General features: G+C 38.9%; 3 protein-coding genes across 4 annotated transcripts in view; 1 reads left to right on the forward strand and 2 right to left on the reverse strand.

The window, feature by feature from the left end:
- DNAJC7 (DnaJ heat shock protein family (Hsp40) member C7) overlaps positions 1-21,869 on the reverse strand; it is a 43,427-nt gene extending 21,558 nt beyond the window's left edge. The window contains exon 1 of one of the 2 annotated variants that reach the window (XM_053698950.1): positions 21,709-21,869. In XM_053698950.1, the coding sequence (XP_053554925.1) occupies positions 21,709-21,782 (74 nt within the window). In that variant the 5' untranslated portion in view covers positions 21,783-21,869. The remainder of the gene's footprint in view (positions 1-21,708) is intronic. The other variant, XM_053698959.1, reaches the window with a different exon arrangement.
- Positions 3,795-36,645, forward strand: NKIRAS2 (NFKB inhibitor interacting Ras like 2). The gene is made up of 5 exons (XM_053698938.1): positions 3,795-3,899; positions 28,473-28,520; positions 31,689-31,800; positions 33,701-33,942; positions 36,054-36,645. The coding sequence occupies exons 3-5, from the start codon at positions 31,707-31,709 to the stop codon at positions 36,291-36,293; spliced, it is 576 nt and encodes a 191-aa protein (XP_053554913.1). The 5' UTR covers positions 3,795-3,899; positions 28,473-28,520; positions 31,689-31,706; the 3' UTR covers positions 36,294-36,645.
- Positions 36,646-81,108: 44,463 nt separating this feature from the next.
- ZNF385C (zinc finger protein 385C) lies at positions 81,109-214,435 on the reverse strand. The gene is given in 10 exon segments (XM_053717873.1): positions 81,109-81,326; positions 81,328-81,357; positions 81,359-81,445; positions 81,949-82,004; positions 82,007-82,046; positions 86,198-86,385; positions 93,378-93,686; positions 126,914-127,070; positions 160,300-160,410; positions 214,262-214,435. Coding segments are annotated over 10 exon segments (1,260 nt in total). The 3' UTR covers positions 81,109-81,218.
- Between the last annotated feature and the right edge of the window lie 35,794 nt (positions 214,436-250,229).

The following is a 250,229-nucleotide window of genomic DNA, read 5'->3' on the forward strand; positions in this document are numbered from 1 at the left end:
ATGTGAAATATAAAATATATACAATTATACAAAGATTGATATATTGTATGTACTATTAGCAAATAACTAACAATCGTGAGTTGAAAAATGTTACAATTTAATAAAAAATTACATAAAACAATGAAACAGAAAAGAGACGTCTCCCTTATTGCATAAATCGGCTCCTAAAAATAGCCTAGTGTGAGCTAAGTCACTTGCGCATATAAAAAGTAAAATAATACAATGTAGCCAAGGCCTGTGGCTGTAAAAATAAGATGAAGGTACCTTGAAGTGTCCGTAGTGGGTTCAAATGGAATCCTAACTGATGATTAAACAAATGTATAGTGACCTTAGTGGACCGATCTAGCGGCTTGTATCCACTTTGGCGTTATTGACCGTTATCTTGATAAAGCCTAAGGGCGAAATGCATTGACCTTGACATTCTTTGTCACCTTGTATCCTGACTTATTGTGCAATCAATAAGGATCTACTCTGACCTAAGGAATCACTACCTGCAATAGGAAGCCACTGAATATTTTCCTTTAGGAACTACTAACCGTCATCTAGTCGCTACTAGCGACCGCCAAGCCTACAAGTTATCGAGAGTTATTACCTAGTGCTCTTCACTAATCCAAGTAAATGCAAAGTCCACTAAGTCATTGAAAGTGACCGAAGACCGTTTAGTCACTGCAAGTGACCGCCAAGTTTATTTTCATTGTCCCCCAGGACTTCCTTCCATTGTTAGGAAATAGGGGACATGGTCTGAGGATATATATCCTAAATACTCTTAACAATTTATTCCACTAGGATCTCCTGCGACACAAAGTGTCTTTACATTACCAACCATTGATCTTGTTGCTACGATTGCAACAGTGACGTCAGAAGGATCACGTGAGTCTTTCACAAAAAGCCGCCTTCAGATAACGGTCGGTAACGCCAAAGTGAATACAAGCCGCTAGATCGGTCCACTAAGGTCACTATACATTTGTTTCCTCTCATCAGTTAGGATTCCATTTGAACCCACTACACTTCAAGGTACCTTCATCTTATTTTTACAGCCATTTTTAGGAGCCGATTTATGCAATAAGGGAGACGTCCCTTTCCTGTTTCATTGTTTTATGTAATTTTATTAAAACTGTAACATTTTTCAACTCACCCTTGTTAGTTGTTCTTTGCTAATAGTACATAGAATATATCGATCTTTGTATAATTGTATATATTTTATATTTCACATTGTCCTCCATAGGCTTTTATTTACACAATTATTTCACTTACACTATATTCTTTTTGTATATTTAGATCCGGGCTTTCAGCGCTAAACTCTCTTTTTTACACTTTTCACACATTCTTGTTTTCTTTGAGGGGAACACACAAGTTTAGCAGGGTCATCCTTTTCCTTTAGCGCTTCTACTTTTTCTTCTTTACACCAAATCTGATTCTGTCACACAGACATAAATAAATACTAGCGATGCACTAAAATTTGGGCCGCCGAAAATGTGCAATTCCAATATCGGCCCAAAGAGGACCAAAATGGCTAAAAATGTACAGCCCTCCCCTGTTGAGTTACATGTCTATCCTTAGCATAAGGTGAGCAGCACTGGCATGGTACACAGAGCACACACATAAGTACCGTGACACGATGATATTTGAAACCAGCAGTGCCTTTTTTTTTTCTTTTTTAGAAGGAAACCTAAGTTCTGTATACAGTATTCAAAGTAGGATAAGTAACATGTTTATAAACAATTGATATTATCAGACACAGCCCTAAGCACACACAGCGAATATGTATAAGCCTTACATACAGTGCTCATACATCAGCCTCTTGTGCGTAGACATTCTATTCGTCTGAGGCAAATATGCGTGCACACTATATATGCATAAGCCCCAAGCTCACACGGTTGGTACAAATTAGCACCCACCAGACAGTGTATACAAAAAAAGCACAGTAACTTTCTATAACCACCTTGCACATAAGGTTGTCCTGGTGATAGGTGACAGGCAGACTCCATTTGGGGCTCCGGACATATAATCTGACGGGTCAGTGTGAGACCCAAACCAGGAACTAGGCGGAGATACGATGAGAGACGATCAGGTGCAGCCATGCCTATCGCACGGATAACTACACCTAAAAACAAAACACATGTCCACCCCGTATTGTTGTCTGGCTATAACCATGCTCTCCCTTTGTAGAGCTCCACCAGTTTCACTGCAGATCACGGCCTACGGTACAAGTGACCACGCCCATTTGTTGCAGCTTTCCCGCCTACAAGCTCTCTCAACTACACACACACTGTAGTTAAAAAAATAAAAAAATAATTTCGGTTTCCGGCCAGGGGCATCCTGAATTTTCGGTATAGATTTCGGTCCAGAATTTTCATTTTGGTGCATCCCTACCGAAAACCATAGGCTTCCTGCTGCAAAGGTGGTCTGAGCGAACACAAGTCGCCAACCCTAGCTACCAAGCTAGCAAACTGCACAGGACCATCTTCAGAAAAGAAAAAACTCCAAAGTAGTGCAGAACAACACCTTCCCAAGAAAAAGCAGGAAAGGAAGGATAGTGCCCAGAACCAGCTGCTGAGGAGGAATCAACTGTAAAGCCTCCCTCCCACCTAAGGAAGGCTCACAAGATCTGAGATACACGGTCAAAGTTCAACAAAATAGACAGATCCCTGACCCTCCCACCGGGAAACGGACCCAGCACCAAAGCGACTGGCAATGTCCGAAAAGACAAAGGAATTAAAAATTCCCCGAATCACCAAGACCTTCAGGAAGGAAAAGGGAGGGGGTCCAGCCCCCGCAAAAAGAGCTTGGGTTCCAGAACCCCCCTTCCCGAAGACTAAGGACACTCCCAAAAGGAGACCCTCTACTGAACTACAGTAATGGCATGCCACAAGAAAAGCAGCCCTAACATCCTGCACGCAAGGCAGGGGGGACAACCCCACTGAACAGAAGAAGAAAGGACCTCCGAGCACCAGGCGGATATTATGGAATGCCAAGTCCACCTCAAAGGGAGGGGAACAAAAAACAGAACAGTTCACCCGCACACCGGAGGAGTGTAAAGCTGTAGATGGACTCAAAAGAGAAGAACCATTCGGCCAGTACGGTCGGCCCAGCAGAAATGTCCAATTCTCTGATAAGAGAGAGAAAAATCCACCCGTAGGAACAGAAGATGTCCCGAACCAGTCCTAAGGGATCTGGATACAGAAACCCAAAATGTCCAGTCAAAGAAAGAACAAAAAAAAAAAAACCAGACACCCGAAACCCAGAGACGGCTTTAAACAAATAACCCCTGAGGAACCACCGGTTTACCCCATCCGGCGCAGACTTTGCACCACAGGTGATGCAATCCCTCTGCTACGAAAGGGATGAGGAAAGTGGGGGAGGTATTTAAGCCTTTGGCTGGGGTGTCTTTGCCTCCTCCTGATGGCCAGGTTCTAAATTCCCAAAAGTAATGAATGCAGCTGTGGACTCTCCCTGTTTATGAAGAAAAAAGGGATTACCGATCTTTTCCAACAATAACAAATTTAAAGTAGACTGTCCCTTTAACATAACTACTCTACCCCTATTAACGTACACCACTACAAATGCATAAAACTATGGTCTTGCCATTCCAAACATACCAGCCACTTCCCAAAATACTCATGCTCTGCAAAACGCCTTTAGAAGAATCACACATGCATGAATCCCTTACTCCAAAATATCAGCTGACCTCACTATTCACTTTAAGATGAAACACAAACCATGATACATGCCCTTATATATTATTACAAAACATACCATCTAATATCCACTTCGGCACCATGACCATATCTTTACTTATTTCAGAGGATGAGGTCTTTGATGTTATCACGTTATAGGATCTACACGCAGACAAATTACTTCACAACTTATCAGCCTTCCTATGAGCATAACCCATATAAGTAAGTTTTGTTTGAGTATTTATACAACCAATCCTGAAAAAGGCTCCAAGTACTTTATTATTGCCCAATCTCTTTCCTTTCGTTAGTCTAGTGATTGACAAATTCATATGACACGCAGGAGCAAGCAAGAATATCAACATGCCAGCAAGAATGTATTAAAGTAGCCAGCCCTGATTTAAAGGGATAGGAAAGTCAAAATTAAACTTGAATGATTTAGATATAGCATGTCATTTAAGACACTTTTAAATTCACTTTGTTTTATAAATGTGCTTTGTTCTCTTGGTATTCTTTGTTGAAAATGAATATGCACATCTCCTACACTAGTGGGCGCTTGCTGATGATGGGTGCCTGCACACATTTGTCTCTTGTGATTGGATTAGAAGTGTTCAGCTTGCTGTCAGTAGTGCAATGCTGTTCCTTCAGCAAAGGATAAAAAAAGAATAAAGCAAATTTAATAATAGAAGTAAATTGGAAAGTTGTTTAAAATGGTATGTTCTATTCAAATCATGAAAGAAAATTTTGGGGTTTCCTGTCCCTTTAATCGGAACAACTATCTATTCAATGATGCATCCAAATTCCAGTTACTAATAGCCTATTACTAGCTATAGACAAATGTACAATATAAAATTACAGAACAAAAATCAAAGCCAGTCACAATTTCTAAAATGACTGGCATGGTCCTTAACATTTTGGATTGTTTCTTTTGCACACATTACTATTACATTCATTAGTATTCTTGATTGTTATATTTTCTGTCCCATTTATATTTCTGAGTAATAAAAAACATTTGCCTATGATTAAAGGGACACTGAACCCAAAATTTCTCTTTCATGATTCAGATAGAGCAGGCAGTTTTAAGCAACTTTCTAATTTACTCCTATTATCATTTTTTCTTCATTCTCTTGCCATCTTTATTTGAAAAGCAAGAATGTAAGTTTCGAAGCCAGCCCATTTTTGGTTCACAACCTGGGTTCCGCTTGCTGATTGGTGGCTAAATGCACCCACCATTAAACAAGTGCTGTCCAGGGACTGAACCAAAAATAGTCTGGCTCCATAGCTTAGATGCCTTATTTTTCAAATAAAGATAGGAAGAGAACGAAGAAAAATTAATAGGAGTAAATTAGAAAAGTGCTTAAAATAAATGTCATGCTCTCTGAATTATGAAAGAAAAAATGTGTGTTTAGTGTCCCTTTAAAACCAAACTTTTTCTCACGATACAGATAGAGCGCCATTTTAAACAACTTTTTAATTTACTTTTAGGATCATTTTTTTCCCTCTCTCTTGGTAACTTTTGTTGCAGGGATGTAAGCTCAGGAGCGTGCATGTGTCTGGAGCACTATATGGCAACAGTTTTGCAAGAATGTTATCCATTTGCAAGAGCAGTAGATGGCAGCAATAATTCCTGCCATGTAGAGCTCCAGACACCTATCTAGGTATTCGAAAATATATAACGAAAAGATACTATTCCCATAGAATTTACAAATTAGCAGCGCATATGCGCGAGTTAATTGAGGAGTGGGTATAAACACTTGGCACACACTTTATAAAGTTCACATAGCGGAGCCACTAAGATAAAGATTTATTATAATAGCATAAAAGTATCATTTAGATCCCGTTAGATTCCGGTGTAAAAACGATTAAAATTAGAAAACAATAGGCACTGTCAGAGTATGAGGAATAGGAAACAAAAATTAGCAACATATCAAATCGCCATGTACTAATGTATAAAAAAAGGAGAGCGCAAAGCGATCAGAGTATAAAGGACTAAGAGGCCCATTGTGAATCACCCTGCAACCAACAATAAGATCCCGGTCTCATTAACTACTATGATTTTGTGTGCACCATGAACAGTGGGAAATCAATGGGCTTAAAAGTATGGTCTGTCGCGGGGTGAATATTCACAGTTATTGTCAAAAATTCAAGGGGGAAAGTCCAACTCTTAAAAATCCATAATAAAGTGAAAACCCTCCTATAGGTCATTAATGTAAAACTAATACATATCCAAAATTAAATCCCTCATATACTCAGACAAGCAAACGCAGGATGATTCACAATGGGCCTCAAAGTCCTTTATACTCTGATCTCATCTAATTTGCTTCATTCTCTTGATATCCTTTCTTGAAAAGCATATATAAACAGGATCAGTAGCTGCTGATTGGTGGCTGCACATATATGCCTCATCCAGGTGCATTCATATTTCTTCAACAAAGGATATCTGAAGAATGAAGCAAATTAAGTAATAGAAGTAAATTGGAATGTTGTTTAAAACTGTAGTCTTTCCGAAACATGAAATAATTTTTTGGTTTCATGTTCCTTTAAGGGAATTAAAAAACACAAAGGTTCTATACATGCAAAATAAGACACCGTTTTAACAATTTCAAAAGTTCTGCAGTTAAATGGATAGTCCCACCCTCCTGGTAATGTATGTCCAGTACTTCTGACGTACATTTCACCATACACATTGGCTTTGTCAAGGAACCATGTAACTGCAGAACTTGAAACCGCAGTTATCACAGCTTCCTATTTTGCAATTCCTTTAAAGGGACATTAAAATGAAATGTACATTTTCAAGATTCACATAGAGTACACTATTTTAAACAACTTTCCAATTCACTTATATTAACTAAATATGCACAATCATTTTATATGCACTCTTTTTGAGGCACCAGCTCCTACTGAGCATGTGCAAGATTCACAGGCTATACATATATGCATTTTGTGATTGGCTGATGGCTGTCACATGATAAATTAGGAAGGAAAATGCAACTGACATTTGTCAGAAAAAAAATCTACTACTCAGATGTACATTCAGCAGTTTCATTCACTGCTGAATGCGGAAGTAGCAGGCAGCTTTCAGTATCTGGCTCTTTTCGGAGCCTAATATTCTCTTGTGTAAGTAAAACACTAAGATCTGTGCAAATCCATATCTAAGTGCTTTTCACTTGCAGAAGAGGATAATTGGCTCCGAAATGAGCCGAATACCAAAAGCTACTGCCTACTTCTGCATTCAGCAGTGAACGACACTGCTGAGTGCCCATCTCAACTACTCATTTGAAAATCAAACTAAGTGCTTTTGCATTGTCTTTTTATTATGCATGTATTGACTGTGCAATTCTACTGTGTTCAGTGGACCTTTAGAGAGAATCAGAGCATGTCATTTTCAGTACTAGGATCTGTTCTCAAAAAAAAAATTAATTCAGGATTGAATAACATTGGGGACCAGGAACATTTTTAAACATCATACAAAGGATTTCCTATATAGACATAAGAATTAAAAGTAAACTTAAACACAAAGTAAACAGTAAAAGGATTTACCATGCCTTGGTTTAAATGATTATTTTATCTACTTCAGTAGCCTCAACTCAATTCTGCCACAAAGTATTTTCAATTGCCTTGGTAGCAGTTTAGTGCAGAGGAACTCTTTGTTGAAGGTTTTCTTCCCCTTGGTTATACACTTACTTCCTACAGCTTCTATATGGGGTTTTTGCTGGCACTTTACATTAAAGTAGGAAAGTTGAGGTGTCAACTATGGACCTGATGTAAGGTTGCCAACCCTCTATTATTTCCAGTCTCTCAGGGTCCCTCGTGATTTTACATGTAAAAAATAAGGGAGAAAAATGTTCTAAGAACTAAGATGTTCTATTATTATAAAATCTTTCTCCCTTATTTTTAACACGTAAAATCATTTCAAACATTTAAAGTGAATGTCAAGTTTAATGAGAAAATGCCCGGTTTTTAAAAATGTTCTTAAACAAGGGGCACTTTCATTCATTAAAAATTTACATTTAAGCGTCTTTTTTTCAAATACTTACCTTTATTTATGAAAACAGCTCGGCAATCTTCCGCCGGCAGCTCCTGCTGTACGTAGCACAGCAATGACGAACCCGGCTTCCTCCAATAATTTTGTGGGCTCACAAGCTGGACGCAGTGGGGTGCACGCAAGGATTGGAGGAAGCCGGATTAGTCATTGCTGTGCTACGTACAGCAAGAGCTGCGGGCGGAAGATTGCCGAGCTGTATTTGAAAAGAGACGCTTAAATGTAAAGTTTAATGAATGAAAGTGCCCCTGTTTTTAAGAGTATTTTTAAAAACCGTGCACTTTTGCATAAAACTTGACATTAACTTTAACATTGTACTCTTAGCTAATAATTTTGATGTATCTGCCAATTTAATGTCTTAACTCCCACTGTTCCTTTAATGAGAAATAAAATGCCCAGATTTGGAGATGGCTGCTAAGCTAGACTATGTGAATGAAGAATTTTGTGGTACCACCTGTCTTAAAGGGATACAAAGCAAAACAAAAATTTTGTAACTCAGACAGAGCACATTTTAAAAATAAGTTTTTTAATTTACTTCTGTTATCAAATTTGCTTCATTACCATGATATTCTGTGTTGAAGAGTTACCTAGGTAGGCATCTGGAGCACTACATGACAGAAAATAGTGCTGCCCTCTAGTACTCTTACAAACACCAAAAGCAGAACATGCTGTGGATCTGAGATGTCATCGCAGAAAAAAATAATAATAAATAAATAAAAAAAGACACATGCACACACGTTTTCACTTTTGCAGCGCTGCTCTCTTTAAACAGTGCTGTGCTCTGTTTGTACTGTGTAAGTTTTCCTTAACACTTTGCAGCCAGAGCAAAGCACTGTTTGAAGAGAACAGTCAAATACAGAGCAGCAGTCAATAAAGCTATGACTTCTGAATGTAATACGTTCTTGTGATTTATACATCTTTTCATTACTACATTTTTACCTTTATAATTATGTGACTTTAGGCCAAGAAAAAAAGGAAACAAATCAGCAGCTAATTTGAAATGCAATATATTATAAAACTATAACAGTTGCTTTATTCTCCAGTTAATGGAACATGAAACCAAAAAAAAAATTATTTCATTATTCAGATAGAGAATACAATTTTAAACAACTTTCCAATATACTTCTATTATTTAATTTGCTTCCTTCTCTTGTTATCCTTTGCTGAAAAGTTTATATAGGAAAGCTCAGGAGCAGCAAAGAACCTAGGTTCTAGCTGCTGATTGGTGGCAGCAGATATATACCAATTGTCATTGGCTCACCCATGTGTTCAGTCAGGAACTAGTAGTGCGTTGCTGCACATTCATACCAAGAGAATGAAGAAAAATTGATAATAGGAGTAAATTAGAAAGTTGCAAAAAATTTGCATGCTCTATCTGAATCAGGAAAGAAAAAAAAAAATTGGGTTTCATATCCCTTTAATCAACACATTGCAATTGAGCTGGTGCTTTAACTGCTTAATTTAAAATAGAATTTCAAAATGACCTGCAGAAAATTTTCACTAAAGAAAATATCTCATTGCAGAAAGTGAAAAAAGTTCTGCCTCTGGGCTAGTTACAAATGAAAACAAATCTTGCAAAGCTGCTGCCATATAGTTGTCAAGAAATGGGCTGGCTCCTAAGCTCACGTCCCTGCTTTTCAAAAAAGGATACACTCTATATCAAATAGTGCTAAAAGTAATAATTCTTCCTTTCCTGGACAAAATGAAACATTACCTTATTTATTCCAATAGAACCGGTTTATGCACAAAGGAGTTGTTATATAATTACAGGTAGCCCTCAGTTTACGCCGGGGTTAGGTTCCAGAAGGAATGGTTGTAAATCTAAATCTTAAATTGAAACCCAGTTTATAATGTAAGTCAATAGGAAGTGAGGGAGATAGGTTCCAGGCCCCTCTCAAAATTGTCATAAGTAACACCTAATACATTATTTTTAAAGCTTTGAAATGAAGACTTTAAATGCTAAACAGCATTATAAACCTAATAAAATAAATCATACAACACAGAATATATAATTAAACGAAGTTAAATTAACAAAACATTTGCTAAACAGCATTATAAACCTAATAAAATAATCACACAACACAGACTTCACTTGCATTTTTCTGCAATTAGTTCTTTCTATGCATTCCAATCTGGACTGATTTATAGACAGGGAGATCTTGTTCCTTTGCAAGCTGCTCGATAGCTCAGGTCTGGTTAAACTGATTAATTTCAGCTTGCATATATTTGCTGCAACACAAGTGGACAGCTCCACCTACTGGCTATTTAAATCAATGCACTGCTTCTCAATAGCAGTCACATGACTGAAAAAAAAGGTTGTTATTCTGAAACGGTGCAAATGGAACCGTTGTAAACCGAGGGCTATAGCTTTCAAATGATTAGAGGGTTACAAAAATACATGACACAAAAGACAAATACATATAGATACAAAAAAAAGTCTGAAGTGCTATCCATCAGCAAGCTTCTGAATTGTTTTGTTAACCTGATACTTAGGAAAATATGAAGAAAAAAAAAAAAACATACAGTACAGACAAATGCCATTATTTTGCTCTAGGCATCCAACATTGTGCAATATTTGGAACCATAAGTAATTTGGTTACTGCTCATACTGCATTAAAAAAACACTATTTTGATAAGCAGTTAAAAGGACAGTAAACACCTTGCAATTTCAAAATTAAATGTGTAATTATGAACAGTAAAACAACGTAGCACTATATTTTCATTATTTTGCCCACTTTTCATGTAATTTAGTTCAGTAAATTGTGGCTTTTCTAATTCTCAGAACTGAAAAGCCCCCTGCTGACTTCTTTAAGTGAAGGTAAAGTTACCTGGGTCTCAATATAGGATATTATTCTTTGTCCAGAAATACTATGCCTTTCATTCATTATATTTTTTTAACAATTTGCTTGAAGTGAAGTTATCGACGTAATAAACACATTTATTTTTGCTTATCAAATTGAACCCATAATTTAATTTTTAATTTTTGTCATGTTTTAAAACTAACCTATTGAAAAGCTGGCCGTTAGGCGGCCGTCTTCTCACGTCACCCGCCTCCTTGTAATTCTGCGCATGTGGTATCTTAGTTTGGTTTAGATTGCAAAACTTGCTCGCTTCCGTTTCGCGCATGCGCTTACCAATTCTTTAGGAAAGGATATAAAAAGGGATATCGCATGAGAATAGGAAAAACAGAGAAGCAGAATATTGCATGCGTAGTAGCGATTTGCGCATGCGCAGTAGGGAGAGAATCAACCATTTGGGCATGCGCAGTTGATCTGGGGATTGTGAACGCGCATTGGAAACACGGTATTGATTGATATATAAAACTTATTTCACTTAATACTTTTTTTTAAAGAAAGTTAGCGATTAGCTCATTGAAGTTCATAATTATTGATTTGTGTCTTCAAGAGGTTCCAAATTTACCTTCACTTTAACCCTCCCTACTACAGATCTGTCCCTAACTAGCTTTACCTGACAACTGCAAAACAAACTCTATACAAACAAAATAACCATGGTTAAGGGACAGTCAACCCAAAATTTGTCCCAAGTCATACATATAAAGTTGCAACCGCTTATTATTGCCAACTGTAGACCAATTTTGTAACATATATCGTTTCCAAGTAAAAACACTTACTATTTGCGCCTCAGCGGTTTTAAAATGTCCGCCTGCCCCCTCCCCTATTTCGTCACCAGCATCGTCATCATCTGCCTGTGATCGCAGTTACTTTGCGATCGTACACGTGTTCCTGTATTTGGCGCATGCGCAATGCACCGATTATACTGAAGAGGGACGTTTCAAACAGGAACTAAAAATACCAGCTCATTATCCTAGTCGTTTTATATTTGCGGCGTACCAGTGTGCTTCAGTTCAACGTTATGAAACAGCTAAGATAATGAGCTGATATTTTTTATTTCTTGTTTGAAACTTCCCCCTTCAGTAAAATCGGCGCATTGCGCATGTGCCAAACACTAGAATGTGTACGATCGCAAAGTAAATGCGATCACAGACAAATGACGATGCTGGTGACTAAATAAGGGAGGGGGCATGTAGACATTTTAAAACAGCAGAGACGCAGATAGTGTTTTTACTTGGAAACGATATACGTTACAAAATTAGGCTACAGTTGGCAATAATAAGCGGCTGCAAATTTATATGTATGACTTGGGACAAATTTTGGGTTGACTGTCCCTTTAGCCTTGTCAGCTGCAGACTCAAACCCAAATAGGCTCCTCCAAATGAGGCAAGTGGTTGCTGGAGTTTGGCTACTGAAAGACAACCGCAGAAAATAAGATGCTAATTTGTGTTAAAATGTTTATAGAAATGTCTGGGCTAAAACAAAAAAGGTGTTTACTGTCCCTTTTAATGATTACAGGGGCGGGCATCTATGAACATAAAATTTATTTTTAAAGGGACACTGTACTCAATTTTTTTCTTTTGTGATTCAGATAGAGCATGCAATTTTAAGCAACTTTCTAATTTACTCCTATAATCAAATTTTCTTCGTTCTCTTGCTATCTTTATTTGAAAAAGGCATCTAAGTTTTTTTGGGTTCAGAACTCTGGACAGCACTTTTTTATTGGTGGATGAATGTATCCACCAATCAGCAAGGACAACCCAGGTTGTTCAACAAAAATGGTCCGGCATCTAAACTCACATTCTTGCATTTCAAATAAAGATGCCAAGAGAATGAAGAAAATTTGATAGTAGTAAATTAGAAAGTTGCTTAAAATGTCGTGCTCTATCTGAATCACGAAAGAAAAAAAAAAATGTGGGTTCAGTGTCCCTTTTATACACATTTTTTCTTTGCATAAATGTTTTGTAAATGATCTATTTATATAGCCCATAAAGTTATTTTTTTTTAAAAAATTATAGTTCTGCTTATTTTTAAATAACATTGCTCTGATTTTCAGACTCATATGCAAAAGAAGGGGGAGGGGGGAGTGTCTTATTTCCCACTTGCAGTGGGCTTTCCAGCTACCTTTTTAACAGAGCTAAACTGAGAGCTTCTAAGTAAGTTTTTTTAAACAGTTTTATACTGGATTTTTATATCAGTATCTGTGCATCTTATTCTTTATAGTAGTGTCTATTACATGCAGTTATATGAAAATTAGTGTATAATGTCCCTTTATTACTCATTCCCCAGTTTTGCATAACCAACACAGTTTATATTAATGTACTTTTTACCTTTGTGATTACCTTGTATCTAGGAACCTTCTTCCAGCCCCCTGATCACATGACTGTTTATTATCTATTGTCTTATATGTAGCATTGTTTTGTGCTAGATCTTAAATAACCCTCTGTGCCTGAACACAGTGTTATCTATATGGCCCATGTGTACTTTCTGTCTCTTTGTGTTGAAAAGAGATTTAAAAGAATGTGATAAGTGGCAGCCCTCAAAGGCTTAGAAATTAGCATATGAGCCTACCTAGGTTTAGTTTAAACTAAGAATACCAAGAGAAAAAAGCAAATTTGATGATAAAAGTAAATTGGAAAGTCAATTAAAATTAAAAGTCCTATCTGAATAATGAAAGTTTAATTTATACTTGACTGTCCCTTTAAGCTCTGCATATTTCTATGTAATACTCAGAAAACTTGCAGTTTCCCTGCCAGTATCCTGAAAATACACTTTTCCCCACTACTTACTAGGTTTGGGGCTATGCAGCAGCTAATAAAAGACTATCACACAAATTATAGCCTAGACTTTGACCTGCTCATGTAATTTTCCTTGTTGACACAAGGGATAAGGTGCTACTAGACTGGGACCTACAAATGGGCCAGATTATCCCAGGAACTAACAAAATGGTCCCTAGTGCTCAGAAAAGTGTCTTGAAAGGAGAAAGCAATGGGAATAGCTGCCACCTCTCTCTCTCTTTTAGGTAATTCGGCCTACTGTCACTTAACAGTGGCTTACTGTACACCAGTGCCTGTCTGAAATCTGTATTCCTCTTCCAGTAGATATATCATCTGATTGACTACATCACACCCGTGTTCTGGCTCATGTTACCAAGAAACCAGCTATTTTGGGGCAGCTACTTGCATGCATATAAGTATACATACATACTCAGTGGGTGTCCCAGCCTATCATCTTCAACTGTGCTAATTTGGGAGCTTTTTTTTTAAAATTATATTTATTATTGCAAGATCAATTCTTTACAAAGATAGTGTTATGCAGATTACTCAAAGCATAACATCTATATAAAGAAGAAAAAACATAATAACCACATCAAGGTTTACATAAATTATCATAACAAAAAAATTTCTCTTCTTCTAATATAAACGTTGACATAATTTATTTTTCTTTGTTATAGAGAAACCCAGAGACAGAACTTTTTTTTCACTTTCTGCGATGAGATTTTTTTAGTGAAAAATTTTCTGCAGGTCATTTTTAAATAAAATAAAATTGTAAATTTGTCAGTTACACTAAAGCACCAGATCAATTTCAATGTGTTTGCTAACTGGAGAATAAAGCAGTATTTAAAGTTGTATAATCTAATGCAGTAGTGAAAATTGCATTGCAAATTAGCTGCAGACAAAAAAGTAATTGTAAAATGTCTCTTTAATTAATTTTTTTTCCTTTTCTCTTAGTCTAACATAGAAATGTAGTAATAAAAAAGGTGCATTGCTCATACAAACATCTTACATTCAGAGAAAAACAGCTTTGCAGACTGAAAAGCTAGGGAACAAACTTGCAAAAATTTCAGAGCCAGACAACAATCAAAGCACTGTTGCTTTGCAGCACTACTGCATATTTGATTATGGTCTTCAAACAGCACTTTGCTCTGGATGCACTGTTAAGGAAAACGTATACAATGCAGCCAGAGAACAGCTCTGTTTAAAAAGAAAAGCCTAATGTGGAGCAGTGCTGAAAAGTTAAAGTGCTAACAGTTCCTGTTCTTTCTGCAGACATGCTGCATTGTCTGTGATGACATCTCAGATCACTATATGTTCTGCCTTGGGGATCAATAATTCAGTGTGTAAGAATAAATTTGGTTTTATGAAATCCTATTTCTTGCTCCAAAATATATTGTTCCCATTTCTGTATAAATTTCTTTAAAACCAGTGTCTGGAAGCGATGAGGTATCTAATTCTATTATAATCTGATTGCGGAGTTCCCGTTGCAGATCTTTTAGCATGGGGGCCTTTTTAGATTTCCATTGTTTAAGTATCATTGTTGTACCTGTTAGTATTATCATTAACATTTAGTGCCATGCAAAAGACAAAAAAAATGCCTTGAGGTTTCAGATCAATTCTTTTCTGAAGCATGTTACTTATCCAATTGAGAATTTAATGCCAATTTTTTAAATTTTTTATAACAGTACCAAAAGCAATGCAATACATCTGCTTCCCTAGTACCACGTTTGTTACAATACATTACTCTATTCCTAACAAATTTTGTTAGTTTCGCAGGTGTTATATAGGTCATATGAATAATTTTAATTTGTGCTTCCCAATAGTAAGCTGCAAGAGAGGCTCTGTCTTCTTATGATACTTTTACTTATCGTATTATCTGTGAGGGTTACCGTAAGTAGATTCTCCTATTTATTATGACTTTTGCTAATTTTCTCACTTTTTGCATACATTGTAAATTTATATAAAAAAGAAAAAAAAATTGAAGAAAAATAAATAAATAAAAACTTTCTAAATTGAGAGAAAATGTTTCTCATAAATTCGGAGTCCCAATTATTTCCATGTTGAACTAGTCTTATAACACAATTTCTAGTTTGATAATATGCAAATAGATGATGATTTGGGATCCCAAATTCCTTCTTAAAGTGAAAGTAAATCCTAGCGTTTTACAAACGCTAGGATTAACTATTGAAACAAATAAAGGGCACTTTCAGTCATGAAGTATAAGATACTTCATGTAGAAAGCTCCTTTATTTGATTTAATCGATTGCCGTGTTTATCTTGTACAGCAGCCCACGGCAAAAAATACATTCGGCTAAGAGGTGACGTTTTCACCCCTTAGCCAATAGCCGTGTGGTAAATTCGGCTACTCTGATACATTAAAATTTGAATTGCATAGAGAGCAGAGATCTTGCCAAGCTTTTATGGTTTCCCTAAAGACAGGCATTTTCTTGCAAATAATAGATAGGTTTTTACTTTGTATATGAGCTAAAGCTGACAATGTAAAGGGAGATAATTTCTTGCTCCACTTCTATATCTGTATAATGATTTCCTTTTGTCAACCAATCACATATTTCACTAAGGCTGCTTTATTATATATTGTAAAATTTAGAAAAAATGCAAATGCTTAGGGACAAAGGAGGAATGAATCTTCCAAACGTATTACTGGTCTCCATCCTTGTCAAAAGAATTGAATTAAGCTTTTATTTAATAAGTGCACATCAGTTTTATACAGAGGAAATGGCAATACCTGCATTAAATATAGGATTTTAGGAAATAAAATAATTTTAACTTTACCTAACAATGATAGTGGTAATTTAGACCACCTTTTTAAGCTATCAAGCAGGTCACTCAATTTCTCCTTATAGTTTAGATCTTATCATAATTTTGGCAAGAGAGATATTTTAATGTCTAAGCCATAATAATTCCGATTTTTTTACATTTATTTTGGATCCAGAGAACAATCCGAAACATTGGATTAACTCTAAAACAAATGGAATATGTACAGTATATCACAAAAGTGAGTACACCCCTCAAATTTTTGTAAATATTTTATTATATCTTTTCATGTAACACAGAAGAAATGACACTTTGCTACAAAGTAAAGTAGTGAGTGTACAGCCTGTATAACAGTGTATATTTGCTGTCCCTCAAAATAACTCACACAGCCATTAAGGTCTAAACCGTTGGCAACAAAAGTGAGAACACCCCTAAATGGAAATGTCCAAATTGGGACCAATTAGCCATTTTCCCTCTCCGGTGTCATGTTACGTGTTAGTGTTACAAGGTCTCAGATGTGAATGGTGAGCAGGCGTGTTAAATTTGGTGTTATCGCTCTCACACTCTCTCATAGGATCTGAAAAAAAAGAATTGTTGCTCTACATAAAGATGTCCTAGGCTATTAGAAGACTGCCAAGACCCTGAAACTGAGTGGCAGCACGGTGGGCAAGAGCATACAGCGGTTTTACAGGACAGGTTCCACTCAGAAAAGGCCTCGCCATGGTCAACCAAAGAAGTTGAGTGCACGTGCTCAGCGTCATATTCAGAGGTTGTCTTTGGGAAAATAGACGTATGAGTGCTGTCAGCATTGCTGCAGAGGTTGAAGGGGTGGGGGGGTCAGCCTGTCAGTGCTCAGACACATACGCCACACACTGCATCAAATTGGTCTGCATGGCTGTCGTCCCAGAAGGAAGCTTCTTCTAAAGATGATGCACAAGAAAGCGTGCTAACAGTTTGCTAAAGAACCATGTCCTGTGGTCCGATGAGACCAAGATAAACTTATTTGGCTCAGATGGTGTCGAGCGTGTGTGGCGGCAACCAGGTGAGGAGTACAAAGACAAGTGTGTCTTGCCTACAGTCAAGCATGGTAGTGAGAGTGTCATGGTCTGGGCCTGTATGAGAGCTGCCGGCACTGGGGAGCTACAGTTATATTGAGGGAACCATGAATGCCAGCATGTACTGTGACAATGAAGCAGAGCATGATCCCCTACCTTCGGAAACTGATCCGCAGGGCAGTATTCCAACACAACGACCCCAAACACACCTCCAAGACGACCACTGCCTTGCTAAAGAAGCTGAGGGTAAATGTGATGGACTGGCCAAGCATGTCTCCAGATCTAAACCCTATTTAGCTTCTGTGGGGCATCCTCAAATGGAAGGTGGAGGAGCGCAAGGTCTCTAACATCCACCAGCTCTGTGAAGTTGTCATGGAGGAGTGGAAGAGGACTCCAGTGGCAACCTGCAAAGCTCTGCTGAACTCCATGCCCAAGAGGGTTAAGGCAGTGCTGGAAAAAAAATGGTGGCCACACAAAATATTGACACTTTGGGCCCAATTTGAACATTTCCACTTAGGGGTGTACTCACTTTTGTTGCCAACGGTTTAGACATTAATGGCTGTGTGCTGTGTTATTTTGAGGGGACAGCCAATTTACACTCACTACTTTACATTGTAGCAAAGTGTAATTTCTTCAGTGTTGTCACATGAAAAGATATAATAAAATATTTCCAAAAATGTGAGGAGTGTACTCACTTTTGTGAGATACAGTATATCTGCTGTATTCATACATAAAAAAAAAAAGGTAATCTGCGTAGAGGCAGACTACTATCTCCTTCCCTAATATTTTTATTCCTTCAATTTTGGATCTTAATATAATTGCTAAGGATTCTACTGCTAAATCAAATAGAAGTGGAGAGAGGGGACATCCTTGTCTTGTCCCTCTGTATAAAGTAAATGGATTTGAGATTAACGAATTATTAGAGAGAAGGTCGATAATTATATAATAACTTTATTAAATTGAGGATTTTGCCCTTGAAGCCGAATTTATGTAGAGTTGTGAATAAATGGTCAGGAGATAAAAAAAAATAAAAAAATAAATAAAATTAAAAAAAAAAAAATTGAAAGCTTTTTCCGCATATAATATTATTGTGAGCTTCCAAGTACATTTTTTAAAGGTTTTATACTGTATTTTTATATCAGTATCTGTGCATATTCTTCTTTATAGCACCGTCTATTGCATGCAGTTATATGAAAATTGGTGTATACTGTCCCTTTAACCCCTTAAGGACCAAGAACGTACAGGGTACGTCCTACAAAAAATGTCAGTTACTGACCAAGGACGTACCCTGTACGTCCTCAGAGGTTTCAAGGGGTGGAAGCTATCTAGATTGCTTCCAACCGCTTTAAAGGTGTTGCAGTGATGCCTCGGTATTGAGGCATCATTGTAATATCTTGGTTTAGCCACCGATGCAGAGAGAGCCACTCTGTGGCCCTCTGCATCGGACATTGATGGTGCCCATCTTTGGTTGGTGGGAGCAGTAGATGGGAGGCGGATGGGCGGCCCATCGCTGTCCGGCGTGTATCTTTATTACATGGAAGTATCACCGGCAGTCAGCGGAAGCGGCAGGGTGTGACGTGGGGGTGGGGGGGCCGGGGTGCATGCGCACGCCGATTCCAACGTTTTAACAACAACAACAAAAATGTATATACAGTACATATATATATATATATATATTTTTTTTTTATAATTTGTATAGTGATGGTGGGACTCTCTTGTTATTGGGCAAGAGATCTGGGACGGGGAGGGAGGAAGGATATTGAGGGGGGTGGCAGCTACACTACAGAAAATGTCCGATTTAATAAAAAAAAAAAAAAAATACACTTTTAGGGGCAAACTGAGTACTGGCAGACAGCTGCCTGTACCCAAGATGGCGGCAAATAGGTAGAGGGGGAGGGTTAGAGAGCTGTAGGGGGGGGGGGGAATCAGGGAGGTTGGGGGCTAAGAGGGGATCTAACAATGCAGAAATGAGGGGAAAAAATGCTTTTTATTTTAGTACTGGCAATTTCTGGCAGTACTTAAGATGGCGGTGACAATTGTAAGGTGGGGGAGGGAAGAGAGCTGTTTGAGGGGGTCAGGGAGGGTTCAGGGGGTGGGATGTGTCAGGTGGGAGGCTGATCTCTACACTAAAGCTAAAATTAACCCTAAGCTACCTAATTAACCCCGTCACTGCTGGGCATAATACAAGTGCCCTAAATTGCACAAGCTGTTTGTAAATAATTTCAGTGAGAGACCTAAAATTGTAAAAAATGTTACGATTTTTTTTTTTTTTATTTGATCGCATTCGGCAGTGAAATGGTGGCATGAAATATACCATAATGAGCCTAGATCAATACTTTTGGTTGTCTACTACACTAAAGCTAAAATTAACCCTAGAAGTTCCCTAATTAACCCCTTCACTGCTGGGCATAATACACGTGTGGTGCGCAGCTGCATTTAGTGGCCTTCTAATTACCAAAAACCAACGCCAAAGCCATATAAGTCTGCTACTTCTGAACAAAGGGGATCCCAGAGAAGCATGTACAAACATTTGTGCCATAATTGCACAAACTTTAGTGAGAAACCTAAAGTTTGTGAAAAAGTGAACAATTTTTTTTTTATTTGATCGCATTTGGCGGTGAACGTAACCATCGCTGATTTTGAAAAAAAAAAAATGGTTTGGAAATAGCAAAGTGCTACTTGTATTTATTGCCCTATAACTTGCAAAGAAGATGTAAACATTGGGTATTTCTAAACTCAGGACAAAATTTAGAAACTATTTAGCATGGGTGTTTTTTGGTGGTTGTAGATGTGTAACAGGTTTTGGGAGTCAGTTAGAAAAAGTGCGTTTTGTTCCATTTTTTTTATCATTTTATAAAAGTTTTTATAGTATATTATAAGATATGATGAAAATAATGGTATCTTTAGAAAGTCCATTTAATGTCGAGAAAAACGGTATATAATGTGTGGGTACAGTAAATGAGTAAGAGGAAAATTACAGCTAAACACAAACACTGCAAAAATGTAAAAATAGCCTTGGTCCCAAACGGTCAGAAAATGGAAAAGTTCTGTGGTCCTTAAGGCTCGTACATCACCTCCATGCTGCCCTTGGCGGCCATGAAAAACCACAAAAGCCTTGGAGAACCAGGTGGTGTCCTGCTAGGTGACAAGAGAGATTGGCATGCATTACACTTTGCTATGATAGGTCCAGAGGTAAAAAGGTGGAACATTTTCAAGTCCCTTGAATAAATTCTTAGTTACTATAACATGGCAGACAATCTGTCAAGCCCTGCATTAATACTAAGTGGTCGATTTATCAAGTTCCGGCGGACAGAGGCGCACATACGTGCCCCTGTCCGCCGCAGCTCGCCTCTGGTGCAACACTGCTCTTGTGCAACGCCGCCCCTCGCCCGCGCACACCCAATCACGCAGGAGCTGTCAATCTCCCCAGTCCAACGAAGGTTTACTTCTATGATCAAATTTTACTTATGTTGGTTGCTATTCTTCATTGATACTTCCACGAGAGCACAACTAGGGTAGGCTGAATAGCATTCATGTGTCTCAAGCACTATATAGCAGTAGTGTTTGCAACAATACTTTAAAGGGACATTCAACACTTTTGAAGAAGGCGGCAGCTACGTAACGGTGGGGGGAGTCAGGCTGCCATATTTACCCGGTATTACACAAGTTACCGAAAGTGATTACTACAGAAGCAAGGCGGCATGGCAGGAGGGATATACTGCAAGCGGATCTTCGGTTCTTATATTTCTAGCGCAAATAATGTTAAGGGAAGTGTTGAATGTCCCTTTAACAATGTGTTATACTGCTGAAACTCTGATGTCATAATGCTCATGACACTTGCACATTTCTGAGCCTCCTTCAGTATGATTTGTTTTTTTCTTTCACGATTCAGATAGAGCATGCAATTTTAAATAACTTTCTAATTTATTTCCATTATCGAAATTTTGTCCTCTTTGTTGAAATGTGTAACTAGGTAGATTCAGAAGCTGATAAATTGGTGGCTGCACATATATGACTCGTCATTGGTTTTAAGCTTGTTGTGCATTACCGCACCTTCAACAAAGGATACCAATAAATTAAGCAAATTAGAAAATTGAAGTAAATTAGTAAATGTTTATTTTAGAAGACATAATATTAAAGAACATCATAGAGATAACAATATACAGACCTATAGTCACTGAGAATTTTCAGAACACTACACTGAGAAATGTTTCCAAATCCCTGTTAAAATGCATGTGGGTTTGATCTCCAGGAATTAAAGAGCTTTCTTTATGCTCTAATGAATCATATCCAAAGCATAACAATGGCAGGATTGGTGCTGTTTTATTTCTTATAGACTGTACTGTAGGATGATGAGAGAATCACACGGATGTCTACTACTGGTGGAGCTATTAATGGATACATAAGGGAAGGTTACTGTCAGGCCGCCGGTGATCTGCCCAAACCTTAGGTGATCCTGCCGCCCTCAGCTCTAAGGGAAGACTGCGACCTCTGTTAATAAGAGGACATCCTGACACCCAGCCTGGCAATTACCTCTCACGCTCCTCCGTGGTCCTCTCGGGTTCCTCCGGCGCCATCATCACGTCACATTCTGCGGTGGTAGCCATCTTACCGCCGGGTTCTGAGAAAAAGAGAAAAACGACTTCCGGGTCCTCCGAGTGCTCTTCACAAGAGCGACCTCGCTGTTACCATAGACAAAAGCAATTGCTTGGGATAGTACTTCCGGAAATGTTTCCGCCGACATTTTTGAGAATGGCAAAGCATACGATGTGTGTACTAATAGAAACCGGAAGTATATGTTGCCATAGAGATTTAATTACGTCGGTAGAGCCAGGTACACTGTGCTGTTTATATTTGTAACATTTAACAAATAATACCGTTGTAAACTATTTGCTTGGTCCGAAGTCAATAATTGTAAAGATAGCAGATCTTCTATTACTGCATGTACAATTGTACAGTGCCTCGCTTCTGATCCATTTCTATAGGTCAGCTTATAAAGGGACAGTATGCACTAATTTTCATATAACTGCATGTAATAGACATTACTATAAATAATAATATGCACAGTTACTGTTATAAAATCCAGTATAAAACCCTTTTAAGAACTTACTTAGAAGCTCCAAGTTTAGCACTGTTGATGAGGTAGGCTGGGACACCCACTGAAATTTGCTGGAGAAAAAAAGCAGATACCCCTCCCCTGCATATGAAAAGACCGCAAACAGGAGCAAGCTGAAGTAGGTAGACAACAGTCTACTTCTAAGGTCAAAGAAGATAATCTGATACCCTCAAAATCTTCAATATTGCTGGACCCGCAAAATAAGACCCTTACTCCCTAAGAGTCTGTTACAAAATATTACATACAAGATAAGGGCAGCGCTAAAAAGCAATTAAAGGACCCGCAAAGGGACACACTATGGAAATGCCAATATACAAATGAAATACTCTGTATAGAACAAAGATCCGTGTGTTAGCAATATGTAGATCAAAATATATGTATAAACCATATATACATATAAAAGTAAAAATATCCAGTACAACCAATATAATAGAGTCCTAAAGAGTGATGGTATATATTAACGTGTTTACCTTAGTATATCCATACGTTTAATACATAATATCCAGATAAAAGTAACAATTATTAGAAAATGAAGAAAATAGATTGATTATATATAAAAGAGGTTTAATATGATATTCATCAAAATATATAAAACATTATAAGATGCTCAAATATATCCGGATATATAACTTCTGTTCAGCTCGAATACAATATAAACTACTACGGTAGTAAAAATACTAAAAAAAAATATTAAAAACTGGGGTACAAGTGGTGAAAAATCTATGCTCAAAAATTGCAAAAAAAATAATGAAATATATTTTCAAGAATAGCAAAAATAAAAAATATAAAAAAGAAAATCAAAAATATATATATGAGTCCTCCTAGACAATCGATGAGTGAGGCAAAATATATATAGTTAGAAAAAATTAAATGATGTCTTAAAATTCCAATAAAAAAGAGAGAATTACGGTGATATCACTGGTGTTGCTAGCAATGAAAAATCATATATGTGCAAGTAGTATATATGTCACACTCTTTAGTGTTGACAAAACCATTGACCAATATACAGTGAAATTTAACGTCTGATGTTTTAACGGGAGTGTTAGTGAACAAGTATATAGTTTGTGAAACCGTGGTAAAGATCGTGGTATGGACATGATAAATTGAACCTCCTGGTCCGTATGTGCAAATGAGATACTGGTTTACCTTAAAATTCGCTATGTATTAGCAATGCTCTCTTACTGTGTCTTTTACTGTGTTATGTGTGCCAGCTTCGTCTACTCCTTGGACTTGCGTGATCACACAGCAGTCTTTGAAAATTTCTTTGTCGCTCTATGTATTATTAGAAGACGGTGATGCATTTGAAGATAATGTTTCAATTCATTGAAGTTTGTGCAGGTTATCCTCACCCCCTTGCAGATGGGGCCGTAAACCGGATGCCTCAAAACCCGCTGTTGCTTCCAGCTGGATTACGGAAGTAAGAACAGGTGATTGCCAATCAGGGTTCGCCTCTACGCGTTTCAGCTATGAAAACCTTTAAATGGGCTGGGGGAAAAAAGCTGATACCACTCCCCTGCATATGAAAAGACCACAAACAGGATCAAGCTGGAGTAGGTAGACAACAGTCTACTTCTAAAACTTTGGGGCTTGTTTAGGAGTCTGAAAATCAGCACAATGTTATCTAAAAGTAAGCAAAACTATACATTTAAAAAAAAATGTATAAATAGATCATCTTCCAAACATTTACGTAAAGAAAAGTCAAGTGTACAATGTCCCTTTAACAATGTTGTTAACGGGTGACACAGTGAAATTTGAATTGAAGTAACATGTAACATATTGTTTCCACAAATAAATCTGATTACGGCCTAAGCAATGCCTTTGACACTAAAAGGAAAAAAAATATTACTTTTGTGTAAAAATTGTGCTTTTCCCACGCTCTCTAGTTGGAAGCTATGGAGCAAATTCTGTAAGATGTAAATTCTCATGGTTCAATATTATTATTATCGGTTATTTGTAGAGCGCCAACAGATTCTGCAGCGTTATGAACATAGTAAGGAATTAATTGGATCAAATGGGTAGAGGGCCCTGCCTAAAGTCACACTGTTGTAGTCAGCTCTTGTGAAGGTGATCTGCAAGCAGTTGGGCTCTTAGGCTAACATTCTAAGGAGGTTCATGGTGGATAGCAATGGAGGAGAGGAACTGGTATAGGAAAGGTTAGTGGAGGTCGTGAGTGGAGCAAAGGGGAGACTGTAATTACTAATAATACTGTAATTACTAATAATTAATAAGTAAATACTTTAAATAGTTGACATACGTTAGATTTTGAGCAACTTTTATTTTTAAAATGTAAACAAATCGGTTACATTTATCTCTAAGTAAAATTATGCAGATAAGTAGACATTTAAATCCGGGATGGGAAAGTGGTAGCCCATGGGTCACATGCAGTTATCTGCACAAGTTTTTGCGGCCCAGGGAAAAAGTAGACCTGTGCTTTGGGGACTTCTGGTTAGTGAACAAACTCAAATGAGCTATCTGAAGGGAAGAACAACAGATAGAGGGTGCCCTGCAAAATTACTTACATCTGGCCACATGGACATTTATAGGAAATATATTATTGGTGTGTTTAATATCCATAAATTAATAAGAGGACCCTTAAGGCTTATAAAACATTGATTTGCTGCCTGCATGTGTAAGAAAGTGGTCCGTCACTGGTTTAAAAGGATGTTAATATTTTAATAGTGTTTCATTGTCTTCTAAACCAGCCTCATGTATAGGGTTGCCACTGTGACCCAGCTGATATTTTATTGACATGGCCAGTATTTATAAGGTTCTAGTCAAAATTTAAATTAAAGATTAAATATAGAAATATAGATGCTATGATGATGAAACTTAAAATCAGATCTAGCTGCTTTAGTTTCTAATTTATGCTGTATAATTATTTATAAACATTTTAGCTAATAAGCATGGCCAGTATTTTTCTCCAGAAAAGATGGCAACCCTACTCATTAACAGTTTAACAGATATGCTGAAATACTGATCTATATTAACCCCTTGAAGAAACATTCAAATACAAAAACAATCCAATTCCTTAGTGCTTGTTGTTTTTCTTAGTATGTTTTCAGCCTTTTCAAAGGGGTAAAAAACATAAATAAAGTCTGGCTCTGGAGCCACAACACATTTCAGCTCTTGCGTAGAACACAGCTGGTGAGCCAATTAGGAGTGGCATATTGGAATATACATGTAATCACAAAAAAACCCAGCTAGAATCGACATTCAGTCCAGCCCTCTAAGGTAGCATAACATAGCAAATGAGGTTGAAAGAAGACAAAAGTCCACCAAATGTATATATATACAATTTAAAGTTATTCACTGTAATGGCAGTAACTACCTCCTCAGGCAATGTAATTGTTCTTACGGTAAAAAAACATTTTTCATTGCTAAAAAGTAAATCTTCCTATAGTCCACTGGTTTTCTAACCTGTCCTTACGCTTCCCTACCAGGCCAGAGTTTGAGGATATCTGTATTAGGGCATAGGTGAAATAATCAGCGGATTAGTAAACATGCTTTCACCCAAGGTAATCCTGAAAACCTGACCCGTTGGGAAGGTGTGAGGACAGGTTTGAAAACCAGTGCTATAGTCTAAAGTGTAACCTCTTATAACAAACTGTGTTTAGTTTTTTTGGTAAAGTAATCATATGATCTCAGGAGTGCCTCTTTCATAGGGAAAAAATACTCAGTTTGGCCATCCCCTCCTCATAGCCTAAATATTCCATTAAACACTAAAAGTACAGAGGTTACTGTCTGCCTCCCTCTAGTCATGGACAGCACCATGTTTAAGCTAGCTTTTACTGCTTTCCAGAACAGACATGTTTGCACATCTGCAACAACTCGCCTTCAGATACCTCCTGTCAAACCTACGTTACAAAATGATGGCGCCCATAATTAGAGAGAGGTGCATAAAATGTATTTAGTGTTGTAATGCTCCTTTAATTTTGTAGTCCTTCTCTGAACCCTTTCTAGCTCTCCAAAACTACTCTGTACTCAATTTGCGGTCTTAGCAGTTGCACTCTTTTAAAGGGACATTGTACAGTAATGTTTTTTCCCCTTTTACATGTTTCCAATTATCCACTTTACCTGCTGGTATGTATTTAATTTTTACAAATATCTCTGTTACCTTTATTACTTGAAATAGCTGGTTTTGCATATTGAAACTGCTACCTATACTGAATATATTAATATTGCAGTATTCTTTATAGAAATGCTCTGTAAATAAGGGGCAGTAGTAGAAATCCACCCCCCAGTGGGGATGGAAGAGAGAAAATACAGCCAAAAGGGCAGTCCTGCAGCAGCTTAGAATACAACAAACTCATCAGCTTTATGCCTAAGTAAATTGTTCCTTTTTGTAATAGGTAGCATACTTATGTTTTTATTCCAAAATGCTAAATCTTACATTCATTAGTGTTAAACCTTATGTCAGTTACAAATCCATTCTTCCAGTTTTTTTGCAAATTCCCTTGCAAATCAATTATATCCAGAGCTTACTTAAGCATCTTACACAGTTTAGTGTAAAATATTACAAATAACTGGACCCACGGCTGAGCCTCGAAGGTCACTTTTGTCCAGTTTAAGTAAGATCCATTTACTACAACTATTTGTTCCTCTTTAACCTGTTGTTTGTCCATTTGCTATTCCCAGTCCCAGTTGATTGTTTACAATCTGTAATGTAGCGTCCCTCTCTCGTAAGTTTTTGCAAAATACAAGCATATCATCTGATTCACCTTTATTTACTTACTTTCTCATAGAAATAATTAGATGCATTTGGCATGATCTATTTCTCATATTACCATGGTGATTGTCACTTATGATCTTGTTTTCATGAAAACCAGCCATAAGTATGACTATAATACTTTATAATCTGCAGCCAAGCTACCATGTATCAGTGAGTTTGCTCTGTTACCAAGGACCATAATAAACATCTCAGCGTGCTGTCCTAACCATTTAGGCAGATATGCTTTAACCTCTTAAGGACATATGACGGAATTTTTCCGTCATAAAACAAACGAGCAAACAGAAAGCTGTGTCCTTAAAGGGTTAAAACAAGGCCTATACAAATAAATAATCTGCCCAAAGACCTCTTGTGAATGACTGCATGGGTCGACAACCTGTTTACAATTTAGGAGCCAGAAAGAATATGTAGGAGCCAGACATACATTTAGGAGCCAGTGGTATTTGTATATAGATACTTAGAGAATAATCTCAAATATTCCAGCACATATTCCTCTAGTCCTTAGACATAACACTGCTCTACAGGGGATATAGACAATTATACAACATTATAACTGAATATAAAAAAAATAATAATTCCAAAATCACCTACCCTAGAATTCAAACAACCACTTAAGACAGAAATTGGTTCACAGAAAACTACTTTTTGAACAGGAAAATATTCAGAATGACACCAAGCTACACAATACACGTGAAAACAGCACACCAAGTCACAAAAAACCATACAACTTTAATGAGTCTTATTCATATTCACCACATATATGTGTCTGAGTGTGTGTGTATATATATATATATATATATATATATATATATATATATATATATATATATATACTCTTCCAGGCTGATTCATCTACACATTGCTCCTTATCTGCTGCTCCTCTTTGCTTTATTTTTATTATTATTGCATCTCTATCCATCGTGTCATATGGAGAATATACTCCAAACAACGTTTCACACATAAAGGGTAACTTGACAACTTAAAGGGCCATTATATTTGATAAATTATATGGTCTAATTTTGATTTTTGTTTAACCCCTGCAAAGGGATTAAACACATAGTAGAAGTACCACTTGGGACCTACAGAGCACTGCCAGTCGAGAGTGGAACTTGACGCTAGGGTTGCCACCTCAGCCATGTTTTCCTGGACACTTATGAGTTACACATGCTGCAGGGTGTGCAGGGAGGAACATGTATTGTGTTTCTGGACAGCACTATTCATGTTCCTCCCTGTACACCCTGCAGCATGTGTAACTTATAAGTGTTCTGTATTTTAAGGGACAGGTGGCAACCCTACTTGACGCTGATCCAATAAGCAGTGATAGATATAAAGTAGTCATAGCAGTAAATAGAAAATAACAGTACACATTATAATGCTATGTACTTTCTTACCACTAGATGGTGCTCTAAATTTTATGTCTTTGTTTTTACTCTTCTCTTCCCCTTTGACAAACAGGAAATAGGAAGAATTTTCCATCAACATCCAGAATTGCTACTGCAAGAGGTACGTTTCTAAATGTTTGCTCTAAATATGCCCTATTTACTATTTTTCATTCTACAATACCACATACAGATTGTATTAGTAGAAATTGTAAACATTGTATTCAGATCCTGCAGAAACGTTAATGTGTTTATTACTGTAGAAGATATATTAGTAAACAATTGAAAGTGTATTAATGCAGTTTATTGTCTTTTTCCCCTAACTGAAGTTATTAATTTTAGGCATTCTAATGTGATATTATTATTGAGCTGGTTAGATTCTTTAAGAATAAATGGTTTTGAGTGAAGTTGAGCAGAATTTTTCCTTACTGAAAATGTATAGTATAGCAGCTAGATAGAAAATGAAGGGATCAAGAAGGGTATACACATACAATAATTAGAAGTTGGATGTAGTTTAACCCCTGTAAAGGGGTTAATATTAATACACAAGTTAAAGCCATTACTGTTTGTGTGTGGTAAATGTAGGCATGCAGGTGGCAGTGGGAAGCACAGCTTTGTGCTCAGGGGTATGTAGTGTCTGCCTTTTGACATATCGAGTTTACCTGACAAACATCCTCAAAATATTTTCATTGCCCAACATTTTGAATTCTTTGTTTTAATATTTTTGCAAATAGATTTAGAAGGGTAAACCCCTTAATACCCCCACCTTTCCTAAAAATCATAAACATATTTTATGTTGCTACAGTAGAAGCAAAAGCTACATCCCAGTTATCTAAGGCTTCCAAGGTAGAATAAGAGGGTTATTAAATATCTGTGATGACACCTAGAACTATATAGATGATAGGTAGATAGATAGATATATAGATAGATAGATAGATAGATAGATAGATAGATAGATAGATAGATAGATAGAATTCCATTGTGAGTCATCAGGGGTAGTGACAGAGGAAAGGGTATATAACTTAGTTACTTTTTAAAGGGACAGTAGGTGAAAAAAATGTTATGCTTATTAAAGAGCAGCAATTAAGCATGCTAATTATTATTATATTTTTTGGATGAAAAGTTAACATAAATACTGTTTAAACTGGTACTAGGATTAAGAGGGAATTCATTTCTGGTGTCAGCAACATACAGTACACAGTAGTAATACAATTAATTAGCATATTTTTAATTTAATATACCTCCCTATAAAATCAACAGTCCCACTACCAGACCATCTACAAAAGTTTAACTGGATTGGCCACATCAATTTACTTTTAGAAGGGAATATTGGGATGGTCTTTGTTGGAGTATTAGCACAATTGTTTTTGTTTAGTAAATATTGCATCATGTTCCTTATGGCTGGTAGAACAAGCCAGGTGCACATTCCCTGTATGGGCAGCTACTCTAGAGCAGACTGGCTACTAGGGGTTAATCATAAACATAAATACAATCATCAGCCTGCCCTAAGGTATTTGCCTGTATCAGGGAATGAGTAGCTTCCAAAAAATGTGGAAAACAGCACACCTTACTTATCTGTATGGGGCACAGAATACCAGACTTGCTAGGTCCACTTCAGTATCAAAAAGCAAAAAAGATTCCAGCCTCCACAGTCAATAAAAGACCTTTATTTTTCGCATGTATGGTGTTGTGTGTGTGTGTTCTGGGACCCTACATGTGAAAAATAAAGATATTTTATTGACTGTGGAGGCTGGAATCAGGGAATGAGTAGCCAGTCCTGGCTGTGAGTGCGTTCATATCCAAATGCTGGATGTATTTCTTCATTTTAATTTGAACACTCTCCAGACCTGTGTGTAAAAAAAAACTCAGCACTGATGTGCTTATGATGTCAGAATTTAATCAGTAATTAAGGCTAAGGGGCCACAGTGCAAATCCCTAGTGTTTTTTTATCTGACCACTGCATAATCATCCTATACTGTAAGTCTGATCTGAACTGGTTAGTTCCTGTTTTCTCTGTGTGGACCCAGTCTGTGTGCATACATAGATTTAGCATTTACATTGCCAAAACAATTACGTGTTTGACATTTATGCAGAAGTATATATATTTTGTTTCTGTTAAAAGAAAGTACCTGTACGAAACACTGATGAATTCTTGTGCTACATTTTAAAAGGTTCACCGCTTCTTTTATTCAGGATAGTATGAATCTTACTATGTTAAAATGTACAGAAAGTCCTGAACAGTCAGCATCCAATTAAAGCTCAAATCCCCATTTTCTACTGTGTGACTCCATAGTATCTAGTAGTAGTGCAATTATTATTTATAGTAGTTTGCAATAAAACATTTATTTTCAATAAAGCAGATTATAAGTCCTCAAACGTGTTTGGGTAAATTCTATATGCTTGGAAAAAGCTTTTAACACCTTAAAAAACTTCAAGTTCCTAATTGGATATTTGGTTATAAAAATGTCAGTACATAATTCAGTTGCAACAGAATCTACTCCAAAGTCCATAACACACACGCAAATTGAATTGGAAGCTTCTGTAACATTTTTATGATTGTGCACAGGAAAGACACAAAAGATACACAGTTCTTTTTATATGTGAAATAGAACAAATTGCAAATGTATAGCTGTAAATATTATCTGGAACTACTAGCATTTATAAGAACAAAATATTCTTATTCGTTTGTGATCTCACATTGTGTCTTTATACATTTGTAAGGGGAAATACAGCCACCACTGATACTATAACCAAAACAGTGCTAGTAACCTTTATAGTCTGTTTATCACTATGGTGCATTTTATATTGCACAAACCTCCAGACTGATCTTGCACAGAGTCATGCTGCTCTCACATGGCGAGAAACGGTCATAACAGTTACTCTAGCTTACAAATCAGCATAAGGACGCTTGCACCTACTGATCAGTTTGGCTTTTGCCATGAGTGACAGCTAAGCCTTTTGGTTTTATTTCTTTGCTTTTGCTTACAAATAACCTCTAGTGGATTTTGAGCCCAGTTTGCTGATTTGTTTTGCCCATATTAAAGAATGTGCACCCAGCTTGTTCTAGAGATGGTTCACAGGTCATGGAAAGTACGCTATTAGAAATGGCTATCACTCTAGTGTAATAGATACTTAGAAATGTCTTGTAGCAGTAATGGTAGGGGCAAGTACTGCATAAAACTACTCTCAGGAGTAAAAAGGACCTTTTTGGTTTTTTATGGGCTGTTCTGTGTATTTTATTTTTAAATTAAATGATGTGGTTTTCTAAATAAATATATATTTCTGATTGCAGGTAGCTGTGTTTAGTAACATGGGAAAGAGCTGTAAGGTGGTTTTGTGTGGCCAGCAGTCTGTGGGGAAGACTGCCATTCTCGAGCAGCTTTTGTACGGTAACCATGTGGCTGGTAAGTGACCATATCCAAACTTTCATTAAAGCACAGATACCATTGCATATGATCCTGAAAACTGTAGTGATTCTCATGTAGTTAGGATCTCTGCTCCTGCAGTAATAGATAGAGAGGTGCACTCTTCTCCACTGCACTTTGTATCCATATTTGGAAGCCACTTAGTACGATATCTGCTCCACAACCTGGAATTAAATCTCAGATGGTCCCCAACTTCTGAGACAAGACAGCTAACATAGTGTGAACTTTACACAAATAAAGGAGCACTAAATCCGGTCCACAGGAACACTGTTGATAATTTATTATATAAAACAACTTGGAAGTAATAGCTCCGATAGATAGATAGATAGATAGATAGATAGATAGATAGATAGATAGATAGTGTGTGCTGCAGGAAAATTAACTTTTTTACTTTTTTTATTATTTCTCAGCTTTCCTTTCATTTCACTAAATTGGTGCGACAAAACAAACAAAAAAATTGGAAGCAACTTGGAGTGACTCCTATATTGGCTTGAAAATTAACATAAACATATTTTTCATTTAACCGTTAGCTTTATGCCGACTTTGAATGGTGAATCATAAAGGGACATGAAATCAAAACTAAACTTTCATGAGCAGATTTAAAAAAAAAAATGTTTGTCTCTATTATTATTATTATACCTAGTGGCCTCTGGCACATGCACATCTCTTACGCACTCTATGGTAGCAGTGTTTTCAACAATGTCTAATATTAAAAACCTACTGAGTCTGCATTAGTTCTAGCTTGAATCATTGTTATATTGCACATACTTGTTAAACTGAGCTTGAGTCTATTTTCACAATCAAAGTATACACACAGGAATTTCTTAAATGCATCAATATATTAGATTCTAGAACATGCTGTGTAGGTCAACTCTCCACATGAGTAAATAAGAAATTATGAACTCAATATTAGATGCGGGCTAGAGGATTGGTAATGGTGAGAGCCCAAATTGTCTTTGATACAATCACTTATCCACTGCATCATCCACTATTAATATCAGAAGATGGTGATCAGACATCTTCTGGGGCAATAGGGGGATGTTGACAGCACAGTGAGGCATCTGCTGCCACCAATGTTGTTCATGGAGGTGTACTGTAGTTCTGGAAACCCCCAATTGTGGTTTAGATATATGTGGGACTACCACACTCCTAAATCTTTTGTTTCTTGCCCCTTTTAACTTTGTGGGGACTGTGTCAATGTAGGATCTATTTGTAAATAATCCATGAAGCTCCCTCAATGAAAAAAGTCTACCTAGCATACTACCCGTATGTTCACCTGCTTAAACGACCATTAAATACAGTACAGCTGCATAATTGACAACTACATAATACATGGATAATGTTATAGCTCTTGCTTTGAATTTTAAATGAGTACTAGATATTTTCCCCTGCCCCTGTATCATGTGGCAGCCATCAACCAATCACAAAACACATGTATACCTATATAATGTACACTCTTGCACATGCTCAGCATATAAAAAGACTACACATGTTGATAATAATGTAAACAGGAAAAAAAAAAATCATATGCTCTATCTGAATCATGGCATTTTATTGTTGATTTTTGTGTCCCTTTAATTTTATCAAGACCATCACCTAAAGCAGCATAACTGTTTCTGACAGATCCTGAAAGTTAGGGAGCTATGACCAGCAACATTAATTAGGTCCTAACTGATTGGATTATGTTTCCTATATCTATTAAAAAAATGCTTCCCTTGGCTCCTAAAATGTGTGTCTGACTTCTCAATATTCTGACTGGGTTTTAAGTTTCATACAGATTTGTAAAGTATAATGTTTTGCTCATGTTGGTCTAGCAGGATATTATGCCAAGGCTTCTTCCATAATGGGAATGACTGTTACATTTCTTTCTCTCTTTAAGGCTCAGACACAATGGAGACCCAGGAGGATATCTACATTGGTTCGGTGGAAACAGATCGTGGTGTAAGGGAACAGGTTCGCTTTTATGATACCCGTGGGCTGAGGGATGGTATCGAGCTTCCCAAACATTGCTTCTCTGGAACTGATGGATTTGTGCTTGTGTACAGCGTGGACAACAAGGACTCATTCAAACGGCTGGAAGCCCTTAAAAAAGAAATAGATAGGTCCAAGGATAAGAAAGAGGTATGAATGGCAGTTGCAAGGGAGAGCAGGATGAAACGAGTCTGGTCTAGCTTAATTTGAGCCAAGATTATCTGGTGGTGGAAAACCATCTTTTTATTATTATTTTTTTCATTTGGAATGGTATAACTAACATCAACACTATGCAAAACCTATAAAACATATCTGGTTGAAGTTAGTTAATTTACAATGGCATAAAAAAATACCACACTACTTTTTTTTTAGGAAGCCTAAAACTATCTGTAGTTTCCCCAGTTGTACTAACAATAGTAACAATGAGACAGTAAACCCCATGGTATTTTCATATAAAATGTTTAGCTATGCATAGTACAACAACTTTGCAATACACTTTCATTATTTCCTTTGACCTCTTTTTCATGTAAGTTAGCTCTGAAGATTGTGGATTTTCAAATTCATAGAACTGGAAATGCACACTGCAGACTTATCAAGGCTAAACCTGCCACATATACTTCCCTTATTCGCTTCAGCAAACAATAGCTGCAAACCAATGCAGTGCTTATTAACATAATGACCAGGACTAACCTTATCATCTCCATGCTCATGCCCGAATTGTCTTCTACAAATAAGGCAAATGGAGAAGAATCAGTGCGAAACGCGCATCAGGGACTTACACAATGAAGTATTGTCTTCTTATGTTTTAATTGCTTGCTTCAGCTATGCGTGATAAATAATTTTCATTGGTTGGTGCATTCTGCTGACTATCAATAGTTAATGCTAAAAGTAAAATAGCTCATGCATTGAAGGCGCATAGTTCATATTTTAGATGCGTGATTTACATTGATTATTATTCCCCATAGGTTTATTTGGGGTAAAAGGTATAAATATAATACTGCATCTTTTTCCTTCAAGCTTACAAATAGTACCAACTATAAACAAATCGTATGTACCGTACTGACAATATGCTTTAAGTGAAACTATCTGCAGCAATGCGTTTTTAAGATGTTGAATTTGTATGGATGAATGTATCTCTATATAATACACTATGGGCCAGATTACAAGTGGAGCGCTAGAATGCCGCTCAAGCATTAACTGCGCTAGAAGTAAGCTTTTTGTGTGCTTCGGTTGCGCTTGTATTATGAACATTGCTCATGTACTAACCTGACGCACGTAAAATGCAAAATTAGAATAATGCACGTGCAATAAAGTATTCACCCCCATAGAAATCAATTGAGCTAAAAAATTGGAAAAAAACTATCCCATATTCTCAAGTGTGGTAACCTGACTTGGAAATATGAATATTTCACATTCAAATGTTCTTCACATAGCAGAATTTGTTCTGTTTATTCATAAATACATACATATATATATATATATGATATTTTTCTTTGCACAAATATACATTTATACCTATATATATATATATATACATGATTATATATAGGTATAGATGTATACAGATATATATATATATATATATATATATATATATATATATAGGAATATCTATTTAGAACATATTCCTCTATGTGCAGAACATTGGAATGTGAAATATTTACAGTAAGTACACAGTATAACACTTTATGAAATATGAATATTGCATACATGTTTTTTTCATGTCTTCACCTACTTAACTGCCAAGAGCTCCAATACACTATATATATATATATATATATATATATATATATATATATATATATATATATATATATATATATATATATGTGTGTGTGTGTGTACATATGCATTTATGTGTTTATATGTGTATATATGTCTGTAAATACATATATACACACATATAAATACATATGTACACACCTATAGACATGTGTATGTATCTAATTAACAAATAAGGGCAAACCAGCAGTACAATCCAAAAACGTGGGGGGGGGGGGAATGTATCAAATACAAATATTTCTATGTGATAAGGTGCTAATCCTCCAAAAATAACAATTACATTCCACAAAAGAGAGAAAGTATGGGGGCTTACAGCACTATTCCCTACTGATAAAGCATAGCCTTTATTTAGAAAAATAAATCATTAACAGAAGGTAATATCACATCTAATCACCCTGCTCACATAGTTGTATGTACTTATTTATAACTGAGATTCAGTATCTGAAATATTTTCTTTTTACACCCTCTGTCTTTTCAAGGTTACTATTGTGGTTCTTGGAAACAAGTGTGACCTCCAGGAGCAACGGCGAGTGGACCACGATTCTGCCCAGCAGTGGGCCAAAGGAGAGAAGGTGAAACTATGGGAGGTGTCTGTGACTGAACGGCGAACACTGATCGAACCTTTTATCTTCCTGGTCAGCAAAATGACACAGCCCCAGAACAAGTCAGCATTTCCTCTGAGTCGGCGGAACAAAGGCAGTGGCTCTCTAGACAGTTAGTCCCAACAAGACCTCCAGAGTGCTATCTTCTATCTATAAGGGGATGTTACACTAAGGGTTAAACATATATTCACAGCATGCAGCACTCACCCACATAACACCTCCTGGCTTATCTCTCCCCTGAGGAATAAGCTGTGCCAGTTATAGTAGTATGGCAGTGCAAAGAACTCATTCCAGTTTACCGTCTCCATTATACAAGGTAAGCATGAAAGCTACAATAGCGCATCAAGACTTTGCACCAACAGCTCTTACTGATGCTAAAATCTCAGTAGGAAGAAAGTGAACGTGAAAATTTATCTGTCACGAAAAAGTAGCAACAGGAACAGAAAAATAAAAATATATTTTAAAAGAACTTTAAGCCATCAGCATTTGTGTCATGATTGTAAGAGACCTGGTATTCATTCAGCTGTGTTCATGTTAACAAATTATCCAGCGGTATAGCTGCTCATTGGCTGACAGACGTATTAACATTTATTGACCTTGCTTGTACTGAATGACCTTTCCATCGTTCATTAAGACAGTTTAGTACTCACACATTTTCTATTGGATAAATTAAACGTATTTTATTTTTTTGCATTGAATAGGTTAAAGGGACATGAAACCCAACATTTTTCTTTCACGATTCAGACAGAGCATACAATTTTAAACAACTTTCCAATTTACTTCTATTAGCAAATTTGCTTCAATTTCTTGGTATTGTTTGTTGAAGGAGCAGCAATGTACTACTGGGAGGTAGCTGAATACACTGGGTGAGCCAGAGACAAGAGGCATATATGTGTAGCCACCAATCAACAGCTAGCTCACAGTAGTGCACTTGCATTCTATTGGCTATTCCAATCAGCCAATAGAATGCGAGCTCAATCCTTGTGGCTGATTGGATCAGCCAATAGGAGGATTTTTTCAACCTTAATTCCGATTGGCTGATAGAATTCTATCAGCCAATTGGACTCTAAGGGACGCCATCTTGGATGACGTTATTTAAAGGAACCTTCATTCGGGAAGAAGACGTCGTAAGAAGAGGATGCTCCGCGTCGGATGTCTGGAAGATGGAGCCGCTCCGCGTCGGATGGATGAAGATAGAAGATGCCGTCTGGGTGAAGACTTCTGCAGGCTTGGATGAAGACTTCGGCCGCTTGGCTGAAGACTTCTGCCGGCTTCTTGGAGGATGGATGTCGCATCTTCAAAACTGTAAGTTGATCTTCAAGGGTTAGTGTTAGGATTTTTTAAGGGTTTATTGGGTGGGTTTTAGTTTTAGATTAGGGTTTGGGCTGCAATAGAGCTAAATGCCCTTTTAAGGGCAATGTGCATCCAAATGCCCTTTTCAGGGCAATGGGGACCTTAGGTTTTTTTAGTTAGGTTTTTATTTGGGGGGGTTGGTTGTGTGGGTGGTGGGTTTTACTGGGGAGTATTTGTATTTTTATTTACAGGTAAAAGAGCTGATTTCTTTGGGGCAATGCCCCGCAAAAGGCCCTTTTAAGGGCTATTTGTAGTTTATTGTAGGTTAGGGGTTTTTTATTTTGGGGGCGCTTTTTTATTTTCATAGGGCTCTTAGATTAGGTGTAATTAGTTTAAATCTTTGATCATTTCTTTTTTATTTTGTGTAACTTTGTAATTTTTAATTGTAGAATTAAATTATTTGAGTAGGGTTAGGTTTTTAAATATATAATATAGTTAATTTAATTTGTAGCTTATTGTAATTTTAGTATAACAGTTAGGGTAGATTAATTATTAGTTTAATACAGGGAGTGCAGAATTATTAGGCAAGTTGTATTTTTGAGGATTAATTTTATTATTGAACAACAACCATGTTCTCAATGAACCCAAAAAACTCATTAATATCAAAGCTGAATAGTTTTGGAAGTAGTTTTTAGTTTGTTTTTAGTTATAGCTATTTTAGGGGGATATCTGTGTGTGCAGGTGACTATTACTGTGCATAATTATTAGGCAACTTAACAAAAAACAAATATATACCCATTTCAATTATTTATTTTTACCAGTGAAACCAATATAACATCTCAACATTCACAAATATACATTTCTGACATTCAAAAACAAAACAAAAACAAATCAATGACCAATATAGCCACCTTTCTTTGCAAGGACACTCAAAAGCCTGCCATCCATGGATTCTGTCAGTGTTTTGATCTGTTCACCATCAACATTGCGTGCAGCAGCAACCACAGCCTCCCAGACACTGTTCAGAGAGGTGTACTGTTTTCCCTCCTTGTAAATCTCACATTTGATGATGGACCACAGGTTCTCAATGGGGTTCAGATCAGGTGAACAAGGAGGCCATGTCATTAGATTTTCTTCTTTTATACCCTTTCTTGCCAGCCACGCTGTGGAGTACTTGGACGCGTGTGATGGAGCATTGTCCTGCATGAAAATCATGTTTTTCTTGAAGGATGCAGACTTCTTCCTGTACCACTGCTTGAAGAAGGTGTCTTCCAGAAACTGGCAGTAGGACTGGGAGTTTAGCTTGACTCCATCCTTAACCCGAAAAGGCCCCACAAGCTCATCTTTGATGATACCAGCCCAAACCAGTACTCCACCTCCACCTTGCTGGCGTCTGAGTCGGACTGGAGCTCTCTGCCCTTTACCAATCCAGCCACGGGCCCATCCATCTGGCCCATCAAGACTCACTCTCATTTCATCAGTCCATAAAACCTTAGAAAAATCAGTCTTGAGATATTTCTTGGCCCAGTCTTGACGTTTCAGCTTGTGTGTCTTGTTCAGTGGTGGTCGTCTTTCAGCCTTTCTTACCTTGGCCATGTCTCTGAGTATTGCACACCTTGTGCTTTTGGGCACTCCAGTGATGTTGCAGCTCTGAAATATGGCCAAACTGGTGGCAAGTGGCATCTTGGCAGCTGCACGCTTGACTTTTCTCAGTTCATGGGCAGTTATTTTGCGCCTTGGTTTTTCCACACGCTTCTTGCGACCCTGTTGACTATTTTGAATGAAATGCTTGATTGTTCGATGATCACGCTTCAGAAGCTTTGCAATTTTAAGAGTGCTGCATCCCTCTGCAAGATATCTCACTATTTTTTACTTTTCTGAGCCTAAGTCCTTCTTTTGACCCATTTTGTCAAAGGAAAGGAAGCTGCCTAATAATTATGCACACCTGATATAGGGTGTTGATGTCATTAGACCACACCCCTTCTCATTACAGAGATGCACATCACCTAATATGCTTAATTGGTAGTAGGCTTTCGAGCCTATACAGCTTGGAGTAAGACAACATGCATAAAGAGGATGATGTGGTCAAAATACTCATTTGCCTAATAATTCTGCACTCCCTGTATAATTTTAGTATAATAGTTAGGGTAGATTAATTATTAGTTTAATATAGTTTAATTTAATTCTACAGGTAAGTTTAAATTTATTATAAGATAGGGATGAGTTAATATTTAATATAAAGTTAGCGGGTTGTTAGGTTTAAGGGTTAATAGGTTAATTTAGTTTATGGCGATGTGGGGGGCTGGCGGTTTAGGGGTTAATAACTTTATTTAGTTGCGGTGGGCTCCGGGAGCAGGGGTTAATAACATAATGTAGGTGGCGGCGGTGTAGGGGCAGCAGATTAGGGGTTAATAACATAATGTAGGGGGCGGAAGATTAGGGGTTAATAACATAATGTAGGTGGCGGTGGGCTCACGGAGCGGCGGAATAGGGGTTAATAAGTTTATTAGAGTTGCGGTGGGCTCTGGAAGCGGCGGGATAGGGGTTAATAACTTTATTTAGTTGCGGCGGGGTCCGGGAGCAGCGGGATAGGGGTTAAACAGTTTAGTATAGTGGCGGTGTTTAGTGACAGTATACAAATAAAGCTGTGAAAAAGCCGAAGAGCAGCAAGATCGATGACTGTTAGTTAACAACAGTCCGCTGCTCATCGCCCCGTACTTGGTGCACGGCTTTTTGACAGCTTTTTTGTTAAATATGGAGAGCGTATTCAGGTCCGCGGCCGCGATGTTAGGCGATCTTAGGCGAGCGTATTGGTGCCGTTGAATGCAAGTAAGTTGACGGCTTGATAAGTAGGCCTATATGTGCGTCTAATTTACACCACACAGGGTGTTACAAGGAGGCACATTGTTAATACGAGAGGGAAACAAAAAAGTGACATCAATCACAGAATGCAAATAATAAGAGCTGTTATGAATACTACATTAATATATATTGAAACAAAAATAGTTTGCATCATATTCGTCACTTTCTTCATTAATATGCTCTTTTTCTCTGTGAAAATAAAAAAAGGGCAAAAAAAATAAATACCCCAAACATCTCTCTTGCCCACCTGCCCGTACCTTATTACCAACTTCACTCCTATATACTATGATATTTAAGACAATTCTCTATAGCAAGATATCCATGAAGCGGGAAATTCATCATGTAACACCAGTTCTGCATAGCTGAGCTCAAGAAAGGAGAGAGTATACGTTTCTGTATATGTAATGCATATAATTTGATTATAGGTAGCCAGTCTAGCAAAAAAAAATGAAAACATTTTTTCTTTTGCAGATTTTAAATGAAAAGATTAAAAAATTATTTGATTTTGTACTTCTTGAATAATAAGCAACAAGGAAGGAACTGATTTTGCTTCCCAATGTTTGACTATTAGATGTCTAATTAGTAAGATAATTGTATTCAATATATTTGACCGGAGGGTAGAGTCTGTGGTTTGAGTATTAAAAAATATGATATTATCTGGATCTAATATAATATTTGAGCCATAATGTTTATTTAGCCAGAATACAATTTTCTTCCACATTTGTGCCATTCTCAGGCAGTACCAAAACATATGAAGTAGATCCGGCTTAAGGATGGGAATAACGAGGACAACTGGCTATTTGGGAGGGGGAAATTCTAGATAGCCTGGAAGGCGTTATATAATAATTATTTATCAATTTAAAATGTAATTCCTTCCAACTTTTTGAGATTCAGCATTTGTTTACTATAGTACAACTTAATTTAATCTTTTCAATATCCAAATTTGGAAAATAGCGTAACCACGAGTCACATGTCTTATTCAAAGATAGTAGGCTGTGTTTGTTTAGCATTATATCATACATGAGGGAAATTGAAGATAAACCAGCCCTGAATTTATAAATACATATCCTAATATCAGACCACACAAAACATTGATTCAAATTAGATCTACGACTTCTTATATAATGTCTTAGCTGGAAATAAGCAAACAAGTTATTTCTGGGAAGGTCAAATTGTAGAGCGAGAGCTTCAAATGTAGTGATAAGACCATCCCCAGAAATTATTTGTTGTATATATTTAAGTCCTTTCTCAGCCTATGATTTAAATACAGTCTGGCTATATCCTGAAGTAAAGTCAACATGACCTATAATAGGTAAGAATTCCGAAAAGGAGTAATCTATTCCTAACCGAGCACATGACTTCTGCCAAGCTTTTAAAAAAAATGTTATGGTGACCAATCCGGTAATATTAAAGGGCAATTTTTTTATAAGGACAATGTAAAATAGCTTTCAAAGAAAAAGGATAGATAATATAGCTTTCAATATCCGTAGAGGAAAAGAGATTAGAGTCTGCTAGCCAGTCTATAGCAATTTTAGCCAAACTAGCAATATTATATAATTCGATATTGGGCAATGCAAGTCCGGCCATATCACAAGGGTACATTAACTTCTTTAAGGCAATACGGGGCATCATATTCTTCTAAATAAATCTAGAGAACATAGTATATAAATTGCGTAAATCAGTAGAGTGAATAAGTAGTGGTAAATTCTGTAAAGGATACAATAAGTGCAGAAAAATAATTGTCTTAATTAAGCTGACACGGGCAGTCAAGGAAATAGGCAACGGGACCCAAGTTTCTAAATCCATTTTGATTTTTTGAATAAGAGGATAGATATTTAATTTGTACCAAATATTCGGATTAGGGTGGAGATAAATACCTATATATTTAAGTGATTCTGTTATTTTAAAGGGAAAGTCAAGCACGCTAGATCTGCTTTTTTTAATTCACATTAATTCACTTTTGTGAAAATTAATTTTATATCCTGAAAAGTAACTGAATATATTTAAATTTCGAAGAACTACTGGAATTTCTTGTGATGTATTTTCTAAAAATATCAAGAGATCGTCCACATAAAGAAGGAGTTTTAGATGCTGGGTCCCGAATCTAATTCCTTTAATAGCGTCCCTTAGCCAGATTGCTAATGGCTCCAGCACAATATTGAATAGGAAAGGTGATAGTGGGCACCCTTGCCTCTTACCCCTTCCTAAGATTATATGCGGAGAGTGATTTCCGTTGATTAATAGATCAAATTCTATAAGAGACCTAAATAAGTGTCCCCATACGATCGAATCAAAGGCTTTTTCAGCATCTAGGGTGACTATAGCTGCATCATAGCTAAGTTGAATCTGATCATCTTTTTCTAGATTCCACATATAATCTATACATGTTAAAACTTAATATTTATATATTAATATGAATATTTGTGGATGAATTCCTTGTAGCCATAAAGCCTGTTTGATCTGAGTGTATGATCTTATCGACACAGATAGCAAGTCTGGAGGCAATAAAAGCAGTTAAGATTTTGTAGTCTGTATTCAATGCAGAAATGGGTCTATAGGAGGCAAGATCCTTGGGATCCTTATCTTTCTTAAGTATCTATGAAATGTTAGCTGCTGCAAAGTACTTATAGGTTTGATGATTAGAAATGAAATAGCTATTAAAGAGTTTTTGTAACGTCTCTTTAATCTCTCCAGCCAAGATTTTAAAAAATTCAGCAGGTAAACCATCTGGTCCAGCAGCCTTATTTGATTTGGCTTTTTCTATAGCCTTTATTATATCATCTTGAGTTATTGGTCTATTTAAGGCGGCTAGATTGGAATATGAGATCTTTGGAGTATTAATCCTTGACCAGAATGAATCTTGCTGCATGCTATTAGTTTCTATGTCTGTATATAGTTGTTGGTAATATGTATAAAAGTGATTACTAGTGTCTTCGGGATCTGTATATCTATTATTACCTTCTCTAATAGCCAGTATATCATTTTTCCTCTTTCTATTTCGGATCAATTTAGCTAAATACTTAGCAGAACATCCATGAAAACCTCTATTGTATAAATTATTCTTTAACTCTTCTTCTTTAGATGTTTGTTTTAATAGGATATCCCTTTCTTGCCTGGCTTTAATATACTTTTTCCAGTTAAAATTACTAGGGGCATTATAGTATTTTCTATATGCATTTTTTACTTGATTAGCAAGATGCACCTCTTGAGCAATAGCTTTCTTCCTCCTGGCACACATATACGCTTTCATTTCCCCTCTTAGGACCGCCTTAGCGGCTTCCCAGAATGTGTCTGTCTGTAATGTTATGCATACAATTGACAGTTAACAAAAAAAAAAAAAAGGTCATGTGTGGCCACCAATTAGCAGCTTGCTCCCAGCAGTGCATTGCTGCTCCAGAGAATACTTAGATATGCTTTTCAATAAAAGATACCAAGAGAAGGAAACAAATTAATTAATAATTTAATTATGACTTTACTGTCATTTTAAGTAAAAAACTTTAAATTAAAAGTGAAACTAATAGGATGTTCATGTTTATGTACAGCTGTTGCTCACTGGATGATAGGGACAACTCCCTTTTTTTCTTTTTTTTTTTTTTAAAAAGTACAGAACATCAATTTTTCAAAAAAACAAAGCACATTCATACAATCTGAGACTTTTTTACACAGAAAAGAACACAATAGGAACATCCCTTTAAACCATAGTACAGCATAATAAACGTTATTCTTTAGAATTTCACATTTATTTCTTTGCCATTACATTTTTTTCTTACAATGGGGTTTGTCTTCACTGCCTTTGCTGTTAGCTGTGCGGTCAATACCAAGTACATTAGTTTTGCTTAATTGAAGGTTAATTTTACTCTATCTGAAGACATGAATGCATCCATTTTTAATATAACAAGCTGATCGCTATGTTTATTTTTCAGTTTTTAATAAATATCATGATTATTTTTTTATTATTATCTTCCTACCGTTTCTGTGTATGCTCCTCCCCACCTATATTTCCAGACTTTCGATGCTGTGAGGTATAGAGCGGTCCCACCCGCTCTATACGTATCTCCCAATCGCGTGCACAACCTTCGCTTATACTGCTCATGCATGAATTGTCGATCTCATCAACTTCTGCGTATGCGATAGTCTACAATATCCCACACCATTGCGCATGCGTTAAACCGTACATGCGTAGTACAGCGATAGTCTTCTAACAAACACTGATACGTCATGTGGGTAGTCCTAATGAGATCGATTACGCTTGTGCAAAGCGGGAGCGCACATCCAGTCAAAGATGGAGAATATCAAAGTAACGCATGCGCAGTTTAAAAAGGAGGCGGGTGATGTGGATCGACAGCCGCCTAACGGCCAGAATTTCAATTGGATGTTAGGAGAACGTGATCAGGAGTTAAAAAAAATAATTAGAAAACGGGTTGAATCGGATAAGCTAGAAATATTTATTACGGCGATAACTTCTTAAATCGATAATTGTGTAAGAGATGATGAATGAAACTCATAATAATTTTGGTCAAAGAATATAATTCAGGATAGAGAAACAGGTAACTTAACCTTCACTTTAGGCAGTAAAAACAATTGTTACAATAAGCAAAAGCTGTGAATCAGTAGAATATCATACAAGCTAAAGGGAGTCATTGTCATTTTTTGTCACGTTTCTTTGTTCCTTTACCAATTTTTTTTATAAATGTTGTTATGCTTGTGAGGTGTGTACACACACTGTCCACAAGTAAAGCAGTGCAAGATCTGGTTATCAGCCAGTGAGCAATCATTAAAGCGACAGTAATGTCAGAATTAGACACTTATGATTTAGACAAATCATACAATTTAAAAACAACTTTCCAATTTACTTCTGTTATTTAATTTTCTTCCTTATCTTGTTATCCTTTGCTGAAAGGTTTATCTTATTAAGCTCAGGAGCAGCAAAGAACCTAAGTTTTAGCTACTGATTGGTGGCTGCATATATATATATACTGATTGTCAGCTCACCATGTGTTCAGTTAGAAACCAGTAGTGCATTGCTGCTCCTTCAACAAATGATACTAAGAGAATGAAACAAATTCGATAATAGAAGTAAACTGGGAAGTTGTTTAAAATTGTATGTTCTACCTATATCATGGAAGAAAAAAAAATTGAGTTACATGTCCTTTAAAGTCATTAAACTCAATATTTTTATTTCATGATTCATACAGAGAATAAAATTTTAAACAACATTCCAATTTACTTCTATTATCTAATTTGTTTCATTTTTAGATATCCTTTGTTAAAGAAATAGCAATGCACATGGTTGAGCCAATCACATGAGGCAAATATGTGCAGCCACCAATCAGAAGCTACTGAGCCTATCTAAATATGCTTTTCAGGAACGAATATCAGGAGAATTAAGCAAATTAGATAATAGAAGTAAATTAGAAAGTTGTTTAAAAGTGTATTGTCTATCTGAATCATCAAAGAAACATTTTGGGTTTAATGTTCCTTTAAGATAATGTTTTCCTTTGTTAAAGGGACAGTCAAATTGGGCATGTAATTTTAAACAACTTTCCAATTTACTTTTATCACAAAGTTTGCTTTGTTCTCTTGGTATTCTTAGTTGAAAGCTAAACCTAGGTAGGCTCATATGCTAATTTTTTAGACCTTGAAGTCCGCCTCTAATCTGAATGCATTTTGACAGTTTTTCACAGAGCGAGGGCGTTAGTTCATATGTTTATATAGATAATATTGAGCTCATGCACGTGAAGTTACCTAGGAGTCAGCACTGATTGGCTAAAATGCAAGTCTGTCAAAAGAACTGAAATAAGGGGACAGTTTGCAGAGACTTAAATACAAGGTAATTACAGAGGTAAAAACGTATATTATTATAACATTGTTGGTTATGCAAAACTGGGGAATGGGCAATAAAGGGATTATCTATCTTTTTAAACAACACAAATTCTGGTGTTGACTGTCCCTTTAAGCGCATCCTTGCCAGTTTAAACATGTTGTGTACATATTAAAAAAATGTTGATAGTAGTATGTGATCTGGTGAGAGCTGGGAGGACAATTCAATTATTGACATGTTTATTACATTTAGGGAACAGTTTATGGAACAGAAAATACCACAGGGATAATTTAGCATATTCCTCCACTACAGAGGTCAATAGACATGTTATAACATATTACAGTCCAGAATCCGAATGTTAAAAGAAAAATTTTCACACAATATTTTAATACATCTGACAAAATGCCACAGTATTCCTGAGGCTTAATTGTGCAGTTTCAGCGGAGATAAAATTAGAGGAGTGAGGAAGATAAAAAAAATCTCACTAAGGGGCCGAATTATCAAGCTCTGAATAGAGCTTGATGCCCCTTGCTCGCCGAAAACAGCGACTGGGGTTTGTGGGAAGGGGAGTGAAGTGATACTTAACAGCTCTGCTGTGGTGCTCTTTGCCTCCTCCTGCTGGCCAGGAGTGATATTCCCAACAGTAATTAATGATGATCCGTGGACTCACCTTGTCAAGAAATAAATACATTTATCAGGTAAGCATCATTTTTGTTTTTCAAACACAACTCTCATGTGTCTTGGCGTGCTCTCCACCTGTTTCATGTTGCTGTTGGGTGATTTTATGCCACTCTTGGCTCAAAAATTCTAGCAGCTCAGCTTTGTGTTGGGTTTATTTTGTTTGTTTTTTGAATTATCATTTTTATTGCGGCAAAAAGTGTACAATAATACAAACTCCGATCAGAGCAATAACCACGTTACCATATATACAGGTATAGAAAGAAAAGTAGATTAAGGCATCATGACAAATATAAGTTTCACACACTAACTAGAATAGGATAAAGCATACATCATGTTAAACAATAATACAAACTCCGATCAGAGCAATAATCACGTTACCATATATACAGGTATAGAAAGAAAAGTAGATTAAGGCATCATGACAAATATAAGTTTCACACATTAACTAGAATAGGATAAAGCATACAACATGTTAAACAATAATACAAACTCCGATCAGAGCAATAATCACGTTACCATATATACAGGTATAGAAAGAAAAGTAGATTAAGGCATCATGACAAATATAAGTTTCACACACTAACTAGAATAGGATAAAGCATACATCATGTTAAACAATAATAAAAACTCCGATCAGAGCAATAATCACGTTACCATATATACAGGTATAGAAAGAAAAGTAGATTAAGGCATCATGACAAATATAAGTTTCACACACTAACTAGAATAGGATAAAGCATACATCATGTTAAACTCTGCAAAATAAAGTGAAAGCCTCTGTTTTCTTACTCCCACTTCTATGTGGGGCCACTTTTGGAGCCCATAAAACAGATGAATCAACCAGTTAGATTTTAGAAAAAAAAAGATAAAATATGTGTTTCTCTCCTATGAATCAAGAGGTCACTCTTTGACCTAAGATAATATATTGAACTCAAAGTAATGGAGGAGATATATCAAACACACTATTGAATAGTAAAAGATAGACACAGAGACATGTATGTAGGGCTGCATAACATTAGCTCAGATTATTGTACTTTATAAATGCTGCCCTCTACATAATGAGAACTGTAAAGTCTGAATCCTGACTAAAGTGCTCATACATTTAGTAAATAGTGCAAAGTAAAGTGTACATGGGAGTACTTATTCTAGTTTAGTATTAAAAAAAAGATACTTATGATCTAGGCTTTACTAGCATCCATTACATCTCCATAGGTTTGCTGGAATATAGATATATACATATACCTCACAGAAAAACAAAATGACTACCTCACTGTCCCGGCCGCAGACTGAGAAGCCAATTTGAGCTATTAGAGGAGAAGCTGATTAGCAACAAGCGTTAAACCTCACCAGTTTAATATATTAGTGTATATATATATATATATATATATATATATGTGTGTCCATAGGGCTTATTTATAAAATTCAAGAGCATTAGCAAATGTAGGATAAAATAGGTAGATTTGGGCCCAGAGTTACCAACCAGACTAGACATTCATTAAGAAAAACTCAGAGTTACTGAACAATATTAGGATAATAATTTGGTCTGCTGGATTGACTAATAGGGCAATTAAAATAATTATTATGAGGCATATCCATCCTGCTGATAATTGTGCTATATCACGTCATGAAAAAATCTGCAGTTGGTAAATGTTATGTTATTTTTGCTTTGACTAAATATAGGGGTGTTAAAAATTTTACAAAAATAAATATATATCTTAGATGTTCCCCCAGTAGAATTTGCAGAGACCTTGCACTCAGTAAAACGAATGTAAGGGAATGTTTATAGAAACATACAAACCTTTTAAGCAGTAACCCTTCTATATCACAGCCCATAAATATAATCACATTAGTAAGCTAAGTAATAGTTATCAAAACTCACAACAAGCAAACCATGGAACATCAACATACATAAAAAATAACACATAGTCCCTGCTGCCTAAGGTTCTCTATACCTTACTAATGTTACCTTTCCTTATGAATAGGGGAGATATAAGGAGACTAGATAGAACTGTGAGCCACTTTCTTTGGAAAGGGAAAAAACCCAGAATTGCGACCCATAAACTATATTCCTCCTTCGTGAATGGAGGTCTGGGCCTACCACATATCCAATATTATAATTGGGCGACTTTGATAAGACTGGTGTTGGACTGGCAACTGGGCACAGAGCACTTCTGTGATAGACAGCTGGAGGAAAATGTGATTAATTCATGTAGCTTGGCATACCTTCCCTATTGTCAGTGGAGGGATCTGCCCCAACACATAAAAAACAACCCTCTATACAAGGACCCCCTTGTAGCCTGGCTGAGGGTGCATAAACTGCTGAAACACCCAAAACCTACACCTAAATTACATACCCATTCAGGGTAACAGCTGTTTTCCTAGTGGAGATGAACATGCACCGTTTGGCGTGTGGAATGCGAGGGTACATGCTTTTGTGCACTCTCTATACCTTAGATCCAAGGGGAGGTAATTAGGGCATAGGCATTCCACCTTTTGCGTAGTTAGATTTTGTTAGGTTAGTGTTTAGAGTTAGAATTGTTGTTCGTTGAAAATAATATAAAATATTGAGGGATACGTGCAAGCTAACAGGTTAAAGTGATATGCTATAAGTTACAATCAACGGATCCATAATGCATCTATCCAGTAAGACTGCCTTATCTTTGACATGTGAAAGATATATGTAATATTTGCTCATACTTAGTGTGTTACTGTGTCTTTTAAATCTTCCTACTAATGTCAAGACAAATGGATGTATTTGTGGATTGTGTGTTATTTTGTTGTATCCTCAATAATAAAAAACGAATAAAAAATAAAATAAAAAAAATAACAACACATAACTCATTATAAGCTACTACTATAAGCTGAACATAGCTGACTTGGGAACTTATCGTGATATAGTTACTCTTACAGGCATATTGTCACGTTAGCTAGTGGTCGTAATGGCAAACAGCGGATAATTTAGACAACCTTGTAGGTAATGAGTAATGAATGCTAATGATCTAGTCTCTCTAAGCTCTAAGGTGTGACTGTAAAGTTTTAGACATAGTTGTCACATAGAAAGTCACAGTGACAATACATATTAAAGGCACAGTACCTATATAACCTATGGGCTCTAGACTACATATCTAGTGTTTATTGCTTATAGGAAGACATACATGTTACAGAAGCATTAGTTATTTTGTTGTGAAGAGCTTATTTCCCAGCAGCAATGCCTGAACCAGCAAGCCAGCGCCTAAGAAGGGCTCCAAGAAAACCGTAACAAGTATCATTTCATAAAGAGTTAACTCTTTTTTTTCAGCTTTTAGAAACTATTGTCTAATCACCTCTGGAGCCAGACTGCTAATTGATAAGATGAACTTGTAAACTTGTTATCTTAAGTACTGTAATCCTATTGTGGCCTGTCAAAGGACAGTGCTCTCTATCTAAATGTGTGATGGGGGATTTTGTGCTTCCCCCCCTCTCCCCCTGGGAGTGGCCCTGTGTGCATGTAACCTTAATAAAAAGCAGGCTGGGCATCCCAGTCCTGAGTTCTTGTTTGACCCTCAATCACAGCGTTGACTCGTTTTTGTGGGCAGAAGGGTATCCTAGCGGTACTGCAGCTAAGGGAGATTATTCTATATTTGCGAGACTCATATAGAATACTATGGAAAGCAGCTTCTCCCCTCTTTAGCAATAGGGATCCAGGCTACTAAGCGGTCCATCTCTCAGCGAGACTAAGGGTAACCGTAACATTTGGCGGCAGCGGCGGGATTTTCCTGGATTTCCTAGGAGAGGTACAGAACGGATGGAGAGCGCTTACGAAAAATTGAAGCGTACAACCCAAAAGGATTTACTTGAAAGCAGAGGGGGGTACGCCAGCAACCGGCCGAGGAGAGAGCTGATCGCAGAATTGACCGAACTGGATCAGAGCTTCACAATGGCGGAAACACCGACCACGATTAGTGACGAAAAAACCAGGATTGTTCGGGAAAGGCTCTCATTATACGGGCCGAACCCCTCCATGGAATTGGTACAGCAGTTGATGGCAGAGGCAGACGAGGATATACGAGAGACTCGAGCCCACGAACTCAACCTAGCGAATGCACACCGCAATGCTGAAGCCCCGCAGGTAATCATCCCTGTCGAAAATGCTGGGAGGCCCAAGATACCCTATGCGGCATTTCGACCCTTCCTAGAGAGCGAGACAGGGATTGATGAATATTTGGCGGACTTCGAAAGGCAATGTGCCCTGCACCAGATTCCCAACAGAGAGTGGCCCACGATATTGTCTGGGAAACTATCCGGGCGAGCCCTGGAAGCCTTTCGTACTCTGGGTGCTGAGGAAGTGACACAGTATGACTAGTTAAGGAGACACTGTTGCGACGGTACGCTGTAACTCCGGACACGTATCGCCGACAGTTCGGGGGCACGGAAAAGAAGCCTAACGATACCCATATGGAATGGGCGCACCGAATGCGGAGAGCGGCAAATCACTGGCTGAGCGGAAGTAAAGCGGTGACTGGGGAGGAAATTTTACAATTGTTTCTCTTAGAACATTTTTATAATGGCATGGAACAGCAAGGGAAGGAATGGCTGCGAGACAGGCGGCCTTCTACCTTAGAAGAAGCAGCCAAATTGGCCGATGAACATTATGACTCCCGTCTTCACGAACCCATGAACTACCGAGCTCCAGCACGGGTCGAACCCAGAGAGGTTTACCGTGCACCCCCCTCGTACTGAATTCCGAGCCCCGGTGCCCACAAGGCCCGTCCGACACTCAGGACCACCCAATAACAGCTCTGAGCGTCCCAGACCGACTTGCCACCGATGCAAGCAACCAGGGCATTTCATGGCTAGCTGCCCCCTTAATACGCACCAGACACCCAGGAATTACAATTACCCCTCTGGGTCCTATCGTCCGGCCCGGGCCCTCTGTGTTAACCAAGAGGCCCCTATGGAGGGATATGTGGGGCCGCTTCACGAGGCAGACCCTGTATATGCTGCCTCAGATAACCGCCAGCACCATCGGCAGAGGGTATGGCTCGAGGGGCGATCTACCGAGGGATTGCGAGACACAGGGGCTACTATCACGCTGGTACAGAGTCATTTGGTGCCAGAGCACAAGCGATCCGGACAGACTGTAGCCGTTAGAGTGGCGGGGGGGGATGTGTACAAAATTCCAACAGCTAAAGTGCATCTTGATTGGGGAGCGGGAAAGGGGGCTGTGAACGTGGGCCTAATGGATAATTTACCTGCCGAAGTACTACTGGCAACGATTTGGGCCCCATGGACTTCTGCCTATGCTCCAGTATGCAACAACGAGGCGGACCCAGTGACTACACGGGCCCAAGCCCGGACGGAGCGAGAGCTCTCACCAGTGCGGGAGACACAGGTAAGACCTACCCCGACCTTGCCTGACAGGTTAGGGCCCCATACCCTGGGACACCCCAGATGCTTTCGAGGCAGAGTCTAAGACTGACCCGACCTTACAAAAGTACCGGGAACGAGCAGAGACCGGAGGGGGCGGGGCAGATAACGAAACATTCTTATGGGAAAAAGGGAAACTATACCGCTGGACAGAGAAAAGGGGACAGCGTAGGCGACAGCTGGTAGTGCCCCACAAATACCGTCAAGAAATCCTCAAAATAGGCCACGACATCCCCTTAGCAGGCCACCTAGCCGTTACCCGTACCACTACCACCGCATTACTCACACGTTCTTTTGGCCAGGGGTGCACGCTGACGTTAGAACTCACTGTAACACCTGCGATGTGTGTCAACGAGTAGGAAGGCGAGGCGATCACCCTAAAGCCCAGCTAGTAAATATGCCCATTGTAGAGGAACCCTTCAGCCGGGTTGCTATTGACCTAGTGGGACCACTGGCTACCCCTAGTCCCTCCGGTAAGCGATACATTCTTACCGTAGTGGACTACGCTACCAGGTACCCAGAGGCTGTCGCCCTATCCAACATACAAGCGGATACGGTAGCGAATGCACTAGTACAGGTGTTCTCCCGGGTAGGATTTCCAAAAGAAATCCTATCCGACCCTAGGCACCCAATTTACGGCTGAATTGACCCAACAACTCTGGCAGGTTTGCAAAATTAAGTCCCTCCCTGAGCTCCCCATACCACCCCCAGACGAACGGGCCTGTGTGAGAGGTTCAATGGAACCCTCAAGCAAATGCTCAAGACGTTCACTCAGGAATACCGAGACTGGGAACGCTTCCTGCCGCACCTCCTATTTGCTTATCGGGAGGTGCCCCAGGAAACGACAGGGTTCTCTCCCTTCGAGTTGCTCTACGGAAGAAAGGTACGGGGACCCCTAAACCTGATCCGGGAGCACTGGGAGGGAGAGATGGAGGCTGACGGTGTCCCCATTGTGCCATACGTGCTGGAACTCAGGGACCGAATGGAGCAATTAGCCAAATCCGTGCGGGCTAATCTCCAGTTGGCCCAGAGAAGACAGAAAGTATGGTACGATCGGGGGGCCCGAAAGAGAATCTTCACCATAGGACAAAAGGTGTTAGTACTTAAGCCGGTTGAAGACAGACAAATTGCAGGCGTCCTGGCAGGGTCCCTACCAGATCGTAGAGAAAAGGGAGACACCACTTATGTGATAGCTAGCTGCCACGACACACAATCTTAGAAAGACATTCCATGTAAACATGCTCAAGGAATATTTTGAGCGGCCAGAGAACGTGACGGCCGTATGTTGTTTCCCTCAGGAAGACCCCGACAGTTTACCCATTCCAGACCTATTAGAAAAGAGCCTCCCCACAGGTATAGTGGCGCAGGTTCAGATAGGGGACCGACTTAGCCCCACTGAAAGGGAGCAGCTCACCAACTCCTCCAGTCCAAACACCTCACCTTCTCCCCGAAGCCAGGGTACACTACTTTAACCACCCACCAGGTAGATACTCCGGGACAAGCTCCCTTGCGCCAGGCTCCGTACGCGAATCCCGAAGCAGTTTAGGACAGGAATGAAGAAGGAGATCGATGAGATGCTCCAGCTCAGGGTAATTGAGTCCCTCCGATAGTCCCTGGGCCTCCCCAGTTGTCTTGGTGCCCAGAAAGATGGGACCACCCGGTTCTGCGTAGACTATCGGAGGCTCAATGAAAATACGTGACGGACGCTTACCCTATGCCCAGGGTAGACGAGCTACTCGATCGTATAGCCCAGGGGAAATTACCTGACCACTATTGACCTCTGCAAAGGTTACTGGCAGATTCCCCTGGCCACCGGAGGCTATCCCCAAGTCGGCATTCGTCACCCCATTCGGCTTATATCAGTTTAGGGTAATGCCGTTTGGGATGAAGAATGCCCCAGCTACATTCCAGCGCTTGGTGGATCGGCTCCTGGATGGCTTTCCAGAGTTTTGCTTGCGCCTACCTGGACGACATAGCGATCCACAGTGAGTCCTGGGAGGACCACTTAGCTCATGGGGGAATGGTTCTGGATCAGATCCGGGCTGCTGGCCTGACTCTGAAGCCAGAAAAATGCCACTTTGGGATGGCCGAGGTACAGTACCTGGGTCACCGGGTGGGGTGTGGAAAGCAGCGACCAGAGCCGGCCAAAATAGAAGCTGTCGCCAATTGGCCCACCCCCCATCACTAAGACTCAGGTCCTAGCCTTCCTGGGCACGGCAGGGTACTATAGACGGTTCGTACCAGACTACAGCACCACTTGCCAAACCCCTGACTGACTTGACCAAGAAGAACTTACCTCGACAGGTCCTGTGGTCTCCCCACTGTGAAACGGCTTTCCAGGCTCTCAAAAATGCTCTAATTAACGCTCCTGTCTTGGCGGCCCCAGCCCTTAACAAACGTTTTATCGTCCATACAGATGCTTCCATGTTCGGGCTGGGAGCCGTCCCTCAGCCAAGTAGGCGAAGATGGAGGGGAGCATCCAGTTGCCCTACATCAGCCGGAAGCTCCTGCCCCGCGAAGTCAGCTATGCAGCGGGTCGAAAAGGAGTGTTTGGCTTTGGGGTGGGGGCATTAAAGAAATTGACTCCCTATTTATATGGTCAGGAGTTCACTCTGGTCACCGACCATAACCCGTTGGTGTGGCTGAACCGGGTCTCTGGAGATAACGGCAGGCTATTACGTTCGTGAGCTTATCGTTGCAACCCTTCAATTTCACCATTACTTACAGACCTGGGAAAACAGAATGGCAACGCCGACGGGTTGTCCAGACAAACCGACCTCAGCCCCAGCATAAATCAGCGGCTCTGGACAGCCTTAGTCTGCCCCGAAAAGGGGTCAGACCGTGTCTGCCAGAGTGTTCCACAGAACAGGGAGCACTGTTACAGAAGCATTAGTTATTTTGTTGTGAAGAGCTTATTTCCCCAGCAGCAATGCCTGATCCAGCAAGCCAGCGCCTAAGAAGGGCTCCAAGAAAACCGTAACAAGTATCATTTCATAAAGAGTTAACTCTTTTTTTTCAGCTTTTAGAAACTATTGTCTAATCACCTTCTGGAGCCAGACTGCTAATTGATAAGAATGAACTTGTAAACTTGTTATCTTAAGTACTGTAATCCTATGTTGGCCTGTCAAAGGACAGTGCTCTCTATCTAAATGTGTGATGGGGGATTTTGGTGCTTCCCCCCCTCTCCCCCTGGGAGTGCCCTGTGTGCATGTAACCTTAATAAAAAGCAGGCTGGGCATCCCAGTCCTGAGTTCTTGTTTGACCCTCAATCACAGCGTTGACTCGTTTTTTGTGGGCAGAAGGGTAATCCTAGCGGTACTGCAGCTAAGGGAGATTATTCTATATTTGCGAGACTCATATAGAATACTATGGAAAGCAGCTTCTCCCCTCTTTAGCAATAGGATCCAGGCTACTAAGCGGTCCATCTCTCAGCGAGACTAAGGGTAACCGTAACAATACATATGTACAAAAATTAACTCTTCATACTAAACTGCTCCATTTCGTTAAACACCCTGTCGCAAACATCTTTTTGCTTGACACCTAGTTCCACGCGCAATCACTATCACCACATTATTGTTTATACGATACTGATTTCATCATCACGGGTAATACGCTCACCACAAATAGAGCATCACAATAGCCTCTTAGAGTTCTCGTATTGCAATCGCTCTTAGATCATAGGCGTTCATACAATATCCTATAGCGCAGATACCATAGCTCACCATATTCATTTTCTATGTATCAGTACGAATGCTCATTGTATTAAGTTCACTAATACATTATATCAGTATTCTGCAGGATCCACAACAACTGATTCTTCACTCGGTTGTAATTCAGCCACATGTAACCAATAGTTATATGTAACCAATTGTATCAATACAAGTTTTCTTTGTATTAGTTTTTAACATACTGTATTAGGTTTTCTGCAGTATCCATAAAACTGCTTTTTATTTTAATATTTTTATGTGTAGCCAATTGTATAACCCTTGTCTAATGCACTGTATTAGTGCTATTCTCTCTGTATTTGATACAACCAGAAGTAAATATATCTACTTTTTACATTTACCTACTCTATTCCTCTATTGTGTTTATAATACAGTAAACACCACCTTGCTATACATTTCTTGACCTAAACAGCTGTAGGTCATCTTAACAGCCGTAGGCCAATTACTATAGATAAACTGCTGCTATCTAATATAAGTTGCTGGTATAAATTATCTTCCAGTACCCTATTTATATCGTACTTCAGCCTCTTTGTGTGGCACTCCTTTCACCCGCTATATACCTCCTTTATATAGAACGAATCACGTTGGGTAATCAATCCATTATAGAAGTGAGCTTGTACGTTTCACATCTGACGCTGTCCCTCTACACACATATCTCATAGCTAATCAAAAGCCGACAACAAAACTTTGCCCAACTAGTACATCATCAGGTCCTAACAAGGTTAGCATTGCACCTGTTTGTCTCCTATGTTTTGGGAAAGGGCTCAAACTGTGTTCCCCATAGGTGTAGGTTGTATAGCCTCCTTGCTCTAGATAGGAGCTGGACCGGCCCATAACAGCAGAACAGTCTCGAGTCTCCAGCAAGACTGCTAATTTCTCCATGTTACTTTCGTTTCTCTTATTCTCAGCCCTGCTATTCCTTACTTCAGGGCTCCACATTAAGCAAACTCTAGATCCCTCTGAAAAATTACTGATATTGAGTAGTGTGCAACCAGGTCTTCTGGACTCCTCCACTGTCTCCTTCCAGTTGAGTAGTTTCCAGCTTGGTAAAATGCTTAGTGGCATCATCACCAGGATGGTTAACTGCCATGTGCAGAGTCCTCCTCAAAGGCAAGTTAGTAGTTATCGAGCAAGCATCTCAGTTTCTTTTAGAATATATGTAGTAGCCTCTATTACATGCTTTTGTGATAGTTATTATGGAGGAATATCAAATAGTATGTTTAATATTTATCAGCACACGAAGGGGGGCTGTGCGACAGTGGGGTACAGGAAGGAAATCATGGGGGGGGTTAGTGAAGCCTCTACTTCGCTAAAAAACCTCCAGATTCCTGAATGCAGACAGCAATTCGTAAATAAATATATCTGTGCTTTAGGAAAGCTTCCATAGTTTCAATAAGCTATTAAATTAGTCCATATGATAACTAGAACTGAAGATATCATATAGATATAGTAGGATAGCTGGAGCAGCTCATGCTGTTGCATCCAGATTATGGCTGACGCCCAGAAGCCCCCCAGCTCAGCGTTGTTTGATGGCTTGTGACTATCCATCTTCCTCTTGATCACGTTTCAGAGGTTTTCAATGGGGTTTCAGGTCTGGAGATTGGACTGGTCATGACAGGAGTATTAATCAAGGTAAAGTTCCAGGTATCGGTGTAGTAAACAATATGTAAAGCGTGTAACCTATTACTCATTTAAGTCACGCTTATCTGTAAATTTTTGTAGTACTTAAGGAGCCTTATAAAGTGTTCCCAATATTAATGTGCCAATGAAGTATTTATACTCTTCTTTTGGCCACTGTGCTTTTAAAACATCTCCATATTGGAAACCCCAAACATATACCTATCTTGCCCTGGGGAACTTTAACCAGTGAGCCTGTCATCAGAACTATTTTAGTCACTCCATGGCCTGTGTAGTTCCGTAGTAACAATCAGTCTCTTTGTGAAACCAAAACCCTACTAGGGTTGTTCACTGTGCATGCCCGGACCTCAGGGTTTGTAAACTGTCAATATGTTGGGGTGTATTAACGGTCTGTCTTCGATCCTGGTTATGTGTTTTACACACTCTTACCCCTTTTCTGGTAGTACCCCTCCATCAGGTCATGCATCCATGTCCAGTCTCTCCGTATGTTGCATCCATCGGCTACTGATGTATTCCTCTTCCTTGCCGTGGTAGCTCTTCAGCTTCTGTTTGCACAGTCCTGTGGCATCTGTATCTGCGTTGGTTCACGGCTGTGCGGCCATAGCTGATGACATCACATGGCTTCTCTCGGCTCCTGTCTGTATTGCTTACCGAAATAGGGCTGCTGTTCTCCTCTCCGTGCTCACCCTGAGAGCCAACACTTCACAGCATGCAAGAAACACAGTAGAGGAGGAGCACTTGGAGTAGGTGAAAACATTACTTCTTATATTTTTCAACGTATAATAAAAACACCATTATGAAAGACAACAGGGTAGTTTTGACAAGTGATACCCTTCACTCTTGAAACCAGCTGGCGCATTTCGGCATTGGCCATAGTCTTAGCTGTTCCTAATCACCTAAGCTCACTTCCGTTATAGTGGCTAATTCACTCTGATTGGTTAAAAACAAAGGTAAACTCTAGAGGTAAAGGGGGTGGAGAAAGGAGGCTTGTTCATCTGTGTTTTCTACTTAATATTATAAACATATCATCAAGAAATAAAAGTAATTGTTACACATATTTGAACCTACTTCTATTCACTTGCGTCATTAAGTAAATAGATACACCTATTGTTGATAGTTTCTATCATTATATTATACACTACAGATTATGTTAGGAATTGAGGATTACAATTAAATGTAAAATTGTGCAAAATTCTGCCATTTCAAATCTCTAATATATTGGATCAGCGTGAATTAGCCACTATAAACGAAGTGAGCTTAGGTGATTAGGAACAGCTAAGGACTATGGCCGATGCCGAAACGTGTCGGCTGGTTTCAAGAGTGAAGGGTATCACTTTTCAAAACTACCCTGTTGTCTTCATAATGGTGTTTTTATTATACGTTGAAGAAATAAAGAAGTCATGTTTTTTACCTACTCCAAGTGCTCCTCTACTATGATTCTTGCATGTTGTGGTCATGACAGGGTCTTGATCTAGCAGTTCTACATCCACATATTGATTGACCTGACTGTGGGGCATGGAGCATTGTCCTGCTGGAAAAATCAAACCTCAGAGTTGGGGAACATTGTCAGAGCAGAAGGAAGCAATACAAACCACCACACGCTTAAATGTTCTCTGCTACCAGATTTTGCAGAACTTTGCAAATATAGGCTATTCCAGGGATTCACTCTTTGAGCAGCGTGGTGGAATTGGTGTTTCCTAGTCCTGCACCTGCTTCACACATTTTTTAATACTTCTGAGAAAATTCCATAGCATTCCTGAGGCTTCTATTGTGCTGTCTCAGGGGATGATAAAATTGGAGGAGTGAGGGAGAAAAATAATTCACACTATGGGGCCTATTTATTATGGTCGAGCGGACATGATCCGATATAGTGGATCATTTCCGCTGCAACATCGATAAATGTTTAGCATTGCACCAGCAGTTCTTGTGAACTGCTGGTGCAATGCCGCCCCCTGCAAATTTGCGGCCAATCGGCCCCTAGCAGGGGTGTCAATCAACCCCATCGTATTCGATCTTGTTGATTTCTGTCGATTTCAGAGCAGGTGGACAGGTTATGGAGCAGCGGTCTTTAGACACGGGGCATCAAGCTCCATATGGAGCTTGATAATATGCCCCTAAGGATTATATCTGCCTTGATCTGTGGTCCAGCTGTATTAAATCCCTTTACTGCACTTTTCCAAATAAAAGTACCTACATAAATTTGTTTTACATAGTTGTTCCTGTACAATAACAGATAAATATAGGAGTTTTCCTCTAGGAGCAAAGTCCCCTGACCTATATATGTCATAAGTGTGTCTGAAGTACTGAGTAAGTGAGTTTAATTTTGTGTTGTAAAATTCCATTAGGTTATTTAAAAAAAATAATTTGTTGTACCAGAAAAAAAATTGTGCTGCCCTTCTAAAACAATCAGCATAACCAATTTGAATTCTTCCAGAACTGATGCCAGAACTTTTATTAGGAAATGAATATCGCCACCATGTGGATTGAAAGTTTATATATATATTATATATATATATATATATATATAATATATATATATATATATATTATATATATATATAATATATATATAAGCTCGACAGGCCTAGCACTCACAGTAAACTTATTCTACCGGAGTGCACTACAAGTACTGTATGAATCCCAAATGAAGGAAGGCACTCTCCGGATTTGGCAAAGGGTATATATATGTGGTGTGTGTATGTAGTATGTATGTATGTATATATATATTTATATATATATATATATATATATATATATACACAGACACATATCTATGTGTATACACATACACAAGTAGACATAACTGTGCACTAAAAATGGTTTCAATGGGACTTCGGTGGGCGGGGCTTCGGACCAGCAGCAAGAAGACAGAGCTCCGTAACTAATCTCTATTAAAAATTATTAAAACTGCTTTTTTGTCCCACCCCGTGCACTTACATCTTGCCAAGTGGGGGACCGAGTACTGGCCTCTACATTCTGGTTGAAAAAAAGAACAGGCTCTTCGCACGCAGGACTTTAACATCGGTCCTGGTCCACGGAAGGAAAAAAAGGCAAAGAAGAGGCGCGAAAGGTGCCATATGAGGAGCAACGCCACAGTTCCTATTGAAACCAGCCTACGAACAAACCCGATGCTTCGCAAGAGGGTAAGACAGCCTTGTCGGCAACCACATCCATCTTTATGGGCCTAATACACTCTGTCTATGCTCCGGTGACCTGCCATACACGTGGGGCTTTAAATTCTGTGGGCATCGCAAAGTGCACAGATGAAGGAGGTAACGGAGAGCACCCCAGCTAACCATTTACTGTGGCCTACTTCAAAGAGACTATGCCTTATTATTGCACTATCGCATGATGATTAGTTTTTTCATGGATTGGTATTTACTGTATGCTTCAGACTGTTTTATGAACTGCGCACTTTCTTTTTCTGCACGTAACTCGTCTGTGTATGGTACCTGCTAATTTTCTGCCTCCTTGAACAGTCACAGATGCAAGATCGCATAGTAGAACTTGACCCAAGGCTCTAGACATAATTACTCACCCATTAGTTAACGCTTTCATGTACCTCAATTTTCGCCTGTGGTTTCACGGTGTGGTTTCTGGCAAGTCGACATACACGTGGGCCTCAGCTGTGTGAGTCCCCGCAGAGCCACCTGGCTGGAGAGAGGGTAGAAGGTGACACTTATTGCCTGTCCGCCTACTTCTAAAAGAGACTTTACATGTTTAATGTGCCTTACTCTTCATGGATTGGTATTTACCGTATATGTTAAGCTAAGCTGTGGCCATGCAACACTATACTTCTATGGCACAATTCTATATGGGATGCCTGCCCTCTTCCCTGAACAATTGCAATACTTGGGCTGTTGAGAAAACCGGATCTAGGACGTCCAGACGTAATAAATTCAACCGCTGTATCACGCTTTCATGTACCTCAGTTTTGCCTGCGGTCTCACAGTATATTTCTGGCAAGTCGACATACACGGTAGGGGCCTAAAACTGTGTGAGTCCCGCAATAGCACCCACTCCGGCTGAGAGAAGGTAAAAAGGAACACTTCAGTAACTATTGGCCTGTCGCCCTCTCCTAAAAGAGCTGTACATGATGTTGTGCTCCCTTTCTCATGGATTGGTATTTACCGTATATGTTAAGCAGTGCTGTAACCTGCTCACTATACCCTATGCACAACTTCCTCATGTGTGATGCCTGCCTTTTTGAATGGTATGCAGATACTAAGCTGTTTCTTGGAACATACATTGATTTCATTGGTATTAACACCTCATTTACCATAAGAACTGCTAGATCCAGCTTATTCTGTCTGGGATTCTATGAAAGTTGACGACTATTTTCCCAAGGCTGTCTCGCCCTAAAAACGACACCATGTGCCATAGGTAAGGACACAAGATAGAAAACTTAAATCAGTCGCTGATGTCCATGCTGGTGAACCATCTCAGATGGATGCTTGCAGGAAGTTTCTGAAATGACCATGGATCACTGCTACAAGAACTTAAAACATTCTTTCTGACAAAAAAATGGATTCATTGCAGGCTGGGGTGGACACAATCACAAGTGAGATGAAAGCATTCCTCCACACGCCTCACTGCTGCTGAACATAGATTTCAGAGGTCGAAGGCAGGCAACAAGAATCAGATAGCTTTCTCAAAAACCTCCTGAAACAAAATCAATACTTGCAGGACAAGGTTGAAGACCTTGAGAATCGCAGCAGAAGAAACCCACACTTGAGGAAAGTAGGAGTGCCAGAATCGGTCAAGGAAAAAAGGACCTACTGCAATTTGTGACATTCCACACTGCCCAAATTGCTAGAAATGTCGTCAGATTACCAACCCCTAGACATTGAAAGAGCCCATCGAATATGCCCAGACAGATTCCTAGAGAACTCTAAGGAAAGACCCCGTCAAGTCATCTTTAAGTGTTTGAACTATCAAGACAAATTAGCCATTTGTCTTAACATGGAAGAGCATGAGAAATTGAAAAGTCGATGAGTTGGGCAGATATTGTATTCCCCTACAGAGGGTAGAAAGAGAGGGGTAGCTGTCCTGGTGCGCAAAGGCCTCCCAGTATCTTTTCCACAGGTGGTAGTAGACAAAGAAGGGTAGATACATTATAGCGTTACTACAGGTAGACTCCTTCACATACACAATTTGCAATGTTTATGGCCCGAACGAGTATTGCGCCTAGCTTCCTGGACTAATTTGTTGGCAAAATTGGCATCCTATGATGCTCCTTACATTGTTGGGGGAGACTTTAACTTAGCTCAGGCCTTACTGTTAGATAGATTTCAAGACCCGACCTGCCCTAAAAAGACTAGGGTACGCTTGACTAGATATAAAAGAGAGGTGGCATTAATCCAGTCATTTAAGGACACGCTGGACTTAACAGACATGTGGAGAGCCCGTAATCCTGACTATAGAGATTTTACCTGTTTGTCAAAGTCGCATAACTCAATATCTAGGATGGATTATTTTCTGACCTATCAGATTCTCACTCCTCAGATCCCCCGCACTTCTATAAGCCAAGTGACAATATCAGACCATGCCCCGATCTCACTGATTTTGCAACCTGCTCCTGACGCTGCTTCAAGTAAAACATGGAGGTTTCCCTTGTACCTTTATAGTAATGTAGAGTTTCGCAAACATCTTCAAACCTCCTGGACGCATTACATGACAGATAACACACAGCACATTGATGACCCAGACTTATTCTGGCATGCTTCAAAGGCAGTCATGAGGGGATGCATTACCTCCTTTACTGCTCATCATAACAAAACCCTCAAACGGATTGACAAAGAGTTTCTTGCTAACCTCACAAATGCATATAATAATTATTTAGCTACTCCCACACCGCTAACTAGGCGACATTATTATGACCTTAAGCTAGCTAGAGACACCTTCTTGGCACAGCGTGATTCTGGATTTTCTATAACTAGACAAGGGAGATATTTTACGCATGGGAATAAGTCGGGTAAACTTCTGGTGAATATAGTTAGAGCCTATGAAACCGAAATCTTATATTTCGGCCATTAAGTCCCAGATGCAGTTAGTTTTGGATTCTAAAGAAATTATGTCTGAATTCGTGAATTATTACTCTTACCCTGTACTCTAGTCAAGCAGTGGACTTACACAACAAACAGAATTTCTGCAATTCTTTAAAACTCCCTAGCCTATCTGAAGAACAAAAAGACATCTCTAAACAACAAGATTAGTGTGCAAGAGGTTATTAAAGCAATATGCATATTAAGCTAGGAAAAGTTGCAGGACCAGGACGGCTTACCTTCAGAATACTACAAATTGTTAAGTGACGACGTAGCGCCCATTCTCTCTTCACTGTACACAGCCTACTTACATGGAACTACGACGATAAACAGCAGATTCTCTGAAGCCAATATTTCCTTAATACTCAAACCTGACAGAGACCCTACTAACACTGCCTCTTACCGTCCAATTTCTCTACTCAATGGAGACTATAAGCTTCTGACCAAAATATTAGCAGACAGATTATCTCAAATGATGCCTTCTATAGTGCATACGGATCAAACAGGCTTTTTTAAAGGCCGTTCATCTGTGACTCAATATACGTAAAACTTTGGCAATTACAGCCATTTATTGGTACAATACCCACTCTCTAAGCCAGTTTGCCTCCTGACGCCTGTCTTTTAGCGGCTTGACACGGAGAAGGCTTTTGATAGGATTGAGTGGGACCATCTACATACTGCTTTAGAAAGATTTGGCTTTGTAGAGCATTTCCCAGAGTTTTCTCTGCAGACTAGTACATGACATCCTAAGGGCGGCTTTGATAATTAATGAGGTCTTTCATCTTCTTTTGTGTTGCAAAAAGGTACGAGACAGGGTTGCCCCACTCTCTCCTCTGTTGTTTGACTTGGCTATAGAACCCTGGCTTGCATATCAGGCAGAACTCTGAGGTCTTCATATACAAGGTCACAGAGAACATTTATCATATATGCAGATGACTTGTTACTTTTTGTAGAAAACCCAGGTGTTAACCTTGGGTAAAATCTAGCATTGGTTGATGACTTTGGGTCTTTCTCGGGCTATAAGGTCAATATAGACAAGTCAGAGGTAACATGGTTGCAAAACTTACAAAATACAACAATCTCATATGGAGGGCCTTGGAGTTACAGATGGCTCTTTTAAGTATTTAGGTATCCGCATACATATTAATCCTAACAAAATATATCAATTAAATTACGGGGACACGTTAACGGGGTTATCCAGATGCTTGTTGGATGGGCGAAAATTGCCGATATCCCTCTAAGGCAGAGTTCAGCTTTTTAAAATGGTGGCGTTCCCTAAGCTTCTATACCTGTTGCAGATGCATTCCTCTCCTCCTCACGCTTCGAGATACTAATTCCCTACAGGCAGCTATGGGGACGCTTCATCTGGAAGGGAAAAAGCCTAGAATAGGAAAATCCTTTCTTTTCATGCCATTCGCTAGAGGAGGACTCAGACTTCCAAATATTGTATGGTATAAATTGGGCAACTCTGGCTAAACTAGCAGTGGACTGGCTTGTGGGAAACAATCACTTTACAATCCCCTGCTCTTGAGGCATGGTCTAATTAATCCATAAACATTGCATTTCTCCACATGCAGATCTCTCCTCCCTACCAATATACATACAGACACATATTTTGTATCGGACCCCCTGAGAGCCTGGGATAAGATTTGTAAATTCTGGGTATACAAAAGACTGTGAGTAAATACTAACAGTTAATTAATCCGCTGACCTTAGATATCTTACCCTTTCAGGAGTTACGGAAAATGTTTAACCTCCCTAACACTCACAGCTTTGCTTACTTTCAATGCAGACATTACATACTTAAGCTGAAATCCAAGGGTACACTAACCACTGACGTGACCAACATAGATAAGATATGTACTTTGGCTAGGATGGGATCTTATACTATTGCTAATACTTATAATCTGTTACTCCAGCGCTGTGAGGGATATATAGAGCAAAGGATTGTATCCAAATGGTGGGGGTATGTAGATCTAGCAGTAAATGAAGAGATGATAGAGTCGAGTTTGAACAAGATCCAGTTCATAACTATCTCAGCGATCCTGAGGGAAACACATTTAAAAATCATACAAACGCATACATAACTCCTAATTTGCGTTCCAAATGGATACCAGAAGCCAGAGATATCTGTGTGAAGTGCAGTCTTCCCTCTCCAGACTGGATTCATTTGTTTTTCAGTTGCCCCAAGCTGTCTAGTTTTTGGAACAAAATAGCCTTCTGGTTAACTAAACTGGTTAAGACACAGATACGTTTTTCTCCTCAGCAAATTATATTCCTAATTTCAGGGGGGACAAAAGCACAGTTCTGACGACTTCATTTCTACAGTTATTATCCTTGCAAGGCAGTTAATTTTGTTCTGGTTGGGCAGAGAATAAATCCCCCCCCCCCCCCCCTTCAACACTTAAAACAAAAATTCATCTCCAAATGTCTAATTGAACAAGCAGATGTTAGGGGTGATCCAGAAAAGAGAATTAAAAGATTTCTGCATAAATGGGAACCATATTTATTAAAATTTACCAAAGCCGTCAGAGACAAAGTTATCTATCCTTTTAGAAATAGCCTTTATATCCTTAAAGAAAATTTGAGAGGTAACTGGTGTCTTTCCAGCTGCTCCACTTGACCTCCCTCTCTAACTAAATCATACATTATTGTCTCGGGTCCTGGTCTGCGGAGGAAAAAAAGGGATCCAGACCGCTCTTTGATACTTACCTTCTGTACTTTGATTCCTACAACAGAAGCAAAAAGGACGTTTGGACTGTGATGTATGTCATGAATAGTTTTACAAAGTCACTGATTGTATGTATACCTCATCAGATCAAATTGTTCCAAATGTATCCATGCTATTTCTTTGTACAACTTGTTTGAGTGTAATGGATCCTACTTATTTATAAGGCTCCAACATATTCTGCAGCACTGTCTATGGGTACAATTCATGTATGTAAGACAATGACACATACATACATATATATATATAAAGGACTCAAAATTTCAAGTACTAAGCTACTTGCCAGGCCAAAATGTTACTCGTCACTGATCCCACCCATCACCTGCCCACACCACACAAATTGAGAAACACCTTATTGTGCAGTCATTTTTATTTTTAAATTTTTTAAACCATAACAAATTAAGTCCTTTTAATCCCTTAGTGACAATAGCACTTTTCAATTTTCTTACCGTTTGGGACCAGCGCTAATTTTACATTTCTGCTGTGTTTTGTGTATAGCTGTAATTGTTCTCTTACTCATTTACTGTACCCACACATTATATACAGTTTTTCTCGACATTAAATGGACTTTCTAAAGATACCATTATTTTCATTATATCTTACTATAAAATGTTTATAAAATATGATGATAAAATTGAAAAAAACACTTTTTCTAAATTTGACCCCCAAAATCTGTTACACATCTACAACTACCAAAAAACACTGATGCTAAATAGTTTCTAAATTTTGTCCTGAGTTTAGAAATACCAAATATTTACATGTTCTTTGTTTTTTTTGCAAGTTATAGGGCAATAATTACAAGTAGCACTTTGCTATTTCCAAACCATTTAAAAAAAAAAAAAATTAGCGATAGTTACATTGGAACACTGATATCTGTCAGGAATCCCTAAATAGTAGGACATCCAAAGTATTGATCTAGGGCAATTTTGGTATATTTCATGCCACCATTTCACCGCCAAATGCGATCAAAAAAAAAAAAAAATTGTTAACTTTTTCACAAACTTTAGGTTTCTCACTGAAATTATTTACAAACAGCTTGTGCAATTATGGCACAAATGGTTGTAAAGGCTTCTCTGGGATCCCCTTTGTTCAGAAATAGGAGACATTTATGGCTTTGGCATTACTTTTTTGATAATTAGAAGGCCGCTAAATGCTGCTGCGCACCACACTTGTATTATGCCCAGCAGTGAAGGGGTTAATTATGTAGCTTGTAGGGTTACTTTTAGCTTTAGTGTAGTGTAGTAGACAACCCTAAGTATTTATCTAGGCCCATTTTGGTATATTTCATGCCACCATTTCACCGCCAAATGCGATCAAAAAAAGAAAATCGTTAACTTTTTCACTAACTTTAGTATTCTCACTGAAATGATTTACAAAGTTTGTGCAATTATGGCACAAATGGTTGTAAAATGCTTCTCTGGGATCTCCTTTGTTCAGAAATAGCAGACATATATGGCTTTGGCGTTGCTTTTTGGTAATTAGAAGGTTGCTAAATGCCGCTGCGCACCACACTTGTATTATGCACAGCAGTGAAGGGGTTAATTAGGTAGATTGTAGGGTTAATTTTAGCTTTAGTCTAGTCCCTTCCCTCCCCCGCCTCACAATTGTCACCGCCATCTTAATTACTGGCAGAAAGTCTGCAAGTACTAAAATAAAAAGCTTTTTTTATAGAATTAGTTTTTTATTTTTTATAAATATAATGTTTAGTTGGATCCCCCTTAGCCCCCAACCTCCAGCTCTCTAACCCTCCCCCCTCTACCTATTTACCGCCATCTTGGGTACTAGCAGCTGTCTGCCAGTACCCAGTTTGGTCAAAATTGGGCTTTTTTTTATAATTATACCCCATTTTTCGGTAGGGTAGCTGCCCCCCCTCAATACCCTACCTCTTCCCAGATCCCTTTCCCAAAAATTAATTCTTTATTTCCCCCTCCCTCCCTCTCCCTCCTTCACTGTATACTATACTGGACTCTGTACTAAGTAGCGCGTGTGTGCGCGCTCCCGATGACCTCCCCGCACTGCCGCAACCGGATCCCGGCTGAGGGGAAGTGAACCAGTGATGGGCCGCCCACCCGCCTCCCTCGTATCCCTCCCACGACACCAACGATCGGCACCATTGCTGGCCATTGCAGAGAGGGCCACAGTGTGGTCATCTCTGCTTCGGTGTGCTTGAAAGGGTATTGCAGTGATGCCTCAATATCGAGATATCACTGCAATACCCTGAAAGCGTCTGTAAGCGATCACGATCAATTCCAGCGCTTGAAACCCCAGAGGACGTGCCAGGCCAGGGATAGGCAAGGTGTCAGTACATGGACACTGGTGTCTGTGACTGGCCCTTGCAGTGTCCGCCGCCCGTTTTACAGCGGGGAGGGAGGAGTGGGACAGATGAATGCTGGTCCTGACGCACCAAGTTTTGCGGGGCTGGGGCCACCCACCTGACACAGCTCAGGAGCAGGAAAGTAAGAGAGAGGGAAGAAGCAAGCTGCCTGCAGTACAGCCTGTGTTAACCACTCGTAAGTCATGACCCGTACCAATTCCTTGATCTGTGCGGCAGCCTGGTGCTGGTGTCTGTGTGTAGAAGTAGCAGATCGCTGCTTACTCTGACAAACCTTACCTAACCAAGTAAGTAACCAACCATGATGATCATGCGAGTAACATCAAGGTGGGTGTGCTTGGTTAGGAGTTGCAGAGCCCCCCAGCAGCCTCTTTAAACTGGCTGCTCTGACTCTCATTATTCTCAGATAGTATCATGTGTCCCAGCAGCAGGAGCCTCCAGGATTCTTTTTAAACAGGGTTCACAGACTACCCCCATTCCTAGGGGGCCCCTAGGATTGGTGGAGTCTGGAATCCCCGTTCAAATAGAATCCTGGAGGCTCCTGCTGCTGGGACACATGATACTATCTGAGAATAATGAGAGTCAGAGCAGCCAGTTTAAAGACCCTGCTGTTCTGTTTTTACTGGGATTTCCAGTGAATGTCTTAGCAGCCAGGGTGTCTGCATGCTGAGACAACCCAGGGGAGAGTGAAGGGTTAAAACAGGCTCTCTGCAGGGAATAGATCTAGGAGAGCTTCTGTCCTGCTTGTACTCAGGTGGAATTCAGTCCTGCTTCACCACAGATACAAATTTGATTTCTGCGTGCTGATGGGCAGTACATGAAAAGTGCTGCCCATGCGGTATGGATCATTGGTGTGCTGCAGGGGAGGATATCCAGTGAGAGAGGGATTATAAAAAACTGCCCTTAGTTAATTGGTGTCTGTAATAAAGAATAGAACTTTTTGTGTACTGCCCTTTGCTGTCACTTCTGCTGGATGCTATTCCACCATGCATCCACTACCCTCTCAGTAAAGAGAGTGTTTTTTTGATGTTTTTTAAATTGAAATGTACCTTAGTGTCCTTCACTAAGGTCTGTACCTTGAAAAATGTCCGCCACAGCCTTGGTCCGTGCCTATCCCTGTGCCAGGCACGTCCCTGGTCACTAACTGACTTTTTGTAGTACGTGCCTGGCACGTCCTTGGTCGTTAAGGGGTTAATCTAGTTATTAAGCTGGCCATTTGGCAGTTTATAAACAGCATTTATCTCCCTCTTACATAATGCAAAGTTGTGTAAACCAGGGCAGGTCCAATCTAAGGCTGCAGGGACATTAAACAAATCTGTTTGGTGTCCCGTTTGCTTTTTTTTAATTTTGCATGGGTTGTAAACCTGGACAACTAACCATGGCTGTTCTTTAGCTTGATAAAGGGGACAATCATTTTAAATAGCTGAATGTGCCTGCGTAAACTGCCACCTATACTGATTTTGTCAATACTGCAATATTTGATATAGAAAAACTATGTATTAAGAAGTAGTGGTAGTAGGGGTAGAAGAAAATGTGAGCCTAAAGTTTGAATACAAAAAGCTTATCATCTTCTTGGCTTGCCTCAATACATTATCTGCTAAAAATTAACTGTTCTATGGGTACAGAGTCTTTATTATTTCCCCACATTGTTCCTTTAAAAGATTGCAACCTAACTAGGATATCTACTCGCCACAGTTTAATAGCTAGTGGGCAAGTGGAAATTTTGAGCTCTGTATATACAGTATATATAAACACACACACACATATATATATATAAATAACTAGCAATGGTGATATTTGGTTTTAGTATAATGCTAAGTGTGATTATAACAAATGTTATTATTTGTAATGCTTAATTTGCTTTAGTATCGGTACTTTCTGCATACCTCAGTCTCTATCTGGAAAGAAAGTGATAGGTGATTGGTGCATCTGCAATACTGTGTGTTTATCCTATTCAGCTTATTTTAAAGGCTGCAAGATAAAGTAAAATAAAACATAAACGTACTGGAAGGTCATTTTTTTTAGTGATAAGATAAAGTTTTTTTTTTTTTTTAATATTACTTTTTGGGAAATAGCCATATTTAATGAGAGTTTTATATTCCTTCATAGGTTTATGGGCTGTAACATTTCTCCTATGCTTTGTCATTTGCTGAATTAAACAATGTACTAGATTCACAAACACGTTAGACTTCCAAGAGACCTCATTGTTAAGGTGACATCATGTTTAAAAACTCATAGAGGTTTGTTATCTTTTCCAGTGTGGCATTAGTGGCCATTCCTACCACTAGCATATATGGTTGTGTTAAGTTCTCCCTTATGCAGGATATATTAAACAGCAAACGTTAATTGTTAGCAACATCGAAATAAGATTGTTAAATATGTTGTGTAAACGTTTGTAATTGTAAAATATTTCTTGCCTGTTTTATTAGGGTAAAGTAGTGTCCCTGGATAGAATGAGAGGGGCCTTTGAAACTTCACAGAGGTGAATGAGGGTTTGACCGTGGGGGGGATCCAGGCGTTCTAGAGGAGGTTCCCGGGTCGAGGGTCCACCTAAACCTCATTCAAACATGAGGAAATCATAAGACTCTAATGTACCTGTGCCTCATCTTGTGGCCAAGTCTGTTGTGAATCTTTATGAATTCCTCCATTTTTAGAATTGCATTGAGTTGTTTTTTTTTTTTTAAACAAAATATTGATTCTACCAAGATTTCTATTGAATCCAGTCCAAAAATAAAAAAAACAATTTTACATGTTACAAATAATAGCGATTAATAACTAACAATAGGTAATGTGCCTAAACGCAGCTACATATTACCAAATTGATATGTGAAATCCAAGAAAACAGTACATCCACATTAACATCTTCATCTATCCCTCAGCACTGCATCTTTTGCATTTTGTTGGGGTATTTTTGTGTTAGTCTTCTGTTGACAGAGTCTTCATTTAGTTTTGATATCCCCATCTTAAAGAGTTTATCTGTGGTCACTGCTTGAGGAGCAAATTTATCAATGTGAGATGTGTATCAATTTATGTTTTGTTATTCCTTGAACCTGATTTATTATACATAGTTATTTTACACATTTTGATGAATCAATGTCATGAATAAAACAGCATGGACTGATATTTATCTACAAATATATTACATAAAGATATATGGACAGTAAGTCCTCTTCCGATGCAAAGCATGCTAAAATCAACTGACACCCGTGAGGCTCTTGTTTTGTATCTAATACAGAGAAGCTTGAATTTTGCAGACAAAAGCAAAGCTTTCCATTAATTAATATCATTCAGAATAGCTGTGCGGATTAATAGTGCTCTTCACTATGAGCTGATAAATAGTTTAACTTGTAAGATATTTGAAATCACACATACATATACATATGATTGATGTCTTCAGACATCAAGGACAGCTGGGATTTGTGTTACCTGCATATATGAAGTTGCAAGTATTTCTATAGAGGCCTACGTCATTTTTATTACTATAAATATTTCCTATTGTAATGAAATTCTCTCATATAATAATATAATCATGATACATGGAAAATGTGACCTAAAATGTGCTTCACACTTTTGTTTTATAGGGTTGTGGGTGTATGATATTTCTACTGTAACTTCAGATATGAACTAAACATATTTTTAAAATCTGTCTGCCAAATTAAAAGTAAATAAGCCAGGTTCAGTTAATTAATACACATACAATTTTTTCCCCAATATGTGACACCGCATAGACTCTTAAGTCCATCAATCCAGAAGACATCCTTTGTATCTCTTCACTAAAGGTCCCTCCAAAGTATATGTGTTCCAGGTGACTGGCTACTAGTAAATGGTTATATCATTGTGCTCAAAATCATAGACACTTCCTTTGTTCTTGCTGCGTAAGAAGCCCTCTGCCCCATCACTTAGATATATAATGTTTTGTTTCCCTCTAAGATGCAGGTCATTACCTATAATGTTCTCCTGTAACAATATGAATAAATTAGGAAATAATATCCCTCATTTAAAGAGAGGATTCTCCACTTTTATCATGTACAAAGGCATTTCTATATTAAAAAAAATTTTTATGGACTGTGTACATTTTTGTACAAAAAATCTCACTAGGTTTTGTTTCCTTTCCCTAGTTCGGCCCCAATCCCACCATACATACTTTCCATAAATGAGTGGTGATCTTACCCCTGTCTTGACTGTAACATACACAAGTCAACAATTTTATCACCATAAACATAGGATATTTTCTTATGAAATATTTTATTTAATTTTTTTCAATAACATCCAAAAATATACAATAAACAGTTGCTGAAATTAAGAAGAAAGGATAAAACAGGTCACCAATACATAGCTCTTGTAATATTTTGGATTTGGATATTGAAATATTAACATTTCCAGTTCAAAACAAATCTGACACAGATCCAGCTTATCTGCATTATCCACTTGTGTTTAACAAATAAATTCTCATTGTCTCTGGAGAAGATCTGAATTTGTAATATACTTGTACAATTCGTGTGACCTGTGATTCTTAAAAAGCCTCATTTAACCCATTGAACTGTAAGCTCTTCAGGCCAAGGATTCATTGTGCTTATGTAAAACAATCTAGAACACTAACAAAGCTATTTTAAAATCATAGTAATGCCCAACAAGGTTTCGGACCAATACTTGCTTTCTGGGGGTGGGGGGAATTCACCTGAAGCTCAAGGAAAGGCGTTACCTCTAAGACAATAAATTCAGGCTCAGGATTAATTGCATATAAAAAAAATCTTTCTCACTTTTTACACCATATTTTTAAGATAGTGGCGGAATGCAGTGGACTCAGCTCTGGATGACTAATTAAAAGATTAATATATAAGGATTCACTAATGTTTAGCAGAATAATCTTTTTCAATGGTGCAATGTTCCACTCAATTCTAACATTCTATGTCAATATGGTTTATATTTGTCTTCTAGTTTCTTTAGGTAGAACAAACTGTCCTGTACAAAATGTGGGTCACATACCAGCAGAGGGGCCAAGTCACAGAATGTCACACCGAAGTAAGAATCTAACTTTATATAACAGCAGTAGGTGAAAGAATCATATATTACTGCTTCTGATTTTCACCGAGTAGCTCTCTGATTCTATGCAAGTAAATTCATTATTTGTATAGGGTTGTTCTTTTTACCTAGAGAAGCCACAAGACAAATGTGTATCCTATTGAAATCAACCCATTACAAAACAATCTTACCAATTGCAAGTTGGCAAAATTAACAAGGCAATATTTTAATGCTTCTTTTTCTCATGCCAATATTTTTCTCTCCGCATCAGAGGTCAGAATCTACTCCAAAAAAATATAACCTAAATGAAGTTCCTTAAGTCTTGTTTTCTTTGTGGTCATTAGGATCAGAGTTTGATTTAACCTGTTTGTTCAACGCCTCATTTAGGGATTAATCACTATCCTTTCGAAAAGCTTATCATCAACGCACCTACAAAAATCCCCTAGACTTTAGTGGTAAGGTGTTTTTTTTTTATAGATAAATCGTTAGATAAACCTTTCTTAAGAATTGTGATTGATCCCTTAGCTGAGGAGTTAAATATTTTTAGTCCAAAATATTAACTATCATCTGCTATGGAGATCCTATTGACAAGAGGCACTGGTTCCAAAAACAGCAAAACTGATACTATGGACCGGGTTGTATCCTAGAAAGCATGATGTAGCACTACAAAATACACAAATTTAATTCAATGGGAAAATTAATTATGAGGGCCATGGAGAAATAGACTGTTCTTTATTTTAGCATTGCTATAGTTACCATTATATTTTTGTTTTTAAACTGATCGCATCAATTGCTTTCTGCTACTCATAATGCCTTTTAGAAGTGCAGCGTAATTATTTGTTCTCAAAGGTTCTTTATATATAAATTCACTAATATTTTGTAGTCTTGTTTACTGAGCCTGAAGGTTACTTTTTAACCTAAATCTAACCCAAACTTTACTGGTACCGAGATCAATCAAGGATGGTATAAAAGCAAACAGAATAACATATGTCATTGTTTCAAAAGGACCTGAAACATTACTTCTAGTCCATTATAAAAACACTTAGGGCCAGATTACAAGTGGTGCGCTATTTAGTGCTTTTCGCTTGTGAGAAAACGCTGCCAGAAGTAAACTTTTAACCCGCGTGTTAGCACTCGCATTACAGGTTGAAAGTACATTTTTTGCGATCAGGTGAAAGCTGACGCGTGCTAACTTAAGGACTTCGGCTATAGCAACCGCATTAACTTCTTCTCCCCATAGACTTCAGTGGAGCACGCAAACTGTAAAAAACTAACACTTATTGCTTGCGCAATAACCCGACATGCATTAGACCAACTGCCCTAACCCAAAGGTAGTTATGAATATTTTACATTTCAGTGTTCTTCACATAAAAGAAAATGTTCTATTTAATTTCAAGTATATATATATATATATATATATATATATATAATATATATATATATATATATATATATATAATATATATATATAATATATTTATATATACACAGTATATAGGTATATAACGATATATATAGGAATATATATTTTATAATATTGAACATTTCCCAATATGAAAAACATTGAAATGTAAAATATTTACAGTACATACACATTAAAAAACATGATTAAATATTAAAATGTATTAAAAATGATTTTTCACGTTTTCAAATATTTGAATGGTAAGGGCTCCAAAGTATATATACTTATGTATATATGTATGTATATACACATAAATACACATGCATATACATATGTATAAATACAAACACATATTTAAACATGTATATGTATATATACATTATATCCCTTTTCATTCAAATACCTTGTCAAATATCATATACCTTTTAACCCTTATAACTATTCTTTATTAATATTTCGCTGCATATATATTTTATTAGATAGTGTATATTTGAGGGTAACACTTTATTTTAATGCAGTTTTGTTGTGTTGGATGCAACTTTTTATTTAGCCCTAAACCTTTACTCAAGGACTTCAGTAACGCTTACCCAACTTTCAACTTTTAATATGAGCGCAAGTTAGCGTGGGTGCAAAATTTCAATATCACACCTGCTAACGTTAGTGCGCCACTTGTAATCTAGCCCTTAATGTATAATAGTTTCGAAAATATTTTTTACACAAATATGTCACATCTAACCACGTGTTCCTGAGCCTGAACATTCCTAAAGCTTGGTATTGTAAAGTGGAACATAATATTCCTATATATTTTATTTATGTTAAAAAAAAATCAGGAGATAAGGCAAAAATCTATAATAATGTAATTTCATTTATTTCCTGTACAAACTACTTATGATTTTTAAAAATGAAATTACACATCTATTACAGATCTATGCTTCCCATAATGGACTGGAAGAGATAAATACAATTAATTAATGCACTCTAGTCTCTTGAAACTAAATTCCAGGTTTGAATACTTTTTTTTTATTTGTGCTCAATTGTTTCATATATAAAAAAAACACAGAATGTTTGTATCAAAATATGATGTAAAAAGTAAAACTAATATAGCAGTATCAGTTGTATATTTCCCATTGTCACTCACTGGCTGATGCCTACAAGATACCTTTCCACCTATTAGCCAATAAAGCAGATACTACTGTATTAGATTCAATTTCATCTTTATAGTCGGTCATGCAAAACAAGAGTAACTTTTAAATGCTACTATTCCCTGCGGATGATATATTTTTGTGTAAATGTCCCTTTCATTTCTGTTTGTGGCAGCATTTTCTTTGCACTTCCCTTCTGCGTCAAAAGGAGTGTTAGAGCTGTGGGTAACATTTGTCGAAAGTAAAATATGTGAGGGTCTAATAAACTAACATCCATTTCAAGTTCTGTTTTTAATTATATGTATCTACTAATATGTAAGTAAAACATTTTCAATGATTTCCTGGGTAACCATAACAAGTATCTTGTAGTACAGGTATCCACCATAGTAGCCCTTGCGCTTGTACAGACTATTGGATTCTTCATATTATACAACAACATGATCTTTGTTAGTGCCTACAAGTGATTAAAGGAACATAATACTCATATGCTAAATCACTTGAAACTGATGCAGTATAACTGTAAAAAGCTGACAGGAAAATATCACCTGAGCATCTCTATGTAAAAAAAGAAGATATTTTACCTCACAATTTCCTCAGCTCAGCAGAGTAAGTTCTATGTAAAATGTTATACTCAGCTGCTGCCCAGCTGCAGGTTAAAAAAAAAATAATAAAAAAAAAAAAATGAAGAAATGAACTGCAGCCAATCAGCATCAACATTGCCGAGGTCATGAAATCTTTTACTGTCATCTCATGAAATTTCACTTTATTCTCATGAGATTTCATAGCAAACTTCCTTAAACGAAATAGGGAAATAACATGAGAGTTCACGAGGCTCAATCCCTTAGCTGTCCCGGGACAGACATACTGATTTGCTGCTTAGAAGTCCTTTATAATGGGATGTGGCTACTGAGGAACTTTTGAGGTAAAATATCTTTCTTTTTTTACATAGATATGTTCAGGTGATATTTTCTAGTCAGCTTTTTACATCTATGCTGCATTACTTTCAGGTGTTTCAACATTTGGGTATCATGGCCCTTTAAGGGAAAGTGAATATATAACTTGTATGCATAAGGTACCAGCAACTTCTTTCATTAACTTCTATTTAACTGCAATTCAATTTCTTTATTTGTAAATGTGTTTGGAGCAGCTTTATATAATTATATTATTTATGCTTTGAAACTCTCTGCCCTGAATGCAGCATTATTTTATATTAAGTAATTAAATAGATTATACATTCATAATGCCAGGTAGCATTTTTACTTTATATTATTAAATACCTTTATATAGCAAATCCCTTGTATTGTGCACATTTTTATTTATATTTTTTTATAATAATTATTGTCCTCTGGGCGTGCTAATTTATAATGTTTTTATTCACTAAATCTCATCTATTTTGGGGAAAACATCTAGCAATAGAATAATTTAATATAGTTATATGTATATGTATATATATAAAAAATCTTCATTATTATAGGCTACATTTCTTTAAATTTCACCATATTTATTCAGAAACCCATTGGGTAGCCTCCATTTATATTAATTTAAATGTATGTATAAAATGCTCTATATTAGGTAAGACTCTCGTTAGATTATATCATCCTGTTTTTTATATAATTATTTCTGATGAACCATAAAGAGGTATGGAAGGAAGTGATGCATTCACCTTAATATGTCACCTCTAGTCCATAATACATAAATATTTTATTATTTGTGTAATTAGCTTTGGAAAAAAAATAAAATAGGGAATTATATTAATTTAATTTCTTTATCTGTCCCCTTCTGTGATTCCTATTTTTTCTTCATTATTTAAGTAAGCAGGGGATCTATAGCTAGTTAGAAACTTTATTATCATAGATATTATGCCTTATAGTAGCATGTTTTACTCAAACCCTTCCATAAAGAATAGGATCTCTCTGGGGCAATGTGGTCTGATTTTTTTTTTTACCAACAGCTTTGACTTTTAGTTTGCTCAACAAAGTTGCGTGAGCGCAGGTTGGCTACCACTACAAATCCAGAAAATTGTAACTATATCCATAAAGTAGCTTTTGAGTTATTTAAATAGTAAAATATTTGAATGCACCTACAGAGGGTTAACAGATTTTTTTTAATGTCTAAAAAACGAATAAACAGATTTGTGTCAATCTAAAGCCATACATCTAGAGTTTAAATAAATACTTCAATAGATAGTCCCATAGAATAAATACTACAATATTTCTGTACATGCATCTTAAAAAATTTGTAAATACAGTATTTTTTTTATACTCTTTCACAGTTGCTTCTTTGTGATTGGGACGATTGATATATTTTTAGTAGATTATATAAAACATTTTCCCTGTTCTTTTCTTTTTTTTTTCCCTCATAAGAAATTATCTTTCTATACATTTTTGCCTAAGAAAATGTTTTCAATGATAACTTTACAATTTTATATTAGTTTGAATTTCTAGTCTTATTACATTGCTCTTTGTATAAAGTGTCTAACCTAAGCCCATTTTTTATGTGCTTCTAAGCAGATGGGGTAATCACAATTTACTGCTTGGACAGTCAAGCATATACCTTCATAAACATAATTTATGTCGAATCACAGTCCACCAGTGCTTAGATTGCCACATTTCAGGAGTGGAAGGCTTGCAAGGCTATGTATTTATTTTATTAATTTAAGATTTTTTTAAAAGACATGGCAGCAACTCCACTCAATTGTCTATGGAGTTGTCAGGATGTCTTTTGTGTTTAGCAGAGGAAAGATGGGGTTAATCACTATGTATTATGTAGCTGGCTGGAAGAGGTTAAAGGGTATACAACTAAAAAAAAAGTCAGTTTCAGTAGAGTGTAAAATTAAAAAAACAACTTTCCAATTTACTTATATTATCAATGTACTTTGTTCTCTTGATATCCTTTGTTAAAAAAAGCAGGTAGGAAGGTGTAGGGAACAATATGTTATACATTTGCAAGAACACTAGGTGACAGCAGTGTTTTTGTCACGTACTGCACAGATATGTGTATGGTACCATCTAATTATCTCTTCAACAAGGAATACTATGAAAACAAAATGAATAATAGGAGTAAACTGGAAAATGTGTATGCTCTGTCAGAATCACAATAATCAATGCTCTTTATATGGCTATATGCAAATGATAATCCCTGATCAATACATGGTTGCCTGGAATTGGCTATTCACTGCTCTATTTCTCTATGTCTGGAATGGGAGCCTGATTTAAATCAACTTATTAACTAGTCTTAAGCAATAACAACATAATGGCTGTCCCTAACATATGATGTTTATGTGGCATATAAGTAAAACTGAGTTTTACCAATATAATTTAAACTGCAAAAAATAATACATATTTCTATTGGGAAATATTCATTTCTATATGGCATATGTAGAAAACATTTTTTTCTAAAACTGTTAATGTATAAAAAAAATAATTTTAACTTTGGAGCTAAATATGATATGATACATAAGCTTAAAAGGAGATAGGGAAACAACATTGTTTTCTATGCATGTAGCTCAAAAACTACAGACAGATTTACTTCAAACCATGTAGTGGGTTGAACTAATCCTAGAACACAGCTATTTGTTTTCGTTTGCTGCAAATGCAGTGTTAAAAAAATAATTTTTCTTAGGCATTTCATGTTCTGTCAGCAATTACACTTCAATTGTTGATATATTTATAATATAGTATAGATTTATAAGAAACAAAAATAGGTTTAAAGTCCCTTTGAAATGGGCAACATGGCAGATTATCAACAATGTAGGCAACACACTCTCACCCTCATCAACAGTATGGCACCTAGGAGGAAGACATATCGAAAATATGGCTTATAATGAACTTTTGATCAAATCTACTGGCAAATTTAAAGTATGCAGGATGGTAGTGTGTATAAAAAATATATATATATTTACAGGGATTTAAAAGTTACTAGCCCAGAGAGAAAAAGTGACTAATTCACTTAAAGTTAAAGCGAGGAAAATGGCTAATTTTTTTACTCAGCCACTGCAATTTCTTACTCGTCTGCGACTAGTGGAATTTTCAAAATCTGTGTATATTTTATATACATATACATACACACACACACACATTGTCCAAGGCTACACGTATGCCTTGTTTTCTAGAGTTTTCTAGTGGCCTAACTCATTCTCTGCCTAGCTTAGAGCCTTGCTTATCTTTGAGGTAGTGCTTCAAATTCTCTGGGTTTTTACAGGTAGTCGGTAATGTCACGGTTTAAAGGGGAACCATTACCACAAATACAGTAAAGGATTAAATATCAAACATTTCAAAGGAAAAGGGAAATAAACAAACTAAATTACACAAAAAAAAACTTACAGGCCAGTTTTTTATGGATATTTTAGGTAGCTGTGCAAAGCTGGAGTTGTGCTGTCCCTTATACAGCTTATTTATTCCAATGCCAAAACCTGACACTCATTATCCCATTTTTCCCCCTCACTTTAAAAGTTATTATCAATTCACAGTTTTTGGGCAAAAATTAATAGAAAACATCTCCTTTTTTCTTCCAATTCTTGTTACAAATAATGATTTTCTGATCTCTGTCATTGAATGATTAAATGATGTTCAGTTTTGTATTTCTTTATCAGTCCCTCATCAAGTAATACCTATTTGCACCTTTGACAACATTATTGCTTTTAAAACAAAATAACCACCCTTTACTATTAGGGAGACAATTTGACATTTTTGTTTCTTACTGTGCACAGAAAGATGGGACTATTTCCCACCCCAAACCTATTTGATAAAATTTGTATGATATAGACAATTATGGCTCTCCGTCCTAGTCTTTAGGCTTGGATGGCTAACTCATGTTCCAGTGGCGGATGTGCTTTGGGTTGTGAGCAAAACATCAATGATAACTAATTTTAATAACAAGAGGAGGCTTTGCTACTGATGCGGGCTCTTGTCTCCAATGTTCTGTATAATCCTTGACAGGACTCTAGGTTAGTACGGAGCAAACATTATGGGTGCTGATGCTGGTCGCAGAGCGGTAGGTGGGCTCCGAAATAGAGCTGGTCCAAAGATTGGTGTTTGGAAGAGAGCAGCTGCAGTTGGCAGGGCGCAAAGAAAGCGGACTAGGAAGGGCTACAAACAGCTGCTTGGCTGAAGGGACTAGGGAGAAAGTGAGCAGCCAGAGTCTTTGTCAAGTGCTTGTGCAGAGCCAACCTGGTCTGTAAGAAAGAAAAAAAATCAGATAAATATATCCACAACACATATTCATTATATATATATATTTATATATATATATATATTTATATACAGTGTATGTATATATATATATATATATATATATATATACTGTATATATTAAAAAGTATCTAAATTTAAAATGCATTCTGTCAGTGACTCAGTGACATATTTTATTGTCCCCTTTTATCCGAAAAATGTTTTTAGTGCCAATAGGAAGCTGTTTTTATGTATCTAATACATCATTTTTTGGAATGGCACCATGCAGAATTAAACTGCTTCTGATTGCCAGACGGTGACAAACTAAAAACATTCCCTTAAGTCTAGTGGGTATGATGAGAAACTGTAAGAAATCAGAATACCCTTCACCCGTTAGTATGGGCATTTTAGAGACAGAGAATGCCTTTATACTGTTGCCTGGATATTAGATATTTATTCTATTACTACATACAATGTAAAGAGTATATGTGTGTCCTGCGGTACTCACTGCTAATGCCGCATTCTTCTGTAGCTTGCTAAATGGGCTGTATTTGGGTTTTGGAGTTTCCCCGCCAGTCTGTCTTTGTGCCTTCTGCTACTCATGTGCTGAGGAGAAATAGAATAGAGGGTTAGTGTAAGAAATAGAGACAACAAGAATAATACTATCCTGCAATTATCTTCATCTTTTGTAGGACAGACCTGCTATGCTCCTGATTGTTTAGTGAAAATGGGCTTATTTTTCACAAAGCAATGGTCTTGCTGTGCTGCTCATTACTATGGGAAGGTTTCTGCTATACACCCATTAATAAGGGAAGGAAGGTTTCTGCCATACACCCATTAATAAGGGAAGGAAGAGTTCTGCCATGCACCCTTACTAAGGGAAGTATCATGTCATACAGCCATAATTAACGTAAAAGCCTTACTCTGCATTCGTTAGTAATGGAAGGAAGGGTAGAGTACTGCCATACACCTATTTGTAATGGAAGGTTCTGCTATACTCCTATAACTAAGCAGTAGAGTAACATTAGTAGAGGAAGAGTCCTGTCATGCACCCATACCTAAGCAAACTTTTGCCATACTCCTATTATAACAGGAAGGGGGTTGTAATTCACACATTATTAAGGGAAGGGTATTGTAATACACACTTTATTAATGAAAGGGTCCTGTCCATGCACCCATAAGAAAAGGGAGGAGTCATGCCATACACCCATAGGTAAGGGAAGGGTCATGCCCATGCCCCATAAATAAGGGAAAGGTCTTGCCAAGCGCCCGTAATAAGGAAAGGGTCTTGCCTTGCACCCATAAGTAAGGGAGGTGTCTTTCCTTTTTTCTGCATTAGCAAGGGAAGTGTCTACCCTGCACTCATAAGTAGGGAGGGGAATTGCCATGCACCCATAAGTAAGGGAGGGGTCTTGCCATGCACCCGTAAGTAAGGGAAGGGTCTTGCCTTGCAACCATAAGTAAGGAAAGGATCTTGTCATGAACCCATAAGTAAGGGAAGGGTCTTGCCATGCACCCATAAGTAAGGGAAGGGTCTTGCCTTGCAACCATAAGTAAGGGAAGGATCTTGCCATGCACCTATAAGTAATAGAGGGGTCTTGCCTTGCACCCATAAGTAAGGAAATTGACTTTCATTGCACCCATAAGTAAGGGAAGAGTTTTGCCATGCACCCTTAAGTAAGGGAGGGGTCTTTCCTTGCACCCATAAGTAAGGGAAGGGTTTTGCCATTAACTCATTACTAACAAATGGCTAGATTACAAGTTTTGCGTTATGGGTGAAAAAGCAGCATTATGGCCCTTTATCACTACCACTAATATTACGAGTTTTGCAGGTTTAGCAGCACCGCACACTTTTTTGGCCGTAACGCAACGTAACTACCGCAGCTTTCAAAAAGTCCTTTTTCAATGGGACTTCCATAGCACCAGTATTACGAGTTTGCCTGTCTGGCCAAAAACTGTGCAGTACAGCCTATAACTACAAGATTCATACCGTAAACTGAAAGTCAGTAGTTATGGGTTTTGCGCTACAAAGCTGTAGCATAAAACTCATAACTAAAGTGCTAAAAAGTACACTAACACCCATAAACTACCAATTAACCCCTAATCTCCCGCTCCGGGCATCGCCGCCACTAGAATAAACATATTAACCCCTAAACTGCCGCACTCCCGCATTGTAAACACTAGTTAAATATTATTAACCCCTAATCGGCTGCCCCTAATATCGCCGCAACCTACATTACTGTTATTAACCCCTAATCTGCTGCCCACAAAATCGCCGCCACTATACTAAAGTTATAAACCCCTAAACCTAACCCTAAGTCTAAGAGTTTATTGGGTGGGTTTTATTTTTAGCTTAGGGTTTGGACGGAAAAAGAGCTAAATGCCCTTTTAAGGGCAATGCCCATCCAAATGCCCTTTTCAGGGCAATGGGGAGCTTAGTTTTTTTAGATAGGATTTTATTTGGGGGGTTTGGTTGTGTGGGTGGTGGGTTTTACTGTTGGGGGGTTGTTTGTATTTTTTTAAGGGTAAAAGAGCTGATTTCTTTGTGGTAATGCCCCGCAAAAGGCCCTTTTAAGGGCTATTGGCAGTTTAGTTTAGGCTAGGGTTTTTTTTTTATTTTGGGGGGGCTTTTTTATTTTGATAGGGCTATTAGATTAGGTGTAATTCATTTAAATATTTTATCATTTCTTTTTTATTTTGTGTAATTCAGTGTATGTTTTTTTTTGTAATTTAGTTAATTGTATTTAATTAATGTAATTTATTTAATTGTAGTGTAAGATTAGGTGTTAGTGTAACTCAGGTTAGGTTTTATTTTACAGGTAAATTTGTATTTATTTTAGCTAGGTAGTTAGTAAATAGTTAATAACTATTTAGTAACTATTCTACCTAGTTAAAATAAATACAAACTAGTGAAATAAAAATAAAACCTAAGCTAGATACAATGTAACTATTAGTTATATTGTAGCTAGCTTAGGGTTTATTTTCTAGGTAAGTATTTAGTTTTAAATGGTTATTATTTAGTTAATGATAGTAATTTATATTTAGATTTATTTTAATTATATTAAAGTTAGTGGGTGTTAGGGTTAGACTTAGGGGTTAATAACTTTAGTATAGTGGTGGCGACGTTGGGGGCGGCAGATTAGGGGTTAATAAGTGTAACGTAGGTAGCGACGACATTGGGGCAGCAGATTAGGGGTTAATAAGTGTAGGTAGGTGGTGTCGGGGCAGCAGATTAGGGGTTAATAAGTGTAGGTAGGTGGCGACATTGGGGGCGGCAGATTAGGGGTTTATAAGTGTAGGTAGGTGGCGACGTTGGGGGCGGCAGATTAGGGGTTAATAAGTGTAGGTAGCTGGCGTCGGGGGCGGCAAATTAAGGGTTAATAAGTGTAGGTAGGTGGCGGCGGTGTCGGGGCGGCAGATTAGGGGTTAATAAGTGTAGGTAGGTGGCGACGTTGGGGGCAACAGATTAGGGGTTAATAAGTGTAGGTAGGTGGCGACGTTGGGGGAGGCAGATTAGGGGTTAATAAGTGTAGGTAAATAGCAACGACATTGGGGCGGCAGATTAGGGGTTAATAAGTGTAATGTAGGTAGCGACAACATTGGGGCAGCAGATTAGGGGTTAATAAGAGTAGGTAGGTGACGGCGGTTTCGGGGGCGGCAGATTAGGGGTTAATAAGTGTAGGTAGGTGGCAACGTTGGGGGCAGCAGATTAGGGGTTAATAAGTGTAGGTAGGTGGCGACATTGGGGGGTGGCAGATTAGGGGTTAATAAGTGTAGGTAAGTAGCAACGACATTGGGGGCGGCAGATTAGGGGTTAATAAGTGTAATGTAGGTAGCGACGACATTGGGGGCAGCAGATTAGGGGTTAATAAGTGTAGGTAGGTGGCGGCGGTGTCGGGGGCGGCAGATTACGGGTGTTTAGACCCGGGGTTTATGTTAAGGTGTTAGGTGTAAACATAAATTTTCTTTCCCCATAGGAATCAATGGGGCTGCGTTTACGGAGCTTTACGCTCCTTTATTGCAGGCGTTAGGCTTTTTTTTCAGCTGGCCTCTCCCCATTGATGTCTATGGGGAAATCTTGCACAAGCACGTAAAACCAGCTCACAGCAGCGCTGTTTTTGAGTGTGGTATGGAGCTCAATTTTGCTCAACGCTCACATATTGCCTGCTAACGCCGGGTTCTTGCAAACCTGTAATAGCAGCGCTATATGGAAGTGAGCGGTGACAATAACTTGCAAGTTAGCACCTAGCCGCTCTAACGCAAAACTCGTAATCTAGCCGAAAATGTAAAAAGTGGAAATCTGCAAAATGAAAGAACCATTTAATAACATAATCGTTGAATAATATTCCTAATAAACATTGGTAATTCGATGTGTTGAACTAGTTGAGAAGGACTCCATAGAAGAAATTTGATCACAATTGAATGACCATGTAAAAGGAAAAAATGCTGACAAAAATATATATCTTGAGGTGAAATTAGATTTCAGTATTCAATATTACCAATCAGAGTTGCTACATCGGCCATGTTCTCCTGCACAGGTATGAGTTACACAGGTTGCAGTGAAAAACGTGATTTGTGCTGTCTAGATGCACAATACATGTTCCTCCCTGCACACCCTGCAGCATGTGTATCTCATAACTGTCCAGGAAAACATGGCTGAGGTGGCAACCTTATTACCAATACATGGGATGTTTTATGTACCATGTTATTAATGTTAGTGAATATTTTATTTTGAATAATTTTCAAGTATGCCTCACCTGCTTTAGCTGTGTCTCTGAGTTTACATGTATCTCACACAGGGGGCAGTGGTAGGCTTTGTTCCGGATGCCTACACTGGCCTTGTTGCCAATTCGTTTTGGTTTCCGTGTTGATCTGCTCAGTGCTTTACCTCTGCCCCTCCTTGGATGGGTGCTTTGCCCCTCTAGGATAGATTTGTGTTTGGCACCTGTGTGGAAGTAAATAGCTTACATTTACTAAAGACAAAGTGCTTTGCTCCAAAAATCTTTAGGAGTTAGTGTCTTATTGGACTGAAGCCCCTAATAAAAGACATCTCAACTGCAACACAATTGCTGAAGAGCAAAACAAACATTATGATCTTGGGTTAGTAAAATGGGTCTCGTTTAAGAGTAAGGTCCTTATAATCTAGAGCTCTTTGTTCTGACAAGATTAAGTCAGTGTTTCTCAACTCCAATCCTCAAGTCCCCCTAACAGGCCACATTTTCATGATATAATCAGCTGATCAGTAGCCATGGTTACTAACCTGATCTTACCCATCTGCTGATGATTTTACCTGTGTTCTAGTTCAAATATCATACAAAATAAATTGCCTATTAGTAGTACATGAGGACTGGAGTTGAGAAACACTTACCTAAGAGGTTTTGTCAGTACTGCTAGGCTCCTCAAACAATTATAGAAAAGCAAATTTTAGCTTGAGAGCTGTTTATCTTGCCATGGAGGGCAACAATAAAATGCTCACCCCCACACCCCAAAGATTTTTTTGTGATTTCTCTCTATGCCATTGAGCTTTTCGGGCCCTCTATCTGAGTGTAAGCACAGCCATGTCTATGTAGCCCCCTGCTTTACATATTTGTACCACCTACCTATTTTTGTTTTTGGAGTTCTAATATATACTGGCACTACAGTCTGTATAATATCAATAACATACACATTTTTTTGTTTTTGTTAAAAACAATACAAAGCGAAGCACAGACAGCATAATAATAAAAAAAAAGCTACAATGTATACAAGTATGTTCTAAATACTTTTGAAAAATGACAACTAGAATAACTATACACATAATATATATTGTAACAGAAATAGCAAGTAAAAGATTTACAATATAAAAATGTGAAATAGCATGAAAATACTGAATGGAATGTCAGAAGATAAATAAGTCACTGCAAACTGACAATTAGACAGACAATACCCAAAGATACAAAGCATTATCATGCTCCAACGGTCTTCATAGGAGTTATTGCCTGAACACACTACAGGTAGCCTTCAGTTTAAGCCGGGTTAGGTTTCAGGAGGAATGGTTGTAAATCGAAACCATTGTAAATTGAAACCCAGTTTATAATGGAAGTCAATGGAAAGTGAGGGAGTTAGGTTCCAGGCCCCTTTCAAAATTGTCATAAGTAACACCTAATACATTATTTTTAAAGGTTTGAAATGAAGACTTTAAATGCTAAATAGCATTATAAACTTAATAATATAGATTGTATCATCATCAACGTTTAATGAACAAAAACATTTACTAAACATCACCTAATAAAATAATTACACAACAGATTGCATCATCATCAAACTAAGTTTAATGAACAAAAACATTTTTTTACTTGCATTTTTCTGCAAACAGTTATCTGCATTGTTAGCATGTTAGATAATATTGAGTTTGCACCTATTCTATGCATTTCAATCTGGACTGATTAAGCAGTTAGGCACCCTCCCCTCAAGCAGCTGGACAGGAAGATAATAGGGAAGTGGCTGCTAAATCTTGTTGCTCGATAGGTCTGGTCTGCTCTGTGTACACAGATCAATTTCAGGCTGTTAAACTTGCTTAACTTTGCTGAAACACAAGTGGACAGCTCCACCTATTGGCTATTTTAATTAGTGCACTGCATTTCAATGCATTTCAATAGCAGTCCCATGACTGAAAAAAAAGGTTGTTATTCTGAAACGGCGCAAATTGAACCGTCGTAAACCAAGGGCCACCTGTACTAGATTGCAGCAATACACCAAAAAAAAAAAATCATGAGTCCTCCAACATCACTTCACTGAAAAGACCAGTTTCTTATTTGTTAAGTAATTGCAAAATAAAAAATATGATTGAACAATACTGATTTTTTTTTTATTGTGCATGATATAAGATTAAAAACATTTAAAAGCGTATAGTATATAATTCCTCTCCTTCATATTACATTTCTGCTTTAAGCCAGATACTGGTGACCAAACTAACAGCAGTGTGCCCTAGTATAATCATGCCAACACATATGTGTGCGTGTCTAAATTTCTGTAGTATAATGGTGTCACCACATATATGTGCGCATCAACAATGATCTGATATAATATTACCACATACATGTGTACATCTATAGTGATATAATGATATCAACCACATATGTGTGCGTGATGACATTTCTCTAATATAATGTCACCACATATGTGTCTGCCTCAACATTTCTCTAGTATAATGATGTCACTGTATACGTGTGCATGTCAACATATCACTAGTATAATGATGTCACTGTATACGTGTGCACGTCAACATTTCTCTAGTATAATGATGTCACTGTATACGTGTGCATGTCAACATATCACTAATATAATGATGTCACTGTATACGTGTGCACGTTAACATTTCTCTAGTATAATGATATCACCACATACGTGTGCGCATCTACATTTCTCCAGTATAATGATATCACCACATACGTGTGCGCATCTACATTTCTCCAGTATAACGATATCACCACATACGTGTGCGCATCTACATTTCTCCAGTATAATGATATCACCCCATACGTGTGCGCATCTACATTTCTCCAGTATAATGATATCACCACATACGTGTGCGCATCTACATTTCTCCAGTATAATGATATCACCCCATACGTGTGCGCATCTACATTTCTCCAGTATAATGATATCACCACATACGTGTGCGCATCTACATTTCTCCAGTATAATGATATCACCACATACGTGTGCGCATCTACATTTCTCTGATATACAATGAAGTCACTATATATATATATATGGGAGTGACAGCATTTCCCTGTGGCTTTAATGCCCTCTTTTAGTGTATATACTAGATTGTTACTATATTTGTCACTAAAATTTTTATTTATATAAACACATTTTAAGATTGTAATTTTTAGACATGTGCATTCACATTCGGCTGAATACTAGACCATTTGTGCCTTTGGCAGAATACCAAGGGGACAAATGCACGTAATAACATTTTTAGATGATTATGAGTCATTCATTTAGTTTTGTTAAAAAAACAAAAAAAGAGGCAGACAACACTGGAGAGGGGGAGGAGCTGAGATAATTTGACAAATGAGCTCCTTTGTTTGTACAGTGATGTACAGGGGTCTGATCATTCATGTGTACAACTTCCCCTGTCCAATCCTGACAGAGCATCATTAAATGAATGATATGAGGGCCAGCAAATCAGGCATTAAATCCCAAATAGGCTTGTCCAATCCACTGTTAACCTAGCATAGGAATGTGTTAATCTAGTGAGCATCACCCATTTTATAGTCATTTCTACTTCAGGTTTTGAGCAGTGCAGTGGTGTGTGTCTATCTGAACTTGCTGTGCTGTTTTTTTTGCTGTAAAATTGTAAAGAATATGATTTTTTCCTTGAAATGCAGTGTAAACTGCACACACATACTGCAAATATTTTTTACTCTGGGGTCCAGGGAATTATATAATTTTCTAAGTTTTATTTATTTTAGTGCTGAAGAGTTGTAGCTTAAAGGACAGTCTACTTGATGTGTTTTTTTTAATTTTGTTTCAAAAGATAGATAAAGCCTTTACTACCCATTTCCAGCTTTGCACAACCAACATTGTTACATTAATATACTTTATAAACCTCTTTTGGAGTAACGGCCATAGGGACACCTGTTTGCGTAGCAAAGGAAGGTGCTGGGGCATGCGCATCACAGGACATGGGATCCTCTGGGACGGATGGCTCAACGCACACTAAATTCCCTGATTCAGGGGAAGAGAGCACTCTAGAAAGACAACCGGAACATAACTGATGGGCATGGATAACCCAGTCCATTTCATACTCTTCACAAGACGTATACTCTGAATCAGAGCTATCAGTCTTCATAAAATCAGAATCCTCCATAACTTAGATTTTGCAATGATGGTCAAACACTAAACGGCACCTTACACCCCCAATGTCTGAGGCACTCACCACCTCCTGTGAACCAGACAACTAACTAACAGACTGTCTCAGACTGCCACTCGGTCAGGGTACAGAAATAGAAATACAACTTGACCACACACGGTCACGAGGTGCCCCGTGTAAGCCAAAATAGGCATGTCAGCCAAAAAGGACCACACAATCTGATGATAGGCCGATATGTTCCGAATAGCCATGAGCCCGAGCCTAACTACACATTAGCAGACAGAATCATATAACAAACATGATTAAAGTCCCCCCCTGTTCAATAACCCCCCTCAGGAGATATAAACCCTTGATTCCATAAGATAAGGAGTCCCACTGGGACCCTGACTTCTTTTGTTAACATTACATTCACATATGGAAATAAAATGAAACAATCTTACTGGAATCTACGCCGTGGAACAGGAACATGGCCCTTCAAGTGTGACAGATAGTAGCCTCTCTTCTGAGATGGACTTGAGTGAATAAAGGCAGACAGCGAAACTCATCAACGCTGATTGCCCAGGAGCTGTTAACATGAGTTAGGATGGTTTTGCAGAAAGACTCTTCCTGCATCTCTGGACTCTAACATTCATCCAAGCTGTCACTGAGAGGCTGACAGGATTACTTAAAACTCCAGTCCTATCTCGAAGAGTACTACCCTCGATGAGAGACTATCTTTAATCGTCTGACACTTCTCTGCCAACTTCCTGTGACAAAGGCAAAGAATGACTGGGGGATGAGGGAAGTGGGGGAGGTATTTAAGCCTTTGGCTGGGGTGTCTTTGCCTCATCCTGGTGGCCAGGTTCTGAATTCCCAAAAGTAATGAATGCAGCTGTGGACTCTTCCCATTTAAGAAGAAAACAGGAGGATCCAAATGTAAGTTTTGTTTTAAAACACTGGGAAGAAAATGAGGTTTACTGCTTTCAACAGGAATTGCAAGTTTTGGCACATCTTTGTTCACCTTCCTTGAAGGTGTAAGGTTGGTGTACGAATCTCTAGAGGGTGACCTACTTCAGAAAAACTGCTGCCCACTGCTGCTCCTGCTCTGTGGTGGTCATCAGCCAATGACAAATCTTTGGAGAACAGTGTGCAAAAGATTATTGGCACATCTCTTGCTTGCTTGGTATTGGATTCTTCCATTTTTTCAGGCCATACCTATGTCCTAGAGGCAGTAGTTCATGATGACATCATCCTGGAGGCCTGTCTGGAAGTCAGATAATATGTTTTGTCAATACGTGAAAAAAAAACCCCGGACACGACAGTGGTTGGTTGCTGCAGTACCAATGCACATTCCACCACGTTGTGCACCTTTCTGAAGTTCCCTTGCCCAAAGCATAATTTTCAAAGCAGATCTCCCCCTTCAGATTAAGTTAGGTTTCTGATAGATTCCGATCTTGCTCACGTTAAAGGACTTTGCCAAATACTTTGTAAACAGATGTGAGAATTGAGTCTACAAGGATAACTTCAAACGTGTTTAAGGAGCAGGTGTGTGGGATGGTGGGCGATGTGAGAGAACTTTATTTCATTTCACCCACAATACTTTCACTCCATTTGTCACATTTCTTCGAGGTGTAATCATGGGGTTGGTGTACTATAATATAGAGGCCTACTTCAGTAACTTTGCTGCCACTCCTGCTCCTGCCCTCACTGCTCTGTGGTGTTTACCATCCGTCAATACCAAATCCTCAGGGAACTGCTGGCTGCTGTGTCCAAGTGGCTCTAGGCACCTGTTGCCCTCCTCCTCCCCGGAGGTGTATTTTTTAGGTTTACGTACTGTCAGGCCTACCTACATTGCTCAGTAAGTCTGCTGCCGCCACTCCTGCCCTCCCTGCTCTGTGGTGGTTAAACTTCTGTCAATGCCAAATCCTCAGGGAACTTCTGGCTGCTGTGTCCAAGTGGCTCTAGGCACCTGTTGCCTTCCTCCTACACTGCCTGGAGTTGTATTTTTGAGTTTTATATACTGTCAGGCCTACATACCTAACTCAGTAAGTCTGCTGCCTGCTGGTGCCCCTCCTGCTCTGTGGTGGTCATCTTCCATCAATATACATGTATGAATAAGGGCATGTTCTAGGCCCAAAATGTTGCTTGTATGGACCCTATACAAAAGTAATAAAAGTCACCTTTGACATATAGCAACTGGAAGTCTCTTTTGTATATTGTATTGCTGAGCTTAGTCAGCCCTTTCCGGATGCTGCTACTCATTTGTGCTGTCTTCAAGTTTGTTTTTTATGACACCTTCCATCAATGCTAAATCCTCAGGGAACTGCTGGCACCTGTATCCTCCTTCCTTGGAGTTGTATTTTTGGTGTTTATGTACTATTATTATCAGAAGCCTAATTTGGTTAATCTGCTTCCTGCCACTGCCTCTCCTGTTCCTGCCCTTCTCTGAGTTGAGTCTTCAAGGAGAACTATTAATTACAAACTTGTTATTAAGCAGGTGTGTGAGAACTTAGGAATGTAAGTACTTTAGCAAGGGGGATTTAAAAAAAAAATTGAGAGCGTTAAATAAAAAAAAGAATTTATGGAAAGGTTGAAGTGGTGCTTTTAATTTCAATGTGTTGTTTGAATTCTCTTTGTAAAACTTGTTCAAGTTCCTGAATATACTTGTGTCCCGGTTAGCAATGAACGTTTGGATTGTTGGCATTTCCTAACAGTGTAATTTTGTGGGTAAAAGGAATGTTTTGCGGGCTTTCCATAGGCTTTAATATGTTAAAACGAATTTTAACTCAACCAAAATTGTCTTCCAAATATTCGACAGGCAGACGACTGAAATTCTGACAACCCTGATTGAAATTTTTTGGAAGAACAGAATTATTTGCCCATGCACATGTCTAGTTATATTCATGTTAGTCGAGAAAATTTGTTTGGTGTAAAAGATTTAGGATAATGTCACAGTAAGTGACATTGACAAAGAATAATGACAAAAGGCATGTTCCTAAGGCCAGCTGCTGAATATGGGGTGATTTTATAGTACAATAGTTGGATGAAAATGTTTTGACATTGTGGTTGATTTATTTATGGCTGCTGAGAACATTTACCTGCATTATGAGCTTCAAGCTGTGATGTGGAATTCACAGTGACTTTGCAGGTTGTGCAATATAGATGCTCTCTGTTCTTCCGTTCCTTCTCACTGTCCTGAGTTGAAACACAGCTGTCTTCTGATCCCTTCCCAGGACTGTAGGCCGTAACAGGCGCTAGTTCTCCTGTATCCAAGGGCTCAGGGGCGCTTTCCTCAACCTCTGGCGATGCACACTCCTCCTCGTGGTCAGCGCATGCAGGCTCAGGGGTTGGGAGGGGGCTGTGTCCCTCATCAAGGTCACTGAGCACTGAAATTTTAATCTGTGAATCTGTAGCAAAGCAAAGAAGAAAGTGGTATAGTACATTAGCCCATAAAATACCATTAACGTTATTTTTTTACATATGCAATAAAGCTCAATCCCTGCCTTGTAAAAAATCTACAAACAACAAGGGCTAGATTACAAGTGGAGTACAATTTCGCAAGGGTTTTTGAGATCATTTGCGCTCCTTTTTAATTGTTCTGATAATACAAGTTGAGCGAAATCGCTAGAACTATTACCCCGATTTCAGAGCTGTGGTTAACTATTTTCCAAAACTAAAAAGTTGCACAAAACACTAACGGCTAGATTTAGAGTTTTGTCGGTAAGGACCCGCGTAGCTAACGCCGGCTTTTTTCTGGCCGCACCATAAAAATAACTCTGGTATTGAGAGTCCACATAAAGGCTGCGTTAGGCTCCAAAAAAGGAGCGTAGAGCATATTTAACGCAGCTTCAACTCTCGATACCAGAGTTGCTTACGGACGCGGCCAGCCTCAAAAACGTGCTCGTGCACGATTCCCCCATAGGAAACAATGGGGCTGTTTGAGCTGAAAAAAAACCTAACACCTGCAAAAAAGCAGCGTTCAGCTCCTAACGCAGCCCCATTGTTTGCTATGGGGAAACACTTCCTACGTCTGCACCTAACACTCTAACATGTACCCCGAGTCTAAACACCCCTAGCCTTACACTTATTAACCCCTAATCTGCCGCCCCCGCTATCGCTGACCCCTGCATATTATTTTTAACCCCTAATCTGCCGCTCCGTAAACCGCCGCTACTTACATTATCCTTATGTACCCCTAATCTGCTGCCCCTAACACCGCCGACCCCTATATTATATTTATTAACCCCTAATCTGCCCCCCACAACGTCGCCTCCACCTGCCTACACTTATTAACCCCTAATCTGCCGAGCGGACCGCACCGCTATCATAATAAAGTTATTAACCCCCAATCCGCCTCACTAACCCTATAATAAATAGTATTAACCCCTAATCTGCCCTCCCTAACATCGCCGACACCTAACTTCAATTATTAACCCCTAATCTGCCGACCGGAGCTCACCGCTATTCTAATAAATGTATTAACCCCTAAAGCTAAGTCTAACCCTAACACTAACACCCCCCTAACTTAAATATAATTTAAATATAACGAAATTAATTAACTCTTATTAAATAAATTATTCCTATTTAAAGCTAAATACTTACCTGTAAAATAAATCCTAATATAGCTACAACATAAATTATAATTATATTATAGTTATTTTAGGATTAATATTTATTTTACAGGTAACTTTGTATTTATTTTAACCAGGTACAATAGCTATTAAATAGTTAAGAACTATTTAATAGCTAAAATAGTTAAAATAATTACAAAATTACATGTAAAATAAATCCTAACCTAAGTTACAATTAAACCTAACACTATACTATCATTAACCCTTTAAGGACACAGCTTTCAGTTTGCTCAATTGTTTTATGACGGAAAAATTCCGTCATATGTCCTTAAGAGGTTAAATTAATTAAATAAAATACCTACAATTACCTACAATTAAACCTAACACTACACTATCAATACATTAATTAAATACAATACCTACAAATAACTACAATGAAATAAACTAACTAAAGTACAAAAAATAAAAAAGAACTAAGTTACAAAAAATAAAAAAATATTTACAAACATAAGAAAAATATTACAACAATTTTAAACTAATTACACCTACTCTAAGCCCCCTAATAAAATAACAAAGACCCCCAAAATAAAAAATGCCCTACCCTATTCTAAATTACTAAAGTTCAAAGCTCTTTTACCTTACCAGCCCTGAACAGGGCCCTTTGTGGGGCATGCCCCAAGAAGTTCAGCTTTTTTGCCTGTAAAAAAAAATACATACAATACCCCCCCCAACATTACAACCCACCACCCACATACCCCTAATCTAACCCAAACCCCCCTTAAATAAACCTAACACTAAGCCCCTGAAGATCATCCTACCTTGTCTTCACCTCACCGGGTATCACCGATCGGTCCTGGCTCCAAAATCTTCATCCAACCCAAGCGGGGGCTGGCGATCCATCATCCGGTGGTTGAAGAGGTCCAGAAGAGGCTCCAAAGTCTTCATCCTATCCGGGAAGAAGAGTAGATCCGGACATCTTCCAAGCGGCATCTTCTATCTTCATCCGATGAGGACCGGCTCCATCCTGAAGACCTCCACCGCGGACCCATCTTCATCCGGCGACGTCCAACTGAAGAATGACGGTTCCTTTAAGGGACGTCATCCAAGATGGCGTCCCTCGAATTCCGATTGGCTGATAGGATTCTATCAGCCAATCGGAATTAAGGTAGGAATATTCTGATTGGCTGATGGAATCAGCCAATCAGAATCAAGATCAATCCGATTGGCTGATCCAATCAGCCAATCAGATTGAGCTCGCATTCTATTGGCTGTTCCGTTGGGGGGGGGGGGGGGTATTTGTTATTTTATTAGGGGGCTTAGAGTAGGTGTAATTAGTTTAAAATTGTTGTAATATTTTTCTTATGTTTGTAAATATTTTTTTATTTTTTGTAACTTAGTTCTTTTTTATTTTTTGTACTTTAGTTAGTTTATTTCATTGTAGTTATTTGTAGGTATTGTATTTAATTAATGTATTGATAGTGTAGTGTTAGGTTTAATTGTAGGTAATTGTAGGTATTTTATTTAATTAATTTAATGAATAGTATAGTGTTAGATTTAATTGTAACTTAGGTTAGGATTTATTTTACAGGTAATTTTGTAATTATTTTAACTATTTTAGCTATTAAATAGTTCTTAACTATTTAATAGCTATTGTACCTGGTTAAAATAAATACAAAGTTACCTGTAAAATAAATATTAATCCTAAAATAGCTATAATATAATTATAATTTATGTTGTAGCTATATTAGGATTTATTTTACAGGTAAGTATTTAGCTTTAAATAGGAATAATTTATTTAATAAGAGTTAATTAATTTCGTTAGATTAAAATTATATTTAACTTAGGGGGGTGTTAGTGTTAGGGTTAGACTTAGCTTTAGGGGTTAATACATTTATTAGAATAGCGGCGAGATTCGGTCGGCAGATTAGGGGTTAATAATTGAAGTTAGGTGTCGGCGATGTTAGGGAGGGCAGGTTAGGGGTTAATAAATATAATATAGGGGTCGGCGGTGTTAGGGGCAGCAGATTAGGGGTACATCGCTATAATGTAGCTGGCGGCTCTTTGCGGTCGGCAGATTAGGGGTTAATAAGTGTAGGCAGGTGGAGGCGACGTTGTGGGGGGCAGGTTAGGGGTTAATAAATATAATATAGGGGTCGGCGATGTTAGGGCAGCAGATTAGGGGTACATAGCTATAATGTAGCTGGCGGCGGCGGCGTGCGGACGGCAGATTAGGGGTTAATAAGTGTAGGTAGCTGGCGGCGACGTTGTGGGGGGCAGATTAGGGGTTAATAAATATAATATAGGGGTCGGCGGTGTTAGGGGCAGCAAATTAGGGGTACATAAGGATAACGTAGGTGGCGGTCGGCAGATTAGGGGTTAAAAAAATTTAATCGAGTTGCGGAGATGTGGGGGGATCTTGGTTTAGGGGTACATAGGTAGTTTATGGGTGTTAGTGTACTTTAGAGTACAGTAGTTAAGAGCTTTATGAACCGGCGTTAGCCCAGAAAGCTCTTAACTACTGACTTTTTTCTGCGGCTGGAGTTTTGTCGTTAGAATTTTAACGCTCACTTCAGACACGACTCTAAATACCGGAGTTAGAAAAATCCCATTGAAAAGATAGGATACGCAATTTACGCAAGGGGATCTGCGGTATGGAAAAGTCGCGGCTGAAAAGTGAGCGTTAGACCCTTTTTTTTAATGACTCCAAATACCGGAGGTAGCCTAAAACCAGCGTTAGGAGCCTCTAACGCTGGTTTTCACGGCTACCGCCAAACTCCAAATCTAGGCCATAAAAAATACATTACAAAGTACACTTACACTTATATTTTTTACAACATATTGCACACAGAAGGGCTCAAAGATATGAGATCTCTGGTGTTAGAAAAAAAAGCTGTCAAAGGGCTTTAACATTGAGATACATACATATACATGTTTAATGATGTGTATATATATATATATATATATATATATATATGTGTGTGTGTGTACATATGTATTAAAGGGACAGTCAAGTCCAAAATAAACTTTCATGATTCAAATAGGGCATACAATTTTAAACAACTTTCCAATTTACTTTTATCACCAATCTTGCTTTGTTCTTTTGTATTCTTAGTTGAAAGCTAAACCTAGGTAGGGTCATATGCTAATTTCTTAGACCTTGAAGGCCGCCTCTTATCTAAATGCATTTTGACAGCTTTTCAGCACTAGAGGGCGTTAGTTCGTGTGTGACATATAGATACAATTGAGCTTATGCCCGTGAAGTTACCTAGGAGCCAGCACTGATTGGCTAAAACGTTTCACTTTTTCCGCAAGTCGGGTTACAGCTGGAGAAAAAACTGTTTATTTTCGACTTGTAATACCAGCGCAATCCGACTAGCACAAAAATTAAAATCCTAGCGGAGTTTTCGCTATAGCGAAAACACAAAATACCACTCCACTTGTAATATAGCCACACCAATTAAAAAACTTCTTGAGCAAAAGTATTTTTTTTTTTATAATTTTATTTGAAAAAAAAGAATAATGAAAAAAAATTGGATTTTAGAATAAGTTTGGATTTTGGAATTCTTCATTTGGATACACACACACACACACATATATATATACATATACAACAGCAATTTAAAATATGGGGAGGTGAAAAGTGAGTTTAAAATCCTCCGCTAAATCCAAAATGTAGAGAAAATAACTAATTGTGTAAACCATTTACAAATCTAGACAAGTCAGAAGACTTGCTTTTACCCAAGAAACTCTCTGATTACACTGTTTCCATATGCAAATGAGGCTCACAATGACTCACTTTTTTACTTCTAGTCTGCTTTTTAATGCAGACTTCCCTTTACGCCATAGCATCGCTGCATTACACAGCTTCTAAGCTTAGCTAGGGGTAGTACAGTGATTCAGACCAATCCCAGGACAGCTGTTTCGTGGTTATTGCCACTTATCAGCTGGGAGTAGGTTGAATCACTGCTTGGTAAAGTTGTTTTCTGGGGGAAATACAACAGCAATTTAAAATATGGGGAGGCGAAAAGTGAGTTTAAAATCCTCCACTAAATCCAAAATGTAGAGAAAATAACTCATTGTGTAAACCATTTACAAATCTAGACAAGCTCCAGAGGACACTAAATGAATAATGGGAGGGAACAAAAAGGAAGAGGCGGACCCTATTCTGAGGGCACCACAGCCTGCAAAACTTTTCTCTCGAAAGCTGCTTCACCTGAAGCAAAAACATCAAACTTGTAAAATTTTGAAAAAGTATGTAAGGAAGACCAGTTAGCCGCCTTACAAATATGATCCATAGAGGCTTCATTCGTAAAGGCCCAAGAGGAAGCCACTGCTCTAGTGGAATGAGCCGTTATCCTCTCAGGAGGACGAAGTCCAGCTGTCTCGTAAGCTAAGCGGATGACACTCCTTAACCAAAAAGATAGGGAAGTCGAAGTAGCCTTTTGCCCCTTACGCTTCCCTGAATAACAAACAAAGAGGAAGATTGTCTAAACTCAGTAGCCTAAAAAGATAGAACTTCAAGGCGCGAACCACATCCAAATTGTGAAGTAAGCGTTCCTTCGATGAAGAATGATTAGGACACAAGGACGGATCCACAATCTCCTGCTTGATGTTGCAATTTGACACAACCTTAGGAAGAAAACCTAATTTAGTATGTAAAACTGCCTTATCTGCATGAAAAAATCAGATAAGGGGTCTCACATTGCAAAGCAGTGATTTCAAAAGGCAATAGCCAATAAAAAGAGAACCTTCCAAGATAACAATTTAATGTCAACGGAATGCAGAGGCTCAAACGGAACCTGTTGCAAAACCCGAAGAACAAGATTTAGGCTCCAAGGAGGAGCCCCAGATCTAAACACAGTTCTGATCCTAATCAGAGCCTTAACAAAGGACTGCACGTCTGGAAGCTCAGCCAGTCTCTTGTGCAATAAAACCGACAGGGCTGAAATCTGTCCCCTCGGGGAACTAGCAGAAAGGCCCTTCTCCAGCCCACATTGGAGAAAAGATAAGATCCTAGCAACCTTAACTCTGTGCCAGGAAAAAAACACGTTCTTCACACCAGAATTAGTAGGTCCTCCACACCTTGTGGTAGATACGCAGAGTAACTGGTTTACAAGCTTAAATAAGAGTATAAATGAAACCTCTCTTGGCTAAGACTAAGCATTCAATCTCCAGGCAGTCAGCCTCAGAGAATCTAGATTTTGATGAACAAATGGACCTTATATCAGCAGGTCTCTGCGACAAGGTAACTTCCACGGAGGAGATGAGGACATTCCCACTAGATCCGCGAACCATGTCCTTCGCGGCCAAGATGGAGCAATCAGTATTACTGATACCCGCTCCTGCTTGCTGCAGGCCACCACACAAGGAAGAAGCAGTAATCGAGGAAAAAGATATATGAGTTTGAACCTCCAGGGCACTGCTAGTGCATCTATTAGATCCGCTTGGGGATACCTTGACCTCGACCTGTACCTGGGTAGCTTGGTATTGAGACGGGACACCATGAGATCTATCTCCGGTGTCCACCACTTGCTGTATATCTCTGCAAACAGCTCAGATGGAGAGACCATTCCCCTGAATGGAAGGATTGCCTGCTGAGAAAATCCTCCTCCCAGTTGTCCACACCCGGAATGTGGATCGTTGACATCGAACAGGTGTGGGCCTCCGCCCATTCCAGAATCTTAGATACTTTCTTCATCGCCAAGGAACTTCTCGTTCCACCCTGATGGTTGATGTAAGCCACTGAGGTTATATTGTCTGATTAGAATCTGATAAACTGGGACGAACCCAGAAGTGGCCAAGCCTTCAAGGCCTTGAAGATTGCCCACAGTTCCAAAATATTGATCAGGAGGGAGGACTCCTCCTGAGTCCACAACCCCTGTGCCTTCCTGGCACACCAAACTGCTCCCCATTTGGATAGGCTTGCGTCCGCAGTCACAATCTCCCAGGATGGTCTTAAAGGGACAGTCTACACCAGAATTTTTATTGTTTTAAAAGATAGATAATCCCTTTATTACCCATTTCCCAGTTTTGCATAATCAACACAGTTATAATAATATACTTTTAACCTCTGTGATTATCTTGTATCTAAGCCTCTGCAAACTGCCCCTTTTTTCAGTTCTTTTGACAGACTTGCAGTCTAGCCAATCAGTGCCTGCTCCCAGATAACTTCTCGTGCACGAGCACAGTGTTATCTATATGAAATACGTGAACTAACACCCTCTAATGGTGAAAAACTGTTAAAATGCAATCTGAAAGAGGTGGGCTTCAAGGTCTAAAAAATTAGCATATGAACCTCCTAGGTTAAGCTTTCAACTAAGAATACCAAGAGAACAAAGCAAAATTGGTGATAAAAGTAAATTGGAAAATTGTTTAAAATTACATGCTCTATCTGAATCATGAAAGTTTATTTTGGCCTAGACTGTCCCTTTAAGAAGCAACAGACGATCAGGACAGAGCCACCAAGAGAGCGATTCTCTTGAGTCTGAGACTGAACCTGGCAAAAGGAATGATGTCCATGCAGGACACCATGAGACCAATCACCTCCATACACAGAGCCACAGAGGGACTCAAGGAGGTCCGGAGGGCAAGACATGACAAAGTTATCTTGTGTGACAACCAGGGTTTACTAACCCTGCACCAGTCACTTGTTTGGCACCGAAAGGTTTATCAGACCCCTTCTACTGTCACTAATCAGTCACAATCTAGCCATGCCAGGCAAGCTTGTGACATAGTTCAGTGGGTGCAAGGGTTACCAACACTCTAGTCTGTACTAGACGTAAAATAAATGCCCCAAACTCCCCTTTAATGCCACCCACACTTAACTAAAAATTATATCTATCTGCTACCACTTAAGATTATATGATATGGGAAATCTTAAGGAAACCCCAAATTTACACATTAACTCTCAGAATACAATACTATACCGTCTTATAACTACCAGTCTCTTTCAGTAACATGGTTCAAATATTAGACTAAGGCCAAAGCTTAATAAATTAATTATTTATTATGCCAAAAATTATTATGCACGATGCATTATTAATAAAAAGTTGTTACAAGTAAAATTACAAGCAAGCAGTTTTTTAAAATAAAAAGGAGAAAATGCAGATTTTATATTTTACTAGTCTTAATATCTGTGCCAGGGAGATGGCATGAAGCAATGGATCCTTACTCCATTAGTCACAGCCTCCCTTGTAAGAATGACAATTTCATTGTTAAAACACAAGACCCTTATACATTTTTTCAATAGATCAGGTTGCCTGACCTCACCCCCTTTGCAGGGGCTGGCTGGGAAACCCCCTATTTGTTACAACAGTCAATAAACTTTAAGTACCTTTGGCTGACATCAGAGAACACATTATAATTTTCTGCTAGATACATCCATTTTCATATAGACAGAAAGGCAATCTCTTATTTACATTGTTAGAATCAGGTTGATACCAAACATCACATGGTTGCCATATTTGCCTTCATCTAATGTCATAACATGTTTTAAACACATATCTACATGGTACCCATGTCCCTTTATTGACCTTATCAGTTTCTGAGAAGAAGCACTGCTCTGTGTCTATAAAACTGACACTTTTACTGTCTGAATGCACCAATGCCTATATGATAACATTTAGTCAAGTGGGACTATTTATTAGGGGTTCTGACACATCAAATAGATATCATATGCTTACCTAACACAGCACACAGTTCTTCTTAAAAAAACAAACAACTGTTTTTAGCTCACAAACTAAAGAGACTTAACCACTTGGCAGCTAAATCATGAGGTATTTGTGACACCTCCCCCAAATAAGAGACGCAAGGGGATGTGGCCACAAGCTACTCCAGCTGCGTATCAAAGGGATCTTCCCCTTGCGGTGATAACGCTATTGCCAGACAAACTGCATATTGCAGTTTTGCCATCAGGATGCCCTCCATTTAAAAATTACACACAATTTGTTCTACCCAGCTAATTTAATATATTGCAGGGACCCTCCCATGCAGCCTGTAGCTTGTTCTGCCTCATGGGTGTTAGTACCAGAACATTTTGCCCCATCTCATACACTCCCTCTCTGGCAGTAGAATCCTGCAACTGTTTTTGTAGGAATATGGCATTGGCATCTCTGGGTTTTGCAGGTACATTCCCCAATGAGGCTTGCATCTTGTCCCTAAATGGTACATCATACCTGGTTACAGAGGTGTCTGTGAAGCCTAGGGTCTACATATTGTGTGCTCTCTGAACATAGTGAGGCATATTTAAGAAATGTCTTGCGGACCTGATCCGACAGGGCGGATCAGGTCCGCAAGACATCGCTGAATGCGGAGAGCAATACGCACTCCGCATTTAACATTGCACCAGCAGCTCACAAGAGCTACTGGTGTAATGGTCTTTGTGACCGCTGCTTCATAACTGCTCTGAAGACTCACCAGAAACACGGGCCGTCAAGATCCTTTTGGAGCTTGATAGATAGGCCCCATTGTGTGCTGTCAGTTGCTGCTTAACTACCCAGGGCTCCTGCCCTTTCACTGGAGTAGAATTCCTGTACTCCTGCACTTTGTTATGGTTGTTAGAGGGTTGCCTAACTGCCCCCCTCTTCTCCACTGTGGGTCCTATCTGCTGAACCTGCTGGGGACTCTGATTCTGCACACCTATCAGTGTATCTGCTGAATGGCACTGTGGGGCTGTGTAAATACACTTCTCTGTATCATCCAGCGGCCCAGTCACCCAGTCATTTTCTCCCAACATATCCTCACTTCCTTCTATAGAATCAACTGATTCAATCACAGACAGACACTCACCACTCATCTGCCTCCTCTCACAGACAGTTTCATTCAGTACAGTTAAACTCGGTTCAGGCACACAGAGCCCAACATCGTCTATCTGCCTTTCTCCTCAGTCAGTCTCACACTGTACAGTTAACTTTAAATGTGCAGATCCTGCTGGTTTAAGCACAGACAGACCCACACCATCTATCCGTCTTTCGCCCCAGTCAGACTCTCCCCTTACAGGTTCACATCTCAGCACAGACACCCCCAGTTCAGGCACAGCACTTTGCACACATGCACTCTGTCCTCCCTCCTGGTCAGCATGTCTCTGAGCATTTCTACACCCATCCCTTTTCACATCAGGGTTCTTCAGCTAATGTCACTAGGTCATATGTAGCATTGTCAGGCACATACAGAGATAACAATCTACCCAGATCAGTACCCAGTAAAACATCATTAGGAATATTTTCAGATACCTCCACATTTCTTAAACCTCTCCCCGCTCCTCAATCAAGACATACACGTGCCATAGGCAATGCAAGTTACATTCCCCCAATACCTTTAACTGCTACAGTCCTGCCAGGAATAATGTCCTTAGAGCTCACCAGCCCTGGACATACAAGAGTCACTGCGGTACCTGTGTCCCGAAGCCCAAGTATTACCTTAGTTCCGACAAGCACAGGTTGCAAGTTCTCCTAGTTGCTTTCCTCTGGACGTGTAATGAACAAAACAGAAGCTGGTGCTTTTGAAAGATTACCCACTCCAGCTGATTGTACCAAGTTAATCTTCTCTGGGCAAGTGGAGCTGATGTGGCCCACCTTGTTGCAAGCAAAACACCTGCGGGTATCCCCCTGCCCAGATGCAGCCCCTGCCCCTCCTTTCCCAGAGGGAACAGACATGTTAAACAAAGGCACAACAGGCTTTGTGAAGGGGGGTCGTGGAGCAGCTCCTTTCCATGTGGATGCCCCCTTTATAAAGGATTTTCTCCCATTCCCTGGTGACCTGTTGGCTGTGTAAAAATCTGCCAGGTCATCCGCTTCCAATTGGGTTTACGATCCAAAACCCATTCTTGGACTTCTGCTGGGCACAGCTGCACAAATTGCTCATTTACCATTAGATCTTCCAGTTCTTCTATAGTGGCAATATTTAGCCCTCTGATCCACTGTTTAAAGGCTGTCATCAGGTTTCCAAAAACTGCAGTATAGCTCTCGGATGAACCCTTCTGCAGAGAACAACATTTATTCCTGTACACCTCAGGAGTAAGATTATACCTCCATTGCAGTGCAGCTTTGATGGCATCATAGTCCTGATCAAACTCTGGGGGTAGTTCAGCAAAAGCCTCCAGTGCAGGACCTTTCAGACCAGGAGTAAGATACTTGGCCCACTGCTCCCTTGGCAGCTGGAACTGTCTGCAAACTTTTTCAAAGCTATGCAGGAACACATCCACATTGCCATCTTTCTCCAGAGTGGGACAATTATCTGCCCGCACCCTGGGAACAGAGGGGTCACTAGGTTCCCTAACAACAGGTGAGACAGTCCCTCACTCCAACCGTGTAAGCTGTAGCTGATACTCTCTGTCAGCATGTCATTCAGCAGCCTGTCTTTCAGCTTCCAGAGACTTTCTCTCAGCTTCCCTAGCAGCCTGTCTCTCAGCTGCTTCCACAGCAGCCTCTCTCTCAGCTGCAGCAGCCTGTCTCTCAGCTGCTTCCACAGCAGCCTGTCTCTCAGCTGATTCCCTAGCAGCCTGTCTCTCATAAAATTTTGCAATCATCCGCATGCACAAACTTGCATCCGCTGAGCCCATATGTTTCAGTACAGTTTGCAAATAACAGTCCAATGGATCCCCAGATCCTGATGAATCACTGCCCACAGCAGCAGACACCTCTCCTGAGGCTTCAGCTGGTGTGGCTTGGCTGTTATCATATTCAAAAAGAGCTTGTATTAGTTCATCATTGTTCTTTCCACGGGATGGGATATTTCGCTTCTGGAATAACGGTGTCAGCATTTCCTTGGTCTGCTGCTGGTATGCTTCCATAGTAAAAATAAAATAGAAAAACAGAATAGGGAAGGGGACCGATTGCAATGTGTGACTATATGATGCACTGAGTTTTAGCCTTTGGAAATGGTGAGAAACACAATTTCTTTTAGTACCGGGATTTTCACACTAGCAAATCCACAAGCACTAAAATCTACACCGCTGCCCACCAATTTGTGACAACCAGGGTTAACCAACCCTGTGCCAGTCACTTGTTTGGCACTGAAAAAATATCAGACCCCTTCTACTGTCACTAATCGGTCACAATTTAGCCACGCCAGGCAAGCTTGTGATGTAGTTCAGTGGGTGCAAGGGTTAAAAACACTCTCTAGTCTGTACTAGACTTAAAAGAAATGCCCAAAACTCCCCTTTAATGCCACCCACATTAAACTAAAAATGATATCTATCTGCCACCACTTAAGATTATATGATATGGGAAATCTTAAGGAAACCCCAGATTTACACATTAACTCTCAGAATACAATTTAGCAAAAAATAACCTACTATACCGTTTTATAACTGCCAGTCTCTTTCAGTAACGTGGTTCAAATATTAGACAAAGGCCAAAGCTTAATAAATTAATTATTTATTATGCCAAAAATTATTATGCACAATGCATTATTAATAAAAAGTTGTTACAAGTAAAATTACACACAAGCAAATAGTTTTTTAAATAAAAATGAGAAAAAGCTGATTTTATACTTTACTAGTCTCAATATCTGTGCCAGGGAGATGGCATGAAGCAATGGGACCTTACTCCATTCGTCACAGCCTCCCTTGTAAGAATGACAATTTCATTGTTAAAACACAAGACCCTTATACATTTTTTCAATAGATCAGGTTGACTGACCTCACCCCCTTTGCAGGGGCTGGCTGGGAAACCCCCTATCTTTTACAGCAGTCAATAAACTTTAAGTACCTTTGGCTGACATCAGAGAACACATTATAATTTTCTGCTAGATACATAATTTTCATATAGACAGAAAGGCAAACTCTTATTTACATTGTGAGAATCAGTTTGATACCAAATATGACATGGTTGCCATATTTCCCTTCATCTAATGTCATAACATGTTTTGAACACATATCTACATGGTATCCATGTCCCTTTATTGACCTTATCAGTTTCTGTCTCTAAAACCAACACTTTTACTGCCTGAATGCACCAATGCCTATATGATAACATTTAGTCAAGTGGAACTTAGAAACTATTTATTAGGGGTTCTGGCACATTAAATAGAAATCATATGCTTATCTAACACAGCACACAGTTCTTCTTAAAAAAACAACAACAGTTTTTAGCTCACAAACTAAAGAGACTTAATCCCATGGCAGCTAAATCATGAGGTATTTGTGACAGCTTGCAACTTTCTGTTCTGTTAGAAATATCCTCAGGGATATGGAGTCTATTATAGTACCCAGTAATTCCACCCTGGTACTTGGGAAAAGAGAAATCTTTTCCAAGTTTATCTTCCATCCATATGATCGAAGAAGACTGAGACGGGACTCCGAGAATTATTCTGCAAGATGAAAGGATGGTGCTTACACCAGAATATCATCAAAGTATGGGCTACAGCTATACCCTGAGTTCTGGCAACGGCTATAAGAGCCCCCAGAACCTTCGTAAAGATTCTTGGAGCAGTAGCTAGGCCAAACGGAAGGGCAATGGAAGTGCTGGTCCAGGAATGCAAACCTCAGGAACTGAATGTGTTCCCTGTGGATTGGAACATGAAGGTAAGCGTCCCTCTGATCTACAGTGGTCATAAACTGGCCTTCCTGAATTGAAGGAAGGATGGACCTTTTCGTCTCCATCTTGAAGTAAGGGACACTGAGGAATTTCTTTAAGCACTTTAGGTCCAGAATTGTGCGGAACGTTCCCTCCTTCTTTGGGACCACGAAAAGGTTTGAATAAAACAAAAAAACCTCTTTCTTCAATAGGCACCGGGACAACAACTCCTAAGGAGGATAGATTCCAAACACACTCTAGAAAGGCATCCCTCTCTTCTGGTCTGGTAGACAGATTCGAGAGAAGGAATCTGCCCCTTGGCAGATGAGATTTGAAGCCTATCTTGTATTCCTGGGATACCACCTCCAGGACCAATGGATCCTGTACATCCTTGAACCAGGCGTCTGAAAAAAGAGACAGTCTACCCCTTACATGACCCGGTCCTGGATCGGGGGTTGCCCCTTCATGACGATTTGTTTTCGGCGGGCTTCTTATTCTGCTTGGATTTATTCCAGGACTGAGCCGGCTTCCAAGTACTCTTGGGTTGCTTGAGCTTAGAGGAGGATTGTTGTCGTTGGGATTTGTCAGAACGAAAGGAACTAAAATTAGAAGATTGTTGTCCCTTAGACTTGTTCTTCTTATCTTGCGGTAGGAAGGCACCCTTGCCTCCAGTAACCATAGAAATAATGGAGTCCAGACCTGGACCAAATAAAATATTTCCCTTAAAGGGAAGAGAAAGGAGTCTGGACTTAGAAGTCATATCCGCAGACCAAGACTTCAACCAGAGCGCCCCGCGGGCTAGGACCGCAAAGTCAGAGGCCTTTGCATTTAGGCGAATAATTTGCATGTTTGCATCACAGATAAAAGAATGAGCAATTCTCAGAGCTTTAATTCTGTCTTGAATATCCTCGAGGGGAGACTCCATATCAAAGAGTCGCACCAGTGGGTAGCCGGTCCGGCAACCGCGACAACTGCAGCCGCCAGTTGAAACAAAAATCCTGTATGTTGAAACATCTTTCTCAGAAAGGTTTCCATTTTCATATCCATCAGCTCTTTGAATGAAGAACTATACTCAAGAGGTATAGTAGTACGTTTAGCAAGTGTAGAGATGGCACCATCCACCTTAGGAATGGAGCCCCACAAATCCAGTTGAGAGTCTGGGATTGGGAACCACTTTTTAAAAGTAGACGAGGGGGAAAAGGAAGAACCAATTTTTTTCTATTCATTCTTAATAATGTTTGCCATCTTAATCGGCACAGGAAAAGTCAAAGGAACTTTCCTGTCTTCTTAAACTCTGTCTAATTTAGGTATCATAGGTTCTTCAGGCAGCGTGGTCTCTGTAACCTCTAACGTAGACAGAACCTCCTTTAATAAAAAAGGCAAGTGCTCAATTTTAAATCTAAAGGACTGTTCCTCTACAGCAGGAGGCTTAGATGCTAAAGACTCCGACCCAGAAAGTTCATCCTCTGAAGCTACAGAGGTTAACTCATCATTGGATAACTGGGACATAATAGCTAAATCCGATAAATATTTAGATGACTCTGGGTCAGGAGAGCTATGTTTAACCTTTCTCTGGCGTTTTTTAGAGCGAGGTAATGCCCTGAGGGCTGCAGAAACTGCCGTTTGTAACTGTACGGCAAAGTCCGTAGGAAGAAGGCCACCTCCGGATGGAGGATTAGATGTGCTACGGGGAACTGCATGTGGAGTGGATAATGTAGCAAGGGTAGTAATCTCACGGGATGCCGAGTCCTGAGAGGTAGACGGCTCAGAGGGACTAAGAGCCTTAGCAGGCTTGTCTCCCTTCTTAGACCTTATAATAATGTTAAGGCATGTGGAACATAATTGAGTGGGCGGGAAAAACCACAGCCTCCTCACAATATAAACAGGTATGATTTAGTACAATAGGAGTACCTTCTAACATGTCAGAGTTCTCCATAGCTCAGGTTATACTCACAGAAGGACACAAATACAAACGTTTTTTTATTATAGAAAACTGCACCTTTATACTCCCAATAGCTGGGGCACTCACCACCTCCTAGACCCAGACAGTTAACAGAGGAAACGCTCTCCTCAGGTTCAAGTCTCAGCCAGAATGGAGGAAATGAACATAGACCCTAAGTCACATGGAGTGCAAGACAGTACTTCCTGTTATTACAAGTACAGCAAGTAATAGGAGCTGTGCAACACTTTAAAAAACAAAAGTGAAACGTAAAAGTGTTTGTTCCAGCCAAAAACACACAGTCTATCAGCCAAGGAAAAAAATCACAAAAAGCAGCATGTAAGTAATTAATACACTGATTAATTAAACCCACCTGTTCAATAAACCCCATTCAGAAGATATTAACCCTGGATCCTATCAAGGTATAAAGGAGCCCCACTGTGACCCTGTTATAGTGTTTTATGTGTAAAAATTGAAACGATCTTACCTCCAGGATCCATGCTGTGGAATGGAACACAGCTTCTCAAGTGTGACAGTCTTATAGCAGCGCTCCTGACATGGACTTGAGTGAGAGAAAGCACGCAGTGAAATTCATCAACACTGATTGCTTAAGAGCTGTTAGCAGTAGTCTGGATGGTTTTGCGGAAAAAAACTTTCTCTACATCTCCAGACTCTAACTATCATCAATACTCACTGAGAGGTTGACATGACTACTTAAAACTCCAGTCCTATCTCGAAGGGCAGATACCCTTTGTCAGGACTCTCCGAATCTTCTGACACTTCTCTGCCACCTTCTAACGTGACGAAAGGCAAAGAATGACTGGGGTGATGAGGAAGTGGGAGGGATATTTAAGCCTTTGGCTGGGGTGTCTTCGCCTCCTCCTGGTGGCCAGGTGTTGTATTTCCCAACAGTAAGGAATGAAGCCGTGGACGCTCCCTATCTTAGGAAGGAAATGGGCGTTTTTTTAATTTATTTTCTGGCAATGTTTAATAAGTGACTTCCCCATGTGAGCGCTCAGCATTAGCATTTGGACAGCCCTCGACTTCAACAGCGACAGGTGAGAAAGACTAATGTTATACAAACTATTATACACCAGGGAGCCACAAGGTACTGAAATTTCATGTTGCTCACATACTACTCAATCTTGGGACTGTTGACAATTACAGACTTAATTTACATGTAGTTTATATTTTCTTTTAATGAGTTTCTAGCTACTGGCGCAAATTCATGTGCTGTCTATACTTGAATTCACTGTCAGTTATGTGCTCCTATAAACATTTCTCATGTCCCTTAAAACTATAAATATGTATCTAAAACAAGAATTGAAATGAGTAAAATTCCTGGTTGAAGATGGTATAAATATAGTGCAATGTATAATGTCTATCTCTATCTTATGTGTACATTTGGAAAATGCTACTTGTAATAATTTAATACAACCTTTAAAGGGACAGTATACTATATATTGTTTTTCCCTTAATGTGTTTGCAATTTCTTTTTTTACCAGCTGCAGAGTATAAAATGTATGAGATTTGCTCTTTAAGGCTTATTTGTGTATATAAATTAGCTGATTTTGTGTTTTTAAGCCACAACCTAATAAAATGGGTTGAGCTTGTAGGTATAATCAGATCTCATTACTTTATCACATTTTGTACATATACCTGCTTATTTATCTTATATCTGTCCATAAAACAATCACCAATACTTGGAGAGAACAATGGAAAATGAAAATTGTATTACCTTATCTCTTCTATACCCCACTGGGAGTGTAATTTCTTCAGCTGGCTGTGTTTACACAGCTTGGCCTTAAGGCCAAAAACTTTCAGGATGGGTGGGGATACCGCAGGCTAAATCAACTATTTAAAATACCAACATAAGAGAAATGGAAATACTTGTAAACAATTTAATACACTCAAGCAGGTAAAGTGGATCATTGGGAACAAGTTAAAGGGGAGAACATTTATGAGTAAACTGTCCCTTTAAACTAGTGTAATTATTTAAAGTAAATAATGGAAAACTGATTTAAAGGGACAGTCTAAACCAGAATTGTTATTGTTTTAAAATATAGATAATCCCTTTATTACACATTCCCCAGATTTGTATAACCAACACTGTTATATTAATATATTTTACCTCTGTGATTAACTTTTATCTAAGCATCTTCTGATAGCCCCCTGATCACATGACATTTTATTTATTATCTATTGACTTGCATTTTAGCCAATTAGTGCAGTGTCTGCCACAAGCGTGATCACAATGTTATCTATATGGCTCACATGAACTAGCTCTCCCCTGTTGTGAAAAGCAAATAAAAAAGCATGTGATAAGAGGCGGCCTTCAAGGGCTTAGAAATTATCATATGATCCTACCTAGGTTTAGCTTTCAACTAAGAATACCAAGAGAACAAAGCACATTTGATGATAAAGGTAAATTGAAAAGTTGTTTAAAATTACATGCCCTATCTGAATCATGAAAGTTTATTTTTGACTTGACTGTCCCTTTAATGATGTATATTTTAAGAATGATTTAGTAGAAAAAATAACTTTTATATGTCTCTAAAAGTGATTGGGCTATTTACAATGGTACATGGACATCAGAATTAGTTGATGCAATAAAGAATAATGAAGAATTTATAAAAATCATATTACACAAGTGTAAATCTGCTTAATTTGTGAGGCATGAGTCAATACAAAGATAATAGCTATATTCTATTGTTCCTTATATATATATGTTTATATGTGTATACAGATGTATTTATATCTGTATATATGTATTTACACACATACATACACCTATAAACACATAAATACATATGTACACATATGTAGACATAAATATGTTTATTGAAACCCTTCGCAGTCAAGTAGATGAAAACATGTAAAAACATATTTATGCAATATTAATATATAATAAAGTGTTATACTACGTATTTACTGTAACTATTTCACATTCCAATGTTCTGCGCATAACAGAATATGCTATATGTATTTTTATATAGATATTCATATATATATATATATATATATATATATATATATATATATATATATATATATATATATATATATATATATATACCTATATATAATCATGTATGCATACAGGTATAGAAATATATTGTATCAAAATACCATCATATATATGTAGAAATATGTATTTATGAATAAATAGAACATATTCTTCTATGAAGAACATTTGAGAATATGAGATCGGGTTTGATTGTGATAAGGGTTTTTCCCCCCACTTTTTTTGCTCTATTGACTTATAGAGGGGAATATGTTATTGCACGCGATATTGTAAGGTTAGCACATAAGCGAAAACAGTTTACTTTCAACTTGCAATACAAGCACTACCCGATGAGCGTAAAAAGCTTACTTATAATGTTAACACTCAAGCAGGAGCGTTCAATACCACTCCAATTGTAATCTGGCCCAAAGTATGTTGTAAATCCCATTAAAATTAAATTAGATTTGTGAGAAAAGTGTGAGAATTTTTCACGATTTTAGCAATTTTATCTGTTAAAAGGACACTGAACCCAATTTTTTTATTTTGTGATTCAGATAGAGCATGCAATTTTAAGCAACTTTCTAATTTACTCCTCTTATCAAATTTTCTTCATTCTCTTGGTATCTTTATTTGAAAAGCAAGAATGTCAGTCCATTTTTGGTGAACCTGGGTTGTCCTTGTTGATTGGACAGCACCAATAAACAAGTGCTGTCCAGTGTTCTAAACCAAAAAATTGGCTGACTCCTTAGCTCAGATGCCTTCTTTTTCAAATAAAGATAGCAAGAGAACGAAGAAATTTGATAATAAGAGTAAATTAGAAAGATGCTTAAAACTGCATGTTCTATATGAATCACAAAAAAAAAAATGTGGGTTCAGTGTCCCTTTAACATACATCATGGTTTTTTAAACCTCTTCAGTGTAGCTCTGATCTTCTGAAAGTTTATTGTGCAGCTGCGCATGTATATGACAGAGCCTCATCTCCAAGGAGAATATTTTATCATATTCTACCAGCTTAGTTTATTATTGCACGTGAACACAATAGGAGATGTATCCCGCTGGGACAATCAAGCAATTATCTTTGCCAGAAAGTTCAAACGCAATTAGCAAATGCTTCTTGAGGCTTATCTGCAGCCTTCTCGCTGGGAAATGTTAACATCCAGAACGGACATCAAAGGGGAATATCTTCCTTTTGTTATCAAGCAGGGAAATTTGCAGGCTGGCTGCGCACAGGAGAGCCAGGAATCAGGTTGGCCGACAAGAGCCTAGAGGTTAAAGGGATGTGATAAAGGCCTTTAAATGCAAACAAATCACTGTCAACAGTTAAAAATATAACTGCAAATAACTTGCAAAAAAAATAAAAACAATAAATTATGCTTACCTGATAATTTTATTTCCATCGTGGGGAGGAGAGTCCACGGATTCATTCATTACTTTTGGGAAATAAGAACCTGGCCACCAGGAGGAGGCAAAGACACCCCATCCAAAGGCTTAAATACCTCCCCCACTTCCCTCATCCCCCAGTCATTCTGCCGAGGGAACAAGGAACAATAGGAGAAATATCAGAGTATAAATGGTGCCAGAAGATGAATTAAATGTATTGCCGCCCAGCAGCGGCCCTAAATATCAGGGTATAAATGGTGCCAGAAGATGAATTAAATTTAGGGCCGCCCACCGGAGTTACGGGAGGGTGCCGTGGACTCTCCGTCCCACGATGGAAATAAAATTATCAGGTAAGAATCATTTATGTTTTCCATCTAAAGGGGAGGAGAGTACACGGCTTCATTCATTACTTTTGGGAAACTTTTACCCAATTTTATAGACACTGAATGAAACCGGGAGGGTAAAAAGGCGGACCCTAGCCTGAGGGCACCACATCCTGCAAAACCTTTCTCCCAAAAACAGCTTCCGCAGAAGCAAAAACGTCAAATTTGTAAAACTTTGTAAACGTGTATAAGGAGGACCAGGTAGCCTCCTTACAAATCTGCTCCATAGAGGTCTCATTCTTGAAGGCCGAAGACAAAGCCACAGCTCTAGTTGAATGAGCCGTGATCCTCTGAGGAGGCCTATGTCCCTTGCGAATCAAGCTCCTCAACCAAAAGGACAAAGAAGTTGAAGAGGCCCTCTGCCCCTTGCACTTCCCCGAATACATCACAAAAAGAGATGTAGACTGTCTGAAATCATTTGTAGCCTGAAGATAGAACTTTAAGGCACGAACCACATCCAGTTTATGAAGTAACCTCTCCTTAGAAGAAGAAGGGTTAGGACACAAAGAAGGAACAACAATTTCCTGATTGATGTCACGGTTAGACACCACCTTGGAAAGAAACCCCAAACCAGTGCAAAGAACAGCCTTATCCGCATGAACAACCAGATAAGGAGGCTCACATTGCAAGGCAGCCAGTTCAGATACGCTGCATGCCGATGCGATAGCCAACACAGAGAGAACCTTCGAAGACAGAATCTTAATGTGAATGGAATGCATAGGCTCAAACGGAACCCTCTGCAATACCTTCAGGACCAAGTTTAAGCTCCATGGATGAGCAGACTGTCTAAAGACAGGCCTGATTCTAGACAGAGCCTGAACAAAAGATTGAATGTCAGGGAGCTCAGAGAGTCTCCTATGTAACAAAACTGATAATGCCGAAATCTGTCCCTTTAAGGAACTGGTGGCAAGACGCTGCTCCAAACCATCTTGGAGAAAAGACAGAATCCTGGATACCTTCACCTTGTGCCAAGGATATCCATGCATCTCACACCAGGACAAGTAAGTCCTCCACACCTTATAGTAGATGCGACGAGTGACTGGCTTCCTTGCCTGAACCAAAGTATCAATCACACCTTCAGAAAAGCCTCTCTTGGCCAAGACTAGGCGTTCAATCTCCATGCAGTCAGCCTCAGAGAATCGAGATTGTAATGTTGAAAGGGACCCTCTTCCAGCAGATCCCTGCGACAGGGTAACCTCCACAGCTTAGAGGATGATATCCCCACCAGATCCGCAAACCACGTCCTACGCGGCCACAATGGAGCAATCAAAATGGTCGAAGCTCGCTCCTGTTTGATGCATGCCACTACACAAGGTAGAAGTAGTAACGGAGGAAAAATGTAAGCTAGGCTGAACCCCCAAGGCACCGCTAAGACATCTATCAGTTCTGCCTGTGGATCCCTGGACCTTGACCCATATTGGGGTAGCTTGCAATTGAGTCTGGACGCCATGAGATCTATCTCCGGCGTTCCCCATCTGAGACAAATCTCCGCAAACATTTCGGAGTGAAGAGACCATTCCCCCCGGATGGAATGATTGCCTGCTCAGAAAGTCCGCTTCCCAGTTGTCCACACCTGGAATGTGAATCGATGAGAGCGAGCAGCTGTGGGACTCGGCCCACTCCAAAATTCGAGACACCTCCCTCATTGCTAGAGAGCTCCTCGTACCCCCCTGATAGTTGATGTAAGTCACTGAGGTAATGTTGTCGGTCTGGAATCTGATGAAGCTGAATGACCCCAGAGGGGCCATGCCTTCAGGGCAGTGTAGATTGCTCGGAGTTCTAGAATATTTAGAGACTCCTCCCGGGACCATTTTCCTTGTGGCATCCTGGCACCCCAAACAGCTCCCCATCCTGCCAGACTCTCGTCCATGGTCACAATCTCCCAGGACGGTCTCAAGAAGGATGTCCCCAGGGACAGTTGCTCCGGACGGATCCACCAAGAGAGGGAGTACCGAGTCTGAGTACCCATGGATAACTGCTGTGATAGATCTGAATGATCGCTGTTCCACTGTCTCAACATGCACAATTGAAGAGGTCTGAGATGGAACCTGGCCAATGGGATGACGTCTATGCCACAAAGACGTCCATACACTGAGCCAACGAGGGACTTAAGGAGGACTGAAGGGCAAGACAGGCGGACGCAATCTTCTTGCGTTGATGATCTGTGAGAAATATTTTCATGGACATAGAGTCTATTAACGTGCCCAGGAACACCACCCTGTTGCTGGAAACCAAGGAAGCCCTCGAATGATCCTCTGCGAGACTGCACAACGGTGCCTGGACTAGGATGTCATCCACTGCAAGTAGCGCCCACTGAACCTTTGTGAAGACTCTCGGGGCTGTCGTCAGACAAAAGGGAAGGGCCACATACTGGAAGTGTTGGTCCAAAAACGCAAATCTTAGGAACTTGAAGTGGTCCCTGTGAATTGGCACATGAAGGTAAGTGTCGTCATGAACTGTCCCTCTTGAACTAGGGGCAGAATAGATCTGATTGTTTCCATTTTGAACCATGAAACAGCCAGAAACCTGTTTAAACACTTTCGGTCCAGAATCGGGCGAAACGTACCCTCCTTCTTTGGAACCACAAAAATATTTGAATATTGCCCTAGACTCCTTTCTGCTTGGGACAACAGCCTTGACTTAGAGGTCATGTCCGCAGACTAAGACTTTAGCCACAAAGCCCTGCAAGCTAAAACGGAAAAACCTGACACCTTAGCGTTCAGGCAAATAATTTGCATATTGGCATCACAGATGAAAAAATTGGCGAACTTCAGCGCCCTAATCTTATCCTGTATCTCGTTGATGGAAGTCTACCCCTCGACCATTTCACACAGGTATTCACACCAATATGTCGCAGGTCTGGCAACCATGGCTACGGCCGCTGCAAGATGAAAAACAAACGATGTGTGCTGAAACATCTTCCTTAACATGTTTTCCAACTTTTTATCCATGGGCTCCTTAAACGACAAACTATCCTCGAGGGGACTAGTTGTCCGCTTTGCGAGCATGGAGATAGCACCATCCACCTTAGGGACAGTATCCCACAGCTCAAGCGGAGAGTCCGGAACGGGGAACAGTTTCTTAAAGGAAGAATAAGGGGAAAAGGAAGAACCTAATCGCTCCCATTCATTTTTAATAATATTAGCCATCTTAACAGGAACCGGGAAGGTCTGAGGCACCACCCTGTCCTTGTATACCTTATCAAGTTTAGGAATTGTGTAGAGTAGCAAGCACTTGCTTCAGCATAAAGCGTAAATTCTCTATTCTAAACCTAAAGTCAGGATCCTCCGCAGCCGGAGGTTTAGATGACACCCAGAAGGGGCCTCCTCCAAAGAGTCGGGGTGGGCTTTTTCATCGTATAACGCCTCTAAAATTTCCATAGGCGTAGAAAACCCCTGGGCCGGGCCGCCATGATACACCCAACGCTTGCACTTAGCAGAAGGTGGTAAGGCATGGATCACTTTCGATACCGCCGTTTGCAGTTGATCCGCAAAATCTGACGGCCAACAAATCTCTCCCATAGGAGTAATGGTTGGACCCTGGGAAACTACATGTGCAATTGGAGATTTATGCAGGGAACACACCTCTCGGGATGGGGAACCCTCAGGTGGATGGCTCAGTAGTACTAGACATCCGTTTACTTTTAGATGTCGTTATTTTATCAAGGTATGTGGAACATAGTTGAGCAGGCTGATCTACCAGAACCTCCTCCCAATAAACACAGGACTGAGACCTATGAGTCCTCCATAGCTTTTGCCTGTATTACAGACTAGATTAACTTAATAAATAGGCACCTTTATAACCTCCAATGGCCGGGGCACTCACCACCTCTTATGACCCAGACTATGGAAACTTTCGTCTCCTGCACCGCTGATCCACAGAGGAAGAGACACCACACCCAGTCACAAGGAATGCCTGGCAGGACCGCCCCCTGCACTAAGGAGAAAAGCACACCAAAAAGGGCCGCAAAATACTCCTGTAAGTAACCTGAAAGTTTCACACATTGCCAGAGCCTCATCTCGCAAATAACGCAGCAATGACACAAAAACAATATCATGTATAAACCCCCCTGTTCAATAATCACCTTTTCAGGAATATTAACCCTTGATTCTATAAAGATAAAAGGCTTTACACTGTGACCCTGTCTTCTGTGTTATCATTATATAATAAAAAATTAAACAATCTTACCAGAATCTACGCCGTGGAACAGGAACACGGCCCTTCAAATGTGACAGGTTAGTAGCCTCGCTCCTGACATGGACTTGAGTACAGAAAGAAGGCAGCGAAACTTGTCAACGCCAATTGCTTGTGGAGCTGTTAAAGGGACACTATACCCAAACATTTTCTTTCATGATTAAGGTAGAGAATACAATTTTAAACAACATTCCAATTTACTTCCATTACCTAATTTGCTTCATTCTTTAGATATACTTTAATGAAGAAATAGCAATGCACACGGTGAACCAACCACAGGAGGCATCTATGTGCAGCTACCAATCAGCAGCTACTAAGCATATCTAGATATGCTTTTTAGCAAAGAATATCAAGAGAATAAAGCAAATTAGATAATAAAAGTAAATTAGAAAGTTGTTTATAATTGTATGCTCTTTCTAAATCATGAAAGAAAAATATTTGGGTTTCATGTCCCTTTAATATGAGTCGGGATGGATTCGCAGAAAGACTCTCCCAGCATCTCCGGACTGTGTCTGACAGGACTACTTAAATTGAATTTAAATTTTGATGCCTAAGTGCCCGGTTTTAAAAAATTAGATTAAAAATAGGGACACTTTAATTCATCAAAATTTACATTTCACTCGTTGTGAAAAAATACTTACCTTTTAAACTTGACAGCCTCTCCAGCTTCCCCTGGTAGTTGCAAAGCCATTTCTGACGTCAGAAAGTATGGATCATTCATCCTCCAATCACGGCTTCTCCACTGGGGAATCAGTGTCTGGTTGGAAGCCGTGATTGGAGGAAGCCGGATTCCTCATTTTAGACCCAGGAAGAGGCTTTGCGACGGGCGGAGTAAGTTGGAGCGACTGTCAAGATTAAAAAGGAAATTTATGCTTACCTGATAAATTTATTTCTTCTTTGATATGACGAGTCCACGGATTTCATCCTTACTTGTGGGATTCATCCTCCTGCCAACAGGAAGCGGCAAAGAGCACCACAGCAGAGCCGTATACACAGCTCCCCCACTCCCTCCACCTCCAGTCATTCGATCGAAGTTAGGAAGTGAAAGGAAAAGTCAAAGGTGCAGAGGTGACTGAAGTTTATAATATAAGCTAAACCTGTCTAAAAAAATGACAGGGTGGGCCGTGGACTCGTCATATCGTAGAAGAAATAAATTTATCAGGTAAGCATAAATTTCCTTTTCTTTTACAAGATATGACAAGTCCACAGATTTCATCCTTACTTGTGGGATACAATACCAAAGCTACAGGACACGGATGAAAGGGAGGGACAAGACAGGAACCTAAACGGAAAGCACCATTGCTTGAAGAACCTTTCTCCCAAAACCAGCCTCAGAAGAAGCAAAAGTATCAAATTTGGAAAATTTGGAAAAAGTGTGAAGAGACGACCAAGTTGCAGCCTTGCAAATCTGTTCAACAGAAGCATCGTTTTTAAATGCCCATGAGGAAGCCATAGTCCTAGTAGAATGAGCCGTAATTCAGGAGGCTGCTGTCCAGCAGTCTCATACGCCAGACGGATGATACTCTTCAGCCAAAAAGAAAGAGAGGTAGCAGTAGCTTTCTGACCCCTACGCTTTCCAGAAAAGACATGAATAATGAAGATGATTGACGGAAATCCTTAGTCGCCTGCAAGTAAAACTTCAGGGCACGGACCACGTCCAGGTTATGCAACAAACGCTCCTTCTTAGAAGAAGGGTTAGGACATAATGAAGGAACATTTTTTCCTGATTAATATTCTTATTAGAAACAACCTTAGGAAGGAAAGCAGGTTTGGTACATAAAACCACCTTATCAGAATGGAAGATAAGATAAGGCGAATCACATCGTAACGCTGAAACATCATTAAGGAAGGGACTCTGAGAAACTTGTTTAGACTCTTTAGATCTAAAATGGGTCGAAACATGCCCTCTTTTTTGGGAACCATGAAAAGATTTGAGTAAAACCCCTGTCCCTGCTCCAGTCTTGGAACGGGACGAATTACTCCAATAGTAGAGAGGTCTTTTACACAATGTAAGAACGCCTCTCTTTTTGTCTGGTCTGCAGACAATCGTGAAAGAAGAAACCTCCCCCTTGGGAGAAAACTTTTGAATTCCAGCTGATACCCTTCGGACACGATTTCCAGTGTCCAAGGATCCTGAACATCTCTTACCCAAGCCTGGGCAAAGAGAAAAAGTCTGCCCCCTACTAGATCCCGTCCCGGATCGGGGGCCGCCTCTTCATGCTGTCTTGGTAGCAGCAGCAGGCTTCTTGGGTTGTTTACCCTTGTTCCAAGCCTGGTTGGGTCTCCATACAGACTTGGCCTGAGCAAAATTCCCTTCTTGTTTCGTGGAAGAAGAGGGTACTCCTTTAAAGTTCCGAAAGGAACGAAAATTATTCTGTTTACCCCTCAATTTAGCAGTCTTATCCTGAGGAAGGAGATGACCTTTACCACCAGTAATATCAGAAATGATTTCCTTCAAGTCAGGCCCAAATAGGGTCTTACCCTTGAAAGGAATAGCCAAAAGCTTTGACTTAGATGACACATCAGCAGACCAAGATTTTAACCATAACGCTCTACGCGCTAAAATGGCAAATCCAGCATTGTTAGATGCCAACTTAGCAATTTGAAAGGCGGCATTTGTGATAAAAGAATTAGCCAGCTTGAGGGCCTTAATTATATCTAAAATATCCTCTAAAGGAGTCTCAGTTTTAAGAGACTCTTCTAAGGCATCAAACCAGAAATCCGCTGCAGTGGTAACTGGTACAATGCAGGCTATCGGTTGTAAAAGGAAACCCTGATGAATAAATAACTTTTTTAGAAGACCCTCCAATTTCTTATCCATAGGGTCTTTGAAAGCACAGCTGTCCTCAATAGGAATAGTTTTACGCTTAGCCAGGGTAGATATAGCTCCCTCCACTTTAGGGACTGTCTGCCAAGAGTCCCTGACAGTGTCAGATATAGGATACATTTTCTTAAAATTAGGAGAAGGAGAGAACGGTATACCCGGTCTGTCCCATTACCTTTTAATAATCTCCGAAATTCTCTTGGGAACCGGAAAAACATCAGTGTAAACAGGTACCTCTAAGTATTTGTCCATTTTACACAATTTCTCTGGTGGTACTACAATAGAATCACAGTCATCCAGAGTCGCTAAAACCTCCCGAAGTAACAGGCGGAGGTGTTCCAGCTTAAACCTAAAGGACATGACGTCCGAGTCTGTCTGAGGTAACAAACTTCCCGATTCCGAAAGTTCTCCCTCAGACAAAAGTTACCTGACCCCCAACTCAGATCCCTCTGAGGGTACATCGGAAATAGCCAACAAGGTGTCAGAGGACTCAGTATTTACATTGATACCTGTCCTACTGCGTTTGCCCTGTAACACTGGTAACTTAGATAATACCTCTGTAAGAGTAGTTGACATAACTGCAGCTATATCCTGCAGAGTAAATGAATAAGACCCGGTTGAGGAACCCGGCGTCGCTTGTGTGGGCGTTAAAGGTTGTGAGACTTGGGTAGAATTTGGCGGCATATCCTGATTCTCTTCAAACTGAGAATAATCCTTAGGCACACTTTCTTTACATAAAATATGCTTTTTACATTGTAAGGCTCTTTCAGTACAAGAGGTACACAAAGTAAGAGGGGGTTCCACAATGGCATCCAAACACATAGAACAAGGAGTTTGCTCAAGTTCAGACATGTTAAACAGACTAGCAATAGCAACAATAGTCGTTCTTAACCTTATTTAGTGACTGAAAACATTTAAAAAAAAAACAAAGAACTGCGCCTTTAAATAATAAAAGTGCAACAATTTTTCTGTATTTCACAAAAAAACGATTTTTTAGCAATAAAAACTATAATAAGTAGCTCAAATTAGCTAATTAATATTGCACAATTTTGTATAAAATGCGAAGTCATATCTTATATCATCTTTATTCGATATAACCAAGTTTGAAAACAATATCAGCCCCTGCACCTCGTGGCGCCTACCTGCTCCCAGGGTACTCAAGTCTGTGCCAATAACGATCCGGTGATTGAAAAAGTAACTTGGGCCCCACCGGAGCTCGAGCTTTGCTGCCTTATAGGGAAGACAAAACTGCGTGCCTAAGCACATGAAATAGGCCCCGCCCACCATGGGCGACGCATTAACCGTTCCCATAACCGCATGGGAAGAAGATTTAGTGAAGCCATGTGGTCCCCTAATGTATAGCCAAAGTGACCACCTAAACAGCCATCTTTCTAGGCCAAGTATTAAAAATTAGAACCGCATCTCCCAGTGTCTAGCCCATATTGACTCACATATAACATATAGTATTCAATATAAAAAACGGTAATTCCAGTACCACCATAAAGCATATAGGTCTACTGCTTACCCCTTCCCCGGTAGGGAATAATGTCAGCCAGTTCTGATATAACAAGTCTCCCCAGAAGTAAAGGACTGAACATACCTCAATGCTGCTTGTAGCATGACACCGTTCTCCACACTGAAGATCTTTCTTGCACTACCTTCAGAAGCTCTGTGGGAACCAGAATGGATCTTAGATAACGTTTTGCTAAGATCATCAACATCAGGGCAGAAAAAATGAATGTCTCCATTCCTGTTGGAAATCCAGACTGACGATTTCTCCCTGAGAAAAATAGTACTCACTGGCACCATTTTAAAATAAAAAAACTTCTTGATTGAAGAATCTAAACTAACACCTCACTTTACCTCTTCCTATCACTAACACAGGCAAAGAGAATGACTTTAGGTGGAGGGAGGGGGGAGCTGTGTATACGGCTCTGCTGTGGTGCTCTTTGCCGCTTCCTGTTGGCAAGAGGATGAATCCTACAAGTAAGGATGAAATCCGTGGACTCGTCATATCTTGTAGAAGAAAGGTAAGTATTTTGTCACAACACGAGTGAAATGTAAATTTTGATGAATTAAAGTGCCCCTGTTTTTAATTGAATTTTTAAAAACCGGGCACTTTAGCATAAAAATTTACATTAACTTTAAAACTCCAATCCCAATGTGAAGAGTACTACCCTCCATAAGAGACTACTCTGAATCTTCGACACTTCTCTGCCATCCTCCTGTGATGAAAGGCAAAGAATGACTGGGAGATGAGGGAAGTGGGGGAGGTATTTAAGCCTTTGGCTGGGGTATCTTTGCCTCCTCCTGGTGGCCAGGTTCTTATTACCCAAAAGTAATGACTGAAGCCGTGGACTCTCCTCCCCTTTAGATGGAAATTAAGGCTGTACTGGTTTAAAACAGCGCAGCCTGCTCCCCTTTCCAAAACTTCACCAGCATGTCCATGGCAAAGTTGTAGCAAAGACAAATTGTATCCTTGTGTTGCTGTTGCAAGTTCTAGTTTTGACTATTTTGATCTAACTATATTGGTCTAAATATAGTGTAGATTTACTCCTATTGTCAATTTTTCTTCGTTCTCTTGCTATCTTTATTTAAAAAAGCAGGAATGTAAAACTTAGGAGCCAGCCTATTTTAGGGTCAGCATCCTGGATAGGTTCTGAACCAAAAATGGGCCAGCTACTAAGCTTTACATTCCTGCTTTTTAAATAAAGATAGCAAGAGAACGAAGTAAAATTGATAATAGGAACGAATTAGAAAGTAGCTTAAAAATGCATGCTCTATATGAATCATGAAAGAAAAAATTGGGTTTAGTATCCCTTTAAATCCATTAAAAATTAAGCATTATAGATCTGCGGACACTGGGTAAGTTTTTTTTTTTGTGTGTTGTTTTATTGTATGTTTAATATATATGTTTTATTTAAAGAAAAGTTGATCCTAGCCCCTACGTGGCAAATATAAATATGCATATTATCAGGTATCTAGGTTACGTTTCTGGTACTGTAAACGGTTCATAACCTTATGTATTCAACACGGCATGGATGTTTTCATCTCTAATTTGTCATGTATGGTCTGGATTTTAGCACTTAGTTGTTGTATATAAGTAAATCCAAGAAAGAGCCACAGCACCTGATTATGCATCAAACATGTAGATTTATTGTGAAGACATCACCATGTACAGAAACAACGTTTCGGTCAACAATAGACCTTAATCATGTTATAAAAATGAACACACCTGGTCACTTCTTATACCCTTACATCTGGGCGGGGTTTCAAATACCTGTATAGGTGTAACAATATAATTGAAACATACATCTTATTCTAAGAGCTCCCTCTAGTGGACACAGGGTAGAACATCTTCTTAACCCTTTATAATCTGAAAGACATATATCCAAAATGATATATTGACAGGTCTAAATCACATTTATTTACAAAATAATATTAAAATCACAACCTTCATATGATGTTAATACACCACACTGTTAGAACAAGAAATATTAACTCCTTATTAAATGTATTTGTTATATCATAAAGTGTCATTCCAGTCTATCTCCTTGTTCATCCCAAAAGGGATTCCTGCCTTGGCTGCTGTAACTGTAACAATATGATCAAGGGCGACGGTTTTGTTCATCCTCTAACTGGCGGACGTTTTAAGATTTCAGGTTTTTATACCTGCAATACTGATTTTATCATCTACCATATTAAGTGCCCATGCTCCAAGGTTTATATTGGAGAGTCGACAAGATGTGTCAGGGACAGGATGAATGAACATAAGTCAAATATCAGGTGTAAAAAATTAGATGCCCCAGTGGCTAATCATTTTGTAGAAGCGGGCCATTCCATAGCACAACTAAGATTTCAGATCTTAGAACATATAAAAAGGCCTAGACGTGGTGGGGATAGGGTTAAGATCCTTAAAAGTAGGGAGTCTTTCTGGATTTACACACTTCAGTCACTTATCCCTTTTGGGATGAACAAGGAGATAGACTGGAATGCCACTATATGATATAACAAATAAATTTAATAAGGAGTTAATATTTCTTGTTCTAACAGTGTGGTGTATTAACATCATATGAAGGTTGTGATTTTAATATTATTTTGTAAATAAATGTGATTTAGACCTGTCAATATATAATTTTGGATATATGTCTTTCAGATCATAAAGGGTTAAGAAGATATTCTACCCTGTGTCCACTAGAGGGAGCTCTTAGAATAAGATGTATGTTTCAATTATATTGTTACACCTATACAGGTATTTGAAACCCCGCCCAGATGTAAGGGTATAAGAAGTGACCAGGTGTGTTCATTTTTATAACATGATTAAGGTCTATTGTTGACCGAAACGTTGTTTCTGTACATGGTGATGTCTTCACAATAAATCTACATGTTTGATGCATAATCAGGTGCTGTGGCTCTTTCTTGGATTTACTATCATTTGAAGGATTGGTGCAGGATCCTTGCTGCGTGCACCTTGATGCTTACTGTGAGTGCTGGGCAATTATTTTATTATATTGTTGTATATAAGAAAATTTTTGATCCTTGCCTCTGCATGGCAAACTCAAGTATGGACATTCTCACATATCTGAATCATATTTCTTGTAATGTGTCCTGCTTTAATCTTCATGTGTACATCACAAGATTGCTATAAATAAAGTTATAAAAATAATAATAAAAAAATTAAACATTATTATGATGGAACACACTAATGCTCTGATAAACTTGTTTTTGTTTTTGAGTTCCTGCTCAATCTTTGTTAATTACAATGGAATTACTAACTCATATACCCATAATTATTTGTTTGGTCTCTTGACTGTGTGGATCCCATATTGGTGCATGAGTAAGAAGCATTTGGTATGTGTTATGATCTGTCATGGTCTAACATAATAAAGTGTCTATATATACAGTATTACTCAACAAACAATTTCATTAGTGAAGAACTTTAATAAAAGTTGCATGGGAGATCAGTTTGTTACATTTACAATGGTTATTTACACTAGAATGCCTATATACTTTTGAGTGGTCTTTTCTCTGCATTCATATAAATTATACTGGATCTTAAAAATTGTGGATGCTACGCACAGTGTAGACTTCACAAAGGGCTGCAGATCAAAGCTGGAGGGTGGTATTGGTGTGAGGGGTATAAATATATACCTATTATGCCTGCTTTTCTTATTGAAATACCCCTTTTGCCCCCACTAGCCATTCTCTTAGTCTTGCTATAGCAAATGTGTAAATAAAAAACTGTCTTGCACATTTATTGCAGAGAATCGGTGGTGCTACTGACCTGAGGTGCAAGATGCCTCCTGAAACTATGACTGAAATCCATTCATTTTTCCTGGATAATTGTAAATATATATATATATATATATATATATATATATATATATATATATATATATATATATATATAGTTTTAACGAGTTACATTGTGCTAAATTAATCCACTGGTGACTGAAATAATTAAACCTTGTGTTAACATTTAGCTGATGTCCCATAGTAATGACAGTATCTTGTATAGCATAAATTGACTAATTTATTTCCAGTTTGGAATTTTCTGAAAAAAAAAAAGCCTAGGTCCAGAGCTGCTTCATTCAGCCTAATTCTGGCATTAATGGGTTAAGAAATAGCGGTCTCTGCAATTGTATGGCTCTGCACTGGTAATTCTCTTGCACTGAGGATAAATGCCTCACAGAAAAACACTGCATGTTATACATTTAGCCATGTATTTCTTGCAATAAAACTAGTCACATGTTTTTTAGTTGCACTGCTATTGTGCTAACACAGCTAGCACCATATACCTGCATGAGCTGTGTATAAGCCTTACCTGCTGGGTGGTTCACTGTCTGCTTCTTAATGTCCAGTGGTGGCTGTGCTGATCTATCCCGGCTCCGACCCCGTGCCTTCTGTTTGTGCCTTGCGCTCTCCAAGGCTCGGAGCTTACGTGCGTGTTTGTGGCCCTTGTAATGTGCTTCTGCTTGGTTCTGGGGAAAGAAAAAAAGTACAAAGTGCAGTTAGAAGTGATAAGATACAGGAGGGAAGAATAATTCAGAGAAATATAGAACAAAAAATTAATTTGCATACAGACATCTAAGAATCTCATTAAAGCCAGCTAGATGTTTCATTGGTTAGTGCTGTAGGGGGTATTCACCCATGCACTGTCCTGTACATTGTTTGAAGTTTTAACCCCATGGCTACCAGAGAGGGATAACAGCATCTACTGTGATGTGCTGCAGCCCACTTGTGCACTCAAGGAGCTAAACAGATAGACTAAAAGAGATTTAAAAAATCATATTCCATAAGTACCAGTGGTCCCACATTTTATAGCAAAGCACTGCTTCTAATTGCAAATTACAAGATTTCATACTCGAGGGGAAACAGGAATGTACAAATCTTACTCAGGAACTCCCTAACACCATACACAGAGCACCCAGACCCAATCCCAGCCTGCCCACATTATGTATCAGGCTGTGGCCCCAGACCACACTCACTCTGAACTGTCTGTAAAAACTTCTGCCTCAGAATATGTTGATCAAGTGGGATCCGCTATTGTAAATGACGGCTGCTATTGCAAAGTAGCACATACATACAGTACACCTCAGAGTATAATAGATTTTGTAGAGAATGTGTCTTATAATTCTCAATCTAGCAATTGAAACGTGTAAGAATGCAACGCTAGCACAGTAGAAGAGGAATTCATCTTACACAAGATGGCTGCAGACTGTGGAATGTGTAACATACCTACAAGAGAGCTATCAAGCACTATATGAACACATTTAGGCCTACATCTTACGCTGTCTGCTACTGATAGTGACAGAGCTATGGCATAAAGACAGCCTTGTTGCGATAAACAGCAGTTGGTCAGCCATCACACTCCAGCTGCTCAAAAGGTGAATAGCAAAAGCACTGCAGCAGCTTCCAAGCAATTATGATGGCTATTACTTGCTAAGGGAGCTGCTAGAACATAACAGAGATAATATCCTGTGACTTTTGCTATTATGTGTGGAGGTCTGCAATGCTCCCGCTTTCACATGTTTTGGAGCAACACCTTAAGACTGTCTTTAGCTAACATACAACTGCTATTAGACAGACTCAGTGCACAGGACACAATTATGCACCACCCTCGCTGCTAATAATATTATTTGCTACACTCCAAGCCCCTTAGATGACAGTTAACCCTTACTGTTACTCATCTGACCCTAAAATCTCATGTAACCCCAACAGTGGCCCTGTTCCACTACCATTAACCTTAACTGTCACCTATCACCCAAGATAGACAGGGATTGTCCAATGGGTTTACCCATGGAAGTTTAGAAATGTTGGGGGGTATTTGTGATAGAGTAAACTTATTACATATTATACATTTATTACAGGTAATGCACTATACACCTTCCTACAGGAGTGAGACTTATGACTAGAAACTATCAGAAACTGCTAAATGTCACCACAGGAATTTGCTAGGTATTGATTATGCGCCTGCTTTCTCAGGGCCTGATGATCTAAAGTTCTCCACTCAGGTTGGATGATTTAAAATGATCCTCCAGCACTGTGAGAGCCCATGTGAGGAGGTTAAGTTGTGTGGAACTCAGAATGCAGCAACAGATACACAGAACAATAAAAGTGTTTTTGAAAGCATTAGTAATAAAAAAGAACAGTTGGTGGTTCAAATTGAAGATCACAGAATCAGCAAGTTTGACCATAGGCCCAATGCAGATCAATAAAGTCCAAAACAAAGTTCAGAATACTTAAGTAGGTTGTAGTAATAAAGTCCAATGGACACTGAAGCTTAAATTGTGCAGTAAACGAAATGGTGAGGTTGTCACAGAATACCAGGTAGGTACAGCAGGCACAGCTGGTAAGAGGAAAGCAAACACAAGTTTCTCAGTAGGCACAGGAAACCGAGCGGGTACTGTTGGTGAGACTGTCACGAGATACCAGATAGGTACAGCTTCAGGAACAAGATGAGCATACACAGGTATCAGGCAAGTCTGCTTGGCTTTTAGGAACCATGTGAGCATACACAGGTGCAAAGTAAGTATGCTTGGCCCCCTGAATAAGGTGAGCATACACAGGTATCAGGTAAGTATGCAAGGTCTCTGGAACAAGGTGAGCATACACTGGTACAAGGTATGTATGCTTGGTCTCTGGAACAAGTTGAGCATACACAGGTATCAGGTAAGTATGCTAGAGTCACTGGAACAAGGCTTTAGCTTTACAGGAACCAGGAGCAAGGTAGGAAGACAATAATTCCCAGAGTGAAGTGCAGAGTGAGCCTTTATAGGAACTCCCATACCTGAGTCCTCCAGGTGGGAGTTCCAGTAATCAGGGACACGGCCCCTTTAAATCCCGGCAGCATGCAGCCGTGCGCCTAGGAAAAGCTGCAGCAGGAGCAGTTGTGTCTTGGCATCCCTCCACATAACATCCCTAGTGAAATTCTTAAAGGCAGACTTTGCTATATTTCTACAAGGGGTGTTCCCTACATTTTTGTATGTGAAGGAGAGACAAGCCCAGTGCAATATAGCACTGCATGACATGACAGTTCTGCTGCATTTACACTTTATATTTTACATTATTTTACACTTAAAGGGACAGTCAACACCAATATTTTTATTGCTTAAAAAGATTGATAAAATCCTCAATTTTCAGAGCTTATTTACATAAAAATGTGGCAGAATAAATGGTGTAAATATATTGCAAAGTTGTTTCATTATGCAAAACGAAATATTTTATATAAAAATAAGTGTTTATTGCACCTTTTGGGCCAGATTACAAGTGGAATGCACTGTTATTACGAGTTGGGTGCAATGTGAACGTGACCTCTCATTCACATTGCACGGAAGCATTTTTCTTATGAGAGTGCGCTTCCATAAGCTCAAATGGGAGCCTCGTTCGGATGCCGTCATACACGGCACAGAACCTAAGCTCAGTGAAGGGGGTAAATCGCGCAGCAATGGGCAGTAAATATATATATGAATATAAGAATATCCATATATATTTATTGAGAACACACAGTTCCCATAGACCGCAATGTAAAGGCACTTTTCAGTGCCGTTTTTTTTCTTACACCCCATACCTGCCAACTTTAGCCCCTTTTAGTATTATTTTTTTTTAAATAAAGATGCACAATAAAGTATATGAATTTAGCATGCTGGGCTGAGGTGTAGGTCGAAAAATTCAAACCACCCCAGTACAACGCTCACGGCCAACCCCTGGAGACACCTGTGTTCTATCTAGCAAGAGTACTTTACCCTAACAAAACAGTCATGCGCATATATATTACAACTACAAATATTTACGTACATTTTTCAATTCTGTTGCCCTTGTAGTTATTGCTTTAAGAGTGGCTAACGTTTGCTAAGTGAGATACCACTACCGAAATCCTGAAAAAGATAGGTAAAGTGATGCTCAGTGAATTTTGAACCTGATCTCACTTTTACAACAAGGCCCCTGGGCAACCTCATGAGAGCTTCTAAATGTCTCATTATAGGTAAGGGTTACAGGAGAAAGTGATTGGGGATATGTTTAGGGATAGGGGTTAGGGTTACAGTTCATGACTTTGGTGAGGGCAACCTAAGTGTTACCAATGGGATATGGGCATTAACCAAACTTTCCAATACTGCAATATTCATGACTGACATTGCTGCAGTGACATTTTGCCCACCATAGCATTGCAGCGCAACATGTTTGATGTCCGATTGCTGTAGTCCTAGTAGAAACCCCACAACACCCTCAGCATCACCAGATTCATATAAAATACATCAGATTTAAAAAAAAAAAAAAAAGAACAAAAACAAAGCAAAAAAAAAGTTTTGTGTTACTGTACATATTTCATACAAAAGTAGCATTAGTCAGCAGATTGTTGTCCTTTAAAGGATAATCATGAAAGAGTATAAAGTATTTAGTGATACATTAGACTGTACCATCACTTATGTTCTAAGCTTTTCCAGCAGTAAGGAGAATTGTGTTCACAAACAGTTCTTATCTTGGTATAAATTTGATGTTCACACGTTGGACTAGGATTCTGGGCTATAAGATAACAAATTAGACTTCCATATAATCTCAGTCCTTGGGGAGTTGCCCTATCCTACAGCTAAGGGCCTTCATCAAACAAATGCTTCAACAAACCCTCTGTTTTCTATGTCAGAGATAAAACAGGAACCCCTTGTTAGGCAAATACAGAAGCTGTAACATTATTTGCAGCTGCAGTTTATACAAGAAGGGAGCAAAGTCAGAGAGAAGGAAGAGAGGAGGGGTGTCGTGTAAAGCCGGTGTACAGCTAGGGGAGATTCGGGCCAACCGGAGGGCAATCTATTTGCATTCACAGGAACTTATTGTTGAGATAATGAGGTGCATACTGATGGCAAGCCTGCAAGATGCTGATAAGACTCAGCCACAATGAGGTAAGGGAGGGGTGTGGGCAGGAGAATCTCTGCCGAGCACAGTGACAATGCTGGTATGTTGTGCTCTCTCCTGTCCTCTGCAATACACATGTATTAACCAATTCACTGCCAACAGTCTGCAACTCACTGCCCTAAACAATATGGCAATGAAATTGTTTTTCACTCCATAAATAAAAAAGATTGCTAATATTACAAGTGGAGCTTTTGTTTTTCTCTAAATTCACAAGATAACATTAAATTATATTACTATTTGTACCTTAAAGGAAACATGAATGTGAATATGAAATGATCATATATCAAATGATTCAACAACATATATCAAGAGATTTAACATAAGGAAGCTTATTTCAAAGAGAAAAAAAGTAGTCAAAGATCATTTTTACGAAGTATGATGTTACAGGATAAAAGGAAATGAAAAGGAAATCAGACTTTTGTTAAACAGCCTTTCAGCAGTGAGGTTCAGATAACTGAAGTACTTCTCCAGCTGAAGTTTGTCTATTTTTTCCCCCCAACTCTGTAGCTAGATTACAATTAAGGTGCATATTGCAGACAGTGTAGTGAAAAGCCAGTCATGACATGCGTGGATCACATGTGGTCACATTCAAACCACAAAACATGCCCTCCTAATTAACCAAGAGTTATTTCCTATAAGCTCTATAGTTTTGCAGTGACAGTATCCTATGCTTGGTTCTATAATAAATAAATTAAGCCTAAACACAACTGTCACAGCTTCCCAAATTAGAATTAACACTAACTAGGACTCAGTTCCCACCACTATTAACTCTAATCAATACAAACAATCCTCCTCGGTTCCTCCCTAATAACCAAAGGACCCCTAACTACACAATGCCCCTCATAAACACAAAATGATCTATGCATCACTTACAAAAAAAACACATTTTTATAATCACTCCGTTATAACCTCTCCCTGCCAGACACTAACCACTTTCAAAAGAGAAGGAAAAAAAAATGGAAAAAATACTAGATTTCAACGGCCTTATGAAGTCCGGACTGAGTTAAGGGGCAAAGAATGGAACAATGAGGAGCCTTTTTGCTGATCAGAAGAACTAAAGAAAGACAATTCTTTAGCTGGACTTTAGATGAGGCCACGTAACAGGTACTTATTTCAGGAGAGGTTAGTTATTAATAGTGGATTTTATGTTTAGATGTTATGCAAGTTTCTGCCGGGGAGTGGATGTAGATTTACTGGTACAAGAATCATGGAGCAGGGTTTCTTGAGTGTTACAGAGATTTATCTGTGGAATAGTATAGTTGAGCTAGTGAGAGTTTATTGAGGTAGAATCTGGTGAAAATTGGGAACCCGGTGGCCTAGAATGCTGGTGTTTAAAGGGACACTGAACCCACATTTTTTCTTTCGTGATTCAGATAGAGCATGACATTTTAAGCAACTTTCTAATTTACTCCTATTATCAATTTTTTTTTTATTCTCTTGGTATCTTTATTTGAAATGCAAGAATGTAAGTTTAGATGCCGGCCCATTTTTGGTGAACAACCTGGGTTGTCCTTGCTGATTGGTGGATAAATTCATCCACCAATTAAAAAGTGCTGTCCGGTGTACTGAACCAAAAAAAAAAAAAAAAAAAAAAAAGCTTAGATGCCTTCTTTTTCAACTAAAGATAGCAAGAGAACGAAGAAAATTTGATAATAGGAGTAAATTAGAAAGTTGCTTAAAATTGCATGCTCTATCTGAATCACGAAAGAAAAAATTTGGGTTCAGTGTCCCTTTAAATGACATGGGTAACGTTGCTGGTCACAGTGCAATACATTTGTATGACACCCTCAGATGGAATATTTCAGGCCTATTTAACAGCTAATAACACTGTTATCCCTAAATTAAAATCAGTCGTAGGTTCTGTAGCAGATAAATCCTATTCCATGAATTTCTATGCTACATCATATGATCTTTTGCTGCATAATCCAAACAAGCAGCTAAAGAGACAGTAAACAAGCAGCTAACGCTACACTGTAATTCTACGTGATTTACCCCTGCTGGTCCCGAACAGAAACTGCTGCTGATCCAATCAGCTGCGCTTGTCGCACAACTCAGCTGTGCAACTAGCGCTGCTGATTAGATTAGCAGCAGTTTCCGCTTGGGACCTGCAGTGCTCTGTGGGTCCCAAGTGGGAGTTTAACAATGTAAGTAACCCTTTTGTATTTGCAACAATGTTTATTGCAATGTACATTGCTACAAATACTTCTGCTATAGACTGCTAAAGACATGTGCACCCTCCTAAGCTCCCTCCCATCAGCCTACCTAAGTTTACTCTTGATTAGAAAATACCAAGAGAACAAAGCAAATTTGATAATAGTAAATTAGAAAGTTGTTCAAAATTGTATCTGAATCATAAATGTTTAATTTTGATTTTACAGTCCCTTTAAATGGACTGTGAAGCAGATAACCTTTTTTTAATTATTCATAAATGACCATGAAGTAAATAATGGATCTCACAAAATCTGAAATCACGTTCTCATCTTGCTTGGGAAGCCCATTACAGCACAAACAGTGTTTAAATGTCACAGAAATAATTCAAAGTTTTCCAGTTTTAATAAAAATATATAAGTAAAGTGTGTGAAATAAAACTTAGATGAAAAATACCCAAATAGGTAGTGAGTACTAGCAGCCTCAAGAAACAATTAATAAACACAAAGGCAATAGTAAGATGATTTCCAATGTAATGTTAAAGTTGCCTGCACAATTATACTGACATTATAAATGTAATTTCATAAACTGAATGCCTTTCTTTCTCTGATATATTCAATAGAAATCCATTGTATTACAAAGTACAAGGGCTGCTAATTAATAGTTTTTTTTCCAGAGCTCTATCCTCTTACAATAGCTTATTGGAGTTGTACTGTCTTCCTTTAGTCTGTACACAGTGCTTTAAACACACTAAGGACTAGATGACAAGTGGCGTGCTGTTGCGTGCAAGCGATAAGTAGCGCGCATATTACAAGTTAAAAGTAAACTAATTGGTTTGAGCGCAATTGAATTTAACGTGCTTCGGGTTAGCGCAACTTCAGAACCATGGTTAACTGTTACGCTTGACTAAAAAGTTTCACAAAACACATAAAAAATACATTGTACAGTTATACTCATAAAAAAAATTCTAATTAAAAAAAAATTGCATACAAAGTTATAAGGGCTCAAAGATATGAGCTCTCAGGTGTTAGGAAAAAAAGAGCTACAAAGAGCTTTATCATAGAGATACATCATACACATGTATAAATATGTATATTTATGTATATACAGTATATGTTTAAATGTGTGTACATATATATTTATATGTGTATATATGAATTTACAAACATATATACACATATAAACACATAAATATATATGTATACATATATAGACATATATAAATGCATTGGACCCCTTTGCAGTCAAGTAGCTGAAAACATGAAAAATCATATTTATGCAATATTCATATTTAATAAAGTGTTTCCATATTTATTTAGTGTAAATATTTCACAAGTCAATCTTCTTCACATAGGGGAATATGTTGTAAGTATTCTTAAAGTATTTTAAAATAGAAATTTATATATATATATATATATATATATATATAGTTACTGTATATTTATATATATATATATACACAGTATATATATAAATGTTTTTATAGGTATAAATATATATATTTTACTAAGAAAATCATCAGTTTTATATAAATAAATAAATATTTATTTAAGAATAAATAGAACATATTCTATGTGAAGAACATTGGAATGTGAAATATTCATATTTCATGTCAGGTTAGCACACTTGGTTAAACACGATTGGGTTTACGTGCAAGTATGATTTTTCCACTTTTCACACTCCATTGAAGCCTATGGAAGAATACGTTAAAGTTCTACTTTTTGTGTGCGACAGGTTAGCGTTCATGCGCAAGCAAATTTTATTTTCTACTCATAATACGAGCACAAGCCGTCGCACGCAAAAACCTTTGCCCAGAGAAGTTAACTTGCGAGCAGGAGCACTAATTTGTGCTCCACTCGTAATCTAGCTCTAAGTCTAGTCTAAAATAAACTTCCATGCTTCATATAGAGAATGTAATTTTAAACAATTTTCCAATTTACTTTTATCATCAATTTTGCTTTGTTCTCTTGGTATTCTTAGTTGAAAGCTAAACCTAGGAGGTTCATATGCTAATTTCTAAGCCCTTGAAGGCCGCCTCTTCTTTCAGGGCATTTTGACAGTTTTTCACCACTAGAGGGTGTTAGTTCATGTGTGTCATATAGATAACACTGTGCTCTGATTGGCTAAAATGGACTAAAATAAGGGGTCAGTTTGCAGAGGCTTGGATACAATATAATCACAGAGGTAAAAGATGTATTTATATAACTGTGTTGATTATGCAAAACTAGGGAATGGGTAATAAAGGTATTATCTATCTTTTTAAACAATAGAAATTATGGTGTAGACTGTCCCTTTAAATATAATATGCTTTACCCACACTGGCCGCAATCACATAAGTTACCGTAAGTTTCAGCGAAATTGCTGAAACCCACGTCCCCCGTAAGTTCACCTCGCACATCGGGTGAATCATATAACACACGTCACCATATGATATACTGGCAACGTTTAGAAATGTGCACAACTACATGTTTATGGCGTCGCCAGTACATTACACTAGTCTATTGCACGAGTAGGAGTGTTTGTGTTGACTTCACAGTTCACACCTAAAAGTTCAAACTGAAACCAATTAATAAACCGACACGTCAAAACGCCATTCAAAACCCATATATAAACCCATGCAAACCGCCATTTTTTGCCTGTGTTTGGATTGTTCGTGAGCTACAACACAGGGCCCAGGAGCAGAGGTATAGAAATAGCGAGAGAGAGGAGCAAACACCGGAGCTGTAGAGTGAGTTAGTATTGGATTGAAGAGTAGTAAAAAACTAAGACACATATGAACATATTGCACACATTGCATCCATAGATCTACACATACACCACACTTTTATTTTCATACACCTGACACATTTAATATTTTTTTTTATACTGTGTGATAGGCTGAGTGCTTGGTTGTGATTGGTTGGTACCTGTTTGACACACTTGCAGAGGGCGGATACTGGTTTGATTTATTAAGTGGCCATGCAAGGGTTAAATGTTTGATATGTGCGGCTAAAATGTATGTAAGTGCGCATGCGTTAGGTGTTTGTTGAGCCTTCCAGGGACTTAAACTGTTTTTTTTTACTGTGCACAAGGGTTGCTGCGCTGGTCTATGTGTGGCGACCTGAAACTGTTGTAAAATGTATCCATTCTGCACGCTTAAGTTCATGCACTGCCTTCGTGATACAGACGCTAGTTTTGTTAGCCTATGGGAGTGAAAACTGTGCACGCCGTGTAAAATCTACGCACGTAACTTGTGTGCTGTGCCGGGTTTGTGATTGTGCGATTTGCAAAAAAAAATGGCGACGCTGGTTTTTGTGCATGTCAAGTATGTGATCGAGGCCAATGATCTTATATGCCTGCCTGATGCAGAAAGACCTGCATGCATTATTGTTGTCATTGTATCTACAGCAGCAAAGACATTGCACTGAATAATGAATTAGACAGATAACATTGATTTGGTAGATGTGCAACATGACCAGTTTAATGATACCTGGTAGATGGTAAGCTTCAGCTGCCACTGCCAGTCATAGTTAACCCCTTGTTCCTTTTGCATCTTTTGTTTAAGAACAACGCTAGATAGGCTCAGGAACATGCACATGTCTTTAATACTCTATGATAGCAGTGTACAACATTGCTAAAAAAAATGATGGCTCTGATTACAAGTGGCACGCTATTTAGCGCTTGAGCTCAATTGCAAACACCATTGGAAGTAAGTTTTTTACATGGACCGCACATATTGCAAGTTGAAATTGTTTGCGCAAGAGCAAAACCCGACGCTCGCAAACTAAACAATATATATATATATATATATATATATATATATATATATATATATATATATATATATATATATATATATATATATATATACGTTGATTGGAGTAGCCGTGTCAGTCCAGGGATTTAGATATCAAAATAACAAGAGTATTGCATTGACCAATGATACTTTTTTATTGGACTAACTATACATTTTTAAATGACAAGCTTTCGGAAGAGTGTCTTCCTTTTTCAAGTCTGAAGCAATACTGACCAATTTGAGGGAATTTACAGATTATGGCATCTATTTATCAAGCCGTCAACCGTAAATACGCTGGAATTCCGCAGCGTATTTGTGGCGAGCCTGATTCCCCTTAGTTATCAAACCCTACAGACCGGCAAAAGTAGAATTTTGTGACGTAACATACGATCCGCTGGACTCAGTCTGACACAGATCGATGCTTACGTCATTACAGATGTTCCGAATGCAAATTCGGCACTATCTGACTACTTTTGCTAGTTATCAAATGTCTACCAGGTACGCTCGGTACTATTTCGGGCCAGCGTACCTGGTTTTCAATCCGCCGCCCTGGAGGCGGTGGATGCCATAGGAATCAATGGGAGTCTGAAAGCAGCGAAAGCTTATGTTCGCTGCTGCCCGATATCCCATTGATTCCTATGGGAACGTTTACACCAAACACCCTAACATCTGCCTCCCCCTACACCGCCGCCACCTACATTATACTTATTAACCCCTAAACCGCCGCTCCCGGAGCCCACCGCCACTGTAATGAACTAATTAACCCCTAAACTGCCGCTCATGGACCCCCGCCGCAACTAAATAAAGTGTTTAACCCCTAAACCGCTGCTCCCGGAGCCCACCGCCACCTACATTATATTTATTAACCCCTAATCTGCCCCCCCTACACCGCCGCCACTATATTAAATTTATTAACCCCTAATCTGCCCCCCCTACACCGCTGCCACTATATAAAATGTATTAACCCCTAATCTGCCCCCCTACACCGCCACCACCTACATTATATTTATTAACCTCTAATCTGCCCCCCTACACCGCCGCCACTATATTAAATTTATTAACCCCTAAACCTAAGTCTAACCCTAACACCCCCTAACTTAAATATAATTTAAATAAATCTAAATAAATATTCCTAGCATTAAATAAATTATTTCTATTTAAAACTAAATACTTACCTATAAAATAAACCCTAAGCTAGCTACAATATAACTAATAGTTACATTGGATCTATCTTAGGGTTTATTTTTATTTTAAAGGCAAGTTTGTATTTATTTTAACTAGGTACAATAGTTACTAAATAGTTATTAACTATTTAATAACTTCCTAGTTAAAATAAATACAGTTACCTGTAAAATAAAACCTAACCTAAGTTACAATTACACCTAACACTACACTATAATTGAATTAATTCCCTAAATTAACTACAATTAAATACAATTAAATAAAATTATCTAAAGTACAAAACCCTCCCCCCCACTAAATTACAGAAAATAATCAAAAAAATTACAAGATTTTTAAACTAATTACACCTAATCTAATCCCCCTAACAAAATAAAAAAGCCCCCCAAAATAAAAAAAAAGCCCTACCATACACTAAATTACAAATAGCCCTTAAAAGGGCCTTTTGCGGGGCATTGCCCCAAAGTAATCAGCTCTTTTACCTGTAAAAAAAAAATACAACCCCCCAACATTAAAACCCACCACCCACACAACCAACCATACTCTAAAACCCACCCAATCCCCCCTTAAAAAAAAAGCTGGGCAGAAGAGGTCCTCCAGACGGGCAGAAGTCTTCATCCAGACGGCATCTTCTATCTTCATCCATCCGGCGCAGAGCGGGTCCATCTTCAAGACATCTGACGCGGAGCATCCTCTTCATCTGGAGTCTTCTTGAACAATGACGGGTCCTTTAAGTGACGTCATCCAAGATGGCGTCCCTTCAATTCCGATTGGCTGATAGAATTCTATCAGCCAATCGGATTTAAGGTAGGAAAAATCCTATTGGTTGATGCAATCAGCCAATAAATTGAACTTCAATCCTATTGGCTGATCCAATCAGCCAATAGGATTGAGCTCGCATTCTATTGGCTGATTGGAACAGCCAATAAGATTGATGTTCAATCCTATTGGCTGATTGCATCAACCAATAGGATTTTTCCTACCTTAATTTCGATTGGCTGATAGAATTCTTGGATGACGTCACTTAAAGGACCCGTCATTGTTCAAGAAGACTCCGGATGAAGAGGATGCTCCGCGTCAGATGTCTTGAAGATGGACCCGCTCCGCGCCGGATGGATGAAGACTTCTGCCCGTCTGGAGGACCTCTTCTACCTGGCTTGGATGAAGACTTCTGCCCATCTGGAGGACCACTTCGTAGAGGACTTTGGCCCGGTTGGGTGAAGACGTCTCACAGTAGGGTGATCTTCAAGGGGTTAGTGTTAGGTTTTTTTAAGGGGGTATTGGGTGGGTTTTAGAGTAGGGTTGGTTGTGTGGGTGGTGGGTTCTAATGTTGGGGGGGGTTTGTATTTTTTTTACAGGTAAAAGAGCTGATTACTTTGGGGCAATGCCCAGCAAATGGCTTTTTTTAGGGCTATTTGTAAATTAGTGTAGGGTAGGGCTTTTTTTATTTTGGGGGGGTCTTTTTTATTTTGTTAGGGGGATTAGATTAGGTGTAATTAGTTTAAAAATCTTGTAATTTATTTATTATTTTCTGTAATTTAGTGTTTGTTTTTTTTGTACTTTTATTTTTAATTTTATTTAATTGTATTTAATTGTAGTTAATTTAGGGAATTAATTTAATTATAGTGTAGTGTTAGGTGTAATTGTAACTTAGGTTAGGTTTTTTTTTACAGGTAACTTTGTATTTATTTTAACTAGGTAGTTATTAAATAGTTAATAACTATTTAGTAACTATTGTACCTAGTTAAAATAAATACAAAGTTGCCTGTAAAATAAAAATAAACCCTAAGATAGCTACAATGTAACTATTAGTTATATTGTAGCTAGCTTAGGGTTTATTTTATAGGTAAGTATTTAGTTTTAAATAGGAATAATTTATTTAATGCTAGGAATATTTATTTAGATGTATTTAAATTATATTTATGTTAGGGGGTGTTAGGGTTAGACTTAGGTTTAGGGGTTAATAAATGTAGGTAGGTGTCGGCGGTGTAGGGGGGCAGATTAGGGGTTAATAAATATAATGTAGGTGGCGGTGGTGTAGGGGGGGCAGATTAGGGATTAATAAGTATAATGTAGGTGGCGGTGGGCTCCGGGAGTGGTGGTTTAGGGGTTAAACACTTTATTTAGTTGTGGCGGGGTCCGGGAGCGGCGGTTTAGGGGTTAATACATTTATTAGAGTTGTGGTGGGCTTCGGGAGCGGCGGTTTAGGGGTTAATAAGTTTATTTAGTTGCGGTGGGCTCCGGGAGCAGCGGTATAGGGGGTAAACAGTATAGTATAGTGTGGGTGTTTAGTGACAGGGTACAAATAAAGCTGGGAAAAAGCCGAAGAGCAGCGAGATCGATGACTGTTAGTTAACAACAGTCCGCTGCTCATCGCACCGTACTTGACAGCTTTTTGATAATTTTGGAGAGCGTATTCAGGTCCGTGGCAGCGATGTTAGGCGATCTTAGGCGAGCGTATTGGTGCCGTTGAATACAGGTAAGTTGACAGCTTGATAAATAGATGCCTATATCTTAAAACACAGGCTAAAAAGACAAACTGTTACAGAGGTCTGAATGCAGGGGGAGGAGGGGTGTTGTAAAAATCATGATGGGGGTTTAGGAGACAGACAGATACTGTCAGTAAAAAATTACAGGCACGGGAAAAAATATGGTAATACACACAACATAAACTGACAAAGTTATATATCAACATCCATATGAATAAAGATGGGAAACTGGGTATACAGGGGAATATAAACTAGTCAAAAAAGGAGAAAGGAAAGAAAGAAAAAAAAGGGGGATAATATTATTGACAAAAGTGTGGACATAGGCTTACCTGTGTACCTATGCATAGAGAGTGTGGAATATACAATGTAGTTGACTACAGTATATGAAAGTACATTACAAAGAAATTTGATATTGGGTTAAGAAACCAGAGTCCACATTTAGTCCAGAATTTAGCAAGTTGAAGTGCATTATCATTTTCATTTCAAAGGTTTGTCTTTCCACAGTGTTTTTGAAGTTGCCTTTGAGAATCTTGATTTTGAGGTTTTGGATGGAGTGGTCAGGTTGGGTGAAATGGTGACCAACAGGGGTACAGTATTTGGTTTCACAGTGGTTTTTGATTGAGTGTCTGTGTAAGTTCACCCGAAGGTGCAGTTTTTGGCTTGTTTCTCCAATATAACATCCCACTTCACATGCAGTGCAATGTATCATGTATACCACATTTGCAGATATACATGAATATGCCCCTTTAATGTTATAGGATTTTTTCTTGTGATTAGCTGTGTTGCTTTCACAAATGTGTTGACATACGGCTAGATTTAGAGTTTTGTCGGTAACGACCCGCGTAGCTAATACTGGCTTTTTTCTGGCCGCACCTTTAAAATAACTCTGGTATTGAGAGTCCACAGAATGGCTGCGTTAGGCTCCAAAAAAGGAGCGTACAGCATATTTAACGCCACTGCAACTCTCGATACCAGAGTTGCTTACGGATGCGGCCAGCCTCAAAAACGTGCTCGTGCACGATTCCCCCATAGAAAACAATGGGGCTGTTTGAGCTGAAAAAAAACCTAACACCTGCAAAAAAGCCGCGTTCAGCTCCTAACGCAGCCCCATTGTTGTCTATGGGGAAACACTTCCTACGTCTGCACCTAACACCCTAACATGTACCCCGAGTCTAAACACCCCTAACCTTACACTTATTAACCCCTATTCTGCCGCCCCCCGCTATCGCTGACCCCTGTATATTATTTTTAACCCCTAATCTGCCGCTCCGTAAACCGCCGCTACTTACATTATCCCTATGTACCCCTAATCTGCTGCCCCTAACACCGCCGACCCCTATATTATATTTATTAACCCCTAATCTGCCCCCCACAACGTCGCCTCCACCTGCCTACACTTATTAACCCCTAATCTGCCGAGCGGACCGCACCGCTATTATTATAAAGTTATTAACCCCTAATCCGCCTCACTAACCCTATAATAAATAGTATTAACCCCTAATCTGCCCTCCCTAACATCGCCGACACCTAACTTCAAACATTAACCCCTAATCTGCCGACTGGAGCTCACCGCTATTCTAATAAATGTATTAACCCCTAAAGCTAAGTCTAACCCTAACACTAACACCCCCCTAAGTTAAATATAATTTACATCTAACGAAATTAATTAACTCTTATTAAATAAATTATTCCTATTTAAAGCTAAATACTTACCTGTAAAATAAATCCTAATATAGCTACAATATAAATTATATTTATATTATAGCTATTTTAGGATTTATATGTATTTTACAGGTAACTTTGTATTTATTTTAACCAGGTACAATAGCTAAAATAGTTAAAATAATTACAAAATTACCTGTAAAATAAATCCTAACCTAAGTTACAATTAAACCTAACACTACACTATCAATAAATTAATTAAATAAAATACCTACAATTACCTACAATTAAACCTAACACTACACTATCAATACATTAATTAAATACAATATCTACAAATAAATACAATGAAATAAACTAACTAAAGTACAAAAAATAAAAAAGAAGTAAGTTACAAAAAATAAAAAAATATTTACAAACATCAGAAAAATATTACAACAATTTTAAACTAATTACACCTACTCTAAGCCCCCTAATAAAATAACAAAGACCCCCAAAATAAAAAAAAAGGCCTACCCTATTCTAAATTACTAAAGTTCAAAGCTCTTTTACCTTACCAGCCCTGAACAGGGCCCTTTGCGGGGCATGCCCCAAAGAATTCAGCTCTTTTGCCTGTAAAAAAAACACATACAATACCCCCCCCCCCAACATTACAACCCACCACCCACATACCCCTAATCTAACCCAAACCCCCCTTAAATAAACCTAACACTAAGCCCCTGAAGATCTTCCTACCTTATCTTCACCATACCAGGTTCACCGATCGATCCAGAAGAGCTCCTCCGATGTCCTGATCCAAGCCCAAGCGGGGGGCTGAAGAGGTCCATGATCCGGCTGAAGTCATCATCCAAGCGGGAGCTGAAGAGGTCCATGATCCGGCTGAAGTCTTCATCCAAGCGGGAGCTGAAGAGGTCCATGATCCGGCTGAAGTCTTCTATCAACGGCATCTTCAATCTTCTTTCTTCGGGAGCCATCATCTTCCATCCGACGCGGAACATCCTCTTCTCCTGACGCCTACTCGCCGAATGACGGTTCCTTTAAATGACATCATCCAAGATGGCGTCCCTTGAATTCCGATTGGCTGATAGGATTCTATCAGCCAATCGGAATTAAGGTAGGAATATTCTGATTGGCTGATGGAATCAGCCAATCAGAATCAAGTTCAATCCGATTGGGGTTAATTATTGTAGGTAGCTGGCGCGACGTTGTGGGGGGCAGGTTAGGGGTTAATAAATATAATATAGGGGTCGGCGGTGTTAGGGGCAGCAGATTAGGGGTACATAAGTATAACGTAGGTGGCGGTCGGCAGATTAGGGGTTAAAAAAATTTAATCGAGTGGCGGCGATGTGGGGGGACCTCGGTTTAGGGGTACATAGGTAGTTTATGGGTGTTAGTGTACTTTAGAGCACAGTAGTTAAGAGCTTTATGAACCGGCGTTAGCCCAGAAAGCTCTTAACTACTGACTTTTTTCTGCGGCTGGAGTTTTGTCGTTAGATTTCTAACGCTCACTTCAGCCACGACTCTAAATACCGGAGTTAGAAAGATCCCATTGAAAAGATAGGATACCCAATTGACGTAAGGGGATCTGCGGTATGGAAAAGTCGCGGCTGAAAAGTGAGTGTTAGACCCTTTTTTGACTGACTCCAAATACCGGCGGTAGCCTAAAACCAGCGTTAGGAGCCTCTAACGCTGGTTTTCACGGCTACCGCCAAACTCCAAATCTAGGCCATAGTTTGCAGAGAGCTTTGTTGCAGCACTTGGTTCCATTTTGGCTGTTCTTTTTATCAAGGGGTAGCTTTCTGTGGACCAGTTTCTGTTTTAGGTTGGGTGGTTGTCTGAGTGCCAGGATAGGGGGTTTTGGAAAGATTTTTTTGAGTGTAGGATCCTCTAAGAGTAGTGACTGTAAGTCTTTTATGATTTTTCGTATTCCTTCTACAGTAGGGTTATATTTGACAACTAGTGGGCTACGCAATATGTTTTTCTTCTCCCTGTATTGTAGCAAGTGTTTACGTGGGGTATTAAGTCAGAGGTCATTTGTTTGTTTATAACCCTTGTTTTGTAACCTTTTTCTCTGAATGATTGGGACAGTGTGATGAGGTGTATGTCACGGTCCTTGGTGTCTGAGCAAATTCTGTGATATCTACCGTATTTATTCGAGTATAACGCGCAAAATTTTCTACCAAAAAAAGAAATCAAATTTTGGGTGCGCGTTATAAACGAGGGCTGGGGTGGGGTGGCAGTGGCGGCTGGTCCATTGAGGGCGCAGGCGAATTGTGAGTTCGCACTGCGCCTTTTCCGGGCTGCAGCCGCTCACTGTACGTGAGGGCGAAGAAAAAATGGCAACTCAGGGTATCAAGAGAAAACGTTCTGCATATGACGCTTCATTCAAGCTCAAAGTTGTTGATCATGCTGAAATTCACGGAAATCGAGCAGCTAGCCGAGAATTCACTGTACCAGAGACGAATGTTAGAGAATGGAGAAAACAGAAAGTCGTCCTGAAAGATATGAATAAAACAAAAAAAGCACAACGAGGGAGACAAGCCATGTACCCAGACATGGAGAAGGAACTTTATGAATGGATCATTGACCAAAGAAGTAGTGGGTACATCGTCACATCACTCCACGTTAGACTTCAAGCCCAAAAGTTTTGCAAAGATTCAAACTTCAAAGGCTCTAATGGATGGACACAAAAGTTTATGAAAAGGCATGGACTTGCAATACGCCAGAGAACAAAGATAGCACAGAAGCTGCCTAATGATTTAGAAGAGAAGATCGCTTCATTTCATACCTTTATAATCAACCAACACAAGCAGATTAATTTTGAACTTTCACAGATAGGCAATATGGATGAGACCCCCATGTGTTTTGACCTACCAGGCAACAGGACAATTGACAGCAAAGGGAAGCACACAGTCCAGATTAGAACCACAGGCCATGAGAAAACTCATTTTACCGTTGTGTTATCCTGTATGGCAGACGGTTTTAAACTTAAACCAATGTTGATTTTTAAAAGAAAGACTATTCCAAAAGGAGTTAAATTTCCACCAGGTGTCGTGATCCATTGTCATCCTAAAGGATGGATGGATGAAAAGGGCATCATTTTATGGTTAAATAAAGTTTGGAATACTAGACCAGGCGCACTACTGAAGAAATCCATGCTTGTATGGGACCAGTTCCGCTCACACCTGACAGACACTGTGAAGGACAAACTGAAAAGTCTAAAAACATTTCAAGCTGTGATTCCAGGTGGACTAACCTCTATTCTTCAGCCACTAGATGTCGTTTTAAACAAACCCTTCAAAGACAGAGTCAGGGAAAAGTGGATTACCTGGATGAAATCCGATGACAAAGAATTGACTGCAAAAGGAAACCTCAAGAAACCTGGCCTATCTCTCGTGACATCCTGGGTTAAAACATCATGGGAAGACATACCAAAAGAAATGATCATCAAGAGTTTTTTGAAGACAGGCATCAGCAATAAAATGGACGGCACAGAAGACGACCTGCTGTGGAATTCAGACTCAGAAGAAAGCGAGGAAACTGGAGAAACAGATGTTCCTGCCAACTGGGACACTGATGAAAAATTAACTCGAGAAGAATGGGAACAACTCTTTAGTGTATCTGATAATGAATCTGACTTTGAAGGATTTTAAATAAATATTGTTACCGGTAATTTTATTTCGGTATTGTGTTTATACCAGTTTACGTTGTCAATAAATGATTTTTATCATGGCCACACGTGTTCAACAACGTTTTTTTGTCAATTACAATGCTTGGTGTGAAACAAAATTTTATACCGATTTTTAATCGAAAATTAGGGGTGCGCGTTATACACGAGTGCGCGTTATACTCGAATAAATACGGTATATTTATCCCCCTGCATTCAAACCTCTGTAACACTTTGTCTTTTTAGCCTGTTTTTTAAGATATAATCTGTAAATTCCATCAAATTGGTCAGTATTGCTTCAGACTTGAAAAAGGAAGACACTCTTCCGAAAACTTGTCATCTTATAAATGTATAGTTAGTCCGATAAAAAAGTATCATTGCTCAATGCAATACTCTTGTTATTTTGATATATATATATATATATACATACATATATATACATACATATATATATATATACATACATATACATACATATATATATATATATATATATATATATATATATACATACATATATATATACATACATATATATACACACATATATATATATATACATACATATATATATATACATATATATACATACATATATATACATACATATATATATATATATATGTAAAAGAAGTATACTGGTAGGGATACTGCGCCAGTTGGTAGTCGTCCCCAATAACAGTCTTCAGGTGGTTCTCATGTGTACTCACAAAGCTGTGTCCTTCAATCAAGAAAAGCAGATTCTGAGAGGGCAGTTACCACTAGAATCATTGAAGACTGTCATTAGACAAGAGCTTTTGCATAGTCAGCAGACCTGGCAGTGGCGTAATAAGACAGACAAGACACTGGGTCATCGACTGAGGTGAATATCTACAAGTGGATTCTTTGCCTTCTTTTTGGGGACGACTACCAGAACCTTAACTAGAGGGATTTCTACATGAAAACTACGGAGACAGAGCAAGGCTTTTTGATCAAGACCGAGGAAACGAGTCATCCTTACAGTACCATCCTAATCGTGCTTCACACTCACCTCATATGATTAAGGGTACTTTTTGTAAGTAGTACATACAGACCCCTTTGGGATAGATATTACTTACTTGACTATTTCTGAATAGTGTTATAGAGACCTTTTTTTTTTTGCATATCTGTCTTACTCAGAACTGTCTCAAACAAACCCCTTATCGTATATCACACCATTCAGCAGCATTATATCACTGGGACATTGAAAATCCAAGATCGTGGTTGGTTGTTTATTTTGTTTATCTCTGTAATCCAGAGATCCCAGAAAGGTGTTTTTTCTGTGAACATTGCAACTATTGTTTTAAGGGATTTCCTAGAAAGGGTTATCCCGTCCACTGGTAGGCGTTTTACTAGCAGCAAGTTGATTGTTCTTCCCATCCACATCTATGCATTTCCAGTATAATTAATCGATCAATTAATTATTGCATATTTTGTAAACACAACATTGTACACATACATATATATATATACACATATATGTAGATATATATGTACATACAACCATCTATTCAAAGACCAACAATTTATCTATAATCAAGAATAACACATTGTTTATTAAATCAGATTTATTTAGATCTATTTAAGTATGCTCTGTGCACTAACATTAAACCCACCACTTGCATAGAGAGCCTATGGTGCTTGTATCATCTGGTAATGACTCAATTTGCATAAATGTTGACATGATACAAGTCCCCACTGCCTCTCTGAGCAGCTGCAGACTTTACAATGCTGGCACACTAAGAATATCTAGCTATGCTTCACATGCACTTGCAGAGACAAATCCTAACACACTAACAGTGATAACTTTTACTAGAAGCATTTTGGTAAATACATGTATATTGTAAATATATTTCTAGCTAAAGCTATAATTCTTCTACGTGCATTTCAATTTTGACCAAACTGTCCCTTTAAAGGCAGTGCAGAGCCAGATGACCTATGTTACAAGGCAGTATGGTTCCTTAGGAGGGGGTGGGGATAGTGTTGACATTGACAGGTAATTATTTATTTTTAATTGTCAGAAGCCATGACGGACAGGTTACATTAATCACACTGTCACTTGAAACAAAATGAGGCTATTTATCAAAAACCTCCCTGATGGAAAAGAAATCACGCGGCTACAGCAAAATATCAAACACCAATTTTATCGCACAAAGAGAAGATATATAGAAAGTGGAGGAAATTGATGGGTACAATAATTTCAGTTTAGAGCCTGAGGTAATGTTATTTAAACACCAAACAGGATTTACATGTTGTCACATAAAGTATTTTTGCTGACATACATGTTCCTGTCTTAGAACAATAACATAATTGACACTGGTAAAGAATTACAGAATTTGTATACGTTACTGAGGGCTATTATTTATCTGTCTGTAGTGTAAACAAGTTAATACCGGTATTTATGTTATTATTAGCCATATGGCTGGGCCTCTGTCATAAGGTGGACAGTGCCCTTGACTAATTTGATTGCTGGACACTCCATTAAAATATTTCCTATTTGTGATGAAGTGCTTATACTAATGGCAAGCATCATTGTTTAAAGGGACAGTATACACCAATTTTCATATAATTGCATGTAATAGACACTACTATAAAGAATAATATGCACAGACACTGATCTAAAAATCAGTGTAAAACCTTTTTAAAAAATTATGTAGAAGCTCCAAATTTAGCACTGTTGATGAGATTATGCTGAGACACCCAGTGAAAGGGGCTGTGAGCAGAACCCCCTTCTCCTATATATGAAAAGACCCATTATACAAACAGAAGCAATCAAAAGTTTGTAGACATTAGTATGCATCTAAAACTTTGGGGCTTGGTTAGGAGTCTGAAAATCAGTACAATGTTATTTAAAAATAAGCAAAACTTAAAAATGGATCATCTACAAAACATTTATGCAAAGAAATCTAGTGTATAATGTCCCTTTAAGCTGGTTTTGTTCTGCTTTTTCTTTTACATACTGAAGAGCTGGTTGGGGGCTACCAAGCTTTTATGTGCTGTGTTCTATGCTTAGAATCTCCTTTTTGTTCAGAGGAACAATCTATAATTGTATTGGTAGTTAATGAGGGAACTCTTCTAAGTACATTTAATGGGCCATCATTATTCATTTTGCCTGCTTTTCATGTACTTACATCTATAAACTGTTATTTCCCATTCCCTCCCATAGAGCATGGGGTGCACTTGAGCACATAAGTCTATGCTACCCAGTGATTTACAGCTGCTTATAAAAGTGCACAAGCTTTTTTTAAAGGTTGCCTCTGAACTGCCACTGCAAAGGAGACAACAAGGCCAGACTGGGATGAGAAATAGACCCAGGCAGCAGCCCCCCCCCCATTATGTTATTTAACCACACATCATACTTGGCAAGTATAATCTACTAGTTTGATTTACAAAACATTTAAAGTTTGTAACCTTCAGTCTCTGTATTTTGTAAACTGTTTTTTATTAAATAGAAAAAAAGTGAAACATAACCTCCCCCCAGAAGCTATTGACCTTCATATTTAAATAAATAATAAGTGCTTATTTCTCTTTATCCTGTGTAATTACTGTCACTTAAAATAACAGGCATATGAGCACTAAACTGCACTTTCAGAAAAAAATAACACAAACAGACATCCTAACATGACCCAAAGACACAGCAAGCTAGTCAGAGGCAAAGCATCATGCACAAATAATAATGCTGGTGACTGGGCGGAGCTTATGCAACTGGTGTGTCCTGTATGCCCTATGCTCAGTCTAGGCCTGGGAGACAAAGTTAAAAGATTATATATATATATATATATATAAAGTTTGCAGTACATGTATGCCTGGATTGCTTTGAAGTTGCAAAAGCCTGTAAATGTTCCTAACAATAGTATTCTAAAAGATTTTTTGCAATGCATTGTTTAATTGCTAAAATACCGCCCTTGACCAATTTTTACATTTTACAGAAAACAGTCTAAATATTGAACTTACTCTGATACTTTATTTGAAAACAATCATTCGAAAGTGACATTGGATTTATGCTTAAAAATATTTGAAGGAAAAAAATAAATAAACGATGCAGTTTCTGGGAAAAAAAAAAATTCTCTTCTGGAAGCTGCATGTTTTGCCTCTTAGACATTAAAGGAACTAAAAATAAAAATCTTTCTTTCATTATTCAGATAGATCATAGAATTTTAAACTTTCCAACTTAATTTAATTTTAATTTCTTAATTCTCTTGCTATTCTTTGTTGAATGAGCAGTAATGCTCTACTGGGAGCTGAAAGTCAATAACACGAGACATTTATGTGCAGCCACCAATCAGCAGCTTCTGAATCCACCCAGGTATATTTCAATCTCCCAAGTCTCTTCCAACCGGGGAGATGAACAGCTCCAGCCCACTTGTGATTGGCTGTGCGTAGTGTTGCACATGAGCGCAAAGGAGAGCTTGTGTGCAATGTTAAATTCAGGAAGCAGATTGCTGCCTGCCAGAGGAGAGCTCAGGCGGACAGGGGTGAATATGTACACTCCTGTCCGCCATGGATTGATAAATCAAGCTCTAAAGAGTTACTTTTAGGACTTGGGTGTTGCTGATGTAATGAAACAAGCTGTGACAACATAATAAAAAAGATGTAAAACTTATATTGATACCCCTGTAGAAATTGTAGCAGTGGATAATGTCTTACATAAGAGTTAACAATTTGATGTAGTTTGATCCATAATTAATTAAGCATAGCTTCTAACAAGATGTGGCCAATAGAATTATTTGTAGACACACCACTGAGGTAAAACTTCACCAGCCCTGCTTTAATACAAACTTTGGTCTTGGTGAATTATGCTTCCATCGGGGTGTTGGATCCTTTTATATCAAGAAGACTTTTGTGGATGGTCCTTGGTGTTACAAAAAAAAACATGATGAATCTCTTTTAGGTTCTACGAAACAACTTAAAGGGACACTCAAGTCAAAATTAAACTTTCAGGATTCAGGTACAGCATGCATGTGCAGTCTTTTTATATTTACATGTTTTAAGTCACCAGCTCATACTGAGCATGTGCAAGGATTCACAGAATATATACGTATATGCATTTGTGATTGGCGGATGGCTGTCACATGATACAGGAGTGTAAATAGACATAACTTTAAAATTTGTCGGAAAAAAATCTACTACTTATTTTAAGTTCAGACTAAGTGCTATTGCATTGTCTTTTTTAATGCATTTACGGGTCCTTTAAACCAGTGTTTCTCAACCACAGTCAATAGCCAAATTCCACCCATAAATTGCATTATTTGGAGGAGCCAATCTGGGCTTTAGTCTGCAGACAAAAAGTATAGCCACAGTCATAAAGTTAGTATAAAGTGCATTGTTTTGCGGTTGTTATCAGTTAAATATAATTAGGCACTGATCTGTTGCAAAGTTAGCATTGAGAAGTCAGTAGGGTACATTTCAAGTTCTGAGAAATAGAAAATCCTAAATTTCAGGCTAAATTATATAAAAATAGGGCAAAATAAACTAAAAAAATAAACATTTTATTAAAAACTCTCAAGGTGTTTACTGTCCATTTAAATACATTATATATCCAAAAGAATGTGGATACCCCTACTTATTATTGAGTGCAGTTGTTTCAGCCACACACATTGCTAACAGGTGCATAAAATTCAGCACATAGACATGAATTCTCCTTAGACAAACACTGGCAGTAGAATAGGTCAGTGACTATAAATGTGAAGAGCTCAGTGACTATAAATGTGGCATTGTCATAGGATGCAACCTTTGCCACAAGTCAGTTTGTGAACTTTCTGCCCTACTAGATTTGACTCAGCTGTGTTAATATTGTGATTTGGGAGCGTCTAGGAGCCACAGCAGCCTTGTCACAAAGCGGTAGACTGTGCAAACTCACTGAGTTTAGGGTAGAAAAATCACCTATAATCTGTTGCATCACTCACGCGAGAGTTCCAAACTGCCTCTGGCAGCAACATCAGCACGAGAACTGTGCGTTGGGGGAAATGGGTTTCCGTGGCTGAGCAGCAGTACACAGGCCTCAAATCAACATATGCAATGACATATTAATACAACAAAAGAAAAGGGGGCGCCCTTGAGAGTATCTATAAATGGTAATATGTAGTATATGAGGTAGCTTATATGTTACCAATAGAAATGCACTTTTCAGTATAAATGATGATACACTGATTCAGTAGTAACTAGTATATATGTTGTGGACAGAGTAAATAGATGTTAACCTATACAATTTGATAATCACAATGTTAATAGGACAGTTGTATCTCACTCAAAACTAGTATATACGTTGTGAACAGAGTAAATAGATGTTAGCCTAAACAATTTGATAATCACAATGTTAGTAGGATAGTTATATCTCACTCAAAGATAGTGGTTAATGGGTGACAATGATCACTATATTGTCCTTTATAAAGGTCTTGATAGTAGAATACCAAGGCAGCAATCTGTAGTGGTCCAGACCAGGATCCAATTAAGCAATCTAAAATATCAAACAGAGACAGATGCGCCACATGGCCCAATATTGTAGTTTCCAAATTTATGTAGATTTTACTATATAGTTGAACTCACATGTATTGGAGCACCTCAATTGGTGCAAATGACACAGTCTGGGATCTATAACAGTCACCCAGCAGACCGGCCTCTCGAGTTGTTCAGGGTATTTGGTGAAGCATCCCCAATGATGCTATAGAGACAAGCTGGGATTAATTCAGTCACCCAACAGACTTAGCTCGTGGCATACAGCATGCAATAGTCCTCTCAGTGGTCTTTAGGTCAGTGATATCCTCAGATAAAAACCAGTTCATAGGCAGCAAGTGTTTATAGTAAAAGTTAAAATCACTTTAATAAAATAATATTAAATTGCGACGCGTTTCTCAGTCTCAGACTGTTTCCTCAGGCATAATAAAATGGTTTACAAACACTTGCTATATATTCCTAAACAAACCACTTAACATAATTGGTAACACTTGTTGTGGGTGTGGTTTATGACATCATCAGTATCCTAGCTACTGATATATTTTAGCAACAAATGTGACACAGTATTGTATACTTAAACAATGTACATCAGAGTTTACATTTTATGAGTCAAGTGAAACAATCTACCTCATACTTTGCAGTGCAAATATTAATCATAATACATAAAACACATCAATATTATAATATTGTAGCAATACATATATTTCCCCATATCCAGTGAGATTTGTCTCATGCTACTCAATCATATCTGATTCCTATCTCTATTTCTATTTAATGTCTAGGCTGGGTCTGTTTTATATCAGAACATCTTTAATCCATTGTTTAATGGTTTATCTTTTTTCTTATTTAGTTTTTAAGTGTCTGATCCCTCTCTGCCAATAGCCCCAATCTACATTTAATATGAGGGTAACTATTTTTTGTTCAAACCTTTGTATTAAACATTATAAGCCCTTTGATTTATTGGTATGTAATAGTTTTATAATCTACTGCTGTGCATAAACTGTGATTTCAAATGGCAGGTTGTTGACTAACCTTATAGGGCTATTGATCCATTAGATTCGAGTAGTTTCAAACGCCATCTGATGTTCTAAATGGCGTGTGTGTTGCGCTAATGCGCATGTGTACAACGTCAATGTGTATGTGAGTAATGTTGCCAAGGGAACAAATAGTGTTAGTCAATTATACGTTGTGCGTAAAACGTGATACGTCCCAAGCTGCGCCAGTGCGCATGTCAGCACTGCTAAGGCGTCTCAAGCTTTCGTTGCCAAGGGAACCGGAATCCCATTCAATCTCACGTTATGCGTGTTATAGCCTTACAGCTGATAGGTTAGTATTATCTTGTAGGAGGTTTTTATTGTTTATGCTAGTGCGCATGTCAGCATTGCCAAGGAGTCTCAAGTTTTCATTGCCAAGGGAACCAGAATCTCATTCAGTCTCACGCTATGCGTGCTATAGCCTTTCGACTGATAGGCCAATATTATCTTGTAGGTGGTTTCCATTGTCCATGGGAAATAGACACCAACTACAAATTGAGACGTATATATTTGCTCTCTTGTCCACAGTAACCCCCATATAATAATGGCATATTAGTGGAAAAAATATATAATAATAATAAAGAGCAATATCATATTCCATGTGTACCGAGTCCTTCCCATCATAACATATCGTAGTGGGATATGATTACAGACATGTAATGACATAATACCATATTTAGAACAAATGTTAGCCAAAATGATGTATGTTGTTATACATCAGGATATGTATGTATATATTGTTCATATAGGAAATCATAAATATTATAAATTTTATAAATTTTATAAATTTTATAAAACTAGATCTCTTTTGACTCACAGTGTGTGTATTTCAGTACTCCCTTGGCAATGAAAACTTGAGACTCCTTGGCAATATTATAATATTGATGTGTTTTATGTATTATGATTAATATTTGCACTGCAAAGTATGAGGTAGATTGTTTCACTTGACTCATAAAATGTAAACTCTGATGTACATTGTTTAAGTATACAATACTGTGTCACATTTGTTGCTAAAATATATCAGTAGCTAGGATACTGATGATGTCATAAACCACACCCACAACAAGTGTTACCAATTATGTTAAGTGGTTTGTTTAGGAATATATAGCAAGTGTTTGTAAACCATTTTATTATGCCTGAGGAAACAGTCTGAGACTGAGAAACGCGTCGCAATTTAATATTATTTTATTAAAGTGATTTTAACTTTTACTATAAACACTTGCTGCCTATGAACTGGTTTTTATCTGAGGATATCACTGACCTAAAGACCACTGAGAGGACTATTGCATGCTGTATGCCACGAGCTAAGTCTGTTGGGTGACTGAATTAATCCCAGCTTGTCTCTATAGCATCATTGGGGATGCTTCACCAAATACCCTGAACAACTCGAGAGGCCGGTCTGCTGGGTGACTGTTATAGATCCCAGACTGTGTCATTTGCACCAATTGAGGTGCTCCAATACATGTGAGTTCAACTATATAGTAAAATCTACATAAATTTGGAAACTACAATATTGGGCCATGTGGCGCATCTGTCTCTGTTTGATATTTTAGATATGCAATGACAAGCGTCGGAGGGGAGTGGTGTGGAGCACGTGTTCACTGGAGTGGTGAATCCTGCTGCTTCAATATCTGGCAAAATGATGGAAGAATCTAGGTGTTGTGGGTGCCTACCGAAATGCATGGTGCTTACTGTAAAGTTTGGTGGAGGAGGGATAATGGTCTGGCACTGTTTTTCAGGGCTTAGGCCAGGCCACTTAGTTCTAGCGAAGGGTCATCTTAATGCTACATGATACAAATACATTTTAGATAATTGAGTACTTCCAACTCTGTGGCACCAGTTTGGGGTAGTCTCTCTTCAGTTCCAACAGACTCTCTTCTGTTTCAGCATGAATGTGAGGTCCATGAAGACATAGTTTGAGAAGTTTAGTTAATTATGTACAAGGCAGTCTCAGCAAGGGATTTACCGTATCTGCCCCTTATTTCTCTTGCAGATTCCAAAATAATAGGGACAAGAAGGACCAATATCTGACACCCTGCTTTGGATGACTTAAGAAAAGTCAATATTCAGAACATATGGCCACTGTCATTTATTTCAGAGATATCTGAAAGCTTCAGAATGAGTATCTTGTAATTTAGTGAGGATTACAGAGCCTGAAAGGGACAGTCTTGTGATCTGGTCACCACTACATTTTGGGCACAAATTAATATTTCTTTAATAGCCCCATATGTGGCCCCCTAAGACTACAAATAGTACTTTTAACCAGTATATTGGTATCACAAAAAAAAATATTTAAAATCAAGCAGAAGTAGCTTATGAGGACCACATGAGTTCTTTGTTCCTCCTGTTGCTTACCACTAGCATAGTGGTACATCCCAACAGGAAGCATCCCTTTTTGGCTAATACCATAATTGTTGTCTGTTCTTTTGCTTAATTCATTTCCAGTTTGCAGATTTGTAAAGAAAATAATTCTGTGTTTTTTCCCCTTTAGAATGCAAACGACTTGATAACCTCATATTATTAGACACATAGGGGCTGATTTATCAAGTGTTGGGTGGACATGATTCGCTGTAGCGGATCATGTGCACCCGACATCGCTAAATGCAGACAGCATACACTGTCGGCATTTAACATTGCACAAACATTTCTAGTGAAATGCTTTTGCAATACCGCCCCCTGCAGATTCGCAGTCTATCGGCCACTAGCAGCAGGTATCAATCAACCTGATCGTTATGATTGCTGTCCGCCGCCTCCGAGCAGCTTCTTAACTTATGTTTCCAGCGAGCCTAATGGCTCGCACGGAAACTGCTGCATTCACAGCTTGATAATTCGGACCCATAGAATTTGCATCATTGGGACACAAAAACCTCATCAGATTAATTAAATCATCATGAAAACATATGAGTATAAACAGAAGACCAGACAAAATAATGTTTTAGTGTTTATGGTAACATTTTTTATTGTGGGTAAATGTAATAGTTTTGGGAAAGCGAATAGGCCATAATAAAAAGATAAGGTTGAACATAAAACATTGTAGTGTACTACAGAATATACATCAGTTACACACAAATGCTATACATGCAAGTTATTTCCTTTCTCACCCAGGAGACATAAATCTTGCAATATTATGCTTATACATAGGTTCAGCAATCTCTCCTGCTTTTAACCTTTAGTGAGGGCCATAACCCTTTGTAATTACAACACACACATACAAAACAGAGACGCTGCAGGGTAAAGACGCTACAGCCGTACTCTGCAGGCAGCTGCCAGTGTAGGAACATCACATCAGCATTTTGATTGGAGACCATGGGGGGTTGAGGTTCACACAGGGACAAAGGAGGATACCACCAATCTTTGAATACATGACTAATATTTCTCATAATCAGACGTTTGCAAATTAATCCTTTAATAGAGATAATTACCCTGAAATAAGCAGTTTGTTTCTAAGTACCCAGATGACATATTTAAAACAAAATTAGGAAAATGTATTAAACTCACTGTTTTTCCTTATTAAAGGGAATGAGGTGCACAAGTTTCCTACCATTAACCATTAAAAAATATATATATTTATATACAGTATATATATATATATATATATATATATATAAAATATATATATATATTTATATATATTTAAATCACTGGAAACAATCACTCAGACAGTGTGGTTGCAGGCTCACAAATTTGAACATGTTTTATTTATGAAGCAGTGATTTAAACTGCTGCTTCCTAAACCCTCTCTGCCAACTTAAGAGTTGGCAGATGAAAATCATCCCAGATTTATTCAAACGTTGTGATTGACAAGCTCTGCTCTCATGCAATTGGTTCACTTGTGCAAAGCTAAATTTAGGGAACAAATGCTCCCCAGAATTTGTGATGAAATGTGGACAGCCTTGTTCGTCTGATAATTGATAAATCTAGCACAGATTGTAAACTTTGCATTAATAAACAGAAGTATATTAAAGTATCAAATGCGCACAAATTACAGACTTTATAATGCACTGCAACATATTATTTTACTTCTACTTACTTTTAGCCAGCCACCCCTCTGTGCTACTTTTTTATTCTCTTAATAGGTGGGTGATACAGCCAATGTGAAGCCATACTGAATGCACTATTAAAAACTATTACACCTGCTTTTTAATGTCAACAATGCCTACAACTGACAGACCCATTTCTCTTTTTTTCCTTCCTCTGATTTATTGCACATATATCATGATGTTCCACTCTTCAGTCTTGTTAAAGGGACAGTCAAGTCAAATTAAACTTTTATGATTCAGATAAAGCACACAATTGTAAACAGCTTTCCAATTCACTTCCATTATCTAAATGTGCAGTCTTTTTATATGCACACTTTCTGAGGCCCCAGCTCCTACTGAGCATGTGCAAGATTCAAAGGATATACTTATATACATTTTGTGATAGGCTGATGGCTATCACATGATGTATTAGGTACTAACTGACATTTGTTAGAAAAAAAATCTACTGCTCATTTGAAATTCAAACTAAGTGTGTTTGCACTGTCTCTTTATTATGCATTTATCGATTACGTTATTCTACTGTGTTTAGTGGTCCTTTAAGTGATTTGATCCTATAACAGTGATATCATTTGTCAAGTGGCATATGTACATATACTGGCACAAATGTGGGAGACAAATCCTGTATGTGTGTCTTTCTAGCTTTGTACAACAACACAAGTACATCATTACACCATGTTGGAAACAAACATCTGCAATTGTACAAGGCAAAGCCTTGATTAAAGGGACAGTCTACTCCAGAATGTTTATTATTTGAAAAGATAGATAATCCCTTTAGTACCCTATCCCAGTTTTGCATAACCAACACTGTTATATTATACACTTTTAACTCTGTGATTACCTTGTATCTAAGCCTCTGCAGACTGTCCCTTTATCTCAATTCTTTCGACAAACTTGCATTTTAGCCAATCAGTGCTGACTCATAAATAATTGCACAATGTTATCTATAATGCACACATGAACTAGCATGAAAATTGTAAAAATGCACTGAGATAAGAGGCGGCGTTTAAAGGCTTAGAAATTAGCATATGAGCCTACCTAGGGTTAGCTTTCAACAAAGAATAACAAGAGAACAAAGCAAATTTGATGATAAAAATAAATTGAATTTTTTTTTTTTTTAATTGCATACCCTAGCTGAATCATAGAAGTTTAAATTAGACTAGACTGTCCCTTTAATTTGAAACGAGATGTGGCACTCTGTAAAACATTTTTTTTATTATATATTAAAAATAATACAGTTGCTATTTATTTAAAATGAAAAAACAAAAGTTTTTTTTTACCAAATACCTCATCTCTGTTTCTCTCATATTATGTTACACTAAGTATATGTCCTGTCACTAGGAATATTCTATATATCTAGCGTAAACATTGCTTATTTGATACATGTTTATACATGAGTACCGTAGATATCTTTGTTTTGCTTAATAGTCTAAAATTTGCTCAGTGCACTTTTAAGTGGGGAAAAAAATATTCATATTGATATGGAAATGAAAGCAAAAAGCTATTGGTGTTAAATGTCTCTTGATTAATTTAATTTGACCTAAATTATGCAAATACACAGATAAGAGACCATGAAACATTAATGTGCTATTTATTCTATGATATATATTAATATCAAGCATATTCTTTTCTACAAACTCTCTAGTCAGGAAACCCTGCTATGTCCAGAACGTTCAGTCTTGGCCCTGGCCGTCATGCACACACATCCATGCACTTTATATTTGTTCTTTCTGGCCAGTCATGTGAGAAGCACAAGCTCAAGAGAAGTCTGGTTTTTCTAACCCACTGGTTCAAAAACATTTGTGCAGTTAGTCAAACATTGCAATAGGTCTTAGCAGAAAACTGAGTGTTTTTGTTTTGTTTCTGCTATGTAACAAGTGTAATGTAATGGTTAATATTAATAGCATCCTGCATTTTGCAGGACAGTCCTGCTTTTGAAGCTATGTCTTAATGTCCCTCCTGGTACTTTTAATACTGTTTATATGTTCTGGTTACAGAAGTACAACTGGGGATCACCTAAAGCCTACAGATAAATGCTGGTTCCTGTCCACAGACCATCTAGCTGTGCCCTATTCTTATATTACTCATTCACTAGCACTATAGTATGAACCAGGAATTAGGGAGATTTATCTCAATGTGACTTCTTAGAACACTTAGCAAATCTAACTTTATGTAGGTGTCTACAAAAAAGGAACTCATCAATCTCTTTGAAAAAAACCACCAAGGTATTTTCTGAACAGCCTAAAGACTGTTGAATATTTCACACTGAACAGGAAGTAGGGAAGTGACTTGGAACAGCTGTTTCCAAAATCCTGAGTAGAATAGACTGAGGTCTTACCAGGGAGTTGAACCTGAGGTGACAGACATTGCAGGATATAAATGGTTTCCTTTTCGGAGGAGATGGCCCGCCAAATGTATGATTAATGACAGCTTTCTGCACTGGGTCCATCTGCAAAAGGCAGAACACACAAAATAACCTTTAATATCAGGGAATCTTCACGGCTCTAAGGGCAGTTTATTTTATACGATGAGTGTTAATCTATTATAAGTATAACCATCTCTCTAAACAAAGCAGTGCTTCTCTCAAGTGACTGGGACATAAAAGTTATCATCTTACAGAATAGTATTAATTATTTGTATACAATGCACTAATGCTGTAATATCTATTTTTTTATTTTAGTGAGGACCCCTCCTTTTTTAGGAGCTACCAGTCAGCATACTAAATCAAGCACACGTGATAATCATAATGACTTCTTAATAACGAGCATATGCAGCTGAGTGCCCCCAGAGGGCGCAGAAATTCTTTCAAATAAATCATTTGCTAGCGCTAGATCACAGAGTCCAAATACTATTGCAGCACTTACATTCATAATGAGTCCCTTACTGACCCTAAATAGCTATGGGGTCAATCACAATCCTTTAGAGAAGAAAAATATCTAATGATTTTAAATAGAAAAACACCATTATAGTATATGGGGATTTCTATAGATAAATCATTTTATATGTTTTTATTTTAAATTATTAAGCACAGAGGTTTCTTTTAGCAGAACACATCAAACACATAAGTAGCTATGGCCATTAAAGGGACAATAAAATCAAAATTAAACTTTCTTGATTCAGAAAGAGCATGTTATTTTAAACAAATTTCCAATTTACTTATTTTATCTAATTTGCTTTGTTCTCTAGGTATCCTTTGTTAAAAGGGATAGCTAGGTAGGCTCGGGAGCAGCAATGCACTAATTGGAACAAGCTGCTTATTGTTGACTGCACATATATGTGTCTTGTCATTGGCTCACCGGCTGTGTTCAGTCAACTCCCAGTAGTGCATTGCTGCTCCTTCAACAAAGAATATCAAGAAAATAAAGTAAATTTGATAATAGCAGTAAATTGGAAAACTGTTTAAAACTGCACTTTCTGAACCATGAAAGAAAAAATCATGTCCCTTTAATACAAATACATGATACTCTACAATAAATTGGCGCATGTAGTTTATGCATTAGAATGTGCCTTTAGTTAGCACTTCAAAGTAATAAAAACATAAATTATGCTTACCTGATAATTTACTTTTCTCCAGATGGAAAGAGTCCACAGCTGCATTCATTACTTTTGGGAAATAAGAACCTGGCCACCAGGAGGAGGCAAAGACACCCCAGCTAAAGGCCCAAATACTCCTCCCACTCCCCTCATCCCCCAGTCATTCTGCCGAGGAACAAGGAACAGTAGAAGAAATATCAGCGTGAAAAGGTGCCAGAAGAATAAAAATACAGATGCCCCACATAAAAAATACGGGTGGGGAGCTGTGGACTTTTTTCATCTTAAGAAAAGAAAATTATCAGGTAAGCATAATTTATGTTTTTCTTCATAAATGGAAGGAGTCCACAGCTGCATTAATTACTTTTGGGAAAACAATACCCCAGCTATAAAGGATAGTGAATGCCAAGACGGGAGGGTACAAGTGGCGGCCCATTGTGAGGGCACCAGGCCTGAAACCACTACCCAACAAAACCCCGTTTTGTCCAAAGCCGAGAACATTGAAAGGGAAAAGCCCCAGGGACACTGACCTGCAGATAGTCCAGAAGCCTAGAAGCCTAGACCACAAAATCAGACTCAACTGAGCCAACAGTCCAGGAGACACCATCGCCAAGTGGTCGGCCTTCAACCACACACCCCTTACTAGCGAAGGGAACACCAGCCCAAAACTCCCAAAGGGACAGGGCAAGAAAAAAATCAAAGGAAATCGAAAGGACACCACAAAATTCCAAAAAGGAAGAGCCCCAGAACGAGCCCAGTTTATAAAGACCCAAATGGGTCCACGACAAATAAGGGGAGGCAACGCCCAGATCAACAATAACACAAGTTCTAGGAGGAAGCACCGAAACGACAACTGAAGACGTATCCTCAAGTCGTCAGCACTTAGAATACTAATGTATTCTGCACAAATGCGTGTAGCAGACCCAGACGAGTTAAACACCCGGGTCAAGAACATGCAGCCATCATCAGGACGACCTAAGAAAGAATACTTACTAGAAGTAAAATGCGGCTAAACAAGATATCAGATTGTACCCTCTAGGCAATCCCAGCCACCAGATCGACACATAGGTCCCAAAAGGGGAGAAGCATAGAACCTCAACTAGGCCCATTACACCCCCAAGGAACAACGATCTCAGGACCTACTCCCAGCCGGGCCAGCCCAATTGTCAGTAGGTCCGAAAACAGCGGAACAGAAGAATCCTGACACCCGCTCACAAAAGAGCGGAAAAAATGGCTTCAGCCATTCCACAGAGCCTGGGAACCCACCTGAAACTCCATAAAGACAGTCGACAAGGCCGAAGACCCAGAAGAGTCTAGCAAAGGCCCATCTCGATGCGGAGCCAGCAAGACTCCAGATAGAACAGAACAACCCAGAGAGCATGCCTCTCTCCAAATAGGTTAAACCTTCTGTTCCATCCCCTGAATCTAGGAAAAGTCCTAAAACAAGGCCTCCATAGGAGAGCAAGCCCCCCCTAAGAAAAAGGGGGCCATTAGAGACAGAGCACCTGCCCACGAGACACAAGGCCTCAGGCTGAATCAGAGAGCACTCTCCAATGCAGATGAACCTGGAAGGAATCCCCTGAAAACTTAGCGCACAGACAGGGTGCATTAGCTGCAGCGGTTACCCTATAACCCTTTGCCTGCAGAACGGCAGAACCATCAGGTTACTTCAGCAAACCATCCAAGGGAAACCATTCATTGAGCGTAGGCAAAGCCAATGAGTAGCGGTCCTCAGGAAATTTGGCCAACTGTGACCAGATCTACTAGCCAGACTAAAGGTCATAGCCCAAATATCCGGAACAGGAGAACCCCGAACCCACCCTAGATCCTGAAAAGACTGGTAACAGGATCCTGAAAAGACTGGTAACAACCTGCAACGGGATCCACAAGGGAAAACGCTGAGCAAAAGCCTCAGCACCCGGAAGAACCAGGGCAATGACAGGTTTGAGCCCCCAATTGTTTAAAACAAACAATATCCCTGAAATGTAAACACCCCATCTGATATAAAAAAACAGACCCACAGGGAGATATTAATTTAATATCCAGGAAAACAAGGAGAACGAGAACACCTCGCAAGTCCTGACCCAAGGAAGAGACCAACCAATGCCGAAGTCCATGCTAAGGCATCTCGAACCAAGACACTAGAGCCCATAGGCGTTTGACTGCCACAAGACGTGCAAGCAAGGGAATACCACAAAGACAAGGTCACTCAATCAAAAGTTAGTCTCCACCTCATCATACGAGACAGAGGAGTACCTAAAACCAAGGATGTGGAACATCCCCAGGTCCGAGAAAAATCCTAAGCAGAGTCCAAAAGAACTCTCTCGAAGGGAAATTCAGGTCCCCAAAGGAGACCCAACTCACATGGAGGAACGGACAAAATCCAAAAGGTTTCAAAGAAGAGAGCAACCATCTCCCGAAGGGAAACCTAGGGCCCCATAAGAAGACCTAACCCCCATGGAGAAGTCCAAGGTCTCACTGACAAGAGAACCACGAAAGGAACACGTCCAACAGGACAATTCCTAGACCCTCCAAAAGGCCAAACTGCCTTAAACCAGCGGTAAGGAGATGCTAAACCCCCAATCCTCCCATGTGAGGAAGAATACTCTAGGTACCGAGAGAATTGGAAGCAAAAGGAGTGACGCAGCGGAACGACGTTGACCCAGTCAACCAGCTTGAAAGCTCAATAAGGACTGAAACAATCCTTCCAGCCTCACGGACCCACGAGTCCTCGTTAGAATGCTTAGCTGAAACTTGTAAAATAAAAAAAGAAACATAAATAATAAAGTGAGCAGTTGGCGCCTCAACCGGACCGGCCGAACAGGCGCAACGTGTCTGAACAAGCCACAAGACAGAAGATCTGAACCCAAGCAGGACTAGCCTGCAGACAGGGCCATAACGGTCAAGCTGCCTAAATCCTCCATCAGAGGGGAAGAGAATAACAGACAAAACATAGGACTAACATGTCCCTTAACAAACTTCCACAGAAGTAAACAGCGAGAATCGATCCAAGAGAAAGTTCCCAAAGGAAACATATAATCAAAAATAAAGGTCATCCTAACCGGATAAAAGAAAATAAACGGCAACCCATAGATAAACTCCCAAAAAGAAACAGGCATACCCGCAGGACCAGCCAAACGGAACCCTTATCTTCCAACAAAAACTGGGAAAGATTTCAATAACAGACAATCAAGAGATTATGGCATCCCCTCATGTCTAATGCCATTCAAAGTAGAATACTGCGGATTCCCGTATCCGTCAAGGATAGGAACCTCTAACAACTCAAAATCGCGTCTGAGTAAAACACAAAGGTGCGCTATTCTGCAACGAAAGGCACAACACTCAGGGACAGCTACACCCGCAGGGAACTGTATAGGCCCACCCAAGGCCGGGAGACCCGGGACAATAGGGCACGAGCACAAACGCAAATAAACGTCTGGACTTTGCAGACACATAATCGCCAAAAATATGTGAAAGCGAAAACGAGCTGAAACCTCCGGGGGGATCAAGCCGCCCTGCAAGGCGGGATAAACATAATCTGGGTTACCCGCATGTGTAGTAGTAGGGAGCGGTAGGGAACTTGCCTCTCAGAGGACAGAACCCCCAGAGGCAGATGGCTCAGCGGACCCTTGATTCCCCGAGCCCAAAGAACAAGAAGCTCTAATATGGCATATCGAACATAACTGATTGACCTGTATCAATGGGGCCAATTTGCATTCTTCACAAGTTGAAGAATCTGAAATTTGAAAAGTCTCAGCATCAGAATCTTCCATAACTAGATACAGAATATAATAATATGGACTAAAGAAAATTCTAAAGGACACCTGACACCCACAATGGCTGGGGCACTCACCACCTCTAAGAACCAGACACTAGCAGACTAGAATTTTTCAGTCGCCATACGGTCAGGAATGTAGAAATGGAAGACCAGAACGTAAACACGTCCAGTCACAAGATGAACCATATAGTAAAAAAAAAAGCGCCTAACCATAAGGTTGCGTCACTTCCAAAGGCCCTTCCTTATGTTCTAAGCCGAGAGCCCAGTTAACACTACACATAAGCAGATTGAATCACATAACAAACATGATTAAAAAAAACCCTGTTCAATAATCCCCCTCGGGAGATATTAACCCTTGATTCCAAGATACCAAAGGAGCCTCACTGAGGCCATATATTATATACTTAATAAGTTGCTTGTGGAGCTGTTAATATGAGTCGGGATGGTTTCGCAGAAAGACTCTTCCTGCTCTATCTTTTATCCAGGCCCTCACTGAGAGACTTATAGGATTACTTAAAACTCCCGTCCCATGTTGAAGAGTACTACCCTCCATGAGAGACAAAACAAACTTCTGACACTTCTCTGCCAACCTCCTGGGACAAAAGGCAAAGCATTACTGGGGGATGAGGGAAGTGGGAGGAGTGTTTAGGCCTTTGGCTGGGGTGTCTTTGCCTCCTACTGGTGGCCAGGTTCTTATTTCCCAAAAGTAATGAATGCAGCTGTGGACTCTTTCCATTTATGAAGAAAATATATGTTCCTGCAAAAGCAAACAATCTGGTTTGTGAAAATGGCCCTTGCAATTGTTCTGAGAAAGTTCCACATGACTATGGGCCGGATTCGGTAAAACGTTCAGGTCTAGCGAGATTCTATAAGATGCTTTTTCAGCTTTACAAGACCCCATCAGGGATTATTTTAAGGGCAATTTTTACTTTGGGAACTGTGTATCCTATTAAGAGTAGTTTAGTAATGTTCTTTATGTAATGGAGAGACACTTACTTTACAATATAGAGCTCATGATAATGTACACTGGTATTACAAGTTGTCAGCAATGCGAACGTGACCTCACGTTCACATTGCTGGGAAGCATTGCTCTCTCAAGAGCGCGCTTCCATAGGCTCCTATGGGAGCCTCGTTCTGGTGTCGCCAGAGACGGCATCATAACTTCAGCGCCAGCTAAGGGGGTAAATTGCGCAGCGATGGTAGCAATCAAATATATATGTATATGCTGATACACATATTAACACATACATTTATTTGTATATAAGCATATACATCTATATTTACTGGGAACACACAGTTCCCATTGACCGCAATGTAAACACCCCACTTTCACCAACTTTAAACCAACAATACTGCCTAGTGCAGTAATTATATTAAAAAAGAAAGATACTGCCATCTTTATATTTTAATAAACTACACTAGACAGTATTTTGGGGGCATTTTGGGGCAGATTTATAAAATTAACCAGAGATCCGATCTCTGGTTAATTTAATAATCCCTAATTGCCTCCGCTATTTTAATAACACTTAGAACTACATCAGTCCTCCATATCTACCAAAGGTTCTCCATGTTTAAAAAAGAAACAGAAAATTAAAGGGATATGAAACCCACATTTTTTCATTCATGGTTCAGATAGAGCATGCAATTTTAAGCATCTTTCTAAGTTACTCGTATTATCAATTTTTCTTTGTTCTCTTGGTATCTTTATTTGAAAAAGAAGGAATGTAAGCTTAGGAGCAAACCCATTTTTGGTTTAGCACATGGGTAGTGCTTGCTGATTGGTGTCTAAATGTCGGGATGTTAGCTTACATTCCTGCTTTTCCAAATAAAGATACCAATAGAAAAAATAAATATTGGTAATAGGAGTAAATTAGAAAGTTGTTTACAATTGCATGCTCTACCTGATTCATTAAAGAAAAAATTGGGTTCAGTATCCTTTTAATTTGCAGCAGAGATAACTCTGAGTGTTGCTTTTTCTACCAATGATCATCCTTAAACCAGAATCCTTAGTAGGTTGGGACTGGCACTCGGCTAGGGTTGCCACCTCAGCCATGTTTTCCTGAACACTTATGAGTTACACATGCTGCAGGGTGTGCAGGGAGGAACGTGTATTGTGTTTCTGGACACCCTGCAGAATGTGTAACTTAGAAGTGTTCTGTATTTTGAGGGACGGGTGGCAACCTTACACTCGGCTGTTATGTAGAAGAGATGTCTTATTACACAGTCATTCTGAATGAAGCACCCTGTGTAAGCTCCATTTCTGTTTTACTGCCAAGTTGCTTCCACTTCCCCAACTTCAGATATTGCTGTACACTTTCACACTGAGCTAATTATAAGCCTCATTAATTCATTTTTCTTAAAGGAAAAAAGTACTTAGAATAAGATTAAAAGTTGGAAAAATATTTATAGGCATTTGATCAACATACTTCTGTTAACATATATATTGCTAAAATAAATAATGCCACTTTACAAATACAACCCTCTCCTAATACACAAGTATGTAGCATGCACAAGAGTCTGCCTATGAATGCTTTTATTACAGCCGCCAGTCATTTTACAGCAGCAGCAAACATTTTAAAGGGACATAAAACCCAAACATTTTCTTTCACGATTCAGATAAAACATTATCTATTATCAAAATGTCTTTGTTTTCTTATCCTTTGTTGAAAAAGTAATTTAGGCGTGTGCACATGCCTGCAGCACTATATGGCAGCAGTTTTGCAACAATGTTAAACATTAGCAAGAGCACTAGATGGAAGCATGATTTCCAGTCCTGTAGTGTTCCAACATGTGCATGCTGCCTATCTAGATATCTCTTCAACAAAGAATAACACGAGAATAAGGCAAATTTCATAATAGAAGTAAACTGGAAACTTTTTTTTAAACGGTATTCACTATCTGAATCATAAAATAAATGTTTGGGGTTTCATGTTCCTTTAATTTGTGACCACTTGTCACAAACACCTGCCTTGGAATAAGCAGCACTTCCACTGTATATAGTCTTTGAATATATTTATTTAAAATAATCATACCACCTATCAAGCGCTTTTTTCTTTCCTTTAATAAACAGACCCAATTTGGCTAACCTCTCTTAAAATCCTCTATTTCCCTTATTAGTTTTGTGGCCCTTCTCTGGACTTTTTATAATTCTGCAATGTCCCTTTTTTAAATTGGTCCCCAGAACTGCACTCCATACACAAGGTGAGGTCTTACCAGGGATTTATAGAGTGCAATAATTATGCTTTCTTCCCTCATATCTATGCCTCTTTAATACATGCTAGTAAGCTGCCTTGCATCACATCTAGTCCCATTTAAATAAAGAGTAGCTTGCATATTTTACTTCCAAAATTATGTAGAACCTTACATTTATCAGTATTAAAGGTACAGTCAAGTTCAAAATAAACTTTCATATTAAAATAGGACATGTCATTTTAAACAACTTTCCAATTTACTTTTATCACCAATTTTCAGTGGCGTCACTCGGGAGGTGCGGGCCGCACCTGGGTGACACCCTCCAGGGGGTGACACCAACAAAAAAAAAAATTGTTTTTATTTTATTGAAATTCAAAGAAATACAAAGTTGAGATGCATAGATTTTTTTTTATTAGAGGGGCTGGCATTTGTGAACATTAGTGGGACTGGGGAAGTTGTAGACACACAATTTTTTTGCCCCTTTAGCCAGTGCTGCAATTTCAACAAATAGTTTTCCCAGCTGCTTTTGCTTGTTTGTACTTTGCTTCTCCCCTGCCCAATTTCTCTATGAATGTTGTGGGCATGCCGTGGGGCTTGCAAAGTTGCGCTGCTAGCCTAAACCTGCCTGCCTATCTGTGCTCACTGCTCAGTGACATGTGGAGCAGTGGAGTCACTCACTGCTGTGCTGTCTCTCTAAACGGGAACTGGGAAATCGTGAAGGGATGCCTGGCACCTGACCGCATGACTATTTGACACTGTCTCTAAAGTGAAGGAGCCACGTATGATGCCCACCAGACCTTTACGGTTACCGTACACAAAGTGCACACTGAACAGGTAGGAGGGCGGGTGTGGGTGAGCAGAGTGCAGAGGTGATTGGCCATAAGAAGCGGTAGGCATGCGGCCCGGGGCTGTGCACTGACAGACTTGGAACAGAGTCAGAGAGCAGAGTTTTCATAGTTTGCGCGCCTAAACCTTTTCTTCAGTGATTTATTTTAGAGTGCTCTGTTTTTCTTTCATTTGATGCTCTGCTGAGCTAGGGAGCAGCTCTAAAGCATGAGCTTTATAATTTATGCAGTGCAGTTTACATATTTTGCATGTGTGTGTCTGATTTTTTGTGTGTGTGTGTGTCAGTGTTTTTGTGTGTGTGTTTTTGTGTGTGTGTCTGAGTGTGTTTCCGAGTGTTTGTGTGTGCATTTGAGTATGTTTTTAAGTGTGTCTGAGTGTTTGTATGTGTGTTTGACTGTGTTTTTGTGTGTTTCTGCTTTCTGGGGGGGGGGGACACCATAACTTACCGCACCGGGTGACACCAACCCTAGTGACGCCACTGCCAATTTTGCTTTGTTCTCTTGGTATTCTTAGTTGAAAGCTAAACCTAGGTAGGCTCATATGCTAATTTCTTAGACCTTCAAGGCCACCTCTAATCTGAATGCATCCACTAGAGGGTGTTAGTTCATGTGTGTCATATAGATAACAGTGAGCTCACACACGTGAAGTTAACTAGGAATAAGCACTGATTGGCTAAAATGCAAGTCTATCAAAAGAACTGAAATAAGGGGGCAGTTTGCAGAGGCTTAGATATAAGGTAATTACAGAGGTAAAACCAGTATTATTATAACTATTGGTTACACAAAACTGGGGAATGAGTAATAAAGGGATTATCTATCTGTGTTGATATGTATATTTATTTAACAAAGTTGTAAATGTGCTACATTTATCCTCTGTGTTTTTATTTTTGAGAATTATTTGTTAAATTTATGCTATATAATGATTTCCTTAAATCAATGCATTTTGTTTTCTTAAAATTAAAAGTTTTGGTTGAACCCTTATAACATTGCTTATGGAAAATGATTTCAAACATAACCATATTATGATAAGTTACCTAAATGCTCTTTCACTTTAATTTGTATATTATTTATGTATTATTTGAAAGCACTAAATCCAGGATAACTTTATTTTTAGCTGGCTCCTCTATTAATTGTGACATGAAGTTATCTTTGAGCGTACTTAAAAACGTATCCCCCTTAGTATTGCTATTTTCATTGGCCCAATTTATTTTTATGTACATAAAATCTCCTATAATTACAACACTGGTATTAATAGAAGCCTTTCCTATTTGCATTTGTAGTTGAGTTTCCTCCATGTTACCAATGTTGTGGGGCTTGTAGCATGTTCCTAATAATAATTTGTAGGATTTTATCCTCACTCTTTATTTCAATCCAAAGTGTCTCTACATTATCAAGTGTATTATCATGAATATCTTACCTATTATTGTGGTTTTAAGGTCAGGCTTAATTTACATGCAAATTCCTCCTCACCTTTTGTTACCCCTGTCCCTTCTTAACTCCTTAGTGACCAGACCATTTTTCAATTTTCTTACCATTAAGGACCAGGGCTGTTTTTACATTTCTGCGGTGTTTGTGTTTAGCTGTAATTTTCTTCTTACTCATTTACTGTACCCACACATATTATATACCGGTTTTCTCGCCATTAAAAGGGCTTTCTAAATATACCATTCTTTTCATCATATCATATAATTTACTATAAAAAAATATAAAATATGATGAAAAAATTGAAAAAAAACCCAGACTTTTTCTAAAGTTGACCCCCAAAATCTGTTACACATCTACAACCACCAAAAAACACTCATGCTAAATAGTTTCCAAATTTTGTCCTGAGTTTAGAAATACCCAATGTTTACATGTTCCTTGCTTTTTTATTTTTTTACTAGTTATAGGGCAATAAGTACAAGTAGCAATTTGCTATTTCCAAACCATTTTTTTTTAAAAAAAATTTTTGCAATAGTTACATTGTAACACTGATATCTTTCATGAATCCCTGAATAACCCTTTACATGTATATATATTTTTTTTTAGTAGACAACCCAAAGTATTGATCTAAGCCCATTTTGGTATATTTCATGCCACCATTTCATCGCCAAATGCAATCAAATAAATAAAATTGTTACCTTTTTCACAAACTTTAGTTTTCTCACTGAAATTATTTACAAACAGCTTGTGCAATTATGGCACAAATAGTTTGTAAATGCCTCTCTGGGATCCCCTTTGTTCAGAAATAGCAGACATATATGGCTTTGGCATTGCTTTTTGACAATTAGAAGGCCGCTAAATGCTGCTGCTCACCACACTTGTATTATGCCCAGAAGTGAAGGGGATAATTAGGTAGCTTGTAGGGTTAATTTTAGCTTTAGAGTAGAGATCAGCCTCCCACCTGACACACCCCACCCCCTAATCCCTCCCTGACCCCTCTCAAACAGCTCTCTTCCCTCCCCCACTCCCCAAAAGGTCACCCCCATCTTAAGTACTGGCAGAAAGATTGCCAGTATAAAAATAAAAGTTTTTTATTATTATTATTAATAATAATAATAATAATTTATTATATATTTTCTGCAGTGTAGGATCCCCCCTTACCACCCAACCTCCCTGAGTCCCCTCAAACAGCTCTCTAACCCTCCCCTCTCTACCTATTTGCCTCCATCTTAGGTACCGTCTGCCAGTACTTCCAGCGCTTGAAACCCTTGAGGACGTACCTGGAACATTTTTGGTCATTAAGGGGTTGATAAAGTGTAACATTTTAAGGTAACAGTCCAGCCATGTGAATCATTCCACCAGGTTTCAGTTATGCTAATAATATCATAATAATCTTCTGCTGCTAAGAGGTCAAGCTACCTTATTTTACCTGTCAAGCTTCTTGCATTTGTTGCCATACATATAGGGGTCAATTTATCAAGCTACGGTGGACAGGGGCATACATATGCACCCCTGTCCGCCGCAGCTCGCCTCTGGCGGAATTCATACAATTTGGCATTCTTGTGCAACACCGCCCCCTGCCCACGCACAGCCAATCACGGCCGTGCAGGAGCTGTCAATCTCCCCGGGCAGACGAGACCGGGGAGATTGAAATTCGCCACCTAAGAGGTGGAGAAGAATTAGGGAAGCAGCAGTCTTATGACCGCTGCTTCATAAATACGGACTGCAGGTTCTCTTGTGAGAACCTGCAGTCGTAGGGGTTTGAAGGCAGGCAAAGTCTTTGATAAATCAACCCCTTAATATTATTGATCTTATTTGTTGCTACTTGGTGCTCTTCCCTCCAAATTTTGCAATGTGACATTTCCTAAGTGTATCCTTCTGTGATTTAAGCTTGTGAGATATTCTAGAATTATCATATTCACAGACTAATCTACTTGATCTATTATGTTTGAACACTGAAATTATTTATATACCGCTTGTGCAGTCATAACGCAAATGGTTGTAAAAGAGTCTCTGGGATCCTTAATGTTCAGAAATAGCAGACATGAATAGCTTTGCCATTGCTTTTTGGAAATTAGAAGGACGCTAATTGCAGCCACGCACCACACTTCTGAAATTTTTGGCAAGAAAGGTGTTATTTAGCCGATAAGGGTAATAGTATTCTAATGTAGGGATTTCCCTCCCACCTCCCTAATCCCTCCCAAAGAGCTCTCTCGCCCATACCCACACTCCTCAGTATATGGGGCTTTTTTTAAATTATATATGTATATATATATATATATATATATATATATATTTATATATACAGTATCTCACAAAAAAGAGTACACCCCTCACATTTTTGTAAATATGTTATTATATATTTTCATGTGACAACACTGAAAAATGACACTTTGCTACAATGTAAAGTACTGAGTGTAAAGCCTATATAACAGTGTAAATATCCTGTCCCTTCAAAATAACTCAACACACAGCCATTAATGTCTAAAAGTGAGTACACCCCTAAGTGGAAATGTCCAAATTAGGCCCAATTAGCCATTTTCCCTCCCATGTGTCATGTGACTCGTTAGTGTTACAAGGTCTCAGGTATGAATGGGGAGCAGGTGTGTTAAATTTGGTGTTATTGCTCTCACACTCTCTCATACTGGTCACTGGAAGTTCAACATGGCACCTCATGGCAAAGAACTCTCTGAGGATCTGAAAAAAAGAATTGTTGCTCTACATAAAGATGGCCTAGGCAACAAGAAGATTTCCAAGACCCTGAAACTGAGCTGCAGCACGGTGGGCAAGACCATACAGCGGTTTCATAGGACAGGTTCCACTCAGAAAGGCCTCGCCATGGTTGACCAAAGAAGTTAAGTGCATATGCTCAGCGTCATATCCAGAGATTGTATTTGGGATATAGACGTATGAGTGTTGCCAGCAAGTGTCAATATTTTGTGTGGCCACCATTATTTTCCAGCACTGCCTTAACCCCCTTGGGCATGGAGTTCACCAGAGCTTCACAGGTTGCCACTGGAGTCCTCTTCCACTCCTTCATGATGACATCACGGAGCTGGTGGATGTTAGAGACCTTGCGCTCCCCCACAGATGCTCAATAGAGTTTAGGTCTGGAGACATGCTTGGCCAATCCATCACCTTTACCCTTAGCTTCTTTAGCAAGGCAGTGGTCGTCTTGGAGGTGTGTTTGGGGTCTTTATGTTGGAATACTGCCCTGCGGCCCAGTCTCCGAAGGGAGGGGATCATGCTCTGCTTCAGTATGTCACAGTACATGTTGGCATTCAAGGTTCCCTAAATGAACTGTAGCTCCCCAGCGCCGGCAGCATTCATGCAGGCCCAGACCATGACACCCCCACCACCATGCTTGACTCTAGGCAAGACACACTTGTCTTTGTACTCCTCACCTGGTTGTCGCCACACACGGTTGACACCATCTGAGCCAAATAAGTTTATCTTGGTCTCATCGGACCACAGGACATGGTTCCAGTAATCCATTGCCTTAGTCTGTTTGTCTTCAGAAAACTGTTTGTGGACTTTCTTGTGCATCGTCTTTAGAAGAGGCTTCCTTCTGGGACGACAGCCATGCAGACCAGCAATATAGAGAGTGGTGTACACAGATGCACACCACACCCTTTAGGGTGCGCCTCCCATTCACATATAGTGCATATATAGTATATAATAGAACAATATAAAAGTAGACTAATATAGTAATAAAAAAGCCACAGCAACAGATGATGATACAACAGTAACAATATATTTAACAATCTAAAATGGTATATAAAAGTCCATCAGACAAAAAGATAGAATCCCAAAAAGGCAGCAGCACTCTGTCAAAGGACGGTCATCCTGATGGTCAGAATCTGGGAAGAGAGAGAAACATAGGCGCCACCATGTCCTAGTACCACCAGAGCAGAGATATGTGAATACAAGTAGAGAAATATACTCACAAACATAAAGCACCCAAACGGTGCTAATGAAACAGACTGGAGCTTCACAGTAGTCCAGCTCACTGTTAACCCTCAACAGGGATCCGGTAAGAGTTCCTTAGGAAGGCCTATGGTGAGAAGCAGGATACAAAGCACCTCCAGGTGCAATAACAGCAAGCTGGAGTCTCAAAGTCGCCCAGTAGACTATTAGCAAGGATAATCCACAGCTACCAGCAAGGAGAGATTGTGAAAGGAGAGATTGTGCAATATTGCACCACAGCTTGGTAATTAAGTGAAATACCACAGAAGCAAGTGTATATAAAAGTTTAAAATCTTTAATAACATGCAGACCAAATTGATGCAGTGTGCGGCGTATGGTCTGAGCACTGACAGACTGACCGCCCACCCCTTCAACCTCTGCAGCAATGCTGGCAGCACTCATACGTATATTTCCCAAACACAACCTGAGTGGAACCTGTCCTGTGACACCGCTGTATGGTCTTGCCCACTGTGCTGCAGCTCAGTTTCAGGGTCTTGGCAATCTTCTTATTGCCTAGGCCATCATTATGTAGAGCAACAATTCTTTTTTTCAGATCCTCAGAGAGTTCTTTGCCATGAGGTGCCATGTTGAATTTCCAGTGACCAGTATGAGAGAGTGTGAGAGCGATAACACCATATTTAACACACCTGCTCCCCATTCACACCTGAGACCTTGGAACACTAACGAGTCACATGACACTGGGGAGGGAAAATGGCTAATTGGGCCCAATTTGGACATTTCCACTTAGGGGTGTACTCACTTTTGTTGCCAACTGTTTAGACATTAATGGCTGTGTGTAGATTTATTTTGAGGGGACAGCAAATTTGCACTGTTATACAGGCTGTACACTCACTACTTTACATTGTAGCAAAGTGTAATTTCTTCAGTGATGTCACATGAAAATATATAATAACATATTTACAAAAATGTGAGGGGTGTACTCACTTTTGTGAGATACTATATATATATATATATATATATATATATATATATATATATATATATATATATATATATATATGTATATATAAATATATATATATTTAAAGATCAGAATGCATGCATGCACATGAAACTAATCTTAAAGGGATCCTGAACCCACATTTTTTTCTTTCATAATTCAGATAGAGAATGTGATTTTAAACAACTTTATACTTTCCTCCTATTATCAGTTTTTCTTTGTTCTCTTGGTATCTTTATTTGAAAAAGAAGGAACGTAAGCATAGGAGTCAGCCCATTTTTTGTTCAGCACCCTGGATATCACTTGCTAATTGGTGGCTACATGTAGCCACCAATCAGCAAGTGCTACCCAGGTTCTGAACCAAAGATGGGTCGCCCCTAAGCTTACATTCCTGCTTTTCAAATAAAGATACCAAGAGAACGAAGAAAATTTGATAATAGGAGTAAATTAGAAAGTTGCTTAAAATTGCATGCTTTATCTGAAGCAAAAGAAAAAAAAAAGATTTGGGTTCAGTATCCCTTTAAGGTATATTCTATTCTTTTAGAACACCAAACATTCCCTTAAATTTGAACCCCTTCACTGCTAAGCCATTTAACACCCCTGTGCTAAATCTGCATACTTCCCAACATTCATTAGTGGTGAGGGGGACATGGGAGTAGTAGCCTACTTGTGTTCTGTGGGTGAAGCTATGACAGGAGAGGTGGGACAATAGGTGTGCCGTTGTGAGTTGTGAAGGTTAGATGTGTCTTCGGTGGAGCCAGGTAGTCTCTGGGAACCGGGATAATTGCCCTGACATAGGAAGCTGCAAGAGGAATAGATGGCAGACCTCACAACCCATGATTATCCGCAGTATGCTGGATGGTTGGGGTGTATGCCTTTGCATTTAAAGGGACAGACTACTCCAGAATTGTTATTGTTTAAAAATATAGATAATCCCTTTACTACCCATTCCCCAGTTTTGCATAACCCACACAATAATAGTTAATATAATTTTACCTCTGTGATTACCTTGTATCTAAGCCACTGCAGACTGCCCCCTTATTTCAGTTCTTTTGACAGACTTGCATTTTAGCCAGTTTCCTCTCATAAGTAACTCCATGGGTGTGAGCACAATGTTATCTAATATGACACACATGAACTAACGCCCTCTAGCTGTGAAAAACTGTCAAATGAATTGAGATAAGAGGTGGCCTTCAAGGGCTTAGAAATTAGCATATAATTTTAGATTTCAACAAATAATACCAAGAAAACAAAGCAAATTTGATGATAAAAATGAATTTGAAGTTGTTTAAAATTGCATGCCCTATCTGAATCATGAAAGTTTAATTTTGAGCAGACTGTCCCTTTAATAATCAATTGAAGTGTTTTGTCTCTTAAAGTGAATGTCAATTTTGATGCTAAAGTGCCTGGTTTTTAAAAATTCGATTAAAAACAGGGGCACTTTAATTCACCAAAATTTACATTTCACTCAGTTGAGAAAAAAAACTTACCTTTTAAACTTGACAGCTGCTCCAGCTTCCTCCACCCGTTGCAAAGCCTCTTCCTGGGTCTAAAATGAGGAATCCAGCTTCCTCAAATCACGGTGTTGAATCAGACACGGGGGGAGCCGTGATTGGAGGATGACCTATCCATCATTTCTGACGTCAGAAATAGCTTGCAACGACTGGAGGAAGCTGGAGCGGCTGTCAAGATTAAAAAGTAAGTTTTTTTTCCCAACAGGAGTGAAATGTAAATTTTGATGAATTAAAGTGCCCCTGTTTTTAATTGAGTTTAAAAAAAACGGGCACTTTAGCATCAAAATTGACATTTAAGACACCAAACACCAAAAATCACTGTATATGTCATCTATTTTTACACTCATCCAGTTCTCCCATTTATTTTACATACTGGCAATTTTGTATTAGCTCAGAGGACAACAAAAAAGTTCCTGCCACCTATAAGGGCATGAAACCATTTGAATTTCATGACCCCCCCCCCTCTTTCAAATGAGGGATCCTATGAAACTGGTCTATGGTGAAAGGGGGAGTGTTAATGGCATTCTCAGACACTCTCTGAGTGAATGCTGTAAGATATTTATCACTGTTATGACAAATCACCTGGCAGCACAACAGACAAAGGGCCCCTCATATGAAAGACCAGGATTGTCTCTTTTAAATAACAGTGTGATACCCAGCCATGTATTATGATTTTGTTTCATATATTTTGGGTTAAATACTGCCTATTGATACTACCATTGTATCAAACATCTTAAATTCTAATGAAGGGGAATTTGAGCAAATATTTAGGTCATTTAAATCAAATACATATTTGACTGTTTTTACTATTGTTTTTTATTTTATATATAAATATGGATACTTTGATTTTATTTTAAATTTGGTTGTTATGTATTATGGAATTTTTTTTAAAATAACACTACAGATCATTTGTTCCAATCTGAGGCTTACAAATGTTGTTGGCTATGAAATAAAAGTTCTATAGGTTCATAGGTATTATTTAAGTAGAGAGCTGGCTATGTTTATACAAAGTGCTGTGCTGGGCCACTGGTTTATGTCCTAAATAATGGGAATGCTCCTCGGTCTGATCACTGCCAGTCTATCCCCTACAGTATTATTAAGAATAAAAACAGAAGCTATTTTAATTAAATTTCAAGGTGATAACGTTTGTCTATTTTTGTTGTTGTTATGTTATTTTCAGCTGAGAAAAGCATTACTATTTCTCAATATCCCTGTCATTTAATACATGTTTTTTTTTCATGAACACCACAATGAAGTTTCTCTTATGTTAAAACTGCACCACACAATAATCTGATCTCATTTAAAAACCACACCATCTATCATACACTGGAAATCATATAAAGATTTCAATACAAATAGTGCTGGGTTGATATATTAAAATGTTGTTTCAATGCTGATTACTAATGCACACCATCAATACGACTGAGGCTTTTAATACACAGAGTCCTGTATTTGTGAAGTGATCAGTGCAACGGACAGCCCATTAATCACTGCGCATTGCCTCTTATTTCCCCAAACTGAATCTAGGACCCAGATAACACCCCATCGTCCTCTCAGCCTTGTGCCTTGAAGATAGATGCACCTGTCTATTTGGCTAAATAGTTTCACTGAGAAATACGATCAGCCTTAAAATGAAGACTCTTCTGACAGCCATGCAGGAGATTAGATAATCTTTCTAAGCCTCTGGCTAGGAGAGAGGACAATCCTGGTATTATAGATTGGAAAAGTCACCTAACAAAGACTTTGTTCTTTGTCTTGATTCTCTTTTTAGAAGAAGACTCTATTCAAAGAAAATAATTTCCATCTACACAATATAATATGTACTAGAAAGAATCACTACCTTGTAAATTCCAAATATCATTTGGTCAGTAGGATTATCAAGGAAAGACATTTCTGATTATCTATCTATCTATCTATCTATCTATCTATCTATCTATCTATCAGTCTGTCTATCTGTCTATTTCTGTCTATCTTGCTATCTATCTAAGTAGATTTTCACTAGTCTGTAATGAATAAAAAACACTAGTCTACGAAAACCTGCAAGTCCCCTCTATATTAAACATTGAGCAAATTATTATCCTGTTTGAAAAGTAGCATTTTATTGTTATGGAGATTCTAGTAAACTGACATAACTGTACTAATGAGTAGCCAGTGATTTTGCAAGTTGATTTAATGCCATCAATAAAATCACAAGTGGAAAATAATTTAGATAATATACGTTTTGTGTGCCACAATTTACCTTGCTCATAAAACTGAAGAGTTTCCATTTGCATTTTTCAAATTAGTTTCTATGTCTCTCCCCAAGGGAACTAAAAGCTTTTGTAGTACACATCTTTGGACGTAACTAATTAGTGTCAGTAGATAAATAATAGTTGTTATTATTTCTTCTGTTATGTGTGATCAGTCCACGGGTCATCATTACTTCTGGGATATTATCTGCTCCCCTACAGGAAGTGCAAGAGGATTCACCCAGCAGAGTTGCTATATAGCTCCTCCCCTCTACGTCACCTCCAGTCATTCTCTTGCACCCAAAGACTAGATAGGAGGTGTGAGAGGACTATGGTGATTATACTTAGTTTTTAGAACTTCAATCAAAAGTTTGTTATTTTACAATAGCACCGGAGCGTGTTATTACCTCTCTGGCAGAGTTTGAAGAAGAATCTACCAGAGTTTTTCTTATGATTTTAACCGGAGTAGTTAAGATCATATTGCTGTTTCTCGGCCATCTGAGGGAGGTAAAGACTTCAGATCAGGGGACAGCGGGCAGTTGATTCTGCATTGAGGTATGTAGCAGTTTTTATTTTCTGAATGGAATTGATGAAAAAATCCTGCCATACCGTTATAATGAACATGTATGTATACTCTACACTTTAGTATTCTGGGGATGGTATTTCACCGGAATTACTCTGTAAAAGTACATTAAACCTTTTATTAGGTATTTTTCATGTTAAACGTTTTTGCTGGAATGTAGAATCGTTTGCATTAATGAGGTACTGAGTGAATAAGTATTTGGGCATTATTTTTCCACTTGGCAGTTTGCTTGTGTTAATTATGACAGTTTCGTTTCTCTCTCACTGCTGTGTGTGAGAGGGAGGGGCCGTTTTTGGCGCTCTTTGCTACGCATCAAAAATTTCCAGTCAGTTTTTCTGCATGATCCGGTTCATCTCTAACAGAACTCAGGGGTCTTCAAACTTCTTTGAAGGGAGGTAGATTCTCTCAGCAGAGCTGTGAGACTTATATAGTGACTGTGATTTAAAACGTTGCTCTGTAATTTTTATGTTTAAAATTTAATTAGTGTTATTTTACTGATGGGAACAAAAGTTGTGTTGTTTGTTAAGAGTGATGCTATAACTGTTTTTCAGTTCATTATTTCAACTGTCATTTAATCGTTTAGTGCTTCTTGAGGCACAGTACGTTTTTATTAAATAAAATTGTAACCGAGTTGCATGTTTATTGCTAGTGTGTTAAACATGTCTGATTCAGAGGAAGATACCTGTGTCATTTGTTCCAATGCCAAGGTGGAGCCCAATAGAAATTTATGTACTAACTGTATTGATGCTACCTTAAATAAAAGCCAATCTGTACAAATTGAACAAATTTCACCAAACAGCGAGGGGAGAGTTATGCCGACTAACTCGCCTCACGTGTCAGTACCTGCATCTCCCGCCCGGGAGGTGCGTGATATTATGGCGCCTAGTACATCTGGGCAGCCATTACAGATAACATTACAAGATATGGCTACTGTTATGACTGAAGTTTTGGCTAAATTACCAGAACTAAGAGGCAAGCGTGATCACTCTGGGGTGAGAACAGAGTGCGCTGATAATTCTAGGGCCATGTCTGATACTGCGTCACAGCTTGCAGAGCATGAGGACGGAGAGCTTCATTCTGTAGGTGACGGTTCTGATCCAAACGGATTGGATTCAGATATTTCAAATTTTAAATTTAAATTGGAAAACCTCCGTGTATTACTAGGGGAGGTCTTAGCAGCTCTCAACGATTGTAACGCTGTTGCAATACCAGAGAAAATGTGTAGGTTGGATAAATACTTTGCGGTACCGGCGAGTACTGACGTTTTTCCTATACCTAAGAGATTAACTGAAATTGTTACTAAGGAGTGGGATAGACCCGGTGTGCCGTTCTCACCCCCTCCAATATTTAGAAAGATGTTTCCAATAGACGCCACCACACGGGACTTATGGCAAACGGTCCCTAAGGTGGAGGGAGCAGTTTCTACTTTAGCTAAGCGTACCACTATCCCGGTGGAGGATAGCTGTGCTTTTTCAGATCCTATGGATAAAAAATTAGAGGGTTACCTTAAGAAAATGTTTGTTCAACAAGGTTTTATATTACAACCCCTTGCATGCATCGCGCCGATCACGGCTGCGGCAGCATTTTGGATTGAGTCTCTGGAAGAGAACCTTAGTTCAGCTACGCTGGACGACATTACGGACAGGCTTAGAGTCCTTAAACTAGCTAATTCATTCATTTCGGAGGCCGTAGTACATTTAACCAAACTTACGGCTAAGAATTCAGGATTCGCCATTCAGGCACGCAGGGCGCTGTGGCTAAAATCCTGGTCGGCTGATGTAACTTCTAAGTCCAAATTACTTAATATACCTTTCAAGGGGCAAACTTTATTTGGGCCCGGTTTGAAAGAAATTATTGCTGACATTACAGGAGGTAAGGGCCACGCTCTACCTCAAGACAAAGCCAAAGCTAAGGCTAGACAGTCTAATTTTCGTCCCTTTCGGAATTTCAAAGCAGGAGCAGCGCCAACTTCCACTGCACCAAAACAGGGAGGAGCTGTTGCTCGTTACAGACAAGGCTGGAAGCCTAACCAGTCCTGGAACAAGGGCAAGCAGGCCAGTAAACCTGCTGCTGCCCCAAAGACAGCATGAACCGAGGGCCCCCGATCCGGGACCGGATCTAGTGGGGGGCAGACTCTCTCTCTTCGCCCAGGCTTGGGCAAGAGATGTCCAGGATCCCTGGGCGCTAGAGATCATATCTCAGGGATACCTTCTAGACTTCAAATTCTCTCCTCCAAGAGGGAGATTTCATCTGTCAAGGTTGTCAACAAACCAAATAAAGAAGGACGCGTTTCTACGCTGTGTACAAGATCTATTATTAATGGGAGTGATCCATCCGGTTCCGCGGTCGGAACAAGGACAAGGGTTTTACTCAAACCTGTTTGTGGTTCCCAAAAAAGAGGGAACTTTCAGGCCAATCTTGGATTTAAAGATCCTAAACAAATTCCTAAGAGTTCCATCGTTCAAAATGGAAACTATTCGGACAATCTTACCCATGATCCAAGAGAGTCAGTACATGACCACAGTGGATTTAAAGGATGCTTACCTTCACATACCGATTCACAAAGATCATTACCGGTATCTAAGGTTTGCCTTCTTAAACAGGCATTACCAGTTTGTAGCCCTTCCATTCGGATTGGCTACGGCTCCAAGAATCTTTACAAAGGTTCTGGGTGCCCTTCTGGCGGTACTAAGACCGCGAGGAATTTCGGTAGCTCCGTACCTAGACGACATTCTGATACAAGCTTCAAGCTTTCAAACTGCCAAGTCTCATACAGAGTTAGTTCTGGCATTTCTAAGGTCGCATGGATGGAAAGTGAACGAAAAGAAGAGTTCTCTCTTTCCTCTCACAAGAGTTCCATTCTTGGGGACTCTTATAGATTCTGTAGAAATGAAGATTTATCTGACAGAAGACAGATTAACAAAGCTTCTAAATGCATGCCGTGTCCTTCATTCCATTCAACTTCCGTCAGTAGCTCAATGCATGGAGGTGATCGGCTTAATGGTAGCAGCAATGGACATAGTTCCCTTTGCACGCCTACATCTCAGACCGCTGCAATTGTGCATGCTGAGTCAGTGGAATGGGGATTACTCAGATTTGTCCCCCACTCTGAATCTGGATCAAGAGACCAGAAGCTCTCTTCTATGGTGGCTTTCTCGGCCACATCTGTCCAGGGGGATGCCGTTCAGCAGGCCGGACTGGACAATTGTAACAACAGACGCCAGCCTTCTAGGTTGGGGCGCTGTCTGGAATTCTCTGAAGGCTCAGGGACAATGGAGTCAGGAGGAAAGTCTCCTGCCAATAAACATTCTGGAATTGAGAGCAGTTCTCAATGCCCTTCTAGCTTGGCCCCAGTTAAAGACTCGGGGGTTCATCAGGTTTCAGTCGGACAACATCACGACTGTAGCTTACATCAACCATCAAGGAGGGACAAGAAGCTCCCTAGCAATGATAGAAGTATCAAAGATAATTCGCTGGGCAGAGTCTCACTCTTGCCACCTGTCAGCAATCCACATCCCGGGAGTGGAGAACTGGGAGGCGGATTTCTTGAGTCGCCAGACTCTTCATCCGGGGGAGTGGGAACTTCATCCGGAGGTCTTTGCCCAAATACTTCAACGTTGGGGCAAACCAGAGATAGATCTCATGGCGTCTCGCCAGAACGCCAAACTTCCTCGCTACGGATCCAGATCCAGGGATCCGGGAGCGGTTCTGATAGATGCTTTGACAGCACCTTGGAACTTCAGGATGGCTTATGTGTTTCCACCCTTCCCACTGCTTCCTCGATTGATTGCCAAAATCAAACAGGAGAGAGCATCAGTGATTCTAATAGCGCCTGCATGGCCGCGCAGGACTTGGTATGCAGATCTAGTGGACATGTCATCCTGTCCGCCTTGGTCTCTACCTCTAAGACAGGACCTTCTGATTCAGGGTCCATTCAAACATCAAAGTCTAACTTCTCTGAAGCTGACTGCTTGGAAATTGAACGCTTGATTTTATCAAAACGTGGTTTTTCTGAGTCGGTTATTGATACCCTGATACAGGCTAGGAAGCCTGTTACCAGAAAGATTTACCATAAAATATGGCGTAAATACCTATACTGGTGTGAATCCAAAGATTACTCCTGGAGTAAGGTTAGGATTCCTAGGATATTGTCTTTTCTACAAGAAGGTTTAGAAAAGGGTTTATCGGCTAGCTCATTAAAGGGACAGATCTCAGCTCTGTCCATCTTGTTACACAGGCGTCTGTCAGAAAATTCAGACATCCAGGCCTTTTGTCAGGCTTTAGCTAGGATCAAGCCTGTGTTTAAAACTGTTGCTCCGCCATGGAGTTTAAACTTAGTTCTTAACGTTTTACAGGGTGTTCCGTTTGAACCCCTTCATTCCATTGATATAAAATTGTTATCTTGGAAAGTTCTATTTTTAATGGCTATTTCCTCGGCTCGAAGAGTCTCTGAGTTATCAGCCCTACATTGTGATTCTCCTTATCTGATCTTTCACTCAGACAAGGTAGTTCTGCGTACTAAACCTGGGTTCTTACCTAAGGTAGTCACTAACAGGAATATCAATCAAGAGATTGTTGTTCCATCCTTGTGTCCAAATCCTTCTTCAAAGAAGGAACGTCTTCTACACAATCTGGATGTAGTTCGTGCCCTCAAGTTCTACTTGCAGGCAACTAAAGATTTTCGCCAAACTTCTTCCCTGTTTGTCGTTTATTCTGGACAGAGGAGAGGTCAAAAAGCTTCTGCTACCTCTCTCTCTTTTTGGCTTCGTAGCATAATACGTTTAGCCTATGAGACTGCTGGACAGCAGCCTCCTGAAAGAATTACAGCTCATTCCACTAGAGCTGTGGCTTCCACTTGGGCCTTTAAGAATGAGGCCTCTGTTGAACAGATTTGCAAGGCTGCAACTTGGTCTTCGCTTCATACTTTTTCCAAATTTTACAAATTTGACACTTTTGCTTCTTCGGAGGCTATTTTTGGGAAAAAGGTTCTTCAGGCAGTGGTTCCTTCTGTATAATGAGCCTGCCTATCCCTCCCGTCATCCGTGTACTTTTGCTTTGGTATTGGTATCCCAGAAGTAATGATGACCCGTGGACTGATCACACATAACAGAAGAAAACATAATTTATGCTTACCTGATAAATTCCTTTCTTCTGTTGTGTGATCAGTCCACGGCCCGCCCTGTTTTTAAGGCAGGTACATATTTTTTAAATTATAATTCAGTCACCACTACACCCTTGGTTTCTCCTTTCTCGTTGGTCTTTGGTCGAATGACTGGAGGTGACGTAGAGGGGAGGAGCTATATAGCAACTCTGCTGGGTGAATCCTCTTGCACTTCCTGTAGGGGAGCAGATAATATCCCAGAAGTAATGATGACCCGTGGACTGATCACACAACAGAAGAAAGGAATTTATCAGGTAAGCATAAATTATGTTTACTCAACTTAATGGTAATGCAATTTATTAACTTTGATGAAAGGTTATTTGGCCCTGTCGGTGACTCTGATGTTTAAACATATACAGGTGGCCCTTGGTTTAAGCCGGTTCAATTTGCACCGTTTCAGAATAACAACCTTTTTTTAGTCATGTGACTGCAATTGAAAAGCATTGAAAAGCAGTGCACTAATTAAAATAGCCAGTAGGTGGAGCTGTCCGTTTGTGTTGCAGCAAAGTTATGCAAACTTAGCAGACTGAAATTAATCTGTGTACACATAACAGACCTTAGCTATCGAGCAGCTTTCAAAGCAACAAGATCTAGCAGCCACTTCTCTATTATCTTCCTGTCCAGCTGCATGAGGTGAGGGTGCCTAACTGCTTAATCAGTCCAGATTGAAATGCATAGAATAGGTGCACTGCAGACCCAATATTATCTAACATGCTAACAATGCAGAGAACTGTTTGAAGAAAAATGCAAGTAAAAAAAGTTTTTTGTTCATTAAACTTAGTTTGGTGATACAGTCTGTGTGATTATTTAATTAGGTTTATAATGCTGTTTAGCATTTAAACTCTTCATTTCAAAGCTTTAAAAATAATGTATTAGGTGTTACTTATGTCAATTTTGAGAGGGGCCTGGAACCTAACTCCCTCACTTCCCATTGACTTACATTATAAACTGGGTTTCAATTTACAACGGTTTCGATTTACAACCATTCCTTCTGGAACCTAACCCCGGCGTAAACTGAGGGTTACCTGTACTGAAGTTGGCCATGCAGCGTCTTTACTCGCTCAATCTAAATATATTTTATCAGGCCTCTAATTAAACAATTTTGTCTTGACACTACACTGAAACTTTCGATTATAACCGTTTAATAGAGAACTGATCAAAGGCAAAGAGCAAGGATTTAGAAGAGATGATGGGGGTACAAAAATACAAGTCTGTTACATTTAAACATAATTCCTACCACTTACAAAGGGCCAGATTATGGATGGAGTGCAAACGTTTGTGCGAAAGCACATGTTTGCGCTCGTTGGGCTTAAAGGGACAGTCTAGTATAAATTAAACTTTCATTATTCAGATAGGACTTTTAATTTTAATCAACTTTCCAATTTAGTTTTATCATCAAATTTGCTTTTTTCTCTTGGTATTCTTAGTTTAAACTAAACCTAGGTAGGCTCATATGCTAATTTCTAAGCCTTTGAGGGCTGCCACTTATCACAGGCTTTTTAAATCTCTTTTCAACACAAATAGACAGAAAGTACATGTGGGCCATATAGATAACACTGTGTTCAGGCACAGGGGGTTATTTAAGATTTAGCACAAAACAATACTACATATAAGACAATAGATAATTAACAGTCACAGTCATGTGATCAGGGGGCTGGAAGAAGGTTCCTAGATACAAGGTAATCACAGAGGTAAAAAGTATATTAATATAACTGTGTTGGTTTTGCAAAACTAGGGAATGGGTAATAAAGGGATTATCTATCTTTTAAAACAATAACAATTATATGGTAGACTGTCCCTTTAACGCTGGTATTACGAGTTGAAAGTAAATGCTATTGCTTGAGCACAAACGCAATTTATGCTAGAATTATTACCGCATCTTCAGAGCTCTGGTTGAATGTTTCGCAAAACAAAAAAGTTGCACAAAACAGATAAAAAATACATTACAAAGTACAGTTACACTCATAATAACACCATCTAATAAAATCTACAGTATTTAAAAAAAATTGCACACAAAAGTTATAAGAGCTTAGAGATATGAGATCTCAGGTGCTTCAAAAGAAAAAGGCAGGTTAAGGTCTTTAACAATGAGATGCATACATATATATATGTATGTATAAAGATGTATATGGCTTGAGAAAGGGCAGAAGCCCGAAACGTCGCCTGTATTTCACTGCTTGTAATAAAAATGTTATAAAAAAACAACTTGGAGTGCTGCAGCCATTTCTATTTTGCATATTAATACCTGTCAAGGTGAGACAGCGGCTGCTTGCACCCTTACCGAGGACAGAATTGGTGCTGGACGTTAACCTGTTTATATATATATGTGTACATATGCATTTATATGTGTATATGTATATTACATATATACACATATAAACACATAAATACATATGTACACACATATAGACAAATATATAATTGCATTGGAGCCCTTTTCAGTCAAGAAGCTGAAAACATGAAAAACCATATTTATGCAATATTCATCTTATATTATAAAAGGCCAGGTATGTTTGTCCGATGCAGTCATGCGCAATAGAGACTGCAGCGCGAGACAAACATACCTGGCCTTAATGAAGGATCAGTCAGTGACTGCGCACGAGACTACGCAATACTTCAACAGGCCATGAGGATCAGACAGCAGAGAGGGAGTGGGGGCGGGAGCGGGGCAGGGCCCACTGCACTGCAGAAAAAAAAAATGTTGAGAGCGCCAAAGAAGGGGAAAGAGGGAGGAAGAGGGAATCCAAGTGGATGAAGATTTTGGCCTGTGTACACAACTTTATACTGTAAATATTTCACATTCCAATGCTCTTTGCATAGGGGAATATGTTCTAAGTATTTATAAATAGATATTCCTATATACAGTATATCTGTATATATCTATACCTATATATAATCATGTATATATATATATATATATATATATATATATATATATATATATATATATATATATATGTATAGATATATATTGTACCAAAATACTATCAGATATATGTAGAAATATTAATTTATGAATAAATAGAAAATCTTCTACTAAGTGAAGAACATTGGAATGTGAAATATTCATATTTTCATGTTGGGTTAGATCACATGAGAATATGTGATCAGGTTTGCGTGCAAGGTTTTTTTCCCACTTTTTTTTCCCATTGACTTCTATGGGGGAATACGTGAATGCACACGTGATATTCTAAGTTCCACTTTTTGCGCTCGTTGGGTTACCGCGAGAGCAAAAACATAATTTATGCTTACCTGATAAATTTATTTCTCTTGTAGTGTATCCAGTCCACGGATCATCCATTACTTATGGGATATATTCTCCTTCCCAACAGGAAGTTGCAAGAGTCCACCCACAGCAAAGCTGCTATATAGCTCCTCCCCTAACTGCCATTACCAGTCATTCGACCGAAAACATGCAGAGAAAGGAAAACCATAGGGTGCAGTGGTGACTGTAGTTTAATGGAAAAATTACCTGCCTTAAAGTGACAGGGCGGGCCGTGGACTGGATACACTACAAGAGAAATAAATTTATCAGGTAAGCATAAATTATGTTTTCTCTTGTTAAGTGTATCCAGTCCACGGATCATCCATTACTTATGGGATACCAATACCAAAGCTAAAGTACACGGATGATGGGAGGGACAAGGCAGGTACTTAAACGGAAGTTACCACTGCCTGTAAAAAACCCTTTCTCCCAAAAATAGCCTCCGAAGAAGCAAGGTATCAAATTTGTTAAATTTGAAAAAGTATGAAACGCAGACCAAGACTCCGTCTTGTAATCTGTTCAACAGAAGCCACATTTAAAAAAGGCCCAAGTGAAAACCACAGCTCTAGTAGAATGAGCTGTAATCCCTTCAGGAGGCTGCTGTCCAGCAGTCTCATAAGCTAAATGAATTATGCTTTTTAACCAAAAAGACAGAGAGGTTGCTGAAGTCCTTTGACCTCTCCTCTGTCCAGAATAGACAACAAACAAGGTGAATGTTTGATGAAAATCTGTAGTAGCTTGTAAGTAAAACTTTAAAACACGAACCACGTCCAAATTGTGTAATAGACGTTCCTTCTTTGAAGAAGGATTAGGATACAAGAATGGAACAACAATCTCTTGAGTGATATTCTTGTTAGATACCACCTTAGGTAAAAACCCAGGTTGGTACACAGGACTACCTTATCCGTATGGAGAACCAGATAAGGAGAATCACATTGCAACGCAGATAACTCGGAGACTCTATGAGCCGAGGAAATAGCTACCAAAAAGGAACTTTCCAAGATAGAAGTTTGATATCTATGGAATGAAAAGGTTCAAATGGAACTCCTTGAAGAACCTTAAGAACCAGCTTTAAGCTCCATGGCGGAGCAACATTTTTAACCACAGGCTTGGTTCTAACCAAAGCCTGACCAAATGCCTGAACGTCTAGAATACCTGCCAGACGCTTGTGCAAAAGAATAGACAGAGTAGAAATCTGTCCTTTTAAAGAACTAGCTGACAACCCTTTTCTCAAAATCATCTTGGAGAAAAGATAATATCCTGGGAATCCAGACTTTACTCCATGAGTAACCCTTGGATTCATAACAATAAGATATTTACACCATATCTTATGTTAAATTTTCCTAGAGACAGGCTTTTATGCCTGTATTAAGGTATCAATTACTGACTCGGAGAAGCCATGCTTTGATAACATCAAGCGTTCTGTCTCCAGGCAGTCCATCTCAGATTAGTTATATTTAGATGGTTGAAAAGACCCTGAGGTAGAGGGTCCTGTCTCAGAAGCAGAGACCGTGGTGGAAAGGATGACATGTCCACCAGATCTGCATACCAGGTCCTGCGTGGCCACGCAGGCGCTGTCAAAAGCACCAAAGCACTCTCCTGCTTGATCTTGTGCAAACCCCTCCGGAGGGAATTCCCACTCCCCCGGATGAAAAGTCTGACGACTTAGAAAATCTGCCTCCCAGTTCTCAACACCTGGGATAGGGATAGCTTTTAGACAAGAGTGAGTCTCTGTCCAGTGAATTATTTTAAGACTTCTAACATTGCTAGGGAACTTCTGTTCCCCCTTGATGGTTGATGTAAGCCACAGTCGTGATATTGTCCGACTGAAATATGATGTACCTCAGAGTTGCTAACTGAGGCCAAGTCTGAAGAGCATGGAATATCGCTCCCAGTTCCAGAATATTCATTAGAAGGAGGGTCTCCTCCTGAGTCCACTATCCCTGAGCCTTCAGGGAGTTCCAGACTGTATCCCAACCTAAAAGGCTGGCATCTGTTGTAACAATTGTCCCATCTGACCTGCGGAAGGTCATACCCTTGGACAGATGGACCCGAGATAGTCACCAGAGAAGAGAATCTCTGGTTTCTTGGTCCGGATTTAACAGGAGAACAAATCTGTGTAATCCCCGTTCCTCTGGCTGAGCATGCATAGTTGCAGTGGTCTGAAATGTAGGCGTGCAAACGGTACTATGTCCCTTGCCGCTACCATTAAGCCGATTACATTCATGTACTGAGCCACCAAAGGGCGCGGATGGAATGAAGAACACGGCAGAAATTTAGAAACTTTGACAACCTGGACTCCGTCAGGTAAATTTTAATTTCTACAAAATCTATCAGAATCCCTAGGAGGGAAACCCTTGATATTGGGGATAGAGAACTCTTTCCTTGTTCACTTTCCACCCATGCGATCTCAGAAATGCCAGTACTACGTCCGTATGAGACTTGGCAACTTGGATGTTTGACGCCTGTATCAGGATGTCGTCTAAATAAGGGGCCACTTCTATGCCCCGCGGCCTAAGGACCGCCAAAGTGACCCCAGAACCTCCATAAAGATTCTAGGGGCTGTAGTTAACCCAAAGGAAAGAGCTACAAACTGGTAATGCCTGTCTAGAAAGGCAAACCTGAAAAACCGATGGTGATCTTTATGCATCGTAATGTGAGGATAAGCATCCTTCAAATCCATTGTAGTCCTCTATTGACTCTCCTGGATCATAGTTAAGATGGTACGAATAGTTTCCATCTTAAATGATAGAATTCTAAAGAATTTGTTTAAGATCTTTTAGATCCAAAATAGGTCTGAAGGTTTCCTTTCCTTGGGAACCACAAACCGATTTGAGGAAAACTGTGTCCCTGTTCCTCTATTGGAACTGAATGGGTCACGTACACAATGCAAGAATGTCTCTTTCTTTATCTGGTTTGCAGATAAATGTGAAAGGCAAAAACTCCCCTTTTTTGGGGGGGAAAGCTTTGAAATCCAGAAGATATCTCTGGGGTATAATTTCCAATGCCCAGGGATCCTGGGCATCTCTTGCCCACGCCTGGGCGAAGAATGAAGTCTGCCCCCTATAGGATCCGTTACCAGATAGGGGTCCGTTCCTCATGCTGTTTTAGAGGCAGCAGCAGGCTCCTTGACCTGCTTATCTTTGTTCCAGGTCCGGTTGTCTCCTTGGACTGAGCAAAAGTTCCCTCTTATTTTGCCTTAGAGGAAGTTGATGCCACACCTGCCTTGAATTTTCGAAAGGCACGAAAATTAGGCCTTTTTTGTCCCTTGATTTGGACCTGTCCTGAGGAAGGGCATGATCTTTTCCTCCAGTGATATAAGTAATAATCTCCTTCAAACTAGGCCTGAATAGGGTCTGCCCCTTGAAGGGAAGTTAAGTAGCTTATTTATTAAAGTCACAACAGCTGACCATGATATAAGCCATAGCGCTCTGCGCGCCAGTATAGTAAAAAACAGAATTCTTAGCCGTTAGTCTAGTCAAAGGAACAAAGGCATCAGAAAACAAAGGAATTGGCTAGCTTAAGTGCTCTAAGCTTGTCAAATATATTCATCCAATGGAGCCTGTAAAACCTCATCAAGAGACTCAAACCAGAACGCCGCAGCAGCAGTGACAGGAGCAATGCGTGCAAGGGGCTGCAGGATAAAACCTTGTTGAATAAACATTTTTTATCCATTGGATCTAAAAAAGCACAACAGTCCTCGCCAGAGGTAGTGGTACGCTTAGCTAGAGTAGAAACTCTTCTCTCCACCTTAGGAACTGTCTGCCATAAGTCCCGTGTGGTGGCAACTATTAGAAAACATTCTTCTAAAAAATAGGAGGGGAAGAGAACGGCACACCTGGTCTATCCCATTCCTTATGAAAAATTTTAGTAAACCTCTTTAGGTATTGGAAAAAACATAAGTACACACCGGCACTGCATATTATTTATCCAGTCTACACAATTTCTCTGGCACTGCGATTGTACACATTCATTCAGAGCAGCTAAAGCCTCCCTGAGCAACAAGTGGAGGTTCTCAAGCATAAATTTTAAATGTAGAAATATCAGAATCAGGTTAAATCATCTTCCCTGAGTCACAAATATCACCCACAGACTAAGCATATTGTGAGGTAGTATCAGACATGGTTCTAAAAGCGTCTGTATGCTCTGTATCTACCCCCAGAGCTGTTTTGCTTTCCTTTAATTTCAGGTAGTCTGACTAATACTGCTGCCAGTGTATTATACACAACCTTTGCCATGTCTTGTAAAATAAACGCTATGGGCGCCATTGATATACTTGGCGCCATTTGAGCGTGAGTCCCTGGAGCGGGAGTCAAAGGGTCTGACACGTGGGGAGAGTTAGTCGGCATAACTTCCCCCTCGACAGAATCCTCTGGTAAAATAAACGCTATGGGTGCCCTTGATGTACTTGGCGCCATTTGAGCGTGAGTCCCTAAAGCGGGAGTCAAAGGGTCTGACACGTGGGGAGAGTTAGTCGGCATAACTTCCCCCTCGACAGAATCCTCTGGTGATAATGTTTTTAAATACAAAAAATGATCTTTATTGTTTAACATGAAATCAGTACATCTGGTACACATTCTAAAATGGGGTTCCACCATGGCTTTAAACATAATAAACACAGAGCCTCCTCTATGTTAGACATGTTAGAACTAATAAAGAGACTAGTAAGCTTGGAAAACACTTTAAATCAAGTTAACAAGCAAATATAACAAACGTTACTGTGCCTTTAAGAGAAACAAATTTTGTCAAAATTTGAAAAACGGTGAAAAAAGGCAGTAAATCAAATGAAATTTTTACAGTACATGTAATAAGTTAACAGAGCATTGCACCCACTTGCAAATGGATGATTAACCCCTTAATGCAAAAAACAGATAAAAAAAAAACGACATTTTTTTAAACAGACACAACAAAACTGCCACAGCTGAGCTGTGGATTACCTTCCCTATAACTGTTTCTATGCAAAATTTAAGCCAGCCATGTGGAAAAATTAGGCCCCAATAAGTTTTATCACCAAACATATGTTAAAAAACGATTAAACATGCCAGCAAACGTTTTAAAACACATTCTTATAAGAGTATGTATGTCTATTAATAAGCCTGATCCAGTCGCTATCACTGCATTTAAGGCTTTACTTACATTACTTCGGTATCAGCAGTATTTTCTTAGTCAATTCCATTCCTTAGAAAAATATATTACTGCACATACCTTAGCATATATCTCTATCAATCAGCCTGGTACCAGTCGCTTTCACTGCATTTAAAGGCTGTACTTACATTACTTCGGTATCAGCAGTATTTTCTTAGTCAATTCCATTCCTTAGAAAAATATTTTACTGTACATACCTTATTTGCAGGAAAACCTGCACGCCATTCCCCCTCTGAAGTACCTTACTCCTCAGAATGTGTGAGAACAGCAACTGGATCTTAGTTACGTCTGCTAAGATCATAGAAAAAACACAGGCAGATTCTTCTTCCAAATACTGCCTGAGATAAACAGCACACTCCGGTGCCATTTAAAAATAACAAACTTTTGATTGAAGAAATAAACTAAGTATAAAAAACCACAGACTCTCACGACCTCCTATCTATGTTGAGACTTGCAAGAGAATGACTGGTAATGGCAGTTAGGGGAGGAGCTATATAGCAGCTTTGCTGTGGGTGGACTCTTGCAACTTCCTGTTGGGAAGGAGAATATATCCCATAAGTAATGGATGATCCGTGGACTGGATACACTTAACAAGAGAAAACAGCATTAATTAGCGCTCCACTACTAATCTGGCCCAAAATCGGTTTATAAAATCATTATTCACCTGTTTTTCCTATTGTAAAGATCAGTACTGCAAATCATTATTATTATTATTATTATTGGTTATTTGTAGAGCGCCAACAGATTCTGCAGCGCTATAAACAAAGGGGGAGTACAACAAAACAATTATAGGGATCAAATGGGTAGAGGGCCCTGCCAAGAGTTGCACTGTTGTAGTCAGCTCTTATGAAGGTGATCTACAAACAGCTGGACTTTTAGGCTTACATGCTAAGGGGGTTCAGGGGATAGCAATAGAGGAGAGGAACTGGTATTAGGAAAGGTTAGTGTAGGTTGTATGCATCCCAGAACAGTAGAGTATTTAGGGAGCACTTGAAGCTTTTAAAATCATTAAACTTTACAGATCTCCAGCTACTTTGTGATTACCCTACCACTTCAAAACACCTTTGTTAATAAAGTTAATATTAAAGGGACAATAAAATAATTTTGTTATGAGTATGTTCTAGGTTTCCAGTGGAGGAGGAGCAAGTAACTGATGCTGTGCTCTCTACTCCAGTCCCTACAGCTGCCTTACCCCAAAAACAGGGGTTGCTACTGGGATAGACGGATACATCGTTCTGGGAACCTAACAGTGCCCCTCCATCGCACTGTTCCTAATACAAGCCCTGCTAGATTTGGCATCGCTACCTGAATCAACCCGTTTACCATCCACAGGAAAGTTATAGTGAACATCACTTTAAAACTGCCCTGGGTTGTCTCCCTTTACATCCTCTCCTAGACTCTTTCACTCCCTCCTACAAATTTGAGCCATAGGACGCAAGAACTCTACAGGGAGTGCAGAATTATTAGGCAAGTTGTATTTTTGAGGATTAATTTCATTATTGAACAACAACCATGTTCTCAATGAACCCAAAAAACTAATTAATATCAAAGCTGAATAGTTTCGGAAGTAGTTTTTAGTTTGTTTTTAGTTATAGCTATTTTAGGGGGATATCTGTGTGTGCAGGTGACTATTACTGTGCATAATTATTAGGCAACTTAACAAAAAACAAATATATACCCATTTCAATTATTTATTTTTACCAGTGAAACCAATATAACATCTCAACATTCACAAATATACATTTCTGACATTCAAAAACAAAACAAAAACAAATCAGTGACCAATATAGCCACCTTTCTTTGCAAGGACACTCAAAAGCCTGCCATCCATGGATTCTGTCAGTGTTTTGATCTGTTCCCCATCAACATTGCGTGCAGCAGCAACCACAGCCTCCCAGACACTGTTCAGAGAGGTGTACTGTTTTCCCTCCTTGTAAATCTCACATTTGATGATGGACCACAGGTTCTCAATGGGGTTCAGATCAGGTGAACAAGGAGGCCATGTCATTAGATTTTCTTCTTTTATACCCTTTCTTGCCAGCCACGCTGTGGAGTACTTGGACGCGTGTGATGGAGCATTGTCCTGCATGAAAATCATGTTTTTCTTGAAGGATGCAGACTTCTTCCTGTACCACTGCTTGAAGAAGGTGTCTTCCAGAAACTGTCAGTAGGATTGGGAGTTGAGCTTGACTCCATCCTCAACCCGAAAAGGCCCCACAAGCTCATCTTTAATGATACCAGCCCAAACCAGTACTCCACCTCCACCTTGCTGGCATCTGAGTCGGACTGGAGCTCTCTGCCCTTTACCAATCCAGCCACGGGCCCATCCATCTGGCCCATCAAGACTCACTCTCATTTCATCAGTCCATAAAACCTTAGAAAAATCAGTCTTGAGATATTTCTTGGCCCAGTCTTGACGTTTCAGCTTGTGTGTCTTGTTTAGTGGTGGTCATCTTTCAGCATTTCTTACCTTGGCCATGTCTCTGAGTATTGCACACCTTGTGCTTTTGGGCACTCCAGTGATGTTGCAGCTCTGAAATATGGCCAAACTGGTGGCAAGTGGCATCTTGGCAGCTGCACGCTTGACTTTTCTCAGTTCATGGGCAGTTATTTTGCGCCTTGGTTTTTCCACACGCTTCTTGCGACCCTGTTGACTATTTTGAATGAAACGCTTGATTGTTCGATGATCACGCTTCAGAAGCTTTGCAATTTTAAGAGTGCTGCATCCCTCTGCAAGATATCTCACTATTTTTTACTTTTCTGAGACTGTCAAGTCCTTCTTTTGACCCATTTTGCCAAAGGAAAAGAAGTTGCCTAATAATTATGCACACCTGATATAGGGTGTTGATGTCATTAGACCACACCCCTTCTCATTACAGAGATGCACTTCACCTAATATGCTTAATTGGTAGTAGGCTTTCGAGCCTATACAGCTTGGAGTAAGACAACATGCATAAAGAGGATGATGTGGTCAAAATACTCATTTGCCTAATAATTCTGCACTCCCTGTACATTAGCCACTACTCAGCTAAATACTCTTGCTTCCCCCCCCCTCCTCCCTTTAGGACTCACTGCTCCCGGCTTCAAGGCTTTTCTTTCCTTTGCCGCACTTATACCTGCCGCCATATCCTTGTCAAGGACTGTGCTGCACGGCGGCGACCTAATACCCGACTGACTTGCTGGCGTGCTGCCCTGCCACAGCTGAGGAGCCGGACTAGTCCTTCCTACTACAGACTCCCCCCTCTCCCACCGGTGCTGCGAGAGAGGGGGGGAGCGTTAAGCTGGTGTGCCGTCGAGGGACCCCTCACAGCCTGGTCCGCTGCCCTGCCTCCGCCTTGGTTCCTGGAGCCGGTGTCTCTCACTCCTCTCCCACCGGTGCTGCGAGAGAGGAGGAGGGGCTGTGAATGGTGGGTTGAAGCTGTATTGCGGCAGAGGAAGATAGGTGGAAGTTAGCTACACTACACGGACTCCTGCTCTTAGAAGCCTCTGCGTATACCTCCCGGTGGTGTGTGGAAAGCGGCCGGTGAAAGGTGAGCTCTGCAGGACTTTGTCCGTATCAATTACCTGTTGGAGGAGTGGGGGTCAATTCTGGACCAAAGTCTCTTTAAGTGTTCTCCTAGGAGATAACATACTGTTGACACTCTTTGCCTAACAACATACCCCCGTATCATCTACAATACCCATTGATAATACCACACTAGGGGTTAAACCCCAGGAGCTGTACCTTAAGGTATTGGGAGGTCACAATATAGATACACGGGCAGAGAGGCATAAGTGGAGAAGGGGGTATAACTAAGAAGACACCAATAGGCCATACAAAGAAAAGGGGGGACAAGTGCGAGGAGGGAGAAAAGAGTGGGATGAGAGAAGAGAAGAACACAGGATCAAAATTATAAAACAGCAACAAAACACCAAGAGGCGAAAGTGTTACACTGTTAACTTTATTTTGCTCACTAAGCTTTATAGTCTGGCTGAAGTATTTTTGTGTTTACAGCCCTGAAAAGTTTCATCCCCTGGAGAAAGTTTCTTTTTTGCTTGAACTCAATCGAACTAAACACCTTGCATGTTTAAAGCAGTTTTTGCCAAGTCTTACTCCCTCCAGGATTAAAATTGTTAAGTGGTTCAAAACACTGTAGTATCAAAAGTTACGTTTCTCTTTGTCTAGATATGTGTGTTTAGTGCTACGATGTATTAAGGGAAACCTTGTTTCTCTTCCTCTTTTTTTGGAGTCAATTTGTCCTTTATCTTCTCCCTCTCAGGGATATAGAAGTTTTTTTGAGGTCAAATTACTGCAGTTCTTGAGTAGCACAAAATCACTGTGTTGGTAAAAAACTACAATTTCCCTCCTCCCTTAGATATTTATACCTATTGCTGTGTTTTTTTCTACTCAGGGTCACCCTGTATATCATAGAAGTGCTAATTGATATAATCTGGGCTCTCTTCTCTACCTGGATATTTCTAGGAATTTATTGTAATTGCGTACAAATAATATTTTTAGTTTTTTTTTTTTATATAAAATTAGTTGCCTCCCTGAACTCAGCGCCCCTCTGCTGCTAAATAGCAGGTTCTTATAGTAAACAATTGTGTATAGAGGAATCCATCCATCTGCTGAATACAGATACCCTTGATTCCTGGTTAGAATAAACTATCCTAGTGCCCATTCTTATAGGCATTTAGGTTTTTTCTTTAAACAAGTGCTCTCTGGCTCTCAAGGCATAAAGGAGAATCTTTACAAACTCTGTTTTGATTAGGCTATTTCTTAACGCACGTCTTTTTATTTTCACCCCCTCACGGCACAAAAGGGGAAACTATCCCCTTAATCCCTTTTATGAGAGTATCCCCTTTCTTTTAGGGGAAGGGAAAGGGAGGAGAAGAGAAGGGGAGAGAAGGAGGGGGAACCAGAGAAGGAAAGAGGGGAGGAAAAGCAAAAGAGAGAAGGGAGGAGAGGGGGAAAGGGAAGGAATTGAGTGGAGAATATAAATAATATTAGCTCTCATCTGACTAAAATAGGACTCTGCCAATATAAACCAGGGAACACTAGACTAGGCAACTACAAAATAGTTACAACAATATTAAAGCTATGTAAAAACAACACTTTAAAATCTTTAACTGATTAAGCTGGGTAAAAGCAATCATACTGCTCCCGTATTGGCCCTATAATCTTCTCACGGTAGGACTTAATAGTTAAGAAGATAAGCTCCTGCTTTTTGGGTTTGAGAATCTGTGGTCTGAAACACTGCACCATATCACTATAACAGACCTTGAATAATGACCTTTATTATTTTTAGCTTGTCACCCTCACATTACTTCACTACCACCCCCTCTCCCCTTCCTCCGCTTTTTTTTTTTTCTTCTCCTCCCCCTTTTGCACATCATTTATTCACTTAAATAATCTCTTCACGGCGGGGGACAACTCTCTCTCTCTCGCATTGCACATTTTTTTTTTAATTGCATGTCACGTCACCTATGGATACATTTTTAAATTCACCAAGTCACCCTAAAAACTGTTCACCAATCATGGCCTCTAAACCCAGAGACAAGAGGAATAAAACCACAGCCGAATCTACGGTGGAGTTACACCCCGAAACAGGATTGGCTATAAAGACGAAAGATATTATTACCTCGCAAACAATTGTTAATGACATTATAGAAGCTCTGAACCCTAAGTTTGAGTCCCTTAGAACAGAAATAAAGCAAGATCTACACGCATTATCATTGGCGTTTAAGCAGTTTTCAACCAGGATCCAAGAGGTCGAACAAAGAGCGTCTGACCTTGAGTATAATTCAGCTACACAGGTCACTAAATTGCAGGCACACTCCTCAATTTTGAGAGAACTCCAGAATAAGATCGAAGACTTAGAAAATCGGTCCAGAAGAAACAATGTTAGAATAATTGGGGTCCCTGAAACTATAAAATTCACAGATCTTTTGAAATTTACAGCTGAGACTTTCCCACAACTTCTGAATATTCCTAAAGAAGACCTACCCTTGGCGGTAGAGAGAGCTCACAGATTGGGGAGAACTCCCCCTTCAGATGGGGACAACCTGAGATCTAGACCTATTATAGTGAGATACCTGAATTTTCAGGATAAGACTAAGGTTATGCAATTTTCACGCAAAAATGCACCCATTACATTAGATGGGCACAGGGTCCTGGTCTTCCAGGACTTTGCATATGAAACCTCTTTAAAGAGGAGGGAGCTCTCTCCAATTTGCGGTAAGATGATTAAAGAGGGATTCTCAGCCACAGTTATATACCCAGCTAGGCTCAAAGTGAAAGTCCAGGGCCAGGTATACTTATTTGATGATACCTCAAAGGCAGAAAAATTTTATGATGAAAAATGTGTTAAGTAATACGATTTAAATTGTTAGTCTTCACGATATGATGGATTAACTTAGTTTATGGTGTCGCTAATGTACAGAAGACACACATGTTTGATGTTTTTCTTATTTTTGTGCTTTTCAGTGCTTCCTTCAGGTTTTAATGATGACCAGGGGCGGTGGGGTGGGGACGGGGGCACGGGGGGGGGGAGAGGGAGGTTTTGGTTTTTTTTCTTCGTTTCTCCCCCCCTCTCCTTTTTCTTCTTAAATGTTTTTTTTTTTTTTTTTTTCCCTTCATCGATCCCTCCCTCTCTTAATTGATGACTAATATAAAAAAATTTATTTTTTCTTCTTGGAATGTCAGAGAGATATCAACCCCAATAAAACGCAAATTGATAATCTCACATTTGAGGAAGCTCAATTCAGACATCACATTTATTCAAGAGACACACTTAAACGCAGAAGAATCCGTAAAATTTTAATCTTCTTGGGTAAATGAGGTGTTTTTTACACCAAGTATAGAGAGGAAAAGAGGGGTAGCCATCCTCCTAGGGAAGAAAAATCCATACGAAGATTTATTAGAATATAAGGACCCTGAAAGTAGAATTCTGATCTTAAAGATTAGATTAGCAAACTCGATTTTCACACTTTGCAATCTTTATGCTCCTAACAATTTTGAGAGAAATTTTTGGGAGTTTCTTCAAACAAAAATTTTACAAATAGGTGAAGGAAACATAATTGTAGCAGGGGATTTTAACATGGTTCCACAGACTTCCTTAGACAGACTTAGGCAAACTCCCAAAACTGGGATGTCCAAGAGGGATAAGCTAGAAGGTAAAATGTTTAAAATCTTAGCTAAGAATCTAGTTCTTAAAGATATATGGAGGAACCAGAATCCAGTTCAAAGAGAATTCACATGCAAGGGAAGCTGGCAAGGCGGTAATGAGGGGGCACATTATTGCTTATATGGCAGATCTTAAGCAAAGGGCAGCCTTGAGAGAAAGTGAAACATTGAGATCCCTCACTAATAGCTATAATAAATATCTAACCCAACCAACATCATTAAATTGGAAGCAATACACTTTGGCGAAGAGAGAGAGAGATACTCTTTTAATGCGCACCTCAGTCCAAGCTGATCTTAAAATTAAATCTAAGTTTTATAGATATGGAGATAAGGCAGGGAAACTGCTCGCAAACCTAGTTAAGAATGTACAAGGAAACTCCTCAATTGACTCACTTCTGGAACAAGGAACTCCACTTCAAAATTCAAGAGAGATTACTGATGCCTTTTTCCCTTACTATAAAGATCTTTATGATAAAAAAGATTCTGATGAAGAAGCCTCTAAGCTTTTTTGGTAAGGGCTTGAACACCCAGTTTTGAGTGAAGAGGCAGCAATTGATATTAATGCTCCTATCTCCGAGCAAGAGATTACTTCAACAACTAAAGAGCTGTGCCTTGACAAAGCCCCAGGCCCGGACTTTCTTCCCAACGAGTTTTACAAGATCCTTACTCCAATTGTAACCCCTTATTTAAAAGAAATGTTTAACCATTTCTAAAATAATAATATTATTAATTATAAATAACAAGCCTATTTCTTTGTCTTTCGCAGCTTCCACTACATCATTAATACTGAAACCAGGGAAAGACCCACTGAAAAAAGAGTCTTACAGACCCATTGCATTACTTAACTCTGATTATAAGTTATTAACATCTATCTTAGCTAAAAGACTTCAAAAAGTTATAGGCGATCTCATTAATAAAGATCAGGCGGGCTTTCTCCGCAGGCGTAATTTGGCAGCTAAGATTAGAGAATTATTCTTAGTACTTGATTATTTCTATAATTCCCATGAAGACTCCTCTCAAGATCAATCAGGCATAGCGATTATCGCGCTTGATGCTGAAAAAGCGTTTGATTCAGTTTTTCTCCAGCACATTCTGAATTCCTTGCTCCGATTTGGGTTTAAAGATAATTTTATCTCTTTTATTACTAATCTTTGTAGAAATTCCTCAACTAAATTAATTATTAATAAACTTGAATCTAAACTAATTAACCTCCAGAGGGGCACAAGACAAGGGTGCCCACTGTCACCGCTATTATTTAATTTAGCGATTGAACCATTATCCCTTAAGATTCGACAGTCTCTACAGGGGATAAAAATTGGCTCATTGGAGCAAAAAATAGCTTTATACCCGGATGACATGTTAATTTATATGTCCAATACATTGGTTAATATCCCAAAATTAATCTCGATAACTAACTCATATGGAACCTTCACAGGCTATAAACTTAATATCTCTAAGTCAGAGTTATTATAGGTCAAGAAAAGTGAGGCTTCTCACGCCACGATACCCTTTAAGGAGGTCTTGACTCACTTTAAATACTTAGGCATCAATATTTCAACTAATCCAAAAGAGTGGTATAGCCTCAATATTTCTCCTATTCTTTCTAAGATTAAAGACTACATGATCAGTTGGCAGAACTTTCAATAAAATTTATTATAAAAAAAATAATAATAATTTTGTTATATATACACAGACCTCGCTGAATGCGGAGAGCAATAGGCTCTCCGTATTCAGCATTGCACCAGCAGCTCTTGTGAGCTGCTGGTGCAACGCCGCCCCCTGCAGATTCACGGCCAATAGGCCGCCAGCATGGGGTGTCAATCAACCCGATCATACTCGATCGGGTTGAATTACGGCGATGTCTGTCCGCCTGCTCAGAGCAGCCGGACAGGGTTATGGAGCAGCAGTCTTAAGACCGCTGCTTCATAACTGGTGTTTCTGGCGAGCCTGTAGGCTTGCCAGAAACACAGGCCCTCAAGCTCCATCCGGAGCTTGATAAATGGGCCCATAGTATTGATTGGCAAGTAAACACTGGATCACAAAATAACTGCATAATTAAATGCTTAAAACCATTAAACCTGTCCTTTTGTTAGCTACATTTGCTTTGTAGTCCAGGGATACAACCCTTAAACAACATATTTAAGGCTAGATTTCGAGTGGAGCGCAAAATTACCCTTTAGCGAGAGCAATATTTGCGCTTCACTCAGTAATACTGGCGTACGCAAACATGCGTGGTATTACAAGTTGAGCGCAATGCAAAGCCGACCTCACATTCACATTGCCTGGAAGCTTTTCGCTTATGAGTGTGGGCTTCCATAGGCTCCAATGCCATTAGACACAAATTTAAAATATATATGTATATGAATATATAAATATATATTTATGTGTTTATATGTGTATATACACATATTAATACATAAATATATATGTAAAAAAGCATATACATATATATTTGCAGTATAAAACACAGTCTCTATAGACCACTAGTGCCATTTTTATTTCTAACACCCTACACCCGCAAATTTTAACCCCTCATAACTGCTTAGTGCAGTTATTTTAAATAAAAAAAGATGCTCATATTTTTTTATTATAAAAGAACTGTACAATTTATTTTGGGGGAAACTGGTGGGTGAGACAAACACATTGATTAAGCCTCTGGACAACCTAAAAAGGGACATACTTAAAATATGGCCTTTTAGTGTACTTTGAGAACTTGAGTTGTCAAATCCTGTCCTAGAGTCCTGCAAGATAAGCAACCGTTACATAATGGAATAAAAATAATAACAAATCCCAGCAGAAAAGTCTTCATTATATTTGAGGTCTAAGCAAAATAGACCCCTCTACTTTTAGTATTGGGTCCCTAGCTAAGAAACCCCTTTTTGCCTCCTGATCTTTGTCTAAACTTAATTTGCTACTACTTAATGGTATGTTTGTACATTGTGGAAAAGTAGGAGAATAAAGCAGGGGCACCTACAGAGCACTCATGAAATAAATCAATTAATGGTAATAGGAAAGGAGAAGAACCTCTCAGGTTCCTATAAAACTTAACATTTAATGATATAAATTAAAAGTAATGAAGGCATAAATGCAACACTAAAACTTAGATTAAAAACCCTAAAGGTACTGATTCCCAAACAGCCTGAAAAAGTTAATTGACAACTAGTGAAATATCACAGATCAAATCAATTGAAATGACCACAGTTAGCCAGGTGACAAGCAACACCAGGCATTTAACTAAAGCTAGAAGAGAATCCTCACATAATTAGAGCTAGCTAAGGTGTCTGCTTGTGAGAGCCGGTATTAACTAAGTGGTCACCATGGCAAATAGCCAAAATTATACTAAAATTAGTCTAAAAAATAACACAAGGCTAAAGGGAATCATATATATATATACTTTTAAAAAGGAGGGGGGGGGAGAGAGAAAATTGGGCTCTTCAATCTAAAATAAGAAAAGGAGATTTATAAGTTGATCTATAAGAAAGACCCATAGCCATCCTGTTCATTCAGACAAAATGGAGTAAGGGTCTGCAGCCAGAATATCCACCTACACTCAGCTTGCAAAAGCATCAATTCAGTGTTGCCCCCTCTTATTCCCCGTTTGACAGTTTGTAGAACTGAAATTCTTAATTGCGGTTTGTTGCCATGTGTTCTCAAGTACCGGTGTAAGAACTTTATTTTTCTTTCTATCTCCCTCACAGTTCTTAATGCTGTTGAGGTGTTCACCTACTCTTGTGCGTAGTTCTCTTGTACTAATTCCTATGTACTTTTTCCCGCATACACAAGATAGACAGTATACCACATTTCTGGTCTGCAGTTGGCAAAACCCTGCATTCTTTTTGTGTCACCTGAGAAGGTCTTAAATTTTCTCTTGTTTACCATATATTTACAGAAACTGCATTTACTAAGGCAATCGATGATGTTACAAGGTCACGTGACCAATTGCCATCCAATGACCTGTTCCTAACTTGTGATAGGTGCCTTTGTGAGTGTGTTTCATTTCGCCCCCATGATTGGCTCATTACCGGTATTTGTAGAAGAAGGGTAAAGAGGCTCAGTTAGCCTTTGATAAAGCCGTCTAGGCGAAATGCGCATTAGCCGCTTCTCCTCCTGATTCCCTTTAGCTTTGTGTTATTTTTTAGACTAATTTTAGTATAATTTTGGCTATTTGCCATGGTGACCACTAAGTTAATACCGTCTCTCACAAGCAGACACCTTAGCTAGCTTTAATTATGTGAGATTTCTCCTCTAGCTTTAGTTAAAAGCCTGGTGTTGCTTGTCACCTGGCTAACTGTGGCCATTTCAATTGATTTGATCTGTGATATTTCACTAGTTCTCAATTAACTTTTTCAGGCTGTTTTGGAATCACTACCTTTAGGGTTTTTAATCTAAGTTTTATTGTTGCATTTATGCCTTCATTACTTTTAATTTATATAAGTTTTATAGGAACCTGAGAGGTTATTCCCCTTTCCTATTACCATTAATTGATTTATTTCATGAGTGCTCTGTAGGTGCCGCTGACTTATTCTCCTACTTTTCCTACTTTATAATATTTGGCATAGAGCACCCCTCACCCTAAATTGTGGACTGATTCCTTGGGGATATATTGCCCCATGTTTATTGTATTACTGTGAGGTTTTTATTGTGAATTTTGAAACGTATTATTCCTTGTGTGAGGTAGAGTCTGTGCATTTTGCCAGGACTGTACCCTTCAGAGAGTCAATGATTCTGAAATGGGAAATTTTCCAATGAAAACTCTGTATCTCATTAACAGCTGTTCCCATACACATGTTGAACCAATGCAGTACTCACTAACATGAGTTTTATTCACTACATATTTTTTTATTGTGAATGTTACTTCAATTACACATTTTGTACATAGTTGTGTATTTGGGGAGACATTTTCAGAAAATATCACCTGAAATAGAAGGAAGATATTTTACCTAAAACTTATCTCAATAGTCACACACCATTGTAAAGCAGCCAATCAGGATGCTGTCCCGGGACTAGCACAAGAGCGTGCATCGGGCATGTGCAGGCACAGCCTCTTTATTTCCCTCCTCAGTTTCAGGAGGATTACTATGAAATCTTGAGAAATTTCAGTGAAATCCCATGAGATAACCGTAAAACAAAAGTGTGAACTCAACACTGATGAGGCTGAATGGCTGTTGTTTTTTTTTCTCTTTTAAAATGCAGATGCCAGTAAACACAGTAATCTGGAGTTTATTCACCACTTTCCCAGATTCCCTTATAATTATTTTACTTCAATAGAACTCAGTAACCAACCTGGAAACTGTATGCTAAAAAGATTATCTTAGAATGTAAGACAAACTTCCTAAAGTAATATAAAACAATGTTTACGCAACTATAAGTGAATACAATTTAAGCATCACAAGCAACATCATATTTTTGTTTGTATTCAATTTTTAGTGGTGTTGATTGCTCCCATAGAGGATAATGGAGCCCCTATGCACATAGATAAGTGATTCAAATCCCTCCCCCACCTGCTAGTAACACATACAGAGATAATTGAACCCCTTTCTGCAAATATTAATCCACAGATCCGTGATGTTACCCATTAGCTGTCAGTAACATATATATAGTGACAATTTAACCCATTTGCACCATTACCACACAGTTATTTTACTCACTTATTTTACAGAGCAATCATTCTACCTCTTTCTGTCAGCAATGATTTTTAGAAGTGGGCAGCAATTACCTGTGTGTCACTTTGGTCTTATTTATCTGTGTTGTTCCATAGGCATATATCTTCAACTGCTCTTTACCTAAGATTGTGCTTGTTAACACTGTTTGCACTTTTTAGAACTGTTTGCACCATCGGGTTTCTGACACGCGGATTCAAATATGTAAAGTTTCTTATTTTTACACTTTGAATGTCAAATGTCCGATTTTCTGAGTTGTCAGAGCTCACATAGCTTCATTAACACAGCTCTGCTGGAAACAAATATGCAGGTTTCAAACTTGCAAAATAACTTGTTTTACCTTCACACTTTTAGCATCCAACCTTTTAAATACTGCACCTCACATGGCTCCACTGAAGACATACCTTTCTCCCCTGTCTGGATATTACCTTGTTCAAGCCAGACTCCACGACTGTGGTGGGACTTTTGTGTGTCCCTCTGCCGTCTGAGTAGGTCCTGGATGTTCTGTGTGTGACGTGTATTGGTCACATGTGGCTTCTCGGCCTATCCGCATTCCCAGTTATTGGCTGTACTTTCTCGATCAGCTGTCTGTTAGAAGATGAGATGTGGAAATCTGTAGTGTATATTGATTACTCTGCGCAGAGTGTTCTAAATTTTAATACACTTCCAATGTCTATTATAAATATGCCATCAACGCGTTTCGCCTGTACACAGGCTTTATCAAGGTACGTCTTCAGTGGAGCCGTGTGAGGTGCAGTATTTAAAAGGTTGGATGCAAAAAGTGTGAAGGTAAAACAAGTTACTTTGCAAGTTTGAAACCTGCATATTTGTTCCCAGCAGAGCTGTGTTAATAAGGCTGTGGGAGCTCTGACAACTCAGAAAATCGAACATTTGACATTCAAAGTGTAAAAATAAGAAACTTTACATATTTGAATCCGCATGTCAGAAACCTGATGGTGCAAACAGTGCTAAAAAGTGCAAACAGTCGGCTATATTACGAGTTTTGCGGTAAGAGTGGCTCGGTAGTAACTTACAAGTTATTGCCACTGCTCACCTCCCTATAGCGCTGCTATTACAGGTTTTCATAAACCCGGCGTTAGCAGGCAATATGTGAGCGTTGAGCAAAATTGAGCTCCATACCGCACTCCAATACCAGCGCTGCTTTGAGCTGGTTTTATGTGCTTGTGCACGATTTCCCCATAGACATCAATGGGGAGAGCCGGCTAAAAAAAGCCTAACACCTGCAGTAAAGGAACGTAAAGCTCCGTAACGCAGCCCCAATGATTCCTATGGGGAAAGAAAAGTTATGTTTAAACCTAACTCCCTAACATAAAACCCGAGTCTAAACACTGTTAATCTGCTGCCCCCAACATCGCCACCACCCACCTACACTTATTAACCCCTAATCTGCCGCCTCTGACATCGCCGCCACCTACATTACACTTATTAACCCATAATCTGCCGTCCCTGACATCGCCACCACCTACATTACACTTATTAACCCCTAATCTGCCGTCCCCAATGTCGTCGCCACCTACATAAATTTAATAACCCCTAATCTGCCGCCCCCAACGTCGCTGCCACTATACTAAAGTTATAAACCCCTAAACCTAACCCTAAGTCTAACCCTAACCCTAACACCCACTAACTTTAATATAATTAAAATAAATCTAAATAAAAATTACTATCATTAACTAAATAATTCCTATTTAAAACTAAATACTTAACTATAAAATAAACCCTAAGCTAGCTACAATATAACTAATAGCTACATTGTAGCTATCTTAGGTTTTATTTTTATTTCACTAAGTTTGTATTTATTTTAACTAGGTAGACTAGTTAGTAAATAGTGGCCTTTTGCGGGGCATTGCTCCAAAGAAATCAGCTCTTTTACCTGTAAAAAAATATACAAACAACCCCCCAACAGTAAAGCCCACCACCCACATAACCAAACTCCCCAAATAAAATCCTATCTAAAAAAACCTAAGCTCCCCATTGCCCTGAAAAGGGCATTTGTATGGGCATTACTCTTAAAAGGGCATTAAAGGAACAGGCTACACCAGAATTTTTATTGTTTTAAAAGATAGATAATCCCCTTATTACCCATTCCCCAGTTTTGCATAACCAACACAGTTATAATAATATACTTTTAACCTCTGTGATTATCTTGTATCTAAGCCTCTGCAAACTGCCCCTTTTTTAGTTATTTTGATAGACTTACAGTCTAGCCAATCAGTGCCTGCTCACAGATAACTTCTCGTGCACGAGCACAGTGTTATCTATATGAAATACGTGAACTAACACCCTCTAGTGGTGAAAAACTGTTAAAATACAATCTGAAAGAGGTGGGCTTCAAGGTCTAAGAAATTAGCATATGAACCTCCTAGGTTAAGCTTTCAACTAAGAATACCAAGGGAACAAAGCAAAATTGGTGATAAAAGTAAATTGGAAAATTGTTTAAAATTACATGCTCTATCTGAATCATGTTTATTAAAGTTTATTTTGGCCTAGACTGTCCCTTTAAGCTCTTTTTCTGCCCAAACCCTAAGCTAAAAATAAAACCCACCCAATAAACCCTTAAAAAAACTAACACTAACCCCTGAAGAACCACTTACAGTTTTTGAAGACCTAACATCCATCCTCAATGAAGCGGCAGAAGTCCTCATCAAAGCCGGCAGAAGTCTTCATCCAAGCGGGCCGAAGTCTTCATCCATCCGGCGCGGAGAGGCTCCATTTTCAAGACATCCGGCGAGGAGCATCCTCTTTAATCGACGTCTCTTCCAGAATGAAGGTTCCTTTAAGGGACGTCATCCAAAATGGTGTCCCTTGAATTCCGAATGACTGATAGAATTCTATCAGCCAAATGGAATTAAAGGGTAAAAAATCCTATTGGCTGATGCAATCAAATATTAGTATAGTGGCGGCGATGTTAGGGACAGCAGATTAGGGGTTAATAATATTTAACTAGTGTTTACGATGCAGGAGTGCGGTGGTTTAGGGGTTAATATGTTTATTATAGTGGCGGCAAAGTCCGGAGTGGCAGATTAGGGGTTAATAATTTTATTTTAGTGTTTGCAATGTGGAAGGGTCTCGGTTTAGGGGTTAATAGGTAGTTTATGGGTGTTAGTGTACTTTTTAGCACTTTAGTTATGATTTTTTTTTTGTTACGGTGTTGTAGCATAAAACCCATAACTACTGACTTTCAGTTTACGGTATGGATCTTGACGGTATAGGCTGTACCGCTCACTTTTTGGCCTCCCAGGCAAACTCGTAATACCGGCGCAAAGGAAGTCTCATTGAAAAAGGACTTTTGGAAAGTTGCGGTTGAAATAGTTTGTGTCTGTCAGCGAAAGTGACCGTCACTATTATACTGTGTGTTCTATGCATATTTTTTATATAAAGTTTAACCCCTTAATGACCACAGCACACACTTTTCCATTTTCTGTCCGTTTGGGACCAAGGCTATTTTTACATTTTTGAGGTGTTTGTGTTTAGCTGTAATTTTCCTCTTACTCATTTACTGTACCCACACATATTATATACCGTTTTTCTCGCCATTAAATGGACTTTCTAAAGATACCATTATTTTCATCATATCTTATAATTTACTATAAAAAAATAATATAAAATATGAGGAAAAAATGGAAAAAAACACACTTTTTCTAACTTTGACCCCCAAAATCTGTTACACATCTACAACCACCAAAAAACACCCATGCTAAATAGTTTCTAAATTTTGTCCTGAGTTTAGAAATACCCAATGTTTACATGTTCTTTGCTTTTTTTGTAAACTATAGGGCCATAAATACAAGTAGCACTTTGCTATTTCCAAACCATTTCTTTTCAAAATTAGCGATAGTTACATTAGAGCACTGATATCTTTCAGGAATCTCTGAATATCCATTGACATGTATATATATTTTTTTTAGTAGACAACCCAAAGTATTGATCTAGGCCCATTTTGGTATATTTCATGCCACCATTTCACCGCCAAATGCAATCAAATAGAAAAAATCGTTCACTTTTCACAAATTTTTTCACAAACTTTTGGTTTCTAACTTAAATTATTTACAAACAGCTTGTGCAATTATGGCATAAATGGTTGTAAATTCTTCTCTGGGATCCCCTTTGTTCAGAAATAGCAGACATATATGACTTTGGTGTTGCTTTTTGGTAATTAGAAGGCCGCTAAATGCCACTGCGCACCACACGTGTATTATGCCCAGCAGTGAAGGGGTTAATTAGGGAGCATGTAGGGAGCTTTTTGGGGTAGTTTTAGCTTTAGTGTAGTGTAGTAGACAACCTCAAGTATTGATCTAGGCCAATTTTGGTATATTTCATGCCACCATTTCACCGCTAAATGCGATCAAATTAAAAAAAACGTTAATTTTTTCTCAATTTTAGGTTTCTCACTGAAATTATTTACAAACAGCTTCTGCAATTATGGCACAAATGGTTGTAAATGCTTCTCTGGGATCCCCTTTGTTCAGAAATAGCAGACATATATGGCTTTGGCATTGCTTTTTGGTAATTAGAAGGCCTCTAAATGCCGCTGCGCATCACACGTGTATTATGGCTAGCAGTGAAGGGGTTAATTATGTAGCTTGTAGGGAGCTTGCAGGGTTAATTTTAGCTTTAGTGTAGAGCTCAGCCTCCCACCTGAAACATCAGACCCCCTGATCCCTCCCAAACAGCTCTCTTCCCTCCCCCACCCCACACCCCACAATTGTCCCCGCCATCTTAAGTAGAAACTCTGCCAGTACTAAAATAAAAGGTATTTGGCCCTTTTTAAAAAAAAAAAAAAAGCATATTTACATATGCTGATGTGTAGGATCCCCCCTTAGACCCCAACCTCACTGATCCCCCACCAAAATGCTCTCTAACCCTTCCCCTCTGCAATAATGGGCACCATCTTGGGTACTGGCAGTTTTGTAACAAAATGTGCCTTTTTTTTAAAAAAATCCCTTTTCTGTAGTGTAGCTTTCCCCCCCCACCGAGACCAACCCCCAACCCCTTCCAGGACCCTTAGATTGCATTTTAGTGTATTTGTTTTTTCAACTTTTCAACTTTTTTTTTCTGTAGTGTAGCGGTTCCCACCCGCTCCCGCCCCGTGCACGCGCCTGCCAACCACCCCCCGTGCACGCGCGCGCTCCCGTGCGCGCCCCCGTAGCTCCCGCCCCCGATCCCGCCCCCCTCCACTCCACATAGAGCACCGATGGCCGCCCACCCGCCTCCCACGTAAGCTCCCACCCACCAACGATACCGGCCATCGATGTCCGGTGCAGAGAGGGCCACAGAGTGGCTCTCTCTGCATCGGATGGCCAAGGGGGGTTATTGCAGGATGCCTCCATATCGAGGCATCACTGCAATAACCGGAAAGCAGCTGGAAGCGAGCAGGATCGCTTCCAGCTGCTTTCCAGACCAAGGACGTACGCCACACGTCCTCGGTCATTAACTGCATTTTTTTTGAGGACGTGTGGCGTACGTCCTTGGTCGTTAAGGGGTTAAGAAAGATATTTATGCGTGATCATTTATGGGTAGCCAGAAAACTGAATAAATATTATATAGGTGAGAGGTTTTGTGGGCAACTAGGAAAATTTCACAGCATTGCAATTTATATTATATGTTTCAAAATATAATAAGCAACTGTATCAATACACCCAATCACGGTAATATTTATAGTGCAGATCACTAGCTTTATTCTCAGCAAGCTTTGCGCTTCTCATTGATATCTTTTTTGTGTACATCAGTCTTTTTGTCATAGGGGTGACCTTTTCTCTGAGAAGTTGTAGAATAGTGAGGTAGTGGGAGAATTATACTCTAATTGTTTTTTAGAATCCAATTCCCCTACTGAGCATGTGCAAGACTTCACAGAATATACGCATATGCATTTGTGATTGGCTGATGGCTGTCACATGATAAAGAGGTAGTGGAAATAGACATAAGTTTGAAATTTGTCAGAAAAACATCTACTACTCATTTGAATTTCATACTAAGGGGACGATTTATAAAGCCCCGTATTGGCCCCAATGCAGCTGTTTCCGTGCAAGCCTTCTTAAGACCGCTGCTCCTTAACTCATCCACCACCTCTGAGGCGGCAGACAGCAATCCACCCGATCGCATACGATCGGGTTGATTGACACCCCTGCTAGTGGTTGATTGGCCGCGAATGTGCAGGGGGGCGGCATTGCACAAGCATTTCTAGTGAAATGCTTGTGAAATGATAAATGCCGACAGTGTATGCTGTCAGCATTTATCGATGTGTGGCAGACATGATCCACTACAGAGGATCATTTCCGTCCGCACATTAATAAATCGGCACCTAAGTGCTATTGCAGTGTCTTTTTATGATGCATTTGTTGATTATGCAAATCTACTGCATATAATGGTCTTTTAAGCTAATAGTAATAAATATTGAGGGCCAGATTTCAAGTGGAGCGTTATATAACGCTCCTGCTTGAGCGTTATCTGCGCTAGAAGTAAGCTATTTGCATGCATCCCCATAAAAGTCAATGGAGCAAAAAAAAAAAGTGCAAAAAAAAACGAACTCCCTACTCACGTGCAAACCGGATTGCATATACTCAAGTGCGCTATATAAATACATAGAACATATTTTACTATGTGCAGAACATTGGAATGTAAAATACACAGTATAGCACTTTAAATGAATATTGCATAAATATGTTTTCATCTACTTAACTGCAAAGGGATCCAATTGAATGTCTTATGTGCATACATATGTATTTATGTGTTTATATGTGTATATATGTCTGCAAATACATATGCGCACACGTCACATATAAACATTTACTGTGTATATATATATATAAAATATACACATACATATCCATCTTTAGACATATACAGTATATATGTATGTATCGCTATGTTAAATCCCTTTGCCTGACTTTGTTTTCTAACACCTGAGACCTCATATCTTTGAGTCATAACTTTTTGTGCAATTTTTTTTCAATCATTTTTATTAGATAGTGTTATCATGAGTGTAACTGTACTTTGTAATGTATTTTTGACGTGTTTCGTGACACTTTTTTGTTTCGTGAAAGTTAACTACTTACGTTGTTCTAACCTGATGCTGGATAACTTCAATTGAGCTCAAGCGATCATATTTACATTCAAATTGTAAAAAAACGACACACACAAACACCTGCGATAAACCCCTTTTCGTGTGCACGTAACTGTTAGCACCCCAGTCGTAATCTTGCCCTAAATGTTTTCAATATTTGTTGTTAAAATTAACATTTTATCAATTTAATTTTAATTATGCATAAATTTGTGTATTGGATCGGTTAAGTAACATTTATAAATGGCAGAAAATGTTATAACATTAGAAAGTTGCTTAAAATTGCATGCTCTATCTGAATCATGAAAGTTTAATTTTGACTAGACTATTCCTTTAATGTTAATCTTTATACATGTCCTACAAATACAGATATCCCCTTAACCTAGGTGGAATATACACAAGGATAAAGACCAATGCTTGTATTCACTAATGCATTGAACCTTTAAAGGGACATGAAATCCAAATTTTTTCTTTCACTATTCAGGTAGAGTATACAATTTTAAAAAGCATTTCAATTTACTTCTATTATCTAACTTGCTTCATTCTTTAGATATCCTTTGCTGAAGAAAAATCAATGCACATGGGTGAGCCAATCACAGGAGGCATCTATGTGCAGCCACCAATCAGCAGTTACTGAGCCTATTTAGATATGCTTTTAAACAAAGGATATTAAGAGAATGAAGCAAATTAGATAATACAATTAAATTGGAAAAATGTTAAAAATTGTATGCTCTTTCTGAATCATGAAAGAAAAAAAAATTGCGTTTCATGTCCCTTTAATTAGTTCAATTAGTGATACTCACCGCATTGAAGTTGGGGAAGAGGCTTAGAGGAGACATGCCATTTATCCTGAAGGTCAAAAGGTGCTTGATGTCCAAGTGAGTTTGAATAGGTCGGCTGGGGATGCCAAGAGAAGCCAGCAATGGACCACCAGGCGTGGGGGCACCTAAAATGATAAGAGATATGTTACTTGCCATTCTATGTACGCACTTGCATAAGATTCAAACTGAGATCCCAGTTTTTAATCAAACATAAATACAAGTTATACTGTAACTGCAAAAGATACTTTATGGTATATTATAACACACATCCATATGTAATACTAATATTATAACACTTTCAGGAAAGAAAATAATATATTGGTCATAGTGTAACCAACAACATAACAACAGGCAAAGCTGGTGTCATAAACATACACATTGTGGTATAATTGTAATATATAACAGAACCTCTGCATCTTGTAAATAGAAACGACAATACCCCGTGAAAACTGACATCACCTCGGGTATTGACTGATAGCCATTTGCCATAATCATCAGAATACACGCCCTGTGCCTAAGCAATGAGCCATCTGTTTTTCAAGTGATGGGTTTGGGGGGTGGGGAATTAGTGATGGTCTAGTGGTTGAAGACTGTGCCTGCGAATTTAGGCATCAATTGCAAAAATATTCCTTGCACAATGATCACATTGACCCAGGAGTTGTCCTTTTGGGGAGAGGGTATATCATGATACTCATGACATCTTGTGTGACCTCCTCCTAACTCTCTATTGTTAAAAGATACAATTACCCCAGTGAAAACTTTTCCAGCGTCATCTCCTTCTGGTAATACCTCCTATCTGCCCTGTCTGAGTTAATATTTTTTCCTCTGAAACAATTTTTTTCCTGTCTAGCCCCTAAATTTAAAGGGAGAGTCAACACCAGAATTTTTGTTGTGTTAAAAGATGGATAATTCTTTAATTACCAATTCCCCAGTTTTGCATAACCAACACAGTTATAATTATACACGTTTTACCTCTGTAATTACCTTGTATCTAAGCTTCAGCAGACTGCCCCCTTATTTCAGTTCTTTTGACAGACTTGCATTTTAGCCAATCAGAGCTGTCTCCATGGTAAATTCATGTGCATGAGCTCAATGTTATCTATATGAAACACGTGAACTAATGCCCTCTAGTGGTGAAAAATGATCAAAATGCATTTAGATTAGAGGCGGCCTTCAAGGTCTAAGAAATTAGCATATGAACCTCCTAGGTTTAGATTTCAACTAAGAATACCAAGAGAACAAAGCAAAATTGGTGATAAAAGTAAATTGGAAAGTTGTTTAACCCCTTAATGACCACAGCACTTTTCCATTTTCTGTCCGTTTGGGACCAAGGCTATTTTTACATTTTTGCGGTGTTTGTGTTTAGCTGTAATTTTCCTCTTACTCATTTACTGTACCCACACATATTATATACCGTTTTTCTCGCCATTAAATGGACTTTCAAAATATACCATTATTTTCATCATATCTTATAATTTACTATAAAAAATATTATAAAATATGAGGAAAAAATGGAAAAAAAACACACTTTTTCTAACTTTGACCCCCAAAATCTGTTACACATCTACAACCACCAAAAAACACCCATGCTAAATAGTTTCTAAATTTTGTCCTGAGTTTAGAAATACCCAATGTTTACATGTTCTTTGCTTTTTTTGCAAGTTATAGGGCCATAAATACAAGTAGCACTTTGCCATTTCCAAACCACTTTTTTTCAAAATTAGCGCTAGTTACATTGGGACACTAATATCTTTCAGGAATCTCTGACTATCCATTGACATGTATATATTTTTTTTTAGAAGACATCCCAAAGTATTGATCTAGGCCCATTTTGGTATATTTCATGCCACCATTTCACCGCCGAATACGATCAAATAAAATTTTTTTTTTACTTTTTCACAAATTTTTTCACAAACTTTAGGTTTCTCACTGAAATAATTTACAAACAACTCATGAAATTATGGAATAAATGGTTGTAAATGCTTCTCTGGGATCCCCTTTGTTCATAAATAGCAGACATATATGGCTTTGGCTTTGCTTTTTGGTAATTAGAAGGCTGCTAAATGCCACTGCGCACCACACGTGTATTATGCCCAGCAGTGAATGGGTTAATTAGGGAGCATGTAGGGAGCTTCTAGGGTTAATTTTAGCTCTAGTGTAGTGTAGTAGACAACCCCAAGTATTGATCTAGGCCCATTTTGGTATATTTCATGCCACCATTTCACCGCCAAAAGCAATCAAATAAAAAAAAATTGTTCACTTTTTCAAACTTTAGGTTTTTCACTAAAATTATTTACAAACAGCTTGTGCAATTATGGCACAAATGGTTTTAAATGCTTCTCTGGGATCCCCTTTGTTCAGAAATAGCAGACATATATGGCTTTGGCGTTGCTTTTTGGTAATTATAAGGCCGCTAAATGCTGCTGCGCATCACATGTGTATTATGGCCAGCAGTGAAGGGGTTAATTAGGTAGTTTGTAGGGAGCTTGCAGGGTTAATTTTAGCTTTAGTGTAGAGATCAGACTCCCACCTGACACATCCCACCCCCTGATCCCTCCCAAACAGCACTCTTCCCTCCCCCACCCCACAATTGTCCCCGCCATCTTAAGTACTGGCAGAAAGTCTGCCAGTACTAAAATAAAAGGTATAAAAAAAATAAAAAAAAAATTTAAGCATATTTACATATGCTGCTATGTAGGGTCCCCCCTTAGCCCCCAACCTCCCTGATCCCCCCAAAATAGCTCCCTAACCCTCCCTCTCTGCCTTATTGGGGCCATCTTGGGTACTGGCAGCTGTCTGCCAGTACCCAGTTTGCAAATAAAAATGTTTTTTTTTTATTATTTGTTTCTGTAGTGTAGCTTCCCCCCCACAGTCCAATACCCCACCAGCCAAACCGATCACCAAAATAAATATATTAACCCCTTTGATCCCCACTTCTAACAAAAAAACTTTCTGTAGCGTAGTGGTTCCCACCCGCTCCCTCCCCGTGCACGCACCCGCCCGGCCTCCCCGTGCACGTGCGCGCGTCCGTGCGCGTCCCCCCGGTCGTCCCCGCCCCCGATCCCGCCCCCCTCCGCATCACAAAGGCCATCGATGGCCGCCACCCACCTCCCACACCGGCTCTCCCCCACCAACGAACGTAGCCGTTAATGTCCGGTGCAGAGAGGGCCACAGAGTGGCTCTCTCTGCACCGGATGGCTAAAAATGGTTATTGCAGGATGCCTCGATATCGAGGCATCACTGCAATAACCGGAAAGCAGCTGGAAGCGAGCAGGATCGCTTCCAGCTGCTTTCCACACCGAGGACGTGCAGGGTACGTCCTCAGGCGTTAACTGCCTTTTTTTTGAGGACGTACCCTGCACGTCCTCGGTCATTAAGGGGTTAAAATCACGTGCCCTATTTGAAACATGAAAGTTTTTTTTGGACTTGACTGTCCCTTTTAAAGAAAAAGATAAAATGTCTAACCCTGTGCCACATTATCTGGTAGTATGAAATGCAAACTGTGTACTAAATGTTCCATTTTATACCCATTGTGGGACCCATTATAGTGTCTCACATATTTCCAATGAGATTCCTTACTACTCAACCATACCATATAGTTAAAAATAAAGTCATTCTGTGACAGTAAATCGGTTTATGATTCTGTTTACGGGCACGTGATATAGCGCAGCTGATAAATCACAACACAGATTAAAACCAAACAGCCAGTTAACAAAGTCAGATTTTGCCATATGTTAGTGGCTAGAGATACAGGTAGTATATGAATAAAAAAAGCTTATGATTTATCTTGACCTGGATGTGACACCTTCCATAATTGGGTGCTAAGAATATAACATTGTCATGTGTCACAGCTGTAGACCTGAGTGTTAATTTTAGTACAATTGTTTTTAATGAAAAGTTCACCATATAACTTATGACACTATTTATAATTAATGATACATCAATATGTTTAAACACATGACACAACATTGAGGTAGTGGTGGCTTATACTGACTTATTTCAAGTTGCAATAGGTAGAAACCCTCCAAGAAATCTCCACAGAGCAATCTTCATTTGAAACAGAACTTTATTTTTCCCAATTACATTTTAGTTAAAATCCAAAATCTATGGAAGATACTAATAAAAGTATAATGAAAATACAGTTTCCATTTTACTTCTATTATGAAATTTGATTTATTCTCTTGGTAGCCTTTGTTAAAGGAGCAGCAATGCGCTAGTGGGAGCTAGATGAACACGAGGCATATATGCACAGCCACCAATCAACAGCTAGCTTCTAGTAAACTATTGATGCTTCTGAGCCTACCAAGGTATGCTTTTTAATAAAGGATACAGAGAGAACAAAGCAAATTAGGTAATAGAAGTTGTTTATATTTTGTCTGAATAATGAAAGTTTAATTTTGACTTTACTTTCCCTTTAAGGTCACAGTAGTGCTGAAGCCTATACTTATGCAAAATACATTGTTACATACATTTCTTTGAACTTGAGCCCTTATTACCACTACTGGCTGAGAGGAAAATGGTGAATCACACAACAGCCTCGTGATCTACTGGCACTTAGAGATCTACTAGTAGAGCCTGGTCATAGTATACATTTTGCAGCTATACAGACTATAGCCAAACACACATCACAAAGAAATACTAGAAGCAACACTGCCAATTACACCAAAACCTTATTCATAGCGGCTGACTGAACAAGCAACATCTTTCTGTTAAACTATGTCAAAATCAAAATGTCAGCAAACGTAAAAGGTAAAAAATAACATGTCCACCCAACTTAATTTGCGCAAGGTCTATTAGTTCCTGTCACAGCCCCACAATGGGGCTGGGGTCTCTGAAGGAAGGCATATAGAGCTTCAAAAGCAAATTGAGCTGGCTTACTGTTCAGTGAATGCTAGAGAAACATGAAGTCAGTTTCTTGCCCATGCTCAGAAGAGACAGAATGCAACTTAAAGGACATAAAATGCATGTTTGCTTTTGTGTCTCAGATAGAGCATACAATTAAAAAAAAAAAAAATCTTTCCATTTTTCTTCTAATTTCAAATTTGCTTTGTTCTCATGGTATTCTTTGTTGAAGAGATACATAGGTAGATAGCATGCACATGTCTGGAACACTACATAGTAGCAAAAAGTGCTGCCATCTAGTGCTTTAGCAACTGTATAACATTCTTGCAAAACTGCTGCCATATACTGTAGTGCTGCTTACACGCTCCTATGGTTACCTCCCTACTTTTCAACAAAGGATATCAAGAGAATGAAGACAAAATACAAATAGAAATAAACTGAAAAGCTGTTTAAAATTGCATACTCTATTTGAATCATGAAATAAATATTTTGGGTTTCATTTCCCTTTAAGTTCTCAGCATGTGTGCTACATGCAGAACTGTTTTTTTTAACACAATCTCTTTCTTTTTATGTTTACTTTGATTTAAGATATATTTATTACTAAAGGAGCCCGCTGCTTCATATCTCTTTATTCATAAAAATCATACAACTGCAAACACTTAGGGTCCTGCACAGAGAGAAATTACACACAGACTTTATCTGGCCCTTAGCCACAAAACCCAAGATCAATAATAAAAAAAAACCATGCAACCAGATTCACCAAAAGCTGGAATCAAACTATAACATGTGTTATTTCTGTAGAAAGACTATTGCATCACCTGAATGTATTGAGATATATATATATATATATATATATATATATATATATATATATATAATGAAAAGGCAAAGATACAGCGTAAAAAAACAAACAAAAAAACAGCTGCAGCCCTGGCAAAGATAAAATGACCTCTTTCTTGCAAAACCTTCCTATTGAAATCCTTATCTGCGTTCCGAAACTGCTTCTAACTACAGGCGTAGAAACTGCAGCAAGCTCTCTGAAGCATGGCATTGTTCAAATTAATTCCCCAGTCCACCCCGAGGGGAAATCTGGGAACCGTTTATAGAAAGAAAGACTAAATGAAATATATATTTATAGAAGAGAGAAAAAAAACACACAGACATCAAATAGTGAATGTTACAGATTAATAGAGTAGAGTCCCTTGGGGCCAATGAGATTTGTAAAAGAGTTATAGAGGCTAGAAAAACTGCATGAGGCTAGCGAGACTCCGTCTGTTGTTTTGAAGGGAGATTTAGAGAGAGGGATATTTTATTAGACTAACCTGGACATAGATAACATAACTCCTGGTGTGTATTGCAGTGCATTACATTTACATTATGTTTTGTTTACGAAGTGTCAGCTTTTAAAGGGACATTGAACAGTAAATAATTGCTAGACAGAATAATTCAATGCAAAGATGCTGAGGAATTATTTAGAGATAGAGATGCATTTTTTAAAATTATATTAGGTGTTAAAATACTGAATAAGTGTCATTTTTTAGTATCTATAATGCAATGACCACCACCATGTTGTAACCTAGGTTTGCTGCTGAGGCCAATTAGGTAAAATTACAAATGAGTCAGTATAGTGTGCAACCAATCAATGTGTAGAATATATAAACAATAGTAGCAGACACTATTGAATGCTGTATTATGTGCAAGTTGCAGTGCAACTGATACTTTTGTGGCCGACCGTTAATTAAGAGGTTTAAAATGTCCAGCAAAAGGAGGTTCTTTAGAAATATTGTCCCATACACTTAGCAATCAATTAATTTGTGGTAGGAATAAGGAAAAAAGTCAGCTGATAGGAGAAGATTACTCTTGAAGTTAAATATGTACACTTCGATATTTAGAGTCTGTGACTCCTTCCCAGAATACGAAACCTACAGTGGTTTCTCCGCATATATGAAGCAAACTTGTGGCTTACCCGGGGTTCCGGCAATCAGACTTATTACCTTCCAAGGATATTTCCTTCACAGTCTGGCTTGGCGTTTAGCTATTAATTATATTGTAGCTATCTTAGGGTTTATTTTATAGGTAAGTATTTAGTTTTAAATAGGAATTATTTAGGTAACTGTAGTAATTTTATTTAGATTTATTTAAATTATATTTAAGTTAGGGGGGGTGTTAGGGTTAGACTTATGTTTAGGGGTTAATAACTTTATTATAGTGGTGGCGACGTTGTGGGCGGAAGATTAGGGGTTAATAAATGTAGTTAGGTTGTGGCAACATTGGGGGCGGCAGATTAGGGGTTAATAAATATAAATGTAGGGTTCGGCGATGTTGGGGGCAGCAGATTAGGGGTTCATAAGTATAATGTAGGTGGCGGTGGTGTCCGGAGCGGAAGATTAGGGGTTAATAATATAATGCAGGTGTCGGGGATGTCGGGGCGGCAGATTAATGGTTAATAAGTGTAAGATTAGGGGTTCATGTTAAGGTGTTTGGTGTAGACATAAATGTATTTTCCCCATAGGAATCAATGGGGCTGCATTAGGAGCTTTACGCTGCTTTTTTGCAGGTGTTTTTTCCAGCCGGCTCTCCTCCATTGATTCCTATGGGGAAATCGTGCACAAGCACGTTTTACCATCTCACCACTAACGTAAGCAGCGCTGGTATTGAGGTGAGATGTGGAGCAAAATTTTGCTCTTCGCTCACTTTTTTTGCGGTTAACGCCGGGTTTCTAAAAACCTGTAATACCAGCGCTGTCTGCAAGTCGGCAGTGAGCTTAAACTGCACGTTAGCACCGCACCCCTCCTAACGCAAAATTCGTAATCTAGGTGTTTGTAAATTAGATAATAGAGTAAATTAGATTTTTGATTAAAGTGTATCGGATTCATGAAAGAAACATTTTGAGTTTCATGTCCCTTTTTGGGTTTTGAATTAGAGAACGCCATGAAAAACATGATGGTAATTATTATGGACAGGAATAGGGCCTGTGTTTGTATTCATTGAATTTCTTGGTAAAACCTACATTTATTTCTAAGCAAAATATTTTCTAAGAGTGCTTTTTTTTTACACCATTAGTTTTTTTTTTATCCTGGGGGTTCATCTAAGTTTGAGATACCTCTCATTTTCTTTATACTGTTTGGCCCCCACCCTTATAAGAAGGCTTACTCTGTTATTGTATCAGTAGCAGTCCTCTCATTTTCTCATATGTTTTTCTGCTTCCTGTGAGACAGCTGGTACAGAAAAAGCCAAGTTGAGCACCTCAAAACATGCGAAAAGCTTATTATGGTGTATATCAAAGCAACCTGAGTTATCAGCTCAGCGAGTATTTTCCTTATGCGCAAAGAGGCTGTGAAACAGGTTACTGGTTTGATAATAAGGGTTTCTTTGGAATATATTTGGTGTGTCTTGGCCAGTGGCATTTCTAGAGTGATGTTATGGGAAATAACCAACCCACTCATTTCTGTGGCACCATCAAACCTGTCAACAGCCTTAGATTTTTAAGGCAGTCCCTTGTTTACGTCATTTGGTCTACTCAAGTAAATAAGGAGAATGTGGCATTTAAATAACAATGAATGTATATAAAGTAGAAGTGTATCACAATACCATCCTGCAAAGCTGATAAATAGATGTGTGGCATGTTAAGTTTGTAAAGCATTGAGTCTCTCTCCAGGGACATTAAACACAAAAGGCCAGATTACAAGTGGAGAGCTAAATATTGCTTTGTTGAAAGCGCTTTACTGTGTAATACCAGCACACGATAATGTGTGCTTGTATTAAAAGTTTTCAGTAATAGCATTGCGCTCAAGAGAGCGCACTTCCAGACACTGCATCAGAACCTAAGCGCAGCGAAGGAGGTAAAGTTGTGCAGCGATGTCAGCAAATATAAATATATATGTATATGCCGATATACATATCTATATCTATGTGTTAATATGTGTATATACACATATATATATATATATATCTATATAAGCATATATATGTAAAAATAAAAAGAACATTTTCTTCTATGTAAAGAACACCGAAATGTTAAATATTCATAACTACCTTTGGGTTTAGCGCTGTAGGTCTTATGCAGTGTTGGGTTAGTATGCAAGAGATGTTTTTTTGTTTGTTTTTTTAAAGCGTGCGCCTTTGAAGTCTATGAGGAGAAGAATCGAATACGGTGGCACACAATCAATTTACTTCAACTTGTAATAAGAGTGCTAACCCTTCAGAGTTAAAAGTTTACTTTCAGCAGTGTTTGTGCACTAGGGAAATCGCTAAACAGCGCACCACTAGTAATCTAGCCCTAAATATACTAGTATAGAGGTTGTAGCAGTAATTTTCTTTAATAAAACTGAAAAAAAACCTTTCTAATAATAAGAAATATCAAAGGAGTTGAATGAGGAACTTGTCACTATGAATGGGTATTTTAGAGCTTAAGTGGCCCATGCTAAAATTTCTTGAGTATTAAGCTGGATTTATTCTGTGTGCGTCATCAGTCGACAAAAAAATAAAATTGGCTGCCGTTTTCATGGCATTAAAAGCTTTAAGCTATGGATTGACTTGCTTTCTCTCCCATTCTTGGGGGAATCGAACAACCAAGTTTGCTTGTAGCTGCGTCACTTAAGCATCTCTTATACAATTTTGATAAGTAAATAATTTACTGAAAAAAACATAACTAATCCCTTGGCTGTCAAAGAAGAAAGCAAATGCATTAAAGGGACATTGTAATTACAATTAATCACTAGAGCATGCAATGTGTACATTATTGGCCCTCCATAACTATGTGTTCAACCCTCATAAAGGGGTTTAGTGCATAAGTAAAGTTCTGCTCATGAAACGCAACCAATGCAGTTCCTGAGCTGCGGTATATCAGGTCATCCAATCAGTCACTGGCCACTATAACCTTTGTGAGGATTAAACACATAAGACTAGATTACTAGTTAACAAAACAAAATTATTAGCGCTTTTGATTGCTAACTGTGCTAAAGTTAAATCAATAGTACACTGATTCTTGTGCTTATATTAGAAGATGAAAGTAAAATGTAAGCACGTGGCACGCTAACATCTGGAGGTCGGGTAATAGGTAATAAAACAATGCATTGGCTGAATGTAAAGTAGTATAAATTAATGCTTCTGATGTTTTGAAATTATCTCTAAAGCGTAAAAACAATCGCAGTGGCATAAAGCAACGTTTTGTGTTGCTAAAGACACACTAATCTAGATTCTGCTGCACTTGCTATATTACAAGGTATTTACAACAAAAATGATTAAACTTTTATACTATATGAATAATATTGTTACAAACACTGCTGGCATATAGTGCTTTAAGATGTGCACAATTTGGAGCCTACTTCAATATGCCCTCAGGGAGAGAACAAAGGATACCAAGAGAAAGCAGTAAAATAAGTCAATTGTATTTTTTTTTTAATAGTACACTCTGGGGTAAATTTCTCAAGCTCCGTTGACACCCCCTGCTAGCGGTCGATTGGCCTCAAATCTGCAGGGGGCGGTATTGCACCAGCGGGTCACAAGAACTTCTGGTGCAATGATAAATGCCGAAAGCGATGTGCGGCGTACATGATGCGCTCGCACTTTAGTAAATTGACCCCAGAGTCTGAATCATAAAAGTTTAATTTTATGTTTTAACTTTGATGTCCCTTCAATAAGGTTTATATTCTCTGTCATATTGCATATTACCGGTAGAATCAATGCCCTTGTTTGAATACAGTTCTTCAATGCAATTTTCCAGTTTCATATGATAGTGGTTAATTTTCAAGTTTAAAATTAAGCCAAAAAAATGCAAACAGAAAGCAGTACTGATTATGGTCACAAAACCTTCTAAATGCACATATCGTACATTTATTTATACATGGTGCAGTTCCATAGGTATGCATTTTAGTGTGCATTCCCTATTATTGCAGAGGGTGACAAGGTAGAATAGGGTCTACATAATAGGGCCTACGTTAAAAGTTTATTTTCAGCTACCCTCCATAAATATAGTAAAAGACCAGAGGTTGGTAAATTGTGCCATGATTAAACCTCAGATTCAACCACTGCCCCTGCAGCCCCATATCAACCCTGGAGCTCTAACCCTGAAGCCCTTCAGTCACATACACACACCAAGGGGGATATTTATCAAGCTGTCAACTGCAAATACGCCAGAATTTTGCATCCTAATTGTTGCGAGCTTGATCTGACCTAGTTATCAAAGCCTACAGACCGGCAAAAGTTGACATTTGTGACGTAAAATACAATCCGCCGGTCTCAATCCGACGCAGATCGATGCTTACGTTTGGCTCTATTTGACCCCTTTTCCCATTTATCAAATTTCTAACAGGTACGCTTGCAGCTATTCTGGCCCAGCGTACCTGGTTTTCAATCTGCCACCCTGGAGGCCGCGGATGCCATAGAAATCAATGGGAGTCTGAAAGCACTGAAAGCTTATGTTCGATGCTGCCAGATATCCCATTGATTTCTATGGTTGAAAACAAGTAACATTTACACCTAACACCCTAACATAAGCCCCAAGTCTAAACACCCCTAATCTGCCGCCCCGACATAGCTTCCATCTACATAATGTTATTATCCCCTATTCCTGCTGCTCCTGGACCCCGCCGGAACCTAAATAAAGTAATTAACCCCTATCCTGCCGCTCCCGGACCCCATCTCCACTAAATAACAAAATTTATGCTTACCTGATAAATTTATTTCTCTTGTGGTGTATCCAGTCCACGGATTCATCCATTACTTGTGGGATATTCTCCTTCCCAACAGGAAGCTGCAAGAGGATCACCCACAGCAGAGCTGTCTATATAGCTCCTCCCCTAACTGCCACCTCCAGTCATTCGACCGAAGACAAGCAAGAGAAAGGAGAAACTATAGGGTGCAGTGGTGACTGTAGTTTAAAAATAAAAAACACCTGCCTTAAAATGACAGGGCGGGCCGTGGACTGGATACACCACAAGAGAAATAAATTTATCAGGTAAGCATAAATTTAGTTTTCTCTTGTAAGGTGTATCCAGTCCACGGATTCATCCATTACTTGTGGGATACCAATACCAAAGCTATAGGACACGGATGAAGGGAGGGACAAGGCAGGCGCTTAAACGGAAGGCACCACTGCCTGTAAGACCTTTCTCCCAAAAATAGCCTCCGAAGAAGCAAAAGTATCAAATTTGTAGAATTTAGAAAAAGTATGAAGCGAAGACCAAGTCGCCGCCTTACAAATCTGTTCAACAGAAGCCTCATCTTTAAAAGCCCATGTGGAAGCCACCGCTCTAGTGGAATGAGCTGTAATTCTTTCAGGAGGCTGCTGGCCAGCAGTCTCATAAGCTAAACGGATTATACTTCTTAACCAAAAAGAAAGAGAAGGTGCTGAAGCCTAAAGCCTCTTCTCTGTCCAGAGTAAACAACAAACAATGCCGATGTTTGACGAAAATCCTTAGTAGCTTGTAAATAAAACTTTAAAGCACGAACCACGTCAAGATTATGTAATAGACGTTCCTTCTTTGAAGAAGGATTAGGACACAGTGACGGAACAACAATCTCCTGATTGATATTCTTATTAGATACCACCTTAGGAAGAAACCCAGGTTTGGTACGCAAAACTACCTTATCTGCATGGAAGATCAGATAAGGGGAATCACACTGTAAGGCAGATAACTCTGAAACTCTTCGAGCCAAAGAAATAGATACCAAAAACAGAACTTTCCAAGATAAAAGCTTGATATCTATGGAATGCAGAGGTTCAAACAGAACCCCTTGAAGAACCTTAAGAACTAAATTTAAACTCCATGGCGGAGCAACAGGTTTAAACACAGGCTTGATTCTAACTAAAGCCTGACAAAACGCCTGAACGTCTGGAACATCCACCAGACGCTTGTGCAAAAGAATAGACAGAGCAGAAATCTGTCCCTTTAAGGAACTAGCTGACAATCCCTTCTCCAATCCCTCTTGGAGAAAAGATAATATCCTGGGAATCCTGACTTTACTCCATGAGTAACCCTTGGATTCACACCAATGAAGATATTTACACCATATCTTATGATAGATTTTCCTGGTGACAGGCTTTCGAGCCTGAATTAAGGTATCAATGACTGACTTGGAGAAACCACGTTTTGATAAAATCAAGCGTTCAATCTCCAAGCAGTCAGACGCAGAGAAATTAGATTTGGATGGTTGAAAGGACCCTGAAGTAGAAGGTCCTGTCTCAGCGGCAGAGTCCATGGTGGAAGGGATGACATGTCCACCAGATATGCATACCAAGTCCTGCGTGGCCACGCAGGTGCTATCAAAATCACCGAAGCTCTCTCCTGCTTGATCTTGGCAATCAGACGAGGGAGCCGAGGAAACGGTGGAAACACATAAGCCAGGTTGAAGGACCAAGGCGCTGCTAGAGCATCTATCAGCGCTGCCTTGGGATCCCTGGACCTGGACCCGTAACGAGACGCCATGAGATCCAATTCTGGTTTGCCCCAACGTTGAATCAACTGTGCAAACACTTCCGGATGGAGTTCCCACTCCACCGGATGAAAAGTCTGCCGACTTAGAAAATTCGCCTCCCAGTTCTCTACTCCTGGGATATGGATAGCTGATAGATGGCAAGAGTGAACCTCTGCCCATCAAATTATTTTTGAAACCTCCAACATTGCAAGGGAACTCCTTGTTCCCCCTTGATGGTTGATGTAGGCTACAGTCGTGATATTGTCCGACTGAAATCTGATGAACCTGACCGCAGCAAACTGAGGCCAAGCCTGAAGAGCATTGAATATCGCTCTTAGTTCCAGAATGTTTATCGGAAGGAGTGTCTCCTCCTGAGTCCACGAGCCCTGAGCCTTCAGGGAGTTCCAGACTGCACCCCAACCCAGAAGGCTGGCATCTGTCGTTACTATTGTCCAATCTGGCCTGCTAAAGGTCATACCCTTGGACAGATGGACCCGAGATAGCCACCAGAGAAGAGAATCTCTGGTCTCTTGATCCAGATTTAGTAGAGGGGACAAATCTGTGTAATCCCCATTCCACTGACTGAGCATGCAGAGTTGCAGCGGTCTGAGATGTAGGCGAGCAAACGGCACTATGTCCATTGCCGCTACCATTTAGCCGATCACTTCCATACACTGAGCCACTGAAGGGTGAGAAGTAGAATAAAGAACACGGCAGGAATTTAGAAGTTTTGACAACCTGGCCTCTGTCAGGTAAATCTTAATTTCTACAGAATCTATCAGAGTTCCTAGGAAGGTGAGAGGGGATAGAGAACTCTTTTCTTCATTCACTTTCCACCCATGAGACCTCAGGAATGCCAGCACAATGTCCGTATGGGCCCTGGCGATTTGAAAATTTGACGCCTGTATCAGAATGTCGTCTAGGTAAGGGGCTACTGCTATACCCAGCGGCCTCAGGACCGCTAAGAGTGACCCTAGAACCTTTGTAAAGATTCTTGGTGCCGTAGCTAACCCAAAGGGAAGAGCCACAAACTGGTAATGCCTGTCTAGGAAGGCGAACCTGAGAAACCGATGATGATCTCTGTGTATCGGAATGTGAAGATAAGCATCCTTTAAGTCCACGGTAGTCATATATTGACCCTCCTGGATAATTGGTAGGATGGTTCGAATAGTCTCCATCTTGAAGTATGGGACCCTGAGAAATTTGTTTAGGATATTGAGATCTAATCTAAGATTGGTCTGAAAGTTTCCTCTTTCTTGGGAACTACAAACAGATTTGAATAGAAGCCTTGCCCCTGTTCCTCCTTTGGAACTGGATGGATCACTCCTATAACTAGGAGGTCTTGAACACAATGTAAGAATGCCTTTCTCTTTATCTGGTTTGCAGATAATTGTGAGAGATGAAATCTCCCTTTTGGGGAAGAAACTTTGAAGTCCAGAAGATATCCCTGGGACACAATTTCCAACGCCCAGGGATCCTGGACATCTCTTGCCCAAGCCTGGGCGAAGAGAGAAAGTCTGCCCCCTACTAGATCCGTTTCCGGATCGGGGGCTGATCTTTCATGCTGTCTTAGAGGCAGCAGCAGTTTTTTTGGCCTGCTTTCCTTTGTTCCAAGCCTGGTTAGGTCTCCAGACCGACTTGGACTGGGCAAAATTTCCCTCTTGTTTTGTATTAGAGGAAGTTGAAGCTGCGCCACTCTTGAAGTTTCGAAAGGAACGAAAATTAGTCTGTTTGGTCCTTAATTTATTGGACCTATCCTGAGGAAGGGCGTTACCTTTTCCTCCAGTAATATCGGAAATAATCTCCTTCAGTCCAGGCCCGAATAGGGTCTGCCCCTTGAAGGGAATGTTGAGAAGCTTAGACTTTGAAGTAACGTCAGCTGACCAGGATTTAAGCCATAGCGCCCTACGCGCCTGAATAGCAAAACCTGAATTTTTAGCCGTTAGCTTAGTTAAATGAACAACGGCGTCAGAAACAAATGAATTGGCTAGCTTAAGAGCTTTAAGCTTGTCAAGGATATCATCCAATGGGGTTTCTACCTGTAGAGCCTCTTCTAGAGACTCAAACCAGAAGGCCGCAGCAGCAGTGACAGGGGCAATGCATGCAAGGGGCTGTAGAGTAAAACCTTGTTGAGTAAAAATTTTCTTAAGGTAAACCTCTAATTTTTGTCCATTGGATCTAGAAAAGCACAACTGTCCTCGACAGGGATAGTTGTACGCTTCGCTAGGGTAGAGACTGCTCCCTCCACCTTAAGGACCGTTTGCTACAAGTCCCGTGTAGCGGCATCTATAGGAAACATCTTTTTAAAAACAGGAGGGGGAGAGAACGGTACACCTGGTCTATCCCATTCCTTAGTAATTATTTCTGAAAATCTCTTAGGTATTGGAAAAACATCAGTGTAAACAGGAACTGCATAGTATTTATCCAATGTACACAATTTCTCTGGGACTACAATGGCGTCACAGTCATCCAGAGTTGCTAAAACCTCCCTGAGCAACATGCGGAGGTGTTCAAGCTTAAATTTAAATGTAGACATATCAGAATCAGGTTGAAGTGTCTTCCCTGAGTCAGAAAAATCACCCACAGATAGAAGCTCTCCTGCTTCGGCTTCTGCACATTGTGAGGGTATATCAGACATAGCTACTAAAGCGTCAGAGAGCTCTGTATTTGTTCTAGCCCCAGAGCTGTCTTGCTTTCCTTGTAACCCTGGCAGTTTGGACAATACTTCTGTAAGAGTATGATTCATAACTGCCGCCATGTCTTGTAAAGTATACGCAATGGGCGCGCTAGATGTACTTGGCGTCCCTTGAGCGGGAGTTATAGGCTCTGACACATGGGGAGAGTTAGTCGGCATAACTTCCCCCTTGTCAATTTCCTCTGGTGATAAATCTTTTAAAGCCAGAATATGGTCTTTATAACTTATAGTAAGATCAGTACATTTGGTACACATTCTAAGAGGGGGTTCCACAATGGCTTCTAAACATAATGAACAAGGAGTTTCCTCTATGTCAGACATGTTTAACAGACTAGTAATGAGACCAGCAAGCTTGGAAAACACTTTAATTAATGTGAAAAAGCAGAATATAAAAAACGGTACTGTGCCTTTAAGGGAAAAAAACAAACACAAAAACTGCAAAACAGTGAAAAACAGCAGTTAACTTTATGAAATTTTTACAGTGTGTATAACAGACTAAAATAGCATTGCACCCACTTGCAAATGGATGATTAACCCCTCAGGCTCAAAAACGAAGCAAAAAAACTGTAAAACCGTTATAACAGTCACAAGCAAACTGCCACAGCTCTACTGTGGCTCCTACCTTCCCATAAAACGACTTTTGTAGGCACAAAAAACCCTTACAGAGGTCCAATATGTCAGGGGACTCCTTCTGGGAAGCTGGATGTCTCAGAATGTAAAAACAACTGCGCAAATAGAGCACGAAAATAGGCCCCTCCCACCATGCACTCAAAGTGAAAGGGCCATAAATAACTACTCCTAGGAGAAATCTAGTCAGCCATGTGGAAAACTAGGCCCCAAATAAAGATTTATCACCCTCAGTAAAAAAACGTTCTTTATATATATGCAAACGTTTTACATACTAAGCCATAATAACAAGTAATATGAATATTACCCTTTACTGCAAGCATGATGCCAGTCATTTATTAAATCACTGCAATCAGGCTTACCTTAAATACAGGGAGTGCAGGATTATTAGGCAAATGAGTATTTTGACCACATCATCCTCTTTATGCATGTTGTCTTACTCCAAGCTGTATAGGCTCGAAAGCCTACTACCAATTAAGCATATTAGGTGATGTGCATCTCTGTAATGAGAAGGGGTGTGGTCTAATGACATCAACACCCTATATCAGGTGTGCATAATTATTAGGCAACTTCCTTTCCTTTGGCAAAATGGGTCAAAAGAAGGACTTGACAGGCTCAGAAAAGTCAAAAATAGTGAGATATCTTGCAGAGGGATGCAGCACTCTTAAAATTGCAAAGCTTCTGAAGCGTGATCATCGAACAATCAAGCGTTTCATTCAAAATAGTCAACAGGGTCGCAAGAAGCGTGTGGAAAAACCACGGTGCAAAATAACTGCCCATGAACTGAGAAAAGTCAAGCGTGCAGCTGCCAAGATGCCACTTGCCACCAGTTTGGCCATATTTCAGAGCTGCAACATCACTGGAGTGCCCAAAAGCACAAGGTGTGCAATACTCAGAGACATGGCCAAGGTAAGAAAGGCTGAAAGACGACCACCACTGAACAAGACACACAAGCTGAAACGTCAAGACTGGGCAAAGAAATATCTCAAGACTGATTTTTCTAAGGTTTTATGGACTGATGAAATGAGAGTGAGTCTTGATGGGCCAGATGGATGGGCCTGTGGCTGGATTGGTAAAGGGCAGAGAGCTCCAGTCCGACTCAGACGCCAGCAAGGTGGAGGTGGAGTACTGGTTTGGGCTGGTATCATCAAAGATGAGCTTGTGGGGCCTTTTCGGGTTGAGGATGGAGTCAAGCTCAACTCCCAGTCCTACTGCCAGTTTCTGGAAGACACCTTCTTCAAGCAGTGGTACAGGAAGAAGTCTGCATCCTTCAAGAAAAACATGATTTTCATGCAGGACAATGCTCCATCACACGTATCCAAGTACTCCACAGCGTGGCTGGCAAGAAAGGGTATAAAAGAAGAAAATCTAATGACATGGCCTCCTTGTTTACCTGATCTGAACCCCATTGAGAACCTGTGGTCCATCATCAAATGTGAGATTTTGAAGGAGGGAAAACAGTACACCTCTCTGAACAGTGTCTGGGAGGCTGTGGTTGCTGCTGCACGCAATGTTGATGGTGAACAGATCAAAACACTGACAGAATCCATGGATGGCAGGCTTTTGAGTGTCCTTGCAAAGAAAGGTGGCTATATTGGTCACTAATTTGTTTTTGTTTTGATTTTGAATATCAGAAATGAATATTTGTGAATGTTGAGATGTTATATTGGTTTCACTGGTAAGAATAAATAATTGAAATGGGTATATATTTGTTTTTTGTTAAGTTGCCTAATAATTATGCACAGTAATAGTCACCTGCACACACAGATATCCCCCTAAAATAGCTATAACTAAAAACAAACTAAAAACTACTTCCAAAACTATTCAGCTTTGATATTAATGAGTTTTTTGGGTTCATTGAGAACATGGTTGTTGTTCAATAATAAAATTAATCCTCAAAAATACAACTTGCCTAATAATTCTGCACTCCCTGTATATCAGGCACTGTCAGCATTTTTTTTAGTTCTTATCATCTCTCTAGAAAAAAATATACTGAACATACCTCAGGGCAGTTAATTCTGCACACCGTTCCCCCAGCTGAAGTTTCCCCATACTCTTCAGTTATGTGTGAGAACAGCAGTGGACCTTAGTTACAACCTGCTAAGATCATCAAAAACCTCAGGCAAAACTCTTCTTCTAATTTCTGCCTGAGGTAAAAAACAGTACAACGCCGGTACCGTTTAAAAATAACAAACTTTTGATTGAAGAAAAACTACACTAATTCACCACATCTCTCTTGATACTTCCCTTGTCGAGAGCTGCAAGAGAATGACTGGAGGTGACAGTTAGGGGAGGAGCTATATAGACAGCTCTGCTGTGGGTGATCCTCTTGCAGCTTCCTGTTGGGAAGGAGAATATCCCACAAGTAATGGATGAATCCGTGGACTGGATACACCTTACAAGAGAAAAATGTATTAACCCCTAAACCTCTGGCCTCCCACATCGCTACCACTAACTAAACCTATTAACCCCTAAACCGCCAGCCCCCCACATCGCCATAAACTAAATTAAGCTATTAACCCCTAAACCTAACAAGTCGCTAACTTTAAATTAAAATTACAACATCCCTATCTTAAAATAAATTTACCTGTAGAATTAAAATAAACTATTTTTAAACTATTAATTAACCTACCCTAAATATTATACTACAATTAAATTAAACTACCAATTCAATTAACTAAATTACATATTAAAAAACCCTAACTATACTCAAACTATTTAAATCTACTATTAAACATTATTAAAATTAAAAATTACTAAATTACCAAAAAAAATAAACGCCAAGTTACAAAAAATAAAAAACTAAATTACGAAAACAAACAAACCACATGATCAAAAATAAAAAAGAATTACACCTAATATAATAGCCCTATAAAAAAAAGCCCCCCCCCCACATAAAAAAACTCTAGCCTACAAAAAAACTACCAATGGCCCTTAAAAGGGCTTTTTGTGGGGCATTGCCCTAAAGAAATCAGCTCTTTTACCAGTAAAAAAAAAATACAAACACCCCCCCAACAGTAAAACCCACCACCCCCACAACCAACCCCCCCAAATAAAATAACTATCTAAAATAACCTAAGCTCCCCATTGCCCTGAAAAGGGCATTTGTATGGGCATTGCCCTTAAAAGGGCATTTAGCTATTTTACCTGCCCAGACCCTAATCTAAAAATAAAACCACCCCTAAATAAATGTATTAACCCCTAAACCTCTGGCCTCCCACATCACTACCACTAACTAAACCTATTAACCCCTAAACTGTCAGCCCCCCACATCGCCATAAACTAAATTAAGCTATTAACTATTTTTAAACTATTAATTAACCTACCCTAACTATTATACTACAATTAAATTAAACATATTAAAAAAAACTAACCCTTCTCAAATTATTAAAATCTACTATTAAACATTATTAAAAATTACTAAATTAAGGATGAGAGCTCAATCCTATTGGCTGATTGGAACAGCCAATAGGATGAGAGCTGCTCAAAGCCTATTGGCTGATTGTAACAGCCAATAGGATTTTAGCAGCTCTAATTCTATTGGCTGATTGGAACCTTTCAGTCAATAGGAATGCAAGGGACGCCATCTTGGATGACGTCACTTGCATTGAAGTTCCAGTTTATACCGTCTGGATGAAGATCCATTCAGCCGACAAGAAGTCTTCATCTGGGCGGCCTCTTCCATCTTCATCCAGCCGGCAAGAAGTTTTCATCCAGAGGGCATCTTCTTTCTTCATCCATCCAGCGCGGAGCGGGTCCATCCTGAAGACATCCGGCGTGGAGCTCCTCTTCATACGGTCGCCGCCGTAAACTGGAACTTCAATGCAAGTGACGTCATCCAAGATGGCGTCCTTTACATTCCTATTGGCTGAAAGGTTCCAATCAGCCAATAGAATTAGAGCTGCTAAAATCCTATTGGCTGTTACAATCAGCCACTAGGATTTGAGCAGCTCTCATCCTATTGGCTGTTCCAATCAGCCAATAGGATTGAGCTCTCATCCTTAATTTAGTAATTTTTAATAATGTTTAATAGTAGATTTAAATAATTTGAGAAGGGTTAGTTTTTTTTTTTAATATGTTTAATTGAATTGGTAGTTTAATTTAATTGTATTATAATAGTTAGGGTAGGTTAATCAATAGTTTAAAAATAGTTAATAGCTTAATTTAGTTTATGGCGATGTGGAGGTTAATAGGTTTAGTTAGTGATGTGGGAGGCCAGAGGTTTAGGGGTTAATACATTTATTTAGTGGTGGCGGGGTCCGGGAGCGGCAGGATAGGGGTTAATAACTTTATTTAGGTTGCGGCGGGATAGGGGTTAATAACTTTATTAAAGTTGTGGCGGGGTCTGGGAGCGGCGGGATAGGGGTTAATAACTTTATTTAGGTTGCGGCGGGAAACTGGAGCGGCGGGATAGGGGTTAAAAATTTTAGTATAGTGGCGGAGTTTAGTGACAGGGTATAAATAAATTTGGGAAAAAGCCAAATAGATGCAAGATCGATGACTGTTAGTTAACACAGTTAACAACAGTCCGATGCTCATCACCTTGTATTTGGTGCATATGGAGATCGTATTCAGGTCCGCGGCCGCAATGTTAGGTCAGCATATTGGTGCTGGCGAATGCAGCATAGTTGAGGCTTTGATAAATATCCCCCCAAATCTTACATAATACCCCATTTCCCTGGAAACTCAACAAATCAATCAAGGGGTTAACTCAATTCTGTATTTTACTCTCTTAAAAGTGATTTACCACCATGACTACCTAAAACAAATAAGCATTCACCACTGATTTACATAGTCATAGCAGTCATTTAGCCCCTTTATTGTGTGCAGCACAGCATTTATTCAACCCCATGACTGCCCTCTTACCTTTTTGTCCAGAAGAACAGGACAATTGTGTAATAACACAACATATGTCATGCCATGCAACAGGAGCTTAAAGGGACAGTCTACCATAGAATTGTTATTGTTTTTTTTTTGTTTAAATCATTTTTATTGAGGTTTATAAAGGTGTGACATACAAATAAAAGAAATATATAACATTACATATTAGACTTAATTGTAGTAAAATATACAGTGGTTTCCACTTCCAAAGAAGTAGTAGTCCTTGGTATGTCATAATAAAAGTCCCAAAACAAAGCAGACCTCTTACATTTTTTACTTTTTTGTATTACAACATTTCTTCAATAATTAAATAATAATGAAACACAATACAAATATGCCTATCGAAATATATATTATAGGGATAATTGAATTAATGAAAAAATGGATGGAGAAAGGAATAGAAATGGAAATTGTTTGGTGAGTAAATAGATGAGTTTAAATATGATTGTATTTGCGGTATTTATCAAGGGAAACCGCATGAAAACACTTCCAGCATGATTACGAATGCCAGAGTGTATTGATGGGGGGGGGGGGGGGGGGGGGGAGGTGCTATATAAGAATATAAAAATTATTGTTATTATTGTGAGGACGGTAGAGGTCTTAAGCTAGCCACTATGGTCATAATTGACTTATGCTATTGTGATGAGATTGCCAGCCCAACAAGGTCTGAAAAGAATGATCTACAGCACAAGTAAATATCTCGAGGTAGGATAGAGGGGACTGTTTGTAATGAGAGAGAAGTTTTTATAAAACGTATACAATAGCTTAATGTAATCGCAAAACATAAACATTATGTCCTCAAGAGTCATTTAACAATGAGGTAATGTTAAGTATTGCAAATTTATAAGGATAAGAGCCATGAAGATAATGTGTCTGGGTTGAGAAACATACATACATCTTGCCCCGGGGTATGGGCCCTATACCCAAGGGCAAGCATGTCAACTATAACAGGTAAAGGTTAGGTTTTAATGGTAAGTTGCCATTGAACTCTAAATGCAAAACTCAACAAACATAAACAATATCTAGGTAAGGCTTAAGCATCAGATATGAGTCGACATTTATAATTCCCTGAGCAGTATAAGGAGCCTATCTACATATTTACCAAGGAGCAGATAGAGTGACATAAAACACTTAAATTCAAACCTATTTAGTATCTTCACAAGGCACAGACCCAGAATGTGAAGCAACACTCCCTATTGTGAACTTAAGAGAAAGCTTTATATATAATATACCCAACATGTCCTGAGTCAATGTCACCCAAATAAAACTTAAGAGTACAATAAGTGTCAATCATGAACATCTATATAATATAAAACTAGGCAATAAGAAATAGCCATTAGAGCTCAGGCTACATTAACATCTGCCTATAGTATACAGATACGATTTTATAAAGTATGCACTGACAGTAGTTTGTTTATGGCTATACACTTATAATTTAGTGGTCTCTTAACACTAACCGTATAAATACAATATTGAGCTCAAATATTATCTGTAGAAGCCAACGCAGAAATAATCAAATAGAACAGTGTGAAGGAGCATACTAACAGCATAGTTAATCACTTTTTCTCTTACTGTACAACAGTTAAATGAGTGAAATAAACATAGATATAGAACAGTAAAGTTATCTGCGTACTATTAAACTTCGAACAACATGTTGCTAGATTGTATTATGACTCTGAGTCAATTTCAAAACATCACTCAGGTTAAGTTGCGATATGAGTAATTCAAGGTCTGTAACACAAGAGTCCCGCTTATGAGACAAACAGAAGGGCACAGACCTCCAATAACTTATGTCCGTCTTGAGATCCGTAATAATTAAACAAAGTGAGCTACTGATAGGGAGCAGATAAAGTATAGTAATAAACCAAAGTAATACCGCCAACTGTGCAGTTAGTAAATATATTCAAACCAACATGAACAGATGTTGTAAATACATTGTGTTACAGCTAAGCGGCATAGTAATCTATACCAAAGTCGTAACAGGGTATCTTAGGGATAATATCTTTGTATTGCCTTGAATTTGTTAGGAGAGCAACTGTTCGGTAGGAAGAGTTCATAAATACTTAGCCAAATCCTTGTACCATATTACCAGCCACAGAAGTATCCAACAAGGTAGCTGAGTGGATATATCTTTGTGCTTAGCCAACTCCAACTCTTGAGGTTTTAACTTCCAGGTGTTTAGCAAGGGTCAGGTTGTGAATCGTAGGTAAACTGTAATCTAACATCGGGCAACCAATGTTGCCAAGTGGCAAGAAGAATCGCAGGACGTTCCTGGGGTAAGTATTCACCAAGGCCTCATTCTGATATGCTCTGCGTTCCCTCCGATCACCTCCAGACTGAGCCGCAGTAAGCACAGTACCTTGTTGGCCAAACATAGCAAGCTCTGCATAGTGAGTAAAAAGCTCCAGCTGCGGGACTATTAGAGACATGCCTTTTGTCCGTTTAGAACAAAGAGTCTCTGATTCGGCAAAATATCGTTTAGTAAATGTGGGCGATATAGTAGCATTCAACTCCATAGCCAGGATTGAGGGGCATATCCCCGCCTCATCCCCTGAGATATTCTGAATGCTTGCGTTCACTGCAGCTCCATGCGTGTTGGTATGGCCTTCTCCTCTATAACACTGCGCAGGCATGGCCTCTGTTAACTGCTCAGTCCCAGGAGTCTCTCCCATCCCCAGCCCGGGTCTGCTTAGATCCCCCTGGAGGGCAAATGACAAAGAGTGTTCCAATCTGTCATAGTGCTCGCTTACGATACGGAGTATTTCTGATTCCCAGAAGGAGGTCATCTTTATTATTGAAGTGCAGTAGGGAAAAAAGATGGCGCCTCAGCTTCTCTCCCGCTGCGTAGCTCACAGATTGCTGCTGGCAAGAACCGCTCTGCTGAGAAACAGGGAAGCTCCTCTGTCCAAAAGTCTGTTGATACCAAGACCCTCACAGTAACACAAAATGTTGGCAAAAGTAGCAGAAAAAATGGGCTAAAAATATAGCTAATTAAAATGATTTAGCAGGAGCCACTGTTTAATGCGACTGCTGTCGAGCCCGGCTTGCTCTGCCCACGAATTGTTATTGTTTTAAAAGATAGATAATCCCTTTATTACCCATTCCCCAGTTTTGCATAACACAGTTATATAAATATACTTTTTACCTCTGTGATTACCTTGTATCTAGGAACCTTCTTCCAGCCCCCTGATCACATAACTGTGACTATTTATTATCTATTGTCTTAAATTAAGCATTGGTTTGTGCTAGATCTTAAATAACCCCCTGTGCCTGAACACAGTGTTATCTATATTGCTCACGTGTACTTTCTGTCTCTTTGTGTTGAAAAGATTTAAAAAGCCTGTGATAAGAGGAAGCCCTCAAAGGCTTAGAAATTAGCATATGAGCCTACCTTTGTTTAGTTTAAATTAAGAATACCAAGAGAAAAAAAAGCAAATTTGAAGATAAAAGTAAATTAGAAAGTTGATTAAAATTAAAAGTCCTATCTGAATAATGAAAGTTTAATTTATACTAGACTGTCCCTTTAAAGGAAGGGTGAAAGAAGAGAGGCAAGAGTCTTGATGCTAAGTGGAGATGTGGTAGCCAGCCGTGCCATGTATACTGCGGAGGGGTAGTAATAAACCCGTACCTCTCCCAACGTACAATGTATGAGATGCAGGGGACATTTTCTAGACACCATGGCCCCATTTATATGTTGAGCCATAGATAGAGATCAGAAACAGCATCTCTGATTATAAAAAAAGCGAGGACATGCTGTATATGTATTGTAGTACTGCAAAAATATAACTGCTAGTGTTATTTTTGCCAACTAACATTTATTTGTTGCTAAACTTCATATATATGTAGATACTCGTTTAGGACTCATGAACACACATTTTGGTAAACAGTGGTAAGTGTACATGCATAGTCCATAATTGGCCACTTGAACTACTGGTAGTTGTGAAATTGTGGCTTCTACAGCTTAAATCATTTGGATTCATTTAACTTTATTCAAATACAATGTTGCTGTATAATACAATACAATACAATACTGGAAAAGTTAAAATGGCATAATGATCAAGTTTCAAATGTAATCATAGACATTTTTCTAAGTCTTCAATGTATTTTTTTGAGATTGGTCCCCAGAAGTGCACTCCATACTCAAGGAGAGGTCTTACCAGGGATTTTTATAGTGACAGAATTATGCTTTCCTCCCTTGCATCAATGCCTCTTTTAATACGCTAGTATATTATTAGTCTTAGGGGTCTATTTATTATAGTGTGGACGGCCATGATTTGATGTAGCGTATCATGTCTGCCGCACATTGATAAATATCATCGCACCAGCAGTTCTTGTGAACTGCTGGTGCAATGCCGCCCCCTGCAGATTTGCGGTCAATCGGCCGCTAGCAGGGGGTGTCAATCAACCCGACCGTATTCGATCGGTTTGATTTCTGTCCGCCGCCTCAGAACAGGCGGACAGGTTATGGAGGGTGCGGAGCTTGATAAATTGATCCCTTAGAATCCACTGCCCTGGATTGTACACCCATCTTTAGCTTGTTATCTATTACTACTCTTAAATCCCTTTCCTTCTCTGTTTTGCTAAGTCTAGTCCCATTTAAATAATAGGTTGCCTGCTTATCTTTACTTCCAAAATGTAGACCTTGCATTTTTCAGCATTAAATCTCATTTTTCATTTATTTGCCAATTCTTCTAATTTTTGTAGATCCCCTTGTAAAGCTATTTCATCCTGCACTGACCTTATGACCTTACTCAACTTTGTATCATCTGCAAAAATGTTGCTATTTAATCCTTGCTCCAAGCCATTAATTAAAATATTAATATTATATGCACTTTGAAGCCCTCTCCACTCAAATATCTTAAAACTGTAAAAATAATTTTTAATCAATTTTAATATTTAATATATTTTTTTTTACTGTGTATTTAATGTAAATATTTTACATTTTAATGTTCTTCACATAGTATAAAATACTCTTTGTATTTGTAAATATATATTTACCTGTATATATATATATATATATATATATATATATATATATATATATATATATATATATATATATATATATATATATATATATATATATATATATATATATATATCTATATATATCAGTATAGATCTATACCTGTATATATTAATTTAGATATATAACTATAGCTATATATATATATATATATATATATATATATATATATATATATATATATATATATATATATATATATATATATATATATATATATATATATATATATATATATATATATATATTTAAAAAGAAAAAGAAAATGTTCTTGTATGTTAAGAACATTGGAATGTCAAATATTTTTAAGGGGACAGTACACTGTAAAATTGTTTTTTATAGTAATGTATTTTCAATGACTTGTCATACCAGCTGCAGAGTATAAAATGTATGATACATTGCATTTTCAGGTTTATTTGTGTATATGAAGTAGCTGGTTTTGTGCTATTAAACCACAGCCTATTACAATCGGTTGAGCTTCAGGTAATATCATATCTCATTATGTTATCACTTTGTGTACACACACATTCTTCATTATCTTTTATTTGTCTGGAAAACTAAAGCTCAATACATAGAGAGAACAATGGAGAATTATAATTTTATTACTTAACTATCCTGCACCCCACTGGGAGTGTCATTTCTTCTGTTTACTTAGGCTATTCAATAGCTGAGACTTCAGTATCAAAACTTTCAGTATAGGTTGGGTTACCACAAACTAAATCAGCTATTTCAAAGGCAAAAATAGGGGTACATGAGCTACTTGTAAACAATTTAATACACTCCAGCAGGTAAAATGGATCATTGACAACAATTTAAATGGGAGAATTTTTTTGTGTGAACTGTCCCTTTAACTACCATCGAGTTAAGCTTTGGATCGAACGCAGTGTTGGGTTAGCGAGCAAGCAATAAGTAAGTTTTTTTTTTTTTTAAATGCGCTTCATTGAAGTTTTTGGAGAGAACTTTTTGTGGTCTCAATATCCTAAGTTAGTGCACATAGGGTTTCACTCGCAACAATTTACTTTCAACTGGTAATACACGTGCTAACCCGCCTACGTTAAAACTTTATTTTCACCAGTGTTTGTGTGCGAGCAGAAAAAAAATATTAGCGTGTCATTTGTAATATGGCCCTAAGTGGGTTTTTTTTTTACCCACACACTTAAAAGCCAACTTTTATTTTTTACTAACCATAATAATTCTGATGAACTTTTACTCCTCATTCATACATTCTCAAGAAACATAACCAATATAATTTGCAACCTGTAAATTTATTGAACTGCTTATGACCAATCCTCTTGGCCAATATGAAGCCAATAAGCAAGTACAAACAGTCATTTTATGTGCATGAAAAAATCCTTGAAGACGCAAAATAAAAAGGTAACAAAATAAGTAGTTGAAGTCAAAATAACTGCATTGAACAAAGAAATATACAAATTATTTGAATTCAAATAGGGTAAACATATGACCTATCATACTAATGGAATTTTTAAGTTCAGAATGTATATAACTCACACACAGAAAGTACATTTACTTAAACAGGCATACAATTAAAGTTTTGTTTATATAAAAACAATAAACTCATGCAATATAACTAGAATGATATTAAATTCAGATACTCTTTGGAAGAAAAATGGTTTTGCCTTAATGGGAATACAATATCAGTTTATGTTGTTGAGTTGCAGAAATGATTTCATATTATAGAATAGTAGAGAATACTTTTAAAGCACTCATATAGAAAACTGTATTAAAAGGGACAATGACAGATTACATTGTAAATGTGAACAAATAATGCAAAAGAAAACATATTGTAGCTTTTAAATCTTTAAAATATGTTTCTATGCCATATAGTTAACAGCCTTCTGAGCTTGCGCTGGTTATTGCTGCTCGTCAGCTCTCCGGATCAGATTTACTCTACGAGTGCAGGAATATGTTAATACTTTGTTATTCAGAGTGCCCTAGACAGTACAGAGTGTACAGATAGTTTCATCTGAGCACACAGCCTACATGCACAGATAATCTACACACTATCAACTGCACCATTAAAGGAAATCTTCCAATTTATTAATACTCATCTGTTGATTACTAGTTGTATCACTTTGCCGGGGGGGCGCACACATATGCATGCTGTATTTGTTGAGGTGATTTTTTATGTATCATGCTGTTTTTCTTATTTTAACTCACTATGAATATAATATGGACATTTTATGATTTTGGGATTGAGCAAGTCTGGGTATATTTCACTGTAGTTGTATCATTCTAAAGTCATACTGTAATTGGAAGTGGTGCTATGTATATCGATATATACAAATGCTGAAAGGGAGATTCCCAATAAGAATACCATGTATTTTTAGTGGGAATCTCTCTCTCTCTCTCTCTCTCTCTCATTCAGCATTCACATGTACAGATAAAGCTGATTAAAGTAATCAGTGTTTTTATAAACATATTTCTTAAAGTGAATGTAAATTTTGATAATAAAAAATTCAATTAAAAACAGGGGCACTTTAATTCATGAAAATTTACATTTCACTCGTGTTGTGAAAATACCTTTTTAATCTTGACAGCCGCTCCAGCTTCCCCCTGTCGTCGCAAGCCTCTTCCTACGGGGGAATTAGTGTCTTATTCAACGCCGTGATTGGAGGAAGCCGGATTATTCATTTTAGACCCAGGAAGAGGCTTTGCGACGGGCGAAAGGAAGCGATGCAGTGGCTGTCAAGATTAAAAGGTATTTTCATAACACGAGTGAAATTTTAATTTTGATGAATTAATTGAATTTTTAAAAACCAGGCACTTTATCATCAAAATTTACATTCACTTTTTTACTCGCTCTCTAAATACCAATTGTTTCCTGGAAACTGTGTAGCTTCTTACTACAGTTCTCACATTTTGTAAAAGTGTGTAAATCCTGAAGCCCAGTAGCGTTCACAGTCAAGGCTTGGTTAACTGGAATTCTAGAGTTTAAGGCCAGATGATATGGAGGCATATTTAACAAATGTCTGTCGGACCTGATCCGACAGTGCGGATCAGGTCCGACAGACATTGCTGAATGCGGAGAGCAATACACTCTCTGTATTCAGCATTGCACCAGCAGCTCACAAGAGCTGCTGCTGCAACGCCGCCCCCTGCAGACTCGCGGCCAATCGGCCGCCAGCAGGGTTGTGTCAATCAACCCGATCGTACTCGATCAGGTTAAATTCCGGAGATGTCTGTCCGCCTGCTCAGAGCAGACTGACAGGTTATGGAGCAGCGGTCCATCCAGAGCTTGATAGATAGGCCCCATGGTCTTTTAGACGTTTGTGTGCCAGGTACAGAGTCATCACTAAATTATCTCTACATTATCTTATTCTAACACTATACAATGCTTTTATTGTCTAATTATGTGTTAATAAAATAATTACCTACAACAGTGTGTGATACAAGCCAACTGTCCTACACCTTTCAGTCTAAAAGAAAAAATATTTTTGTCCTGATATACACCCTTAGACAGCTACCTACACTGCATAATGATAATTCTAGCTTTGGGTGCAGGAAAATCTTTTACATACTGTTAGAAACAATGTAGCAGATGTATTAGCAAAGTTAACAGCTTTACATTAAACAGTAAACATATTACAGTTTGGCTACCTGGATTGGTGTCAGTATTTCTAATAATTGCAAAAGCGAGTGTTAGGCTGTACTTGATTTCGGATGGACAACGGATAAAACCCATTAAAAGTTAAGAGTCAAATAAAGATACCATGTTGTGATTGTTAACTCTCATTATGAGAAAATTAAGGCCTAGATACAAAATCTTTTAGAGTCAGCCATGCAAAGTAATTTTTGCCATTGTCTGATGGGTCCTAACGAAAGTATCTGACAGCTGTGCTTAGTAATTTGAAAACAATTAGAAAAACTGTTGTTACGATGGACGCTGTGTAAAAAGTTGTTTAAAAAAACGTTGACTCCTTTGTTCCTTAAACGTAGAGAAGCACAGACAGGAGTCTGGAATAAGCCTGGTGCAAAGTAGAGTAGCGCTCTGTATGTTGTTACGAAAGAGAGGCAGCTGAGTAGTGGTAGTGGGGAAGTGTGGAGTAATATAAATAGAATGTGTAGACTGTATATAGAGCTAGTATGTCTTAGAAGGTTAAGTAACTTATTAGAGTACAGAAACATGTTTCAACAGAATAAAAAAAATTAAAATAATCCCAAAGTGTTAATATACTTGCAATGTTATCTGTCAGGGTCACTTTCAATGTATAGATAAAAAACAAAGGAATTACACATATGTAAAACATAGTCAGATACATTATGGTCACTAACTGCTTCAAACATACTGTTAAAGTAGAAAAAAAAAATAAAACCTTTTTTTAATCACAATCACCTCATTGCCTTTAAGGTATGGATTTGGCAGAGGGGAATAATATATTGCAGGTTCTAAAGCTACATAAATTCTGTGCTATATTCATATAACTAACAGTGGTGTATGCAGATTGCATGAGACCAAGCAACTGAATCAAAGTTTATTCTGGGAAGAGACAATGTTAACATCCTTTTTGGAATATGGTCCCCAGGTTTCTGATCTCTTGGCCATTTGATTATCTTTTACTAAAGGGGGGTTTGTACTTTGATGAACTTTAAAATTAAGGCATTTAATAATGCTCATGAGGATTTTTTTTTATTCTTTTTTAGAAAGATATTGCTAAACTTACTCAAAACAATGATTTGAAGGCAATTCCTGTAGGTACTTTTTGAAAGCACTTCTTAACCACAAGTATAACCTCCCAGCGGAGAAGGTAAGGAAGAATACAGTAATGGAATATAGTTATGGCATACACATAAAGCTAACTTAATCAATGAGGTCTATGAGGAATATGGATAAAGAGGATGAATATTAATTTATTACCTGCTCTTAAAAAAAGCACATTGGCTGATCTTGGGAAGATACCAACATCTTTCACGAACATTGAAAAGCTGATTTTATACGATATCAACATTTTTACATAATATTATGCTTTAATTCATCTGTTAGTAGCATATTTTTGACACTACTGAATAGAACAATAAAACACATTTACAAATCAGTAACACCAAAAATTTGAAAACAACAAATTTATAATACTCCTTTCTGCAATAGCTATCGCAGATACTCGGCTCATGGAATGGTCAGGAATGACCCCCTGCTTAAAATACACAGTAGACTGTACTTAAAGCCCAAGTCCCTTATTTTTGGAAATATGTCTAGCTTCAGTTATTCTACAGCCACATTAGTATTATTATCTAAGCCATATTATCACTGTAACTAATTACAAAAACATTTAGGTCTTTGGCTTGGTCCAGTTTACCTAGAAAACCTACGTTGGCTGTTTCTTTTTGCTATTTCTCTAGTGCCCAATATTTTCCATTTCAGCTCCTTCTTATGAATTGCCCTTAATTATGTTACATTTCTGGCACTACCTAACAACTTCAATCTATAAAAGATTCCTTATGAATACTGTATACAGATTTTTAAATTAAACATTTTATTCTCTTTTTTAGATGTGGAAATTCTTTTCATGACCATGGCTTGTTAGTTGTTATAAGGCTAATTGAGCAATAAGTAACAGAAAATTATTTTTCAAAGGAAAATTCAGATTTTTGAAGGGCTTTGAAAATAAAATACTTTCTAAGTGTTTGTTGAACTCTAAAATAGAAACCCAAATGTTTCCTTTCATGATTCAGATAAAGCATGCAATTTTAAGCACATTTCTAATGTACTCCTATTATCAATTTTCTTCGTTCTCTTGGTATCTTTATTTGAAAAGGTAGGAATGTAATCTTAGGAGCTGCATTTAACCACCAATCAGCAAGCGCTACCCAGGTGCTGAACCAAAAATGGACCAGCTTCTAAGCTTACATCCCTGCTTTTAAAATAAAGATACAAAGAGAATGAAGAAACAATTATAATAGGAGTAAATTAGAAAGTTGCTTAAAAACATAATTTATGCTTACCTGATAAATTTATTTCTCTTGTGGTATATCCAGTCCACGGATCATCCATTACTTGTGGGATATTCTCCTTCCCAACAGGAAGGTACAAGAGGATCACCCACAGCAGAGCTGCTATATAGCTCCTCCCCTAACTGCCATATCCAGTCATTCTACCGAAACAAGCCGAGAAAGGAGAAACCATAGGGCGCAGTGGTGACTGTAGTTTAAATAAAAATTTAGACCTGCCTTAAAAAGACAGGGCGGGCCGTGGACTGGATACACCACAAGAGAAATAAATTTATCAGGTAAGCCAGTCCACTTGTACAAAAGAATAAATTATGTTTTCTCTTGTAAGGTGTATCCAGTCCATGGATCATCCATTACTTGTGGGATACCAATACCAAAGCTAAAGTACACGGATGAAGGGAGGGACAAGGCAGGCTTAAATGGAAGGAACCACTGCCTGTAGAACCTTTCTCCCAAAAATAGCCTCCGAAGAAGCAAAAGTATCAAATTTGTAAAATTTTGAAAAGGTATGAAGCGAAGACCAAGTTGCCGCCTTGCAAATCTGTTCAACAGAAGCTTCATTTTTAAAGGCCCAGGTGGAAGCCACAGCTCTAGTAGAATGAGCTGTAATCCTTTCAGGGGGCTGCTGTCCAGCAGTCTCTTAGGCTAAGCGTATTACGCTCCGAAGCCAAAAAGAAAGAGAGGTTGCCGAAGCTTTTTGACCTCTCCTCTGTCCAGAGTAAACAACAAACAGTGTAGATGTTTGGCGAAAAACTTTTGTAGCTTGTAAGTAAAACTTTAAAGCACGGACCACGTCCATATTATGTAAAAGACGTTCCTTCTATGAAGAAGGATTCGGACACAATGATGGAACAACAATCTCTTGATTGATATTCTTGTTAGAAACTACCTTAGGTAAAAACCCAGGTTTTGTACGCAGAACTACTTTATCTGAATGGAAAATCAGATAAGGAGAATCACATTGTAAGGCAGATAACTCAGAGACTCTCCGAGCCGAGGAAATAGCCATCAAAAACAGAACTTTCCAAGATAAAAGTTTGATATCAATGGAATAAAGGGGTTCAAACGGAACCCCTTGAAGAACTTTAAGAACCAAGTTTAAGCTCCATGGGGGAGCAACAGGTTTAAACACAGGCCTAATTCTAACCAAAGCCTGACAAAAAGATTGAACGTCTGGAACTTCTGCCAGACGCTTGTGCAAAAGAATAGACAGAGCAGAAATCTGTCCCTTTAAAGAACTAGCTGATAATCCTTTTTCCAAACCCTCTTGGAGAAAGGACAATATCCTAGGAATCCTAACCTTACTCCATGAGTAATTCTTGGATTCACACCAATAAAGGTATTTACGCCATATCTTATGGTAGATTTTCCTGGTGACAGGCTTTCGTGCCTGTATAAGGGTATCAATGACTGACTCGGAGAAGCCACGCTTTGATAAAATCAAGCGTTCAATCTCCATGCAGTCAGTCTCAGAGAAATTAGATTCGGATGATTGAAAGGACCTTGTAGTAGAAGGTCATGTCTCAGAGGCAGGGTCCATGGTGGAAAGGATGACATGTCCACTAGGTCTGCATACCAGGTCCTGCGTAGCCACGCAGGCGCTATCAAGATCACCGATGCTCTCTCCTGTTTGATTTTGGCAATCAGTTGAGGGAGCAGAGGAAACGGTGGAAACACATAAGCCAAGTTGAAGAACCAAGGCGCTGCTAGAGCATCTATCAGTGCCGCTTCTGGGTCCCTGGACCTGGATCCGTAACAAGGAAGCTTGGCGTTCTGGCGAGACGCCATGAGATCCAGTTCTGGTTTGCCCCAACGATGAACCAATTGAGCAAACACCTCCGGATGGAGTTCCCACTCCCCCGAATGAAAAGTCTGACGACTTAGAAAATCCGCCTCCCAGTTCTCTACACCTGGGATATGGATTGCTGATAGGTGGCAAGAGTGAGTCTCTGCCCAGCGAATTATCTTGGAGACTTCTAACATCGCTAGGGAACTCCTGGTTCCCCCTTGATGGTTGATGTAAGCCACAGTCGTGATGTTGTCCGACTGAAATCTGATGAACCTCAGGGTTGCTAACTGAGGCCAAGCTAGAAGAGCATTGAATATTGCTCTTAACTCCAGAATATTTATTGGGAGGAGTTTCTCCTCCTGAGTCCACGATCCCTGAGCCTTCAGGGAATGCCAGACTGCACCCCAACCTAGAAGGCTGGCATCTGTTGTTACAATTGTCCAATCTGGCCTGCGAAAGGTCATACCTTTGGACAGATGGACCCGAGATAGCCACCAGAGAAGAGAATCTCTGGTCTCTTGATCCAGATTTAGCAGAGGGGACAAATCTGTGTAATCCCCATTCCACTGACTGAGCATGCATAGTTGCAGCGGTCTGAGATGTAGTCGCGCAAATGGCTTTATGTCCATCGCCGCTACCATCAAGCCGATTACTTCCATACACTGAGCCACCGAAGGGCGCGGAATAGAATGAAGAACACGGCAAGATTTTAGAAGCTTTGATAACCTGGATTCTGTCAGGTAAATCTTAATTTTTACAGAATCTATCAGAGTCCCTAGGAAGGAGACTTGTGAGTGGGGATAGAGAACTCTTTTCCTCGTTCACCTTCCACCCATGTGACCTGAGAAATGCCAGAACTATGTCCGTATGTGACTTGGCAATCTTAAAGCTTGACGCCTGTATCAGGATGTCGTCCAGATAAGGGGCCACTGATATACCTCGCGGTCTTAGGACCGCCAGAAGCGATCCCAGAACCTTTGTAAAGATTCTTGGAGCTGTAGCTAACCCGAAGGGAAGAGCCACAAATTGGTAATGCCTGTCCAGAAAGGCAAACCTTAGGAACCGATGATGATCTTTGTGAATCGGTATGTGAAGGTAAGCATCCTTCAAATCCACTGTGGTCATGTACTGACCCTCTTGGATCATAGGTAGGATGGTCCGAATAGTTTCCATTTTGAACGATGGAACTCTGAGGAATTTGTTTAAGATCTTTAGATCCAAAATGGGTCTGAAGGTTCCCTCTTTTTTGGGAACCACAAACAGATTTGAATAAAAACCCTGTCTCTGTTCCGACTGTGGAACTGGACAGATCACTCCCATAACTAGGAGGTCTTGCACACAGCGTAAGAATGCCTCTTTCTTTATCTGGTTTACAGATAATCTCGAAAGGTGAAATCTCCCTTGAGGAGGGGAAGCTTTGAAGTCCAGAAGATATCCCTGAGATATGATCTCCAACGCCCAGGGATCCTGAACATCTCTTGCCCACGTCTGGGCGAAGAGAGAAAGTCTGCCCCCTACTAGATCCGTTACCGGATAGGGGGCCGTTCCTTCATGCTGTCTTAGAGGCAGCAGCAGGCTTTCTGGCCTGCTTGCCTTTGTTCCAGGACTGGTTAGGTTTCCAGCCCGGCTTGGATTGAGCAAAAGTTCCCTCTTGTCTTGTAGCAGAGGAAGTTGATGCTGCACCTGCCTTGAAGTTTCGAAAGGC

Source organism: Bombina bombina, chromosome 1 (assembly GCF_027579735.1).
Source record: "Bombina bombina isolate aBomBom1 chromosome 1, aBomBom1.pri, whole genome shotgun sequence".
NCBI classification, from domain to species: Eukaryota; Metazoa; Chordata; class Amphibia; order Anura; family Bombinatoridae; genus Bombina; species Bombina bombina.

Bases quoted from the DNA above. Each gene is read 5' to 3' on its own strand.
- NKIRAS2 (XM_053698938.1), top strand. From the start codon at position 31,707: ATGGGAAAGAGCTGTAAGGTGGTTTTGTGTGGCCAGCAGTCTGTGGGG. The intron at 31,801-33,700 runs GTAAGTGACCAT...TCTCTCTTTAAG, and splicing joins GTACGGTAACCATGTGGCTG to GCTCAGACACAATGGAGACC. The intron at 33,943-36,053 runs GTATGAATGGCA...TGTCTTTTCAAG, and splicing joins GGTCCAAGGATAAGAAAGAG to GTTACTATTGTGGTTCTTGG.